The sequence below is a fragment of the Lonchura striata genome, chromosome 1 (genome assembly GCF_046129695.1).
Source record: "Lonchura striata isolate bLonStr1 chromosome 1, bLonStr1.mat, whole genome shotgun sequence".
In the NCBI taxonomy this organism is placed as follows: Eukaryota; Metazoa; Chordata; class Aves; order Passeriformes; family Estrildidae; genus Lonchura; species Lonchura striata.
Window position 1 is genome coordinate 66,181,919 of NC_134603.1, and position 243,793 is coordinate 66,425,711.

Below are 243,793 nucleotides of genomic sequence, written 5' to 3' on the forward strand. Positions count from 1 at the left end.
AGACCACAGTTGCACAGAAATCTTTCATTCTTTCTTGAACTAATAAGGTGTATGCTCTTATAAATCATTTAAATGGCACCGTAAGTATACGCTGTGTGTGCCAAATGGCGCTGGCTCAGGTGCCAGAGCTGTGCTCCCCGGGAGGCAATGGGAGCCTTCAGGGACTCAGTGGAGGCAATGGGAGCTGCCCTGCGGCTGGCACAGGCAGCATGGCACTGCAGCTCCGGGCAGCCTTTTCAGTGGCATGGCTTTCATTAAAGCCCGTGTAGCCATAAAAATGAGAGTTGTTGCCGCTTACTTTGGCTGTGCTAGGTGGCCACCATGGTTGCCCCCATGGAAATGCCCCTCAGTTTCATGTGCTGGAAAAGAGGCACTGCAAGCTGCTTCCCCTACATGTGCTTCTCACCTTGGATACTTAAGGAACAGTATAAATGGCAACACTTAGTAGTTAGACAGCACTTTTTACCTTCCAAGCGTCATATGAACATTAAGTAGTAAACATGTTGCCATAAATATGACAAATGGAGATGGAAATAGCATAGCTTGAGTGAAATTGATAAGTGACTCAACTAGAAACTTTCGTGATCAGAGAGATGATCCAAGCTCAAGCTGCACTGACTGAAAGATATGCAAAATGGGATCCATAAAAAATAGCAGACTGCTCCTCTGCAGCTGGCTGGTTTCTAATTCAGTGTCAGACCTTGCTCCCAAGTATGCTACTGGTAGCTGGTGAGGACAGCATGGGAATTTAGCTCCTGCTTCTTGCCCATTCAGTGCTAGCACATCACTCATGCTCCTTGTTATGTCAGTGTGAGACTTCCATCACTATCAACTGTGTCCCAGTAGGAAATATGTGATTCTTTACCAGTTTTATGCAGGAACAAGGTGTGGGAGAGAAGAGCTTTATTTGCAATCAGTAGAACTGTAGAGTGGAGCCCACAGACCTGAGCTGTGATCTGGAAGCAATGCCACTATGGCACCCGTAGAGCTTCAAAGGAGCTGCAAAAACTGACTGGAAAAGCTCTGTGAACAATCAAATGATCAGCTCAGGCTGTAGCTGAATTTCTGTCAACAGCTGCTCTAAGGGGTTTAGAACTGGCTTTGCTGTGTTTCCTTTGCATTGCATTTCCCCCTCAGGGAAGTGATTCACACCAGACCTGGAGAATTTGATGAAGGTTGTAAATGCACAGTTTCCATGTGTTTCAATTGAACTTTGTGAATATTTGGAAGATTATGCCACCATAAACCTTTTGGTGATTAAGAAGTAGACAGACCAACAGAAATCTTCTGAACTAGCAAGACCTGAAATTTGGGAAAACGCCAAGGAAAAGGAATTTGTATGCCTAATCTGTTCTTTTCCTTCCCTTGATGGACACTTCTGGCCATAAGTGTCAGAGTTAGGATGCTGATTTACGCAAAACTCTTGGTCTAAAATCTTACGGTCATTCTTTTGTTTTGGTATCAAGGTATCCCCCTAGCAGTGAAATTACCTGTGAGAGCCTGGCCAGTGCTCAGGTGACAGCAACTGAGCTCCTGGGGGCTTCTCAGCCAGTCTCTCTTGCCAGAGGTGAGGAATGACAACTCTGTCTCTCCAAACCTAGCAACTTTTATTCCCCAAGAAGTCCCATCCAAAAGAGCATTAGAGATGTTGCTTACAAACGCTTTGTAATGCCTTTGCCTATTGCTGGCTTCTGTACATGTCTGGCACCATTGCTTACGTTCCTCTTGAAGAATTAAACTGTAATCCATAAGAGTGGGATTCAGAAAGATATTGTTTTTTTTAGAAGACACACTGGTGCACCTGAGGGACCAGAACTGGGGTGAGTGTAAATTTTAGTTCCAGCTTTCAAGAATTTGACTAAAATATTGTGTCCTTAAGGTTATAGAAGGATGGGAATCCAGTAGGTGGTCTTTCTGGAAATGATTTAGTGGCTGTTAACAGGTATTGTACAGCCAGGACTGGGGGGGTTGTTGGGATTTTTTTCCTACAGATAACATTCACATGTTTCCCCGGATCGTTCATAAAATGCATTAAAAGCCATGCATCCAAGAGCAAAGCTGTGCAGGACCCCCTCTGACACAGCTCTGGCTCAGGGCTGTTTCCAGCTGGCTCTTGAGAACTTTTATTAGTTGGGCTTTAATCAAAGTGGTGTATTAATGTTTCTGCTTTGTCCGGTGTACATAATTCAGCTGAGGAACTTACTGAGGAAAGACATTAGGGTTGGATTGATTAGATTTTAGGGTTTGTCACTGGGATCCCAGAGCTCAGGAAGTTTACCTGGTGAAGATAGTTTTCAAATCAAAGCCATATTTTGCCATTGGCAAAGTAGATTTATATTTGTCTCCTATGTCTTAATAACAAATCCTTAATAATCAGGAAATAAGCACTTCAGGACTTCCTTCCTACAATCTCTGGTCTGTACTATTTTGTTTTGTATGGAATTTCTAAATAGTCATGGAGACAGAAAGCAGCTGAGCAGAGATTATTTTATAGGCTGGAGTTAAGATATTACCCTGAGAAAGAAAGGATGTGGGTTGAAGCTCTTCACAACAAAGGGGAGATATTCCCAAACTAGTTGGTATTTTAAAAAAGACTTAACAACAACTAATACATTTATATCACCAGAAAAATCTTTTCAAGACTGAGAGCATTTGGCAGTGTCAACCCAAAGACACAACTTCAAAACAGCAGGATGTTTTCCTCTCAGCAAATTTTCTAGGTTTATTTCTTTCTTACATAGTTCTAATGTGGAAACTGATGTAAGTGCTGAGTGAGTAGGAAATTCTTGTTACTATCCATTAGCATTTGATTTGTACATTTCTAAATAAGTTCTGTACTCTTACAAACTATTCAGACTAATTAGTAGACAGGGAGTTTGAAAAGCAGATGTTATTTACAAAAAGCAATAGACAGGGACTTATGGAGAATAGTTTGGAACCAAAGAATAGAGGCAGAGAGACCAGCAAAAAATCTGGTGGGTTTTTTTTCCTCTTCTACTAAATTTAGAAGGGAAAGCTGCATTTTTTTTTTTTTCAGTGCTGTCAAAAGTGAAGTGCCTTATAAAATTGAAGAGATTTAAAGTAACTCACAAATAAATAGCTGCTGTAGCTAGAGGGAAGAAATTGCTTAGAAAAGGAAGAAAAAGAAATCCTGCAGTCTGAAAGAGACTTAGCTGAGTCTAAATATGAACTTTAAGGTCACTGAGACTTTTTCCTGAAATTGAACATCCAAACCTGTGGAAACCAGAAGGGGAAAATATACTTCAAATCCACAATGTAAGGTGGCATTTTAATGGAGTCTTGATTACCATGAGTAGCAAATCAAAATCATTAAATCAGATTTTTGCCATAAACAGAAGCATTGAGTGATAATCCTCACTCACTCTTTCTGCTTACAAATTAATACATTGCAGAAAGATTTTTGCAGGACAATGTGTGGATTGGATTTGGGAGTTGTCCTTTCTTTATCTGCCCTAGTTATACTTTATTTAGGTATTTTTAATTTTAAATTTTTTAATTACAGCTTTTATTTCCCACATCTTCTCAAGGTCTCAAAATTAGGAAGATACAAGCCTGGCAGAGTAGTCATTATCACAGATGTATCTGCCACAACAAATCCACATCAGAACCAAAAATTTGTGAGTCTTTCTAAGCAAGGAACTGGGTAGATTCCTGATGAGATAGAGCTTGATTAGCTTAGAATTCACTAGGTAGGAGAAAAAAACATAGCTCTTGAAGTGGGCCAAAACAAATTATCCCAAAATTATGGACTTCTTTATACTATGAAAAGAACATTGCTTAAGTCCTACAGAAGCATGAAAATCTCCTTAAACCATTAAATTACATTTCCTCCTGTTTTTCTCTCCACATTACTCAAAGTTTAAACTTATCAAGGTGGAAGCCAGCCTGCATTCTTCCCTCTTGATTGAAATGGAAGCATGAGTGCATCTTCACCTTGAGATTCAGACAAGTCTTGACTAATTGAAGCTACAGACATGTATATTTATAGCAAAGGTCAGAAGCTGAATTGTTAATACTCACCCATAATTAAAGAACCTGAGTTAAATTTGGTAAGGAAATATCATCTCTTGCCTTGCTGCAGCAGCTAAGCTGTGTTGAAATGCCTAATGCATTTCACTGAAAATTGTAGCTTGAAGCTTTGATTCATGTCCCAAGCTTAGCCTGCAATTAGCAGTCGTCAGATAATGTACTGCAAATCTTTAAGAGATTAAAGCCACAGAGCTTGTTTTTTGTTGAAGGCATTGGGTTGATAGAAGGCTGTTTTCCTCACTGCTGGTGCTTTTACAAGCTGTGTGTGCCAAAAACATGTTGTTAATGTGACAAAATTGTTTACTTGCTCATTAAGGAGCCTCACAGTAATGACTAGGAGAACCAGTGGCATTACAGCTGAGTCAATAACAACAGGCTCAGGATGTGAGAGCACTCAGCTTAGAGTGCAATGGGCTAGAGACAAGCCACCATGCAGATCATCAGACATGCTGGCTCATGAAAACTTCTTTCATGGATTTCTGTAGTAAGTGTCTAGTTAGGATACAAGCAGCATGACCAAGCACTACTGATGCAGACTTGCAGGTCTATACAAAGCTCCTGGGAGGAGAGGTGCCTTGTAGTTTCTTGTTCCTTTACAGGGAAGTTGAAGTACAAAGAAAACTGAGAACAAGCTTAATTGGAAGACCCAAGATTATTTTTAGGACCTCAGATCTTTCCCTTTGTGAGAAAGAAAGCTTGTTTAGGCACTCACAGCTAACATGGTAGAGATTGAAAATTCTTTTGTCCCCCTAGGAAAATCTGTGCATCTGTCCCACATCTCTGCCTCTGTGTGGCAGGAGAATTTTCCCTCAGATTGCTGAAGCATCATTGTGAAATTTGGTTTGATATCAAGGTTGTACCCTTCAAATCTCACCTCCTATCTTCAACTATATCATTGCCTAGTAAGGTACTGACTCTCCTTACAAACCTTCCTTCTGTGAAATCCAGGTCATAGTCATTATCCTAATAAATACTGAAGGGAGAAAAGCTCCAGTGAGCAAATTATCAGAAAGATATAGAATCTGATTTGACAAGTCTCCTTTGAAATTTGTGGATTCCTTAAACTAGCCCTAGCAAGTGTATTTGAAGTAAATACTGCCCAATAGGAAAAAAAAAAAAAATACCTCTATTTTACCATGCTATAATAATTCCAGCCAACTTCTGGGACAGAATAATACTGAAAGTGATTAACATTTCACATTCTACCAAACAAAATCATAAATTCCTCTGTCTGGAAAGAATAGTACCAATAATAGGTGGGGAAATGTTTCTGTTGCATTTGTAGGATTTTAGGTGACCTGAAAAATGAGAGCAAACAGAGTATTTACTAGGGTATCAATATAAAGCCATCAGAAAAGAATCAACTGGGACAAAGCCAACTATATGAGATTCAAAAAGGCTAAGTACCAGATCTTACACTTGGGTCAAAATAACCCCATGCAATGCTACAGGCTAGGGGCAAGAGAGACTGGGAAGCTGCTCAGCAGAAAAGGACCTGGTCAACAGCAGCTGGAGATCAGCCAGTGTGTGCCCAGGTAGACAAGAATATCAATGTCACCCTGGCTGGTATCAAATATAGTGTGGCCAAAAGGAATAGGAAAGTGATAATCCTCCTGTACATGGCACTAGTGAGGCCACATCTCAAACAATGTGTCCATTCTGAGCCTCTCACTTCAAAAAGGTCCCTGAGGTTCTGGACTGTGTCTAGAGAAGGACAGTGGTGCTGGTAATGGGTTTACTGGAGTAGGCCATATGAGTGGCTGAGAGACCTGAAGTTGTTTAGCCTGAAGTGAAGGAGACAGGTTGGACATTGGGAAAAATTTCTTCACTAAAAGGCACTTAAGCATTGGAACTGACTTCAGGGGAGTTGGTGGCATCACTACCCCTGAAAATGTTCAAGAAACGACTGGATGTCACACTCAGTGCCAGGGTCTAGTTCACAAGGTGGTGATTGGTCAAAGACTTAATTATTTTGGAGGTCTTTTCCAACCAGAGTGATTCTGTGGTTTCCTGGGCCCTTGAAAACAAAAGAAACTTTTGCAGTCACTGACATTTGGTCACACTGACTGACCATTCTGCTTTCATAGAGTTTCGTAACAGTTTTACACTTTTGTAAGTTCTCACTTTAAGGAAGCCCTTTTTTCCAGAAATTTGCCTTACTGATTTTCCCTCAGACCTTACCAGGAAAGAAAGTGGAAGTTTTCACATGTCTCCCTGGCACCAGGGGACAGTTACTAACACAATGTCCTGTACAGATGCCTGCTCAGGCCACAGGGACATCAGCTGACCCAGTACTTGGCCTGTGACAGAAGTGTAGTGCTACAGACAGCACAACCCAGATGTTTGGCCCCTTAATGATGCTCAGCTATGCTCTCATAACAGGGGAATGCAAGAAATAGCAGTAATCCCTATTTTTGTTATCTCCACAAAGCCTGACATTCTATAGATTTGTGTCCTGGATAATATGTAACCCTCTGCCCTCCAGAATAACTCCTGCTCCCTCCTGGGGCTTCATGGACATCTCTCACTTCTAAAATTTGTAACCTTCCACAGTCCTGAATGCCACTTTCCTCAATATCTGATTTTTTCATCCCTACCCATTAATTTCTCTTTTTCTCCAGATGTTCTGTGCAGGTACATGCACAAAATATAGTTTTTCCCCATGTTCCCTACGTGTTTTACATGTATGTATATGTGTACATTGATTAATTCTCTAAAGTGATTAACTTTATCTGTCTTACTGGGGACACAAATACATCTGGATTTCACAGAACTTGCAGAATTTTCACATGTTTAGGAGCTCACCTATTTTGCCAATCTGATTGAGATTGACCAGTGGGATAAAAACAGTATCAGAAGAAGGGTCTTACGAACAACGTGATTGAAGAAACCTTTTTTCCCTCAAGAAAGCAAGCTAAAAATCAGATACACAAAAGGCTTTGGGATGGCTTGTGAATAACAAAAATGCACACAGCATTTTGAGATAGATATCTCAAAAAGAATAAGGACTATCTGATAGATTTCACTATCTAAAAGAAACATATGAAATAAATATGAAAAAAATATTAGAAAATATTCTCCTTTTCCATTTACCTGTCAGTTTTGTGAGCAGGGAGTGCTAGTAAGGCCCCACAGACCTGAGTGCACCTGCATGATTCAAATAATATCAGTTACAACCTGGATCTTAAATATACAGGGTTATGTGCATTTGTAGACTGATGGACCTGAGAGTAGGAAACAGTGGAATGCTGGCACTGGGGATTTTTTTCCCCTCCCATGAGCTTATGATTTGAGTTTAAGCTTGAGAATGAAGAGGAAAGGAGCAAAGACAGAAATGTCAATCTTTTCAAGGCAGTCAAGTCTCAGGTACAATCACAGAATGAATTAATAATCTGTGCTCCTGAAGAATTTCCTACTCCTGGGAATGGATGTAAGTATTCCCTGCCAGCAAGACTCCAGAGGTGGTAAGGCCTGTTGATTTTGATGTCCATCATCACAAAAAAAAAAAATTTGTTTCATCCTTTTTGAGGAAGAAGCATAGAACTCTCATTAGGACTTTGTTATGCACTGGATGTGAAAGTTTGGCATACCAAATAAGTAGTAAATATTAGGCAAGGCAAAAAATGGAGCCACACTTCCAAGAAGTACCAGATCTTTGAGGTTTTTCATATAAAATGGAAAAATTATGCTTTTTTTTTTTTAAAGCTTTGAAACTTTCAGTTTTCATGAAGCCAAATTGAGATAAATCTGGAAATTTATATTAACTTTAAAAGAGCACATATTAAATGTTCCTGCCATTCACAGTAGTATGGAGTGAGTCAACTTATTCCACACAGTGGCCTTAACTTTTCCCATATTCCAGCAGATTCTGTACAATCCTAGGAGTGTAGGTACAGTCCTGTATATCATTGCCATTTTGCCCCAGCACTCTGGTTGCTGGGAAAGTGCTACTTCTTGAATACTGTGTCTGTTAATTCTTTGTGTAAGAGCTAGAGGCACACACTGTGTAGTCTCTTGTAGAACCACTGAAGTATGGTTTTATTTGTTATTTGCAGAGACAACAAAATCAAAGATAGCAACTTGGTGGCTCCAGCTGAGATAGTAATTAAGATAAAATGATGATGTTGCTAGCATATCTTAAGAAGCCTGAATGAATTAGCATATCTTCCAGGAAACAGAATTGGAAAAGAGATATCCTTTAAGAGTAAACATGAAAATATTGTATTTTTACCAAGTATGATGGAGAACAGATACATCTTTGTTTGGGTAGATAAGTGGAGTGAGTGAGTTAAGAGGAGCTGAGAAGAGTGTTTGGAGGGCAACTGGGAAATTAATGAATTCATTTAACCCATTTTCCTAACAAGTTTTTTAAAATAATTGAGTGTTTCTGTTGTTGTCCAGAATTTTTAGTACATCCCTTCATTTTAAGCCATTCTATTTTATGGACAGGAGTTAACTACAAGAAGAAATAATTGTCTGACTTGTCCTTGGACCTACTAACTCCCTTTCTGTCTATTCCCTAAGAAGATGCCCTGGATTCAAAAGACTATGTATTAGCACAAGTAATTGAAAAAACAGCTTATTTTCTGACACTGACAGTCCTCTCCTTCAACTCGTCCAGAAGGCTGACAGCCCATCTCATTCCCATCACTGTTATCCCACCAGCTTCTCTGGGAGTTCAGCACTGCATTTGGCCTCTTCTGCTAGTCTTTCTGGGCCCCTCATTTCTGAGCTGCAACATCTCCATCCACAAGAATTCAGGTAGGGACTGAAGTAACTTGGCGCTGCTAAAGTTTCAAGTTGTCAGTTTTAGCCATTTGTCTTCATGTGTGTTTTGCTGGATGCTGGGTTAACTTTTGGTTTTGCAATTTCGTCTTTGTGGAGTTTATTTTAAGCTTTCAGTGGAATAAAAGAACAGGAGGGAGCAGACCTGCTGAGGAACAGGCACTTTGTGGCTAAGAAGAAATTTCCTTGTTATTTGAAAAAGTCTTCTTGGAATGGCTGTGGGAGAGCTTACAGACAAAATGATTGTGCCCATTTTCTATGTGATAATTGCTGGTAGAGGAGGCCTTGGGGTCAGAGATCAGTTTTCCTCCTGTCTGCATGGTTGTTTCACAGGTGGTCTGTGAGAAGTCCACAGAAACATGCCCCAGACCAGAAAGACACAAGACACCATCAGTGGGTTGATTCCTTTCCTTACCCCACTTCCCACCTCCTTCTCCCAGTCTGATACCAGTTGGACCCAGAGGAGATTTCTGTGACCAAAAAAAGCTGCCAAAATACATTTTATTTGGAAAGATGAATATATTCTGAGACTGTGAAAGAAAAACAGTACCTCATCAATAGCACCCAAGGACATGGCATCCTTTGGTGGGTTGAACCTGGCTGGATGCCAGGTGCCCACCAAAGCTGCTCTATCACTCCCCTTCAAACTGGACAGGGAAGAGAAAATATAGTGAAAGGTTTATGAGTTAAGTGCAGGGAGAGATCACTCATCAAATACCCTCACAAGCAAAACAGACTGAAATTAGGAATATCAAGTGAATTTATTACTACCAAAACCAGAGCAGGAAAATGAGAAATAAAATAAATCTTATGATCACCTTGCCCCCATCCCTCCCTCCTTCCTGAGCTTTCTTTCCTCCCCCTCAGCAGTGCAGGGAGAAAGGGAATGGGAGCTACAACCAGTTTGTTACAGGCTGTTTTTGCTGCTGCTTCCTTCTCAGGGAGAAGAGTCAGTCCCTGCTCCAGCACGGGGTCCCTCCCATGGGAGACAGTTCTCCATGAGCTTCATCAGTATGAGTCGCTCCCACAGGTCACAGCCCTTCACAAACTGCTGCAGCATGGGTTACTCTTCCATGGGGTGCAGTCCTTTAAGGACAGGCTCCTTCTCCACGGGGTCACAAGTTACCAGGAAATCTGCTCTCTCCATGGATCAGCAGGTCCTTGACAGGAGCGTGCTCCACCATGGGGCTCCCCCAGAACAACAACCTCCTCTCAGGCACCCTCTTGCTCTAGTGTGGGTCTCTTCCATGGGTTGTGGGTGGATCTCTGCATCCCTCCATGGGTTGCAGGGGCAGAGCTGTTTCACCATGGTTTCCACCATGGGCTGCACAGGAATCTCCACTCTGGCTCTGAAACACCTCCTCCCCTTCCTTCTCCACTACCTTTGGTGTCTGCAGAGTTGTCTCTCACATGTTCTCATTTCACTCTTCTCTGGCTGCAATTATAACTTCACAATAACTTTCCCTCTTCTTAAATCTGTTACTACAGAGGTGTTACCATTACCTCTGGCTGGCCCAGCCATGGCCAGTGGCAGGTCCATGTTGGAGCCACCAGGGATTGGCTCTGCTGGACATGGAGGAAGCTTCTGGCAGCTTCTCACAGAAGTCATGCCTGTAGTTCCCTGCTACCAAAACCTGGCCATGCACACCCAACACACATCCATTTCTGTAGGTACTTCATGTTTAATTCCAGAGTCTCTCACAGGATGAATCAATTGCTGTTACACTTTCCAGTCTGAATCATATATTTGCACCTCTGAGGTCTCACTGGGCAATCAGATGAAAAAACACTGATGCATTAGCAACAGTAGACGATCATGGGACTGAAAAACTCTGACCCATTTAGAGAAAATGAACTGCTTATAGCTCAAATGGTCCACCCTGGAAACAAAATGTGAAACCAAACTACCAGAATAAGGGCTGTGCCTCAAACTATTTATTCAAACACTCCCAGCAAGTTGCTCCGCTCCCATTTATGTAAACTTGCTCTTAATATGATCCTTGCACTCTCTACACCTTCCTGAGGAGGGGACATGGAGAAGGAGGTGCTGAGCTCTTCTCTCCAGTACCCAATGACAGGTCGTGTGGGAAGGGATCAAGGCTGTGACAGGAGAAGATTTAGATTGGACATTAGGAAGCATTTCTTTACTGAAAGAGTGTTCAAGCACTGGAGCAGTCTTCTGAGAGAGGTGGTCAATGTCCTAAGCCTGTAGTGTTTAAGAGACAGTGAGACTTAATAATGATCTTTAACTCTAGTCAGCCCTGAAGCTGTCAGACAATTGAACAAGATGGTCATTTTAGGTCACTTCCAACTAAACAGTCTATTCCAGTCTTGTCTATTCTATTCCTTACCAGTTAGAAATAATACAGCTTTATGTGGAAATGGGCACAAAGCAGAATTTTACATGTGAGTATTGTTGGGTCATAAGATCATTCAAAAGAGATGTGGAAAACACTTCTCTGCTTGACCCAGCAGAGGGGCATCAAGTCCCTTTGGCTCTGAGCACTCTGATGCAAAAGTTGGTGCAGGCCTTCAATCTGAACTTTGTGACCTATTCAAGAGCAGTCAAAGGTGCAAGAAACTCTGTCACTCAGAACAAGGGATCATATTTTTTGCTACCTATCTAAGCTACAGACAAGCAGTGACGTTTATCCAGTGAGAAAAGCGTTTTCTGAGCTGATGAAAATCTTTGGCAACCCAACTTTCCAGCTGAAAACCTCCAGTTGCCAGGAAGCTTATAGTGAGGTGTTGAGATTGTTCATCAAGGAGGCACTTTGTTACCTGTAATCTGCAATAATGCAGAGCCCTGGAACTGGACAGCAGCAATACTGAAAGTGTTGTGGTGAAGTCTCCTAAGTACCGAGAAGAGGCAAAGTCAGCCAAAGTAACAAATCTCCGCGGATTGGAGCGGAGAGGAGTGGCAGCAATAAAAAGGTCATGATGACAACCCCTGAAGCATGCTGCAGCACAGAAGAACTGTGTCAGAGAGGCTGTTGCCATGATGTTTCTTTGGATAAACATCTGGAGTCCTTACTGACATGGTGCTGCTCCAAGAGCCAAAAACCTCTCATGCTACTTTAATTGAAACCCTCTTGCTTAAAGAGCACTCAGCCCCATCTCAGCTGTGACACCACTGCCTTGAATGAGTGTAGCATCTCCGAGAGGAGGCACCCTTCAAAGGAGATTCAGTCACACTTAGAAAAGAAAAAATGGTGTTGTGGTTTAATCTGAAATGAGGATCCTTGTCCTTGGCTTCTAGAGACTGTAATTTTGTCCTCTGGTAGGTCACTTTGGAACAGTCTGATTTTAGTGGCACATGAGTAAAACAACTGCCTTGGCCCCTAGAATGTGGGTGTGGGTGAGAAGCAGAACACGTTATGTAGCACATAGAGGGAAGGGCACAAGACTGGCTCTATGAACCTGCCTTTTATTTTGCTTTGCACACTAAGTTAAAAATAAAAACAAGGAAACAAAGCATCCATTGATTTCAGCTCCAGCCTCCAGAAGTGTACAGCTTTTTTTCCTGGGCTGTTTATCTCTTGGAACATCAATTCTAAAATGACCTGTCCCAACTTTACAAATGCTAGATGACTCTGAAAACTGCCTTCTGGAGATCAGGAGTCAAACAGTAATGCACATTTTATAGGAGGCACCTAATCTTGATCTTAAATGAGATTATGAGACCAAATTAATAGCTGCTAGTTAGAGTCCATTAATAACCTTAGTGGTGTGTGCCATACAAGTTTTAATAGGATTTTCTGGGAAGGACATAGCTCTGTCAGTGCCACGTGTGAACTGCAATTCAGAGCTGCCTGTAGCTTTGTCCCATTGGTGTTCAAGCAAGAGGAAAGCTTTGTGCATGCTCTAAGTGGATTTAATTCTGGTGTATTGGAGAAAATCTGAAGAATAAAAAAAAACATCTACCATTAGAGAGCAGTTTATCTTGCTCCTAAAATACTTTCTTTATTCAAAAGTACTTTCACACAGGGAGTTCTGTGTTTCCATTACACCTTTGGTATGTGTCTTTGATTTTATCAGCTTGTGTCTAATTTCTCTGTCAGGGTTTGGTAAGCTGTTGACTGTTCATTTAAGTCAACAGTTTTGAAAACAATTTTGAATATTGTGTATGAGTCATTGTACTGAAGGGAAGAAGATGAAAAGGAATAAGTCTGGAGAAAAAAAGGAACTGTTAAATGTGAAAAGGGAGACAGATGTAGTGATATACATTCAGCAACCCAGGGGCTTCTCCTGGAATAGTGCTCAGGGGTCTGCACAGGCAGAGGTCAGTAGAGTGTGCTTTGTCACATCCATGTCTAACAAGATCATTTATGGAAACATCTGGATTTGGCAGCAGCCTTCTTGTCATTAAAGAAAATTGGTCTTATGCATGACATAATTTTCAAGAAGAGGAAGAAGACAGATTCACCAATAGTCAGCAAGTCTTGCTCACAAATTCCCACAATTGCAGTGTTCTGAAAACTGGGAGCACAGTAGGGCCAAGCTATGAGTATTTATGCTTATATTCCTGAGGGAAGATAACCTAGAGTACTCCAAATTTCCTTTTGCTAGAGCAAAGTGAGTGTTTTCCCATCTTTGAAGAAGATGTGTATTCTGTGTGAAGGTGGTTAACCACTGGCTGGGTATCTCTCATTCTGATCCATCTGGCCAAAACCTGTTTCTGCCTTTCTTTCCTGCTTCACATGCCCTAAGACTAAACCAAATCCTTACCCTGCTTCAATTAACTTCCACTACACTAGTTCCTTTCCTTCTGGTTTGGTCACCAACATTTTTGTCTTTAACCTTAAGGATCTTTTTACATGTATTCATTTGTCAGCCATGTTCTTCTCCTTGCAATGCTGGCTCCCAACAGATTTTGCCTCATTCCTTTTTTCCTTTTCCATTTGCTGTGCTACTAGATGTAGATCAGGAATATTTATCTTCTGTATTACTGCTTACATTGCTTCAGGTCACCCCTTTATTCTAGGTTGTAAAGTCAGTGGGATAAAAGGGAGCAAACTGTGGGTCGGTTTTCTGGATATTGTTATCCCAACATGGATTTAGAAACTAGGGTAGAGCAGAAAGCAGCTCAGTTTGCTATATTAAATCAGCTGATCACAGTGATCCTTTTAAGTTCCTTTACACTCGTGGATTTTGTTTATCTGTGCAAGCTACATCAATGTGTTTTTTGGGTTGAAAAACATCTCCTATCTCCAAACATGATGAAAAATTCTACTCTAACTTCTAAGCTCATAAGTAAAGATTTCTTCCTTAACTGCAGAAAAGGTAAAGAGATGGTTACTGCTACTAAGCAAAAAGTATTAATGTGTGTCTGAGGCAGAAGGATTGTGCTTGTTTCCATGGACCTTGAGGGATCAATGGGATACAGAAGTTCAAAGACAGATGACAAGCCTGAAAAAAATGCTAATTGCCTGAAGCAGTTATACTAGGCTAAAGATGTCTGCTGTTGAATTTCATCCCAAGGAAATTTCACCCCAGGGAAACCTTAGCCCTTAGTTTGTTTTTAAGAAGAGGAGAAACCTCTAGGGAGGAATTCACTGAGCAATTTGGGAATCTTAATTCTATTGAACTCCTAGGACCAGATGGTGTTCATCTCAAGCTGTGAGGGATCTCAGCTCCAAAACTGGAAAGCTTATGACAAACACATGCCATATATTCCTTAAAATAGGAGTTCTTCCTGGTTGCTGTGAAAGTGTCACCAGGGAGCATCACTTTGAAAATGCTCTGAGGAGTGACCTCAGGAGTTGCAGGTGAATGCACAATAACCTACATAGAGAAGAAGCATTTCAGGTCAGTCAGAATGGAAACATATGCTTAGAAAAACAGAATTACATCATCTGACTAACAATATGGTTTCTGGTGAAAGTCCTCAGCTGGTCTTTGAAGTTATTTGAAGATTTTATATAAAATATTGGGAAGAAAAAATCTGGCATATATCATCCAGGTTTCTAGGAGGTTTTGGTGATGTTTTTAACATAAAGTCCTTTTTTCTTGTTAGACAGATAATTTTTTGCTCTGAATTAAACATTGGCTAGGCATCAAATGCTTTAAGTCCTAGGGTTTTTTTGAAATGTATGTCACCTAGCAGCAGCATGCAAACATCTGTGCTGGGATTGCTCTTGACCAGTTTTGTTGGTGATTTTAAGGCTGAGTTGAAGGTGTGGTCATTACATATCACTATCCATGTTAGGAAAAGTTAGAGGAGCTTCCAAAATGTAGAAAACTTTATTCCTACATCAAAACTTCATTCCTACTACATTTTTTCACTTCAGTGAACAAAATCATAGGTAAATTTTAACTTGTACAAATACAGAATCATATACAGTAGGATTTTTTTTATTACAGAAATGGTAATGAAAACAAGGATGATTTTCTTCAGAAGCAGAGATTTAGGAGTGGTTATTGACAATGGTTTAGTCTGCTACACCCAGGCAAAAAAGAGCAATGAGAAAGTCTTGCTTCAGGACCCCAGGAAATGAAAGCTATAGTCACAAGTAGCAGCAATTTGAATATTCTTAAAACAAATGAAAGGAAATAATTCTGCAGAATTCAGTGCTAACAGCATATCATAAAAATTAAGATCTGCAAGACCTAAAGGATTAGATCATTCTGTTACCATTAACAGTTTTGCAGGAGACAAATTATATTACCAATGTCAGATATGAGATCCTGGGTTATAAACTGTACTTCTGTGAAGTGAAATGAAGAAAAATACCTTCCATAGAATTGTACAAAAAGAGAGGCATAATTTTAGTTGGGCAGAGGTTATCTTCCTCTGATACAGAAGAGTGACCTGAACTGATGAGTTAATATACAAGTTTGCTGTTGAATTCTGATGACCCATCTCAGACTTTTATATTTCTGAGGAATGCAATGCCTGCGTGTGGACATGCATTGCTTGCATGTGTTTCCTCATTAGACACTGGTATTTTATGGAGAATGGAACTCCAAATAAAGTCAAATGAAATTGATGGCAATTTGAAATGCTGCCTGCCTTCTTTGCCCTTTTTCTATTATGTATAGTTTAAAAAAGTAATTGCATTTTATGTTTTATGGCAATGATTTACAAAGTAAATGTAGCCCACTCTAATTGTTCTCATTGGGATCCCAAAAGAAAGCTGCAGCTACCTCAGAGTCTGAAGATCAATTTCAGCTTCATAATTTCATGATTTTTCAAGACACAGAGTTAAATTTAAATACGTAATCAAAAATGTAAAAGTAGAGAAATTGCTTTTTAAAAGGAAGCTGGAAAAAAAAGGAATAATTAATTTCAAACACAAAAGTCACCAAAGTAACTGCTATTTGTTACTGGGAGTCTGATTGCCCTTTTACTCAGGGTAGTCCCACTTCCCACTAGACTTCAAGAAATAGATCCCTTTTTTTCCCCTTTATTTCTTGAGAGAGTATTATAAGACATTTCATACCAAACAGACTATTGATGTAGTAACACATGCAGTGCTTAGTTAACACATGGTAACAGACATGTAACAATTACTATAATTTTTCTGGTATTGAATTATAACTGCAGAGATCTGACAAAGACCTACTGAAACCAAACCTTTAAACAGCAGAAATAATTGCTGAAAGCACTTAAGAGGTTTATAAACACGTGTGTGTTGTTACACAAATATTGTTTGGTACTTAGTCTTAGTTTTAAAGTCACCTTTGACAACTCAGCAACATCTCTGTGTATTTTATAGACATATGGATATGTATGATGTAAATAGATTATATATACAGATGTATATGTACATGACAAATACACATTGCAAATACCACCACACATGGTTTAAAGAAGGGACTAGCAGGGGGCCTTACCTTTGAGATTTTAGGACTGAAACAGTCACACTGTGAAGAAGAAATTCAAGCAAAATTCTTTGCATTGGTAACATGTATTTTTTAAACGTATACATGCAGTCTGTTCTCTCTCTCAAGAAGCGCCATTTCTCAAAATAAAAGCAGTTGAGGATGGAAAAGTCCACAAAAAGCTTACAAACCATTAGTTACAAGTCAGGTGCTCATATATGAACAGCCTCCTGTATTGTTCAGTCTGGACAGGTAGGAACACAGTGGTCTGAAGCAGCAGGAGTCCCTGCTGTAATTGTGCATTAGCCAATCTGGGAAGAATAGCTAAGTAATGACCAGAGACATAATTGTACCTGATATTTTATTTTTTCCCCAAAAGCTTCACCTTCTAGAAATGAAAATAGCTTTCTCTACTCTGACCTAACGTAGTAAGAAATCCTTAATATTCAGTCTAAGCAACTAACCTGTCTCAGCGGCTAAATTAGAAAGCTCTGCGAATAAATCATGTGCTATGTTTGGAGCACTTCGGTCTGTCATGATCAAAAGTGTTGTGATAAAGGTAATGAATTACTCCTCTTCACTGGCTGTAATCACTGGGAGCATCAGCAGCCACAAGACCTGATGTGACCAGCACAAATGCAAGCCCTGAGGTAGTCGTGACTCCGCAGGGCTGATTTTTGGGCTTTGAGGAATAACCTGCGTGAAGCAGTTGGTCTGAGGTCTTTGCTTTGTTTTGAAATCCACTCTGAAGTGCTGAGCATAGCTGACAAACGAGCTCACAAAAACTGGGTGTGGTTTTCCAGTGTGTTTGGGAAAAACAACTGCAAAGTTCTCAGGGAAAAGTTTTTTGGAGTGCTGAGTATCTTGGAGCTGGAAAATTATTTTGGCTAGTTTGTTGGTGCCAAGACTGCAATAATGTGCAGCCAGAGTCAAGAAGACCTTGCTTGCTGTAAATGAAAATGCCATGACTGAGGGGTTTTTTCCTAAAATTTGCTCTGGGAGGCAGTAGGGTATTGCTGCTCCACTTTACCCTTTCCTCTTGATCTCAGTCATTTTGATGGCAAAGAAGAAGAAAAAGAATGAGAAAAGATAAGCAGAATGCAAGGAACAAGTCAGGTATTTAACACATAGACAGGTTAATACCAGGAAAAGGGAGAGAGTCAAGTCATATACGTATGGCTCTGGATTCCTTCCAGAGGTTTCTGAAGACCAGGAATGCTGTTGTTCACTGACACTGGGCCTCTGCCAGGGAAGGGGGCAGGCAGAGGAGGGTGTGTGTGTGTTTGTCTTTCCCTCCTCAGTATGAAATGTCTCCTTTCCTCTGCCATTGGCACTGCTTGCAACCGCGTCTGTTTGCAAAATGACCATCTCCCCTGTGGAATGATGAGGTTGTTTGAATCCCAAGTTTGAAGGGATGGGCTCCTGCACAACATTTATTTTTGTTTTGCTTGGTGTTTGGAAAAGGTTTGGCTTTTTGGTGCCTGTGAGTAAAAGTTCTAAATATGTCTTTTGTTCCTGTAATAGCAATGTCTGAAATGTTCCCTACTAATTTTCATTTGCATTTGACTATAGATTATTTTTTATTTCCTTCATTTAATAGCTCTTAGAAGGGCCTGATCTGATCTCAAGCTTTTAAAAAATGTTGTGTCATCCTACAGACAGTCCCTAATAACTCTATTGACTATTCAAAACATAATAGTTTACAGTACATTTAATAAATTATGAAAAGTAACAGATTCCTTTTGATTTGCCACTGCTATGCCCACAGGCAGGTTTTCTAAGGACAGGTTAAACATGTGTGTATAAATATATAAAATAGCTACATACACATCTCAGCAATAATTTCAGAAAAAATGAAACATTTATAGCATTTGAGAAAAAAAATTATTTTTGACACATAAAGCCTTCTTCAGACAAGCTGGTATTTTTGATACTACCTTGTCATTGCTTCCCAGGGGCATGGGAGTAGTGGTCTACAAACAGTGGGATAAACACCAGTAAGTCTTGCATCCGCCACTGTTTCAACGAGCACTTGTGCATCACCCTTTATGCCAAATCAGTTGGCAAAGGGACAATTTTTGCTTGCAACAATTGGCTGTGTGCAGTTCAAAGAGCTCATCTTCTGCTGCTGTCCTGTGCTAGATGAGCTCACACGTGTGCGGTGGCTCACTTTATCTCTAACCCACACACGTGTCCTTCCCAGCACGCACCACCTACGGCCTGGATTAAGCCACTAAAGACAGGCATGGGCAGGCAGCAGTGTGTGGCTGGCTGGGCTCCAGGGGCCGTTCCCAGGGAAAGCAGTGCTTCATCAGGCTCCCCTGTGCCTTTTGGGAGCACACACATTGTGCTGCATGTTGAGTCAACATGTGGCTCATGGTGAGTCTGTTCCTGTCTCCGCTCCCAATCTCCCATGTGACTCTGTGGTGAGGAAGGTGACACGCCTTTCCTTCTGCCTTTGCTCAATAATCAACCCAATGCTCAGATAATGGGAGCAAATACTCCTATTAATGTCCCTATGGGACTGCTTCTTCCCTCAGGCAGAAATGTCTTCCCTTCATTTATCGGCTAGGGGATCCTGGAGAAATTCAAAGTTGCCTAGATATTAACCACTTCAAGGAAATAAGGCTCTATGAACTATGTTATCCCTTTAAATGGCCAAAAAGAGAATTAGGATGTGTCTGAACAATGTCTTTTTGTATGAAAATCAGTCTGGGTGAAGTAGCATCATTGCCCTTGCCCAGACACAATCAGGAGGGCTCAGAGAGTCTGCATGGTTTATTTCCTATCTGCTTTTACACCCAATAAGAATCACTTCCTCTATTAATAGCAGTTTCCTACAAGGGTAGTGTGTAGTGTTCCTGTTCAGTAGCAATGAAGTGGAATAGGCCATATCTGAATGAATTTAATACATACATGCACACTAAAAGCAAACTCAAACCTAATGTTAATGAGAACATTGTGTTGGACATCTGAGCTGCACTAGGCCCTCTGATTAAATAAAATCTGAACTTAATGTGATGAAATCTCTGCAGAAACCCTTGTAGGGTCTTCATTTTAGCAAATGGGGGAGAGATGGCTGAGATAATGAATGCCACTGTGGCCAGCAAATTTTTATGGCCAGATTGCACTGCAGAAACTTGTCTCATTCCTTGCTGCCCAAGCAACTGATTTGACATTCAACATTGCTTTGGAAAGAGGCAAGCTTAGAAATGGTGATTCCTGACAAGAGCTAAGCAGGATGATGAACAGCACTAGCAGATATATGAAAAACACCAGGAAAATTGTTTTCGTGACTATTTAGAGTTTTGAGAAGTAATCTCATACCCACGCTCCGTTTCATGTGTTTACTTTGCTAGATGTGATATTGGAGGCACACCTGCTTGCATCAGCTCCGTGGCATGGGTCCAGCTGTGACATGGAAGCAGTGCTTCTCCTCTGTGAGCAAGGACAGCTGCTCCTGCAATCAGCCACACCTGGTTCTTAGTGAGCAATTTTGTAGTCATAACCATAAGGCACTAAAATTTACTTAGTGACAGCTCTGTTTCATTTTAAGTAGGATTGCTTCAGAGTCCGAAGTTCTGTGGTGCTTACTAGAACAGGGGTGATAACTTGTATTCTTACGTTTCCAGAGAGGAGCACCAAGTGTGACACTAGAGTGTTAAAAGGCATAGAAGAAAGGGGAAATAAGAGAAGAAAGAATGGGAATGAAGAAAAGCACTTTGAGTTTATTCCCTGTATTACAGGCAAAGTTCATAAAATATTCAGCACTTGAACTCTGAATATGTGGTCAGAATTTCCTCTCACTTCTGCATGACCTGCTGCACAAACATTGGCTTGTTTACATATAATAGCTGCCTTCAAACAGGATATTATTCAGCACTCTAAAATAATCTAAAACTCATTTGAAATAGCCACGTTAATCCCCATCACCTGCTAGTAAGAAATAATAAATAAATTATTCACAACCCATTACTTCCCTAGTAAAGCACCACAGATTTTTGCAACTGTTAATGTGGCTGGAATCAATTAAACTGCTGTGCATTCTTTTAGAGTCTTAAAGTATTTGTAAGTGTGGTTTTAAACATGGACAGTGGAATACTTTCCCAAATGTGAATTCACAGCATGTGTTTCAAGGTGTTTTGGACCAATTAAGACTTGTTTAGAAAATAAACCCATAAAAAGCAGAAAGGAGAAATATTTCCCTTTAAAGAAGAGGGTTTGGCTACAAAGTGTTTGCTTTTAGCTTAAATCATACCAAGTGAGCTGGTAAGAATGATGAGATGGGGATAGATTCACAAAGCTTACTGGAAAGAAGCAGTTGCATCTGGTTTGTTTATATGAGATAAAAGCAACATGGGTCATAGTTGTAGAGTACCAAAATCTTTCCTTTGTGAAGAAATATTGAATGGACTTATTTAATTTACATTCTAATTATTTATCCTTAAAGAAATGGCAAACAGAAATGTGTTATGGAGCAAACCAGCTATCCCCCTCTATTTTCCCTGCACTTTCATCAGGGCTGGATCACCCACAGTCAGGTTTTCCACCTGCCAACAATTAAGTGCTTCTTCCTGTAACCTACATAAACCCTTTAAAAGATATGTCCTCCCAACCTGTTTTCCTGTGTTTTTACAGTCTGTTGAAGGATGACAGAGCACAGAAGTGTGCTGGAAAAAACATCTTCCTGAATAGGGAAGGATGAAAGGTCAATTATTTGTGCCCTCTCCCACCCCCTCCCCCACAAAAAAAAAAAAAAGATGAAGATGTGGGGGTAAACAATTTGGTTTATATTTTGGGGCAATATAATTTCAGATTTTTATTTACTTTGAGATTTCTCCCCATTTATGGAGGTGACTGCACAAGCTAGCTGACCTCTCTGGAGGCCTTCTGGTGATCAGCTATCCTTGACAGTTTCAAGCCTTTTTTGGGGGTACATTCCCTAGTATGGTGGATTTCACAGTTAATGAGAGGATCTCAGTGAAATCATCCTTTTGTCATGAGGGGAAAATACTTCCTAGGCTGCCCTCTGAGGCTCCTAGGTCTACTACTGGCTTTTCTCCACCATTCTTGACCTTTCTGCTTCCATCTGTTCTCAGAAATGTGCTTTTGAGAGGTGAAAGGGGATACTTCTGTCTGTGTATTTTGCTGACAGTGATCACAGTAACAGCTAATACCACAGCATTTAAAACATGATGATTCCAGTTGTACATTTAACAGCCTTCAAAGGCAATATTAGAATATTTCTTTTGCCAATCTAAAGAGTATAAATTCTGTCAGACAGCTTTGGAAGCAGGTGTGTAATGTGCTGGATCTGAAAATAAAGCATTTCATTTTCAGCCCAGTGAGCCAACAAAGCTGTGCTGAGCTTTTCCAGCTTCATATCCCAAAAGGATATTACACTGAGCTAGCAACTGGCCTTGGAGAAGGAAGGACTGAAACCCAAGAGCAGACACTGACACTTTGCCTGACCCTGACTCAGTGGAGAAGCTAGCATTGGCTAACCAATATCTGCAAATGGGCTCTTCTGGAGCCACCTTCTTGTTCCATGTATCTCATAAGATTATAACCACATCTAAACTAATCTTCAGCAATTTAGGATTTTTGGAAACACTATTGAGTCACTTTTTTACCATACAAAACCCTATTGTTGTTAATGCTGGAGAGATGTCAGCAGTTATCTGAGTGAGAGCTCTTGCTTATTTTCTTATTTATTCCTAATCATCTTGGCTTCCTTTGGTTTGTTTTGAGAGGGCAGAGCAAAGTAATACTCACAGGCACCAAAGCACCTCAGTTTGTGGTAGGTCAAATCATTTCCATGACTTGGAGGAGTACAAATGAGGAAGATTGCTATGGGGAGAGAAGTTCTGGCCATGGTTGTCCATGTGCTGCCAGAACAGACTACAAACGGCAAGAAGACAAGGGAGAGCAGTGATCAGTGCCGTGAATGTTGGCCTTTGAGGAGGGAGAGTAGTGAATGGACTGAAAGGGAAAAGAAGCAGTATGTTTTGTGATGATGGGAGAGGGAGGACACAGGTGAGCATAGAGGTGGTGGCAAAATGAAATTTTGGGGTAAGCAAGGGAAAGGGATGCGAGGTAGAATTGTTTGATCAAGAATAGGTGGCTTTAATTGAAATTCTTTGTCTTTTAGATCTGTTAGAGCCAAGCCATCCTAGTGGATTTTATTCTCAGAATTTCAAAGCCTTCCCATTAGAATTCCCTAAGGAAGCTATCTCACAGAGACACCAAGGCTTCCTGAATAGTGACACTCACCTGCCAGAGCTCCTACCTTCTGCACTTTTTCTCAGTGGATGGCTTATGCCATGATCCCTACTTCAGAAAGACTTCATCCTTTTAAATGTGCCAGACAAACAATCCTAGATCTGATAATCATTGGTCAATTGAATTATTGATTTATTGAATTATTTATTTATTGAATTATTGATTTATTGAATTATTGATCCCCTGCATCCACACTGCTTTTCTGTAACATAATATAAAATAATATAATATAAAACATAATATAAAACTAAAAGTGGGTGTTGGTCTCTCAGTGTCTTGGCTTAGTCACTTTACCACAAAGAGTCCCTCTTGCTGATCTGTCTGTGCTGATGGCTTCCACGCAGGTGAAGTCCCTTCAACAGCAGCTTGGGAAGCTGAGTTTCAGCTCCTGTCTCCTACTAACAGACCATGGCTAGAAGAAAGGCATGCTGTTTTAAGTCTGGGCACAGCTGGAGTTATAAGCACCATAAATGATAAATGATAAGTGATCCAGATGGATTACAGTGAAGATTGCCTTCATCTTAAGGCACAGTTCTCAAACACAGCTTAACTAAATCTTGCAGTGCCTGTTTTCATTCTCACAGCTTCTGCTTCAGGATCCTCTAGAACCTCAGTGCTGTTTGTGCCACTTCTGGCTGGGTGTTATAAATAACACTGTTCTGGGACCTCTTTGGTTTTGGAGCCTTCTTTAAATTTTCTTTAAATTTTATATTCCTAACAGATTAGTGTTGCAATGCTTCCTGAAGGTAAAAACTATGCTTTTACCAGGGTGGCTATCAGGATGACAACATCTTGACAACTTCTGTTTGTTAAGAGTTCTTCTAGCACAAACTAATTTTAAAGAGTTGTCAGCATGGAGAGAATAGCAGCTGCAGAATTTTCAGCTGCAGAATCTCATTGTAAAGACATCGTAGAAGATAAGGGCAACAAGGGTGGGAAGTCCTGGATAGAATTTTAACTCTTTCCAGACACCATATTAGTGACAATTCCATATTGCAGTAAATACTTTAAGTGACATTTATGATGTCCCGTGATGAATTAAAGCAGATGAATGTGATCATAAAGCCATGTATCTTCTCCAGGAGGGTGACCAGAAACAGTAAACAGTAGGACTTCTTTCTAAGCATGTTATACTAGAAACAGACATGTAGTAAGGGTTTGGTGGTTTGGGCTTTTTTTACTTAATTCAAAGCCAGGCATGATCAGTTAACACTTGTTTTAAGATACTTGATTTAGTTTTGTTAGGTTTTTTGGTTTGTTTGTTTTTTGGTTTTTTTTTGGGGGGGGTGGTTTATGGGGGGTTTTTTTGGGTTGGTTGGTTGGGGGTTTTTTTTGGTTTTTTTGTTTTGGTTTTTTTTTTATTTCAACCTGTTTCTTCTGTGCCTATGTAACTGAAGGGAAGAATGCAATGGAATTGACTTTCTAGAATTTTTTAGTCTGAGAAACACAGTGGCTAGAAGAAGCATGTGTGTACATACTTGTACCTGGACACTGGATAAGCCATTCTCAGCTAGACCTGAGTAATAATTAAACCTACTGAATGATAGAGACTGGAGTTTATTGTGAACAACCTCCTCCTGACTATAGCTCACTTTCTGTTCTGATAGGCATGGCACCAAATCTTTACTGTAAGGACACTGGAATTCATTCAAATGATCAAGGAATGAACTTGTTTAAATTAATAAAATAGGCATGCTTTTAAAACTACACATGAGGTGCTTCTGAATGCTGCCACTAAGCCTACAGACTGGGAATTGGGGAACATCTGATAGTTCATTAAGATGTCAAGAAAGGAAGAGGGATAATAAAACAGGAAAAAGCAGGTCCACAGTTGTTTTGGTTAGACCTTGGGTTGCAAATGATTCAGTGTGTTGTTCTGAAAAATTTCAAGGGAAGAATTGACCTCATTTGTGAACTCTGTGACCCTCAGTGATAATCACAGGGCTGTTGTATGAGACAAAACTGTTTGGTTTCTTTTTTTACAAAACAGCAAAAATGATTCAGTGTTGCTCCCTAAAGGAAGAACTGTTGATAGAAATACCTGCATCACTGGTTAATGGACTGGTGAGGGAAGTGATACAATATTCTTGTGTTTAAAATAAGAATTCATTCCTATGCAGATCTAAAACTACACATTTTACTTTCCACAGTTCTTTGGTCTTAAAAGTAAGCATGACCTGCAATTTGTAATTTGTGGCCATGTTCCAATAAACAGTCTGTATTATTTATTCTAAACCCCAGGTATTAAAAGAAGGATATTAAAAGGGAGGAGGGAGGCTCATAATTATTTTTATTTCAGTGTTAGCTTTCATTAAAGTAAAACAGGTAGAGTTACAGTATTAGTAACAATAAAACAGGGAAGCAACTAAAAAAGACTGATGCTTTATCTGTCCTGGGGCTATACATATATGTGTATATATATATATGTGTGTGTGTGTGTGGGTATACACACACACACACACACGCACACACACACACACACACGTATGTATCTTTTCAGTGGGTTGACCTTAATTCTATTTTTGATTTTAAAATTTGCTCATCCTGATATCCCTCAAAGGCCAGGATTTCCTTAAAGCTACAGGTTTCTGACTGACTGCAGCCAATCCTGCCCGCATTGAGGAGCAAAAGTAATCAACAGCAAGACACCTACAAGCTCCATGTACCCGCTACACAAAAAGCTCCATGAGCTGGGAGAAAGCCCTGCAGTGTCTTTTTTTGCTCTCACAATCTGGAGGCTGCTCTCAATTTCACAGTCAGAATGAAAGCCATAACCAACACATCTGTTCCTTAGGCTGACCTCTGTAAATCTAAGTTTTTATAAATGAAAATTAAAGCAATCACATTATTCTGAATATAGTGTGTCCCTCTTTTGCTTCTACTCCATTGCAATTAAGTGGGTGCGACTACTGTAAACTGCTGCTACTATGCTTCCCATAGTCTGAGGACAATTTAATCATTTATTGGTTTAATGGATCTTAAACAGAGGATTCATTCTTTTCTTGAAGCTTGGTAACACTGAGCACTTTCATTTTCTACTTGCAAATATATGATTACTGCTTAAGTGCTTTTTTTGTGGGAAATTCTTCATCCCTTTTTATGTGATCATAGTACAAAGATCCTGGCCTATCATCAAGTTAATATATGAGAGATATGATTTCAGCTATATAATTTGTGTGCCTGAAGGAAATAATTTTCCTAGGAGTACCAGAGATATTTCTAGGCAGCCAGACCTTAAAGCTTACCTGCACTTTCTAATTTAAAAATAAAGAAAGAAGACAGTTGATGGCAATTCTCCTCTTAAAGCTGGTACTTCAAAGGACAGGATGAAACCTTTAGTGTCAAAAGTCTCTCAGGTCTCATCCATTTGTATAATATTATGTTTTCATTCTTAAAATATGCTTTACTTTATATGTATAAATATATGCAATTTTGGATACATATTTTTGCAACAAAAAATATTGAAAAGGATGAAAGTCTATGCATTTCAGATAATGAAACTATAAAGAGAACGTATCACATAGCAGTCATATTATCATCATCTCAAAGCCAAAGATATCTAAAAGAAAACAAAGCAAAATGTTGCTAATATCTCTTGGTCTTGACTTAAAACCTAGCTGTGGAGTTTTTCAAAGGCTTCTATCAATAAAATCTGGTTGTAGCTTTTTATTCATCTAGTAAGTTATAATTTCTTCATTATTCATCTTAAGAGGCAACTATTACAGAGCCTCCCCAATGCTCATCCTCTGGGAAAAGAGATCATTGCAATGTGAGCTTCCAGCCTCATCCTGTTCCCATATGCTGAGTGTTGTGAAATGTGATGAGTACATTTACAGTGCTTTTGAAGGGTGTGCAAATGAAATTAAGAAATAAATGAAGTAGCTGAATTAATTCAGAGAAACAGCCCTGCTAAAATGAGCCCCTGCACCAGTCTTGATTCAGTCCTGCTGATAGTTGGGTCCGGAGCAGGGGGAGTCTGGGCCAGGCAGGACCCCATCACTGCTTAAGGCTGTTGCTTCTCTTCTGTGACAAATGTGCCCAAGTATCCACTCCCAGAATGCAGAGCACAGAGTTTAGGCTTAACCTACCCAGCCTAAGATCTGCAGCAATCTAGCCATTCAAACTTTGGCTGCAGAGGCTCCACAAGGAATTAGCGAGGTTGGGTGTGATGCTTGAGCTGGCCTGCTTGCCTGTGACCCATATAAACTGCAGTCTCAGCATTCCTGAAGCACACAAAGCTGGAAATCACTGTATCTGCTTCTAATGAATGTAGGTTCTGTCCACACTTGGCAGGTTTCTTCCTCTTGCTGGTTAGACTAATAAAAGATATTATCTCTCTCTATGAGTTTTACCTCACTTATATCCTGAGATTATCACAGCTCTGCCACTTGGAGGTCAGATAGAATAACTTTTTGAGATTAGGCAAAGCTACAGTGATATCAGAAGAAATAACCTGAGAATTATGTTCTTAAACCAACACAATTCTGAAGGCCAGGGAGTGGGTATTTTGCAGTCCCTCAGGGTGCTCTAGTTTAATTTAGTGACTCACTGCACTGCCAGAGGCTTTCTACCACTGAACTCCTTTGGCATCATGCTAAGCAGTGTTTCTTCCTAAGGTATTTACTGTGCCTGGTCTTGGGCAGGAGCTGTTGTTTATTTTATAAAAACCTGGCTATTTTTGCTGGACTTTGAATCAAGCTGGTCTTAGAACAATACTGGCATGATCTTTTGAAAGAATTTCTGTGGACTGAGGGGAATTTTGAAAGCTCTTGTGTGCAATTGTTGCATGGATTTTACCTCTTTGTTTCCTACTTGCTAAATCATAACAAATAGAGGATTGTGTTTCATACTCTTTACTGACTCGGTCATATTTTCAAAACCTATTTATTTTCAATATAAACAAATGAAACAACCTGCCTTGCCTTTTCATATCTACAATCCTCCCTCCTCTCCCTGTTTGCAAAACACTGCAGCAGCCTAGCAAAATACTGTGTGTGGTGTTTCCTGCTGTGACCCAAAACACCCACTTGTGCTGTAGCCTAGCCATGCAGGTTTGCTGCTTTTGGCTATGAGCGGTGAATGCTTTATGGCAGTGAACCATTATATTCCATAGACACACATTATCCTATCCACATTCCCTGCCAAGGCAGTTTCCTCTTGCAAAACTTCCTTTGTCATTTTCCCACATCTTTCCCATACTTTTATTTTTTGTTTGTTTCCTCTTATCCAGCACAATTATCTGGTGTTTTGAAATGCAAAACCATCCCATACCTTGTAAACATTTTTCTTTTTCTCTTCTGGTGCATCTCTGTTGATTTTGATATTTGTAAATCCTCATCTCCTATATTTTCTTTGCATACTTAATTTCTGACACACCTGTAGTTCTTGTGTCTTTCAGAGCCATGAGTTATTTGTGCTATTATTGCATTGCAGCCTTATTCAATACTCTTTTCGTTTCTATCTTTGCCCATTTGATCTTTAGTAAGAAGCAGTGATTTACAAGCATTACAGTAATGATTGTGTTTAAATGCACAGTATTATCTGACTTGGAAATAGTTGGATTTCCAGGCATGTTCTTTCATCAGGATGTATGTCTCCATATTCTGGTAAAACTCCTTAGAGTACAGTGTGTCATATAAATGGCATCCTGCTTTTCCATCCCATGCCAATATTTGTTGTCCATTATAAAAAAAAAAAAAAAAAAAAAAAAAAAAAAAAAACAAAACACAAAAAATACACAAAGAAAATCAAAACCAGCTGTCAGTGCTTGCTTGCTTGCTTATTGCAAATTAGCAGTAGTCCAACCTCATGCAGAGCAACAACTTTCAATTTCTGCTATAGACAGGATACGAAGTTTTTTGCAGGCATGCCCTCTTTTGAATTGAACTAGGCAATGGAATGGGAACTGGTGACAAAATTAAATAATTTTTCCTATTATGGTGAGATGCAGAGGTCCAAGACATGTTCAGTCCTCTGCATGGGGAGGGGTGTGAAAGGACTGGCCCTAGACAGGAGAGCTGGAAGTTGCCTGTGTGGAGTGGCACATTTTCTTGAGGTAGTCAGACATCAGGTTTCACTGGTGTTTTCCCCAGTCCTCTACATTTTTTTTCTTTAAATATAGTTCTTTAAGTTACTAAAACAAAACCCATCTCTCAAAATTCTTATGTGTTACAAAACTGCTGGGGAAGAGAGAGTATATGTATAATAAGTAAGGGGAAAGAGGGAAGAAGAGTGAGAGAGGAATAATCACAAATACATTCCAAATTTGCATTAGGAATAATATTTTTATTAATACATAAAATACATAAAATATTCTGAAAAAATTATATTTAGCATGCAGATTGAAAAGTCAAACCAACTTATTAAAAAAACCCTGAAATATTCTGTGAAACATGAGATTGAGTTTGTAATTGGTGGGAAAGTTAATTTCATACAAATTTTCAATTGATTGCAGAGCAATGGTTTTAAAACGTCTGTAGATGCAAGTAAAAAAAATATTATATGGACGTTGCACAGGTCAGAACTGTTTTACTCATGAATTCTGAGCAAAAAACCAATCAGATTGTAACACAAAAACCCTCCACAACTTCAGTGAGGCAGTAAAACCAGAGATCACTGACAGGAATGCCTGAGTCCTGACTATCTTGACACATCCTGTGTCATTTGCATTAGTGCTAAATCAGAATGAGAATGTGTCAGTTTGGATTATTCTGTCCATTTCTCTGAGCTGCAGCAATTTATAAAAGGTCTTTACACCAGCAGTTTCTACACCAGACTTTCAGATTCATTGCACCTTGCCTGTGAATTGTGCTTAATCTTTGAAATGGGATCCTGGATTCTGGATCCCTGTTTCCAGAGTGGTGAAGTGCCCTAGGAAATAAATTTAGAACTCCCTGTTCATCAGTTTTGTCCTGTTCAGTTACAGAGGCCAAGAGAAGGCAAAGTGAAGTGGGTTTCTTTTGGTGTGTGCTGCAAAGCCCAACCAAACATGCAAGGAAATTGAAGCCCCGCACTGGCAAAATCCTTGCTGGTTTTACTGGCAGGAGAGGCAGAGGAGAGGCATGCCAAGCCAGCAGCACTGCGCTGTAGGGCCTCAGCAAGATCTGGGGTCACTGAGAAATTTGCAGAACTGAAAGTCAGCACATCCTTCCCCCTGTGCTGTGGTGTTTATAGGGATGACAGTGTCAGTACATACAGGCTCATATACAGAGTATGCTTGCCAGATATCTAAAGATTTTGTACTTCAAGGCTTTAAGGGTTCAATTCCAAAATACCATCCATGTATCTCAGGTCACAATGTGCATTTATTGACAGACTTTTCTTGGGAGAGCTGAGTAGAAACTGAAGGTGTCTTGTGAGGACAAGAGTAGTTTCTCCACACCAGACCTCAGGTCACAGGCAAGGCACAGGAGCAGACGCAGCCAGGCATGGCCTGATCAGCCCTGCCTGTACCTGAGTGACCAGACAACCAGCCTTCAGCTCCCTCCACTTCTTCCTTTCATCATCCTGTGCTTCCATGGAAAAATAATTTCATACAAATTTTAAAGGAACATCCAGTTAATCAAAACACAGCAGGCTGCCAGCACAGCCTGAGCAGAACGGTGCTATCGCACACCATGGCACTTCCAATTCTGCTGCTTCATTCACTTGACAGGGATATTAACAAAAAGAGGAAACAGGCTATTACCGTGACAAAGGCTTTGACAGCACAGGGAAAATGGCATGTTAACTCAGCATCAGGCAGGCTGAAGCTGGCTGGTAATAACCATGCTCCACACATGGCACTCAAATCCTTTCTCACCACTGCGTGGGTGGGTTTGTCTGTTTTGGAGCAGGGAATGTATTTCCATGCACTTTTACCCACATTTTACCCATCTGTTACTCAGACATTGTAGTTAAGATCCACACTTTTAATAGAATGGGATATGAAAAGATCATCTTTAGCAACCTTTTTTCAGATCTGATACCTGGATGAAGCAAGTCAGAAGCTACACTGTATTTAGTGGATGGGAGGGCTCCTATTTTAAGGGGGAGGCATCTTCCGCTGTACATGTAGAAGGACTGTCATCTGATTTTATTGCAAGCAGATGTTGGAGTGTGCTTGACTTGGAAAAACCCATGAGGCTCAGAATTATCTACACTAATTGAGGTCATTTGGTAAACTGGGGTATTTTAGTTTCTTCAAGATCCAATTCAAGGTTGCAACAAACAAGGATCAGTTTTTTCTGGGTCTCTAAGAAAGTTCTGGCCATCATTCCATTAATTTCTCCCTGTTTGAGACCGATTAATGATCAATGTTGGGGAGGCTGCTTTCTTTGGGTTAGGATTAGGTTTAGGGTGTTTTCTCTCTGTCAGTCCTATGCCATGGGTCACTGCTGCAGCAGCACACCTTAAGTAGCCCTGACATAGCAGTCTGTCAAACCCCTGTCATTAAACTGGTCAAAAGATGATCAATTACAGTTTTGGATGGTACTCTGGCCATTTTTGAGCTATGACTTCAATTGCTGTTGCTGTTCTCTGGAATTTGATATTCAAAATAATTTTCCTAACCTCCTCCCTCATAGTCTATTTAGGTCCTGAATTCCTTAAGCCAGGAACTGCCCCTCTGCCCACAGGAATAAGTGGGCTCACTGTGTTCTTGATCAGTGTGAATAGTAACAGAGACCAGTTTTCATAAAGGTATATCATCTTCTGTTACATCTGGTAATATAAAAGAGAAAGATAGACAAGCCTTGGGATGTTTATCAAGTCTGACAAAGCAACAGTAAAAAAACCCAAAGATTTACAAGGTCATGATCATTGGAGGGTGTCCAGCTATCCAATCTTTTTAAGTGATTTTCCTGGAAAATAGAATAAGTGTAAGCAACTGGTAAGTCTCTTCTTTTTCTTTTCCCTTAGTAATTGAAGTTGGTTTAATTAAGTTAATCCAAGACCGAGCTCCTGGCCATCTCCTTTCCCCTGCCCCTCATTCCTGCTTCTTCCACTGGGCAGGCACTGATGCAGAGATCCTGAATTCTGGTTAAAGGAGCTGATCTGTCTTGAAACATTTCCCTGGCCCCCAGGTGTTTGTTCCTGACCCCAGAGTAGCCTTATGCTCAAGCTAGCAGAAGTATTTCTGTATCCATCCAGTGGACCACATTGGGAAACTGATCCAGCTGAAGAATAAACAGGGAACATAATGCATTTTTCTCCCACGTGAACCAGATTCCTAATTTGATAAACTGAGCTGCTGAGAAAGTATAGTTAGAGGCAGAACACAGGACAGGGGCAAGAATGAGATCATTGGAAATGAGGATAAAGTGAACCTGAAGACATGTGGGTTGAGCGGTGTCCTTGGAGCTACAGGCAGATCCAGGCTGCAGGGGAAAGCAGGGCATTGCGACAGCTCTGGCTTATCCCGGGACGAGGGGATGTGCTCCCACAGCAGCTCTGTGAGAGCTCATAGTTAGATGCTCAGATACCAGGTCTTCAGAGCAGCTCTGGATACAAACAGGGAGGTGGTGATGTCAATTAAGAGCACTAAATAACATCTCCTTGTCTCCCTGTCATGGCCCAGGAATGGCAGCTGTGGGATTGGGGAATTGGCTGTATTAGGACTCCTGCAAGGGGGGAGGCCATGCTGTGGCTCCCAGCTGTGTTCAGACTTTTGTGGCTTTTCTGCTGTCCCCAGGATGTGATGGGCAGCTGCTGTTTCTTACTTGGGCAAACAGCTGTTGGTTTCAGTGTTTTCTTATGCTTCAAAGCAGATGGGAAAGAGGGAGAAGGTGATCAGATAACTTATGTTTAGAAAACACACGGAGGGTATAGGAACAAATCTTTACTAGAGATGGGAGCAAATGCTTTGACTGAAAGAGGAGTTTATATCTGGCAGTAAGATCTGATGTGGTTCCACAAGCTCCCCTCTGCCCCCAGGGCTCTGTGGGGCAGCCCTGGGCAGCACTGTGGGTCTCCTCACAGTCTTGACTCCCCAAGGACATTCCAAGGTTTTCATCAGCCCTAGCAAGGAATGTGAGCTTGCAGCTTTTTTGGAAAATGAACCAAATGGCTGAAAATTAGGTCTTGTCTTCTTTTGGCAGCTGTGCTGGGTGCTGGTGTTGTCCTCTTAATATCAACCTACTCCACCCCAGCACAACATCCAACCTAGCAATCAGGAAGCTCCAGCTCCATGTTTTGTAAAAAACCAAACCAACCAAACAAACAAAACTTTTGAAGTTTTTTTTTGAATGTCACTCCTAAGAAAAAGGAGAAGTTTAACTCAGAGGTAGATAATGTTAATGACTGTAAAATGACAAGAATAAAAATGTAGGAGCCCATAAGATGTATTTTAATGTGAATGTTTACCTGGAAAGTGAATCAGGGTATTTTGCCAGACTGGTAAATTCAAGAGAAAACTAATAGCATTTTCATTTTATCTAGTGTTTACCACAAAAATAAAATATAGCACAGACAATATTGACTGTTCAGAAATATAGATGCAGCCATCAATATAGGAAGAAAGATTGGTAGGACACATCTCCTCTCTTGAAAGTAAACTTAAAGTGGCTGCAAAATTTTTAATGATGTTGACACTTAGATGGTCACAGTGAAGCTTCAGCACAAATGTCTTCTGGAGATGAATGAAGCTGCTTATAATTCAGAAATACTATTTCAGCATATGATAGGTGCTGTTTTCAGACACCACATCAATTACACCTTTTTTCACAATAAAGATTTTCCTCACAAGCAAAGCAGAAAGGTTATACAAACCATCAACTAAAAAAAAGTCTTTATATTCTGAAAAAGAAATAATGGTGTCAAATGAAAGAAAAAAAAAAAAGGTTACAGAGGAATTTTATTTTACTCTGGATGAAAGTTTTGGTTAGCTATAATAATTTCTCTGCTAGCAAATACATTCTTTCTGCTTTACTGCTGACATAGCCTCCCTTCTTTTACTTCTCTGACCTTCAGCTTCAGACTTTGTATAGTTTTGCTTTCTTCTGCTCCAGGTTGTTGCAGAATTTGTGTATCTGCTTATTTCTGGTTAGTAATCTTGAGCCGTCTGGAGCATGTTTCATTTTTTGGTTTATGTCACTTATTGTCTATTTCTCTATAGAAAAGACAATTTTCAAATTATTCATATAAAACATAAACTCTGAATGAGTCCAGAGGAGGGACAAGATGATGATCATAGAGGGGGAACTCCTCTCCTATGCAGACAGGCTGAGAGAGCTGGGGTTGTTCAAGCTGGAGAAAAGAAGGTTCTGTTGAGACCCTTTAGCATCTTCCAGTACCTAAAGGGAGTATAAAGAGAGATGGAGAGGAATTTTTAGCAAGGTCATGCAGTGCTAGGACAAGGGGGAATGGCTTCAAGCTGAAAGAGATTTGGTTTAGATTAGATATTAGAAAGAAATTCTTTCCTGTGAGCACGGTTAGACACTGGAACAGTTTTCCTAGAGAAGCTGCCAATGCACCATCCCTGAAAGTGTTCAAGGCCAAGTTGGATGGGACTTTGAGCAACCTGGTCTAGTGGGTGGCATCCCTACCCTCAGCAGAAGGGCTGGAACTAGTGGATCTTTAACATCTCTTCCTACCATTCTATGATTCTCATTCTGTGACTCTATGATTTTAAAGCTGTTGAAAGAAATTGCCCTGACAGCACCAAGTATCTATTGTCCTGCTCTGCTGACTCAGGGTTACTAAGAGGGCGTGAGGCTCTCACAAGAAAAGGGAACACGCTGCCTGCAACCTCCACCCCAGCAGCCACTGCCCAAGGCTTTTGAAATTCTCATTGTAGGTGTGTGCAGTAAAGGCAGTCTCCTAACCTCCAAGAGACACTGTGCATGTGGTGTGAATATGCCATGTCACAGTGGGAAAATGTCTCTCCTTAGGATACTTTGCCAAGATGCAAAGAGGTGTACAAAATTTCCAGAGCTGACATCCACGAGAAATTCATTTTGATGTATGTCTGCACTGAGCAGCCAGCCTATATGAATACCAGAGAATGAACAATTAGGGTGCCTTTTGGTTTGATTTGTCTTTTCTGGATATCTGTTTGGGATTTTTTTTTTACACAATCAGAGCATCTAAAAAATGGATTGTAAACTGATGGTCAGGGAAGCCATCATTTACATGATCACTGAAATTATTTATTCAACAGTTACTTATCTCACCAATTCATCAATGTTTAAATTTTAATTCAGTGACAATGTAACCTCTGGAAAACACTGCTTGCATCTATAATTAATAGATTGTTATGCTCTGTAGTTTAAAATTTTATCTACTTCCCTCAAACTCCATGAAGAAATGTTTCATGTGATCTCTTTCCAAATTCACAACATATGAAAATGGCCTGCTAGGTTTCATACAAGGAGGTTCATTTGTAGGGAGATGCAGATCCAGTTTGCTGTTTGCTGTCTAACACAATTTAGTTGGAGCAGCACAGCCCTCCCCTTTTCTCCTGACAGCAATTCTCCCTCCAAAATGAGGTTCTGGCAGTCTGCTTTTGTACAAAGTAGACTCAAATGTAATTATGCTGCTATGACAACTTCGTCTTAGAGCAACTCACAGTCCTTTTTCTTCTCATCTTTGTAGTGCTGCTATGAGTAGAAAGTGATTCTGTTTTTTCTTCTTCCAGTATAAATAGAAATACACATCACTGAAGTCCAAGTTGTACTGGTATAAGGTTGGGGTCAGTCCCAGCGTATTAAACACTTGTCTCTTAAAAATAATATGAAAAGAGGGAGAAAATGTAAACTGTTCAGTCCCCAGCCCTGTCTGAATGAAGGCCATGTTAACCACCCTGTCCATACATCTGCGTGGGGAAGGAGGCTTTCTCTATTTGAATATTCAGATGGAAAGAGAGCAGCCATGGCCACATCTCTCCTTTTCTCACCTTTCCTCAGGAATAAGCCACATGAATTCTTCAGAGCCCTTGGCTGCAGTGTTTAGTCCTTGAAAAAGTCTTGTCATGCTCCCATGTGGGCTGCTCCTGGGGCTGGGATGGCTTACATCCTGAGTCACTGCCATGTGGGGGTGCCAGCAAGGGAGGAAAACAAAACCCAAAGAACTTCTCCGGGTATTGCACAGTGCCTCTGAAGGAAGGCAGATGGAAGGCTATCCATGGGAAGAGCCAGTGAGCAGAAACTGGCTGGAAGGACCACACTGGTCACCCAGCTTACTGGAGGGGTTGGCTATTCTGGTGGGAGAACATCACAGGAAATGCTTGATACCTGAGGAGTGTTTTATAGAGAGTGGGCACACTTTCTGTTCCCTCCTGCCTGTGTCCTGGTAGGGCTCTGAACCTGACATCTGAGCTGAAAGCAGAATCTCAGCTCTTACAGGTTTCAGCTTCCCCTTAGACCTTCTCACCCAGCCTTTGAGGCAGGCAGTACAAAGTGTCATTTCAGGGTCACCTCAAAATTTGGAGCATGGTACAGGCACACTAAGGCAGAATGCCTCAGGTCAGGCCTGAGGGAAGATCGTGTGGTTTCACCATCAAGATAACTATGTTAATTACTACCAAAGCCAGAGATTTTCCATGTGTTTATCTTTGATGGGTTATGTCCTGCAAAAAATTGTAGCCAACATAACTTAATTCACAGTGACACCCAGGGAGCTGTGGAGAGATGCCAGAGGTGTGATGGAGAGCATTTCAGTTTCATGTGGCTTCCTGAAGCTCCCTAGAGCACACTGAAAACAGTCCAGTCCTTTTTCCTTCTTATTTAAGGTAAAAAATATTCCCTTTCCAGCTGTGAAAGCAACTGCATAGGCCAGAACAGAAGGTGTTTGCGGTAAAAAGACACACAGGCTTAGCCACACTAGACCTTTTATTTTCCCCTCCCTGAATTCTCCAGGGAGGAGAGGTGCCAGCATCAGAGGACAGAAGAGAGACCCAGGGATTCTAATTTTTTTTTTGTTCTGAGCCAAGCTCTGGAAGAAGTAGGAAATTCTATCACTTGATGTCCTCTCTGTCATGTAGGCTGAGACCTGAGGTCAGAAAAAGATTGTTCCCAGCTGGTGTGTCTGACAGAGGGACCGGACCCAGTGAAGGGCAGGAGGGAGGTCATGCCACTGCTTCTGAAACAGGCTCTTGTCTAGAAACAGTGACCCAAACCCTACAAGTATCAGAGTCCCTGAGTCCCATGACCTTCACCCCCACGTGCTTCTTTGTCTCCACCATGCAGTCACTTTCCAGTGGAGATGGAATTGCGTAGCATTCCCCTTCCCAAAGCACCCACCCAGAAGCTTCCATGTCAGAGCAGGATGAGCACCAGGGCCTTAGAGGAAGTCACTCCTCCAACCACTTAGGGTGCCACACTAAGGCTTCAAAAACAAGCTAAGGAATAGGAAGTGTTCGTTTTTGGGGCCTATGGAGGCCTGCCTGTGCAGGGCTGTTTCTAAGTGTAACCCTCCATAGCCTTGGAGCACAGGTGGGACCTAATTCCCTAGACAAAGGAACTCTGACAGCCACAGTGGGTCTGGACTTGTGTTATGCTCTGCCACTCCGAGTGCTTGATTCTGGGAGATCCTGGGTGCTGCAGAACCTGTGCCTCCTTCCCTGGCTTCATCCTTTAGCGATGTCTGTCAGCATGGGCATCACCTACACCCATGGGTGGCCCAGAAAAGCTCCTTTCAAAATGGCATCCATCAGCCCTCTCTTCTCCTCTCTCCCCTGCCTCAGAAACAGAGAACAAACACCACTGCAGGTGTTTTCCCTGACTCATTTTGACATCTTTGTGAAGTGACACTGTCAGAGAAATATCTTTCCTATGAAGGAACATCTTCTTTTCCACTTGATATTCCAGTGGATAAACTAAGAAGATTCTGGCCTCTATTTTAATCAAGAAAGACAGATTTCATGTACAGGCTGGTTGCCCTAGAGCTTGAGACAGCATATGAGAGATGTCTTGTCTGAAACGTAGACCTAAATCCAGCACTTACAGCACAAACACTGTTTCTGTCTCAAGCCCCATGTTTGCTTCTGCATGTTTTCTGACCTGTCATAATGTTCCCTGCCAAACACCTCCTGGCCCAGACCTCACATTTGCTCTGGTGGGTGGCTCCTTCTCTGTCTTGCTTTCTAGAATTCCTGTGTTTTGCAGACTAAGAGTTTGTCTGAGACACTCATGAAAGCTGAGACTGATCCTTGGCAAAGTAATGTTGACCATGACTGAGAGGTAAATCTGGGAGGAAAACTTCCTGTGATTCCATTGACCTACTGGTCAGATGGTTGACTGCTGCAGCCTGTTTGTTGTGGGAGTTCCTGGGGAACCTTTCCTAGGGGAAGTCTTAATGCATCTCCATATGCATGGCATTCTAGATAATCAGTGTTCTCAGGTTGATTTTATATCATGTCCATTTGACTTGCAAACTCCCTTCCCTCTTGCACATACTGCTCCCTACACCTCCCCATTGCCAAAGGGACACCACCACCCCACTTTACCTCTCATCCACTTTGTTTTCAGCTCTGAGGGTACTTTCCACACAATCCCTGTGCAGTTCCACTCTCTGCAGCAAATCTGCTGTGCTGCAGCTGCAGGCAGAGCTGCACCTCAGCCCCACACTGGCTGTCTCATCCTGTTCACGTGAATGATTCCTCAGAAGCAAAACTCCTGGTTTTGTCTGAGATTACAATAACTGAGCATGTTCATTACTAAAGTGCACCACATTCACAAGAGAAAGGGGCACATGAAAAAAAGCTTTATGTTCTCACAGTCTTGATTCTTCCACAGTCTTGCACCATCAATCATATCCCTGCAGAGTACAAAACAATGCCCAATGCTGTCTCTTGTATTTACTTTCTGAAGATGTTAATGACTGTGGGAGCAAAATGAAGTGGTCCTTCCCTGAGGAGATAATACCATTTTGTTCTGAGAGGCAGGTCATAACAGATGGGATGTACGTGCACTTACTTCTTGTGTGCACTTCTCATTTCTCCTTCCCTGTTTTTCTTCAGAAGAAAAGTTAGGAGTCTTGCTGTCAACCATCAATTGTTATTGATAGTTGACAGCAAGACAAATATTCTCTGTTTTGAGGGGTTTGTAAGAGAAGAAATGGGAATCACACTCTTCCCTCCTTCTCTGCAAAATTAAGTCTCTCACAAAATGGTAACTTTCTTCCATATGATTCTTATACCTAATCTTAACAATAACAATATGTGATCAATGAAGTAAAAGTCAACTGATCCAGCATCATAAAAAGAGCTCAGAGCTCATTGCAATTCTAGTTTAGTTTCCTTTGTTGGCTTATATAGTAGTTGGACAAACAATGTTTCCTGGTTCTGATTCCATAATAGATGCTATGGGTCTGTATTTCACAGCTACCATAAAAGCAGGTGCTGCAGTGATGGGAGCCATATAAGAACCTGGATAGATGATAAAAATATTGTTGCTGAGCGCTTCAGGGTGTACTTTGTGTGAGCAGACACTTAATCTAAAGAATAAGGGATTGTTAAATTTTACTATATAGCATATGCAATACTAGAATTTATTAGTCTATTGTTCAATACAGGAACTGATGTGCTGTTTTAAGTATTTTTTTAATCCGTGACATAAAAGAAGTTCCCAAACTTCCTGACTCAGTTTTCCTGTTTGCAATATGTGAATAGTGTTGATACTAAGTGAAAGTGCAGTAAATATAACAGCAGAATAGATATATAGCACACAGGTGGAACATAATTCATGTGTGTCCGTGAAAAGATTTGGGCTTTCCCCAGACTAATGAAGGACTGATTTCTAGTAGGGTTATGATAGAGAGCAGACACTGCTTGCTCCCCACATGTTTGAGAGTGTGCAGGAGAGCTGGTCAGGGTTATCTGTACTGTGGCACTTTTCAAGCTGCCTGTAACCAATAGTTAATAACACACTATTGTGTGGATATCCAGAGCTGAGACAATTCAGTAACTCAGAGGGCTGTGCACTCATTGCTTTCCATACACATAACAATTAGTAGAAATTATTGACAACCTTTTTTTATATGCCTGCCATCTAACACATTTTTGGATTCTTGCATTTACATTCCGTTTCTATTTTAAATTGTCAGGTTTAGCCCATAGCTGCTTTCAGCACACTGGGAGAGGAGAGTGCCATTTCTTTACCTCCCTGCTGTTTGAGGGAAAGGCAGTTGTTCTTTACACAAAATCTCTATCAGTGGCAGCTTTTAAAGACTTCCTTGTGTGATGTCTGAATTTTTAAAAGTTTTGAAGTGCCAGGTTTTTCTGCATAAAAGCTGCTTATCCCTCACCCTCAATAGCAAGAACTTCAAACAGTTTGCTGACAGCACGTAGACAGCCCCTACTTAAATAATTTGAGTTGGTTGTAGCTTCTCCTGGCAAGTGGGGGAGATTAAGGGCAAAATCCTACAATGATGAAGATCATTATGCTGAAATCCCTCTCTGCTCTCAATCTCTCCACATCTCCAGGCCCAACCAGCATCTCCCTGCCTTGTAGTGAGTGTTCATCTCTGTTGTGCAGGTCCATCTGCAGCAGCAGCAGTAGCCTGTCCCTCCGTGCTCTCTACATGCTGGAATTTGACTCAGCCAGGAGGCAGCCTGGTGCTTGCACATGGCTGGTGGTTGTCTCACACTGTTTCATGCTGTCTTGCAGAGCTGAAGTGGCTACTTCATCCATTTTGGTGTCTGACACTAATTCATCCCTCCTCCATGCCTCCAGAGCAGTAGAAGAGCACAGTCCATTTATGCTTTGTTAAATTTTTACAGGAGGCAGAAGCATCTTAATCTGAGTATGTGCAGCATAGAGGGACATTGTATTGATTTTTCTGTTTATTTTTTCCATCTATGAATAAATAAAGCTTTTTTTTTTTTTTTCATTTCTCAGTAGCTGTATGCTCAGGCTCTCAAATATTTGTAATTTCAGTTGACTCTTCCCTCCAGCTTTCACTTACCTGTTTCATACCTTCAGGATCTACCTTTACTGTAAATGATGCTCAGAGACATTAAATGTAAGATATACATTGATATCCACTCCCTGGTTTTCAGGATCTGAAAGGAGAAAGCCACTACAGGAATAGGAACCTGCAGCAGATGGGAAGCTGACCCCTGTGGCTGTGGTGTGTACAAGATGCCTGAGTACCTTTGGGAATACAGACCCTGATGTCTGTGTTTGCTGTAAAAAGAGTACCAGGGTCTGCAGCATCTCTGTCTGTCTATCCACAGGCAGTTTGTACTGGAATAAGCAGAGACAACAAAGGTCAGTAGTTGTGGGAGAGGAATTTTTTACTGAGGGTTTTTTAGATCCTGCGCTAACACAATTCCTAGCAGCAGGTATTGGTAAGACTCAGGAGGTCCTCCTGTGTCTTACCATTCTGTCAGCACTCAAGTCTGGATGCACACACAGGCAGTGGATTTCAAACAATCACTACAAGCTGTTTGTCTCTTTTTTAATGTGGTGCAAACACTGGATATCTAAGGAAATTGAAACCCCTCTCTAACAACAGGCTTAGTCTCAAAATGCTGTTCATATGGATTCCCATTTTAGAAATCATATTTTCACCTGACTCTCAGGGAAGCCTGCTGCATTTTCATTGTAGATGGAATCAAGATAGGCAGCTTCACAAACCTCATGGAAGTTTTATGTAGCAGGCAGACCAAGGCTATCACCAAAAACAGAAAATACTTTTGGAAAGGAGTAAAAACACTGTGAGGAAGGCACTGGAACAGGTAGCCCAGAGAAGCTGTAGATGCCCCATCTTTGGAAGTGTTCAAGGCCAGGCTGATAAAGCCTGAACAATATGATCCTACTGGAAGGTGTTTCTGCCCATGGTTAGGAAGTTGGAACTAGATGATATTTAAGGTCCTTTCCAACCCAAACCATTCTATGATATCTTCTGGGTTTTGTGCTTGTGTTGACATTCCACACTGCAAATAGCTGATGATCCCTGCCTGGCTCTTTGGGCCCCTGCAAAGCTCCAGCAGCCGTCCTGCAAGCTATTGCTTTAAACCTAGAGAAAAATGAGCAGCTGCAGCCTTTTGGGCTTATTTGGTAACAGCTGTTGCTTGCCAGTGTGCTTTCTCTCATCTTGCAAGTATTCCTGTCCTTTTTTCCCCTTTGGGCTCCTTTCTTCTTTCATTTTAATGCCCTCCATGATTTAAGAGAACTGGTCATGAGAAAAATTTGGTGGAGGACACAGAAACTTTCTTTGCAGCACCCATATGTGGCAGTGTGCTGGGAAACCTTCATGAAGCCCTTCAGCCCTGTCAGAAGGCAGAGATTTTTAAAGCACCAAGTACCACTGTGCTTCTCTGCTTTATCTTCCTCCACTCTGTGCCTGCATGGGATCACTGGTACAAAGGCGATGAGCAAAATTTTCTTCCCTCTGAACAGCCTGGTCCAGTTGAAAGTGTCTCTGACCATGGCAGGGGGATGGAACTAGATAAGGATCTTTTCCTTCTGTGATTTCTCCACTCTTTCCTGGCAGCCCCATGTGTAGACAACCCTCAGAACAGTATGCCAGTACCAGCTCAGGGGAAATCTCTGTACTGGCAGAAGGTTGTTCAGTAGTTCCTTTCCTTGCCAAGCCCCTAAGTGTGCCAGTCACTGGTGGAAGCTAAGATCTGAAATGCTTTTCCTCTCTTTCTGCCAGCACAACATATGAGATGGTTGTACTCTTTGTGATATTTTAGTAGTTAACAAACATGTTCATGCTATAAGAAAAATCCTACATGGAAATTAGATGGTGTTTAATGTATGCCTGCCTTTACAATACCTTTTAAATAATTTTTCTTTTTTTTTTTTTTTTAAGAAGCCTGTGGAACTGGAGCATAACAGAGAAAGACAGGGTAAGCTGAGAAGAACCAACAACCAACTGAAAGGAAAATCTTCAAGTTTGTGGCTATCAGAGCAAAAGGCAAAAAGGTAGGATTGCAGCCATGTGGTTGTTCATCTTTCACCCACTCACACTGACTATAATGGGGCTGCTGGCTCTGCTCCTGTCTGTTGGACCCTCGCTTTATGAAGGTGGAAGAAGACATTAAGACTCCAGAAGTTGAGGGAGATGGAAGCCAGACTAGGGCAGACTTATGTAGGCTTGTGCTCCAGATGGTTTGGCTCCAGTAAAGCAAGCGAGGGCTTGTATGCTCTGCATATGAGTTGGCTCTCTCCAATCCTGTGTCACTGTCTCTTCGAGACCAGCCCAACTTCACCACCAACTCACATACAAATACATGGAAAAGAACAAACCCTGCATTTTTTTGCTGAAGCAGCTACCTGCTTAGTGTTCAAAACAGTGCCTTTATTTCCATAATGTTAGATGGCAGCATCATAACCTTTAACAGCACATGAATCAAAAGTTGTCAGCTTTTCCTCTTCTGCCATGAGCCTTATGATTCTTGCCGTGTGGTTTATTTTCTTGTGGTTAGCCCAAGCTTGCATGCAAATTTTTCCGGTTTAGAAATGTCCATCATTTCCTGTGGTCTTTAACAAGAGTGGAATGGCAGCCAAGGCAGGCAGCCTCTCCACACAGCTCGTTGCTCGCACACACTGAGGCTGCTCTCGGTAAACAAGGTCACTGCCTCTCCCTCTCTTGAAGCAAACTGCAACAAGACTCCGCTTTGTGCCCTTGTCCTGGCAGGAGGGGGGATTTGGGAGGCTGGAGGGGAAAACTTCCTTGAGAATGTCAAAAAATAGACCAATCCCAAACCCCAAACAACCAAAAAGAACTCCACAACCTTTTTCACCAGTTGTCGAAAAAACTCTTATATACTTATGTGGAAATTTTCCTATTACTGTTATTATTTCAGCTTGCAGTTGGCTATGGGAATATTTCCAAAGAAACCAGTACTCTGGGAAACCTTTTGTTTTCCAGAAAGGCTGTTATTCAGAAGAAATTAACATAAAAATATTAAAATTGTCTAACTTCAGAGACAGAAAAATGGGGGAAGGAAATGCGAGGGTTTGTGTGTGTGTGTGCATGCAGGAGGGAATACTGCAGTCTGGGGTAATGTAAGAGGCAGAAGGAAGAGACAAGAGCACTTGGGTCAGCATGGGATAAGTACAAGGAGGCTTGGGATGGTGAGACCCCACACCTGTAGGATGCAGGAGCTGTGACATCAGCTGGGGGCTGCTGTGACCTTGGAGGGCAGCGCAAGGCAGGGAGAGGCGTGAGGCCTGGGGCAGCAGGAGTCCCAGGAGTGAGAGTAGAGATTCTCAAGTGTCTCTCCATTCTTCAGGCCTGGTATGAAATGTGTATTATATGTTTTGGCAGCTCTGAGTGCCTGTTGTCATGAGGTGCAAGCTGTGGTTTTGAGACCAGGTTTGTGCTTGGCAGTTCAGGGCAGTGCTCCCAAATCCCCTTGCATCCCACTGCCAATGCTTGGTAAAGGCACTGACAGCAGCAGTGCTGAGGGTTTTATTTTACATTTGTACTGGGCAAGTTTTCTCCACCGTTTCTCCTGCAGGTTTTGAACCAGCTGGCTGATTTCAGCCTCACTCGAGAGGGCAGAGGGTCACTTGATATTAAGGTACTGTCTGCTTGTGTGGAAATGGAGTTCGATCAGAGGGAATTTCCAGATAGCCCAAGGCAGATCTACCTGCCTTTTTCAAAAGAGCACAATTATTTTAAAGTGTGAACTGTACCTTATGCAACCTGAAGTAAGGTGTTTTCTCTTACAAGGGGGTGCCATAGCTTTAAGTGTGCAGATTATCTTTTTAGGCCTTTTGATGTTTCTATCAATTTTTCCTCCTCCTATGTTATCCCATCCCTGACCCTGCTCACATCCACATGTGTCAGTCTCAGCCAGGCAGAAATGTGGAGATCTCAGTCCTCCTCAAGGGGGATGCAGGAGACTTGGGAGTCAGCCAGAGGTAACACACCAAGGAGGAGACCCATGGAAAGGAGGAGTAGCAGTATTATTGGGAAGGTTGAGTTCACCGTGACTGGGAGACAGGAACAGGAGTTGCAGGAGTGCATGAAATATCCCAAACTAGCTAGGATTCCTAAGATCAGTGACACTCAGAAGAGCCTACCTGTGTCCCAGAAGTACGTTTGAAACAGAAATCGACAAAGACCTTTGATAAATGTAAGTCTGAATTGCAAAAGCTTGTTCTAAACTAGACAGTGGTCTCACACTCTGAAAAACCCAGAGAAGTGGAGCAAAAAGCATCACATAAAAAGGCAAAAGGCATGTGAACAACATGCAGAGCAAAACTTACTTCAAAAAAGGCTCAGGGCAGCATGTGATGCCAGTGGAAGGGGTGGAGGCATCTGGGACTTTCCTCCTGCCCCAGAGGGAGGCTTTGCAGGTTTTCAGGGCAGTGTTTCTGTGCTGGTGTTTTCTTGTAAGCCTTCCCTTCCATTCAAAGGGCAGAAAAAACTTTTAGTAGATCATGAGTAGCTGGTACAATAATGTCCCCCTACTTCCATCCTTCTGTCTGTTTCAAGATCAAATTTTCATTGAAACAAGGTGCTGTAGACAGGATGAGTGTCTACAAATAGGTTCTAAACTCTCACATTAAGAGGAATGTATGTGACCAAGTTCAAACACCAATAGGAAGAAAGAAAAATTATTAAACACATAGTCCTGTTAGACACAGGAAGGTCCCCTTGTTGATTGTTGTAATCTTTGGAAGATACTTATTTACATTGGTTCCAGCAAATGACAACACATTTTCTGGTTTGGGGCCCAGTAAATGCATTTTGTTAATAGATTCCATTCATTCCATCCACTTCACATGTATTGTCACTGAATTTATGGCACAGATAATATGCATGCTTACTAGTTTCTCATTCTTTCACAATTTTCAAATAATTTAATTTATGTATTCTGTTCCCTGATATGCAGAAGAGATTTTGTTTGGGTTTTTAACCAAATCTTTGTTTGAAATACGTAATTTTTGATATAATATTCTAGGTTGACCAATAATTTATCTGAGAAAGCATTTAGAATACTGTAAAGGTTGTGAAACCTATGTAGGGTGTTTAAACTTCCAGTTTCATTTATATAACACAGTATTTAAGTCATCTGAGCCCCCAGAAGATTACCTGTATAAGTAGCAAAGGCAGACAGGATTCAGCTTTTGTTATTCAATCTCTTTTCAACATATGAAATGTTTTCCCAACAGCTGGTTATATAAAGCAAGGTTTATTGAGGTTATTTTTTTAAAGGCCAGTAACAACAATACTGTGTTTCTAGAGGTTTTATAAAAAATAATTGCTCCTTATCTGCTCTATGAAGCTACAGAAAACTATCCTATACAACAGTGCTGGCTGCTTGCATATACACTGGAGACATTTGCAAATCTTTTTATACCGCACAATGGTCCGGTTGGAAAAAATCTCCTCACTGAAAGAGTGGTTAAGTATTGGAACAGGCTCCCCAGGGAAATGGTGGAGTCCCTGGAGGTATTCAGTAAGCAAGGAGATGTGGCAGTTCTTGATATAGTTTAGGGAGCATGTGGTGTTCAGTCAAAAGTTGGACTTTATGATCTTGGAGATGTTTTCCAACCTTAATGATTCTATGAAATTTCTTGAAAGAAAAGTAGTTACAGCTTTGAGGTTAATGAACAATATTCACCAGTCATAGATGCAGACTACAGGCCTTAACTATCAAAATATAGGTGTCTTTTTGTTTTGTTTTTCATTTGTTTGGTCTTTCATTTGTTTTTTGTTGGTTTGTTTTTGGTTTTTTTTTTTTTGTTTGTTTTGTTTTCCCTTTGTTAATTGACTGGTAGGTTTAGAAATAACATCCTAATGGAAGCTGTGAGTTTTAGTATCCTAGGCAATTTCTAGAAGGAGAAGTCACAGAGCTTGAATTACAAGATAAAATATCAAGTTGCCTCCAGCCACAGACAGCAAACTGTTTTGATAAGGTTTTTGGGACAGGCTGACAGTTTAGTTCATCGACTTTGCTATTGCTTGAATTTGGGTGTTAATCTTGTTCTCTAATGAATACATCTTAGGATGTGTTTTAAAACTTGTTAGCCTGAATACCAGGGTGCACAAAAGCAGGATAAAGAGATGGGTGGTAGAGGAGAGAGGTCCTCTGCCTAAAAGCGTTAAACACATATTTACATAAAAACACAGAAGGCAGAAATCTCAGGAGACAACACTCTGCCCCTGTTTGACTTTTTTCACCAGTTTTGAGACTTCTCTCTGGACACCACATCAAAGGGCCTCAATTGCTTCCAGCTCGTCGTTGCTCTTTATGATGGCAAGAAGTCAATGGGAGAAGAGAACTTTGAGCTGAAGATCCCAGCAACCAAGAAGGCCCTTGGGCTTCTAGATTCTCTATGCTCCTTACACACCTGAAGTGCTGTACTTAGCCAGCCACATCATGATATAAAGCAGACATTCAGAGAACCAGTAAATATGTAAAGCAGTTTGAAGTATGTGCCATATGAAAGTAAGCATGTCTGTGAACCTTCAAGTTCGCATTTATATTTCAAAGCAGTAAATTCAACTGTTTGCACATTTTGCAATAAAAAATTGGAGGCATACATGTACAAGGAAGGACTTGGAGTAGATGTCTTGAGTAAAACATCATCTTGGAAGGTGTATCTGCAAGCACAGAAAGAAGGTGGGTATTTTCAAATCTGAACTGCACATGTCCAGCTTTATATGAGGTACTTTATTTTGCAAGAGAAGACTGCTGAATTTTCTGAAATTTACTTTCTCCCTCATTCCATAGCCTTTTAAAATTTTCCAGATAGACCTGGCTTCTGGGTAGGAAGTAGAAACCATATTGTTTAATACTGGTGACCAGTCATGCAGCATATTTGAATCCTGAACAAAAATACTTGGAGATGTTGGTACCATTCAGCAACCCATGGCAAAAGAAAATATTTTATTGAACCTCTTCACCACATGGTCATCAGAAAAGACTGTAAGAAATGTTACCCATCTGTGGTCAGAAGTATCAAATACAACAAATTATGCTTACTGAATACTTCAGTTACTGTACTTGGCAGTGGATTTTCTTTAACTGCAGGAAAGCATTACAAATGAAATCTTTAGATTATATGTAAACCAATTGTGCAATACTGGACTTTTTGTTCCTCAGATCCCGGTCCCAGATTTACTGTGCCTATCAAAAGATGCATTCTATTAAGAAAACAGAAAATGTGAGCAGTTCCTAACTACAGAAGACAGCATAGCAGATAAGATATTTAGAATGAAACCACCATGAGACAACTGCAGTTCCAGCAAGATTTGGCTCAAGGATCATGTGGGAAGCATTTACCCTGCCAGACCAGTGATGAAAAAGAGACAGAGGGTGAGGGGGGACACAAGTTCCAAGTTGTGAATCACCCCTCATGTTGGCCAAAGAGCCTGCAGACAGAAATAGGAGGGAAGCGACCAGTGAGGCTGAGCTCTGCAACCTTACTTTACCTGTTCCCACTTGGAAGAACTCTGCTTGTTTCCCTTTCTGAAATTTGCCTTTTCGTACAGCATTTGCCATCATTAATTGGAGCATCTCCCTTCTGCATCCTAATCAAACAGTGCTGGCAAAGAAGAATCATTATCACCAGCAGTGTTGGACATGTGCTGGCCAATTCAAGCCATGAATTGCTTGCCTCAGGCCTGGCAGGTAGGAGTCTCCATTTAATTTTATTCAGAATAAAATTACTAACAGCAATGAAGCATATGTAGACCATCCAGAAAAGGAAACTGCCCCTATTGCTGAGAGAGAACTCAGTTTCTGTTTTTCCCTCAAGTACATTTAAAACATTGATACTTTCTCCCATGGGAGGAATATACCATCAGGTAAAAGATGGCAGCAAACACATTAAAATTGGTGCTACACCAAAAATCAAGAGGTGAAAACCAGCTGAGAAACAGTTCAAAGTCAAAACTGCCCACATCCATCGGTGCCCCACATCTTAGCAAGTGTATCTTTCAGTCAGAGAGTTCCTACTTCAGGGCACAGGTACTCCATGCCAGACCCAAATGTCCTACAGCAGAAGTCAGCAAGGAGTGGGATTTTGGCCAAACCTGCAGTCCAAATACATGTCAGCCACAAACAGGCTTCCAAGTTGGGGTTGTAACGTTCCCCAAATGTAGAACAGAAATGAGATTTTGCTACCAGAAAATGTTGGGGGCCTGGGCTGATTTATCAGGGAGCTGCACTCAGAGTGAACTTCCCTAGAATTTCATTCCAACAAGGGGTCTGCTTTTCACCCCGCCTCCTCATCCCTAGAGAAACAACTGCGGAAAGCAGGAGCCTTTGCAGCAAGCCTGATCCTGTGTCGCAAGAGATGGAGTCACCTGCGTGTGCGTGTGTGTCACTGTGCCCGTGTCCAAGGCAAACAGCGCGCTTCCCGGAGTGCCCGGCCAGCGGGGAATGCGGCGGGGCGGCAGCGGAAAGCGGGCGGGGAATGCGGGGCTGTGCCCGGCTGGAGCGGAAAGCGGGCGGGGAATGCGGGGCTGTGCCCGCTGTGCCCGGCTGGAGCGGAAAGCGGGCGGGGAATGCGGGGCTGTGCCCGCTGTGCCCGGCTGGAGCGGAAAGCGGGCGGGGAATGCGGGGCTGTGCCCGGCCGGGCTGCGGGAGCCGCTCCGAGAGCTCCGTCCTGCGCTCCGCGGCACCAGCGGCGCACGGAGGCGGGGGAAGGGAAGGGAAGGGAAGGTTTTTCCCCGGAATTTTATCTGTCTGGCAGATACCAAGCCCAGCATCCGTGTGTTCTGGGAGGCTCAGATAGACGTGTTCCACCACTGAATCAGTCCGCAGCTGCTTGGCCGCTTGAGCCGACTGGAAAAGTTCAAAGGGTATTTTCATAAAATATAATGGTTAATATAAAAAAATAGCTTTTCTCCAGAAAAATATGTTGCAGATTGGGTGAAAGTCGTGTTTCTTTCCTTTTTCCATTTCTCTCCCTTTTAGCAATGCTTATACACGTCTTCTGCAGTGGGGTTCCCATCACTGAAGTTTTAGGCAACTTCCATCAGGCATTGCTGTACTGGGACTGGGCTAGGACAGCAGGCAGCAAGCCAGCTTTCTGGGATAGAAGCATTCCCTCTGGAGAATGGAGGGAGGAGAGGACAACATGCCTCTCTACTTGTCAGCATATAGTGATTTAGATAATGATAAGGCATGCTGAAGAAGTGTGGATGTCTTTTCATCTAAGCTTATTAGTATGGTGTGTGTGAAATATTGGCTTTAGTGAGCTACGCTGGCTCTGGATGGAGGGTAGAAGATTTTGCAGTGCTTCTGTCTAGCCTGTTTATCCATCCAGGCTACCTGCAGGAAAACTTATTTTAAGGTGGATTTATGAACCAAGATGCCACCCCCTTCTTGCAAAGCTCAGTAGCTACTTGATTGCTTTTTAGTGTGAGAGTTCAGAAAAACATTCTTAAATTATGATGTCTCCAGAGATTTGTAGTAAGAAAACAATGTTAATTTGCCCAGTCTACAAGCAAAAAGATTAAAATAGAGTAAAGTACACTGTGTTCTTTGTTCCAATTACCTGAAATTAGTGTCTTTGTTGGAGATAAGTGCCATAAATGGCTTTAATATTTTTAGGTTTTTCTCTCATTTTGGAGCAGTGCTGTACTGCTGCCACATCACTGCTGCACCACACAGCACAATCCACCTATTTACACTTTTTAATGAGCAGTGACTCTACTGTAGCTGTTGCATTAGCTGTGCAACCATGATTTCATTTCCAAAGGAGAGTGTGTCATAATAAGCTTCTAGAAAAGTTCAAGACAGCTGCCTGTGTCATGGAAAAAATAAGACTTGATTAACAGAGGATGTAGGAAGCCAAAGTAAATACTAGAAATGTGTAAAGCTGTTATGGTGGTGTAGATTAGTTCATATGAAGGGATGTGTAAATCTGACTGCTCAACATGATTGATTCTTACGTCGAAAGGGAAGTCATTGTGTTATTATGTTTTTAGTTGTAAGTCCCTGCTGACAGCACTGGAGGTGTTTCAATGTCCCACTCAATTAAAAATCTCAAAGATTGTGAAGAGTTGGGTCTGCGTTGCCATTTTTCCTGGACTTCAAATATGGGAAGAGAAGTAGCAAGAGAGGAAATGCTAAACTTTGAAGACTGTGTCCGACAGCAAAAAACATTGGTGTGTACATGCAGCACTTCTTTGTTGAACCACATATCTTGTGTTTAAAAAATATCCCACCATGAGAGGTAGATGTGATGGTAGCTGGGTGACAGGACCATCTAGAAGGCAGGAGGAGAGCTCTGTGAGCCCATGAATCTTGCAATGCCTTTCAGATACTCTCACCTCTCTCACATTGCAGACAAGTGGGCGAAAAGCTGCAAGTTACTTAAATCAGTCACTGTGACACATCCAGTTAGCTTGGTTATGAAGAGAGCATGAATTATGATATTCTACTCTGTCATTTAAAGATAAATGTTTTATGGCAAAAATCCCATTATTATGTGTACATTTTTAAAAGAAAGATTGTGTTTTGTTTTGGGTCTTTTAGTTTGCACAGTTGAGGTTATTTGATGGGGTATTTTGTTGGTGGTGATTTTTTTTTACAGCAATTTTAGGAATTTTTGTCTTGCTAAGAGGTAGGTCCAAGTTGTGGTTAAATCCTGCAGATGATAGTCTTGCTGATCTCAGGATTTTCCAAATATTAAAATGCATGTCTGGATTTCTCAAAACCCCACAAAACTTCAAGAACATTAGACCCATTTCACCTTTCCCTAGATAACCAAGATGGCCATAAACTGCTTGAGTGTCCTGGTCCTAGCAAGATTTCATGTAATAGACAGTCTCTTGAATAGCTCTTGGTGACTTATTAGCTCTTCAGGTATTATATTTTAGCAAATAAAATTAAAGTTTTCCCCTAAGCTTTTGCTTAACTACAATAAATCATTTATAAGGTGCAATCCTATGTTATGCAGATGTTTTTTCCAGTCATGTTGTTTTATAAAAAATGTCATGTAGGGGAGTTCTGTATAGAGATGTGTATGAAGTCAGAGCAAAGAAAAATAAATCTTCCAGTAAACCCTGTCACTCTTGTGACTATGATCACTGTGCCATCCTCAGCACTGCTTCCTACAGGAGCCTGAGGCCAAGGCTGGAGGTTGGTACATGCCAATCCAGTGCTGCACGGCACCAGATGTGGGCTGGTCTAGATGGGAATTAGTTTTAGCAGAATCAAATTGAGTCCTTACCTAGAGAGAAGTCTGAAGTGCTCATGCACTATTAAGTTCCTGGCAAATTTTTTGCAATGTAGATATTTACACTCAGGATTTGTACATACACTTACACTTGGGGTTGTAGATACAGTTACGGTGTAACAAATATCCCTACCTAGACAAGCTAGTCAGAAAAGAACAGGGTAAGCACAGGAACACTAAAAGAACAAAATAAGTGTCCATGTGCCTTCTTGAGTGAAGTCTGGAGGGTTTTAGTGTGCATGTGTCTTTTTCTTTATTTACTTAAGATGGTTTAAGTTTCTCAAGTGGTAACTGCAAGCCTTGGGCAGCAGAAATACACTTGCTGAAGTATGCTTGTCCTGCATTAGGACAGCTGACTGGCCCCATGGCAAGATATTTTTTATTTTCAGGTGAAGCTTCTGGCTTTGGCCCACCCTGGCATTTTGTTTATCCTCTGTAGAAGTCTGTATATTTTGACAACATGGGTCATTATCTTTCCTCTTGTGGTTTCAGCTTTTTTTCTTGCTTTTCACTTGGGAGTTTTCCTCTTCTAGTGGTTCTTCTCTCTTTTCAGCAAGCAGTTTCTGCAGATCTGCAGGTGAATTCTAGTCTTTCTGTATAAACTCATTCCTTTTATTTAATCAGTTATGTATTTTTCAGTCCTCGTTCCTAAGATGAACATCCCAGATTTGTGGTTTGTGAAGGGTTTTGGCTAGTTGCTTATTAGGTTTGTTGGAGCAGGGAGGGGAAAGGAGGGATGGAAGGAATCACATCTCCCAGGGAAGGTGCTGTTACTAATTATGCCTTGGAGATTATTACTTCATGGCTCAGATATAATTAGTACTTGCTCAAACTCCTATGTGCTACTTAGGACAAAAGAAAGATTCTCTTTCACTATGACCCAAAAAGCCAGCTGTTACTTCAAACATTCATTTGTAGGGGTTCTGGAATTCTGTAATTCTTATGAGTCCTAACAGCCCTTGAACCCCCTCCAGCAGCTGCCATGCCTGCAGCCCTCCTCTGGCCAAAACTTTGCCACCTATAGTGGTACAGAGGTGCAAAGGAGTACTTTTAGGACACCTCTTACTGTTGGATTCTGGTTGTCTTTTGAGAACTCCTTAGAAATGTATGTTGTAGAACAGGATTTTTAATCTTGCCCATGTCTTTTCCATGTCAAGTTGGCAAAAGCTGGAGGTAGAGGGTAGTGCAGCACAGATCATTAAGATAATGGGGACATGGCTCAGAGACAGAGAAGCTCTGGGAGAATGATAAGAAGACCTCTGTCTTACCTCAATTATTTTATTTGTTTCTCTAATGCTCATGTTTCACCAATTCAGATCCAGTGCTGGAAGCAATACTAGGTGCCTTCTGGTGACAAGAAGTGTGTGCTGTGTGAGCTTTTCAGAAAATAAAGGTGTTGAGTCAAAATCCACTGAATTGGTAAGACTCATTCCCAAATCTTCATAGAGCTGCAGATCCCCAGTAGAATCTGGGCTGGAGTTTAGACAGCCTATGCCCAAATCTGCATTCCTCTATCCTCACACAGCTGCTTGACTGGATGACTTGGTGTTACCAAGCTAGCGGAAGCTCCTGCCTTTGGGCATGCCCAGAGGCATATCAGCTTCAGGAGAACTGAGCCGCTCAGTGCCAGGTCTGTCCTGCAGCAGCAGAAGCAGCTCTTCCAGATTGCATCTGCAAAAAGGCTGCTGTAGGCTACTGCCTTTGTTTGAAGTACAGCAAGGATGCTGCTGCAGCTCCTGTTCTCCTTGCCCCACCACACAGGGTAAGGATGCTTCCCTACACCCAGCCTGGTCCTCTCATCTTTCATATTCTTTCTTTCAGCTAACAGATTCAAGGAAGCTTTCCCATTCTCTGGGGCACGTCTGAACTTCCAGGGTTGTGTATAACTGCTTTGCAGTGGGTACAATCCAGATTTGTAGAGTTAGAAGTATTAATCAAGAATCTGTGAAGTGCAGTGAGCAAGGCAAGTGTGTGAAAGGTGGAAGAGCATGATTTCACTGCTTCTGCCAGAAAACATTCCTGTGGCTTGTGCCTACTTTTCATGAAAGATATAAACAGACCTTGGGGTGACAGTCACTGCCTAAAAGCTCTGGAGAAGTCTGTGTGTCCCAGTGGCATTGTATACAGGAAATCTACAGGAATGGCATTTGCACTCCCTGTCCCAGTGTAAAGCTTCCAAAGGACATTTCAAGGTCCACAGAGAATTTGGCTTCCAATTCATTATTAGGTAAATTATACCCACATGGAGAAAGCTGTTTCATGTGTTTCAGGGCTGTTTTTCACAGTGGGAGTCAATGTGCTGTTTCCCAAGGGTTCAGGAGGCATGGGCCAAACCCATGGACATGGAACACCTTGTACCTCACTAAAATGGTGATAGTAATTACATAGCTCATGGGAAGGGCTCATATAACACTGGAAAGGAGTTACTGGTACTTATTTCTTAGCTGTCGGATTTTATACTGCCTGGTAGAAGAGATGAAGCATAACAAATTAATTCTTCATTGTTAGAGGCCAGAAATGTTAGGTCGATTATGCTTTACCACCAGCTTCAGTAACACAAGCCACTTTATTTGGAGAAGAATAAGTTTTGTGCCTATTAGCTGCTGCCACTTGTGCACATGAGACTGATGTCAGCCATCGACTTCACATCACCAGCTATGACATATATACACCTTCTTGAAAGGCAGAGTTTGAAGTGGTCATTTAAGCTCTATCTATATTCTTTATTTCAAATATTAAGGCCACCATAATGCCGTATGTATTACTTCAGAGGATTGCAGATCACACCACAGAGTGTTTTATAAATGATTTCTCTTCAACATAGCCTTATATTGTCAGGCCAATTGCTTCTACAGTCCTACTTCCAGTCCTTCTACCTTAGTCTATGTCCAACTCTTGTTGAAATTTCTGAGATTCTTCTTTATTAAGGTTATTATCAGATCCCACACTGCCTCTGCTGCAAGAATAAGATTTGGGCCCACAGACAATTTATTAAAAGATCTTTAATTCTGTCCCCTTTGCATCGTCTCTATCCATTAGTCATGGAACTAATGACCACATGCACAGTATGTCGGCAATGTACATGTATTTATGGTGTCCTTTTAAAGGCACTTCTTCCTCCTGGGAGAAGAGAATTGAGAGAAGCTGCTGTTTCCCAGGATATAAATGGGATTTCAGCAAAAATTAAAAAACTCCCTACTACTCTTGCTTGCTCAGTGTCCAGCTCACACCAGGCATCAGCCAAGCAGACCAGGCCTGCATCTCTGCTCACAAGGGTTTACTGCTGCACATTTATCAGCTCTATACAGCAGCCCTAAATGCATGCACACGCCATTTATTTCAATATGACGAGGCAGGAAACACTTTCTTCCCATGCATGGGTAGGCAGCTATCTTTCCCTTCACCATAAACTGTACTTTGGATTCAAGACTTGCTGAGGAAAGGGACATTAATCACATGGCCTCTGACTTGTAAATGGTTTCTTCCCTTGAGAGATAAGTGGTTTTCCCATCCCAGACTGGGGACATTGGAGAAGGCTTCAGGCAGTCCATGAGCCATATGCAGTTTCCTGAGGTGCAGTGCTGGGTGCAATGCTGGAGTCAAGTAGCACAGCACAGCAGTCAGCACACAATACCTGAGGGGACCTCTTGCCCAGAGGAGAACACGATAAACAGAAACCACAGCCAGCCCCAGCTTACTCTCTAGTCCTTTAGTTCTATGCTTTCTGTGTAGATTATTGATTTTAGACTACAGTGTCAAGAGACAGCAGTGGTCTGTACAAGAGACCTCATAAGTCATAAACCATGTAAAATTACACAGGCAGTACTAAACTATACAGTAGTTTAAACAGTGTTTGTTAGTTGTTGTTATTACCTCTCCCAAGAGCTTAGTGCTGCTGCTGACCGTAGGCTGTGATTTACAGTAGTGTAATCACCTGAAAATACCGGGTTTGTTAAGCTTCTCAGGTAATAAAAAAACTGGTCAAGCAATACTTACAGATACCAAATGGACTTAAAATGTTTTTCTTGCCTGAAGATGTATTATTTTATTATGTTTGACCCATCCACTCGACAACAGACAACGTGGTCTTTCATTGGGGAACACTTAAAAAAAAGAGAATTATGAAGGAATTTCTGTGACTTGTAATATTAGTGCTATGGCCATCATAGTGTGACTGAATGTTCAGTGACAATACAGATACCACTTGACTCTTGTTTAAAATAGCACTAAGTCAGGGTTTTCCTCCTGAAACCTGACATCAGGTCTGTGAAACTCTTCTTTCTTGAAGTGATTCAGAAAGAAAAACTGTGCTATTTGAGAATGTATGCCACACACATTATTAAAGATTATTAGAGACCTTAAAATCCATTGGTTAGTTTTTTAGTAATAAATTGTTGTTGCATGAATTTATTAAAGATTACTTAGCCCTTCAGGAAAATGATTGTAATCATGCTTTTCGAGCTTTTTTTCTTAACAGGGTGGACTTGGAAAAACCTTTTTATTATTATACTGGTTAATTTTTGGTTTAATATTTTGTACCAGTAAAAAGCCCTCCCATTTGCTCACTTTCATTTTCCTCCGTCAAAGGAGATTAAGGCACATCTCCTTGAATATGACAGCTACTCCCGTCCTCTGCAGAAGCCCATATATAGCAATTCCATAGAGATCTAGAACACTATGATGGGAGAAAGCCAAGAAATACAGGACAGTGAAATGGAGGGGCTCCAAAATGAGCTGGCCCAAGGCCTCTCTCAATTGAATTTTGCAGCTTTCTAGGATGTGGGGCCAAGGTCATTCCTTCTTCAGATGCAGCAGAGGGAAGGGCTGGGGCAGGAAGTTTCCATGGGCACACACCTGCTGTTTGAAACAGCAGTGAATAATCAAGGGAAGAGCCGTGGAGCTCCAGCACCCTGTTTTCCCTTCCTCTAAAGAGCATGCAGGCAGCAGCTGCAGCTGTTGATTGCTTCATTCCTGTCACGGCTCCCAGCAGAGCCATTCCCTTGGGAGCAGCTGGATCTGCAGTCCCTGACCCCACTGGCCCAGCCCCTGCCCCAGCTCAGCATTAGGGCCACACCAGGCAGTTCAGCTACAGTGGTTCTGCTGCCCTGGGGCAACAGCTGCCTACTTTGTCTTGGCCTTCAGGGGCAAGCAGATCCACTCAAAGCTATTGCAGTCTTAAACAAAAACATTAAACCCCACAGTAGGCTGGAGAAACTCCCCATATCCAGTGTTTACTGAACCAGTGTGTGTGTGCTGGGCAGGAAGCTGCACAGGAAAACAGGAGCTTGGCCTCTGGGATAGGGCAAACAAGGCATGGAAAATGTGCTTTCCACCTGCCAAAAAGGCTGAGGCTACAGCTCTGAGAGCTGCTGGACAAGCTCACATCTCATTAAGGTCACTGGGATTTCTGTGGGCACTTAGCAACTGGTGTGCTGTAGGCCCTTACAGGGGGATGATGGGGAACATCACAATGCCAATGTGTCTGAGGCTGAAGCCATCCATGGTCTGGTGAAGTAATGCACTCTGGGGATACTTCCCACACAGTAATGGTTGTACTCCAACAGATTTGTCCTCAGCCTGACTGCTGGCTTTTGCTTTAGTGATATGGCAGTGCTATTAGCCAAAGCACATTCTCCCCAAGTCTGAAATGGTAGTCATTGTTGTTTATCTTCTCAAAAGCTTTTATTTTGCCTTCTTTTCAATTTTAATTCAACTTATGTATGATTATCTAGATAATATCCTGTAAGGACTTTTACATATAAATGTACTTCTCAATTTTTATTTCTTCTAAAGCTGTCAATAAAACATTTAAAAACTTCTCTGTGGCACAGACAAGCTTTTCACTCATCCATATTTTCTCTTAAATAAAGCAAGGGAGGTACTACTCAGTTCTCTCATGGAAGGCACTGATGAGAGCAGCAGGTTCTTACGCTGTTTTCAAAAGAAACCCAGCAGGATTGAGTGCCATCGTACATGTTGGCCACTAAATCTGTTGTGTCCTCAGCTTCCTGCTAAATGAAACCTGGTTTGATTGTTCCACATAGTGTAAACTGCTGTTGATTGATGTAATGCTGAATGGTGCTGGTGGCGATTGATCACTCTTGGCTTGACCATTGTACATCCTAGTGAGTAAAAGGGAGGTACTACTGACTAGGAACAAAAAGTCAACAAAGGAAGAAACATGGAAGGGAAGAAAAGGGAATCTCATAGCCATCATGTGGACACAAAACAAGAGTCAGTAAGTTTTTTGCCAAATTTAAGATATATTTGATTTTCTGATGCTGATTTATTCAGCAAGACACTTAAGATTTTGAAAACAGAATGCATAAATGCTGCATGGGAGAAATAAGCTGAGAAGCAATGTCTTAATATAGAGTGCAGGAGTGCATGGAACACTTCTGACAGTGGAGGAGCCTGGGCTCCTACACAGTCATTCCCAAAGAATGTCAAAAATATTTGTGGGAGAGAACAAGCTTGTGAAATCGATTTTCTGAGCTGCTGTCTGCTTATTTAAAACAAAAATGATCTTAGAGTTCTATGTGTTTTCATATCAGTGTTAAGCTGATCTTATAAACACATGTTCAGTATGTAATGTAAGTTTAAAATATCCATTATAAAACTCAATGCAAAGAGAATGTAGCTTGGATGCTTGCTGGCATGCAGAGAGATATCCTGTCTTATTCTTTTTTGTACTGCGACACAGTTGTAGCATTATCAGATATCTAGGGCTTTGAAGGATCTATTGTAAGCATGTCAAAGGTGTCTAGAATTTGTTTTTGGCAATATTAGATCACAGAGACTGAGGAATTCCTGAGTCTCACTAACTTTCATTAAACAATGTATCCCATTATTGTTTTTCCTGTTTTAGAATTGAAATTAAACTAGCATTAATAACACTCTGCATATTTATTCTTTCAATCAGAAAAAATTATCTTAATTATTATCATGTCTGTAGAAATATGCATTCAAAACACATCTTAGCCAGTGAATAGTCACCACTGCTGCTTGTGCAGGCAGAGAAGGGTGTGCCTTGCACACATCCTGATGTCCATGGTGGAGTTTGTTGAGTCAGGAGTGCTGTCTCCTGATCAGCACCTCACCTCCCCAATGACCTGGGAGAGTCCAGGACTAATTATGGCACAAGTGTTCCACTGGGCAGTTTTGCACATGGGAAAAGAGCATTCCCACAGCAAGTGGTAACTTGTGTAGCAGCCGCTACGGTCTAGTGCCACCACTACAGGACTGTTGATGGGATGTGGGAGTGCAGGCTGTGTAACTGGGGGCTAGGAACAGCTGAGCCTGAACTTGGAGTCCAGATTACAACTTAGCAAGAGTTTCAGGCTGGGACGAAGACTCTGAAGTGAGAAAACAGTTGCTTGTCATAAGAAAGAGGACAGAAAAAAAGAATGGGCAGAAAATCCTGTGCCCCTTTGCCTCTAGACTTCATTTCAGGAAGTCATGGTCATTCTTATGCTGGTGTGTTGGCATGTATCTGTCAGCCATTTTGCCAGCAAGAGTCCAAACTCTCTTTAAGTCTCCTTCTTCTAAAGTATGACAATGTTCTGTTGCTGTCAAATATTCTTTTGGTGCCTCATGGTGCTAAGTTCAGCCTTCTAATGTAGAAGGTCTTGCCTTGCTGGAGGCCATCTGGGTCTCAGAATGCCACTGGAGAGTAGAACTCCTGCTTCTTACCATTTTTTTTTAAAGACTTGGAAATTAGTACTTTCTTCATACTAATTAATACTAATACTGTAATCACTAGGAAAGGTAGAAGAATATTTAGGCTGTGAAATGAAGCACTCAAAAACTGCAAAGTATTATGATTAAGAGTTACACAGTGATTTGACTGGATCCTCTTACACATGTTCACAGATGAACATGTAACAAGCAATGTATTTTACAAGCAGGTTTGAGTCCAACTTTATTTATGTTGGCAGTTAATTAAATACAAACATTTGTATCTTCATTTCCACAGTGCCACAGAACCCTGAAAAGTCACTACAACAGCAGCACTTGCTGGGCATTTTAGCTTCATTTTACAAATTTTAGCTTCATTTTACAAACTTCATAGCCAAGTGGCAAGCACATCTAGTAAGGCAGGTTTAGACATTTCGATATCTTGTTACCTTTTCCTTAAATGAAATGACAGTTCCTTCTGAGCCAGGATAGTAAATAAAATATACAGGGTGGAGATGAAATCCTGTCTTTACAGCAATTAATATAAATTATAGTACATGAAACATTATAGTACAGATACATATCCTTACGGTCTTAGTTATTCTGTTCACCAAACTAAATTGCTAACAAATTGGCAAACTAACAAATATCAGCATTTGTGAAAATTAAATCCATATGTTCTTCAAATGCATGTATCATCAACTATGTCCAGATGTATAAATCCATGGATAGTTTTAAAGAATCTCAGTCCCACAGTCCATTTCCATTATGATACTCCAAATGAGCACTGTTCACAAGCAATACACAAGTATATTTAGTCTGTTCAGGAAACAATACTTGTTGCTTTCCTTAGAGCCAGGTATCCTGTAACCACATCTGAAGGGAGCATCCGAATATAGGCAAATTCTTCGATAGTACTAAATCTTAGCTTGCTCTGTGGATCTGTGTAATTTGCCTGAAAAGGAAACAATGGTAGAGATATGATTAAAATAAAATTTCTAACCATAATAGTAAAAGAAGTATCTTAATTACAAGATCACAAAGCAGTGAGTTTCTCTTCCTAGTTAATAGCACTGCTGTTCTACCATGCAGCCACAAGTCTGTCTTTTTTTCTTTCTCCTCATGTGAAAACTTATGAGAAGCTAACAGACCTCCTAAAAAGCAGATTAGAAATGCATTAAACATAACAGAGGGCTGAAGTAAGCTTCCTATAAAACACAGCGCAAAAGAAATTCCTCAACCCTCTAAACTCACCCTAGCAACTCTGTGCCTTGTGCAGTCTCTCTCAAGGCAGCTCTCCAAAGAGTCAAGCTGTTGCCAATAAATTACCCACAAAGAGGCTGAATTATGGGTGCTCTGATAGCTTTGGACTGCCTTTCTCTTACTGCATACAACTTAGCTTTTAATTTACTTTAAAGTGGTTGTTAAAGCTAGGGAGTCTCAGCTTATGGTTCTGTGACTGCACTGATAAGAGATTTGAACCCAGTATTGTGGTTTGCTCCAGATGCCTGCTTTCAGGATAGCAGCCTGGCCAGCTCACCCTGGGCTACGCTTATATCCTCGGCTATATTTGGACCCTGGGTGCCTGGGAGCCGTGCCAGTTTCCTTCTATCCTCTCCCCTTCCTTGTTGCTACAGAAACATGGAGCATGGCTGAGCTCAGGGGTAGGCCAGGAGGCTGCACTGGGAGAAGGCAGGCATCAGGGCACTGCCTCTCCATGCTCAGCCTCCAGGACAATCCCTGCCTCTTCGGCACTGGAGCACCAAGTGCCTGTTAAGACCCTGAAAGTGTCTTCTGTGCTTTTCTTTAGCACAAGATGGTGGCAGGCTGCAAGGCACAGGCAATTGAGATCTCTCAAGACATTGGTACTAAAAATAGGAAAGGCCAGGAAGAATTGCTTATAGTGCAGAGCTCTCTACATTTTTATGTTGGAAAGCACCTGTTGACCATGGTAACAATCCAGCCAATCATTTAGTTTCATATGACTTAGAAAATTTAGTGTTATTTGTAGCTTTGTTTTCTTTACAAATAAATGTTGCCAGGTTAATTAAATGCAGTCAGCTAACAGTTCAAACCATCAATTAAGTTTCAAACAAATGGCAAAGTTAGAACATTAAGAGGTATAAATTTATACAGCAGGTATAAATTTACTTTTATTTCACTCTTTACATCTGGCCTCATGTAAGAAAATGCTAAGCAATTAGATTGCTTTTCAAATGTGCATAATTTTGTGATAGAGTAACCAAGCAATATCTGCAAGTTTTATTGTGCACCAATCTAGGTTAAAAATATTATCGCAGCTCTTGACTGTTCTGGTATTATGTATTGGACTGTACTGTTTGCAGACACTAATGTATCATAACCAGCCATTCATGCCATGGCTTCAGCTTAAAAACAAACTTCACTAGTACTCTAGCAATAATTAGAGATTAGAATATTAAATTAAGATTAATTTGCAAAGAAAAAAACTCTTTAATGTTTAAAAACTAAGTCAAAGGCCATGGAGACATGCTCTTAAAATACAATAAACTGGGTATCTCAGTCTGTTTCTATAGTAACAGGTCTGATCCATTTTCAGAAAAGGAAAAGAAATATAAACATTTGAAGGTTTGGGGTGTTTTTTAAAATCTGCTTTACAATAAATTACTCTGTTTGGAATGTTAAAATACCTAAATACTCATTTTGCAAGTTTGGGAATAATAGGTTTATTTTGCAGTGTCAATACAGTATATAATAGCTTTAGAATTCTAGGCTGCCTTACAAATATAAATTGGCTGCTCTGCTGAGACCACTGGTAAATTTAATTCCATTTGTGCTGCACACAGAAAGAGAAGGGGATCAGTAGAATTTAATTGTGGCATCTAATATAAGAGCAAGTATGCTGATTGAGAATGTTTTAATACACTTCTCTTTTTGTACCTAGTAGACAATTTAATTCTTCTCTAAATGGGTAATGCTAAGGAGTTCTTTTTCCCCCACAAGGGGAATCCAGCATTCCCACAGAAAATATATTCTTACACAAATGCTTTTATATTTTACTCAGAAAATACAGGGACATTTTTCTAATACTACATTTCTACAATATTCTATTGTCCCACATAAGCTCCTACTAGGACATGATCTTGAAAGCGTATTTAGTGCTTCTTATGAAACATTTCTAGCCTAGCAATTTAAAGGACACACAGCCTCAGCTATTTTAATAAAAAAGTTTTTTTTTTAAATGTGGTAATTTTATCATAGTCTGGAGAAACCTTGCAGGCCAGGTAAAATAGGAAACATGACTCACAATGCAATTAGAGGATGGAAAATTGAGGAAAAAAAGTGGAATGAGAAGAAAAGAAAACAAAAGCAGCACTGAATGGATTTGTATAGAGAGTATCTATACAAAGCTAGAATAGTTATAGTACATAAACCATTGATGGAAAAGAGCTGCTGGTAAAGAAAAGCTGAAGAACTGAGAGAATTTCCTAAGGTTTAACTGACCTTTAACTGGTAGGGATATGATCTCCACTCTCATCTATACCCTGCATCATCAGCTCACTATAGGTGTAACGACTGACTAGTTTTGAAATACACCAAAGGTTAGTGCTGGAAAGCATTATCTGGTTCCTTGGAGATGGGGCAGGAGTCTGCCTGGCTGGAGGGAATTATCTTCCCTGGTTTTGTGAGCATTCTCTTCCATTTGTTGTCTGCCAGTTCATCTGTGAGGGAGATTTGCTTTTCCACTCCCTCTTGAACACCAAGGGTTACCAGCCTTTATCTGAGCAACTCACTCCCTTTCCAAACAACATTCAGAGGCACAGGCTGGACACATGCCACCTCCTAGGTGCCTCATTTAAATGTATTACTTAAAAAATAAAGTCTAAGAAAATATGTGCTACCAAATCAAGATCAAATGCTAGGATGTGCAGAATTACAGTTGGAGATATAGCTATTCTTTGATGCCTTACACTAAATATCCCCTATGAGGCAGCCCTTAGTTAAGTGCTCACGCATTTTCTGTCCTAATAAGAACTTTTTGCCTAATTCAGTTCACAGAATGCAGGGTGGTATGCTAACCTGCATCAGCGTAACAAATATGTACCTTTAAGGATATCTCCAGGAGGTGATATCAAGCCTGTAAAGATGTGCTAGTGCCCTATGGGTGAGAAACAGTTTAAACTGAGGGAAGTGACACAGAAATTCTGTGCAAGGCTCTTTGACATTACAAAGTTTTCATTATTGTACCTATTCAGTGTAACCATTACTTAAGCATGTTTTCTTTTTTCAAAATAACAACATTCCCATTCATTTCAACTGTAAGAAATGCACAGACTTCTGCAAAATAAATCACTGGCATTTGAAGGCGAAAAGTGAAAAGATATGCTGTTATTAATACCTGATTTGTTGCAAGTAAAATTATTCATGTAACATAGGAACAGTTTCAACAGGAGATACAAAATTTTTGTTGGGCACAATTCAATGACTTTACTCCTGTTTTGTGCCAACAGAATCTTTGGGGAATTCAGGCACCAAATGATAACTACCAAGACTTTCTGGAGCATGTGCAAACCATATCTCAGTCAAATGTAGTTTGTTTGGTTTGGTTTTTTTCCCCCTTTCTCCTCTTTCTTTAAAAAAATACCTAAAAGAGCCCATCTGTGACACACAGGCTATACATCTGCCAAACTCCAACTTCCATCTCTGAAGAATAGGGGTATTTGAAATTCTCAACAGTCTATGCCAAGTATCTGTTTCAGGCTGATTTGTTTGAGAAAAGTTTGAGAGCAATGATAACAAGGGTTTATTTTTTTTTAAACTTGGTGGTAAAGAGGACAAACAATAAAATTTTGCCTAATCTCATTACTGAAAATTGCTGAGCCATATTTTTAAAACTTCCTCTACAAGATACAATGAAATAAATACATATCCAGGCAAACAGGCTGGAAAGTTTCAGTCAGTGTGGGTATACCTTGCCAAAGCCAACAGTAATGGAGACTGTGGACTACCAGCTTTCCCTGCAGCTATCTTAAGAATTAGAAATTATGGGCACCAATGTAGATTCTACAGGTGAGAAAGAGGTGTCATAGGAGTTACTTGGCAGGACAAGGTATTTAGTCTGTCCTGACATCTATTAACAATGTAAGGATTTTTTGATGTAGTGACAAATATTTGGGGTTTGGCCCTAAATCAATGGATAATTATTAAGCCCAAGTCTGAATAGGAACTTCAGCATATACATCTTTTACAAAAGAAGGCACCAGCAGTATTTCATTGTGGAAGTTGAAATGTTGGTTTTAAGGGAAAAAAAAAAAATACTTACCGGAAGTCCTGAGATATCTGAATATTTCTTAGCAGGTTTAAAAGAAGGAGGAGCATCAATATTAAAATCTAGAGAGAAAGAAAGACATAAATTCAGTGTCTCATTAGATATATATATGTTCTACAACATAAACCTGCTCTCTGAGGTCTTTATTAACTAGCAACACTAAGACAAAGAAATATGAAGTAGAATTACCTGTAAAAACATTTAGCCTGTTAGCATGTAAATCACAGCCTAACCCTGCTCACCTATTAATAGAGTTTAGCAAACAGAAATACCCTCCCCAAAAGGAAAATGACAGAGTAATTTGAAATGCGTCCATTTCTTCCAAGTCTTAATGAATTCCCTTGCAGTCAGTCATGTGTAAAGAATAGCCATTATCAAATGCATACTGTATGCTGAGACTGTGAAACATTGCTCAAGATTGCAGCTCTGAAATACTATAATCCAGAAAAGCAAAGTAATCTTTTAAATCAGTTAAATCTTTAAGCATGTACCACTTTAAGCCCAGTCAATGACCTAGAAAATTGTCTGAATGTTTAAACTGAGGGTTGGAAATTGCTGTTCTTTGGTGCCCTTTAGATAGCAATTATCATTCATAAACATTTTTTAACATACAGTTGCTATGCTTAAGTACTTAAATCCTCAGTTTTGGATGTTTTCAAAAATTTCTTGTACCTGAATGATTTCTTTCCTCTTTCCTGATCTCCCTTGCAATTCATTCAGATGCTATGTTCAATTCAAACACTCCATCCATATCAAATTTCTAACCCATCATCTCATAATTCAAAAGACCTAATGCCACAGATAGCTGGTTTTAATATGAAACTGAATTTCTTTTTCCTCCTTCTTATCCTGTAAATTTCTGATTGCAAACAGAGCATAGTAGAAATAGCAACATCAGCAGATTGTCAGTTACAATGGCCAGGAACACACAGTAGTCTGCATTTTTCTGTAACAGTTGCATCTAAAACACTTCAAAAAATGGCAAGCTATTTTTGGATAAAGCACCAAGTCTGACAAAAAGTATGCATATGTTCAGTTCTGAAATGCCTCCACTTGCCTAAATAAAATCTGAGGATTGCATTCTGCCGCCAGCTACACTCAGTAGTATCCTAATTTACAAGCAGACTTGAAGAGAATCTAGATTAAGACCACTGCTGTAACTCTGCTCCCATGGATGTAACCAGCTAGGACTGCTAATCAGCACTGCTAATAGTGTAGTTTCAGCTGTGCTGCACTAAAGAGAGGATGTGGGATTTAAATCTTCCAAGAATATAGGATAAGGAGCTGGATAGGAAGCTTGGGCTGAGGCCTAGGCTACTGCAGATATGTGGCTTATCAGAAACTATTTGAAAAGTGCTAAAATATAGCTAATCAAGCAGCAGTCACCCACCAAAAGACCTCTGGACTGTAACACAGAGGAGGAGACACCTAACCAGTAAAAAGGTGACAAAAACCTCATGGGAATAAGGGCTTCTGACTTGGTTTGAAAAAATATATTTTCCTTATTAAACTCTTCCCAAAAATGTATTTGAACTTTGCCATAATACTCCAAATTATTTGCTTCCTCCTATTTCCACTTAGGGCTGACAAGTGTGATTGGAGAAATCTCAAATGTACTACTGGACCCTGTTCAAGCAGGATACTGCATGCATTGATGAAATAATTTAGCTTAGTTTTAAAGAAAGTTATTTGTGTGGATTCTATTATTTATAAATACATGCAAAGCATCTAAGAAGCTTACAGCTAGGATCATTTAGTTGCCATGGCAATGCCCTTTCAGAAGCAAGAATTTGTTTTAGGTTCTTCCATGTTCTGTTCTTCTTGCCAGCTGCTGCTCCACCAATGCCGGAGTGCTAGAATTAAAAATATGGTGTTTAGAGAAAAAAATAAATAAAGAATACTATTTCAGAACATGACACTTCTATTTCATAGTCTTTCTGATATGTCTCATCTTGTCATGAACCATTTGTTATTCTCACTTATTTCATCAGCAGGCTACTATACTGTACACTTTAATCTTGGCTGCAAGCAAAAACAAAGCTTTTTGGACTGTGTCAAAGCTTCTACGTTTCTGATTAACTGAAGGAAAGTAAAATCTATTTTTTACATGGAAATAGAAAATCAATGTGGTTAGGCTTAGCCTGAGATTACAGGATTCTGTATGTACTTCCTATCATATTAGAAGTTATTACTATGAAGTTGTTTCTAAAATTGTGATTATACAGCTAAATTTTCTTTCTCCTTTTTATGGCACATTACAGGTGCAGCTCTTTTACAAATTATCCGTGACTGCAGAAAACACAACTGATCTTGCAAACTGTAATGAATACTATGAGAAACTTTCTGGAAATTTTAATTTTCTTTCAAAGACTAGGAGACAGAGTAATAGGAAAAGAATAATAAATAGAATGTTGGCTGCCAAGACAATTTTGCATTTTGAAAGGAACACTAATGGAAGGCTTGCCACAGGTACTATAATGGCAGTTGCAGTTATCAAATGCGATTGCTACAGAGTAATTTATTTATGTCCCTCCAGAGACAGAAGCTGCACAACATACTGTACTACTTCTAAATGATCAAAGGACATAGATTTATGGCTTAACTTCAGAAAAAGAAAATTTTTCTTACAATTGAGAAGTTGCTATTTCTGTTAATAATTACTACTTGCCCCATGAGTCTCATTGAAACTCAGCGAAGTTCCGTAAACACACTTCTGCTTTGAATACTTATAAATTAACCAGTTAAATTAATGAGGATGACAGGAGGAAGGATTCAATGAGAAAGCTTTATTTTGTAGACGTAAGATATATTCAGAAAAGATGCTCATGAGCTGATGATATACTGGGTTTTGGTGATGGATATCTGATTTAAAAGACACAAGCAAATATTTGCTGTTAGGGTAACACCTTAGACATCTAAAGATCATTGCATAATAGAGACAGCTACAGCGTGAGACGAAACTATGTACTTCCACACTACTAATTCAAATTCATTGCATGAATTTTCTCCCAAATCACTGAATAATGACTTTTTGTTCAATAGTCTTAAAATCAACCTGTTTTTATATGAACTTATGCCTCCTAAAAATGGGGCTGAGCATCACCTCACATACCTACCATGAAAAGGCAACAACTGCAAAGTACATATGAACCAAAGTTCAGAGAAAACTGGAGCTAAGACAAGTGGAGCTCCTGCTCTGCAGCAACTATTGCTCTACACTAGTGTTAGAACCTCACCCATTGCCAAAGGATGTGGATTCCAGTCAGAAAGCTTAGGAAAAAGTAATTTCTTCCTCCTTCTCTTAAGTATATCCTCTGCAGTGAGCTACTGGTTCAAACTTGGGCATACATATGAGACATAGACACTATTTGATTTATTTTCTTCCTTTTAAGGCAAATTAGGCTGGAAAGATGCAAAAATCCATCCAAATTGTTACAATCAGGTCATACCAATGAAATGCTGATTAACACTCAATGCATTTCTTCTCAAATTAGTTACTGTATTGGAGGGGACAATTTCATGGTTTTTATTATCACTGCCTATTATTTCTGCAGCAGTTGCCAAAGATCCTGTACATTCATTATTATTTCAAGCATGCACACATTAGTATCGCCTCTTTGGAAATGGTGACATCCTTCTAAGAACTGAAGGATCAGCTCAGGGCTTCATAGATATTTAAATCCTATGTGGAAGTTACGTTGCGTGCCTCTGGGCGCAAAAGGAGCTTTTGGAATAAGCCCCATTTCTCAAAGATGTTGGTGGTTGCTGGAGGATTAGTGAGCAAAGTATACGGTCGTTTGAATGCCCCTCTCATGACTGAAGTTGTCTGCAAAGCTGATGTAGAGCAACTCACATGTCAGAGATTAACTTCATACCCCCTGCCAAACCTGTGCTTAGTGAGCTGTGCATTGCCCAAGAACTCGTTATGTGCTGTGCTGTGGGATATTGTATCTTGTTCATGCAGAGTGAAATCTGGGATAAAATCCTGCTTTCTAAGTACTGGCTTAGGACCAGCAGTCTGAGAGGTTTGCTTGTCTAGAAAGCATTTGTAGAGTGTGCCAATGAGTTGATCTTGGCACAGCAAGATAAAAAGATAACAAAAACAAACTCAGCATTACTAATTTAATCTTCTTCACCTTCTCTCCTAGTTTAACCCTCAGAATGTTAGAAGCCTGCATTTTATCAGCTGTCAGTGTTTACATGACTGAATGCTGGCAGGCCAGACTTCTAAGGAGCACAGAGCATTTTGCTTCTAAATCTAGCCATGACTGGAAGAAGACACCACAAATCTGTTAAGAGTTTCAGGGCCCAGAAGAGGAGCAAAATGCCATTTGCTAATGACTCTCTGGCTAATTTCTAGCTCAAACTGCTTTGCAGCCTGCCTTGACTAGGAACTGGAAAATGGGATTCATACATTCATAGTCTCAATTGTTCCTCTCTAGCTGTGGTAGTTTTTGAGACACCATATCATAAAACTTCCACACTTACCTGCACCTAACAGGTTTCCTCACTCTGTTCCAGAATTTAATAGAACAGTTCTGCCTCTGGACCAGTGCTATTTTCATGATATAATACAGTGTGCACTTAAGACCATGGTGTTACATGGATTGAGGTGAATTTCTTAAAAAGTGTCAACCTTTTATTTGGCTATTAAGCTTCATATTTCTTAGTATTTACACTAGGAACATGGTTAAATACAATCCTAGTAAGTCTTTCATGGGAAAAGTTTGAAATTTTAAATTGTTAAAATAATATACTTACAATGAAGTTTGGGTCTTTAAATGGTAAGGGCTTGGCAGTAGTTTCCACTGATCCTGTGCTGGAGTCTGTGTTCAGAAATTTATTTTCACTCACAGCTTCTCCACCTGCACCCTGCATAAAAAATACAGTCTTACTGCTTGTTACTCTGAGCAAGTTTAACTGGAGACAGAGGCATCTGTTGTACTACCTGTTGCCTTTTTAGCTTTCCTATCTCTTTTGAATCTAAAGATGTTGTATGCCAAGAGTGGGGAAGCGTGAAACAGAGTATTTCTCAATCAATTTACAACTGACACACAAAAGGGAGGAGGGGAATAGAGTGGCCAAAGCCCACCGAGTAAAGATTGCACAGCGTTTATTGCAGTATTAATAAAAGCCACCTCATCTTATTTTATAAAGTACAAGACAGCATGTGCAATCCAAAACAGCAGAAATTTACACTGTTTTAGAATGTTTTGTATAAAGTATTAACAGGAATATATAAAATTTATAAAAAGGCTTTTCATCAACTTTCTAAAGAAAAACTGATTAATCATTTTATTCTTCATCCTTGGTGCGAGCTGTGCTTGAGTGAGAACTGAGAAAAGGTATTTTATTATATATTATTTTTACATGCAAGCTTCACAAAATCTACATGTGTTCTAGTTACTGTTTTCTAGGTTTTCTTTATGGTTTGTTTATTAATTTAGCAGGAAGAGCAGTCAGAAAAGATGTGTGTGACTGGAGAGCTAAAAAAGTTGTGTGGCAGTCTAAGCAATTTCTGATAATTCTGCATGGCTGAGTTTATGGGTTTTTAAAAATTTGTTAGTGACCTATAAGGCTCCACATTACCAGAACTAGCCCATGCTACACACATAAATATTTCTTTGAAATCCTCATCTACCCCAAAGTCAGTGCAAATTTTGCCACTGAGTTTGGTAGTTCAGTCAATAGGAAATCATACCTTGATTTTTTTTTTTTTAATTGGAGTAAAAGCTTGGCTAAAAGCTAAGTCAGTATTTACTGAGCAGATGGTTAAAATGTTCTTTCATGTTATGTTTAGAGAGATAATACTTAGGAGAAAAAAGTGTTTTCCTGTAAAAACCTTTTGTGTTGATACAATACTCATTTAAGTATGAAAAAAAGGACTGCTATTATTTGTGGCTTATTGGAGTATCTCTACAAACTGGGCTATATAGCAAAGGCCATGATTCAGCATATCTTTCTCCATGTGACTACAAGGAAAGTGTTTTTACTCTTATTACATGCAAAAGTAATTACAAGATTAGGGACTAGGCAAGGTGAACTCTTCTTAGGGGAAATACTTCAGTCATTCTACAGTGCCTGTTTTCAACACAGCAAAGACAGGTCTTAAATACTGGAAGTATAAAGTAAAAAAGCAATGTTTCTAGTGCCTTACTAAAATAAAAATATGAATAGAAATAATCTGTTTTCAAAACAACACAGTCATCTGTAAATTCATATTACAGGAGATAAGGCAATAATAACATCAGCAGAAGCAACACTGAAGCCTGTAGCTTAAACTTGATTCTTCCATTGAGGACAGAAAACATTAAAAGGCAGTGACTGTCAGAGAAACAGAACAAATGCAGATGGATGTTTAGAAACATGTACATTATGTGGCAGTGAGCAGAGAAAATATCTTCATCAATCCTGAGTAAAGTGGCTTTATACACTGAGTTCCTAGGTTTCAAAGTATATTCTTGTACATGCATGCTTCCAGCACTTCAGATTTCAGCAGCAAACATTAGTCAGCTTTGAGAAAGACAAGGCTTGAGATACAAGATTATTTTTCATGAATTCATTATCTCTGATACTGCTCATTATCAGTATAAATTCTCTTAAGTAGGAGAATCAGCACAGAGATTTATTCTTCAAAGCATTCTTGCCTTTTCTTTGGTACCATCTGGTTGGTTTTAAACCCAGTTCTACAGATAATTACTTTATCACTTTTGCCCCTTCACTGATCTTCTCCTAAGTATTCTGGTTTCTGTGAAACAGGCCTTGAGTAGTATTTCAACAATATCTCAAAACTAGTAACTAGTACTTTGAGACTCGGCAAATAAAAATAGTTAAATAGTAAAGGGGAAGAAACTTCCTTATACACATAGTCTGTAATTTTTGAAGCTGGATATACTTACATACTACCCTCACTGTCTTCAGTGTTTTTTTCTGTGTGGATTCAGTACTAATTTTGCTGGTGCAGTGGGAAGGAAAGTAAGGAATTGTTCCTGGCAGGACAATTCTTGAATGTAAATACTACATGTAATTTCTTTTCCGTACAAAATCCTAAGGGATTTCAGGTATTAGAGCTGCTAAGAGTCAGGCTAGCTCTCATTACAGGACAGATGTTGATTTTGTTGATGCCGATATCTCTTGCATGGTGACAGGGGCAGCAGGATCTAGAGCAGCAACTGCTGCTTTTTGGGTTTGTTGCCCATCAAGGCATCAGGTTCAATGATGGATCACCCAAGTCATCTTCCAGTGCCAGTGAGACATAATGCCAACAGTAGTTTCTGGGATCTGTCATGGACAATTTAAGAGCAGCAGTTTCCTGTCCAAGGCAAAGGGTGCAGGGCTCTAAAGCAGTTTTTGTATCACTGAGGCATGAAGCTGATACCATGATTTCAGAGCCCTGTGACAGACTGTGAAGCAAATAAGACTGAGTATTATGATTCCACTTAAATGCTGGGAACTGCGATAAAGACATGCTGTAGAGGCATGCCAGTTCCCTCACTCAGCACTGCTTGTATGAAAACTCTGATTTTCAGCAATGGGACCATGACAGAGAGACACTCAGCTAATGTGCTTCTCTTTCTGGAAAAACATTAAAGAGTTGAGCAGAAGCACTGCTTCCCAAATAATGTGCTATTGCACAGAGGCGTGAACTCTGGCAGTACAGAGTTTTGAAAAGCTCTTCCCATGCAGCCTGCAGAAGTCACAGTTGATATTCTTTGCAGCATTATAGCCACAAACTGCAAGTGCCTCTAAAATCTACACATTTCTCTGGCCCATGTTTTAAACGTCAGGATTTAAAGCATAGGAAATTTAATGTAATTTTTCAGGGTCATTTTCTGAAAGTTTTTTAAAGGCAGGGGATATGGATCTACCTTTGTTCTGCAAAACACATGTCTCCTGAAAGTGAATAATACAGTGATAATACAAGCCATTATTTACAGCCTGAAAAGAGATTCCTCAGTAAACAATAACTGAACAGTAAAGGTAATATTTAACTTTTAATATCAGTTGAAACAATCTCTCCCAAATGTGCTTGTTCTCTTGGTCGTTTAGATTGGAAGACAGTTCATTCTTCACTGTCATGCATTGGGACAAACAAACAGGAAGAATTCAAATGCCCTTTGTAGTCCTGTGAAGTGACGGTGATGTTGTGAGCACAGTGAGGAAGTGTCTGTCACCAGGGAACATGCTCAGCTCAACAATGTGTGCAGTAACCCCCAGTCACGTGTGGGGCAGCTTCCCCTTCCTGCCCAGTCCACAGCCCATCCCCAGCACATTTTCCCTACTGAGCCACTCTCTTAGCTAACTCACTCAACCTTAGACTCCTGGGATAATCCCAAATGCTTTGCTGTGGGGCTAAAAAGAAGGTGCAACCAAGGGCTGAAATGCTCAAAAGCTTCTTTAAAGTTTATTTTTAACTGATCTTGTAAACAATCTTTATGGGAAATTCAATATACACTTCAAGTAGAGAGCAGCTTTTAACATACACTTTATAACTAAATTGTGTCTCTTAAATGGTAGTTTATGTAACTAGGGCTACAGGGAATTTGTGCTACATTAGTCACTAAGTAGTATGTTTTTCTCCATAGTCTGTTGAAGATCATAGCAACAAAGATTCTGGAGTGGCTTTAGGTTTACAGGGTACACCTGCATGGAAAAATGAATATGTGATGTCAGTACAGCTGAACATGCTTATGCTAGTTTTATCTCAAATAAGGATAAAAATACTGCAGTAAAGACTGCAGCTATGTCATCAGTAACTATCAGTAATTCATCCTCTCCCAGCACCTCTTGCTGTGGCTATTAACCCCCATTGAAGTCCATGTTGCCACTTCTCATGTTACCCCTCTCTTTTCTTCTCCTCCTCCCAGTATCCCCAGGCACTGAACAACCTTGACTGGAATGGCATGTATTAAAAGTCATAGGCAGCAGGTCAAATACTTCTTACAGGAGCACTTGAGCAATTTTATTCCCTCTGTAAAGTTGTGTTTATGTGCTTCAGCTGAATTTTAACTACAACCACAGTATGGCAAGTTGGCAACCTTTATCCCTCCTGGGATAAGCGAGAGGAATAGTGAGGGGATGAGCTTTTAATTTGCAGTTTTTTTCACAAGACCATCTATTGAGTATTCAGAGCATCCCTGCTGGGTAGGACAGTGTCCTCCCTGTTTTGTCCTAGGACTGGGTGACAATTGCCCAAGGGAGGAAGATGGCAGAGGACTTGGTAGCAGAAATTTGAGAGACTGAAAACCTGCAGCAAACACTTGGAAGTCCTAATAAGTTTGTTTTATGAGCAGCCAAATCTGGGGAAGAGACCTGACCTAAGCTTTGCTAACTTTACACTGGTTTCTTTAGAGTAAAGCCAAACCTCAGGAATGAGCCTAGCTTGGACCTTACTGTATATACTGTCTACACTGGGAGGAAACACACTGGGAGGCTGCCTATTCACATACTACTTTCAGTATTAGGTTTTGGTATATCTTTTAATTTTTTGTATATATTTTGTTCCAAATTCCCTACCACAGATGTTTTCACATGATTTCCAAAGACTGAGCCATCTGTCTGGTTTTATTTAGAGAGGACAAGCAAAACTTGTAGATCATGGAAACTGATTTCTTTGTTTTGGCTACTTCCAGGTGGAATCAGCTTTGTGGGATTTGGGATGGGTGTCTACAATGACACTAAATACCAGGTGAAATTAGCTTACTATGAAAGTGCTTGTTCCACTCCTAATTTCTTTTTTTTTTTTTTTTTTACTTCCCCCAGCAAGGATGAAAACTACACAACATCAGTATATATCAGAAGGGCTGATATATACTGAAGCAAAATTTCTTTCCTATTTACTTTCAGATTACATTCTGTAACAATTTAAAAATTATTTTAAAATAACAGGATTTTCCTATATATCAAAAACCCATGAAAATATGAAATATAAAGTCAAGATGTTAATGCGTGCATTTCTGGCATCCTGTCACTGCATACCACACATGTCATGGCTTACAAAAATAAATGGATTTGCACATCACTGAAGGTATACTATGACCATCAGTGGCCAGTTTCACTAGGTGTTAAGTTTTACAGGCTAAAACAAAATTTAAAACCAGAAGGTAACTGAACAGTGTGTTTCATTTGTGAAAATCAAAACTTAAATGCATAAATAAATTCTATGAGAAGTGGAAAGGTAGTTTCTAAGTTAAGGATGCAAAACAAATACTGAAAACATTGATTCTTTCTGTTTTCTGCAAACCATTAATTTGTTATTTTTGACAATATATTGAGTACGGGAACTGTAAATGAAGGTGACTGCACATGTGGGATTCTGGTCTGGTTTTGTTTCTGCATTCAGTATGTCTGAAATGCTGGCTTTGTCTTATAGTGATGATGAGAGTGCTGCATGTCACCATTGAAAAAGAAATAATTAGAGGGGTCTGACCCCAAAAACCCAGTTTACTGAGGAACCCACTTGTCTTCAACCTTTCTACATGAAATTCAAGAAACAATTTAAATTACTTTTACTTTCTTTTGGCAGCTGATTTTAATAATCACTATGTTGCTTTAACTCAGCTTCAATAAAGGTGCATGTCTAATTATTCCTGTAGTAGGTTACTTCCTAAGCAGCAATACCCAACTTGTACCAACTTACTTGGCTTTTAGTTGTGTGTAAGTTCTGTGATATGCTGACAAGAGCTGTGGCATGAAGCCAGGGAAAAAAATGGTAATTTAGAAAATCAATGGATAATACCTGTATTTTCACTAGCAGACAATTACAGTGAGTGAGAATGCCATGTGGAATCAGAGCACAAATGTCACTAGATGACAGCAACAATGATATGAGCAGACTTTTTAAAATTGGGAGTAGGTCCTGAACATCAGCTATTTAACCGAGTGCCAGCTAATACTGCTCATACTGGAACATATATTAAGCTGTTTGATTAATATATTAGCTCTCACTATAACAAGGCTGGCCCAGGCTCTTGCACATTCTGAATATTTAAATCATTTAACTTTGCATGATGACATGACAGGGGCCATTAAAACTTGAACATGTACCCTCTGGCAGACAAAAATGCAGCTCTTTACATTGCTGGGAATAATTCACTGAGAAAGGTGTCAGAATTAGATGTGTTTAAGCTCAAGTTAAAATGATGGTTAAAAATTTCTCATTGTCAACATTATAACCATGCTACATTTCTGAAAGCAAACTTACTGAAGACACAGTAACAATGCAGGGCTGACAAAACAGCACTGTTTAGAACATGATTAACTCTATCCATGTCTGTAACAGAAGGGTTTCCTGGAAAGGCCTTTTCAGTAAGATGTATAAACATGTCTTCCTCATCTGGTTGCATTTTACTAGTTCTTGGATTCAGTAGGAAAAACTTTTCCCCTCTTCCTTTCCGCTCACTAAAATGAAGCCCAGTGCAACTTCCCCATCCTTTTCTCTCTCAGCATTCAGGTACATGGTAGTATTTTAGGAACGTTCTCCCTTCACAGAAGGTCCTACCTTATTTTGGGCATAGGACAAAAAACAGTTCAGCTTGAAAATGTTCAAATGCCAAGATGGGAAAAAACTAAACCCCTAATCTTGCGCATTCACAGCAAATTCTGTTCCACAGGTCACTGAAAAACTGAATTTACTTTAAAAACCCTGAAATCCTGAGTACTATCTAGCTATTAAGTACAGTGCAGATCATTGTCTTCGATTTCAAGCAGCAGCTTGAGTTGCAAGTTGGCGAGTCATTTGTGTATATTATTTAAATTGGGAGTAAACCCATCTAAGTCAGTGGGTTTCATCACTGTCAACTTGTCTTAAAAGACAAAGGTCCTGGTATAGGTTCCTGCTTCCACTGACATCACAAGTAGATATCCCAAAGGCCTGACAACAAAAATATTTTTTGCTTAAATTGTGACATTGTCCTCAAGTAATACTGCTGGTTTCATTTATAAAGAAAGCTGAAAGAGGGTTATTAAAAACAAACGTAACAATACAACGTTTGAAATTAGATTGTTGGACTATTATAATAGTTTACAATTCCAAGTACATGTACCACTAAATGCACTTCGACTAACCATTTCCCAGAGGATTTTTGAGTCGTGTGTCAAACTACTTACAAGACTTACAAAACCTGCCTTTCCTAAAGCAGAGGTCCTTTCCCTCTGACTTGCTGAGTATTTCCACTGAGCATCAAGAGTTAATCAACTCTGCAAATTAACTCCAAATATATTACTAAAATTTAGATATAAACTCTGCTGTTGGATATATAAGAGCATGGAGAAAGATGTTTGAAGCAGGACAGGAAAAACACTTCAACTGCAATTTAAATAAATAAAGATAATACATAAAGACACATAAGCTTCCCAGATAGCAATCTTGACATCATACTTTCGAACTTCTGCTGTTCTGAGGGGAGTTAAACATCTCACATTCCAACTGCCTCAGAAGGGCTGAATAAAATTTTACTCGTGCACTAAAAGATTGGACTGTCACAAAGTGATGGATGGCTTTTCTATGCTCTCTGTAGGGCATTTCAATACCATAGACTCCAAGTGCTCTTGATTAAAAGGCGACATTCTCATTTAGGGTCCTGTCAGTGCCTGAGCATAAAACCATTATCATTCACCTGCACTGGTGGTTCCCGTGACAAAATACTTACCAAAATGTATAAAATACTAATTACTTTAGTCACTTTGATAGAGGTATAAAATACCCTAATGCAAAGCTCTATTATGATGTGTGAGGGTTAGAATTCAAAATTAAAAATGCAATCAAAGGGAGAATAAGATTTTAATTACATTCCCCACCTCAAGCATTTTTTAAAAACCTGGGGGAAAAAGACATAGCAATTTCATGACACAAGATCTCCTTTCACAATGGTACTGCTCACTGAAAAAAAAAACAAAAAAACAAATAAACCGAGAAAAACTCAGGTTCACTTTCTTCTCTTCAAAATTATTAAACAGCCAAACACAGAATAAGATGAACAAGCCTCAGTAAGAAGCTTGCATTTATTCTCAAGAGATTTCAAATGCCAAACATGTTTTCCCATTTAAAGACTTTTAAGTACTGTGATAGGCAAAGTTTTATAACTTACAGATATTTAAAGGAAAAAAAAAATGCTATTTCCCGTGGGGAAAGTCTCAAATAAAATGTAATTGGGACACAACTGTGAATAGCTTCATGCTATTCCAGAAAAGCTTGGTTTAATTTGCATTTGCCACAATGCTCCCTTTGGCTTAAATAATTGCAAGGGATCTCTCACTTTTAGATTTCATTTGGTGGATTGGGACTACTCCTTGTTTATACAGTTTGACAGTTTTCTTTATGAAGAAAATTTTAACTTGGACAAATTCATAAGCATAAGCTGAATGGCATTGCCAAAGTGGCCCTAGAGGTAAAACTTTCAGTATATTTAGAATCCAAAAGCATGTGTTGGGTCGTACTTTCATCAAGGCTAAAAGTGAGTTCAGTTAACAGAATATTTTGATCCCTCTAAATAGAAAAAGTCTCCTAAATTAATGTGCTTGAAGACTGAAAACAGATGGAAGCATACTAGCAAAAAAGACTACAGTAAATCACAATTGGATTTTTATAAAAAAACTGCCAGTGTGTTCCTTTTTCTCTATCAGAAAAAATCAAGGACTTTGGCTAAACTGCATCTTAAAGTTTAAAATACATCATTTGATACAGAACAGTTAAGGTCAAAGTTCTTCTGGAGAAAAGTGTGGAGGATTACAATATGCTCATGTGCCATTAACACTGTAATGCTGTTCAGGGGGCATACCAGAATCTCTGTGCTGAGTAACAGCCTTCAGCCAAGATAGAAGGATCCAAGTCCATTCATCTACACGTGACTGAATCAAGGACAAGGAAAGCAAAATGTTATCAGCTCCTATGATTGATGGGAGAGTAATTTCACTCTGAAAAAACAAAACTAAAACCCTCAGTTTCCTGACTGTAGTTTATTCTGTAGAATATTATCCATTCTGATGGGAAATAACACTTGAGTAACAAAGAAAAACAAAACAACATTTCTTCAAGGAGAGGCGATTAAATAGTTTCAACTGAAAACAGGGGGTATCTTTCAGAGCTCCTACTCTATCTATTTTGCTAAGGAAAAAACACACCTGAATTAGAGAAGTTAAATTTTACCTTCAAAATGTTATGGACTACTGGGTAAACCAATACAGAAAACAAATATTCACTTTTGCATTTTCCCTATTTTTTTGCACATTTCAGCACTTAATTCTGTTTTTCTTGTGACTTTAAGGATATTAAAATTCTAGTTCTATTTAATTTTTTGCTAACCACACTATTTCTGCCATGGTGCATCGCAGTCTAAAGTTACTTAGAAGAAGGTTTTTCCATTTGTGCACTGGTATTTAACATTGCCACACCATGTCAGAAACACATAGTTTAGGTACACTGATCTACGAAACATTGCAATGCTACAGGAACTGAGTGTAAAAACATTCTTTCTACAGAGCTTCAAAAAGTTATCAAAGGTATAATGTATCAGAGAGCAGTAATTTTATCAGATGCTCCAAAGGTCTTTTAAGGAAGACAAGAAAATAAAACTATATCTTAGACTTTAAACTCCTTCAAGCTAAATCTGTCATCTTTATTGTTTGTCTCATATTATGGGACAAAATAATCTGGTTGCACATGCCCTGAATACTGCATTCACATTCTTTTCTCTAGTAAACTTATTACCAACCATTCCAACCTTGAATAGCACACCAGTTTCCTGTACTCAGCAGAACTGTAGGTGCATTATCCGATGGATACCTACGTTTAACTGGATAATGAAAAAAAATAAACAAACTTGACAACTGAACCAAAACAAACATATGGCAAATTCTAATTTAGATAAAAATAAGGTAAAATAAGTATCTCTTGTAGACTATTTTGAGGTAGCTCAGGAGAAAAAGGGAAGACAGAGTTATATGGTAGAGCTAATTTGAAGGCAAATTTCAGATGTATTTCTGCAGAAACATTTGTACAAGTAGGTGGTTGTTTACTCAGCTATGCAAGTTCTGTGGCACTTCACCCTGATACCATATATTGAAGCTGAGGAACTGCAGCAGATCTGAAAAGTGCCAGACAGTTCAGTGTTTTCAAATAAACGTCTATCCCAACTGCCTTTTTTGCTTGAAATAGAACAGAACTATTAAAAGACTTGACTTGCCACTACATTAGAATCAGTGAAGATTTGGTATCACATTCACAATTGTAGGTGAGAGGGGAAACGTAGTATTTAACATTTTGTGGTGGGTTTAACAGGATCCTCTTTTAAGACATTTCCCACAATGAATTATTCAGCAAATAAAAAAATACATTCTGAACAGATAAAAAAAGGACAAGCATAAAAAAGGCAAGTCTGTATCTGTAAAAAAAGGCAATTCTGGCTGCAACAAGTAGGTTTAACAAAAAGTCAGATGAAAACGGAATTTCTGACTGCAGAAAATTCCAGGTTATTAATGTGAATCTTAAACTAGCAATTCTAGTTCTAGACTACGTAAATAAAGATAATCAACTTAAAGAATAAGATCTTTCCAGATTACTGCTTTCTTTTGAGGAGCCTGATTACACTGCATACATCAAGGAAAAATGGCCTTCTTCTATTCCAGTTTGTTGACTTTAACAGCTAATTTTGCTGTCAGAACATTGTCCTGTCCTTTCAAGGGAAGAGCAGTCTACTAAAACATAACCATTGTAACAGGATAGGGAGACTTAATACTGTCTGAATGTAGTAGTTGATTTTTTGGTAATTTTCACATTTGAATCTGCCTACGTCATGAGTGTAGGACTGTGTTTATGGAGAGGACATACCTTAGTGATACAACCAGACATCGGGAAGTTGACACAGGAACACTGAAACACTGAGGCTGGAAGGGGTCTCAGGAGGTCATCAGCTCACCTCCAGCTCAAAGCAGGGTCAAAACCGACCTTGGATCAGATTCTTGGGGCTTTGCCCCAGCAGGCCCAAAACACTTCCAAGCACAGAGATTGCACAACTCTCTGTGCAGCTCTCCATCTCCCTGGCTAGAAATCAATATCTTATAAAATAGAAAACACTGGTTTTAGTAACAAAAAGCTCTTTTGGACATAAGCAGTCATATAACTTACATTAATTACTGCCCTAATTTCTGTATGTTCCAATTCAGCAGTATTTTGCTGTAGTCCTGATGATTTCAAGGCATAACTGTAACAAAGTTTTTAGACAGAGGAGTCATCTTTTATTAAAGCTACCACTTTATCTGGAAAATTAAGACAAACTTCTGGATGGACTGCATACCAATACACCACAGACTCAACTTAAAGATTTTTTTTTAGCACATAACTTTCACACAGTTTCCTAGAGAGTTTTAACTCCCTCCATCTTAAATGATGAGTGTTTTCACAATACTTTCTCCCTCACCTGATGAACATTGCCTATACTCCTGAGATGCCAGTAACCTTTTCTTCAGATATGGTCTCCTTAAGTCATAGCTAACCAAACTCTAAGCAGTAGTTCTGTATTTAGCTTGGGAAGTTGCTGTTTTACTTTCAAATATGAAAAAATACTTAAATACCTGAAATTTGATTTGAGTTTTCCAGCTGTACTGCTTAAGACATTAGCCACACCTGTAAACCTTGTCTAATTTATGCAGAAACTATCATAGGTGTCTCAGCCTTTCCTGCCTTTCTTCTTGTTTTCTCATTAACTCAGAAAAGTAAAAATCTGAGGAAGCAATAAATAAGGCTGTCATGACAAGCACACTGCATCCTTATGAACATTGGGGTAAGTAAAGCTACAAGCATGTCAACTCTCCAAGGGCAAAAACTCAAAAACCTAAGTTGTTTAAAACTGTGTAGAAGGTTTTACCTCTAGACCTGTAGATGTTTGCAAAATGAGCTATCTTTTTAAATTAGATCAGATTTTATGTACACATATTAGGTAGGTTGTACACAGAAGCATGGAATTTTGTGTGTTTATTGAAAATTAAGGACATATGATACACAACAGATCATACTTCTCTATTTAATAAATGATAAAAGCAACTATGATACTAAAAGTCTCTTTTCACATGGTAAATCCCAGCAATGGCCTACAATGCTTTATAAAATGAGTTTTATCTTTTAATTCTCAAAAACAGTCCTTATCCACAGCAGGGTCTTTTAATCAGCAAGGACAGTTTTTCTTCCTCAGTCAACCAGTACTTACATCCTCTGGTAAGACAATTACAAGACATGTAGCCACAGACATTCACCCCTTCCAAAATGATGGCTCCAGCACAGTGTAAGTATGTATTACTCACAAGAGTTTCCTTCCATCCTTCCATCCATTTCAAATTTGTTTCTTGAATTAACAGTATTGCATTTTTACTACAACATAAACACGTCTTATTAGATGGCATGACTACTTCACTTTTTGTCTAGAGTTTACAAAGGAAATTAGTTCTGATCCCTGTTTGCATAACTGTGTATTTTGTATTGAAATTATCATAAGACAAAATATGTAACAGAAATAAAGACCTAAAATACATAAGCAGACCATCTTGATAACTATGTTCATTACTAAACTATGGATTTGTTCTCTTTGGAACAGAGAGAAAACCTCCATCCTTGGCTTTAGAGGAGAACACCTTTCCACACTCCCACACCAGATCTGCTTTTAGCCCAGTAGTTAGGATGTGCTTGGGAAAAAGAGAGTTTGAATCCCTTCCAGCAGTGGCAGGAATGGGTAACTTCAAGAGGAGGACAGATTAAGGAGTTGTAAGGACAGATGATATAAAAAGTGCACAAGTGTGCTTCTACTTTTGAAAGAAAGGATTTAATACCTGCTTTCAAAAAGGCAGATGTTCATGGTTCTGAATACCAAGTAGAGCAAGTTTCCTAAATCTTCAGGGAGAAGTATAATTCGGACTAGTAAATATTTCTTGATAACTTATTTTGGTGGCATCTCACAGTTAGCAGAATCAGCTGAGGGACTTCAGAGGCTGACAGACAAGCAATACGACAGCTGAAGCTGTTACTTTCCAGGCCTTCCTGCAGGCAGGGACATGGGATCAAGCATTTCATTTAGTCTGTTAGAGACAACTAATGAAATCTGGAATTAAGAGTATGCAAGCTCATGAAGTAGGTTGCTTGTAGTGGACAAGGGGTTTTCTTTGCCACTTGGTCATGCCTCTTCCTTGTGCTATACCCCACAGCTGTTAGACTTCCCTGTGAATCAGTCCAGTTCACCAGTGCAGCAGCAGGCAATGCAGCTTCCAGGAGAGGGGGAATGTGTGGCAAGTCCTGACACTAGACCTCTTCAGTGGGAACAGGTCTGGGGAGAGCCAAAGCTGGCATCATGCACGCAGCAGGAGCACGCAGCTGAGACTTGCGGAGGTGGATAAGAGGGAAGAAGATAGGAGGAGACTGGGACTCTTATAATTAGAAACTTATCAATTTGCCTAATTGAGCCTCTTAAAGTTGCAGGTGTGCTTTGCAGTGAGGCAAGACACGCTGTTTATGGATATGAATTCTTGTGTCAGGGCCAGGCATACTTTATAACACAGTGTGTCACAGCTTTTATGGCTTTCTGCAGGTTTAAATCTGCCAATCTCTCCATTCTGTTTTCTTGGAATGTTTGAAAAATATGTTTGCAACCCTCACGGCTAATAAATTAATATTAGCCTTTCTAATCCAAAACAAACACATAGAATAAATGGATATGATATATAATTGATATAACTACAAATGCCTTGCTACAGAAAGAATTGCAGTGACTACCAAACACAATTATTGCACTTTAGAATGTGAAAAACAGCCTAACACCTTTTCAAATCTGCAATATCTAGACAGTTGTTATTGTAAATTTTCTTTAGTTAATCTGAATATTTTATAGCACTAACTGGATTCTGAGATCCACTGTTTAGGGGTACTACCTCTCAAGAGAAAATTTCATGCTAAAGTACATGTATGAGGTGTTTTAGACTGCTCTTTCTCCTTCAAAAAATAACCTATCATATTTTATCTCCTTATGATAGAAGTGGTGAATCGTCTTTATTAAGTCTCCTAAATTTCCTGCATGTTTATTATGAATCCTGAAACTAGGTGTGATCATAGTAAGACTCCATTTTCTGTTTGCTAAAGGAGAGATTAAAATTGTATGCTAGGACAAGTGAAGAAGGGTAAAAAAACCCATGGCACCAGCATACTGATGCCCATAGTAAAAGGCAACACACATATGCTTTTGCCTTTTTACAACATACAACATCTGTGTTTACTCTAAAACTACGAGCTATTCACTTTTGGTTGGGGGAGGTAGGTAATTCTCTGAGATTGGCACAGTCTGGTTTAGAAATTCACATACTTTTATGATTACAGATCATCTGAAGCCTTCAAAATGTGATGTCAAGCAAAGTTAATTCTTAGCTCTGTTTTGACAGATTCCATTTTAACCTAGATTGCTCTTTAAAAGCAATATTCTTTTAAAATAAAGCTAAGCTTAAAACACACATAAATTTTGCCAGATTTTTGTAGAAAATCTGCTTTTTGTCTTTTAATTACCATTTTTCCCCATCAGGGACTGCAGGGATTCTCATTCTTTAATAAATTTAACTTCAAATGTGCAAGTGACAAAAAATGGTGCTTTGGGATAATCTCGTTTCTCCTTAGTGGACTGCCTGAAAATAAGATGCATTTTGGGAAGAGTATTGCAGCTATTCACTATCAGCTTTGTTGCAGCAAGTATCTTTGTGTTGCAGAGTCTGAAAGGATTAGATATAAGTGATGACCCTCTGAGAGCTTCATTCCAAGAACTGCAGGTCTGGGGGATTTTCAGTGCTCTGTGGTCTGGTGACATGCACTGTGATGCCAGAGCACGTTGATACGTGGGATAGCTCTGCCAATTGAAATGCTATCTGCTAAAACTCTTGTTAAGACACAGCAATTTGTTTTGAACTGGATGCTAGTTTTTTAAGAGCCAAAACTCTTGGGTAGGGCTTGGTACAATTGTGCAAGTGGCTGAACTCCAAAAGCTCACCTTAGCAGTTTTCATCACTAACTAGCAATCACCTGCAATTCATCATGGTGTCTATATTTTATCCAGTGGAAGTGTCATTTAAATCAATTTAATTAGGTTTGAATTAACATACCGTGGGAACACATTGTATCTTTTAAAGACATCATTCCAGGCAAGCAGTAGCCTCAGACTGGAACAGCTTTACTGGTTAAATTAATGTATATTTGGTTACAATCTTACAGAATGAGAGAGGTTTTAAAACAAAAAGTGTAGTCTAGAGCATAATGACATGGTAGTTTTTTAATAAACTGGCAAATAGATATGTACTTATATCTCCCTACTAGTATCTCCCTACTAATATGTTGTGTCAGGTTCCTTCTGTCTTTCAGGGCAGGTGGATTGGTGAGAAATGCCACTTCTTTATTAAATTTCCAACTACAAAGGAGAATCATGCTTTTCCGTAGCAGAAAGTCTAATATGGAATAATACTAAAATAATTTAAATAAGTTTGGTATCATACTGACTGCAGTAAACAAGGCCTGAAGTGGTAAGTAGGTAATTTTTAATTTTCACTCAGAAAGTTGTCATACTGTGCCCCACTGAATGAGGTCCTCTAAGAGGTTGTCCCAACACATGGTGACAGCAGCAGCTCAGCTCAGTAGCTCTAGTGGTCACTTGATGATTCCATAGTCAAACTCACCCTAACCTTGATTTTCAGGAACTAACAGCCAGATCATGGGCTCTTTAAAAAAAAAAGTTAATTTAAAATTGATTTGATGATTTCCTACTAAGAGTGCTAGGCTTGGTAAAATAGCATGACAGGAGAATTGATTAAATTTAATGATATTTAGGGTTAAATTCTGTGCTGTTTATGTACTAGGATAAGCTTCCTGCATTTAGTGGGCAGCTTTTGAGTACATTAACAGTAACCATGTTAATATTTATCTATTTAAATCCACTTATTGAACTTACATGGGTCTATCAGAACTGTGAAATCTGATGATCTTCAGTTTATGACATAAAACCATCATAATACAGATACATCTAAAATAAAATGGAGTTCTAATTGTATCAGAGTCACTCCATTTATTTTTGTGTGGTGCATTAGACGAGCTTATTTAACAGGATAGTAACTAAATAATTTTGATTTTATTTTCTAACATTGTTGTATAGTTTTTGCTTTTAAGGATAGAATGAGAAATACAGAAAACATTAAGCAGACATACCAGTAGTAATGCTGCAGTAATATTAATTATAGATAAAATCAATATAAATACTTCAGTGGTTTGTCTGAAGTTATTTTACAAATAATGTAAGCAAATTTAATTTACCATATTATTTAGCATAATTTCTCTCTTTAATTTTTCCTATAATAAAATCAAACTGTCCTATAATAAAATAAAACTTTTTTTCTAAATCATTCTCCTATCTTACTGCAAATTCTATCTTTAAAGATTGTTAGCTGTCACAGAAAAGTATTTTATTTCATTACTTACATCTTGATCTAGAATATACTCTTTTAAAAGATTCCTGTTGCAGTATAATTTATAAAAATAATGGTGTGAACATTAAGGTAGAGCAACTGGTGGCATTTTAAGACCAGGATCGAAGATTCTATCCCAGTTTAAGTGATAGTAATTAATGAGAGGAGACCTGGAAACAAGTCTGCACAGGAGCCAGGGATAGAGCTGAATCAGCAGCTACTGGAAACCACTGGGCAGGGATATCTAAGGGAATGGTGCTGTATAAATCACTACACAGCACTGGTTTTGACACATTAATGTTACCATTTAATATACATAATAATCCTCAACATGGCTGCAGCAAAGACTGAGGTATTTTGCAATGGCACAACAACATGGGAGGAATAATTGTGTAATGCTGATGAAAGTGAAGTAATCAATTTGCAATCATGCTTTCCTGAAAATTCACTTTTAACATTATGTTTGATAAATACAGGCATTTTGTCCAAAAAACATGTGTCTCCTTCTGTAGACATGACTGACAAGCCCTATGAGCAACGTGCTTCCAAAACAGATACGACTCAATACCTTTGGGTCGGTAACTCACACAAATCACACAGAATGTTCTGAGCTGGAAGGGACTGACAAAGATCATCAATCCCAGCCCTCAAGTGAATGGCCCATATGGGAATTGAACCCACAACCTTGGTGTTATTAGCACAATGCTCTAAAAAAAAAATGAAGAATGTTTTTTGGTAATGTTCCTAAAGTGTCTCTTAGAGAAAGTAGCAATTCACATGTTGGAGAAAAAAAATCAAAATGTGGTTTATAAAACTCTGTAGGGTGTGTGATAATTGTGTCTTCTTGTAGGATATAAACAGTTACTTGAACTAGGTGATTACACTGTTAGTCTTAAGTAAATTTGTTATATAATAATTGAACACATTCCTAAAATTTAGTTTTACCAGACCATTCAGGGTGAGCATTGTGACAAGGTGTCTTTCAGGGTGAGCATTGTGACAGCTGCTTGTGGCATAGAGCCCAAGAGAGAAAAACCAAGTATACAATTTGCAGAACTAATAAAAATCCCTTTTTGTTTAATTTCAGAAAGATGGAATCAGAGACATGGGGATGTTCACAGCTGGCACAATGTGAAGTGTATTTTCATATTGGCCAGCACAAGGCTCTCAGTATGAGTTACTACTTAATACAAAAGGGGGTCCCCAGATCTAAGTTGACCCTTGCAGGTAGTTTTAAATCTTCCAGTAGGGATTATCTTACCTGCAGTTTGCTAATAATGCCAGTTTATTTATAATACAAATCATTTAATGCTGAGCTATAGCCTGACATGTTTTGGTGAACTATGGCATAATCAACATTTTTAACTCAAAACATGCAGAGTCCCCATTTCATTTCTGTTTGAACTGGCCTACTCCAGAGCTAACCAGGAACACTGAATGAGATTGCTAGAATGAGCTGTTTCTTGTCCCATTCCTAAGGTTACACATTTTCTGAGACATTGTTTTTATTTTCCTTGTGGGATTGATCTGCACTGCTGAAGTCAATGAATGCGTACAATGACTTGGATGTTGAGAAATTACTTTTTTCTCCACTGAAATGACTTGTGAGAAGAATTACAAAAACTGTTTATCACACGCTATTGAAACCCAGCTTGAGTAAGAAATCATGGATTGTCTCGTAACACTGGAAGCTGTCCACAAGATTAAGTTTGGTATGAACCTTGGAAAACATTTTTAGAGGCTGAAGGGTGTGGGGAAATCTTATGCATAAATTATTTTATACACAGTTAAGTTATATATCAATATATAATGCTTTGTATCTGCACACAGACACACACACAGAACAGACTGCTCCACACTGTAAAATTCAGATCATCTATCACACCTTGAAAAAGTTGTCAAACATGATCATGTCAGGCAGTAATTTTTCACAGCTGTGGCACAGTTTGTTAGCAACATTAAGCACTGTGGTGTGCTCCCTGTCCTAGGATAAGCCCACCAGGAAAGAAACCATGTAACTGCCACGGGTTGAAAACAAGAGCATCATTCAAAGGAGGAAGAGTTTGTGTCTGTGCTCTCGTGCGTGCACAATGGCTTTTATTTGCTTGGAGAGAAGACTGCTGAAAAATACATAAGCATTTTTCCTGATGTGAAAACAAGTAACCTAACTGGCAGCAGGGCAGACTTTGTAGCTATGCTACTGTTATAGCTCATTAAATATTACTGAGAAGAATAATTTCTAGGGGGAAGAAAGGAGTCTGCCATTTTCTCCAACCCTCTTTTGACCACTGCAGCTACCAAAATCTTCCTAGAAGTAATCCAAGACATAACAGCATCTCAAGTCTATATATGACTATAAGATATCATGTACATGCTGACACTGAACCTCTTCTAGGATTTAATTTTGGAGCATGAGAGGCCACCTCATCATGAAGAGGCAGATGAAGAACAGAACTTTTTTGAGTGATTGTTTGTTTCTATAATGGTGTGATCTACACCTCACATCAAGAGGCAGATGACATCAACTGGGGATGAGTGCTGGCATGGCACAATGTAGAAAATGAGGCTGCACCACCCACTAGGACTGAGGTTTGGAGTTTAGGACAAACTGACATTAATAGCCCTTCTCCCTCCCTGATTGACCCTGTTCCCCAAAACTCAGGCTCTGAGGTTACATTTTCATTTCACATGTAAATCTTCAATCCACTTGGCCCAACTGAGAGAAGGCCAGGTGCGCTGCACACGGGAGATCCAGCAGCTGCTGAACCGTGCTCTGTGCAGCACCAGTCCCTCCTCCGCACAGCTCAGCGGCCTCACACCAAGATCAGCATCACGCAGGGTGGGAGATGCGTGGATCGGGGGGCACGCACCGAGCTCCCCCCGCCTACCGAGCTGCTACTGGAGGCGAGCGCAGGCAACAGCGAGTGCGGGGCGGCTTGGTCAGAAGTGTCCCCACACAGGTGTGGTGGTCACAAACGCAGCTGACACGGCACCCCGGTTAAGCTTCGCCTCACCCGGTCGGGGACGAGGGGAGAACGCCGCCACCGGTTATGGCGGGAGGGGACACAAGCTCCACGCTCAGCGGCATCAAGCAAGGCCCGACAGTCGGCGGCCCGACCTCTGCAGGGCCCGGCCGGCCCGAGGACACCGCAGCAGGCCCGGCGGCTCCCAGCGGGCGGGCCGGGAGAGGAGGCGGCGGGCGCGTCCCGGGACAGCCGCGGCACCGGGAGCGCGCCCGGCGGGACGGGCTGCGCGCGCGCCCGGCGCGGCGGGAAAGGGCGGGCAGAGGCGGGTCGGTACCGCGCATGCGCGCCGGCCGCCCCCCTCTCACCATTACCTGAGAGCCGCCAGGCGCCGTCGCCTTCTTTTTCTTGGCGGCGCCGCCGCCGGTGCCCGGGCTCGCCGGGCGTTTCTTACTGCGGGACGCGGCTCCGGCGGGAGACGAGGCGGCGGCGGGGGCCAGGCTCGCCATGCCGCCCTGGTCTGCGCCGGGCCGGGAGCGCTCCCGTTCCCCGGCGGCTGTGGCGGTGCGGCGGCCGCGCATGCGCAGTGGCGGCGGCGCGGCTCCGCCGCCCCGGGCCGGGGCTGGCCGGGGGCGAGCGGAGCTCGGGCGGCGCTTGTGGGGCTGGAGCTGGGCAGGGAGCGGCTCTGCCGCTCCTCGTTGCACTGCAGTGTCGCAGGCCCTACTCGGAGACCTGGCTGCTGTGGCAGTCTCGACCCTGGGGTAGCCCGTGTGCGTGGGAGGGAGCAAAATGTGTCTAAGTGAGGAGTTTCTTCCCGGAGAGGGTGAGCGGGACTGGAAAAGGCACTGCGTCTGAGTCATTTATAGCACAGAGGCCTTTGTGGTTGGACTTAATGACATTAAAGAGCTCTTCCAACCTTGACAATTCTATGATTCTCACTGTGTAACCTTTGAAAATGCAAGTTACTACAGTTATCATAAAAAAAATTTCTACAGCTGGCTGATACTGATTGCCTGTCTGGGTAATGCGTACTGCTAAGGATTTGGTTGCTTCTACAATGTTTTGGTGTGGCTAGTGGCCTGGTCTAGTGATTTTTCCTCTTCTTGGAATCTAGAATAGTTTTGCACTGGAGAAACATACCAGAATAGATTTGAGGCGATTTGGACTTTGCTCTAGAGAGCTTTTGCAGTCCTCTTACTGTCTTTGCTGTTTCACACCGTGCCCCAGAGAACTGGTTGGTGGTGAGGTGATGTTGCACAGTTCTTAAACTGCTTAGTGACAGAAAACTCCTGAGTTTTGTGCTAGCATGCACCTGCATTCAACATGCTGGTCAACTTATTGCCATGTTTGTTTGAGCTACTTCTGTGCAGTGCCAGTCTGCTGGGTTTCCAGCTGCAGCTGCATGCGATCCTGTCCCAGCACATGCCTTGTGGAGAGGCAGAGGTCCAAGAAGTTGATATTCAGGCATAAAAATTAGGTCACGTTTATAAATGGTGCTCTAACGAGGACTGAGTTTGGGCACAGTAGGGGTGCCAGGCAGTGCTATGTAAGACAAAAACTTTGAAGGTGGCCTGAAAGAGAGTTGAAGACAAAAGCTGGGACTTCCAGGCTGTGTTCCAGGCACCTGTGTATGTAGCAGAAAAGCAGGACAAGATTTGCTTTCCAGGTGCATAAGCAGGACCTTGTACAAACATCCAAGTCCTATATTCTCCTTTCTAACTGTAGTTGCTGTCTTTCTGTCTGAGCACACAGGCTGCCAGCAGCACCACAAAGCCAACCGGTAAACTGGGTTGCATTTGCCCTTAGTGAGCGTTTCAGGCTTGTGTGTGCTCTGCAGTTCATGTTTCTTCTCGCTTCAGTTGACAGCATGCTCAAAAGGGTGACCTGAGTGTGGAATTAGCAGGGGCACTGGGACTTGCAGGGGAGTTGTGTCCCTTGATAAAGCCAGATCTACTTTGCTGTGTGCTCAAAACGTTGATCTTGTCTTAGTCAGCCTTTTCTTGTTCCCAGGGCTGGGTCCCATCCCTTTTCCACGCACATGTTGTGTGCTCAGCTCCCAGGCATGCCCAATTAAATAGGAAGCATACCTTATCACAGCCATGTTTTTACTGAGAGGAGCATCTTTAATGCAAGTGAATCATGCACAGACTTAACATGCTGCATCAGTGAAAGTTTTTAAATAGTGCTTAGCCAGACATTTTCTTATCTGTACTCATTTTTATCTATTGTTTACTAAAAAATCAGAAGGCCTATGTGTATTGCAGCAATGTTAAGTACAACGGAATTTTACACAGTATCAAATGCTTGACAGAATCATAGAATGGGTCAGTCTGAAGGGACCACAGTGGTCATCTGATCCAACCTCCCTGCTCAAGCAGGGTCATCCCAGAAACATGGTGCAGAATTGTGTCCAGACACTTCTTGAGTATCTCTGGTGAGGGAGATCCCACACCCTCTCTGGGCACCCTGTTCCACTGCTTGGTCACCTGCACAGTAAAGAGGTTCTCCCTCATGTTCAGGTGGAACTTTCTGTGCATCAGTTTCTCACTGTTACCTCTTGTCCTATTGCTCAGCACCACTGAGCAGAGCCTGGATCCATCTTCTTGGCACCTTCCTTTCAGATACTGACAGACATTCATGAGGTCCTCTCTCCGTTTTCTCAAGGATGGACAGGCTGAGTTTCCTCAGCCCAGGAGCTCTGTGTTTCTCTTGTGCTGAGGAGCCGAGAACTGGACGTGGCACTCCAGAGGCAGTCTCAGCAGGGATGAGTAGAAGGACAGGATCACACCCCTCTACCTTCTGGCAATGCCCTTCCTAATGTTCACCTAAGAATCTTATTGGCCTTCTTGGCCAGGGCTCATGAAGAGCTCACTCATGGACAACTTGTCTGCCAGACCCCACAGGTCCTTCTCCACAGAGCTGCTGTCCAGCAGCTCAGCTCCCAGCCTGTCCTGGTGCAGGGGGTTACTCCTCCCTTGGTGCAGGGGGTTACTCCTCCCCAGGTGCAGGATCCTGCATTTGCCTTTGCTGAATTTCAGGTAGTTCCTCTCTGCCCATCTCTCCACCCTGTCGAGGTTCCTCTGAAGGGCTGCACAGCCCTCTGGGGTATTGCCCACTCCTCTCAGCTCTGTGTCATCAGGGAACTTGCTGGGGAGGCCTCTGTCCCTTCATCCGAGTCATTGATGAACAAGTTAAACAACACTGGGCCCAGTATTCAACCTTGGGGGACACCACAAGTGACAGACATTCAACAGGGCCCTTTGCCACTGATTACAGCCCTCTTGGATTTGCTGTTCAGCCAGTTCTCAATCTGCCTCAGAATCCTGGAACACCCATAATTCATAGAGAAATAGGAACAATGGCAACGTAAACAGTGACGGTGTCTGTGGGGGATGAGTAATAGAGTTAGGGATGAGAGAAGGGCTGTGCAGTTGCATGGTACATTCTCCCCACTCCTTTGAGTGGCTGCCTATAACCAGCTCTGCTGAAAATGAAGAGGTGTTTTTCTGCTGAATAAGTGTCATATGTATCTTGCTGGGTTCCTGTTACACACTTAAATAACCAGGCACTTTGTGATACAGATGAAGGCTCATTTGAACAAGTGCAAATTGCAATTCCTAACCTGGCTTGGTGCAAGGCTCTTCCTGCTGTAATTTTGAACCTGGCTTGATCTGAATGCCTTTCTCTTACTGGTGTTGCAAAGTATGTTTTTATATGCTACCTTGCTAATATGAAAATTAAATACAGCTCAGCAACAACTCTGCATGCTTTCTGATGTGAGTAGTCTCCAACCTGCCTGTTTGTAATCGTCTTAGGGAGCTGGAAAAGCCCCTGGTACTTTTTAAAGTAATATTTGGGGGAAATGCAGGAATCTCCTGAACTAGGGAAGATCTCAGGCTCCTCTCTGAGATTTGTGATGTGGGGTTTTGGGTTTTTTGTTTGGTTTGGATTTTCGGCTTTTATTACTCATTGGCTGGATGAAAATTGACCATGATAATTTTCTCATCATGCTCAGGGGTTTAGTACAGTGTGAAGCTTTTTGTTTTGAGACATGTGAAGGATGAAGGATGGTGGCTGCCTCACAATTTAAGATTTTTTTTTTTTTTTTTTTTTTTTTGGAGGAAGAAAGCACTGGGAGAAAAAAAAAAGTGGAAAGCCAGCAGAAATACCTTTTGTGTGAGTTAGGATAAGCAGAGTGGAGAGAGCAAGGTTGCCAGGAGCCATGTGAGTCAGAGGTGCTCCCTGCCCCAGCCCCAAGTGCAGCTTCCCAGCCAGTGGAGAGCTGTGCCAGCTCTCTTCCTACCGGTGAGCTAGCCCAGTGGAGTGGCTGCTTGTGGTGGGAGGCCTTCTGACTGACACATTCATGCTGCCTGGGAGGAAATGTGCTGGATGCTTTCAGTCCAAGTGTGTGGCTATTCTTCTGCTCCATCAAAAGGAGAAGACTAGTATGTGTAACTGTGTATTTATTTTATTTCAAGCTTTGAACTTAAATCTCTCTCAGTACCCAGCTTACATCCTTCCTGGCTATTTAGCTGTAAATATTCCTATTATTCTTTACTTCTGTACTATAGAAAAATGTGTGGATTAAAGATGACATAGTGGCTTTACTCATTGGGTATATTGCAGGTTGTAAGTTTATCAGGTACCTAAAATGATGTGAGAGAATATATATAACCCCTCTGTGTATCACTGAATTAGAATGAAGAGTTTAAAATTCTTAAATAACTTCTTCCTGCTTTTTTTGGTGGTGTTTTTTGTACTTACAAAGTGGGAATAACCTTTTATTGGATGGTAGGTTGAAATGAAGCTAGGAAGCTGTGGTAGTTAAGAAATAGCTCCTAGGGATAGTTACATAGTGATTTGTACTATTACAATTTCCTGGCAACGGTATCCACGTTCAGGCAAGTTTTTTGTTAATTTAACCATTTTTAGCAGCGTTGCACAGGTGCAATTTGTGCTATGATTTGTAAGGTTTTAACTCTTCAAAAAGACTCAACTTTTTATTAAAAACAAAAACAACTGTTTTTTTCTATTTTTGTTCTGTATGTGTCTACTGGGTGTCATTTAAATTTTCATAGTGTCCTGGGTTGTAAGATAAGCTTCTATTCTATTTGCCATCTGTCGAAAGGTTGGGCAGGTTTTGTTATCTCTCCCAAAGACAATGGTTTGCCCCGTATGAGGCTCTGGAAAAGGGAAGGATTGAAGTTCTTATGTTCACTGCTCTGTCAGGTGAAAAGCAATGGATTCCTGCAGGGTAGCTTGTAGGCTCTTGGTGGTGTTTTGTACCTTATTCTTTAAAAGTACTTGGAGGCTTTCATGACTTTTCAGAGACTGCAGTGTGAACTCTTGTGATTTGCATTTGTTCCCTGCAATTTGCAGCTGCAGGCACTGCACTAGCTTTGTTTAAATATAATGCCAAATGCCTTTAAAATAGGTATTTGAACTGTGGATTACGAAGACTACTTTGGTAATATTAAAGGCCTTTTTACTGCACACATCAAATATCTAAAATACAATGCAATCTTCCTGAAGCCATTTCTGTATTGTTAGTAACACAAAAAGAGAAGCAGGGTCTTTAGAAATGCCTTTTGTCATTTTCCTAGTAGTCTCTCCTTCTCAAAATTTATTTTAAAATATGACAAATTTGACACATCAGAAAGGAGCAATAAGAGTCAAAGTGCTTTTCTGTTTGCAGTTTAGCTGTACTTGAATTTTTGCTACTAACTTAAGTAAAGTCATGCTGATAGCACACCAGCTGCTTATCAGTCTTACTTGAAGTGTGGGCTACTGACCAAAAATTGTATGCCTGGCAGGTTTTACCAAAATACTGTGAAACAAGGAAATCCAACCCAAAAGGTTTTGTTTAATACAGATTTCACTATGGTAAAATAGAGTTTTATGCTGGGGAAAAAAAATTACATGTAGTATTTGACTTTGATTTTAAACATGATTCTGTTTGGATACATTATGAAAGGAAGAAACTGGCCATTGTGCAAGTTAATGGAATCCTGTATTCTGTATATCCCAAATAATTAGTTATTAAGCAATATTTTATATATTTAGGTACTGTCTCAAAAGATTTATGAAATTAGTTCATCATAGTAAATTTAATCTTTTATTTTTGAAAGTTAAAATGGGTTAAGAATTTCCCTATTTAGTTTGCATTCAGAGTTTGATGAATGTTTTCTACATCTATTCATGTGAACAAGTTCTTGATTTCCAAAAGGCTCAGCTGAGAAAGATAAAAATGTCATGACACTCATTTGGATAATCTTTAATGTAGTAACCACCTTGAAAATGCTCTGGGTTTGTAGACTGAAAAATATGTGGATTAGCTGAATAAGTAATCTGATTTATGAACATAAAATCTTGGTGGGATGGCTATTAGTTTGCGAGCAATCTGGAGACTGAGCATGGCTATATAATTAATTTATTAATAATTCTAAGGAATAAATTCACAGAAATAAAACTGTCCCATTGAATTCATTACCAGAACAGGGGTTGAAGTCACTGAATAAATTGCTCAGGGGGATTAGCTCATGCATCTCTACTTGTTACAGCAAGTCTTCTGGTGCTAATGCACTCTTAATTCTATAGTAACTTTGCATTTATCTGTACATTACGCCTGCGGTATTTTTATCTAACATCTCAATTGGGATACAAATTTGAGTAAGTTGGTAATGCCAACAGTGTCTCTAACTGTTAGTGGGCAATCTGTGGGTGTTACTTGCTTTCCTCACAATTAATTCTCAACACAGGAAAAAAAACTCAGAAGGTGAAGGTGCAGAATTCAACCAAGGTCTGACATCTGCTTGATGACAACTTGACTTTGGTCGTTGTTTGTCAGTCTCACTTGTTTTTTTCCTAAATGCTGGCAAGGACTTCAAGTGCTAGATGAACTACTCTGGTGTGTGCAGAACTAGTCAGACTACACCCAATGTCTGCTCTGAGTTTCTACTGTGGAAAACAGATGATTGGATGGACAAAAATACTCAAGAAGAGTCCAGTTGGAGCATAAGATTAGAACTTAGAGAAAGTGCTTCTGAGCTTCTCTTTTTTTTGGTTTTTTTAAAAATATATATCTGTAAATAAATCAGCACAGACAAGCACAAATTCTCGCTTAAATTTCTACAGCCAGTGATTTTAAAAGTCTCACCTGTTGATCCTGGGAAATCCTTGCAGTTCATGTGAAGTGACCAGAAGAAGTAAATTGCTAGTGCTTAGCATCAGTGCAAAGCTAAAATTTCTAAAAAGGTTGTCTCTTCTTTAGTAGAAACTGTTCTGTGTGAAGGAAAAAAAAAAGAAAATTATTGAAACTCCATAAATCACGGGTTGGGGTAAGAATGAGTGGATAACAATTGCAGTAGAAGGCATTGCAGAGCCTGGGTGATTTAGGAGCTGGCTATGAATCAGCAGGATTGCAGTGCCCTGAAACACACACGTCACACAAGCAGGAAGTCTGCAAGGCACACACATTACTCCTTTCACTTGTCACAGCTTTGGTTAGGCTCAGTTTGAATGCTATGTCTAACTTTGGGTATTGCACCTCTGGGCTCTCACCAAATCCTTCCTGTCTTAAGAAAAGGAAAGGATCCTCTGAGGTCTAGGGAGTGTGGTCTATGAAGAGTTGTTGAGAATGTGGGTTATCTACATAACATAAGGATAAGGAGGAGAAGGGGACTGGAGGAGGTTCCTGCAGGAAAGGAAGAGCAGTTCTCTGTTCCTGTTGTAAATCAATTTATTATGTGCAATGGGCCATTCTTTATATACTAAACAGACTTCACACATTTTTGGGTTTGTGTTTTATTTGGGTTTGTTTTGTTTTTTTAATAATTATGTCCCTACTAGAAAAATCTGTTTTGTTACTTTCTGTGATGCACTCAAGCTGGAATATATAAAGGAATTTTTTGCTTGCAAGGAATGATGCTTGGTATTTTTTTCAATGGTAAGGTGACAACAATTTAAGAGGGCTTGGGTTTTCTTTCTAGGTTTTGATAGAGAAGTCCAAGGATATGAAAGGCCACTTCAAAAGGGGAGGGACCATCTCTCTCTGTGTATGTAACAATGAAGAAATAAAGGGATTAACTTTGCAGCAAGGAAGATTCAGGTTGTATTATAAAGAGCTTTTTTTCAGAGAAGGCCTGCTTCACACTAGAATAACTTGCTTTTGAAGGTTTTGAAAAACAGGTTAGGCATCTGCCACAAAAGATCATGCACAACTGATTCTACCCAGAGACAGGAGAGTAGATTAGATGACCTCTCAAGAATTTTTGCAGTTCTGTTTTCTGTGATTCTGTCAGTTCCATGGTTATTCGTTGAAGGCATGTGCTTTCACACAGAGCAGTGAGAATGTGAGGCTGGCTGGATGGGGTCAGACTGCTTAACCCAGTGCACCATCCCAGTGGGAGCTGAAAGCAGATGTGCAGGGAATACTCTACAAACAGGGCAACTACACAGGGTAACACTTTTTCTGTAGATGGTTTCTGTGTATTTAGTAGCTTTTGTTAGATTCCAGTTCCTTGAATTTATCTAGTGCCCTTTGAACAAGTCTGTTTATGGTATTCCACTACCAGAAGCTCTTGCAGGTCCATTGCCTGTGTGAAAACCTTTCTTTTGGTTTTGAATCTGACCCTCTTTTAGCTTCATTTGATGCTTCTTGGCTCTCATTCTTTTAGACAGACATTATAGACCCATTCTATCTGTTGCAGCTGAAGACTTTATCAACTTCTACCTTATTCATTCTTGAGCATTTTTGTGTCTTGATTCAAAAGTTCTAGCTTATGTAGCTATTTATTATATGGTAGATGATGCTTGGATTTTCCTTGTTGCCTTCTTTGGAACATGTTGAGCTCTACATCCTTTCAGATGGAGGGGATAAAAGTCATGTAGAAGATGCAGTCACTGTATAGGTAGTAAAGAAATGTTCTTTGTTTTATTCTCAATTCCTTTTCAAATAAGAGATTTTTTTTCTTTTTGTGATGTTGGTGTTGAGCACCAAGCTTTCCATAATCTGCTGTCCTAACCTCAAGGTCCCTTTTCCTAAGTAATACTGGTCAGCTCATTTTTTATTTGAAATTTGGGAAGTTTTATTATCCTGCTCCTTTTCTGGCTTTCTTATAAATACAATGAGCACCCCAAGTCCCAGGATACATTTCTGTGAGGAAAGTTTATTTCCTTAACTCTTGTAGGTGATTTTATTCTATTTTTGAAAAATTCTTTATCGGTGCAAGAGCCTTCAGTATTTTTTTTGGTAGATCTGTAGCTTCCTTAAGCCTTCTGGAAATCCTGATGGATTGTATAATCTGGACTTCCACTGACCATGTGCCTTTGCGATTATAACTAAGACAGTACTAGCAAACAATATGATTTTCTTAGACATGAGAAACTATTCTACTCACCAAATGCAAATTTGTTGGTTTAGTCACACTGTCATGTTCTAAGTTCTGACACATGGTCTTTCTGTGCTTTTTAATGCTCAGAATGCAATGATTTAATAATTTCTGTCTTGATTTTTTTTAATACTGGCATTATAAATGGATGGATTTTACTGTTTGAAGAAAAATTTTGATGAAAATCATTGTTAACTGAGTGCTGTTGACTATGTCATGTTGTACAATAAACATTTTGCAAAACAATTTAAATCTTTTCAATACTAATCATGCCTATTGAAACAAACTTACTGTTTTTTTTTTTTTACTCAGTACTGTTTGGTGTTGTATTATTGCTGACATTATTGACAAAATAGATGTATTGTCTTTTATATTTTTTAATTTGTAGTTGAATATCACTCAGGGAGGAATTTCCTCAGGGAGGAAAAAGGAAAAGAAGCTTCAAATCAGGGTTGTACTGGTCATGTCCATTGCTCTGGATTTGGTAAAAAGGCTGAGTTTACTTGGCTGTATTAGGTGGATATATACAGTCCTTTGCCAACCAGTAATGTTGCTGATTGTGTCATTATATGAGCAAGCTAAGATCTCTGCCCCTTTAATGGAAAAGAGCCCATCATTAAAATGTAATGCATATTTTCAGGTAATTAAGAATGATGCATCTGAGTGCTTTTCAAGGTTTTTCCCTTCCCCCAATTCCTTCCTTCCTCCAGCACACTTCTGGCATGGGAATGTGTTGTTTCCTGTAGCAAATACTGAGGGCTGATATGAACAGAAGATATTGTCTTGATCACCTTTCATCTTTTATGATTTAAAATGTTATCTGCATATTTTTTTATTAAAAAGGAAAAAAAAAAGAACAAAAAAAACCCCTAAAAATACTTAAATTCCTCTCTTGAAGTGTTTCAAGGAATTTGTCTTCTCCAGCTAAGGATTTGAGAATGCATATAATTATACATAATAATTTCAGCACTGTCAGATTAGATTGATTTTTAGTCACTTTTGTGCAGATTAGATTCAACTCAGGTGCTCATACTGAAAGGAGGTGCATTAATCTGCAGTGACGTTCAGTCTCTCCCAATTAGTAAGTTCTAAGAGATGTTAGATAATGTGAGTTTGGTGATGTGAAGCATTTTTGTTCTGCCATGGATTTAGTAAATTTCAGGAGGTTTAGGCCTTCCAAGGCAGCTATCAGCAACTGAAGTGTTTGGCTACCAAAAAAAAAAAAAAAGAAGAAAAAAGAATGAAAAAATAATAGGAGAATATTTCTGACAGATTTAAAGCCTGGAGACAAATTATGGTGGTTCACCTGACACTTTGACGGACACTTAAAAAAAATCTAACAAAACATTTCTGTAATGTAAGGATGTAATGCACACATCTTTGTGCAACAAAAAGCTGTCTTAAAATTTTGGTTGGTGTATTGACTTTTAAAATGTGCATAAGTTTGCATAGTGGTTTCCCTAATGCTACGTAACCTTGTTTTCTAACATGTATGTGTTCCTGTGTAGTGTTGAAGGTCACACATTAATTTCTTCAAACTGCATGTGGTCAGACTATAATTTTAATTATTTGCAAGGCAACGGTACATTAGTATTACAGAAGAGAACAGTGAAGGACGAAGTACTGAAAAATGAAGTGCGAATAAATGACATTGCAATGTGTGCATGTCTTCTGATTTTGCAGAATTAATGCTGTCAAGGCTGTGCTGTAGCTCAGAGTATATATGTGTTGCTTAATTATCTCATTACTGAATATGCTTATTGCATAATCTGGGGTAGGAATAATTGAGTCCATTACTGTACATAAACAATTGCCAATTTATAGTACTTCAGAAAAAATTCTTGATTGTAAACAGATGTTACAGAATCTAAAATATTGATGCTATCTTTCTTTCTTTCTTTTGCCATGATAAAATCTTAAGTGATTTTCTAAATGTGTGCTTTGCAAATGCTTATTGAAAATTGATAGTATTTTCTTTATGTTTCTTACAGAAAAGTGTCTACGCCAATTAATTTTTTTTTATTTCCACTCTTGCCTTAATTTTTGAATAAGCTATTAGTTTATTTTTATTTTTTTTAATGTTGGTGTTAGCTAATGCCAATGAGCCACTTCCTTTTACTAACTTAAGAAGGCTGGCTTTTGATTAAATGAGAGCAATATAGGATGTGATTTTACTGATGAAGCAATGTTGATTTTGTAGGCAGGTAGGCAGTTTTCAATCTCCTGATTAAAAAGATCCAAGTTTATTGTATTTCAGGAATGTTTGCATAAATCCCAAATTTTTGTTCAAACAAGCAAAATACCCAACCCAGTAGGAGCTTAGTATGAATACCAGAAACTAGTTTGAACAGTCTGGCAAGATGTAAGGGTTTTCCTGCAGACTGTATTCCCTTGTAGTTTTAAGGGTTAAATTCTTACTTTTTGCGAGAATGTTAACCTGCCTAGTCCCAACGCAGTGGTCAATATCCACTTTCCCACTTTCATATTATTCTGATTGTTTAAAATTGTACATGAGGCTAAGAAGAGGGAATTTTTTCTACCTCTGAAACAATACATAGACAAAATAAAATTGGTTGGTGGGGTTTGAGTTTTGTGTTGTTTGAAGTTTTTCTCCTTTATTTGTGATGATGAAATAGATACTTCTTTAAAATATGTAACTCCTGCATCAGAAGGGACACCATAGCCTTGTCTGTGTGATCTCTCTTTGGGTGGAGCAAAGCCTGGTCTGATTACGAAAACTCTCCTTTGACAATAGCAGGAGCTAGAATTCCTGCAGAAAGAGGAGTTATTTCATGTACTTAATGAGATGATATTTGTCTAAAACTGGAAGTGGGAGCTCTGATGTCTTACAAGAATGAAGTTGCAACCTGTATGAAAGATTTTGTTTCTAACTGCCCCATTGCTTTCTCAGCTTAGGAATTCTGATTACTCTGTATTATGCCATACAGCAGTGATAGATTGGAGTTTGATAAATATATATATAAAAATATAGAGTGACTTCAATATTATGTGATTGGACATCACATACTCAGACAATTATATATTTTAAAAAAGATAAAACATCTATATATACACATATGTGGAGGTATGAGTGAGTGTGTATAAGAAGATGACAGAGGGCTCTCCTATTACCATTAAAGCTTTGCTATAGAGTACAGTAAGTGAGTACATGCCTCCTGTTATGCATAATTATTCTCCAGTCTCAAGGGGAAGTTTTGTATCTTACGTCTGCAATATGAAACTGATCTCACAAATACTCAGCCCAGAAGTGTTCATTTAATCTTGGAAGTAGTCCCACTGAATTTAATGAGCCCTTAGATGGTAAATTCTTTGGGGTTCTTATTTTCCTTTCTGCCTTATTCAATGGCAAGAACAATCTCCATTAGCTTTTACATTAGCTTCTACTGTTACTTACAGCAAAATGCTTTTAGGTTTTGGCTTGAAAATGTTAATTGAAACACATAGGCACAAAACACAAAAACTCTGAGGCAAAACACAATAATTAAATTAGAATTATTCCAAAATCACATTTAAGGAATTTGAGTTGGCTTTCTGAAATTTCAAAAGCTGTGTTTTTGAATGTTGCTCCAGGACTCATCTCATTTTGCTATCTTTGTGGCTTTTGAGAGAGGAAGGATTGTAGACCTTAAATGGTATGATTCCAACCTACTGATGAATGTTGATAGTCAAGGTAACTTTGGCTTCTCTTCAGCAGGGTGTAAGTGTAGAAGATCCCAGATTTTGTTAACTCTGATGCTGGCAGCCAAAGATATCTGCTCTTACCCATCAGAGTCCTTTGAACTCCATTCCAGCTAACAACATTCTTCCAAGTGACTGCACCGGCCCTGGAGGAGCCTTCATCTCTTCATGCTTCCCAATGACATGGGTAAAATAAGTTTTCTCAGGCTGGGTTGGCTCAGTAGACTTGCTGTGGTCTGACAAAATATTTATTAACAAGCTGTATGTAAAGCATAAACTCATTCTAGATAATTGACACCTCATTTTTTTTTTTTTTTTCTTCACAGATGGTTTCAATCTTTGCTTTCAGAGCAGGGGGTAATTTAACCTGCCAGCAGAGAATTTCCAAAACTTTGCAAGTTTATAAACTTTGTAAGCTTTTTCATACAGTTAGAGCAGAATTTCTATTCTAGCAGTGTAAACTATGCCCCACACTGCCCAGAGCTTAGTTATATGACTGCAGTGCATGAAAATATTCCTTTGGGAGTATGCTTTGAAAGAATTAATGAGAAATTGTGCATGATTTCGTAGGTATTTTTATCTTGAGGGTGCTAGGTCTGCTAGCATCTGTTATCTTCTGAGAAAAAAGAATGGAGTAGGCAATGGGAGGAAGAGAGAGCAGTACAATTATAGGCAGTAAAGCCATTATGTTATGAGAAAATTAGGTGAGATGATTTGGTTTGTGTATTGGTTTTTACTTTAAATCTGTATTTGAAAGGCACATTATTTCCTGCATTGGTTTTCATGTTAAAAAAATGGTATTCTGGCTCAGCAGTACTGTCAAGAAGTACAATATGTCCCACCTCATTAAGTACTGTGTTTTTTTTCCTCTCCATCTGTCTAGAACAGCAGGAAAACTTGTTTTCAAATAGAAAAATAATCAGTTATGTCCATTTCCATTCTTTACCTTTGTATCTGTGTATGTCCAAAAATTTGTTTGAATTTGAATAGGGAAGTGTCTCTGGCACGGCAATCCTAATAAAGGTGCTATTCAGAAGATCAGGGTGTGTTGTTTGGTAGCAAGGTCATCACCTAAGAGAGCACAAACAAAAAAAAAATATTCACAGACTGGTTTGGGTTGGAAGGGACCTTAAAGATCAGCTACTTCCAACCCCTGTGCCATGGGCAGAGACACTTTCCACTAGAGCAGGTTGCTTTTATTGGATACATGAGGGAAGGCAAATCTGCCCGTTTAATAGAACTTTGGTTGACTGACAGCATAGAGGAAAGAAATTTAGAAAGGGAGGTATTTCCTGCTCTGTTTGAATATGTGACCAGGAGTTTATCACTATTTGGATGTTAGAAGCAGCACAGCACTTGTGACTAAAAAGCCTATTTTACATGGAAGCAAATAACTGTGCCATATACAAGAGAATGCCCTGGAGGTTTTTTGATTCATTACAGACAGTACTGTTCAGATTAAGAGTCTGATCCACCATAACAAAGGGTAATACTTGCCACTTGCTTAGCTGATAGACAGCAGTAAGCTGCAGGGCTGGCTTTACTACTGGAACTAAGAGAGAAATAGCTCCAAAAGCCATGAAGAAAAGGCAATAGCAAAAATATCAAAACACTGCCTATGTTTTCAGGTAATTGCTTTCATCACCATTCAGCTTTTGGGTATTCCAGTATTCTTCAGGTTAAAGTGATTTTCCTCATGGGACTCTTATTTGTGCCATCTCCTTATTTACTCTGCAGCAGCCACTCCGAGGTCCTGCAAGAAAGCAATTTTAAGCCTGTATTGTCTTTCTGAAGAGTACTTCCAAAGACTGAATGAGGGGCTCTGATTAAACCTGTTACTTTCAGAGATCATCCTGATAATGTTCAGCTAGTTGGAGTAGTGATACTGGATGAACAAAACTGTGTTCGCTTCAAAAGGTCACTCCTTTTCAAAATCAGGGAGAGTAGCTATGGGCAGAAGTTGGCTGAAGATGAGGCTGAAATCCTACATCAAAGGTTGGGTAGAAAATAGTATTTTGCATCTGAGGTAATACCAGAGGATGTGTAACTGTGTGAAAGAGTATTGTTTGCAAGAAAAAAACAGTCATTTATAAGAAGTAAATAAATACAGGTTTAGAAAATGGCAAATAAGCTAGAATAATTTATTCTCTCAATCCTAAAATATTTACACTCTTTGTTCTGTTGTGGACACAAAAGGTAAGAGACCCCAGTGAGTTAACAAAAGAAATAAGCATGCAAATCAATTTCAGACAAGAGACAGCAGTTACAAATTTGCCACTGGGTGATGTTTAACAATATGAAAGTAATGAAAGGAATTTTCAGGAAGAATAATTTATGTGTTCGGGGCTATGCATGTGCTGAGGATGATGTCATACCCTGAAAGAATAACTATGCAGACCATAAATAGTCTTTCAGCTAGAGATTTAACACATTTCAAGATGGGAGTGTATTTTAGAAGAAAATGCTTTTCTCTTTATCCAAAGAAGGATACTTGAAATCATAAAATAAGTTTTATTGTTAAAACTCTGCTACACAGTGATACATTGTAATGAAAAGTGAGATGCATGTAATAAAATAGAAGCATGACTTAATAATGGAGCTGAGGAATGGGAGGCAGGGTGAGACCTTGAATCCTTTTGGCACTATGTCATTGACTTGCTTTGCAGCCTGAGGCAAGACCCCAGTTTGCCTCCCAAAAAGCAGGGAGGGAGGTCACAGGGTTGCACCCTGCATTACAGGGTCACGTGCAGTGTACTTAGGATTTGGTGTGGTGTCTCCTGGCCTTGGTGTAAGTGTAGCTGTCTCTCTAAAAGGAATGAGACTGAGGCAGCTGCATCTGCAAAAGCTGGGAGAACCTCAGGTTAAAAGCATGGGGGATGTGCATGTTTACTCACCTAGCGCCTGCACTGACCAGTGCCAATGCTTCAATATTTAATAAAACTCAGATCTTGTGTGCATTCAGATGAGTAGCAAAAAGCTAGACTTTGTTTAGATGCAAAGGTGCAACTTTAAAACTGTACTTTAGCAATAATAAAATTGTGCTTACTCCTGGCTCTGATGGTTAGCCCCAGAATTAGTACAGGACAATTGGAATGTAGCTAATAACCCTGAGCAGGTACTGTTTTACCTTCCATGGCCACAGCCTATTTTGCATCATTCTGTTGACTGCATCAGACTGACAGTTCACACAGAGGCTGTTGGATTTTGAAACGGTTCAAAAAGGTCATATTCCTGCACTGTCTTTGACTTTCTTCCATTGTCTCTTTTCCATAGCAAGCTTCACTATCCCACTGGGACTTGTGATATTTGGGCATCGTATTAACCACTTTGTCTAAGCTCTCTGGAAATACCTACTTACTGAGCTGTACTCACACACATCTGCTACTCGCTTATTATCCTGGAAAGCTCATAGACTTTTCCCTCTTGCATTATGGGAAGCTGTCTCAGAAATGGCACTCTGGAGAGTTAAACCTTTTTCTGGAAAAGACTGGAGGAAAAGAAAACTATGAAAATAGATTCATATAGAATTAAATACATTAATGCTGCTCTGTTGGTTCTAGATTATATGCTCAATCTTTTTCTCACCATTTCCTAAAAGTATAGCTCATTGCTTGCACAGTCTCCATGTTTGTTACATTTGATGAAAGCATTTTTCTTACTGTCCCCCTCTAGGATTTCTGATATATAATTTAAATGCATAAGATATTTTATATTTATAATTTCTGAAAATAATGTGTTTATTTTTAATTTAGCATAATATTTACCTGGGAGGGAATATAGGAGAGGTTTCTGTGGCTGTGTTGTGTAATAGGGATGAAAACATAGCCTTTCTCTTGGATCTACAAGTTTACTCTCCAGGTAGAACTGGAGAATCATCATGTAAAGGATGAGTTAAAAATGCAGGCAAGCCACAAGGTTTGCCTGCCTTCCTTTCTTCCACAAGGGAAGAAGCACATCAGGCAAACCTCCCTTATTTTGTCTGTGCCAAGCACTGCTGTTTTGGCTGTGGCAGCTGCTGTAGCTCTAAGGCTGAAACAGCAGCTGCCAAGTACTGCCTTGAGGTGCTGGATATTTTTTTTTTTCTCTAATCCCTCCATCCTGGGCTTGTGTTTAGCCACAGTGCACTCTGTTCCTGTACAGGAATTAAGATTTGTGCAGTAAGCATTAAAATAGCTCCAGGTGGAGGGATTTTCATCCACCTTGTCTAAAATCAGCAAGCCTGGAAGGGAGGCAGTGAATGTACTAAGATCAAAGATCATTGCTACACAGCAAGACAGAAAGAAACATGTTAGAATGCCCTTATCACTTAAACATATCCTGAGCCAAATATTTTATACTTGTATATACCTTGATATTGTAGGGTAGGAGGATTTAATAATAAGAATAGAGCAGTAAAAACTTAGACATCTTCCTAATTCTTGAAAATCAATAACAAGGAAATCATAGTGATGAGCTATTTCTTGGTTAAATAGAAAAACATCTTTATACTTTGGATACATTTTTTGACCCACATTGATATCATCCACTGTTTCCAGAAATCAAACCCCTAGGGAAGCTATGTGAATTTCCATGGTCTGGGAATGATCATAATGGCGAAACTGAATTAAGACATAGTAGTGATATTTGCCTTTTGCTTTTGCCAGCAGCTTGCTTGTCTACAAAGCTCACGCACAGCAATTGCATATTGTTAGTGCATTTCATTTAGGCATATACTTCAGGAGAGACGTAACTAAGGATCATCTTCAGGGTTATTGCCTCTGCAGACTCCTACAAGTTGTAGAAAACAAGAGAACAGCAAATCACCTTTGTGTTGAAAAGAGGAAGGAAACCCAAGTCTAGCTGGAAGATGGGGAGGTGTCACCACTTGTTTGTACTGGCCTTCTTAATCTTTTCCAAGGTACTCATTTTGAGAGATGTCAGAGGTGATACAAAGTTAGACACACCTTTGGTCTGTCCCAAACCATCCATTGGTGCAGGTGTTGCTCACTTGCAATGCCATTTAGGTAAATGGTAAATGTAATGAAATGGTTGAATTGCTGTGGGTATTAGTCATTTTAAAAACCCAGTTGAGACATCAAACTGGAATCTAGATTAGGGGTGGAGTACTTTATTGAAAATAACATGTTAGAATGCTACTCAATGCACACTTTAGTAATACTGGACTAATGAAAAACTTACCAAATACATCTTAAGGGCTTATTCTACCTGAGAAGTGAGTGGTAAGTAGTATATTTTTATCACATCAGTCTAGGTCCTTTATCTGCCCGTAATTTCTTCTGGTGCTTGTAACAACAACAACAACAAAAAAGTTCCTGATTTCTTCTGCTGTTTGTGCTTAACAAGCCATATATATAACAAATAGTGTTTTTCTAAAACAACTGTTTATTAAGTTCCAATCATTGCCTTCACTAGAAAGCTGCTGAAGGCAAATGGACTATTCAGTTGTCACCGAAGGCATAGTTTAATGATGCAGTGTATCTCTACACTGATGAATTCAGCCTTTTTATTCTGCTTAATCTATGATGTGTGAAGCAGACGGTAACTTCGCCTTGCAGACCTGTCTGTGGGAAGCCCATTTCCTCCCCTTTGCTCTTCTGTATGTGATAAACAGAGACTGTTTATTAAAGGAGCCATCAAGGTACAAAGTTGAAGCCTCGGGTGCCGCTTTTACAGTCCCTTTTCGAAGGTATCTTCTCCTTCAAGCAATTGGTTTCCAAGTGGCCTCAAACATTCCCTACGAAATTGCCTTGTTTCTCTTTTGGCAAAAAAATTGTCATGCTGATCCGCTGCGTGAACAGCGATGGTAAATAGTGAAGGATAGATGGAAGCATTTGGGTGAGAAATCTGTGACAGGCTTTTTATATGAAAACATTTAATATCTGCTCTCACTTTAATAGCTTATTATTTTTAAGTCAGTGAGAAAAACATCCTGCTGAAGTAGGAACACTGGGATCCCATCTGCAGGGAGAGCTGGTGGTGTTAGACAGACCTTACTATCCTCTAGATGAGACAGTGTATCGGGCAAACTTATTAGTTGCTAGTTTTACTGTTGTTTTTAAGGCTGCTCCTGAAAAGCTTTAGCCAGGCTTATGAACTTTCAAATGGCTGCATAAAATTATATCTTGTCTTTGTTTATCCATAACATAAAGTTATTGTGGTAAAAAATAAAATAGAGACTTCATCTTTTAGACGTTTACTATACCTTTATGTTGCCCTCAGGCTGCCTTTATTTTTCTTGGGAGAAAGCATATTCATATTTCTTCCAGAATGGGACCATTTTTTATAGGCTGGAGTTGTTTGTGATAAATCTTCAGTCCTTTTGGTCGCATGTGTACTTGAATGAAATCTAATGGAGTTTTTTGTGGGTTTTTTTGTTTGTTTGTTTGTTTTTTTGTCTTTTGAACATACACATTTTGCAGTTGTGGATCAAGTGTTTTGTAATATATTGAAATATTGCTGTGACAGAATTGTCCTAGAAAAACAGGATTCACCTTTTTTTCCTGTTACAGAACTTAAAAATAAGTATCAAAACAACTTATCACATATGGAATAACAACAGGCTGTGTAAGAGTGATCAATATATTCCAGGTTTGATGCAAATGGAAACGAAAGCACTTTCATACCTGCCAAAACCTTTCAATAATATTTTGAAAACTGGTATTTACATTCTTTTAATTGTTTGAACATCTAGAAGCAACCTCCTACTTTGGCAAACTTGGTTTAAATCCTCTTGGACCTCTGACAACCAAACTGATGAATATACCGATATGCTCTGATGTTATCTTACCTGAAAGCTCATTTTCATGACAGAATGGGTTTTTTGGAAGGGATCACAGTATGTCATCTGGTTTAACCTCCCTGCTGAAGCAGGGTCATTCTAGAGCACACAGCATGGGATTGTGTCCAGATATTTCTTGAATATATCCAGTAAGGAAGACTCCACAACCTCTGTGGGCAACTTATTCAATAGAAGAGTTAAAAAAAAATAATAATTTAAGGACTGGGATGTGAGAAACTGTCCCCCAATGAGGAGCTAACAGTCTGAAGATGTTATCCTCCTTAAGGTTTCCTCCAGTAGGCCCAATAGGAAAGGTGTATTATCAGTCAAGATGAGTTTTAGGAATATTGAAAAAAATGCAATGCTCTTTTATCAAAAGCTTTCCTTAATGATTCACAATCTCCTGCAACTCCTGACCCTTCCATGGTACAGTATTGTCACACAGATGTCAGGAGCGCCTTGTGGCTGCTAGGCAGCTTGCACAGGATGCCAAATTATTTAATAATTATTAGGCTGCCAATCCCACATGATATCTTTAGGGCTAGGCTTACTCAGTCCAGTTTTGCAGGTCCAGTCTCACTGTTTTTCTGTCCTTAATTTTCTCCTCACTTACAGGACAGTATCCTAGTTCCAGTCCAATACAGGGGAAGGAATTCTGTGATGGAGACCTGTTCTCTCTCTAGTTCTTCCCTGCAAAGGAGCAAAGCAGACAAGGGCTGTGCACTCATGGGCTCAGGGAGCATTCATGGGAAGTGACAGTGCTGGGACCTTTGTACTCCTCACCTTGGGAGGTGAGACAATGTTCTTTTACCTGTGGCCACAGTTCACAGAGAGCAGCAGGCACAACTTTCCCGGGCATTGTGCTGGGAAAGGCTATGAGAAGATCAGAGCAAAGAATGATAAACAATTCTTATTTTCACTTGCTACACCTGTTGTTGTGCACATGTGGAATGTGTTACGGAGATTTGTTTACCAGAGGTTGATTTCTTAACTGGCCAATGGTGATGGTGTTTGAATTCAATTGACCAATCTGGTAAAACCTGTATCAGACTGCCAGCAAGGGTGATGGGTTTCTTAATAAGTATAGAATAGTATACTGTAGTATTAGTATAGAATAATAAAGCTATTGTACGGCCTTCTGGAATCTTGGAGTCAATGCTAATCATTACCCAGCAGGGACCCATGCTACGATACTTACCCTGCCTCTGGGTGTCAGCACAGATCCCAGATGCTTCCTCCTTCCATCCTTAAAAGTTAAGTGAAATCAGATCTAGTTGGGAGGTAGGACTGGGTTCATGAAAGACATACAAGTTTTTTGTGGTGCTCTTTTTTCCGTTTGCCCCAAAGGATGTTTTAATTGATATCAAGAAAAATCCACTTAGTACAGCCACAGTTCTTTTGGATCAAATAAATGATCTGAGTGAGGACTACAGAGATTACCTCATCCTGTTGTTTGGTTTTAAGCAAAGGAGATTTACCTACCTTTATTCACTGCATGACATGGGAACAACTGGACGGCATAAAGCACTTTGTTCATGCTCAGGCTCAAGGGGAAAAAAAAAAAAGAAAAAAAAGAGGTTACATTTAGAATACAGGAGCCTGGGATTCTGGAATATAAGCTGTGTATGACTGCCTCTCAGATGGTGCTCCATTTCAGGAAAAGTGGTAAAAGGACATCTGTTGGCAAATTGCCTTTTTTGGGTTATTGAAAGCAGCAAGTTGAAAAACAGAGGAGATGAGGATCTGTGGGATCCCAACTGACCATAAGAAATCAGATTGCTCTCTTTAAAAGAAAACTGATTACCAGACATATTAAACTTTAATCTTATTTGCAGTTAGTAGCCCCAAAGAGAATGCTTTGTTGGAGACCTTCCAAGAAAAGCTATTTCAGACAGCTTGTAAAGCAAAGATGATGTAATAGAAATAATGCAAATACAGTTCAACTTTTGCTATAATAAAGTTAGTTTATGACACCCTTTGTAACAACCTCAACAATAAATGCCAATATCCTCACTGGTAATTAGCTCTGGAGAGACAAACACTTCCCCAAATTTGATGTGAAGACAGTATTTACATATTTCTTCCTTTTGACAAAGCAGACTGTATCTGGCACATAAGTTTTATTTCTAAGGTTTCTAAGTACCATCTAAATACTGAATGAGTAAAATGACCTGCACTGAAGTATTGCCTGTTTGCATTCAGTTCAAATGGGATGCTGCCTCAGATGCAGCTAACTGCCAAACCCTGGCACTGTAACCTCTTTCAGCTAGGGAGTATTTTAATCCCAGTTCTCTGAGGATTCTTTGGCAAGGCTACTCCTGGCTGTTGTCCTCAGGACATGTCATGCTGCTGATGTGAATTACAGTTACATGTGCCTTGCCTGTGGGGTCTGGTCACTGATGCTTCCCTTTACCTTGCAGATAGCCTGAACATCAGCTCCTCATCCAGCAGCTTTGGCATTTGTCATGGTCAGTTCACCCCCCTGCAGCTGTAGGTGGGCTGCAGACACAGGATGGAGACCTGTGCAGGGAACTGTGCCCATTAGTACCTGGTGTAGTACAAATTACATGGGTCAGGGAGGGGCTCCTCGCCTATACTGTTTTCCTTAGACCTGGTATTTTGTGGGGTTCTGGGCTCATCAGAGGAGTGGAGCACCTTGGATAAACATGTAACCAAAGTAAGAAAAAATACTCAAAGTTTTTTCTTGCTTTCCTCCAGGCAATTCTGCAGTATATATGTTAGAGGAATTTGAGAGTCTCATGAAATCAAACTATAATTACAAACTATCACAAAGATTTTTAAAAAGTGTTTATTCATTCTCATGACAAAGATGTACAGGTTGTAAACGATTCCTCCAATAGTAATTTTACAAAGTTGACTTAGTAGTACTCCACAATCCATAAACCTGAATCTCAGTATAATTATCTAAATACAACTGCCATAAATATAGCCCTTACATTATAGACTACATTTTTGAATGTTCATTTATTCCAAAATGACACCTTTTCATTTACAGAGTTTAATGAATTCATGCCACTTCTTAAAGTGTCTCTGGCTGTATCTAGACATCTTACATTGACTTTTTCTTTTCATGAAATTAATAGCATTTTTGCTAAGTGAGTTTCCTGGACTTGGCTGCAATGCAATAGAATAGATAATTGAGGTGTCATAAAGACATTTCACCAGAAGAACTTGGGATACATCCTATGACATCATCAGTCATAGCAGAACAAGTGTTAATCTGCTTGCATACAATAGATAATGAAAAATAGTGTAAATTTGAAACATTTTTTTTTAATAGGAAAATCTGACACTTCTTGTATTATCTGTCTGTGTATAAGCACATACATATTTAGTGCCCAGCCTATAAATGCTAAATGAAGGCAGCTTGACAGCTCCTGTGTGCATTACCTCTCACAGGGAAGCTACCTGTCAGTGCACACTCTCCCTGGTGGATGTATCAGCTGAGCAATACAGCAAAGCTCAAACATTTAAGTTGTTTTAGCAACACAAGGAATCCCATTCATCTCACGGAAGGTGAACATATGTGAGAGCCCTCAACTGGGCAAAGAATCCCTCCTTGTCTTACTGTTTATACATTGCCTACCTTGGTATTTTCACAGGAATGTTTACTCTCTCACTTGACTACACCTTCAGGCATTTTCCAAAATATATTTTTTTAAAATTCAAACTGTTTAAATCAACACTAGTCAGATCCTCTTTTAGTCGAATTCTCAGTGCACCCTGGTCTTCTCAGGAATCCATATTGCACTTTTGACTCTTCCCTAGTGAGGGGAGAAAAGGCAAATGGACTCCGAATGCAATCACCATGCTGCTGCCTGCCCTCTACTTCCTAAAGAGGCTGGGCCTGAAATAGCTTCAAAATATATGAAGAAACAGAGTCCAGTATGCTACCTCACAAACTAATGCTCATCCTCAATAGATCTGTGTTCATACATGAGGATTCTGAACTCTCTGGTTTTGTCTTAAGAAAAAGCAGCCCAAACGAATGTCTGGAAAACCTAAGTGCCTTTAAAAAGGTCTAAGTTACTTTGGAGGGCAACAAGAACAAGTAGGACAATAAAAATTAACTCTTAGGGTTATATAAAATGAAAATACCACAACTTGAAGTGTGTTGTGGATAAAGGGCTAGAAGCAGTCAGTGACTCTACTGAAAGGTCTTTAAAGAGAGAAATAAATGGAAGCACCAGCAATATCCCCCTAAAAAGATGAGGCATCAGTATGATGTGTTCAGCATTCACCTAACTTTGTCCACACACTTTTTTTACCTTTCCCTATTTAAGTTCTATTTTGAATATAGGGTTTCTGCCAAGAAATGATGAGCACAGCATGATTATTGGATTCTGTAAACAAATACTTCTTTAAAATATCATTTTAGAGATTTAAGATTCACTTGTCAAGGAAACCCAACGTTTTCTTCGCTGCAACTTTGTGAGTTAGACTTTCTAAAGGGGACAGACAAATTTTAATCTAGAAACTTTAAAAAGCTGCATTTAAGATTAGGGAGATGATAAAACACTGCACAGAATTCAAGTGTCAGAATATAGCTTGTTGTGCGTGTGTGAATGGTTTTCTAGTTGTATGGAATAATCTTAGAACACAAACGTGGTCCTAGGGCACGTAAGTAACATTTTAAAGCTTCCTTGCCCAGGGGCCACTGCTAAGAAGAGACTTGGTGCAGCCTAATGATCCAATGCAACATTTGTTTCAGCTATTAGTCCCAACATCGCTGCTGGGGCACCGCGTTGACGGCGCACAAACTGTGCCAAAGCCGTGGTCCGGCAAGGAGCTGGGAGCTGCTGCTGACCCCCATCACAAGGCACAGGAAAGACGAGCCGGTGCCACGCAGCTCCTCGCCAGCCAGACCTACTTTAAAAGCACACCTTAAGCGCGGTGCAGCAGGTGCCAGCGCAGCAGGGATGACACAGGGAAACACCGCACCTACTCCTCGGCTACAAAGCCTGCACGCCACGGAGAGCAGCCGCCGGCTGGCAGCCGCGCACCCGCAGCCCGCAGGGCTGGCAGCGCCGCACGGCCCCTGCCAGGGACGCTGGGTCCATAGGTGCTGCACTAGGACCCGCCAAAGCCGGCAGCCGCCCTCGCCCGGGGCAGGCGGGAACCCAGGACACCGGCGCTCGCCGGCTTTGCTGCACCGGCCTGGGCGGAGGTTCCCGTCCGCGCCGTGGACCCGCACGCCCGCCACAGTGACCCCCGCCCCGGTACCGACATCGCCGCCACGGCGACCCCCGCACATCCGGGGCAGCGGCGGGGCGGAGCGGGGCCGCACGGGGCGGTCGCCGCCCCTTCCCTGGTCCCGCCTCTCCGCGCCGCCGCCGCCGCCGCCGCCGGCGATGGAGACGCGGCGCTGAGCGGGGCTCGGGCGGCAGCGGTGGTGCGCGGGAGAGCGGGCGGGGGCGCCGCCGCCGGCGGCAGCAGCGGGAGCGGCGGAGCGCGGGGCATGCGGAGCGGGCGCCGCCGGGGGGCTGCAGCGGGGGGCTCCGAGGCGCCGAGGGAGGCGGTGGCGGCGGCTCCTCCGCGGGGCTCCGTGTGACCGCGCTGCTGCGCCCGGAGCGCGGCTCCCGGCAGCCGCAGGAAGAGGGGGGCCGAGGCGGCGGCGGTGCGGTGCTGCTTCGCCGGCCGCGGAGCGAGGCGGCGAACGGAGGCGCCGGCTGCCCGGGGCCGTAGCGGCGGCCGCCGGCAGCGCGGCGGCAGCGGCGGCCGCGCCTCAACTTGGTGCGAGGCAGCGGCCGCCGCGACGAGCGGGCGGAGCGCGGCTCGTCCCCGCCGCCGCCCGGAGGATTTACCCTGCGGGACTCTTCTGCTCGGGCGCCGGTGACCGGAGCGGCAGCGGCGGGGCTGGCGGCGCCCCCCGCCTCGCCCCGACGTCTGCCCGGCAGCGACGGAGAGGAGGGCCGAGGTGAGTGTGGGCTCCGGGCGCCTCGGGTTCCGCTTCCCCCCACCCCACTCCCGCCCGCGCTGGGGCTCGGGGGAAGGGAAGCTCCAAGTTCAGGCGGCGCCGGGCTTCTTCCCTCTCCGGCCGCCTGCGGGAGAGCCGCCGCCTCGGCCGGCCGCCCTTGCTCGGAGCGGGGTGACCCCGCCGCGGTGCCCGCTCGGAGCAGCCGGCGCGGGGGACGCGCACACACAGCCTGCGGCTGCCTTCCGGCGGCTCTGCGAGCTGCTCTCGCCGCGGAGAGGGTCGGGGGGCTGGGGACGTCCTGTTGCTGCTTCCAGGGCTCGGGAGCTGCTGTGTGCCAGCAGCCTCCGGCAGCGTGGCTGTTTGTGCGTGTGCGGGGGGGAGTACCGGGGCACCATCGGCTCTACCTCTTCACCGCTGTCACATCAAGTTCGTTCAGTTGATGTTTATTACGTAACATGTGACTAATATTTTTGAGTTTCTCTTATCTGCTGGGCTCCGGATCAGCCTTATTTTATTGCATTTTAATTCATAAAGCTGAAGAGGGTCGGAGAAGAACCATTCTAATTGGTTGCCTAATGGAACTTGGTTTTCATGTGACTTTGGCCGTGTTAACAGAGGGTTGCTACCTCCTTCCACAGTTCCTGGGAAAGCAGAAGTGCGTGTCTTCTGCCCCCTCTACCTCCGCCCCCCCTTTATATTATTAACCGTGGGCAAGTTTCTTTAGGTCCCACTTGTTTTTAGTAGATTCTGGAACCTGCCACTTCGTGAACTTATAGCGTGAGATACTGAAATAGAAACTGGTTTTTGTGCAGCAGCTGCTGAGAGAAATAACTTTTATGGGGATGAACAGGAGTGAAACAGCCTCCTCGGTTTATATAAATGATGTTGGCACTACATGAACTGTAAACGAACATAGCCAACAGCTGTGTAAACCAAAACTATGTAACTAACCATGTATTATTATATATTCCTGCTCTCAACTTTATCCCTTTGCAAAGACATTGAAGATCATGCTACCCCGAACACTTGGAACATCACAGAACTCGTTTTTCTTGTAAATACAAAGAATTACTTATCTTGAAGATAGCACTTGACTTTCTAGTGCCAGCTTCATCATTTTCTGTGACTTGGAATTGTGTCTGTGTCCTCCTGTGATGCTGGCCTTTTTTAAAGTGGTATTGCTAGCACTTTGAATTAGTTTGCTGCATTTTCTCAGGCTTACTTGTGAAACAAGAATGTAAACCTGAAACAACTACTGTCAGTAGGGAAATTGTGTCAGCATGGTCATCCTCAGAAAAATGATACAAACGTTACCTGGCAAGGACACCACACAAAATCAAGGTGATAAGGACAGCACATGGCCTGTTACTGGATGATGTCTGTCTGCTCAGAATTGTAAGCTGCATGAATGGGTATACCTTATCCCTCATGTACCTTGAGGAATAGGGCAATTAAAATACACTAATAAAAGTCATGAAAATGCTTTGAAAAGCATGGTGATGTGACAGTCCTTTCTTAGCCTAGTGGTGAGGTGGTACCGTTTCACATTTGTACAAAGATTTGTTCCTCCCAACTCATCATCTCAAAGTGAATTTGTTCAAATGACTTCGGGAATAAGCTGTACAGAAAAAAAAAAGAGGTAATTTAGAATAAATTTAAATACCAAATGCTGCTTTAGGAAAATAATATCTTGCTGTCCTTTCATTGTTGCATATATGTTGATAACCCATATGTTAGCTGTAAACTTTTAAAATATTTTTTTTTATTCTTTCACAAAAGGAGTGTAATCTTTGTCTTTGGTCTGAGAACAAAAAGTAACTCTGGGGACACTAATCTAAAAATAAAGTACTTCCAAATACTTAAAGTCTTTGAATGCAATTTGCATCATGTTTTGTTCAAGAGACAAGGGATTCTTGACAGATTTTACATTTTATATTTCTAGTGGGTTTTGGTTTGTTTTTTTATTTTAGGGCATATGGTGTCAGACTGTCCACATAGCACAAAAGTTTGATTCACAGGACCAAAATTGTATGGTCTTTGGCTCTGCAGTCTTCCCCAGCCTGTGTATTTAGATATCTTCTCATGGAAGTGCAGGGACCATCTCTAGATTCAAGCTGAGCTGGATCAGGAGCTGTCACTGCTTATAAAGAAAAGAAATAGCCTACAAATTCAAATAAAATGATTTTTTGTGTGTAAGGTGCATTAAAATATCTTTTAATAGTTGTAGTGGTGCTGTTTAAAATGGTACTGCTTCATACTTAACCAATAACTTCATTAAGAATTTTGGAGATTTTTATCTGTATTAATTGTCACCAAAATTTGGAGGTGTGTGATGCTGTGCTTCAGGCCAAGTTATAGTGCGTCACTTGCATCCTAATGTGGCACTTTGATTTTTAAAGTTTGTTTGGGAGGAGGTGGTTTTGGTGCCCCCCTCCTCTGAAGGATTGACATGTTAATTTTAGTATGGTAAATTGTGATACTGGAGTTTATCTGGAGTTCATCTAGGTGAATAACTCATGACAGATACAAAAAGTATTAAAGACAAATGTTGAATACTCCTGTTGTGCTATGTGTCTTGCACCAGTACTTAATAGAGGTAGGCTTGGATCATTACATGGGATGTTCTTCATCCCAGTCAATTTTTTCTGTCCTCCTTTGAATATTGACTTATTCTTTATAATAAAGATGCACTAGACACAAGTGAATATTAAATTTGCATTGTATCAAAAAGAGTATCTCTGGACTGTATACTTCCTGCTTTCACTGAGCAGCATCTTAATTTTTGAGGTGTAAATTATTTCCCTTCTGTTTACATTTAGTCTTCTTATAACTGTTTTTTCATGCTTTGTCTTGTGAACCTTTCTGTTTGATTTCTAATTCTTTACCTAGTCTAATGCTGCAGCAACCTTTTTCAGGTCATCATTAAGAATGAAGCACTAGTTTTATATGAAGGCAGTTTTGCTAGTGCTTGCCACTGCTGCTTTTGAATCTTGAGACTTTTAATTATCAGCAGCAATGTTCTCATATTGAGCAGAGATCTTCCCCGAGTTCCACAGGGATGCTTGTAATCCTCTTGTTTGTACTAGGCCTACTTAATTTAGAAGGTTGCTGACCATACTAGTAATTATTTAACTTTCAGTGACACTTCTTCTGCATTTATTAACATTGACTTTTATCTGCCAGTGTATTACCTGTACATCATGGCTGATCAGCTTCCAGTTCGTTATGTTTTTGGACTTATATACTTGACTAACCTATATAACTATTAAATTTTCTACTTTATTTCTCAGCTCATTAATTAGTGCCTTTAAATGTTGCTAAATTTATGGAACCTTGAAGCATTCTGCTGTTAACCTTTTGCCATGTTGAAGTTTGATTACTTATTCCTAGTTCAAACTTCCTGTTTCATAGCTAGGAATAAAATACTTAAAGGAAAATATAACTGAAATATTGAAAATATATCTGCAGTATTGAAATCATGGCTTTTACTCAACTGTTAGCACCAGGTCTATTCCTGACAGAAGTACTCTAAATTTAGCATCCCCAAATAAAATGTTTTAAATGCATGCTTGTCATAAAAGCACTTTGACACCATCTTCCACTAATTCTGGCAAAGCATTTTTTCCCCTTTACAGTCTTTCTAGAGAGCTTAATCCATTATGTGGAATCAGCCCATTGTAAAAATCAATGGAATTGATATACTTTTAGCTAATGTATTAAAGAGCTGGCTAACTGCTCTATTATTCACTTTTTGATTACTTAAATACAGTTTTGCAGTATGAAATATGAAGGTTCTTTAGGGGCATTTACTTTTGGCTAAATTGGAAGCTTGTGACTTTGAGCACTGCATAAATTATCTCATACACGTGCTGTTGTAGGAATTCCCAACTTATGGAGGCATTCTTACCATTGGGTTCACATAAAGGTCTTTTTATAACCCAGAAAAGAGAATTAGCTTGAATTCTAAAGCCCTTCACTATGCATGTTACTGAGTGCTAGTTTGTAGTCCCTTGCAGGAAAAGCAATTTTGATTCCTCCTGTGTTTGACCAACAGAACTGAACAGTCATCATGGAAAAGATGTGTTTAGCTCATAACCTCAGTTGTCACTGAAAGCAAATGTGTTTGGAGACTTGGTCAGTTGAGAAAAGGTATCCTTGGCAAGTTAGCCTTCCTAAACTGGCTTTTGATACCATTTGCCAACCTTGTTTTTGTGATCCAGAACTTTATTTTCTATTATTAAAAACTCTGCCACAACACGCTTTTTGTTCTGTTGTTATTTTTTTTTCTTTCTTGTTTCTTTAAACGGTAAACTGTGGTATGGAAATTGACTATGCATAGACTTCAAAAAAGGTTTTTTTTTTTTTTCCCAAAGTATTTCATTTTGGCATTGGAGTGGTCAGTTTCATTTTTTTTTGGAATTAAAAAGTTAGCCTCGAGAGTGAGAGCTTTGTAATGGTGCCTTTTCATTGGATTCAGTGTTTAATGACCACAGCAACTCTCATTGATGGTTTTAGATCTATTGTCAGACTACCTTTTAAGAGAAATATACAGGTAGGAATTTGAACACTACTTGTGTTGTGTGGCTGTTACGTGTAATCTGAAGGTCCTCAAGACATTTGTGTTCTCCTGTGAGGAGATCCTGCTAGAGAAGAACAATGTAAAGCAGCATCAGTTTTCTGCTGTGCACATTCAGACTCTGGGAGTGGCTCATGTAAAGCTGCTGTGAGATTGATTCTTAGTTAAGGAGGGAAGTGTTTTCATACTTTTTTTTTTTTTTTCTTGCTGGTATCAACTTTTAGAAACGTTACTCTTAGAAAAGTTATCCCAAAGATAATCCAGTTCAGTGTTTTGCTGTCTAGCTGAAAGAACGTTAGCATCCTTTGGAGGCAGAATGTGTGAACTGCTCTTTTGTTCCCTAATTCTCATCTTGCTTTATAAGGCTTTGTCCTGTAAATTGCAAGCAAGTGTAATATTGTAAGTTTTTTGGAAAAATTTACTTTGTTTTCACTAATACCAATATTGGTTAAACTGTGCAAGTGGTAGAATCTCTAGGAATTACATTTTTTAATGGGATTTCTTACTGTAGATGAACTCTTAGTGTTTTTTGTACAAATATTTCTTTGTAATGGGATGCAGTACTATTTTCATGTTGAGTTCCAATATATCTTCCTGTAACAGGGTTCTTGATGTGTAAATGAAGTCATACGACAAAATTTGTCATCCTGGTTATGTGGAACAATTGAGTCAGAATGATATTCAGCATCTAAGTTGCTTGTGAAAACTTGTTACAGGCAAGCGGGAGGGTATGTCATGTTCCTTGATTTTTTATTTTTACAGTGCATTAGAATAGACTCCAAAATTTCAGCTGGTGCTTCCTATCAGCCACAGGAATGATGAAAATAACAGAGCGCATACATATCTCTCAATAAGTAGTTTGACAGGAGGCAGGAATACTGGTCTGATTTTACAGGCACCACATTACAAAGGCCAACAGAACCTGAAGAACTTGAATCCCAATCTGTTTACTTTTCCATAGCCACAGGTCATTATTATCTTTTCTCTTTTTCATGCCTTTTAAACCTGCGCTGAGTATGCCAGCAGCACTTTAATGCAAATTGTGAATAATAACCAGAATTATGCTGACAATTAAAAGGAAAGTGATAGTTTCAGGACTCTTCCAGGGAGAAGGAAATAAATTTTGGGGTTGGGATTTTGAGTTTGCTTTTTTTTTTTTTAAGGGTTTGTTTGTTTATTTTGGGTTTTTTTATTTTGTTTTCGTCTGTGAGGAACAAACCAGGAAAAGATGGTAATACTGGTAACAAGTTGGAATTAATTGTCAATATATATAGAGAGATTTGAAAATTCTTATTACATACCTGAATGGTGAAGCTGAATGAAAAATTGATCGAATGACTGTGTATGTCTATAAAGACGAAGAAGTATTTAGTATTGATTGGTCTGAATTACAGAATACACTGAGTTGGAAAGGACCCACAAATGTCCTCAAGTCCCACTCCTGTCCCTCCACAGGACCATCCCCAAGAGTCACACCATGTGCCCGAGAGCATTGTCCAAACACTTCTAGAACCTTGTTGGGCTGGTTGACCACTCCTCTGGGGAGCCCAGGCACTTCCAGTGCCTGACCACTGTGATAAGAACCTTTTCCTCTTGTCCAACCCAGACCTCCCCAGACACAACTTCAGGCCACTCCCTCAGGTCCTGTCACTGTCACCACAGAGAACAGATTAATGCCTGCCCCTCCTCTTCCCTTCATGAGGAATTTGTAACCCTGATGTGGTCTCCCCTCAGTCTCCTCCAGGTTGAACAGACAGAGTGACTTCATCCACTTCTCATTCAGCTTCCCTCATGGCCTTCACCGCCTTTGTTTTCCTCCTTTGGACATTCTCTAATAGTTCTATGTCTTTCTTGTATTGTAGTGCCCAAAACTGAACATGGTGTTCCAGGTGAGGCTGCCCAAGAGCAGGACAATCCCCTCCCTTGACCAGGTGTCTCCTCAACAGTGTTCAAAAATGAGTTTAACTACCATGGCCAGGGTGAGCAAGGATTAAGGTCAAGCATAGAGCTGCCTCTCACCCCAACCTAAAGTGGGTAACAAGTAGATGTAATTTCATTAGACCAGTTCTTAACTTTTCTAGGTGATGCTTTTTTAAAAAACAGTAAACAAACCCCATGTACAATAGGCTTCCAATTTTTCTGATGGCCTAAATGCTTATAAGTTATGGGCAAAAAAATAAGATTGATCAGAGTTGTCTTTTTACTCTGTGACATTCATCAGTTTGATTGCCACTATGAATAATTTAGCATTAAGAACAGCCCAGGCTCTTATGTGCATATCCTGTTCATTATGTTTCTTCGTTAAATACATTCAATTGAGAACATTCACTGATGGAGCACTTTTAAAGTATCTTTAAGGACCCATTTAAGTTAAAATTAAACTAATGGATTTATTTAATTTTAAGTTCATTACATACTCAGGGTAATTTGGATTGATACACTTTTCAAACACAGAAGCTGAAACCTAATTTTAGGTGCCAAACCCAGCTTTAACTACTGTTTCCAGACAATACTTCTGTTAGGAATTATTTCCCCTGATTGGAATATTAATTTGGATGTCCAGTCTGTGAGTTTGCCATAAAGAAATGAAGTATGCTTTTTCACATAACTTTTTTTTTTCAGATGACTTTGTGGTTTTAAAGGCCACTGTCTATTGTGTCATGTGAATGATTCAAATATCTGCTGTCTTATCTTTGAGAAATGGTTGAAGATGGCACACCAGAGCAGTCCCAAGCTGATACTTAAATAACAGCTCTACTTAGAACAGCAAAGAAAACCCCCACCCCTGCTAGCAGTGTGTAATTTTGTTCACCCCTTTTCCAATATAATCTTGCAATTTTTTCTTCAGGTCTTGCTGATGAGAAATTTTAGAAAGCTGGGTACTTATATTAGTAATAATTTAGTAAAATTTTCTTTTCAAATTCTGAAGATAATGTGGATATATACGCATCATATAACAAATTATTAAGCTTCTTACAGTGCAGCAGAGGTGCTATGCTTTAAATAAATTTATTTGAAATACATATTTCAAGAAAAAAGAAAGAAGTCATCCCTTAAGGCCCTCTGTCTGCAAAGAATGGTTATAAAATTGAAGAACTTTTTCAGGCTGATGTTTCTAAATATTTGATTTTGAGATTTATTTTTGTGAACTGAAAGTCTCAGAAATGGCAGGAAAAATACGCGGTTGTTCAATAACTGTAGGGAATAGGAAAGCACAGTACCTTCTCCATGAGCCTTAATGCAGGTCAAAAATGCACTCTTTGTACCTTCTTAGAGTCTTTGAAAGGCCTTTAAATTCTTACTGGGACTTGTTCCTTGCTCTAGTGTTGTGTGTCTATATGCAGGGTTACAGATAGGAAAATCAAGTAAGTTAGATATACATTTGCTTCAGACTTAGGTTTAATTATCTGTCCTCTTAGAAGAACAGCCTGGCAACCTTTTGGAAATGTGGTCTGAGATAGCTTTGAGAAAACAACTCCAAGTTGCTCAGTGGTCCCTTTCCTGCAACTTCTACTGTGGTTTGATTGCACACTGAAGTGAACAGGGAGAACAATGTGGCATGAAGGATGCTCAGGAATTCTTCATTCTTTATCAAGTTCCCTGCTAAAACAAAACAGAGTGGGACAGCTGCTGCTATTAGATGACATACTCATCAAAAATGTTTTAGCTGGTCGGTTTTTGGGTTTTTTCAGCATCAAATTGGATTTATGTATGCTATCACAAGTTTTATGGACACTGGAATAAAATAATTTAAAACTGTATAGATAACATCATCTTAAAGACAGCTTAGGCTACACAGAGTTCCAGAACTAAATGGCTGATAATCTAGCCTTCAAAACAACTGATGTTATAAGGGCTTAAAATTATTCTTAGTATAGCTTTAGAAAAAACAGTGTTCATTATAGGTTTTTGTGTGCTCTAAAATTTGTATTTCATGTTTCACTGTGAATAGATTCATTGAATTGCTGGGAGCTGCATTAATATTTTATCAAGTCTAAAGTTGTGTGTTGGTAGTTAAAATACTACTTGTATTTTAACTTTGTTGTTGTACAAAACGTTAAAGAAGAGAAAAGCATTTGGTACCACGACTGTCCAGTGACACTAATGGACTCCTGCAGAAAATATTAAGCAATCCATCAATTCTTGCAAAAGTGCAGTTGGAAGATACTGAAATGTGGTACATCAGAGCATCTGATGAAAATCTTAACTTGGATATTTGAAAGATGTGGTATGTGGTACAGCTTTTTTTTTGCCTTTTTTTTTTTTTGTTATTACAAATTCAAATGTTATTTTGTAATATTCACATTATTCTGCTATGGTATCATGTCATCAAATGAAAAAGAGTGTTTAGAAACCATCAAGAATTCAAAAAGACTAGTGAGCAACCAGAGCTAGTTAAAGCATTTTAAAGCAATGTATGCAGATTCAGCACAAAACTTTTTTTTTTTCTAACAGACTATACTTGCTAGATTCTAGATCTAATTTTGTGCTGCAGTTCTAAATCATAAAATCTTTATACCTGCAGTAGTTAATTAAAAAAAATTACGGAAACCAATGCCCACAGGAAACAAAGTAATCTTGTGCATTGAGTTTGTTAAACCTTTAAAAAAAGAAACCCTATAAAAACCATTAAACCAACCCCCTTGTTACTAGACATTATTTATTTTCTTTCCTTTCCTCCTCATGTTTCTTTCTTTTAGTTGCTTTTGGATCTTGCAGAGCTGTCAAATCACATCTTTATTCTGTCTTTCCATGTCCAGGAAAAACTAATCACTCTTCTGCAAGCAGTTAATGCTTGAAATCTGCTGTGTGCAAGAAACCAATTGACCCAATCTCAGCTGGGATCTGATTCATGAAAGTACAACAATATGTAATTTTCTTGCTTTGGATCATATCAAAGCTTTCTTATGCAGTTTTAGACTATTATGACTATTCATTCTTCCCCCCTAACTGTGCTTTCCCAAACACAGTAGGAGCTTCTAAGAGCTTGAAACAATGGTTTCTCTATATTTTGTGAGTATTATGTATATTTGAGAGGCATTTAAGGACTCCTTTTTTAACCACACTTTCCTCTGTATGGAAAACTTCATAAAACATCTTGCCTTCTGCCAGGAAAACAATGCATTTTATTTTGTTTTTTGTATAGCATACCTCATGTTATTTGCAGTAGAGTTGAATAGCAGTGAGTTGTGGTCACTAGTTTGCAGTAATCTGCTAGTTTGGATAATGAGCGTTTTTAATAAAAGAATCCACAATGGAATGATTTTTAGGGTGAACAAACTTTCTTTATGACCACTTCTCTGCAGAAGAGTTAAATACCACATCAAGCACTTATTTCCAAATCAAATGTTTGACCTTGCAGTCTTCATAGCTGAATTTTCAACTCTGTGACTGCAAAAATATTTGAAACCAACTTTCTTACAACCAAACCATCTTTTACTGCAGAGGCAAATGAAATTATGATTCACTGCTGCTTCCGTCGGCAGGGATGAGCTGTGTGGTATATTTCTATGGAGCAAACCCAAGAGGAATTTCTCCTTATTCTAAGAGTCTGTTTGCTCCTTTATCTGTCACTTGTAAAATGCTGACTAATTGTTAGTTTAAAACAGTTTATTTCAATTATTATTGTAGCATATCGGTTTCCATGATTTGTGATTTCTCTATTTCTTCCATTTGTCTGGGTATGTGATGAGTGGTTGTTTGAATCATTAATTTTATTCAGAAGAACGTGGTAGTGATTCAAGAATGAGAGTGGAGAAATGTATCCAAAGGAAGTCAAAATGATAGAGTAATTTCAGGGTTTTGATACATGGTTTCACTTTTCTTAGAGATCTGGCTGTCTGAAAGTGAAGCTCAGTGTTTTCCAGAAAATCATCACTTTTAGTGTAACTCAAGTATTTAAATTTTAAAAAAAAGGAAATTACCTCAAAGTCAGCTAACTGAGAATGTTCATTTTACTGTACTGGTGCTTGGAGAGTATCCAGAAAAGATGTAAGATCTTTTATTTTCCTTCACATGTGTTATTGACATAATCGAATTTACTAAAGATATTTCAATGTGGTTTGAATAGCTTAATGAGTTTCTTTATGTTTTAACAATTTATTAAACTGTTACATAAAAGGTAAAACTTAGGATATGTCACAGTAGAGAGGCAAGGCTTTAAGAGCAAAAGGAAGACTGGTGTATTTGAAGTAGATTGAAGTCTAGTTATGGTCAGGCTTATTGAAGAGGATATCATCACAATGGCTCAACTGGCAAACACTATGTTTAAAATTTCCATTTCCAAGTCTTAGGTTTTAAGGAAAGGAGTTTAATTCTTTTGATGGTGGCTGGAACTGGAGAAGTTTAGCCAGTCTTACGCGTACTTGTTGAAGAATTATCTTCCTTTTCCAGAAGGGATTTGTTTCAGATGGACGGGTAAAAAGCCAAAAAAATTTGTAAAAGCTTGAATGTTTATGGAGGAACATAAATGAAAAGTCTCCAAGCTTATGAAGTCAACTGTGTGTAGACTAGGGAAATTTTAAAACACTTCTGTGTTAAAACTCTGTATATGTCTGAAAAATCTTTCTATCCACTGTAAATGAAGGTTTATGGAGGAAATACTGTTTTCTGTTCAGCTTCAAAAAGAAAGCTTAAGATGTATAAAATTTTTTTTCTTTAAATTGCTATTTCAAGAGAGAGGAAAGTTAAGGATGGAATTTTAATACACAAAAAGTGAAAACTTGAAAACTTTTGGTTTTGCCTGCAATATGTATGGATCAAATCACACCTAAGTGATGGGAGGGGCATTTCCCTGGGCGTGCCACCACTGGCTGGGATTCTGTTCCCTGCCCACAGTTTGTCTGCCTGTTTTCTGATTGTATGTCAAGTGTGGTGACATTAAGATGTGGTAATCCTTTTTGTAAAAGCTAATACTGTTTTTACTCAAAGATTGCCCCAGTCAGGCAACAAAAATAGTTTTGGCTGGAAGGGAACGGTTGCCTTTTCAAGACAGTTTGATCTCCTGCTCTGTTCACCCTCAGCCCTCTCTCATTCTTACCCTGTGCCCCCACCACTCTCCTGCTCCAATTTATAGATGGCTTTTAGTAATACCTGATGGGTGAAAATCCCCAAAATACTAAATTTACACAATTTTGGAGGAAATTGAAAAAAGGCAACTCAACAGTTATCTGTTGTTTTCTAGCCTTCCAGTTCAGCAGCGAGCCTTGCTTTTGACTGGCCAGATGGGATACCCAAACCTTGGAACGAACCCTAGCATCTGATACCCATTGACAATTTGGTAATTAAGAGGCATGGGGAAGATGTCTTGGTATTGTGAGGGGAATGGACATTTTGCAGGTGGAGGAATAAAGGAGTGATTGTAAGGGGCAGCAGCAAGGTGCTGAGGTTATTGTTTTCTGTGGGAGAAAAAACCCAAAAGTTTTGCTTTCCACAAGGCAGGATAAATAGTTTTGACAAGATCTGTTTGCAGATAGACCACAATTTATTTCTAAACGTCAACATTCTGTCAGTCTTTTAAAATTTTTTTTCAGTGTGCTGTGGCTGGTACTGCAGCTGCTCCTTTTAAATTATAAAAAAGTATCCAGCTGCTGCTACAGGGCAGTTAATTAGAAGAGCATAGTGGTAAAAGTTAAACTGCTCTACTTATATTAATGAATGGTTGATCATATTTCTTCTCCCTGAAACAAAATTTCCACAGTTTGCTTAGGAACTGTTTGGTCTGAACTTATGGAAAGAGTTATTTTTGTATCTTTTATTCTTAATGGGAATAGTTGAAAGCTGCTTGTAGAAGAGACAATTAGCTGATGAAGTGACTATTTTGTAAGTATGACATCTCCTGTTCCTCTGTTGGAAAACCAAAGAGGAGCACAGGAGAGCAGACTATAGACTAGATGAGAAGATTAATGTATTGCTCATGCATATAAAGTATGTAAGCTGATGTAATTAAGGAGACTGATAACCTAGGTTATTTGCTTTCTGAATTGCATGAGAAAAAGGAAGGAAAGAATCTTACTTTACTGTATTTGTGCTAATATTTCCTGCATTAAAATTAAATTGGGTACCTTACTCTTATTGGGAAAACTGAGATATCTTTCTTAACTGTGACAGCTACTTGCACAGAAAAGTGGTATGAGATCATTAATAAGACAACTTTCTGAAGTTCAAAAATTTAATAAAGGAACTTTCAAGTTCTGTTGTTGGATGTTTAGTTATGACCTTGTTTCTTTGGTGGACATGTTTTCTACAGTGTAGTGCCATAGCAACACTTAAGAAAGACTTCTTATATTGCAAATAAGGATATAAGCAATATTCTTGACATTTCTGAATGAATGCTAGGAGCTGATATGATTTTAAAGACTTGACTGTTACTAAAGTGAAATTTTAGTGTAAGAATGGACATATTTTTAACATTGCTGTCACCTATACTTTCATTGCAGTTTTTACATGAATTATCTGCTTTTTGTACATGTAATATATAATAACAACTTCCTTGGCACAAACCAGTGTAATCATGAAAGGAGTTGGTTACTTCAAGCCTTGAAATTACTAAATCCTAAGAAAAAGTATAGGTTGTCTTAAGGTGCATTGTAACTACTTTTTGATCTCTTGGTAATGGTATCTGAATTATATGTTTATTTTGGTCTTTCTAACAGGGATTACTCTGCATGTTAGCAAAAAAATTCCAAATTGCATGTAATATAAAACATCGTGCTGCACTCAAATTTCCTGCCATTCTGGTGATGTTCATGGGTCACTGGCATACTTTTCAAAGCATAAGTAAATCACTGGGTCACAATATTGAAAAACTGTACTGGAATTATTTCAATAAGTATGTACCTTGTAAATGGTTAAAGGCTAGGCCTCTGCTTTAAAAAAAAAAACAAAAAAACCACAAAAAAAACCCAAACCAAAAAAGATCTGATAATGAGACATTGCTTTGTGGAGAACTGTCACAAAAGTAGATTGTCTCAAAGAGAAAATATTTGAGATTGAGGAGAATTGGGGTTGGGGTTGGATGGCATGAGTGATGCTACCAAGCATATTTTAGCAGATAAAAGTAGTTTGCATTGTGTCAGAATTAGAGGCTTTGGCAGCTGTTCATCAGGAGCTCAAAATAAAGGCAGATAGATACTGGGCAACATAAAACCTGTAGCAAAAGGGAACAGAAAAGTTGGCAAGAAATGTGTTGCTCTAGAAGATAACAAAGTATTTCAGTGGCTAACTAATTCTTCACTATTTCTCCTGTCAAATAGTGACGTTACAGAGGTATAGGAAGGTAATTAGTAAAAGAGATGGCAAATCCAGAACTGTGAAGGGAATGTGGAAGTGTTGACTGGGGACAATTTACCTATTGACAGGTAAAATTTCTGACTAGCATGGTTTGCCTGTCCAGCCAATTTTACATAGGAAAAGAACAGTTTGACCTTCTTTTTGCCCCTCTGGACTCTGACAAGAGCAAATTTACTCTTGACATAGGATTTAGTTTCCAGAAAAATACCTGTGGGATCTTTGCAAGATCTGGGATGGATTTATATGTCCCAGTAAAATATAGAGTAGTCACATTCTCTGCTTTCATTTACAGCATGGAGCACACCAATATAGTCCTGGGGTGTGTTGGAATAATTGCTGGGGAGGTGGGAAAGACAGTATATATATTTAGATAAGACATGATGTCTCTTGAGCAAAAAGTTACATGGTATTCCAAACCGTGGACCATCTATAAGAAGCTAGATGTACGTGTTCTTTAAATACTTGTAATTTTCTTTAGCATTTGTGTGCTGAAGATAACATTGAACTGTAAGCCTTTTACAAACTTTTTTGCCATATTCATTCTTGATGAATTAGCAGAATGTCGTTATGGTTTGGAAATTCAAATTTAATTTTCCATTCTGTATGTAATTTTCCCATTAATGTGGAAGATTGATAAGGCTTTTGCTGAAAGGATCGTATTTAAGTCATCATATTTTTATTTAGAGTTTATTTAGAACTTGCTTTCTGGAAGTGTGCAACACTTTTTGCTACAAATCTAAGAGCAATGCTGACAAATCACTAGTTTGAGCATTCTTGGTGTGTGGAACACTTCAGCTTGAAAAGCAAATGCCCATTCTCAGCATTTACTGTTCTTTTGAAGCTGATTAAACCCTTGAACTACTACTTATAAGTTGATTCTTAATTTTATATTGAAGTATTGTGAAGCTAAATGTTCGTCTATCATCATCATGGAAACCCAGCTCAGTTACTTTGACAAATGGATCTGCTGTTTTGGTGGGAGCCTCACAGGGAGGAATTTGCAAGCCTGAGGTTTTTCAGTTGCAGAGGAAGGTTTTAGAAATGCTGTTTCAGCTGACACTGCTTTCTCTAGTTTAGTTACTAGTGATGATTTGAATTTGAGTCTTTAAATAGCATAGTAGATTTCATAACCTATACAAAAAGTTAGTTGATACATTCCACCTGAGCCAATGTTGAGGAGTCATTTGCAAAGCATATAACTTTGTCAAACAGTTGAGCTGAGGGCTGAATGAGTTGGGAGGCTTTGCTTTGGTCTGTCATGAAGTTGGCAGAAGTATTGAGAGCTCCCTGCTTGCTTTGCTGCATGCTAAGTTAAACAATTTGGGATAAGTTGTTTAAGACATTATAGTGCTTCCAAATTTTTTTCCCATGTGTCCAAAGGAATTCAGTGTTGATTGAAAAAAGCAATACAATAATTTTTTTAATTGCTTTTCATTTCATTGTATTTTTTAAAGGTGCCTTCTTTCACTTTTGATGTATGCTGAAATGTCCTATAGCATAGCAGATCCATTCATAAAAAGTTCTGATTTTATTCTTCTGTAAGTCATAGTTCTCAATATCCTGACTCTCCTTCAGCATAGTGGGAGCCTAGCCTGCTTATTGCACTATTTTATCTTCAGTAATTTTGGTTTTAGGGGCTGATTAGAAGCTTCAACATTCTGCTTGCTTTCACATTGCTACCTAGATTCTGATGTATGCTAGGATGAGCCTCTATATAGAATATGGCTGTTTCATCTCTTTCTGGAATATCCAAGCAAGAGTTATTCCTCAGCCCTGAATCAGTCAGATGTTAAGGGAAGCAGCTCATGTCTTTCCACTTACTGAAAATTCTAAATGGTCAAATTCATATCTGAATAACTGGTGGAGATTTCCAGTAATGAAAGTTTCTCATTCCCTGAAGCATTCTGCCAAATAATAGATTAATAATCCTTTCCTCATGATGTTATGATGCAATTAACAATGTCTGTGGCCCAGCTGCTAAAGAGCTTGTAAAATTGAGGTGGAAAACTGATAAAGAGTAACTGAAAAACACTACAGAATTGGACAAAATACAAGAAATAATTACTACATAATAGTCATGTTGAGATTTAGTGTAAGAACAGTGGCAACTCTCAAAATTTAAAAATTATGTTGTTAGCTTCATGTGTTTGCTCCTGCTGCTGAAATAAAGTCTTTTCCCAGACATTCTTTCCCTTCCTTAGGCAAGTATTGTGAAATAGTTTGCAAAAAATTCTCAATTGCAGTTTATTTCTGTGCTGAATTAGCTCTGAATCTGTGACTGGGATGTTGTCAGAATGTGGAGATAGACCAAATGCTTAGGGACTAGGGATGTTGTTATGCAGTCCTTGAGCTGCAGTGCTGATTTTCAGCATTCTTGATTTTTTTTCCCCCACTTATTTTAAGAATGATGTGTATGTAAACTGCATACCTTGCTTCCTGAATACTGAAGTATATTTTGGGTTTGTGCTTGTAAAAAGAAAGATGCTGCAAACAGCTGACTGACTCAGCAATTAGTAAATCAAATGAAATGGGATATTTCTAGGAAGAAACCTGAAGGTTTGCAGCATGATTTGGGGAACTGTGGGCTGGATTGCTGCATTGCCAAAGGCTGCATTAGAACAGCAGTGCTTTTTTAAGAAAAGCTAATTCATTGGGTTATTGTCGCAGCTTCCTCATCCTTATTTTGACAGTGTTAATGGCTCTCAGAATTCTGTTTCAACTACCTGAATGTAGTTACTGACTACAAAAAAGGGACAAGAAAAAAATTGGGATCTGTATTACTAACTGAATCCATTGTTTTGGAAACTTGATAGCGTAATGTTTCCTGTGTTCCTTCATGGTAAACAAAACTTCCTGAATTAGGGACCATTATCTCACCTGAAGCCAGAAAAGGTTTGCCTTCTTCATTTTCCTTAGAAGAACGGAATATTTTGTTGCTGCTGTTGTTTAAAGTGATCTTGCTACTCTTGCAAGTAAAAAATGATAGTCATTTGTCAGCTCAGCCAAATTTCAGATACTGTTGCAAGCAGCAGAGCTTTGCCTGGAGGCAGATGCATGTATCCAAAACTAGAATTTCTGTGGGAGGGTTAGTATTTGTGCATGAAGACATATGCTCAGCCAAGCAGCTTGTTGGTTTGGGTATGTTTTCTCCTGTTGACACTGACAGACAGTCTTACTGAAAAGCTTTAAATCTGGCAGAAGGCAGAAAACCATTCCCTCTTCACTATTTATTTCCCTCACCACAAAATTTTGTTTTTAAATAGAACATTAATATTTTCAAAGGACTGAGTCTCTAGGCCAGACTTTTTTTTTTTTTTTTTCCCCCAGAGGAGGTTGTCTCTATTACTTCTGTGCCCTAGGGTAACTTTTTCTAAAGGTTTACTTTTATGTGCTGTAAACTTATCTGTTCCCTGAGTTAAAGTCCTCCTAATAAGCAATGTGTTGTTTTGTACTTTGGAGTTATGATATGCTTGTTCACCTCTTAAACAGCTGTCTCTTAAGATTTCCATTACTTACTGGGGGCTAATAATGTAATGTGAGATGATATATGACAGTAAAATCTTGTGGACAAGAATACAATTTTTTCATTTTCCTCTTTGATTAACAAGTGCTAATTACATAGTGCAAGAAACTACTTCCTGTTAGATTTTTGAGGGTTTTTTTATAGTTTCATTTGGTTCCTAAATTGGTAAATATATAAGCAGCCTTTTTTAGCTTGTATACAACCACAAATTATTTAATTTAGAACTCCAATATTTATATTTCTTTTGCAATGAAGCTATAGAGCTGAATAGACAGTGGACTATCTCATGCCAAAGTGCTGCAAGAAATGATTTCTCAGTGTCCAAAGAGACATAATTAGATGTGTGGAGCAGTGGTTTTACTTTGGGGATTTTCTACCACTTAGCACTTTGTTTATTATCTTTGTGAGAAAATATTAATATCATTTATGCCCTTTGTAAATGTTGGGAAGCATTGTGTAAATGTGACATTTGCTTTTGCAAATTTACTGGTTGATTTATTTCAAGTACTGCCTCTTGTGAATGGCAAGTCTTAGGATCTTGCTTAGTTACCTCTCCCTCCCACTTTTCTCACTCTTAAGTAATGTGCTGTCATTCCTGCTATAATACTCTGTGTGTGTGAACTCAAAAAAATCTATGTCTTTGATTAGAAGTAGAGCAATTCCGTTTTCTTTCTCTGCATATAGGATAGAGTTGCTGTACGTTTATTATTCTGCAGTTGTTAACACTTGAAAACTGATTTCTTGGCCCATGGAAGGCAGAGGTTGTTGTCTTTTAAGTACCATTAAGACTGTATATTTTAATGTCTTTAACTTTGGATCCTTCTGATCATCTCTGATTTGTAGTTATTTCACTCTGTAGTTCCATTAGTAATTATCAGTGGAAATTAATAAAATGGGTATGGGAATAACTCACATGCTTTTTTTTAACCCTAAACTCTGTTCTCCCATGCTATCCACACCTGTAAACTTTACTATGGTCTGGGTGCTTGCATCAGATCAGAGAAAGAGAGGTAACAGATTATTCATTTGAATATTAAGCCTAGAATAAAGCAGGCAGCTCTCCTGGACCCTCTGCATGCTGTTGAAAAAAACATTGATCATAGGGCATGCAATTTTACAGAATGTAAAATTTATGAGGGCAGCTGTCATTGATTTTAATGTAGTTATGTATTTAGCTATTTTGCATTCATTATTAAATAGGATGTTTTTACTCAGTAGGTCTAGAAACATTTAGTCTTTTCTCATGAGCTGGGGAAGACTAGGAAATGTTAAAGCCCCATGTTTCTCAGTTGAAGGGGCCCTCGTTAATATTGTGTACACTTTTTCTAGCAAAGAGCAGTATTTTGAAAATGGAAACTGAGCTGCGTTTATAAGAACTAAGTGAAGCAATTCACACTGTGTAGATGGCTATGCACACACACCTGTGTAGCTGGGGTTACTGCTGGTTTGTACCCTGGAGGGGCTGGTGATGCTGCCTGGTTGCTGCTGCCATACTCATGTGTTTTGAGGAAGATGACTTGATCAGTTAGAGTGAGTGATAACCATCTGATGTCTCCTGAGCTTCTTGTGACTTGTGGTGAAGAGTTGCATGTGAGGTCCAAAGTCAGTGCTCTTTACACAGGAAATGTGTTGGCTGCAGTGTCAGGGATGTGCATCAGCTGCTGGTCCTACCTGAGCTCTTCCTAGCAAGGGGTGAGCGGACAAGACTGCAGTTGAAATTGTATAGAAAAGTGGAATTTCTGGAGCAAAGTACAGCTCAGTCTTTATGTTTTCATAGCCTATTGCAATGGAAACATTACGCTACCCACTCTTTATAAACAAACAATGCAAACAAAAAACTTTTGTTGACACAAACATTAATTTTTTTTGGCTTCTATATTCCTTCATAGTGAATGTTTTGTCAGTTGAAGGAGCTGAGACGTGTCTCATGCATTTTTCACTGTGGTTCACATCCTCCATACACACCAGTGCTGGTTGCTTTGCATACTTGTGAAAACAATGAGGGTAGTGTTTCCTGGTGGCTGAAGAGAAGGTGCAGAGGGTGTCTGCCAGCTCGCAGCAGTCAACACACAACTCTTTGTTGATAGTCCCACTGGAGGCAAACATGTCTGGATTGATGCTCTGTGCTCCTACTTAAAGCTGATGTAAGTTAATGCTATCAAAATAAACTGGTTTTGCTGATTGCCTTACTAATGTTTTTGAATCATGATAGTTAAGAAAGATTTCTATCATCTTTACAAACCTGCAGCGCTTCTCATGATTTTTGAATAATTTGGGGTTTTGTCTTTCTGGAGAGCAGTTGTGAAGTTATGAAAGATAGCTTTTTCTCTTTCTCTCTTTCTCTCTCTCTTTTTTTTTTTGGGGGGGGGTGAGTTGAACAATTCTGTGTAGGTAGTTTTAAATTATGAAAAAGCTATTTCTTACAGTCCAAAGTGATTTAGTAATGATGCTGAATATAACAGTAGACACTTCACTGGTGAGAGCAGTAGACTGTCTTGTATCTTTGGTTTTTTTCTGGTGCTTTCCAGCAGTATAGTGCTCTCAAGCAACATGAAAATGTGCTTTTCAGTAGTCTTGATTTGGGGGTACAGGTTGGGGTGCATTTTACATTTGACTTCTAAAAATCATACTTTAAAATACCTCTGTGGATCCTATCACTCTTGGTGCCTTTCTTCAGCACAAGCCGAAGCTGCTTGTGTCAGCTTGTGCTGCTTTGAGTCCTGTCCCCAGGGGCAGCAGGAGGCCTGTGAGAGGAAGGTGCTGCTGCATGGCTGTGTGTGCCAGAATCATCGCCGGGTTGGTGAACAACCTGTTAGTGAAGGCCAAGAAAAGCAATGACATGCACTTTAGATGTCAGTCTGATCAAAGCAACTGTTACCTTGACAGCTTTTTTCCGAAGTTTTGGCGAGATAATATGATAGCAGTGTGTACTTAACAGCTGTTAAACATAATACCTGTCTTTATGGTTTTGCTGTTTCTATTATAAATGATGCCTATGAATCTTTTTTTTTTTTTGAGACAAAGTGCATGCAGGAAAAAAAAAAATCTTTGGATTGTCTCCCTTAAGAAAAATTTACTCAAATGATTTTTTCCCCCCTTGCTGTCTTTTTGTATAAGATAAAGTCATGGAGACTTATGAAACAAAACTGTGGTTGTTTTGTTGTACACTCTGGGTTTTTTATGTATTTTTGGTTACTTCAGGAATAACAGGAAGACAATGTGGTTTTCTTAGTGTTACAAATATGTTTTCTTCAGCATTTAATGGCACCCTAATAATTTAATACTTTTCTGTTTAGTCTCTTACACTGATTTTTCTGACCTTGTGCAGGGTCATACCGCTGTAATTAATTAGTAGAAAAAAAAGTTGATGCAATGGAGTTGGCTCCATATTTTATGACATGTGCATGATTTTGTATGTGTGGGAAGGTTTTGCACTGAATACAAAAGAAATTGACTGCACAGATGAGAAAGGTGGCTAAAAAATAATACAGTCAATCTGTATTATATTTAGGAAGAGGTGAAAGTGGTAAGTGGAGTGGTGTGACAAGTAGGGATAACTTTTTCATTGGGCATAGCTCTGCATGATTGTTGCTGTTTTAAACATTAAATGTATCAGAATAAAGTTCTCTGCATAATAGGAATGCAAATATTGAGACAATTCAGTTTAGCCACTTGCTTGAATATGAGAGTTATATTTTGCACTCTACAAACATTGTGGCTGTGAATCTGGTCAGCATTTTAGATTGACTTGCTAAAATTTGTTTAGGTTTAAATAAGTTTCAAATAAACCTTTCTTCATTTTTAAATGATGTCCTGGTCTTGATTGTGATAGAATTAATTTTCTTCTTAGTAGATGGTACAGAGTTGTTTTGGATTCAGTATGAGTATTATGTTGATAACACACTGATGTTTTAGTTGTTGCTAAGTAGAATTTACTCCAAGGCAAGGAATTTTTAGTGCCTCATGCTCTTGACGGTGTGGGGGTGTGCTAAAAGCTGGGAGGGAGCATGCTGGTTCAGCTGACCCAAACTGGCCAAAGGGATATTCCATACCAAAGAACATCATGACCTGTATATAAGCAGGAGGTGGGGAGATGGAGAATTGGCCTGGGATACAAATACAGGTAGGGTGGGGATTGGTTTTGTTAGGGATGAGAAGCTCAGCGTGACCTAGCAATGTGTACTCCCAGCCCAGAAGGATGAGCATGCCCTGGGCTGCATCCAAAGCAGTTTAGGCAGCAGGGTGAGGGGTGAGGGATTCTGCCCCTCTGCTCTGGTGACACCCCACCTGCAGTGCAGTGTCAAACTCTGGGCCTCCAGCAAAGAGACCAGGTGCACCTGCTGGAGGCAGTCCAGAGGAGGGACACCGAGATGATCAGAGGGCTGGAGGATGTCTCCTGTGCAGACAGGCTGAGAGATTTGGAGCTGTTCTGCCTGGAGAAGAGAGGGCTCCAGGGGCCTTAGACATTCCAGTACATAAAGGTAGCTAAAAGAGAGCTGAGAAGGGACTTTTTACAAGGGCAGATAATTATAGGACAGTGGGTAATGGCTTTAAACTGAAAGAGGGTAGCTACAGATTAGATATAAAAAGAACTTTATTCTGGGGTGGTGAGGCATGAGAACAGGTTGCCCAGAGATGTTATGGAAGTATTCAAGGCCAGACTGGATGGAGCTTCAGCAACCTGTTCTGGTGGAACATGGTGGAGGGCTGGAACTGGGTTGTCTTTAAGGATCCTTCCAATCCAAACCATTCTATGGTTCTGTGCAGATCAGAAATGCAGAATCAAGGCAATGTAATATCCTGTCTAACAGGAAGCTTGTGGACTGGAGAAAGCCACATGTGATACTGCTACAGAGCAAACTAAGGAAATACGACCTAGATAAAAAAAACTATTTTAGGATGTGTGTAAACTCATTAGGTTAACAGTAGCCAGAGGTTTTTCAGTAGTTCTCTTTCAGCAAGGAAAGCATATTGTATGGGATTTTGTAAAATTGCCTCAGCTAACTCTTCTTTTTCATACTTGCTAATTGGCATATGGTTATGAAATCTAAAGACATATTTGGGAATAAATGCAGTTACACAGAGGTGGGATGGCAATTCAGAAAAATCTAAAATGTTGGAAAGGTGGTCTGGGAGAATAGGATTTGATTTAGAAGAATAAGTTGAATGCTTTATATTTAGATCAAAATAAAATGTGGAGAACATCTGTCAAGTTTCTTCTGCCACTCCATTCCTCACCATGGATTATAAAATGAAAGCCGACACTGCAGTATGGTTGACAAGAAGAGGTGTGTCTATGTATTGGCATGACTAATTGGTCATGGAAGATGTGAAGTTGAACCTTTTGGTTTGTTCTGTACTGTGAAATTCGAGTGCTGTATCTGTTTTGGCGATTGTACTCTAAGAAAGATGTAGGCACACTTTATTTGCATCAGGAATGTAATGACTGATGATTTAGAAAAGGTGCTATGTGCAGAAGGAATGATTGAATTGGCATTTTTGCAACCCAAAGAAAAGAGCAAGGGAAATAATAAGCTTTTAAATGTGTGGAAACTCAATACACATAAGTGAATATCTGCCCTTGGTAGCTGTGCCTTGCTTACTAATGGTAACATCGGCCATTCCCTGTGTGTCCTTCTCTCACTGTTTGGCTTTTGGTCTTGTGTTTTATAAGGACTATTTCTAGTCAGTGTCTGGGCAATACTGAACAAAGAGCCTGAATCTTAGGGTCCTTTGAAAAAATATATAAATTAGCAAAATCACTAGGGTAAGGATCTTCATCTAACCAGACAGATGTAGAGAGAAATACTTCAGTTTAAACTTTGGAGCAGATAGAAGAAAATTTGCTCCCAGACTTGCTAGCCACTTGGCCAGTAACAGACCTGTTTCCCCATGGGTAAAAATAGATCATGTTCTCCACCCACCTCTGTAAGGCACCTGAGTTTCAGTGAAGAAGAGCGCTAGATGAAAGGCCAATTTAACATGACCCACACTAATATTTTTGTGTGTGTGTATTGCATGTTACAGTGCAGTGTGTGGAGCCTAGTCGGATATGTAATGGAAAACTGTTTAACCTCTTGAAGGCAGCAGCTATTTGGCTTTGATAAGGAGGTTGGGTCGCTTCAGAATGATGTCATGATCTCCTATATTAACATGTTCAGAAAAGAAACAATGTGATTTATGTTAGGTTTCCTGCTGAATATGTCTTGGGTCATATTTTTCTGGCCCTTTGAAACTTCCCTGTTTTTTCAGATTTGATAAAAATTGGTATCATTTCAAGGAGATCTTTAGCCAATTCTATTAATAATCAGACTTTAAGCCAAGACATTTTCTCCTTCTACTTTGGTATGCAGAAAAAGGGGAAACTGCCAAGTATTACAAACTAATTTTATCTGCTTCAGTTTTGGGGTAATAATTAATAATTAGGTGGCTGACAAACACCTTTTCTATCACTGCTAATCTTAGCCTTCCTTACCATATGCTTTCTCCATACTGTTGTGTTACCATAGTATCAGCAACTTTTTTTTTTTTTCTTTTTCCTCCTTTGTAAAAGTTTTTTTACCTGGACAGATACCTAGAGGTAACAGTTTAAACAGGCTAAGCAAGAAATTTGACTATCTTAGTAGGTTCATATATAATATGGCAAGTGGAAGATACAAGCTTGAATAATATACGGCAAATATTACCTAAGTGTAGTCAAATTTCAATTGCATTAAAAATTGAACAAATCTCTCTTGAATGTTAAGGCACATTCTTTAGTTTTTAGCTGTTTAGAATTTTCTTCAAATATTGCTGTGTTAACTGGGCAGAGGCAGAAATTTGAAGGAATTCATTCAGTATTCTACAGTTTTAATGGATAGGACTTGGAAAGCCTCAGGCATCATTTTTCAGGTGTCATTTTTTTTTTTCTGGAAGTGAAAAAAAGTTGCTTCTTAAGCGTCAAGTCTGTGTTACTGTAATAGCACCTTTTTTTTCCAAAAGCTGTCATTATAAATGCTAATGTTTAACTTGTGGGCGAGAGATGAAAGAATGTAAAAACCCCTATGTCTATAAACTAGAATATGTATAGGAAGATTTAGTCCAAAAGACTGATCATCTGGGGAGCTGCTCATGTGAATGCGTGCTGTTTTTTGAGGAGGCTGTTTTCTTGCCTTATTGAGAACAATTCATAGTTTGTTGTGCTAAGTATTCATGATTGGATAGAGAACGACATATATAGAACTCAAAAATAGATAACAGCTTATTTGGGAGGACAGGCAGTCCTCCCACTTAAATCATATCATCTGGAAGGCTAAAAAATGTTGATGACTTGTTCCACCTCTCCACTCTTCCCTGCATATGTTGTTTTCCTCACAAGCACAGTTCACTGCCTCTTTTTAGAAACAGTCTTTGACTCCTTCTCCCTTGCATGGGATTTTAGATTTTAAAATCTTAAATGGGAAACTTTCCTCCCCTTGCACCTCAAGCTCTGCCAGAACTGAGCTAGGAACTTATCTGAATTTCTGTTTTTCCTCTAGGACAGCCTTAAGACCTTTCTGGTGGAATACTTCTTTTGCTTCCACATTCATGTTGGAATGGCCTAGTCCAGTCTGCTGCTGTATGGTTCCTGCCACAGGTGCTCTACAGCAATGTGTCAGGATTTTGCCACCAGTGCTAGTGGACCATCCAGATGGCTGTAAACCTGCAGAAGAGGTGAGTACAAAATGTGTTCCAGGAATTTTTAATGCTTTGGTCAAGTCTGTCTGCTTTGGGTGTTTTTCAGAGCAAATGCCTGCATGTGTGCTTTGTCACTGGATCGCACTGGGTCTCTGTGGTAAGGTTTTGCTAGTGACTTACTTTGAGGGATCTTCTCTGAGAAGCTGCTGGAAACTTCCCCTGTTTCCAATGGAACCAATGCCAGCCATCTCCCAGAGGGACCTGCCACTGGCAGGTCATCACTGGCTGAGCCCATCACTTACAGTGTAGAGTCTCTGGGGTACTCTATAGGAAACTCATGCTAGACCAGTGTTTTCCTGAAGGACTGCACCCGATGGAAGGGAGCCATGCTGGAGCAGTTCATGAAGAACTCAGGCTGGAGAAGTTTGTCAAGGGCTTCTTCCTGTGGGAGCATGGAAGAAGTGTGAGTAATCTACCCTCTGTGGAGGAAGGAGAGGCAGAGCCAGGATGTGAACTGACTTTAACCCTTATTCCCTGTTCCCGTGTGCTGCTAGGGGGGGTGAGAAGGTTGAGAAAACTAGGAGAGAAGTTGAGCCTGGGAAGATGGGAGGGGCATGAGGAAAGTTTTTTAAAGATTTAGTTTTATTTCTCATCCTACTCTGATTTGATTGGTAATAAACTGAACTGGTTTCCTCATCTTGAGTCTGTTTTGCCTGTGATAGTGAGAGATTTCTCCCTGCCCTTATCTTGACTCACAAACCCTTTGTTATATTTTCTTTCCCTTGTCCAGCTGAGGAGGTATGGGACAGTGACTTTGTTGGGCACCTGGAATCCAGCCAGGGTCAATAGTCTGTATGCATATTTCCATATTTTACTGTTCCTTCAGCATCCTGTTGGACCAGTTCAGATGTCTGCAGCTATTAAACAAGTTTCCAAAATAATCTCCTTAGATATTAGTGCAGACCTAATTAAACTGTTACTGTGGTTCTCTCTGAGTATTGGGAAACATAGTCTCCAAGTGGATAAAGGACCTCATTATTAATTTTCCTAAATTCACCTTTACCCTCTCAGTAGATCTTGAAAAGAGTTATTTAGTCCAGTGAACTGGAATTCAGATCAGCTTTCCATCCAGATGACCTAAGAAAGCCTGAGTTTTATTATCTGTGTTTCTACAACAAACACAGTACTCTTAAAGCATCCTTGTCAGACAAAGGATGATGTATTAGACCACCACTGTGTAGTCATTGGCTGTGCAGTGAGGTGTTTAACAACTGAGTATTCCTGAAGCTTCCTCTGTGTGTGAGTCTCCTACGCTTTTCTTAAGCTTGATTGAAGCAAGATGGAGAACCAAAGTTTAATGGGATGGACAGGCAAAGATGTGATATGACAGGTCCATTTCCTTTGGCAGAAAAGTTTAACCACTGCAGTTGCATTTAGTGGGTTGAATGGTGTCCTGCACTTGGAATCATTGGTATTGACATTTTTTGCTAATTTTTTGTCCTGATTTTTTTTCTTTCCTGTAACCTATTAGCAGTTTTCATAGATTAGTTTTCACAGACTGAGTTCTAAAGGACTCTTTGGAAAAAGAAATCTAGGGTAAAAAAACAGAGAATTTTTTTTTCTTCTAGGTTTACTTCTTTTGGTCACTCAAGTGGTATCTTTACTGATTTTTTTTCCCTTCACGGTAGCCCAATCACCTCTTCTGTGGTTGTTGACTAATGTTGAGTTTGATGAGATCACAGATTTGAGGAGAAATAACTTCTTTTGGGGAGAATATCTGATTGGTCTGAGTCTGCACTGAGAGTCTGATGTGGCTCAATAAATACAGTTGTTCTTGGTTATTTTTCAGTTGTGTCAGTTCTCTGATTAAGTTTTTTCATTGCTGTGTAGATTTTTGCTGGCAGAGTAGAAGGCTGGTATGTTGGAGTAGCAGCTACTTACACAGTAATAGTGTGCTGATAAATCTTTAACCATGGTCTGGCTTCTAAGGCATGTCTCCTCTCTCTCCTTGGAAAGATTCCAGAGCTTTCAGAGAATGTGAAAACCTTTCAGAAAAGGTATTGAAGAGTAATTTTAAAGATGCTTAAAAAAATATCTGATCTCTGATTTAATTTAAATTTTAGCAGTGATTTTATTTTTCAAATTCCGTGATTTTCAATTAATATGTAGTTGAATTTCCAAAACACTTCCATCACATTCCTTTCTTTAATATTGTCTGACAGATTGACCTTTTTTATGGTGACCTGTTTGTCTCTTGGCTTCTAGTCAGGAATTAATTTTGAATTGTAAAACATCTCAAGTTGCTAGAAGCTTTATACCTTCAAAAATAATTTGGTGTCAAATTAAATACACTAGCTGTTTTTTCATGAAGTGCCTGACAGTTTCTGGGGGAAAAAAAAAGCAAAGCAATAAGCACCAAAGTATTTGAAGAAATTTAAGTACTTTGCTGAAGTCTGGTGCATACCTGCCTTCCTGAATTGTTTTCTCTATGCAACCATGCAGAAAATTGTTGTCATCACACTTATAGGTAATTGGGGAAATAAGTGAACTCTTCCACAAAATAATCTCTCTGCCTTAAATTGCATATCCCACTCTTTAGATTTCTCTGGACTGCTGTACAGCACAACAAATAAAAAATTCTAAATTTTATTTACTTTTTTACCTTACTGATTCATTTTCTATATTGTGATTTTATTTAAATTTGTCAAACTAGGATGAAAGTTGGGCCAGATGAAAAACATGTTTTGGAATCACTAACTTTAAGACTGTAGTCTTGAAATTTAATGCTTGAGAGAATCTGCCTATTTTTTTTTTCTAATAAATATTTAAGAAACAAAAGGAAATATTCAAGAAATAAAATGCAGCAACATTTGAAAAGCATTTATTGCAGAATAATGAAAATGTAGCATTTTCTTTTGAAAATGATCTTGTTTAAATAATTTCCATGGCCTAAGTGAAAACTATTTTTTTTTATATTTTATTGATTTTTTATCTTCTAACATTTTCTCCCATAAATGAACTCAAAACATTATCAATTTGTTCTTTTTTTTTTTTTTTTAAGGGCAGATTTTTGAAGCCATTAACAAAATAGGACTTTAATTTCTGTGGAGCACAATTTATCTTTTCCATAGTGCTGCTTTTGACGAAGTGTAAACTTGAATGTAAAGTTTATATTTGTTTTTCAATGAAGTTGAAAGCTGGGAAGAAGTATGTGCATGATCAATTAAAATCTCTGTGATTTGGCCCATATTTATCCACTTTTACAGTTACTGATACATATTTATTGGATGGGTGGATACTGTGTGCCCCAGGCTTTTTGAATCATATGGGCTCCTTTATGTTTCTTAGGTGAGTTCTTCTGTCACTTTCTCCTCCTCTTCTTTTACAGTGTTGAGTCCAGCAGTAGCAGATCATGTTTCATCCTGTGTCTATGTTACCTATTATCTTAATTGTTGTTGGTATGGTAGCAAACTAGGAGATGCAGGTGTAAGAGCTTGCAGGGACCTGACTTGGTCATAGCTGCTTCATGTCAGAGTTAGGGATAATTTGCTTGTTTGAACAGCAGAGGGGAAAAGGCACTGAAAAGGAAAGGGAGAGTGGAACTCTGCAGTGAGAATGTCTCAGTGTGAAACCAGTCTTTGCTCAAAACGGGAAGTACTGATACCTCTAGAATTCTCTTGTGATGTCAGGTGTAGCAGCCTGGACTGCTACAAGTCAAGTCCAGGCTAAAGAAGCAGAAAGGGCCTTTGCATGGTAGCCACAGATGTTTAATTCAGCCGTGCAGCGAGATGTTCAGAGTCCCCCCAGCACACACATCTCCCAGATCTAACTCTCCTGTCCAGAGGGGCCCGGACGTGTCCCTGGTCTCAGGGCAGTATAGAGATGAGGGTCAATCAGGGAATAGGGAGGGAGTGGCTCAGGGACACAGGAACAGACATAGGAACAGGGAAAGGAGCAAATGGGGTCTGACAGCTTTTTGAGGGAAGCTTCTTGTGTCTCCCTAAACCAGGGAAATGCCCCCCAGGGTCTCTATAGTCAGGCATCACAGATCAGCATATAAACCTCTGTAGCTCACCTGAAGTCTGAATTCTAGAGTTTAGGATCAGTTCCTGTGAAGATACCAGTACCATTGCTTTAAGACCAAGATTCCACATGGACAAAGACTCAGGACTCTAGTTGTGAAGAAGAGCCATTGAAATATCAGTCTGCATGAAAACTATTCTAACAACTTCTCCCTAACAGTTTCTTCTTCCCTTGTCCAGTCTTGAAAATATTCTCAAGTTCTAAAGAATTTCCAGAACTCTGCATTTATTAGTCTGTCTTCTCAGCTTTTTATCTTAGAGTTCTCTTCTTCTTGTTCACCTCTTCAGTGTAGAACCCAAAATATGGATATTGCCTACTTTAGAAATAAACTTTACATGGAAAAAATTGATGAGTCTCATGGTTGAAGAAAATCTCATGTTTTTTCTTTTTATATCATGTGTACATTTGCATGGGTTAACAATTGAAACAAAGGACTTAAAAGTGTGGTATTTCTCAAATTTGTGTTGTCAGTGATCCCTGGAAAGACAGAATTAAGAAAAACTCCATCTAAAACAAGTGAGTCTAAGGGGGAAAGGGAAGGGTGGATGTGAAGAAACTTCTCTTCAGTGCAATACTGTCTGTGTTAATTAAGTACAAAACAGTTGTTAGCAGCAGAAGTTACCTGCTGAGCACACAGCTTTGTGATGTGAGAACAGGCTTATCTGGGATTGTATGCTTAAAAGCTACATTGCCTTTCTCTATAAATAAATACAGCCTTTTTGCTCTCAAGGTAGACTTTTTATTTGCCTCTGGATATAAAGCAAAAGAGCACAAGTTTTTGTGAGAAACATTGCAAAAATTTCATGTATCTCAAAATTTGACAATGCTAGCTTTTATTTTTTTTTTTCTCCATATATGATCAGTCTTTTTTCTAGAGAAAGAGAAACATGCACATATTCTGATTCTTGTGGCATTTTTTTTCTTTTTTTTTTTCATTGCTAGACTTTTGTGGATGGAGTTCTTATATCTTTGTATTTCAAAAGTGTTTAGCCCTGCAAAACTGCTGACTTATTTTAGTTAGAATTTGGGTGTTTTCCTAGACATGATAAGTATGGTACTTTTCAATTTTTATTTTAAACTATCTGTGGTGGCAGTTTTAAAGGAATGGGAAGTAAAACTTGTTAGCTTGTTTGAATTCTTTGCCATTCTTTATTCTACTTGCAATATCATTCTTCATTTTACTTGTGGTCGTGGAATCTACTGCATGTTAAGTGATTGTCACCTGTATGTTTTCAAATTATATATCCTAATTCTTCATGTCTTCATGATTTGTCACACATGTTATCCTTTCGGCAGTTTTTGACTTGATATCTGCCTGTATTTGATTTTTCAGCAAGTTCTGCTGTTAGTCTAGGCAGAATTCAGCCACCTTCTCTATGATAAACACCCTATAGCCCCTGTAGCATGCATGATGAATTTTTCTTTACCTGTGCTTTTTTCAAAGCTTTTTTCTAAAACACTATTTTCAATATTTTTCACATATGCTGAAGGCAGAGGAAAAGTGTTCCTCAAAGTTATTTGGTACTTCTTCATTTTCCCTGGCTGGATTTTTAGTCTACAGTAGAACATTTTCAGGATTAGAGGTTTCTGCACTTACTCACAAAAGGATGATTGAATCTATTGACTGCAATTTGCCCAATGTTTCCAGAAGTCTCCTCTATAATATTTTTTTCTTTAATTAGCTTATTCTGCTTTTCTTTAAATCAAGTTTGTGCCCATTAGTGATTCATCCTTAACGATGGCTATTTTCCTATATAATTTTCTGCCATCTTTAAAAGTGTTTGAATAATTGATGAACAGTTTTATTCCACTCTAGCCTGTGGCTTTGATACCTACCTAAAAAATAATCAGAAGCTTTATGGAGATTAGATATTTTTGAACATTTGAGACTTAGCTGGGAAGATTTAATAATTTCTTAAAACATACAATAGAGGTGTCATGGATGTCTTGTATAAGATTTATTTATTTGATTGTTCAGAGCCTGCATAAGGTTTTGTCTATGAAAAACATGTAGCTAGTTTTGTGATGGTGAATTTGCCTGACCTTCAAGTAGTGAAAAATTTCTCCTTGAAGTTTGTAATTCTTTCATACTGACACTTTAGTTTCTAGTTTTCTTCTCTTCTAACTTAATAGCAGAATAGAGTAAATTTGAAACCCTTTTGTCTGTGTTCATCACTGTTTTCAAGAAGAATATTCTTATTTCCTCAAAATACTTCAAAAGCAAATGCTGGTTGACATTTTTGAGTGTTGACATGTGCAGACTGAAGAAAGTATAATCTGCAGAAAATTCTATTATTTGACACATTTGTTTGAAGATGTAGAACTTTTAAATGTTTTAATGTATAACTTTTAAAACATTTTGGAAGTCAATTTGATTTTCTGAACCGTGCAGAAACATTGTAAAGGAAGACGGAAAATATGAGCATTGAGAATATGAAACAGCTTACTGTGGTTTTACTTCCACATAGTCTAATCTAGTGCATATGATTTCTTAAAGAAGCTTGCTCACAGTACTAAATTTAATTTTCTTCAGAAAGAATTTTAACTTTATAAAAAGTCCTATCAGGTAGCCTATTCTCCTTACAGCTCAACTGGCACTTGCCAAGTTATTTAAAATAATTTTTGGAAATGTACGAATTCTTGATTATTAGAAATCTTTAACTGCTTGCATGCTTTGTTTCTTAGGGAACCCATGCCTTGGAAGGCCAGGTGATGCTGCTTTTGGCTAGAAGCCTTCAGGCTGTGTTACATCCTGTCACAAGACTGAGAGCCTAAAACATGTGGAGGTGTTTACAGCTTTTCCTTGTAGACAGCTAATAGTGTAATAATAGCCTAATCTTTGCTACTGTGACACTACTCCAGTGCAATATAAATTTTGGGTAGTTCAGCTTTTAATTTCTTAAAAGACCATTTAGATCCAATAGGGAGCCTAAAATTACTTCATATTAAGCTGTTTCTTCTGAGTAATGGCAAACTTGCACAGTCTGTACCTTACATGATAGATTGTTTTTCCTGAGGAAATGGAGGTCCTCACCTAGAACACCTGTGTTGTTGTGACCTCAATTTTTCTCTAGAAGTCCTGTAGTGTTGGGGTTGAAAGACCAGCTAACACAGCTCTTCAGGGAGTTATTAAAAACTGGAGTCAGTTTATAGCTCTGGGATGCTGACTGGCAGGAGTGTTGCTGTGCTGAAAAAGCTGAGTGCTGGGTCACCATCTGTGAATCTTCCAAAAAGAAAAACTATTCCAGTGGTTCTTGTCCACTTCAGCCTTCTAGGCTGCTGTGAAGGGTAGCAGAAGGCTCAAATAGGACTTACTGATGCATCTTCAGCCATTAATTATTGCATGTCAAGGGTTTATGAGCTTAGTGTTTAAATCATCTCTGTTAAAAACAAAAGCTTTTCACTGATGAATTGCTCATTGTCTTTGTGCTGCCTCTGATACTCAGTGATGAAAATACTGCTTGTATTCTCAAGCTGACTGTTTCTTTTAGTCAAGCACCCTCAGTAGCCCTCCCAGAGTGTGCATGCATAGTAGCTGTGGCTTGGAAGAGAAATGTTTATTCTCTGTCAGCATCTGAGGTGTCAGTAACCCATTTTAGGACTGCCGTTGTTTCAGGAAAAGAAATAACTATCTTTTGGCTTATAAATCTGCTTTCCAAAAAGGATTGCCTATTCTGCACCTGTCGTGAGAAGCAGTTCTGCTGTTCAGTCTAAGAGGGAAAAGATTTGAATAGTAGTGATTTGAATTACCTGCCAGGACTGTAACAGCCAATAACATAATGCCCCTTCAAACACCCACTTCTCTTTGCTTCAGGGTGTTATATGTGTATTCATTTTCTTATGTGTTGCAGTTAACCTGGGCTAATGATGTTCTCATTAAAATGTTTGAAGCAGTTCTACAAAAAGATGTATAGTTGTTTTTTGGTTATCAGATTGGCAATATTAAGTAATGCATTTTGATTTCTCACTGGACATAATAAAGTATGTTTTAAATTTTAAAGCAGTTGAGAGAATGGCAATGTGTGAAGAGTCCCTGAATGAGTTGTCTGGTTTTAGATAATTTTTATGCAACCTGTAGAACAACAGAGAAATGAACTTGTTGCCTCAGACATTTGAAATCTACTTCAAAGTCATAGAATAGACATCTAGTGAATCTCAGCTGGTTATATGACAGCAGTAGTCTTTGTACTTTTATTGTGTTCTTAATTTCCAAATTTTAGCTATCCTCTTGAGCTCTTGCAATATTTACAGTGATATTCTGATAGGGAATAGTTAATCTCCCTCTTGGATCAATTTATTCCTTTTCTTACATAGCAAAACTTGCTGTAAAAAAAAGAATGTAAATCCAAAATCTGTGCATTGAATTGGTTTGAACTTCTATTATTTGATTAAAATATTATTCTTCTGGTCCTTTGAAACCTTGCCCACTGCAGTTTCTTCCTGAAAGCAAGACAGGACTTTCTTAAAGTCAAACTAAAGAGGTCTGACTATGACTGGGAAAGAGTGTAATTTGAGTGATTTCAAAGGTTTTTATTTGAGCAGTTGTGAAAATAATATTTTTTCCATTCTTAAAAATGCTCTTTTGCAGGAATTTGGCATTTTTTCTAACTCATTTGAGAAACCATTAAACACTGATTTGTGAAATTATAAACTGTTTTCAGAAGCACAATGACTATAGTTGTTTCTGAAAACTATAGGTACCAAAATAGCATTGTATTTTCAATTAACTTTCTTGCATTAACTGAAAGAACTTGTTTTAAAAGCCAAACTTTTTAAAAGCCATTTTTTTTCAATCCAGAAATGTTGTTTCCTTACTATTTAGAAGTAAATGTACTATGTAGAAGTATTTAGAAATAATCTTAAAAGTTTAGAGGTTAAGTAAAGACTACTTGGGTAAGAAGTTCCCTTCCGACCTGAAGTATTTTCTGATTCTGTGATTCTGGATAGGGAGAACCAGAGGTTCAAGTACTCAGTCACATAGTTCCATACAGTTGTAAGCAGTTTGACAAAGTTGTAGTTGGAGTGCATAACTGTTGTTCCATTTCTGGTATTGCTTTTCTATGTGATGAGAGATTTTAACCTCACAAGAGCTGCTACTTTTTTAAGTATAATGCATTCTGTTAATTTGTAGGAAAGGAGGTATGAACCAATAGCTTCTGCCTTTGTGTATGAAGTTCATCCTTGTTTTTCAACTGTAGTCAGCCACTTCTATGTTTGCTAGTCTACCTTTATTCCAAGGCCAACCATTTTTAGAAACATAATTGATATTTTTTTCAAATGGCCAATTAAAAATTTGACTTATTAATTTAAAAATTTCTTCTGATGAATTAAAAGTGTAGTCTTCCTACTCAGAGCAAGAAGAATAGAAATTTATTGTACTGACCTACATTTCTTAGATTTTTCTGAAGTGCAGGTTTGCTTTTAATGAATTGTTTTCATACTGTTCAGACTAGTATGATCTGCTTTCTCTCATCACCTCCTCAGAACTTACTTGCTGAATTGTACTGAACAGATGAATAATAAAACCTTTCAAAATCCATGAAATGAGCATAGCCCCATGAAATAGTCTTCTCTTATATTAACTTCTGAGAAGGAAACTACTGGCATCCTAAAATTCTTTAGTATTATTTTTGCCTCTTGAAATTTACTGGATGCATTTGTGTTACTGTGAAAAAGATGAAGAATAATCTATTTTCCAGAGGTGATGGGCTAACCTAATTTAAATGGTTTTTTATCACTTGCTTTCAAAGTATTGAAAGGTAGTGCTTTGTTTATCCTCAAACCAACCTGATGTTCTGATGGTAATGAGCTCTCTGCAAACAAGCACTAGAACCAATTTAGAGCATGGGCCAGTAAAAAAGAAAAAAATAACAAGACAAAACACATCAGCCCAGCAGCAAAAGTAGTTCTGGAACCTGATTGTAGTGTTGGCATCACTTTTGTTTTCAAATATGGATTTAACCAATGAGATTGGCCTCACTAATAGTTCAGAGATATGGAGTTGTCAGCAATGCTCACAACAATCTTTTAGAAATTTGCTCAAAAATCTGTAACATGCCTAATATGTTACCTTACAGTATGCCAGTTCTTCTCCCTCATTACTAAGTGGACTGAGAAGCTGAAAATTCAGTTTTGTGTAAGCCATCAATCTTTCCTTAGATGCTGTTCAGTTAATTATTTTCCATTTGGTTTAAATTGATATTAATAGCTTAAACATAGCAAATGTTGTGTCAGAATTTTGACGAGCCCTTATTTTGTGCCGGCTTCTCTTTGTTCATATCTGAAATTCTAGAAAACAAACTTCACATCAGCTTTGTCTGGTTACGTGCTGCAACCAGTGTAGAATCCTGATTTAGCAGAATAACAGCAATGAAGTCCTTTGTCAAATCTGCTACAAAGTCATATTGAAGACTGATCACTGGTATAAACAGAGATGAAGTTGATCCAAAGATAAAAATTACTGATTATTTTTGTGCTATACTGAAAAAGAGTAAGTTTTCTTTCCCATGACAACTGTGTTTGTAAAAGAGGTTGTTAAGTGAAACAATGCTCTTTATATGAGCAGTAATTTTAAAGATGACCTTTTCCTGTAGTGTCAAATGTATAATGGATTTTGTCATGGGAAAGAAAAATTCACTTGACCTTCAGAAATAACAGGACTTGAATGTACCCATTTTTTCTCTTTTCGCTTTATTCTTGATAAAGTACAACCTTTGTTCCTACCTTTTCCAAGGTGTTTTTAATACTCTTTTTTCTTCCATAGTATAAGGACTTTGTAATCTATAATCCATTGTTTTGAAGGGATGAAAAATACTTGGTTTTGCAAAAATCTTCAATTCTATTACATTACTGTTTAGATAAATGCAATTATTAAGCCTGTGTATGTGGGGATTATTTCTGTGTTTGCTAGGCTGGTTTGTAGATGCAGTTGACTTTCTTTGCCATAAGAACACACCGCTGATTCATTTTGAATTTGCTTTAAGGCTCCAAGGGTTTCTTCCTGCCGAGCAGCTTCCTAGCATGGTAATACCCAGCCTATATAGATATACTCATAGAGTCATAAAATGGTTTGGGTTGGAAGGAGCGTCAGAGGTCATATTCTAGTTCCCAGCCCTTGCCATAGGCAAGGATAACAACAGCTAGATCAAGTTGCTCAGGGCCTCATCCAACTTGGCATTTAAGAGCAGGAATTTGTACTTTTTAGTTACTGAATATTTGAGGTTTTTACCTGTCTGTTTTTCTAGCCTTTGAATGTCCCTTGAATTGGCCACCAGATCCATTCCTGCATGTTGTTTCAGGGTATTGTCTGCATGCTCCAGCCCAGATGGGTGTCACCAGCAACCTCACTGAGCATGCTTTCAGTCCTGTGCCTCAGCTTCTCTGTAAAGACACTAACAAGTGTCAGCTCCAGTTTTGGCCTCAGAGAGCCACCACTAGTCTGTCAGCTGGACTTTGTATGGCTGGTCAGAACCTATAAAGCATGGTGGTCCAGCTAGAAGTCCACCCCCTGATAGTTCACTTCTTTAGATTAAATCTCACTAAGTTCTGAAAAAGTACTCTGGAAGACTGTCGCAGTTGTTGAAGCTAACGCAAACACCATTCATTTCTCTTCCCTTGTTCACCAAACCAATGCTCTCCTTGAAGTGAGTTGCCAAATAGTTCAAGTATGGTATGGCTTTGGTGTATCTGTACTGCCTGTTCCCCTTTTGGTTTTTGTTTTGTGGTGATCTGGTTGGGATTGGGTTTGCTTTATTTTGTTGTTTGTTTTTTCGTTTGGTTTGGGGTTTTGTGTGTTTGTATGTAAGATTTCTTATATAATCTTTGCAAGGACTGTAGTGAGACTGACTTAGCAGATGGTTCTCCAGATTCTTCTTTCCTACTTGATGATAACTTTTTTCCTGATCTTGAGATTGTGAAACTCTGGATCACCATTTCATGCCTTTCACAGATGATAGATGATGGCCCTGCAGTAAGATCAGCCTGCTCTTTCAGCATGCTCTGATGCCACCTTTCTGATGCCATGGAGTTGCACATGTCCAAGTGGTTTAAGAGATCCGTAACCCAGTCTGTGTGCTGCATGTGAAGTTTCACCCTTGCAGCCTCTCCCTCTAGGCTCCAATAACAAAGGAGCTGAAAAAGGCATTGAATATCTTAATCTTTGCCATGCTGAGCACTGGATCTGCATTATTCTCAGCCTTTTTTTTTTAACCCTGTTCTTAAAGTGCTGTTCTTGTTGCTGCTTTTGCTTTGTTCCAACTTGTACTCCTGGATTATCTGAGAACCTTCTGTCATGCTCGGGAAATGTAATTCAGGCATATTCATCAGTCTTTCAACAGCATCCCAGGCAGTATAATTGTTGTGTAAGAACACATCTGCCAACTTTCCTTCTGTTGCTACAATTTCCTGGATTTGTCTCTCTCAGCCTCCATTTTGGGAATTTCCATCCACTTATCCTTTGAGTATAATGCTTAGCTGTCTCTTCTTTTTTTTGCATCATGGGGCACAGACTCGTGGCACTTTGAGGTCTCTGTGGAGATGCATCCACCTGCTGTTCATCCTTGCTCGTTTTGCTCCATAGCCTGTTCCACTGAAGAAGCAGCACTCAGAGCGTTCCTCTACTGGTTGAGGCCACCACCACCACCTCTCCAGCAGCAGAGGAAGGAGCCAAATATACAACCCAAGCCCTGAATGGCAGAGCCCTCTTCCCAGAGCTCTGGGTCAAGGCTCTGGTACGCTCCATCCGAGTTTCTGGGCCCCTCTGCTTCAGTGCACTGCTGGGGAAGCAGACAGGGGAAGTGCTGTCATCAAAGCAGTGGTAAAAATGCAGTGTAACTCATGAGATGATAGACTGCCCAGGAGAATGAGAGCCTTTAGATAAAGGTACAGGGAAGGGCCTTATTGATGGAAAACTATATGTTGAACTTTCGCATCACTGTCTTTTCATCACTTCCCCAAACCCTCAAAGGATTCAAAGGGTTCACAAAGTGTCTTTTTGACATTTCACTGAACTGACAAAGGAATTTTCTTTTGTTAGAGGCAGATATGCCGCCAGGCTGTGCATTCTAAAGCACTTGATATAGTTGGTATTTTTATGGACGGCAAGTCTAGATTGTGTTTTTCCTGGTGTCTTGCTAATTTGAGGACTCCAAAGCACTGTGCTTCTGTGTGTTTTACAGTCTAATCTCTCACATGTCTGAATTCAAGAAGTGTGAAATTAAAAGAATTGGTAGAGTTTTCTTTCAAAACATGTATTTTATTAGCATTTGTGTTCTTTAAGTACAAGCAGGGTTGGTGGTGTGACTTGATTCCTTGCCCAATCATTTCTATGGTGTCTGACTTTGTACCTGTTATATGAAGAGTTTAAGGGCAGTCATGTACTATGTCAGACAAATTTTGTCTGTATACTGTATTTGTTTCTGCCAGTGGTTGATATGCATATCTGGGGCAGAAAATAGGGGACACTGGAATGATACTTCCTCGCTGTACTCTCCTGGAATGCAGTGACTTGAAGTTCACATTCAGGGGACTGCCTGAAGTAGGGGAGAGGACTTGGTATTTAATAGCTGATGAGGAGACTTGCAGTGCTGGCAGGGGATGGTGGTATTCCCTTTCTGGATTTTAACCTCTTGTGCTGAATTCACTTGATTTCTGTCAATGTAAGAAAAGAGAGTTAACAGGCAGCAGTCAATCTCTATTTACCATCTCCATACAGCTTTTGATTTTCATAGACCTGCCATTTGATTTTGGTTACATCTTTTCCAGCCAGGAAAAACGCTACTTTTGTCTTAAAATAAAGCTGTTCTTTGTTGTATTCATCCTTCTCCATTTCCCACTTGTTCCTTTTAATCCTTCTATATCCTTTTTGAAATTATAAGACTGGATGTTCACATAACACTCAAGATGAGAGAGCGGATACTGTGTAATGGAGTAGTGATGGCTTGGTTTCTGTTTTCTATATAGTGGTCAGTAGCAAGTTTTTCTTTCACTGCTGCTGATGGTTTTATAGAATTTCATAGTACAGGTTCTAAGATCCAGAGTTCAGGTCTATACTCCTAACTATTAAAAAAAAAAAAAGACCGAAAAAACCAACCAAAAAACCTCCAACCGAAGACCCCCTGGGAATTTTTTATAATGTATGTCACTTAATGTTTCATTGTGGTAATTTCATTTGTTACTTTATCATCAGGTTGTTAGTCATAGATACTTCTGCAGTTCCTAGTTTTTTACAGTCATCCCTGTAACATCAAAACTATATACATGCAAGCTGAGATCCCAAACAAAATTCTTGGTATTTAATGTACACCTATGCAGGAAGCAGAGGGTTTCTAGCTTTGTGGAAGTCCACAAAGTGGAAGGCCACAAGCTCCTGTGTTACTGTACCATCTAAAGCTGTGTGAAGGAACATCCTTCAGTGTAAAGGAGTGCAGGGAGGTAGGAATGTGTCTGCTGCCAGTAAGAAGAAATAAGCTGAATTTAGAAATGGGATGTCATGTCACCTTAAGAAGGGTGGGGGGAGGCAGGGGTCAGATTATAGCAATGAAATACTAAAGGAAGTGCAGTTTTAACGATGCAGGCTTTTAATGAGGTTTTTGCATAGTCACAACTGATGTACTTTAACCCCAGCTGGCATCCAAGTCCCATGCAGCAGCCAAACACTCACTCCCCACCACCCCAATGGGATGGAGGAATGAAAAATGAGTTAAAACAAAAGCTGCACAAACAAGTAAAACAAAACAAGGAATTCATTCAGCATTTCCCTTGGACAAGCAGATGCTCAGCCATCCCCAGGAAAGCAGGGCTCCACCACATGCAGTGATTGCTTGGGAAGACAAAAGCCATCACTCCAAACATCCCCTCCTTTGTTTTTCTTGCCCCAGCTTTATATGCTGAGCTTTATATGATTCCATATAGTATGGAATATCTTTAGTCAGTTGAGGTCAGCTGTTCCCTTCTGCCCCCCCAGCCTCCTCACTGGTGGGGTGGGGTGAAAAGCAGAAAAGACCTCCACAGTGTGTAAGCACTGGTCAGCACTGACAAAAATTATCAAGACTCTTTCTAGCACAAATTCAAAACATGGCCTCTACTGGTTGCATTGAAGGAAATTAACTCTACATCAGTCTAAACCAGCACAAAGGCTTGTGATTAAAGTTCTCTTTTCTATAAATTCTTTAGTTTTCACTGAAAGCATGTAAGAAAAACTTAGTGTATGTAATTTATAAAATCTTAGCATGTCTTTAAAGTCTACTTATTTTATTCCCTCCATTTTCTATGTGAAGAGTGTTTACATTTCTGGTTTTAACTAGTATGCTGTTCCCACTGGTAAACGTTTCAGGAGTACTCTGAGTTGAAATATGTCAGTAGTGGTTAAAAAAAATTTAAAAATTAAACCCTCCATATTCTAGTATGAGGAAGCTCAAAGCTATTCTTGATTCTGCCCTACTAGTCACAGAAATATGCAGTCGGTGTCTAAATCTGTAATTTGAGTAGGGCAAAAGAGAATTTCAAAGGTTGGCATTCTAAAATTGTAATGTATACACACTGAAAAATGTATAGAGGTTTGCATTTGCTCTATAATAAAACATTAAACTGAAAAAGGCAGTTCAAGTATCAGAATTGCTAACTTTAGCTTTGAATACCTAGTAAATGATCATGGTGGCTTATGGGTACTTTGTTAACCTTGCCTACTCTTTTATTTTATCAAAAGGGATGTTTGTTTTTGGTTTGCTGAAAGTAAAGCATTTGTCTTTCTGATGCTTGTGCAATAGGCAATTAGATCCTGTGTAAAATCCTGACATTTGTAGGCCAGCATTCCTAGTGATGGACCCAGAATATCAGTGTGTGCTATATGGGAGAAGCATATGAAATATTAGCCATGGGATTCACACAGTAGAGAGTGATACCCTGCTTCCCAAGATGTTCCTGGTTTTCATTCATTTAGGTTGTCCTGGTTTGCAGAGGATACAGAGAGTTTCTTCTAATGTCATTAGATGTGCCTGCCTTCTCTGTTTTGGTCACTCATTTTGATGTTTCAGGTGATGAATGTCAGCATAATAAAGGACTGGAATAATGCTGCTATAATTGACCCCATTCCCTTATCTCACTGGAATGCATAGGACATTAATTTTCTTGCATACATCATAAGGTAACTAAATTGTTACCTTTAAAATGGAGTTAAAATTTCTGATTTTAGCATCTGTCCTCAAGTAAATTTTGTGACTTCTTTTTTTTTTTTTTTTTTCCAGATATAGAACGTGGTCTCTCAAACTGGATTAAAAAAAAAACCCTGTTGATATTTTTATTTATACTTTTTTATTTTTGTATTTGACTTAAAGTGCCATGAAAAAATTTGCATATTGCAAGGTGGTCCTTGCCACCTCTTTGGTTTGGGTCCTTCTGGATATGTTTCTATTGCTGTACTTCAGTGAATGCAATAAATGTGATGAGAAAAAGGAACGAGGCCTGCCAGCTGGAGATGGTAAGTTTTCTGCCTAAGTACTCTTTAAATTATGCTCCTTTAAAATTGCACTCTTTTTAAAGAGTTGGTTTTTTTTTTTCTCAACAATGCAGCATTGTGTCAGCATTTAGGAGTCACAGAATATTCTGTTTCTTTGAATGACTAGAGAATAACCATATTGCCTGAAACATATGTTGCAGACTTAAAACACTTAAGCTGTAGAATTTTAAGCACTAATGTATATGAAATAACCCTAAAAAACTATGCAACAAAAGATGCAGAAATGTAAGCCATGTTAATGCAGTCTAAAGCATATTCTAAATTTCCATGAGTGAGGAAGCAAAGGCACTATTAACTTCATTAGACGTGCTAATAAACCAAACCAGCAACCAAGCTCACTTGTCTGCCTGCCCCTGCAAAAAAAGACTTCAACCAACCAAATTGATAAACAGCCCACCTAATTGCCCCACAACCCAGCTAACCCAAAGTTTGGACAAAAAATGTAGCAATAAGGCACAGTAAATATTGTAATGAAAAGGTTTATGATAATAGAATGAACTTGGATGTAAAAGTGACAAATATGAGTACATGCTTGTCCAGATAACTTTTACATGAGAGCTGTATTATTCAGTACTAAAGGTTTTCAGATAAACTTTCACTTTTGTTATTGCCATCTTAAGTTTTTGAGTACCAATTAGATGAGCTGAGTGTGGGATTGTTTTGTTTGGGTTTTTTTGACAGCACTACTATAGATGTTGCCAACTTTGCTTTTAGGAAGTTAGCATAGTTGATCACATGGGAGAAAGGATTGGTGCAGGGAGATTTCTCATCCCTGCAGTGTCTCAGCATATGCATTTAGAACTCCAGGCAGCTGCCACCTCCAGTTTGTTTGTGAAGCATCTAATTTTGTAGCTTGGTGTCTCTCCCACTGAAAAGGCTGTGTCTGTGTTACACTGCTGATGTCGGAAACCTCTTCAGTGATGCTAATTGTTAAGTCCAGTGGTTAATTGCGGTCAAGGTTATTGCTTTCCATCACAAAAAACTTTTTCACCTGTTGACATCTGGTATGAATCTTGATCTTCCTGGGAAATTTTCAAAAGTATTTTAAGAATAATGTTGCTCTGTTACAGAATAACACTGGGGAGTTATTTAAGAAGTGTCAGATTTGGTTTACTTGTTTTCTTTCCCTGTGATGAAAACAAGCCAATAAATCTCCACAGAGAGTACTGTATAGAATGTAGAATTTCTGTGCTCAGCACCTCTGGAATCCTGTTTTCATGACTACATCTGAACATTTTAAAGGGGTTCTAATCCACCTGAATTTTACAGAATTAACTTAAATTTTCATTACTGGCATTGAATTTTTTGAGTTTCTTTTTCAACAAGACAAAAGCAAAGTGGTAAGAAAATTAATTAGGCTCATGGAGAAAGTATATCTTTTACAGAAACTCAGACTTTTTTTGTCCCCTTTTTTTTTTTTCCTCCAGAAGTTTGGAAATTCTTATGTGGTAAGATAATGACTGCTGTGTTGTTACGTAGGAAGAGATTGACTTTTTCACTTCCCATAAAGCAGATAACTTATGCCAGAAAACAGCAGGTGAAGTCAATATCTCTCAACTTAGTGTGATAGATTGATAATGTTGAAATTTCAGATGACATATTAAGTCATTGGGCAACCTTCAGGTGAGGGAGAGTCTTCAGTTTTGACAGATTAGTATTATGACTTTCCCTATGCAACACTAATTTTACTTAGTTGAGTACAGTCTTCATTCTGACCTTTACCCAAACCTGTGTGTGTTAAAATTCTTGATATGTTTATAATATCTTATAGTTGGCTGGTAAACAAACAAATGAAAACCCACCCAAATAAAACCTTGTATATAGTTTTGTACATTTTCTTGTTTGGTGGGGTTGTTTCAGTGTGGTGCTTTTTTTTTTTTTAACAGCTGATTTGTAGTAAGGTATGTGCAGGAATATGTCTGCTAGAAACCTTGGCTGACCCTGTGACATTTCCTTTTAACCAAGCTGCATGCCTGATCATAGATATTTTTACTTGTTCCAATAGTTTACTGATTTGGAGTCTGTAGTGGGTTTACTCCTGCTCACAGTGCCTGAAGTTTTTCAGATAACATTGAGGCTATTTTGTCTGTGAAGCTTTTATCAAAATCTGCTTTTTCACTTCACTTTTTCCTCTGCTTTTAATTTCCATAATTGAATTAGTTTTCTTGATTCAGCATAAATTATGCTAGTGTTCTGAATTTAATATCATCTTGTCCATGTCACTCTGGTATATAGCTTCTCTTTGCAATTCATGGAAGAATTCCGTAGCATTTAATGAACTTCCTCAATATAGGACTAAGTTTTTCTGAAGAGTTTATTTTAGGTTGTGCTTGTCTAGTTGGAAAAATCAGTCTTTAGCTATTTCAGCAGGGACAATGGATTTTGAGGACAACTTTGGACAGTTTGGGCTTTCATGAAGTTAGAAAGATGTTTTCCATAGGTCTTTAATACAGAAAATGGAAGTATTTTCTTTTTATAGAAAGAAAATACTTTTTAGGAAAAAGCCATAGCCAAAATTGTCTTTGGGCTCTTTCTCATTGGTATTGATGGCACAAGATGCCAGCATCTTAAATCGGGAACTTCAGGTTATATGTCTAATACTGGATTTTAGGTTATCCTGCTGTAATGTTTTTAGCATTGCTGAAAATCAGGAATAGTAAAGGAATGTGCAACTGTGGAAAACTTGGTGTATGTGGTTGTGGGGAACTGTAAGGTGAGTGGGATGAAAGCCTTGGTGTCTGCTCTGACAGAGATTAAAAGCTGGGAGTTGAAATGACACAGGTGTGGAGTTGAGGAGACAAAAGGTGAGGTAGAAGAGGGACAGGCCACTAGCCAGGAAGTGGAGATGCCTTGGGGAAAAGGGGGCCTGGCATGGGGTCTGGAGAGTACAAGACTAACTAAGATTATACCAGAGGGAGGGATAGCTGGAATCTAGTGACTGTAGTTGTGTGGGATGATTTGTTTGGGGACTTAAGCTTTTGCCCACTCTCTCCACCAAGGCAGAAGACATCTGCAGTGGCTTCACCAGGTAAGCTGGGGAGCTGGGATCAGAACACCCAACAGTGTTTCCAGCAACAGCCCATGAGCTGTGAGAAGCCCCTGTTTGTGCTGACTGATGTTGCTGCTCTTTATTCTCCCTGGTGTGACCAGAGGGGTTGGGAGAAAATGGGGGAAAGCTCCCTCCCGGTGCTCAGCTCTGAGGTTGCCTTGCCTCCTCTGACATGGATGGTGCACACCACTTATCCAAAATGCCACACATGCTCTTCCTATTGCCACATCTTCTGGGTGGTGGCTCCCTTTTCGTAATTCCTGGTGATTAATCAATAAAATTTACAAAGGGTAATTAATTGTCTATAGAAGGCTGTTGCTGTAAGTTCAAATGTTGCTATGAATTGGAAAGAAAATCACTTGACCGTAGTAAGTTACATCATCGATGTTATGTTTTTTATCCCAAATCTAAAATTTATGGGATAGTTACTTAAGCATTATTGTTTTCCTATGGAAATTGACATTACAATTTAGACTTTAAAGCCAGGAATAGAGCTTTATTTAATAAATGTAAACAAGTTCCAGATTTAAAGAGAGGGTTCAAGATGTTCTCCAACAGCTTAGGGACCATTAGGGGCCATTCTTGTAAACAAAATATACCTAGGTAGTACCACGGTTTTACTAATTAAGTAATAAAGATTTTTTTTTTTTTTCTGTGCAGCTCTGTCTTATTTCTCTAAGAACCCTGTATGTCATCCCTCAGGTCTTGACTTAAATGAAAATTAAATGAGTCATTCTTTACCCCCAGTTATAGGCTTCCTAAAGGTCTGATTAAAAAAAAACAAACTTCCAGCTTTGGCACTTGATGTGATTTCTAAATAAACTTTCAGATTCATTATCTTTCCTTTTGTTTTTTTCTACCTCAAGGTACCTTCCCCCTTGTGTAATGATTAGGGACACTGGAGAATTTTTTAGAATTAGGACTGGTGAATTGCAAGAGTCATGTAATCTCAGCTCCTTGCTATTTACACTTTTTTCCTGGAGCAATGACAAAGTTAAACTAGGACCAGCCATTTTTGTCAATTGCCAATCAAGACTTTGTATTCTGAATTTCAAGCTCTGGTAAAGATGGAATCTCTAAATTGTGTCTTGGTTCTGAATAACCTCATCTGCATGAAAAAGTCCTACGAAGAAAAGTGAGCAATTTCAAGATTTAATTATTGAAAATGTGAACCATTTCTCATAAATCAGTCTTGTTCTGTTAAGGTTGAGTTGCATGTAAGAGGCAGAACTGCTCTGAACTTTTACGTGTCCAAACAGCTCTTGTAATTATGGTGATGCCTCCAAAGTTGACTGGACTTTGCATTGGTCAGTTTACATGGGCTTGAAAGGCATCTCACCAGAAGAATCCACTCCTTTTTCCTGGCTTTAGATGGTCTTAGATTTTGAATTATCTGGTTTTCATCAGGCATATTGCCCGGTAAAAAGAAAATTGTAGTCCACAGACATAAAGAGTTCCCGATTTTTTAATGAAGATCTGGAAGAGATCAAGCCTTCTTTGAAACTAATGGTTTACTGATACAAATAAGAAATATCTGGAAATACATTACTAGATTTCTTATTTAATCAGGTGGTGATTCAGTCATTCATTTAGTTTTGAAACCTGTGGCTATAAATTTGATTTCTGTTTGTGAGAAGAATGCTACCAAGTACATAGAGTCCTTCAAAATAAATTTTTTTTCTGTATTTAACTGACAAAAGAGGACTGTGGTTTGAATTCTTAACAATGCATCTAGTAGTAATTTTGGGCAAACATTGTTGGTTAGTGCTTGTGTGAAACCTACGTGCTTCTGTGGGGAAACAGATAACCATAAAAAAACCCAAGAGAAGATAGTTCTCAGAAACTTGAGAGAACATCTTCTGATGGTTAACTTTTCTTGGAAAGTCATTGCCCTGCCTGTGCCTCAGCTTGACTGCCTGTGTTTAATGAGTTAAACAAATATCTGGGTTTAGTTGTTGCTGGAATTTTCTGCAAGGAGAACTGAGGTAAAATGTGTAATTGAGCAGTATATAATTACTAATGAAATTTCAAAATTCAACTGATGAATCTGTGGAATTTGTACACCAGTATCCAAGTCACTAAACTAAACTCTCATCTTAAGCACATGTCATGTGCTAAACTCTCATCTTAAGAGGAGGATCTGCAAATGTGAGAGATGAGCTTTTGGCTGATTTAGCTATTCAGTTTAACTGGCTTAGTGAAAGTTAAGAAAGAACTGGAAGTGTAAATGAAAAGTGAAATTATTTTTTTCTTCTAAATAGGTCATTTGGTAGGATAAGATACTCTTCAGTACTCTGAAAAACATGCTGCATACAGCGATATCTGATAGAGTTTTTTAATTGTTTTAGGTACGTGGAACACCCATTGTTAAATAATTTTCTGTCTAAGTGAACCTATGTAGTCATTGCTATACACTTAAGAAAAATTGCTGTGATAGCCCAGATAATAATACCACGCTGAATGTATAAAATTAAGCCCAAATAATTACTTTTTTGTATACCATAATTTCAAGTTAATTACCCCCTGGAAGGCACAAATTCTAGTTTAAAAGGTTATGCAATTGCAAGTCAGCAAGTTCTGATGCAGGTTCCAGCCGCACCTTCTGAAGAGGCAAAAGATGCAAAGCAAGCTGCTGGCTCAGCTTAGCCCGTGGCTGGAACAAGCACCTCGGCCCATCTGTTCAGGATTTGCTCCAACACACTTACTCCATCCATTTTCAGTGGATGAATGACTGGCTGGCAGCTTCTGGGGTTTTATGGCTCAACAGGCCATCAAGGAGAGGTTGGTTAAAAGAAAACACCCTGTGATGGGAGGAGGATGGGAGGATTTTCTCTGCTAAATGCTCCTGTGTGAATCCAACTAGTGCAATCGCTTCAGGTACTTGAAAGTGGAAGTTTCTCAAGGAGCACGTTGTGCTTGTTGCCAGTTAGCACTAACTGGTGCTAACTGTAAAATGATGCAAAACCTGTAAATGATGCAAAAAGCATCATTTATTGTAATATATATTTAAGTCTTAGTGTTTCAGCAAAGATGGAAGGCTCAGGCCTTTTTTTTTTAATTTTCTTTTTATTCTTTATGTGGCTGTTTACTCTCGTTTACTCTCTGCCTAAGGTTTAATTGCACTGTGCTATCCTAGATGGAAATTAAAGATAATTTGAAGCTTAGCTTGTTTCTTGGGGATTTGGTGTCTTTATTTTAAAATAGTTTCTGTTCCTCTGTTTAGATCTTAAATTGCTATTTTTAAAATTAAAGTCTTGCTGAATTTGTAAAGCAGTAATATAGTTTAAATTTAGTATTTGAGCATTTCTGTTCAGGATAAAAGTGAATGGCACTTGTAAAGAGAAGTGTAACTTTTTAAAAACTGTTCTGATTTTTTTACATATTTGGTTTAAAACCATAAGTAATTAAAGAGTCTGAATTCCTTTTTTCCCATTCTTCCTCTTCAGTTTGATCAGATATTTGATATTTAAATTTCTTTGGGTTTAAGACATGTAGTGTTACTGTTTTGATAATGTTTTCTTACTAATATTAACCTTCAAAATATAATTTTGTTGCACAAAAGCAACATTAGTACAAACAAGAGAAATTGTTTCTAAACTGTTGCTGTCAATGTCATTCTGACAATAAAAATGTGGAAATATATGTAAAGCTACACGTTAATGAAACCTTTAGTGTTCTGGAACATCATTTATCACAGTCACAGAATAAGCTGAGTTGGAAGTGCCCCGTCAGGGTAATTGAGTCTCTCTCCTGGCCCTGCCCAGGACTCCCCAAGAGTCTCACCATGTGCTTGTCAGTGTTGTTCAAAGATTTCTTGAACACTGTCAGGCTGATTCTGATGCCATTTCCCTGGGGATCCTGTTCCAGTGCCCAAACACCCTCTGGGTGAAGAACCTTTTCCAATATCCAACCTAAACCTCCCCTGACTCAGCTTCAGGCCATTCCCTGGGGTCCTGTCACTGATCACCACAAAGATGAGAACAGTGCCTGCCCGTCCCCTTCCCCTCCAGAAGTTGCAGACTGCAAGGGTCTGTGAGGTCTCCCCTCATTTATATCCCAGATTTTTCTTGCACATGCAGGCTTTCCTGGAAAAGTTGAATTTTCCTTTACAGGAACTTCGTAAAGTCAATTATGATGTAATAGTGGATAGAAATAAATCCTTATTGTTTTTTTACTTGAATTGTGATGTGTAAGAAAAGCATTTAACTATTTCTGTTAAACTCCCAAATGTGAAGATTGGTTTTCACTTTCAAAACCTGGTGGGTTTAGGACTGTTCTAAATGTGAGCACTCCTAGAGTATAGATTAATGTATAGACTAACAAAAACAAGCTTAAAAGGTGTTAGTAACATTTTGTTTTTTCAAAGTTCCAGAACCTGTACAAAAACCACATGAAGGACCTGGAGAGATGGGGAAGCCTGTGGTCATTCCAAAAGAGGAGCAAGAGAAAATGAAAGAAATGTTTAAAATAAATCAATTTAATTTAATGGCAAGTGAAATGATTGCACTCAACAGATCTTTACCTGATGTCAGGTTAGAAGGGTAAGTACTTTATGTTGTATTAAAACTGTACTCTCTTTAAATGAAGAATGTGCAAAGACTAATCCAAAACAACAGTACAGGTCTCTAAAGTATTACTGTTCCAGCAAACAGTTGGAGAATTTCTGTATGTAAGATACTTATTAGTAAAATAGAAAAAAAATCTGTATATAAGATGGACCAGCAGAAACTAGTTTTATTCGTTGTATTCAACTTTAAATCTGATTACAAGTATGAAGCCTGTTCAGGGAATAGAAATTAATTTGGCTGAAGGAAAGTTAACTTAAGCATTGGCATTTCAAGAAAAAATCACTTATTTGAAAAATTCATGCATTGCTTGTAATGAGGCAGACTAAAATTCTGCATTATATAAAATAAAGGAGATTGGGTGATGAGAGAAATACTTCAAAAATTTTCTTACCTAATGAAATGTGCAAAGCCTCATTTAGATTTCATTATAATGTTTCCTAATATCCATCTGGTTTGTTTTTGATCTTGCCTCTAGAATATTGATCCTTTCAGAGCTATTTGAATCATAAGTAATTTAAAAAAAAATGTAGTCTTGTTTTAACAAAAAATAAGATTGCTCTACTCTTCTGGGACTATGACAGGATAGATGATGACTCCCCCCACCTCAACCCCTCATCTTTATGAAAGAGGCATTCAGATTGAATAAAACTGAAGAAACAAAATTTTCCTAATTATCTACATCATCTTGCAAGAATAATTTCTTTAGAAGCTCTGCTTTGCTGCTGTATACACAAGGCCTAGCTCCTGAACGAATTTGTTTTCATCTCCTACCTTAGAAGATAATATTAGCAGAGTGAGATGAAGCTCTTACTGCTTTTCATTTTTAATGTGTGATAAAAACTGGTTTGTAGTGATCTGTGTTTCATCTGTTGTGATGAAAGTGATTCTGGAGTTCCTGGTAGGGCTGGTGTTGTTGATGCATTGCTGGTGTTCTTAATAATGGAGGTGTATTTTTCAAAATATTATTTCACAAGATTGAAATAATGTAGGTTTAAAATCAATTTTCAAATATGAAATGTACATTTGACGCTCTAAAATGTTGACTTTATCTTAACCTTTGAGAGGTCTAGGCTTTGAATTGGACAAAAATGGAAAAAGAAATTGTTATAAACTATTAGAAAATTATGACCTAGGCATCACTCAAATTTGCAGGCAATTGAAATTGCTATTTCAAAATCCAGTTTAGCTAAATAGAAATTTTTATCTTTCCCAACTCTGCAGTTATTGTGTTTCACAGTGAGACATGTTCTATAAGTTTTGTAATGTTGCATTTTCTTCTCTTTTCCATTTTTTTCTATATACTTGGTGTGTGAAAGTGGAATCTTTGTATGTAATTTTAGGTATAGTCTCAGGAGAGAGTTGGATTTTTCTTTTCTTGTAAATTCCTGCCAAAATTTTAACATTTATGTGTGTATGCGTTTTTAGTAGTTTTTGAGAGAAAAACGCTTCCCAAAAATCTCTACCATTTGTCATCTTTTCAATGTGTACTTTATAAGGTCATGGTAATTAAGAAGTCATGGAGAATCTTAACATTTCTCTGGCAAATTTGAGTACAATACTGTGTTTACAATGCAAGGGTTTCTTAATCTGTATGTGCAGATCAGTATTATTCTTCAAGAACACTGTAACCATGTTCAGAATTGTGAACACTATAAATGTACTCTGGTGTTGTGTGTATGTCTGATGAAACTATTTATCTGATTAGTCAAAATACTCCAAAGTCAGAAACACTCTCTGCTGCATTAGTGTTACTTCTGTTGTAATTTGTTCTATCTATGTCCCTGGTAATATGGAAATAGTTTGTGGAGAAGGAGAATGGGTAATTTTTAATCATTCCTTACCACACTTATATGCCTACAGCACAGCTGCCAGTAGCACTTTCAATCAAGATTTTGAAAAAGCAGGATATGTTCAAAGGCACGCTTAGCTGTTCAACCATGTAATTATTTTCTTCACAAGTTTTGTGGGTTGCTTCCTTTAATGTGGTGTGGCGGGAAGAAGTGATTATTTCAAGTCCTCTAATTCTCCAGCATGTCAGTTTTTCTGAAGTACAGAAGCCTGCAGAGGTTTTGCCTAGCGTTTAATCATTGGAAAGCTGGTGGAATTAAGAGTGCCAGAACCAATTTGCCACATGTATTTAATGGGAATGGCATGACGTGTCAGCTGGAGAGGAGTTTGTGAAGTAGACTGCTTCATCCTTCAATTAATTTCTAGTTCTGCCAAACCCCTATCACCTGTGCAAAAGCAAGTGTGTTTGTCCTGGAGTGCTCATAGGTTAATCTCTGCAGATGATCCACTCTGGTCACACTGTTTCTGTTTCGGCCAAGAAATTTTGTTCCCTTACTAGAAGAACAGAAATGTGAGCTTCTTTAATAACTTCTAGGCACTTCTCCAGCTAAGGGAACTCCTCAGTAAAGACATCTACAGAAGCTGGCATCTCTGTTCTGCCAAGTGTGCCCCAGTTGTATTTTCAGGTTTATATCTATTTTTATTATTTGGCACAAAATTACTGATGCACACAGACACCTATGAAATCATTGATAGGTGCCTGAATTGCTGGTCACTTTGTGTCTGTAACTGGGAACACTGATCTACTTCTCTTTATCCCAGCTGAGTGTGATTTACTCAACAGAAAATGTTAAACCAGAAGAAAATTTTTCAGCCTGGATACTTCCCTGAATCTGGACTGCGACATGTTAGTATAACAAACTAATATGATGGACAAGGCTACAACCTCTGGAGGAAAGCTGTTGCAGGGGAAGAAGCAGCTGTGCATACCAGATTGATTTTAAGTTGTTAATAGAATTATTCTTGCAAGCATGTCTTATTCTAGCCTGTGAATCAATCATCAAAGTGGGAGTTGATTCACAGTTGCCAGGAAAATATGCAGCTGTGGGCTTGACATGACAGCAAAGAGCGAAAGATGGATGATCAGGAACACTGGAGTCTTGCCTTGATTTTGCTGAAGATGAGGGAGGCAATGAATAAAATAGGCACCAGTGAGTAAAGTGCATGTTCAGCTGTGCCCTGTGTGCCTTAGATTGGTGTTCAGCCTGGAAAGTAGAGGGGTTGCAGGCAAGAAATTTGCACATGTTGTATGACTGGGTTTGGCTCTCAGTACAGTAGTTGGAGGTGACTTCAGAAGCTGCTTTCCAAAATGAAGAATGAGTATTGTGTTCTAAGGCTGAGCTTTCCAGCCTGAACTCATTAGATAACAATTTGTGGACTATATAAAACTTTTAAGTAGACATTTTTTCCCTGTTGTGAATTTAAAACACATTTCACTTGAAAAGAGCTGCTTAAAACACTTGTTTTTTTTCAGGCACAAGCAATCAAGTCTTCAAGGAATGAAGGCATAGCTGCGACAGAATGATTTTGTGTTCATGTGGGCTCTGGTCCCCACTGGAGCTTGTGATGCAGTGCTAGCAGGGTGTCATAGTTGCAGGTTGATATTTCTTGGATGGTGATGGGCTTCCCCAGGCAGACCTGCAGCAAGCAGGAGTATCCACGCTCCTTGCTGATCCCTCAGCAAACCTTTTTCCAAGGCTACAGGTTCTATACAGTTTGGCATAAGAGATCTTCCTTTTTCTGTTTTCCAGTTGGTATAATTTTGCCAGAATTAAGGTTATCAGGCATCTTATTATACCTCAGTTAGTTCTGCATAGAGTCTGGGATCTTTTAACTATAATTTCCTCAAATTGTCTGTACTCAGGAAGGTAGGCGTGCTGGTATTTTGAGTGCTATAAATCATGTTAAGGTGTAATGAGAGTTTTTAGCCAGATGACCCTACATATTTTGAGTCAGCTTTGTTTAAATCCATACAAATTACAACTTCAGCCACTTCATGGAAAAAAGAAAGGTGCATATCTCTGAGATCTTTGTGTTTAACTAGTACATTAATGTTGTCAGATTGTTATTATTCTAAAGGTGTTTTTTTCTGGATCAAACTACCCTGCTTAGTTCCTGCTGCCAAGCTTACTTCCACAATTAGGAGGAAGTAGACAATTTTCCAAGTTAAAAGCCAATATTCTATGTTACATGTATGTTGTGGAGTTTATGGCAATTATGCTGGTCTTCTTTCTGAGGAAATCTAGTAAAATAGTAATTTTGACTGATTCTGTCATATCTTTGGTTAGAAATAATAGAATTTAGATTTCAGCACTGTTAATTAGATGATAAAATATATTTTCTTTCAGTTACAACAATCTGGTTTTCATATTTGTGCTTTAAAAATATAATGCTGATTTTAAGTATGACATATGCACATGAGAATATACTGGAATTCAGAATTATATCTTCTCAAAGCAATTTTATTTGCTTTATACTTTAGGATACTATACTTGAATCAAAATATAACACATCCATAAAATTAACATAATCTCAATGTGAGGAAAATAGCTTGAGTAGAACTATTCATAGTAAAACAAATGTAGGCACACATGCAAGAGTGTGGTCTTGGGACTCAAGTGTAATATGTCATAGGTTTTTTAAAAGACAGCACTCAAGGTATTTGTTTCTATATGAGGCTTGTAAAAGTGTGCTTCCTACTTAGTTATTTAATTCAAAAGAATAGCTAAGGGATAGTTTTATACTACATATAATTTGGTATAAATGCGGACTGCAGATGAAAGAAGTTTTCTCATCACTTCTGTTGATGCTAATCTGATGATTGTGTGGCCTGGATGTTCACTGACTGGATGGACACCAAAAAAGTAGAAAAAAGTATTGTTTGTTGATTCAATAAACTGAAGAAAGACACACATTTTTGATTACCAGATCTGGTGGAAAGAAGGGGATGAGACTAAACTGTAATGGCAAAAGGTGGGTTTATTGCATTTGGCAGCAGCCCACAGTTGCACTGGATTATGTGGAACGTGGTGGGGAGGAAAGCTTTCTTAGACCCTGAGCATTAAAATCCTCATAAAGCCACGGGGATTTAAATAGCTCCATAAGTTGTGATATACTTTGTGAACTTCAGGTAATCATTTAGCTCAGGTCATAGTAATGTAAAAACAATTAAAAAAAGAGCAAAGTTTTCAACATAAGTGGAGCTTTTGACTCAAGCTAGAAATCCAGACTGTTAATTAACCTGGCATCTGTAAAGAAATCTGCTGACCTCATCACCAGCAGTGTAACTTGCAGCAATGTCATGGAAGCCAGAAAGCATGAGAGGTACTAGAGACTTCACCGTTCTTTCAAGCAGGAATGCTTTTTCATCTGGCTTTTGTGGTGCCTATAGCTTCTGCTGCCTGTTGCAGAATCAATGTTTGGAATTGTTCTTGTTCACATTGATTTAGTGAGTTAGCTGAAAGACATTCTCTATAAACCTTTTCCCTAGAGAAAGCTTAGAGCAGAAAAAATAGCATTAAATATCAGCTTACTTCCTGTAAACTGTTGGTTTTTTATTTTTGGTGGTGGGAAGGGGTTACACTATATACACACAGATATATATATATAGCTATATATATATATATGCACACACACTCAGATGAATATGTGCACAAACACTTGGCAGTCTCATTCTTAATTGCAATCTTCTTATTCATGCTCATCTATTTTGGATGAGCTACCATATCCTGAAATTTATTCAGATTGTTAGGTCAGGTATGGAAAATAATTGGTCTAGAGATCTAGGTTCAACTTCAGACTCTGAGGACAGAGTTGGTCTTTTTTCTGTCAAGAGATGCTTTTCTGTGATCGCTTCCAGGATAAGGAAAATAGTCAATTGCAGCTACTATTATTTTTGTGAAATTCTGCTTGAATTCTATAACCACAATGGTTTTAAGAACCATTTTGGATTTTGTTTTCAGGGTTTAAGAAGATTTCTACTTGACTCATGAGATAATGCGACCTTTCTTATATCCAAATCTTTGAGATCAGAAGAAAGGAAAATTTCATACTCTTGATGTCAGGTAAATTATGTAATACTATTGAAGGAAGATATTAAGCAGGCTGCATTGAAATGTTTAAATAAGGATAAGGGATTTGCCTGCATCCAGGGCACTTGTTCAGAAAGAATAATTGAAGTTGTGATATGAGTTACAGAAAAGAATTCTGAATTACAGAAAAAAAATCTCTTGCTAAAATGAACTGTTCTGATTTGCTTAGAAGAACCACGTTCAAGGTAGTATGAAGTTTTGTTGCAACCTTATCTGCTGTGCTTTTTCTTTGTTCAGTTGCAAGTTAAAGCTGTGGTGGTATGCAAAATCTAAGTAGTGAAATGTGGTTTGGCGTGTTTCAACAGCTAGTGATCCTATCTCTCAGAAGAATTGCTTTTAGTCTTTTTAACTGTATTGCTTCTATATGAAAATCAGATTTTTATCCAGCTTGACTGTCTTCAATTTAGGAGCTTGGAGCGTTCTTAAAACTTATGTAAAAAGCAGATTCATTAGCACCCCCTGTTAAATGATATTATGAAGCTGCTGCATATAGTTGATGATCTTTGTGGGTCCCTTCCAACTCAGCACATTCTGTGATTCTGTGATCCAGGAAAGACTAAGTCAGTGTTTACCAGAAAAACACCCCGTGACTTGAGTCCTGGTGGTTCTTGATATAGTGTTTTGACATTTTCTCTGATATCCTGCTACAGGGTATTCTCCCTTGATGGAAATTTAGGTCAGTCTCAACAGCTTCAGGGTGACTCTGAGTTTTATTTCAAAACTTGTTTTCACCTGGATTTAAGTAGAGAGGAGGTTTCTTGTCAGGCATAGCTGTGCCTCAGCTCTGTAACATTAACTTTATTGCAGGCTATAACTTAAAGCATATGAACAAATAAGCAATGGAATACTGACATTTTATAGTGCTGCAGCGATATTCATCAGATATCAGTAATTAAACCTGAGGCTTCATGAGGGGAGTTCAGATTTTCTGATTCTGTTTTCTATTGATCTGGAATTAACTTTTGTAACCTCAAAGGAAAATAAATGTGTGTTTTCAAGGCAAAGGATACTGATGCTTACTTTCCAGAGACTCTCAATGTATTTTAATACTGAAACGTGAGTTGTTTGTACTGCATCAGTAATATTAAACAAATTTATTACAGAGGCTGTGCTGTGTAGTATTTTGTCAATACTTCAGCTCTAACCTGATTTTCAGCAAGACTTGGATTACTCCTATGTGTCATTGTCAAATTTAAGTCCTGGGATGCCGTTTATTTATAACTGCAGTTTTTATTTATAACTGTTGTTTGTAGTATCCAAGATGAGAGATTGTATTAAATTTGTAAGAAGACTAAACACGCTTCCCTTCCTTCCCCAGTCTGTTGCTAGTTCAGCTTTCAGAAATGCATTGGCACTGTGTTATCATACTGCACGTACGAGCACCAATCTGAGCTCCACTGGGATTGCCCAACTGAGCTGCTCAGAGCACAGGAGACTCTTTTACTTGTGTTCCATCTCTGTCCTTTATCAGAGTGCTCTGGGCTGTGTGCACTGGGCTAGAAAACAAGGATTGCATACATGTTTTACTGCTGTTAATGTTTTTGAGCCATTGTAAATTATTGCTCATGGCTTGTTCCTTTGAAAGGCTGGTGGAATATGGGAATAGAACTGGAAAGAAGTAGAGCAAATCATATCTCAGGTAGTGTCTGACTCTGTTAGTTTTCATGATTAGCTAGATATCAGTGGCCTTATTCTGAACAATCCATATTAAAAAACAAGTTCCAATGTGTATCTTGTTGTCTCATTTCTCCTCTGTGGAGAACAACATGTTGGCAGCATCAGAAGGGGTAGAAACCTGTCCTGTAGTACTTTAGAAATTTAGCATTTATTTCTAATGCAGACTGTAATTATGCCCTCACATTTCTAGAAAATGACCTAAAATTTATTTCATATTTTGCCTCAGTAATGAGGTTTTCCTCATTGTGTCTCACTGCATGAGCATTATGGTAGTGTATAACTGATTTTCTACAAGACCTCTTCCCTGCTTGTAGCTTTGTTTGGGATGTAATTTCTTTAGTCTATGAGAAGGTATTTAAGAGCTATCCAAATAGTAAATCCTTGTTTTTCACTTTCAGAGATGATTTAGTATGCCTTTGAAGGGTGTGCAGAGATCACTACTAACACTGTAAATATGTCTTTCAAGATTTGCCAACATTACATATGTAGCACTCAATCTTGGGTTTCAGGAATAATATCTAAGTAAATTGATCCATGAATGCAATTTTATAATATTGATAAAATGCCAAGTGCTATTCTGTAGTAAGATGGCTGCACAGTTGCAGGGTTTTGCTAATGTTTTATTTGGAATGTTTGTCAAAGGCCCAACAGTAAACGGAGAGAGGCAGCATGAGGACAGCACAAGTGTTGTCCCAAGTTTCCTGAGTCTCTGCATGCCTGGCTGTGGCCAGAGTGGGTAGCTTTTTTATCTCTGAATTAGACACTGAGGAGATCAGATGGGTATCAGAAGAATTTCACCTTCTGATGAATTTAATTGAAGCATCTTGTAGGATCATCTGGTAGATTTCTTCTGCCCTTGCAGTGGCGAAGTACATTTGTTTCCTTATTCCCTCGCTGGAAGGAGAGAAGAGAGTTCTGTTAGATGTGAAAAAGGATTGAGTGTGTATGCTTGTGATGTTCTAGAAAGTGCAAAATGAAAAGTTGTCTTCTTTGCCTGCAAGTTTGTGCTGAAGCAACAATTATGCTATGAGATTTAATGGCTTAATTTTATTTAGACAAAATTGCCTTACTTGTTGTCTCTTCTGGTTATTTTTGTAACATCTCCTGTGGACTGTTTGTACTCTGGGTTGAAAGCAAATTTAGGAAAGCAGTTTATTCAGAGGCTCTTCAGATGCATTTGAAGTAGCATCAGGTAGTTTTCAAGTGATTATACCTAGTCCATTAAATAAAATTCTCTCAGGTTTTTTCTCTGAATATCTTCCCATGTAAAACCTGCAGACCTTCTATGAAAGATTCAACTTATACCTTCACAAAGAGTCGCAATAATGGACAAGCAAAACAAACCTCGCAGTAGCTTTTAGCCTTTCATTTAAAAAGCTTTTGTAATAGACTTAAAACTTTGGATTCTGGCTACAGGTTGTCAGGGACAACATGTGCTTATTTTGCTGTTACTGTTCTTGTTTAGCAGTGTTACAGATAAATGCTAGGATCTGTACACCTTTCTTTGTTTTTAGTCCATTAAATTTGTTTTCAAGTTATAAAGTATTCTAGCTTCTAACACTGCCCTGTGTTCTTGGGGAGATGTGAACTACGTAGTTACAATGAGCTGGGCCAAACTGTTCTCATGGAATCAGAGAATCGTAGAATCATGGAAAGGTATGGTTTGGGTTGGAAGGAACCTTAAAGATCCTCTAGTTCCAACCCCTCTGCTGTGGACAGGGACACTTTCTCCTAGACCTGGTTGCTGAAAGCCCCATCCAGCCTGGCTGTGAACATTTCTCAGGGTCATCCACAGCCTGGGCAACCTGTTCCAGTGTTTCATCAGCCTCACAGTAAAGGATTTATTCCTATTATCTAATCTAAACTAACCCTATTTCAGTTTAAAGCCATTCTCCCTTATCACATCATTACAAACTCGTGTAAGAAGTCCCTCTCCAGTTCATTTATACCCCCTTTAGGTCCTGAAAGGTGCTATAAGGTCTTTCCAGAGCTTTCTCTTCTCCAGGCTGAACAACCCCAGCTCTCTCAGCCTGTCTGCATAGGAGAGGTGCCCTCAGACAGCTTTGTGGCTTTCCTCTGGAATTGCTTCAACAAGTGCATGCCCTCCTTATGTTGAAGGCCCCAGACCAGAATGCAGTACTCAATATTCTGAATATATGATGTAAGATTACAAAAAGATGAAATTCTGTGAAGAGTAAGCGTGAGCATCTTACAAAGGTCAGAGCAAAGTCATATCTTTATAGTTGTGTGTTTCTAAAATAGCTTTAAAAAGCCTAGATACTAAATGTAATTTTTTTTCTCACATCTGATTTTTGATGGGGCATTAAAACTCTTTCATAATTTTAATTCTATTTTCTATGTAATTTTCCACTCTATTTCTTTTGTGGTTTGACCCCAGGTGGCAAATAAGCCCCATGCAGCCACTTGCTCACAGTGGGCTGAGGGAGAGAATCAGAAGGGTAGAAGGGAAAAAAATGCATGGGTTGAGATAATCAGTTTAATCAGGACACCAAAAGCTACACATGCAAGGAATTCATGCACCACTGCCCATGGGCAGGCAAGTGTTCAGCCATCTCCAGGAAAGCAGGGCTCCATCACCTGTAACAGTGACTTGGGAAGACAATACCATTACTCTGTATTTAACAATCTGGCCTGGTTTTCTTCAGTGTCTTTAGGACACAAGTTTCTGTTTATATTTGAATTATATGATGTTTCTGGGGAGTTTCCACAATCTAAATAATATATGGAGTCTCATTAGATGAGAGTTTGCATAATCTACAGTGAATGCTGTAGATTAAGGAAAGGATGATGCATTCCATGAGGAGTAGACATTCTCAGCTGCTGTTTGGAGTCTTCATTAAATTACTGGAGATGGTATGCCTTCCTAATGTTATGCACTCAATTTTAAAACAGTTTGAGGCACGATCCAACAAAAGGAACATAATGTATTAGTGGCTCATTAAAATTCAAATTGTCCTTAATTCATTGCCTGTGTGTCATACCCCTCATGGTTTTATTCTGCTTCTAATGTTGCACAACTTGGTTGAAGCTAATGCTTTATTTTAAATTCTGTAGTACTCCTTTCTGGGGTAATTTGTTTTCAAATGAAAGACAAAATAATTCTTTATTTAAATGTTTGTTAATAGAATAAAGCATGAGGTTTCCTTAGAAGGGTAATGTCTAATCATGGGCATCAAGTGTTCTATTTTATTTGTCTTATGTTCTGCAGCAATATATTCCTGGGGCAGAAGTTACCGAGGTTTTCAAAATTCAAAACAAGTTTTTTTTTGTATTTATTCATAGCAATTTGTATGGATACAGCTAAAATAGAATATATATAGAAGGGCAGGTAAATGGAAAATTAAAAAACAAGTCTCATATTTTCAACCCTTTCATTTGTCTTGCCTGCATCAATGAATTTCATACCAAACACTTTAAGTATAGCATTCAAAAATGCTCAGCAAGTTTTGTTATGAAACCACCCCGTGTTTCTCCTGGCAGCCCTTTTCATGTTGGTAAACAAGTGTCATGGATTAAACCTAGCCAGCAGCCAAGTGCCAGTGTAGGGTCACTCCTAAGCTGTTATCCCAGGAAGGGCTGGCCTCTGGGGGTGAGAATAGACATGTTTCATTTTGGCAAAGTGAAGATTCATCTTCTGCAGGACAGAGCAGGAGGAATGCCTTGCAATGGGGAGGAGATCCCCAAAAAATTCCTGTAAGACTTCCTATTAGTGCTAAAAAGTTCCTCCTCAATGACAGATCTCAAATGTTTTAATATATTTGTATTTCAGACAGTGCAATGCTGTATAAACATTGTAGGCCCTGATCACTTGGCTGATGTTTATACCAGTTCATTGATTTGAGCTCAGTAAAATAAAATCTTGTGTAAAACCATGATAAAAGGTAAGGCTGAAGATGACAGATTTCATACTACAATAGTAGATCCTGTGGCTATCCCAGCATGATATTCCTGGTGAATGACACATTGTTACTGCTTTTCATAGAGAACTGCTAACAGGTTCTCTCAACTTTTTTACAAATATTCTTCCAAAAAGTAGCAGAGCAATTGGTGGATTTGTATTACTATTTAGCTAAAGGTCTACAGTCAGAAACTTATTTTCTGGTTTAGGGAGCAGTGCAGCAGAAGGAATAAAACATTTCGGGTTTAAAGTAGCAAAGTAGACTGAACAAATGGCAAACATGGGGATAAAATTATTTGGCTTATGATTGAATTTTTCATCTGAAATTCATAGTGTTTTTGTGAAAAGCTGTTTTATTTTTCAAGGGATACCAAAGAAGTTGCTTTTTCATTTGGCATGCTTTGCAAGTTTGGTTTTTTTTTTTTAACATGTGAAATAAATCAGGATAATGTAGGGATATATGGAAGCTTTCCATAAAGATTTTATAATGTTCAGTTCAATGTGATGAATAATTAAATTTGGCATAGTTGTATAATAAGTAGGCATAATATCGAAGGCAGATAGTGCCTGATCTGGCTGGTTCAATTCTCAGAAATGATTTCACAGAAGCCTTTCCAGGTATTTCTTCATTTGCACCTGGACTTACTGATCCCTTCTGAGATGTCTGTGCGTGCTGGGCTTTTGTCACCACCTCAGAGCTGAAATGCTGGCTTGCTGTGAGAGCTGCTCTGAGAAGTGCTCTGGCTAAATGAGTTATCCAGCTAATAAAATATTGATGTTGGGAGCCTAGTTCTGGCTGACATTCCTCGTGTCACTGTTTGGCGTGGTATTGGATGCTGACACCGTGATCCTGTTGTATTAGCAGGCTGCTCCTTAAGCACTGCTTGTGGATATTTAGGGTAGAGGATATGCACTCTGTGCTGTTCAAGCCCTTGGACAGTGCTGCTGTTAGGATGATAATCATGAATACTTGTTAATGTATTGTAGCATTTAGATCAGGTTACATTAAAGTGAACTGACTCAACGATTTGGGATCTAGTAAAAGCTTTTCTGTTGGAATGGAGCTCCGTTGAATATATTTATTTTTCCACCTCGGTGTTTTCCTTTTGTTTGAGATCTGCATATATTTCTTCAATTTGGATTCTTAAAGGATTAATAACATCAAATCTTACATAAGTAACAGTGTCATTTTTAAATGTGCAGGAGAAACAGATCTGTGCAGAGAACACTTAAATTTGTGTGGTTAATTTTTAGAGCAGAATTGGAATTTTTTCAGAATTGTGATCAGCACTTTGGATGCAGCGTATTGATTTTTCTAAAAGATAATGAAAACATCATTTATTTTAAAATAGCATTGTGAAATGTAAAACTTTCGGCTGCATGTGGGGTTACTTGAAGCGTATGCCATAGTTTATATAAATGTCCTATCTATGCTGTTAGGAAAGCTAAACCTATTATTTTCCATGCTAACTTTGGAAAGTGAATTTAATTCTCTTTTAATTTGGCAAACTTTATAGCACTTTGAGCATGTATAATATATGCATTGTGTGCTCCTTTGTCACACTCTGCATAAAATTGACATATCCAGGATGTTAGTAGCAATCCTCAAGAGAGAAACCTCAGACTTGCAGCTCTAACTGAAGCCTTGACCTTTACAAAGCCTGCTTTACTTTGGTTTGCAGGTGTAAGACGAAGGTGTACGCGGACAACCTTCCCACGACAAGCGTTGTCATTGTGTTCCACAACGAGGCCTGGAGCACGCTGCTGCGGACGGTGCACAGCGTCATCAACCGCTCCCCGCGGCACATGCTGGAGGAGATCGTCCTCGTCGACGACGCCAGCGAGAGAGGTGAGGACAGCGCCGGTGCCTAACCTGCTGCATTTCAAAAACCAAAGCTGGCTTGACGTGGGCTTAGCCCTCTTTAGCAAAGCACAGCACCTGGGGCAGGGAAGGCAGAGGGAGGAATGCCCATTTTGGAATACAGATGAATCATGCTGCGCTGAAAGCTGGTGTAACTTCAGCTGTCCGGTTACTTTTCTGTTGGCAGCATGAACTTTGTGTTTTGCATTTAGAATTTTAGCACATTCATACAGCTTGAAGGTGTTTAATACTTGAATCACCTGGTGAATAATAGCAAAAGCAACTCTGTTTGTTGCACACATTTAAATTTACTATCACTGCCACTGTTAGGCTCGGTGTTCAGAGGGATCAATTTTGATTATTCAGTTTGTGGGAAGTTAAAACTCAGTTTCTGTGCTGCAGGAGGTTCCATTTCTTAATAAATAGCACTCCAGATGAATACTCCATGCTACAGAATGACACTTGCTTTGTGTAATAAGCAAAACTTGAAACTGATTTTTTTGTGAAATATACTATTATTATTTAGATTTTAATCTTTATAGTTTTTTAAAATTAGAAATATTAGAAATAAAAATAATATTCTATATAATACTTAGCATTTAATTTTGATTAATAGTTGATATTTGGCTTGTTCTTTACATAATATTTCTTGATGGTATGGCTTATGAAGTATTTTTTTCTTGTGTTAGCAAATAGAGGTGACAGGTTTACTAAATAAAACATGTCTATATACATGTCTATATTTTTATATTGATCCACTTTTTTTTCCTTCTCTTTTGAAAGTTTCCTACTGGAACCAATGTGGTAGGCCACTAGAGAAAAAGTCTTGGCAATCACCAGTTGTAGGCTGTTGCCTGCATCAGAAGGAATTCCCGTGTGTAAGACACAGAAGGGTTTTACAGCATACTGACATCCCAGCCTATTGCTTCTCATTCTAGTGATGCAAAATTCATGTATTGCTGCCTATGGTAATTCCTGCTTCAGAGTGAGATGTCTGACTATTGTCCAGATGACAAGATCTGCCCAAGATCTGTGTGTACAAAGAAAGGTGCTGGATTTGCCCCAAGTAGCTCTATGATACATGGGTTATAGTGTAATAGGAGGCTTTAAGATAGGAACTTAACATGGTTAACGGGACCTTTTGTAGCTGAAGAGCATTAGAAGTGGATTGTTGCTCTACCACTAAGGTGGTAGCACACATACCAAGTTGCCCCTTCAGTTTATGCGTGTGTGCACGATGCCTGGCGTGCTGGCTGGGTCGGTGTGGGGCACAGCTGAGCTTGCACTGCTCTGCTTTCCTGAGGAAGCTCAGCACACGTACCCAGGTTGTGTTTGCACTTGTCTCTGCTCCTTTCCTCTCTCTTGGGCACCATCACTTGCTTTTGCTTTTCCTTTTTTTACCCAACTCTTAAGTGCTTCAGCTAATTCCGGTGCAATTTGGAAGAAAGAACAGAAGCATTAAATACAATTACATTCCGGCAGCAGAGGAGAAATGCCTATGCAAAATGCCACAGAAACGTGTTCCACATTAAATGAGAGGCATGATCAACTTTTGCTTTTACAAAGGCACGACATGCAATTTTTGCTTTTTGCACTTGTGGGTAATTTGTGTACTCCTTGATTTGTTGTAGTTTTTAACCTTTATGTAAAAATTCTAAATTTTATGTATCAAAACAGTTCTTGGCACTAATTCAAATCAGTGCTAATTATTATTTGTGATAGGTCAGCTTTCAGTATGACCTAGAAATAAAGAGCAAGCTAATATTAGAATATGTAGACATCATATTACTTATGTTTTGCCTCTTCATTTTCTGTTTTAGAAAAAATCAATTCCAATGTAGCAATAATATGTCCTCACTATGAATCATAGAATTTTAGTCCACTTAAAAAAAGCATGTGGCTTTCTCTAGATACATTTTCTGTTTCTGTGTTTGGTAATAAAAACATATTAACTTGATTCCAGGCTGAAAGACAGAGCATTTCATAATTTATTTGGTGCTGTTACTGAACCTGTTCCGGCATTTCTTTGTGAAGCCTGTGATCTTCATTTCAGATCACTTAGGCATCTTTTATTTGTTGTTATTTTCAACAATTACTGAGAGGGGTTATTTTTGTTCTGTTTTCCAAGAACTTGTTATGGTTCCATCAAGCATGCTTTTACATTAAACAAAACAGAAGGGTTCAATGCCTGAAGATGTGAAGGGTTTGTGTTTGCTACTTAAGCATTCTGTTTGTGTTGAATTAAAACAGCATACTTTTCCAGAAAAATACTATGTTCAGCCTGGGTATTGTATATTGAATTCTAACATCAGAGTAATTTTAATTGAAATAAAGTAAGCATTCAGTCTGCCTGAAGCACACTTTGTACCTGCTAGTGTCATGCTCTTAGAAGAATGAATTTGCATAATAGCAGGCATTTATTTATACCCAAAAGAAAAGCGTTGGAGAAACAAGACATATCTGTAAAATTGTTCTCTAGTTACTGACCAGAACTGCAACTTTTGTTTTGAAGTATTGATCTTTGGTAACTAGTTTGAAACAATTAACAGGAGAAATCACAATTAGCTGGCACCTCAGACTAGGTCAGCACCCACTAGCCGAGTGTGGTAGGCAGATTGCATCGACATCGACCACATCCACAGAACTTAGCTACAGAGATACAGGTCAGAGCAACATGACTGCAACTAAATCCTGCCAACAATAATTAAAAAGTATTCATACTTCTTAAGAAAAACATGTTTGCATGCTCATAAAAATAATAAATCTGTGTTTATTGTAGTTTAATAATAGAAAGGGTTGAAACCGAATTTTTCATTTATATTCATATCAGCGTGACTTGGTAATAGAATTGGCAAGATATTTTTCAACTAATGCACTTAGTTGACTTGAACCGAATATATTTGCTCTTTTATCTTCCTTAGTTCTGCTACTTCCACAGAAGATGCTCAGTCCTAGGTAAAACTATGCACCCTTTTGACTGTGAAAAGGCTTGAAAACAATATCCACCACAAAGTTACAGTTATACCTATGAATCTATTGTTATACCTCTACCCACAAGAGTTATACCTATGAAATAACATGAATTCTTAATGTTCCAAATTAGGAGTATTGTGGAGATGTTTGGTTTTTTTAAATATTACCAAACCTCACTCTTGGAAGTATACGAAGCAATGCTAAAAAATTAGTCAGCTCTAATCCTGGGTCATTTATAAGCAGCTGATTCTGTAATGCATAAGGCTTCTCATCTCAGTGTTCAATATAGAAATTATTTTGACCAATAAGTTTGTATAAAAGTCATCTCCATGGCTTTATCGTGATGTTTCTTGTAGGCCAAAGTGTATAACATTTATTAAAAGATTATTCAAATATTTGGATTTTTTTGTTTAAGGGAAAAATCAAGTTTTACGTTATAAGAAACTATTACTAGTTTCTGGATGCATGACTAATAAAAAAAGCTAGTTTTCTGCTACTTGAACAAAGGGAGCAATTTGTAAGGGATGTGTACTGCTCTTAGAGAGGGTGTTCTGGAGGGAAAATAGCTGCTTAGATTTGAACATTTTACCCTAAGTGCTGGTAGCAGAGGAACTTCGGAAATTTTGATGCCTGAATTATTTACTATGCTTTTATAGGGATGAGAGATCAAGCTTTATCATTTCTGCATATTTTGCTGGAGCTCTAGTGATATTTTAAGGACACGGTTACTGGAGGTCTGTCACAATGTTTTGTTTCTGGGAATAGTCCCTAGCAGTTTTGAACAAGGTGATAGTTCATAAGAATGCTCTTATGGACATGGTTAAACATGAGAAAGACTATTCTTAACCTTTTTCCCCTCTGTAGTGAAAACACCGCACATATCTCTGATTCTTTCTTAGAGAAAAAAGGAGTTAAAAGTACTTGATAAAATGAAATTTTAAACACTTTGCCGAGAAAATGTAGGTAGGACTCAAGATTTTCATGTGCAATACATTGAGCATGAATTTCTGTAATGTAAGTTTGTGTTTTATGCAAGTTTTTGACTGGCTGCAGTTGTATTACTGCAATCTTTCTCTCTTCCCTCTGCCAGAATTTTACCATTCTGTTAATGTAACTACATTCAAGAACCAATGTCACACACCGTATTAATTAATTTAAGTTTAAAGTGGATGGAGCTACTTTAAAAGCTTATCAGTATTACACCTGAGATGTGCACAGAAACATTGATTTGTGTGTCTTGCTCATCAGATGGTGAGCATAGAGAGAAATGCTGCACAGTCTCTCTGTGCATTAAAGCTATAAACATTGCCATGATAGTAGTTCTTTTAAATTAGTGGCTTTGGAAAGCTACACTGTAAAGAGATGAGACTATATTTGCTGCAGACTCGGTTGTGATCTCTGTGCTCAACCAATCCCAGTCTTGTAAAATGTTCAGACATGTACACTCGGTTTGTACTAAGAAACATGTATGTATTTGAGTCTCTGTTCATGTGCAAAATAAGAATTAATTTGATTTAAGTTTCTCCAGAGACAAATATTTAAATGTATCAAATTCTTATGTACTTTTAGCACAGTTTAACTTTTAAGGCATTTTAGAACTTATTTCTGTGGGTTTTAGTGGCAGTCGCAACATTGCACAGCAAAACATGAGAAGGTAATTAGAACTCATTCATCTGGAGAAGTGGTAAGGAATGGTAATAACCTTCAAGTCAACCCTCCTTCTTGAGGTTTAGAAAAGAGTCACTAAGAGCTCATGCTGAGCTTTCCCCTCCCACTCCTCCAGTGTCACACTTATTTTTGTATGAGGTACTTCCTACCTTATGTGAATCCTACAACAAGCCATGCACTGTTGTGATACAGCTTTCAATTCCCATGTGCCTTGAGTGTACAATCTAATATTCCATAGCTAAGCAATAAGATTATTTTGCCTTTTTTACACATTTTGAAACTTTAAGTTATTGCAGATGTCTGTTTCTGTGACTGTCCATTGCTTTCTTCCTCACTTCTTTGTTCTTCCTTTGACATCAGTCATCACAACCCAATAGCTCTTTGGAGTACAAGAAACTTTGAGTCTCTGGGTGTATGGTAACTGACTGTTGTATTTTGAATAACTTGTTTTTCATAATTCATGCTACATTGAGATTTGTTGGTGTTACAGATTCTCATTTATGTATAGTTTATTTTTTTTAGGTGTTATGGTGATAATCTAATATAAAAAATATTAGCCAGTAAACCCTAGAGAAAGCACAATTGAAAAAGGAGTTTGATTGTGCTTTAAACTTTTCACAAAGAAATTATCTGTAAGTTGCATTACTGTAGGAGGCAATTCATTATATTCTGCTAGTCGAACCATTTCTGTATTTTCTTGGTAGACAAGTCCAAGCTGCCTTTTTTTGAAAGTAAGTGTCACATCTTCTCTGCCATAAAAACTTGTGAATCCCATCTGGGTTTTGTATAAGCTTTCAACCTTCTCTTCCTTTTTGGGTTTTCCATAATGAAGAAATAAAGAGGAGGAAGAACTTTCTGTGTTATCAAATGAAACACTTGGGAGATGTGGAAAGGAGCATTGTTAAGTGTAGAGGAAATTATCCGAGAAAGTAGAAAAAGGATAGACAAGACCAGAGGAAATGTATCTTAATTCAAGTCTCTTCATTAAAAAAAAAAGAAGCTGAACTATGCAACTAACAGTTTTGATCATTCTTCACAGACTTCTTGAAAAGACCACTGGAGAGTTATGTGAAAAAATTAAAAGTACCTGTTCATGTGATTCGAATGGAACAGCGTTCTGGATTGATTAGAGCAAGATTAAAGGGGGCTGCTGCTTCTAAAGGCCAGGTCATCACCTTCTTAGATGCTCATTGTGAATGTACAGTAGGCTGGCTTGAACCTCTGCTGGCAAGGATCAAAGCTGACAGGTAATTATCAATCTATTCACCCATCTTGGGTTTTTTCACTTATTAAGAAATTTTCCAAGTATTACAAAATATTCTACAAGCAAATATCTACTTTCTGAAGAGCTGAATAAATTGTCATTGATGTAAGGATAAAAGGCTAATTTAGTTAAACTTCTAAAAGTAAAATTCTGTTTCAAATGGAGTCTATATTGGGATGCATGAAGTAATGTGTTAAATAGTGGGAGCAATGAATGAAATTGAGGAATTAGAGGAAACTGAGGTCTTCAGTCTGCAGCTTGGCCTATTCCTTCATGAGTTTGGGTAGATATTCTTGAGGAAGAAATCAAGCCCTGATTTCATGTAGCACCAACATTGTGAACAAGAACTGTTTTCAGGCTCTCATTATGATTTCTTTATTACCTAATGGTTTTGATTGTGGAAATGTGGGCTGTGTCTTGATCTTCTGGGGTGTGTTTTCTAAAGTTAGAATAATTATTGTAGTCATGCTGATCTACACTTATATACATGATGGAAATTGTATTGGGGATGAAGGTGAGAGAATTGTCTGCATTATAAAATATCCATGTTTTAAAAACATCTGAACAGTAGCTGTACTTGTGCACTAGTCTATTAATAGACTACATATTAAATAGAATAAAACAGGGTGCTAAAGATCACTAGTTTTTTATTGTAATAGATAAAAATCACACTTAAAATTTGATGTTACCAAATAGTGTTACATCATGAAAATGCTACAAACAATGAAGAATCTTTATTCAGCACTGTGCAAAGACAAAGTAAACTTTGTAATCATTAATTAGGTTTGTGACACTACAATACATACATTGTTATAATTTGTGCAACTCTCGTAAGTCCTTTGAATTCAGTTGCAAGCAGCCTCTGAATCTTTTTACCGAGCTTCCCATGACAGGAAGCCTGCTTTGAGCATGGTTGCTTAAATGTCTTTAAGAGGATTAGAATTGGTTTCTGCGAATATATGTATTAATAATGTCAGGACAGTGGACAACTAGGCCACTTCCTGTTGACTGTGATGTAGTTGTACATTGTTAACAACTACTGTCATCTCTTAGTCCTGAGGATGTATAACAATACTTACCCAGAGTTAATATCCAAGTTTTAATTTCAAAACATGCAAGTTATTTTTACCACTCAACTACAAAAAAAGAACCTTTTGTTTTCTATCTAATCACTATGTAGCAATGAGAAAGTTGGGATCATTATTTCTGTCTGTGGAGGGACGAATATTTATTACTGGTAATGCCAAAATTGTATCAGATTTACAATTAGCAAGACAGAATTTTCCTGTTAATAATTTATTGAATAATGTTAAGAGATGGTATTATAAAAATTTCAACTGTATGTGTAAAAACAATAATTAAAAAAAAAACCCCAAGCATCCTCTTTACTCTTTTGACTAATAGATTTTATTAGTTTAAAATGTAATAATTTTGCTTCTTTCCTTTTCCTAGGAGGACAGTAGTTTGTCCCATCATTGATGTAATCAGTGATGACACCTTTGAATATATGGCAGGTTCTGACATGACCTATGGTGGATTCAACTGGAAGTTGAATTTTCGTTGGTACCCTGTTCCTCAGAGAGAGATGGATAGACGGAAAGGAGACCGAACCCTCCCTGTTAGGTAATGAGAAATCATTAAATTGCTTAAAATCTTTGTCTGATACTTGCTTTCTATGATAAACTCAAAAGTAAGTACTTAAGGTTATTAAGTACTTAGTCAAACATTGTAGCATCTTTTTTGTCTGATTGAAGGAACAACATAACAGTTCTTGCATGGATTGGTTGTTGGTAACTTTTGGTAGCAATAAAGGAATCAATCACTTTGTCACTTTGGAAATATTTTTCAGTTCTGTGTTAATTACTGCAGAATTACTAGTTTTCAGATAGCACTTATAATGATGAACATGTTTTTAACAAAGATTTTTTTTATTTTTTTAAAATTGAACCTTGTTTTTATCTTTTATTATAACAAAGTAAACTGTATTTTGTAAACATGCATTGATTTTTGGTATATGCATGTGTGTATATATACTTATGCATGTTCATTTATATGCAAACTTTAAGTCTTAAAAGGTGGGATGGGAGGTGAATTTAGATTCGGATGTCATGTAGGTTTATTAGAAAGGTAATGAGGAAGACAGTTTGTGTGTAATGTGTACCTTTTAACAATTGCAAACTTAGATTTTCTGTCCTTTTTTGAAAACTGGGCATTATTACAGTAAAGCTCAGGATCTTGCCTTTGCAGGTTTTTGTTTATCTTTAGTTTAAGAAATTAAAAAGTCTTCTCAGGATATTGTTAATTGTAATCCTCTCTTCCCTCTGTTTCCTTTTAGCAGGGGAAAGAAATATAAGTTTTTAATTAGCTTGTGACCTAGCTTATATTTAATGTGTCTTTCAGAAAAAGCTCTAAGCATATCAGGAAAATAGTGATAATAAAAAATAATTTATGCTAAAGTGTAAATAATTGAACTACAAAGTTATGTCATTGGCCTAACATGTAATTTATTTATTGTATATTTGTTGTCTGAAAAACTTGAAATTTGGGAGATGCTTCCAAAGCTCTGAGAAACTGCTAGCAGAGGTTTATTTTTTTTGTACCAATAAGGAATCTATAAGGAAAATCTGGATGCAACCCTGACTGTACAATTCTCTTGTATGAAGCAATAAAAGTGAAAGCAATCAGGCTGCTTAATGGCCTTCCAAAACCATTTCAAGAACAGTAGCCTGAAGTATAATTTTCCTGTGTGAAACTGGTTTTCTTTTCATGAGTTACCAGCATTGAAGGCAGAAGTCCTTCTCAGGAATGACAGCAGCTTTCTAGGGACTGTTTCTCTCTCCAGACACCAGTTTGAAATGAGAAGAAAAGGAGAACTGCCGCTATGCCACTACCTAATTCCATGTCTGGAAAAATTTGAGTTAGCAAATACACCAACAGTAACAGAGTTTGAAGGGAAGTTTACTGAGAAGGAATAGGCTAGGAACTTGGGATATAAACAGCTGTTTTGTCAGTGTCTAAGTGTGAAATGTATCGAAGTATATTTTTACAGTGACCAATGTGATTTTTTTTTTTTTCTCCCCCCAGGACACCTACAATGGCAGGAGGCCTTTTTTCAATAGACAGAGATTACTTTCAGGAAATTGGAACATATGATGCTGGAATGGATATTTGGGGTGGAGAAAACTTAGAAATTTCCTTCAGGGTAGGTAAAACTCTGCAGTGTTTTAATCATTAATTTATTTAATCAGGACAGTGCACCTGGAGTTCTGTAAAACACAGATCTGTGACCTGCAACAGTATCCTCTTCTGTTGCAGCTATGAATTGTTGGTATAGCTTTGTGATGAAAAGATTAAGATGGTTATTCTGAAGAATGAGTGTTTATGTGTTGAAAGGAATTCAAGTAGAAAAGCTGTTGTGGGAGCATCAGTTAAGGGTGGTGTCATCATTGTTTAATGTGCCAATGACATGTGAGCACCTCTATTAAAACCCCTTTCTTCTTGCTCTTTGATAGCTTCATGATTTCATGTGTTCATTTGGTTATGGACCCTAACCCGTGGTATTCTCATTTTTGTTCCTACCAAATGGCACAATATCCTTTCATTTTACTTATCAGCAGAAAGTACACAGGTGGGGATTTTTCTGAAGTACTTCAGCTTTCTGAATCTGCTATTTATCAAGGTCCAAGATAAAACGGAAAGTATTTTCAGACTTGGGAAGTGTGTGGGTTTTTTTACATGAAGATTCTGGACTATTTTGGACACCTGTTAGTTCCTGTGACTCATGTGAGCCTTTTCCTTCCTTTGTGGTCAGCTTGCCCCGTTCTTTAAAGTAATCTCTGGCTGATGCAGTATTGCTCCAGGGGCTGAAGTACTTTCATATGCTGCCTTGCTTGGGCTTGTGAGCATCTTTAGCTGTTGAGCAGGAAAAAATATGCAGCTCTCTTCCATGCAGTATGCATTCTAGACCTCAGCTAATGTTGTTTCCCCACCTTGAACAGAAGGAAGTGATTAATGTTTTGGAACTTTTTTTAACAATTTGTAACTATGCAATAATTGTTCTATCTCTTCCAGATCTGGCAGTGTGGTGGCACTTTGGAAATTGTAACTTGTTCACATGTTGGGCATGTGTTCAGAAAAGCAACACCTTACACTTTCCCAGGCGGTACAGGGCAGATAATCAACAAAAATAACAGGCGGCTCGCAGAAGTCTGGATGGATGAATTCAAAAACTTTTTCTACATTATTTCCCCAGGTGAGTGTGTCTTTGGTTATAAGAAATACTTCTTAAGAATTAAAATGTTGCTACTACTGGGAAATAACATGAGTATTTATAAAAGAATGTTATTGCTTTGAAGTTTGCTAAGACAGAACTCACTTAAGGTGTACAAAAAGTAAGGTCTTAATTGAAAAATAATTTTGTTAGCCAGAGACATACCCTGAAGGGGTTTTTGTTTGTTTTCTTTTTAACATGAACATGATTTATGAATGAGCTTCCTGTGCAATAGAATTGAAGCTCAGTGGAACATCAAAGAGCTCAGTTGTAGTGCTGAAAATCAGCCATCCAAAGTCATATCACAATGTGCTGAATTTTGGGCTCTGGCTCCCATGTTGTAGGCATTCCATGTTGAATACATCACAAGTGATTTAAGTGAAACCCAGAAGGAGGAGTGGCAGAAGTTAATATCTTCTGTCTTGATAGAATTTGTATTTCACTATCTAGAGTATAGGGGCAAGCCGCCAATTTAATTAACTTTGATGGTATTTACTATTGTTTCTTTATGTGCATGTTAGCAAAACAGGACGATATAAAATATGAGCGAAAATTTCCCATGAACTCAGATTTTCTGCAAAAAATTCAGCAGCAGAAAGGATACCTGGGAAATATAGAATTATTACTTTCAACTACAGATTATTTTTATTGTTATATAAAAAGACAAACTTCAGGTAGCAACAGGCAACCTTTCTAAATACTTGAGTCATTAAACTTTGTGTATTAAGTGGTAGTTTTACATGCTGCATCTGCTTCCCCAAAGAAATTTCTTTAAAACTAGTACTTATGACCTGCGATTAAACCTATATTACTATTGACATTTAAAAGCTGTAATACAATGTAATGTGAGTCGGAACAGTTTCAAATTTTAGATTATGGGTTTTACAGATGTATGTGAAAGCAACTGACAGTGCAGATTTATGGTGGTTTTGCCTTAAAAGAATGTTTTACTCAAATGAGACTTTTAATTAATAAAAAGTCTTGCTACTATTCAAAGTTTTTTAGGTGAAATCAGAAGCTAACAGCTTATTGTTATTGCCCTGTGTAATTAATACAGCATTATGAATTCAAACATGAGCACGTGGAAATATTCAGAAAGTTGTGTATAAATAGGTGCAGTCTTTTTTGGTAAAGTTTGCTCTTATGCATCCATGTCAAGCTAGGTTTTAAAAGTTGCAGGAAGACCTAATTATAAAAAAGAATCAAATTCTTTTAAAAATGTAAATTACTGATAAGCCATGATAAGGCTCTGTTATTTTATATATCACCTCTTTGTGCCTTCCATTTTGTGTAGTAAGCGTAAGCTACAAAAGGAGTTATACTCTTTGATTGGGTTTTTTTGATAGGATTTTCATAGCATTGCAGTACTGTACAATTTGCGTGCATTGTCCAAAGGCAGTAAAAATTCTGAAATGGTGGAAGTAAGTTAAGCAATTAGCTGTAACTGCACTGTATATTTTCTTTCCTTTCAAAAGATGCATGTCTGCATAATTTGTATGCTAATGGCCTGAGTGATTGTTGGACAGGGATGTGCTCTGGCCAAGCTGCTCTTGGAGCATCTGCACCTGCCTCCTGTCACACGCTCTTGCTTGTGTCCCCGTGACCGTATTGACCGTGCACTGAAGTTCAGTGCCAGAATTTTCAAGTGTTTTGAGAATAGGATAATATTGTATCTGAATAAATTGGGTTATTCTGAAATTGATTTGTTGCCTGGGGCTGTGAGGAGATTGCCCAGCACTGCGGGTCATTCTTTAGCTCTGATGAAAACCTGTTGTTCAGAGAATGAACACACAAATGTACTCAGAGCCACTCATGCCACTCACCCTCCCAAATCCACATAAATTGTGAGAGCCAGTAGATATTAATTAACAATGACTGCTATTTTGAGAACGTCACAAACAGCTTATTCTTGTAATTCTGGTATCTCCAATCTTAGCTGAGTGTTGCAGACTGTGATTTTGCCCATTGACAGCAAATAGCATCAGTACAAATTTCATTAAGTTCCTTGCAGGCACTAGTTGTTTAGGAACTCAGTGATAAAAATTTAAATGTATAGTTCTTACAGAATGCTGGTGTAGTAACCCTCAAGCAGAACACAGTGTACAGCCTATCAAACTGTTTGCTAGTACAAATGTGTACTTTCAGTATTACTGTGACAGTGTCGCGAGCCCTTGCAAGGAGCAAGGTGAGGATTCTTAGACTGATGCTGGTTTTCAAGCCTTGGGTGCAGATGAAAGAGGAAAACAAGCAATCCTCTGTGCACCCAGGATTTTTCTCACTAGTTGATATGGATGCGAAAAATTGGATTTTGGAGGAGATAATATACTGACAAGCATCACTGAGCCTAGCTAACAAGACGTTTGTTTCCTCCTTTATACTTTCTTTTCTGTTCCCCTAAGATAGTGAATCGCAGAGGGATTTGTCCAGGAAAGCAAATGTAAGATTTTCAGGTAGCTTTCCCACTTCATGTAATCTGTGTTGTCTGGGAAAAAAAGTCTTGCTTCCCAAATGATAGGAACACAAGAGACTTTCTACTATTGATGTAATGTAGTTAAATGGAAAGCTGCCCTCTTGGAAAGTAAGCCTGTAATTCTTTCCTTCTTTTATAAGTATAACCTAGTACAAATGGCTGCTTGTCTGTATGAAGCTTGTGTGCATTTTAGAAACCATCACTCTGCTCCAGAGCGGTGAGGTGCAGATGGAGGTTGGGCAGGACCTTTTTGCAGCTGCAGCTCAGCCAGAATCCAGCCTGTCTCTCTGCAGGCAGCAGCTCTTGTCCCCAGCAGTGCAGGCACTGGCTGCAGCCCTTTCTCATTAGCTGGTAGCTTTCCTCGCAGTCATGTGCTACACCAGGGCCCTGCTTCCCAGACCATTTTCTCTGCAGCTTTCAGAAAACAAATCCAGCATGTGAATAATCTGTTTCCTGGCTCCAGTCATTCTTGCTGTGGACTCTGCCACTTCTTTATTTCTAGTGCTGGCCATTCATCACTTTCTCTAGACTAAAAGATTAGGACTGTATTGTCCAGGATGAGGAGGCATCACGAGATGACGATGCCTGGCTCACAGCTTGCTGTGAGGGGAGTGCCTTGCTTTTCATGGCAGGTGTGCTGGTAGGGAAGGTGATAGGGCTTCACCTCGCCTCACCTGCTGATCGTTCATCTGCATCAACTGCTTCTATGACTTTCTGGATTTGTCAGGGTTACTTCTGTGGGCTGGCTCCCTGGTGTTAAGTTAGAATCTGTGTCAGCACAGGAGGTACAGCGGGAATCTGAAGGTTAGCAAGGGAAAGCTGCCCCTTTGGCAACAGCTGCTGCAAAGCACTAGGCTGGTCAGCCTTGCCCCAAAGGGTATATTCTGAGGTATATTTTGGGATGTACCCAGAAGGTGTATTGTCCTGGGACTAAGTGTGCTGGCAGGAAGCCTGAAAAGACAGTACTGTGGAATTACCTAAGCTGGAGTCACCTAGATAGAGACAGGAGTCCATCATCCTGAAAAATGGATCTGTAGGCTTTGTATCTCATCACTGCATGCCCTGGGCTCCAGCCAGGCACAGCAGGTCAAGGTTCAGTATGTAGAGACTGGAAATGGAAAACATTATTTATAACCATAAATAATAGTGATGACAGAGGAGGGACTGAGTCCACATCTTGCAGTGTAGCTAAGTGTTCAAAGTACATACTAAATGTTTCCATGTGGTTTTGTGTTCAGCTACTACTCCCTATTAGCATTAATTGAGAATGCAAATAATGTAGCTATTCAAATCGGTTTTAAATGATTGTTTATAGAGTTTCATAATACTAAATAAAAACAAGTTATATTATTTTTATCAGAAGGCTAGATTTAGATGAAATAGTTTTCATACTCTGCTTTTGCAAATGACTGAGCAATTTATAACCATGATGATAACAACGTGCTATTTTTTTTCAAAATAGTTTAGCATAAATATATTGCCACACATTAAACTTGTGCAAGGAAATCTTCAGCTCTTGAAAATTTGAGGATGGCATGACTGTTGCAACATGGCTGGTTGTGGTGTGGCTGGATTATTTGAAGTAGATGTTTTTTGCATTACCAATATTTATATTATGAGTACGTCTTTAAGCATGTGTGTGGAAAAAAAAGCATGTGATTGTCCCACAGTAAGTTGTGTGACAAATAGAATCACCAGGGAGGCCCAGGCTTTTACATGTGATTAGGGTTAGGAGCAGGGAGGTTGAGGAAAAATATAGTTATTGTCAAATAAGGGCAACAGTAGCAAGGTTTCTTAAATACTATTTCTGATTTGTGTGATGTGGATACCCTATTCCTGAAAATGTTCAAGGTCAGGTTAGATGCATCTTTGAGCAGCCTGGTGTAGAGGAAGGTGTCCCTGCCCTTGCCAGAGGGGTTGGAATGAGATGATCCTGAAGTCCCTTACAATCCAAACTGTTCTGTGGTTATATGATTTTTTTCCTAATTGTTTTTTTAATGGACAAAAGGTTTGAAAAAACAAGTGGACATGACTGTCTTCCTCGTTATTCCTTTGGAATCTGGCATAATTGTCTTCTCAGAGGAGATCGGATCTAATTTACATTTTGCAGTTTGGTTTTTGTTTTTTAGCCTTTGAACAAATGTCCAAAACCCCTAGAAGCTTATATGTCACTGTTGTAGGTATACATATAAATTTTACTGCTCTGTGGAGGAAATAGTGATTTAAACCTGTACCTAATTTTTGGTATGCTTTATACTTCCATTCTTTTTTCCCCAACAGAAATTCCCCCTAAGTAACTGGCACTGCACAAGAGAGAAATACTCAAGCTGGTTTAGAGTAATAAGGTACCAAAACCTTGGGAAAAGAATCATTCAGCCTTACTAGAGGACACCTCAAGGGCAACTCTAACTGTTCTGCTCTTCAGTGCCTCTGCTAGCCTGCTGCTAACTGTAGTCTTTGTGTATGGTTTGGTGCAGACCTGACTTCAGAGAGGATTTTTTGAAAACCTTTCTGAATAAAAATGGTTTCATGAAATACAATGAAAGAGAAAAATCAACTGGCACTTTTTTGTGTGTGTGGTGACATTTAAGACTACTTTAAGAAACAGCTTGCTTGTATGCTATTAAGTCTTACTTTACATTGAATTATTTATGGATGTGACTTTAATTCTTATTACCACTCAGTGATGTGACAAAGCCTTCACAGTGCTGGTTTGGGAGGTCAGTGTAGCAACCTGAGTATGCTTTGAGTGTTGTAATGTTGTTGTGAGAGTGGAATGTTAACTATTTCATCTATCAGCTGTTTTTTCATCACTGAAAAATGAAGAATCAAATACTTAGCTGTGGTTGGAACCTTTCTGTTCTTGCATTAGCTTTTGAGAGAGTATTGCTTCCTTGTAGAGCAAATATTTGCTTTCATGAAGATAGAGCAGCATTCTGTGGCTTGTTTTTTCGGCTTTTTGGTTTGGTTTGGTTTTTTTTGTCTTGTGTTTCTTGAGTCTGGGATTTCTTCTGTGACTTGAAAGCCCAGACAGAAGTTTTCTGGGATTCTATACAAACACAATTTCCTTTGCTTTAATTCCCTTACCACTATAGCTTTCCAATATATTTATTAAAATGAAGTCTTTCATTTAAAAAAGAAAAAAAAAAAAAGCCTAAAAACCTGACTAACTTTTTTTTCTTTCTGGAATATTGTGTTTTTCGTTGGCATTTACAGACAGTTAGCTAAAGTTTGATCCAATTATCTGTCTCACTTGAGTAGAAAGACACCATCTGCTGGCAAGTCCATTTAATACACAGTGTGCCAGCTTAGAAATGTCTCAAACTCTTTCCAAGGTCAAGAATTTTAGAGGTAAATCACAGTCCTCCAAGTGGAGAGATTTCTGAAAACTGTGTGCAGCTGGAGGTCTGTAGTGTACTGGCCAGCTGAGCCATATTTGTAGTCTGTTAGGGGAATTTAAATTGCTGGGGCCAGTTTTTGTTCTTTTTTTTTTGTTTTGTTTGAGTGTTTTGGTAGTATAGTGCATTTGACCAGTGTGATATGGAGTGTGGTGTGGGAAACGGAAAAAAATACATGATGCTTGAAAAGTAGAAATTATCCTACTATTATTGATTATTATTATCACTGAACATTAATTACGACAGTGCTGAATTCAGGTGAAGCAAAACTACCTACTGTTCATGCACACCATTCTTAACCCATCTGCAGATGGGACTTGCACAAATTAATTTTCAGAAGGAATTAAAGCAACCATAAAGAAGTGGGAGGATACAGGAAGAAGGAGCACTTTGATAAATGAGGAGCAAAGGAATAAAAAGGCAAGCAAACTACCACAAGAAAATGATAACAGTCATAATGGAGAACATACTTCCTGCAAATGCTGCGGTTATATTGAACAAATGCTGAATTATTTAAGGTTTAGTGCTCTGTATGAAGGCTGCTTTCTGCCTGCTTCTTTGTGCAGTTAGATAGATGATGAAGAGTCCAGCAGGTGGTACCTAGCTTACAGAAATAAATTAAATTGGAATTCTGCTTGCTGCACGGAAGGAGAGTGCTGTGTTTTGCTGCATAGGTACGCACTCCAGTTACCACTGGGGATAGAATGGCATTAGTTACTAAAAAGGTTTCAGCCTTTCTCCTCTATTAACTTAGTAAGCAACTATACTCAAATTGTTCCACAAACCACAGGTAAGAGATTGTCATGCACAGCCCAGATGTAGAGATCTTATCTGTTGTAGAAAAAGAAGTCACAGGTCTTGACAGATATGTTCATAATGCTACATTAAACAAAAACCCCTTTGTGTAGAGATAGTTTTTAAGGAGAAAGTCTTTCATGGAAGTAGTAAATTATACTGCTGGGTTTTCTTATGAAGCAGAATTAAATTGTATTTCTTAGCAGACACTGAATACAACTTCCTTTTTTTTTCAGGAGTTACTAAAGTTGATTATGGGGACATATCGTCACGACTTGGGCTAAGGCGCAAGCTCCAGTGCAAGCCTTTCTCCTGGTACCTGGAGAATGTTTATCCTGATTCCCAAATTCCACGCCACTACTTTTCTCTGGGAGAGGTAAGATTGCATCTTTCGTTTTCCCAATGTAAAGTACATTGTGCAGTAAGTTGTGTTTTGAACTGAGTAGTGAATGCAAGCTGTCTCCAGCAAAGTTCATGTATCTTGCACCTGTGTTTCTGTCCCATGTAGAATGACAAATCTGGCTTCTTAGTGGGGCAGACAACTGAACTTGGTATACAGAACTGTAATTTGAATGTTTTCTTTTTCTTCTACTACAGTACAAAATGTTATATAAATGGCTTTAGAAATATTCCTTCAGAAATGTAGTTGTGGATGACTTTCTGTATAACGTTCTGTGCATAGAGTATGAGTTAAGTTTTGCTTGAAAGCTATACTAAGTCAAGCAAGGTCTTTGCCTAAAAGCTGTTCTGACCTTTATCCCCAGAACCCTCACCAGTGACCAGCAAATTCTAGTGACCCCTAAGCCTTGCTGAGCATTTCTCTTTTTTCTTTAATCATTTTAACTGTAGAAATAGTACAGATGATCCTGTCCTAAATAAATAGGCACCTTCTCCTCTACAAGTAATGTTGAACTACATATCAAGTTTTCTGTAGAGTGATTTTGTACTGTTGATTTTAAAAGAAACACTATTAGCAGAGCATGCTTCTTCATGACTATCAAGAGACTTGATATTCATGCCTGCTTACTATATAATGATATAGACATTACTACTTTTGAAGGTTTTGGGCTGCAGACTCAATTGTGTCCATTCTGTTGTAGCTGAATCTTTGAGCAAGAAGTACCCCCAAGGTGGAAGGATCCCCCAAATAAAGCAAAGTAACAATCATGGTTCTGTAACCTGGTATCTTGAGCATTTGCTTGAGAGTTTGAATCTTGGACAATGATGCCTCATTGCTAATATAGATCATTTATTTCACATAACCTCTGGTGCATGGAGAGGACTGATGCCTTTGTGGTTTGATAAGGACCTAATTATCTTCTAAAAATATCAACCTTTGGTGATGTGCTCTTTTTCCCTTCTAGATAAGAAATGTGGAGACAAATCAATGTCTAGATAACATGGCAAGAAAAGAAAATGAGAAAGTTGGAATCTTTAACTGCCATGGAATGGGTGGCAATCAGGTGATAATTTTTCAAAAGGAATTTTCTTAATGTATTGAATTACTTGAGACAGTAGTACTCATTGGGACAATTCTTGGATGTTTTCAGTAGTTATCCTCAAAATATACTTAGGAAACCCTCATTAAAGAAAGTGCCTGTAAGAGGAAATGCATGAGAAGATTTGGTGGTGGTTTCTGCTTGTATATTTTTCAGGCCTGATTGCAATACATTTTACATCAACTTTAAATTCAAAAACAAAATAATGGGAGGAAAATAATGCTATGAGTTAGACTTCATCACTGTAGGTTCTTTGGAAATGCATTCTAGTTGGAACTCCTGATTGGCATTATTACTTAAAAAAAAACAAAAACAAAACCAAACATGCCTGTGCCTGAAATATATTTTAATGTATCTTTTTCTGGGTGTCAGTTGTGGGATCTGTTTTCTTGTTCTACTTTCTTAATGATTCTTGATGAATTATTTTTGCATAAACAGAGATTACATCTGTTTAGGGACGCTCCTGTTCCTTCACAGCAAACAGTCTTCAATTCAAAAAAGTCTATTTTGACTGAATAGCTTGTGATTGTTTATACTTGTTTCCACCCAAAAAAAAATTTAAAAATCTTTCCATACCTCGCTATTATGAAGGGAACAGGAAGCAAAAAAAAAAAATAGTGGGAATAAATGAAGTAATGTACAAACGTTCCCCTTTACCCCCACTCGAGGAGTTTTTTGGTTGAAGCAGTTCTTTTTCATTTCCTCTCATTCCTTTTCTGTCTAGGTTTTCTCATATACTGCCAACAAAGAAATTCGAACAGATGATTTGTGTTTAGATGTATCCAAACTTAACGGCCCAGTAACGATGCTCAAGTGCCACCATCTAAAAGGAAATCAGCTTTGGGAATATGATCCAGTGGTAAGTCTTATGACTTTTGGCTGTAAAATGAGGCAACTTTGGCTTTTACATGAGCCTGCAGAGCAACATATTCTGGTATGGACCACTATTGGACAGACAAAACAGGAAATAAAGTCAGGATTATGTTTCCTCTGTTACTAATTCACTATGTAGTCACTCAGTGGACATCTGTGTTGATTTAATTACCTGGTGAGTTTTGGGGGAGCTTTTGGAATAACATTTGGTATGTGCTTTGGGACCCTCTGGAGAAATATTATCTGCCAGTGTAGTGTTGTGTTAGAATCAGATCAAATATGGAGAAGTATTCCAGGTGTCTACTGGAGCAAGAAAAGATAAGAGTAATGATGTGGTGACAAATGTAGCACTTGGTAACATGTCTTGCACAAAGTTAAAAGGAAATACTTGTCTAATTAAAAAATGAGCCTTGCAAACTTATGAAGATTATTTTACCTTTCTAATAATGTTATGTCTAAGGTATAGATGCTTAAAACATCTTTATTGAAATCATACTCTCTCTTTGACATAATGTTCAAATTTACTTTGAAGTTCACGTGTTGAACTGTCAGATCTAGAAATCTAGAAATTGTCCATTGATTAATTCATCATTAGTTTGATTTTCAAGCTCTAGAAATGATTTCATGATTGAGTAATGCAATCAAGAACTCTGACTTCATGGATAGTTAGGAAGAAAGTAGTTCTTGAGCTTGTTAATTTAAAATCAATTATTGCAAAAGGCAGTTGTGAGACAATTTGTGGATGAAGAATCTTGCCAGTATTTGCAGTGACTATTTTTAAAAAGAATTGTCAGATATTTAGCTACTAAAAAATCATTTCACTAATTAAAAAGCAAGGTGGGGGTTATTTCTGACTAAATACACTTGCTATAGACTTCAGTAGCTGAGATGTTAACAAAGCCTGCAGCCTTTTAGACCAAGAGCAAATATGATGATTTTGTGATTAGGATGGCAGTTAATGTGGAAGACAATGGATCTCTGCTAGGATTTCTGCACATTGCTGGCAGTTGTTGACAGGACACTGAAGAAAGCTGAAGACTTGCAGGATTAAGTTAGTCTTGGGAACCATTCATTCTTGGTTTTAATGCAGTTAGTTTGTCTGACTTAAGCAGATAATATAAATATTACTACCACCTACAGTGATTTACCAAAGAGCAAGTGCTTTTCATTAGGTTTCTACCTTATCAGTGATAATAAAAATGCATCTTTAGACACTTAAATGCAATAATCTGTCTTGAAGTGATTGTCACAGACTTCCCCTATGTTGATCCTCAGCCACAAATTTGATTATATATGTTTTTTCTCTTTAATTTGTCAGTAGAAAATCCAGGCATAATCTTCAGAACATAACTGAAAGCTGGCTAAAAAAGCACAAAAAAAAGTTATAGGGCACTTAAAAAGAACTCCTGCCCACATAGCTAAGTGATTTTTTTCCTGTGTTTTTTTTTTTTTTTCTTTCTTCCTCTGTTCAACACCCACCTTCATTTTTCAGCACATCTATGAGTGCAGGAGATTGATGTGCTTAGGTTTTTGAATTAGATTTTTTCCTATTATCCTTTGCTACTTGTGCACGTAAGGCCACAACTTTTCAATCATTCCATTGCCCTGGCTGAGCTGCTGAATGAGAGAGGAAATACAGGTAGTAATGCCTGTGGTACCATAGGCAAGTTGGCGCACTGAGGAGTATCTGTAGAACAGTGGCAGGAAATGCAGCCTCTGAGGATCGCTTTTCCATGAGGATAGTGCTGAGGTGTAGAGTGGTTTACCAAAGGTTGCATAAGAGGGATTAGTAGGTACTGCAAAAGATATACACTTATGTGAAGTTGCACATACTTTTCATAAAATAACATACTTTTAAAAAAGAGCCCAAAAAGTGCTGAAAGAGCATAGGGTAAGGTCAGTATTGTGTCACCAGCTGAGGGAAAAAAAGTAGTTTTGAAAACATATTCAATGTGTTCATTTCTATCTGGTAAAAGCTACTATTATAACTAATAGCTGAAGTTGTATATCTTACCAACTTGTAATTTCTAACTCTTCAAAGATCCCTAGCTGTATAGTCCTATTTAAAGAATGGTGGATGTTGCTTGACAAAGAGCATCATTTACAAGTTAAGACTGTTTTGGTTTGCATAAAGCACTGCTTTTAGTGTCTACAATGTCATGTAGGATATTTAAGTGTTTTTTAGGATTGGGATCTGCAGTCAGCAACCACAGGGTCTTGTCTAGTTCCTACTTGCCTATGGAAAAGTTTTGATGCTAACTAGAAATTTTTTGGTTACCTTATGCCTGGTGATTTTTATAAAGCTAATTTCTTTTTATTTTCTCTTCAAGAAACTAACCCTGTTGCATGTGAACAGTAACCAGTGCCTGGACAAAGCCACAGAAGAGGACAGCCAGGTACCCAGCATCAGAGACTGCACCGGCAGCCGCTCCCAGCAGTGGCTGCTCCGCAACGTCACCCTTCCAGAAATATTCTGAGAGGTTCTAAAGAAAAGCAAGGATTGACTGGGCTACCTCGGCTAATACTTTGGCTACGCTGTTAAGTAGCAACAGAAGAAACTTCAGTTTCTGAATCCACAGTTCCTCAGCTGTTAGAACTCCTGCAGCTTCTCAGTATCTGTGAACCAGCCTTCCGTATAAGGATGTGAAACTACCACACGTAGCAGTGAAACTGTGCCCATGTTTACAAGATCGAAAGAGTCTCTTCCAGCAAATAATTTAGAGAACCTTTGGACAGTGGAAGCATAATCAATGAAATAGTCTCTCTGAAGAGCTACATATCGTTTTAGTTTGCTTGCACATCAGTAACCTCTGCTGAAAGTGCTGTTGTAATGAAGAAAGTTTCAAGAATTCTTTTTTTCCTGGTTAGCAGTGGTAATCAGACTACTAAATATAGATCCACAAATAAATGAAAGAGCTGCAAACCAGAGTCAGTATCATGACGTAAGAATTCTGTGGTTTAAAAGCAAAAAGTAAACAGGGTTTAATGAAACTAAATCAGAACTATGAAAAGTACAATTTGTTATAGTGAAGTATCAAATTTATATGTAGATTTTATACCTCAGTGGGGGAAAATAACCAAGTCAAAAGGCAATTGTTTCTCTTTTTCAATTGTGTGATAGTCCATAAATACTTTTTTTTGTCCTGGTGAGTCTAAAATTATTTTGGGCGCAAACAAAATGAGCATAAGAATAAATTGAACTCTTGAATGTCAGATCCACTTTCCTTTTAATTTTAATTTCTTGGCTGTTGGAATTGTATCTTTTTATTACTGTCTGAAAACTGGAGGTTAACATGCTGTCTAACTATTTTTTTTCCAGACCTGCCATTTCAATTTATACTTGGGTGAGTCAGCTTATGGACTTTCATGGCCAAACAAAAGATTTAAGTACACTTTGAGATTAAGTTAACTTCAGTATGCTTTAGCGCCCAAGACTTCTACTACTGTACTACAGTTTTGTTTTCATAGCAATAAATCTTTTGTTCCTTGTTTGATTTCAGTCATCGGAAAGCCAGAAGAAAAGATACATGATTTGCGTAGAAGATTGGCAAAACTGAAGGTTTTCTGGAATCCTTTTTCACTTCATATTCAGATGTGCTTCATTGTCAAGTGCATATTTAGATTAGACTCTGAATTGTAATGTTGATCTGCTGCTTTTTTCTAATAAAACCTAAAGAAAAATTGTGAAATTGGCATGGTTTTTAAAGTTAGCACAGCCAAATGCAGTATGACTATGTCATTACATTGGTTTGCATTTCTTAACTGAATTGCTTTGTTTTGTTAAGAAAAATCTGTGTGAGCTGATCTTGAAAATGAGCCACTGAAAGCTCAGAGTATACACTGAATTTTCTTTTGGAAAGGAGAATGAGATTTACTTAATGGAGAGGATATTTTTATGATAAATGTCATTGTTTGGCCAACTGTCCTGTAAAGCAAATTAAACCTAGACTCATGCAAAAGTTGTGTGAAATTATATTTGGCTGTTAAGGCTGTTTTAGATTTACTATCCCAAGTTGCTGTTGTCAGTGTTCTCTCCATTATTTCTGCAGCAATACACAAGAGTTTTCGTACAGAAAACAGGAGAAAGGCTAAAAAATTGTACTATTTCATCACTACTTTAAAATACATAGGATGAGACAATGTGGGTTTAATATTAGATAAAACATCCAAATATCTATCTTTTATTGACCCCTTTGTTTGGATAGCCCTGCAAATCTTATGAGATTGAAGTGGATTTAGGAAAGTAATTTATGAGAAATATATTGAAGTATACCAAGATAACTTAAAAAAAAAAAAAAAAGGAAGAAGTCCATCTTAATGTGAGAAGGCTTATTCCTTTCTTATGGTCAACAAAGAGGACGAGGTGGGTGACAGTGCCTTTTTTTTTTTTAATCTTAGCAAAGTAGCAATTTTTAGGGCGTGTGTGTGGTGTTGCCTAAGAATGTGGTATCTTTTACTTCAGAAACAATTTCCCAAACACAAAACATTATTTTAAAAACATTTCGATCAAAGAGGTTCTAAATCAGAGTTGGGTCAGCTTTCATGGAATGAGAAGCAGAAGCATCAGAAATGCAGTGCAAAAGTCCTGTAAGTTTTAAAAATTTCTTCATTTGTTTCAGATTTCATATGCACACAGCACATCACTGAACACACAAAACAAAATTTTCACTTTGTATTTTCAACTCTTATGATCCCTGCTGTGATATCCTGTTAATAAAACTGAAGTGCCATGGCTTGGGATGTAACTGAACTTGTAGGCAGACCTCAGTGTTACTGTGATTCTACCCTTCTTAGTTCTACAAGTCACTTTACATGCTGGTCACATAAAACTGCAGAACAAATAATTGCAGAACTTAAAATGCATGTATCAAGTTGTCACCGAGCTGAAGGAGCAGTCAGATTTCCAGCCTGTACCTGCTGAGTATGGGGAGGGGAAGCAGCTGTCCCGAGGGTGGCTGCAGCCCTGCGGTGTTTGGCTCCAAACCCCGCAGCTCAGCCAGTTCCAAGGTGGGTAACTGGGGCTGCTTAGGGCCAGTGGGCTGTGCTCAGCCTGTCCGTGTCTCCATGGCCCCTGCCCAGCAGCTGTGCTGTGTTGGTGACAACACAGGACTTCAGCAAAAAATCCCTGCACCAATGTGCATTTCAAATGTTCTGTCGTATTAAACATGTCTTTCAAACACGGCCACAGAACACGCAGAGTTATCTTAGAGCCTCTCTTGCCACAGAAGCTCGTGTCACCAGAGCTCCCTGCTGAAAGTGACCTTCCTTAGAACTCTGCTCAGCTGTAGTCACCCAGCAGTGGTCCTCCACTTACAGGCATAATGCTTCTGTATACCAGCTTTGAGTAGGAATATTAGTTGGCTCTATCAGTTACAGACATACTTAATTCCTTTCCATCTAGTCTGCCTTCTTGTATTTGAGTCTTCAGACAGAATTTTAAGAATCTCGGTATGTATTTTTATTTAATCCATTCTGAAAAACAAAGTATTGCCTTTTCCTTATTGTGCAACACACCTGTGTTACAAGATGTATGAATGTTTTCCGGTAAAAATCTCACTTTAGTTCTTCAGCATTTATTGCTGTTCAGGTCAGATGTAGGAGGGAAAAAAAAAGCCCTGCTGAGAGGTTTTTAACCTTGATAGCAAATAGTTGTATGGTAGTGAAAAAAAATCAGTAGCTATATATTGAAGAGAATTGGTAAGCTCTCCTGTTGTCCTTTGTCCTGTGCTCAGTGTATTTAGCATGAATTCCCTATGTGTGCTCTAAAGGCAGTGTTCTGTTCTCCATCTCTTTTCATTTGCTCGTCTGAAGACATTTATTGAGAAATAATAGTGCTTTTTAACTGAGTTGAAGTAAATTACACATTGTGATACAAACTTTAGATAACTACATTGTGCCAACTCAGATTAGGTCATCTTGAGTCTCTTCAGATACTGGAAGTCACAAAAGTTATCTGTGTGTACATATGACTATGACTGTTTTCTCAAACTGTCAGTTTGTTTTATCAGTATTAAGTTGTATTTTAACAGTGTTATTTTTATGGTAGTTCCATTCAAAGGGGCTTGGCAGTCCCTTTTCATTTTAGCATAACAATGGTTCTCATCTGAGATACATACTGTAAGCAAAAGACAGAATCTGTGTTAGAAAGAAAAGTTGGATGATCCTTTTTAATTCTTTCTTGTATTAGTTCAAGTAATGTAGCACATTCAGAGAGATGAGCAAAACACTGGCAGATTTATTCTGCTATATTTCTCCTTCAAGGTAAGTAAGGAGATGCAAATGTGCTTCAGAAGATTAACTAAGAAATAGTAACTCAAAGCTTTCCTTCACTACTTAACTTCATTCTTCATGCTTTCAAATGAAGAACTGTAGGAAAACAAGTGCTACAGAATAAATTTTGGTAGCTTTAGGAACTTTGTATCTGATTTGAACTAAATTGTGAAGAGTAAAGGTTTAGGATAAGAGAGGAATGTGCAAAATTCAAAACTTGCACAATGTCAGAGTGCTGTTTGCTCTCAGTTCTATTGCAACATTTCTTATAGTCATTTTAAAGTAAATAGTTCTCAGGTTTGCATCTTACTCTAACCACTGATGATTGAGAATTGTTCAGCTAAGCATAGTTGTGATATGTGAAGGTGGTGATCATGAAGTTCAGTATTTGAACAACAAAATAGTACTTTGATAAGTAAGTAGTTATATAATAAGTTTCTAATGCAGAAAACAAGACTGACACATGACTAATAGGTTATAGAAAGACTAGAAATTATGACATTGAGATGAAAACAAATTCACTGCATTGTTCATGAATTGTCTTTATAAATCTTGGAGGATGTTTTTATAACATTTTACTTGCATTTAATGCAGTGTAAGCTGACCTTGCCAGACCATTCAGCTTGGTGATGCTTCTCCATATCAGAATTGAATTCGGAGATTAAATCAAACTACTACTTCCAACAACAAACCAAGTAATTGTCATAGCACTGGTTCAGGACATAGACAGTAACCTGCTTCTGAAGCAGTCATGACTGGTTTCCTTGCCCCTGGAATAAATTTAAAGTCACATAGAACTTCCTTCAGTTTTAAATGCATCTTATTTCTTTCTTTCAGTGGATGGATGTCATTAGGAGGTCTGATAACTGATGTTTTTAATCATTGTATTCTTTAGAAAAGCCTTTTGGCCTCACCTCTTGTTAAGTCCTGTCTCATTTTCATCACCTTTCTCTGAGTCCTTTTTTTTTTTTTTTATTTTCAAAGGGTTGGATTGTGGTTTTTAGGATAGTGATGAGGACATATATATTGCTTTAGAGATATGCGTTATTTCTGTGTTATTCATAAGGCATTCCAACAGTGCATTAAGTAAATGTTTTCAGGAAGTGATCCTCAGTGGCATTTTAGTCTTCTGAATATTTATCTTATTATACAGGACTATAGAAGTAATTCTTTGTTCCATTTTGCATTAAGTCGAATTTATAGATTTTTTGCTTTCTTTCCATGTATGCTGTTTAGTCACCTAGGGTTAGTTATTTTGCTGTCTTAAATAAATTGGGACTTCTTCCTCAGTGCTTAATGATACTGATTCAATCACACATTTCTAACGTTCCCACTTTTCCTTTTCTCTTGGGTTTGAACAGACCTTAGTAGGTCATCTGGTCTAAACCTTTGCAAAAGCAGGGGTGACTTCAAAGTTGGATCAAATTGCTCAGGACCTCACCCCATCAGCTCCTCCATGTCTTGAAGGATACAACTTTCTGGCCAACCTGTCTGTGTCTGACACATCTCATGGTGAAGTACTCCCCACCAGTACCTAGTCAAAATTTCCTGCCACTTTTCTGTGCCTTTTACTGTACATTTAAAAGTTAATCATAAATCTCGACTTTGCAGATATTGTCTGCTCTGTCATTTTCTTGCTTCTGGGACTATAACCATTTGGCTCTGTATAGTTCATATACTGAGAGTGAACTTGCAATAGAACAGAGGTTAAACCAGTGTTTCAAGAGATTTCAACACTACTTCCTCTAAATTCTAGAAATATGTCTTTCCTACAAACTTAACTTTGGCAAAGAGAGGCACCTATCCTGTGAAGTGGTCCAAGAAAAACTGTTGGGTCCATGTCCAGTCCACAGGAAGTGGGAAAGAAGCCCAGCCTTTATTGCTGTGGTGACTTCAGCACTGGAAATATTCAGACCAAAGAACTTGAGAGTAAGTTTTGTAGTTGCCTTGGCTCTCCAGTGAGGAGATCTGGATTGTTTCAGAACAAAAACCTTGTTTCAAGTTCAGTGAAAACAGGAAGAATTTTCTAGCTGCTGTTTTCTCTCCTGGTTTTGATGTTTGTGAATTGATTAATTGGGGTACCTGAGTCTCTAGTGGATCTTTTTGGTCTGAAAATGTTTTCAGGTAGCTAACCAGATTAGCAAAATAGCATTTTCAGTCTAGGCCAGTTAGATAGACATGGCTCAAATGACCATTTCTGGTGGTAAGTATGCCGGGTCTTGGGATATGACAGCTGTCACTATAGATGATTGCTGTAATATGGTAAGTGATGGCTTGTTGAATGGCAATGACCCTTTGCTTGTGCTTTCTCCTGTACTCTTTTGAGTCAGGAAGTGCTGGGAGTGAAAGTGTCATTTCCATTACCCAGAGTAAAGAACCTCTTCCTGTGTGAAATGATGAAAGAAATGTATGCTTGGGGCAGTGAGATCAAGTTGCACATATAGTTCCATTTAAATGTGGCTGTACTTACATGGTGAATGAACTGGAAACAAATCTCAAACCCAAAAATCCTCTCTCACATTCCCAGATGCTGAAAACCACAGGAACCAACTGTATTACCCATACTTAGGCATGCTTGAATGTAGTAGCTCTCAGAATTACCCTTTGTAGTCAAAGCCAATCATTATTCTGATCTGGCCTGTTTTTTTGTGATCTTGAATGTGAATTACTGAATGAAAACAGAGAATTATTCAATTACAGATTGTGCATATGTGCATATGTATGTGAAGTAGTTCAGACAAAGCAAATTAAACTACTTCAATTAGAACCGAAGTTGAACCTGGCAGCAGGAGCATGTACACCCAGCCTACATCAATAGGCTATTGTACACGTTTGCTAAATGTTGTAGGCATGCTTAGCTCTGCCTGTCTTGTTTGGTACAGAAATTGGTCAGTGCCACCTCGACCCTGCTCAGTCAAGTCCCTGGTGTGAGGAAACACTTCATTGTTCTCATTCCTTTCCACAGTTCTGGGTTGCCATGAGGCATCATGTGCCATTTCCACTTTTCTGCCTTTTACTTTTGCCTTGAAAAAAATGCCTTTCAACCCTGTGCAACAGTGCTGGAATGTAACTTGGAGGAAATCATATCTTCTGAGTCATGGCTTTTGTAGAAACCAGATCCATATGATCTGGATTTTTTCTGGCTATGGATTTGCCAGGGCTGGGTCTCCTGGGTAGGGTGGTAGAATGGGTACTGATCAGTCTCCTAAGATATGCTTTGTTCCTGGACACTTCAGTCCAATTAGATCTTCCAGCCTTATGCAGGGTTCAGAATCCATTTAAATATAATCAATTAAGCCTGTTGGTTCCTGAAGTCAGATTTGTGACAAATAAATCTGGAGTGATCTTAAATGATCATTGACATTGTTAAATTTATTTCTTCAGGGTCCCAAAATTCCCACACTCACCCCTCAGCGCTTGGTCAGCATAAAAGAGGTTTTTTGTCTTTGCCAGGCCAGTAACTGGAGATGACTCTTCAATAATGCTCAGGTGTTGGCATTTTAGAGCTCCTGGTTCACTGCAGTTCAGCACACCTGGTCTGCTCTGCAGTTGTTTTTGGAAGCCATCTGCCTGAGAGCACCTCTCTGCCTCTGCCAGTGTGGTGCTATGGCTGTGCAATGTGGACATCATAGACAGGTCAGATTATTCTGCACAGCAAGCAGGCAATGCCTTTGGCATGGTGCAGCTGGCAGCACAACATTCCCAGCTGGTGTAATATCCACAACACAGAATGTCCTTGTGTTTTGGTGTAGAAGCAGTTGACCATTGCTGTCTTGGTGCTCTGAGCCTCAGATTTTCTTCTGTCTCATTTACTGCATACTTGGAATATTCTGGTTCATGTCACAGTATCTTATGTGGGAAATATCTGAGGAATATGTAATGGACTTTCTTCCAGACATGGGGTTATTTGAGTCTGCCCGTTAATTGTGTGTTTGACTTGGACATCAATGAGACACAATAATTGTTCTCATCCTGTTAGTGATGTATGGGAAATTAAAAAAGACATCTATTAGATGTGCTTCTGGCTGTGGGACTGGAAAGATTGATGTACAAGGTTCCTTCATTTTTCAAAGAGATGACAAAACTAGAGCCATAGTAAGGAAGGCAATGTGGTTTGGTGGGATGTCTGATGATAGTGGGATTGCCTTTATCACTCCCCCAAAGCTGTTCAGTGCTATTGTCCCTTCTCCCACACCTCTTTTTGGAGAACTGTGGAGCACTGTGCCAAAAAGTTCTCCAGTACTTTACTCCAGGCATGGATGTGAGACAAATCTTGGGATCAAACATCTCTGCTGCCCTGCAAAATACTATCTCAACAGCAGAAACAATTGTACCACCTATAGATATTTATGGTTTTTTAGTGGGTTGCTCTAACAGTCCTTAATATTGCTGGTTAGAGCAGTAGAACTGGAGGAGGCTGTGGTTTGTCCTGTTTTGCAGACATCATTGATGTAAGGTGTTTTGGTTTTGTTTTGTGGGTTTTGGGCTTTTTGTATATTGTCACACTTTGATGTGTTAACATTCCATGATATTACATCTCCATAAGGAAGTTACATGAGTTAAGCATCCTCTGATGGAACTTGTCTGGAGATGTCAAAAGTACAAATTCTACCAGAAGCACAGAGAAGGTAATAGAGATAACAACTCCCCTGCCCTGCACCAACCTTCACCTGAGATTTTTTTGAGATATGCAGTGAGGTAGTTCATCGTAGATTTCTTTCTGGAGTCATCTGAGGTCCATCCACTCTAATTGTTACATAAAGGTACCTATTTTTTTTTTTTTATTAAACCCCTCACCACAAAAGCTGCACTTCAAAGAATCACCATAGACAGCTTTGCTTTAGTTAACAGGGTGAAGCTCTTTAGTTTCATTAGTCCACCTAATGTTGTCTGTAGTATTAGCTGTCAAAGCTAGGGACCAGCCACCTCAGTGTCCTTTGTGGACTTCTTCACTGCATATATATCACTGGGTTTTTACTGTGTTCTTCCTGCCCCTTCTCAAGCTGGTGATGTGAGGATGTAGGGCTGGCATGTCAGTGAGAAGCGACCCCTGGCAAGCAGCTATCCAAGTGCTGGGCATTTCACATTAGCACCGTAGGTGGTCCTATACATATTTCTTTTGAAAATAGAGCAGTTTAAAACCCACAAGTGGAATTAATCCACATTTCTTTGCTCATTTTCCTCTCTCCTTTCCTATTCCATGAGAATCCTTACAATTTGTGGCTAAGAAAGAACTTAGACGGCACTAGGCACAATTGTATCCCAAAAATGAGGAGAGGAAGAGTTCCTTTTCACTCCATGGATTCTAGAGATAAAGAATTATGGTATTTCTGCAACCAAGATGAAAACTGCATCTTGCAGAAACCCAGTTAGAGGTAATCTCACTGTATGCAAACTTTTGCATGGATTTTTTTTTTTTTTAAGTGATGAAGTGAGCTTTGACTTCTGACTGTCTTGATTATTCAGAGCATGAAGCTTATTGAAAGCTGAGCCATTGCAAAAGGCTAATGAAGTGATTGTTCCTGCATCCTGTGGATGTAGCTTGATGACTGTAAAGTTCAGCTCGAATTTTTTAGGACGTGCCTGGACTAGGAATGTTAACTAGCTAAGACACATTTAATACAGCTGCATATAATCAAGGATGGTATAAGTAGAAGCTCATATTCTACCTGGTGGTGTTCAGGTTAAAAAGTAATGGAGTAAATGTGATTTGTTACTTGTTGGCACATAAAAATGGAAGAAAAACACAACACAGAAAAGTGGCAGCCCTGCTAGTTGCAATAATATGTTTCAAGTTTTGAAAGTTGTGGGGATAGTAAAAAAAACAAAAACTGAATGAACAATTGCTTCTTTGATTTCCTGAAAGATTAATGTCTAATGCTTCCCTACTTACTGAAAGCAGGAATTTTCTCTTATAAAGTCCAAGTTGCTGTATCTTCTTAACCAGTTTTTGCTGTCTCTGCAACCACTGCAAATGAGAAATATTTTCAGTCAGCACAGGGGCAAGCTGTGCTTTCCCAGGAGTCATTCTGTTGGTTTAAGTAGCTTGCAATAGATATATATAGCTGAGTCTTAGGAAAAAAATTATTTTTCTTAAAGTTAGGAGAGCCAAAAAGGTATCTGATACCTAGTGGAAAAAAAAATCTTCACAAGTTTGAGCCAAACTTAAACCATTATTTTACAATCCTTTCTCTGAAATAAGTGACTGGGCTCAAGCTCATGTGCTTCTTACAGGCAGGTTACAAATGCCTGTCACCACTGTGAGCCACTACCTGCCCAGTGAAATGTTCTATAGCAGATGTGCAGGGAACTTCTGCTTTGGGCTGCAGAGCCCAGAGACCTGGGCTCCCCAGTTTTGTGGTAGCCACAGAGACAGGTTATTGAGAGACAAGATAAGAGGTCCATTAAAATGTGATGACAACTGGAAATGCACATGAAACATTGTGAACTGAGGAGACTCCCTCTGAAGATTTTCTCATCCTGACTCCTTGTCACTCGCATGACATCACTTGTGTCTGCTTTGCAGGAAGGATTTCTGAATATCCTGAAAGAGGTTGACATGCTGAGGCTGGGGCAGTGTATTTCTAAGGGTCAAAGCAGCACCAGCTCCAGCACTGGAGTTTTGGTGACAGGGCACAACAGTGAAGCACAAGAGTTCAGTTGCTCCATGCCCTGTTCAATTTTCATTTACAAAAGGGATAGCCCACAAATGCCACCCTTCTCATCCCATTGAAAAGATTGTGCTCATCTTCCTGTCCCTTTTCCTGTGCATGTGTAGAATACGTTTTTTTTTAAGAAAAGAAAGCCTTGCTTAACATTCAAAGGATGTTTTTAGATTCCCTTTTCATGAAAAGGCAGTGTGCAGGTATGGGGAAGCAGAAAGTCTTAAGATAGTGTGTTTAGAATTAAATGTCTCTGGTGAATTGCATGGAAAATTCTGCTAGTCAGGATTCTTCAACTGTCAGCATTAGGGTCTAGTTCACAAGAAAAAAAAAAATACATAAAGCAATTTTTAAGAGAAAAAAACCCAAAAACACACTACCACTTATGGTGTTGCGATGGCTTAGTATTTTGAAATCTTTACCCTCAAGGAAGAATACGTAACACACAATTTTGCAAAAGAATTGGCAAAATATTTTGATGATGACAGCTAAATGAGCTCACTTTTGCCTTTTGAGGGAGGTCTATTCTCCTTGTATTTTCACTTGGTTTTTCCCCTTCTCCCTTGTCCTGAGGGCCAAAAAATGTAACTCTGTGGTTTCCTCTGAGGTGTAATGCTGGAGCAGAGCAGGAGGTAGGTAGGTGTGGTGTCTTGCTGCTCTTGGGTTGCTCTGTGCTTTCCTGGGTTGTGATTTCTCTTGCAATTGTGCCCCCTGCCATTTCCACTGTTACAGTCATTTTATGTGGTTTTTTCCTCACCAAATCAGGGTAACCACCCACCCTTCTCTTTCTGAACTCAAACCAGGTACAAAAGACTGCATGAAATTTCAGAAGCTTCCCTACACTATGTGTATCTCACTGACTTGATTTTCTCTCTGCTTTCCCTTCCTGTTGCAGAATTATTTTACATCTAGAGTCGATACCCATGGCCTCACTTGACTTCCTTTCTGACTGAATCACTGTGGCAGGCACAGCTAAAGTGTGGGCTGCTGTGGCTGCCATTGGCCACTCAGCTCCTGCTCTCCTTGCCACCTTCCCCAGGTGACACACATTGCCTTGGATCACTTGACTGCTCTTGGCATGAATGGGTTTTGTTGCACCTACCTGTAAGGCACAGCCCTTTTCAAAGTCGCAGCTTAAAGCCATGGCAAAGGCAAAATTGGTACCAGGATTGGTCCCACATGGCATATAAATTCCTCATTGCTTTTTGACAATGTTTTAAAGGTATAAAAACAAAAAAAACCAGCAGCTTCTTCTTTGGTTTTGTGCTATGAAGGGTACCAGGGATCCTGACAGAGGCTGCCAACCATCAGCAAGGCTTTTGTCAAGCGAGAAGCACCAATGAAAAGATGACTCAAAATTAGGGAACACTGACCAGCCAAAACTGCATCTCTTTCTATAGCAACCTCCTCACTCTTGAGCTGAATTTTGGGTTTCTCCCAAGATGTTCAGTCTTTTCTTTTTTTTATCCTCAGTGTAATGAAAACCTTTCAGAAAACTTCTGGGCACTGGAAGCAAAATCTTTTGTGTAGCAGCAAGGGATTAGGCCTTGGGGACAACCATTAAACAATTGTTTTAAACAGATTTTAAGTGTTTGTATTGGACCACTTTTTGGCACCCTCTTTGTTTCTTCTTAAAACCAGGAGCATCAGTTACTATGAGTACAACTGTGTATGGCCATAAGCAGCTGCTAAATCATATGAAAGAAATTAAAACCTCTCTTCTGGGCCTAAGAGTGCTGTAAATTCTGTGATCTGAAATTTTGGGAACTTGTAGGGTTAGCACTAATAATCAGCAGTCCTGTCAAACTCCGTCATAGCTGGCTTAAAATGCAGGGGGAAGCATGGAATTGCACCTGTCCAAAGCAGTCTGCTTTGGGGCCTTTCCAAAAGCTGAGGAATACAAAGAATGGGAAAGCAAATCTTGCATGTTTATATCAAACAGCTCTCTAGCTGTCACTGAAATATTTGCAGCTGCCTATGTAAGCCTAACCTGCCATTGGCACTGTATTTTGATTCAGTGCACAATGGTTAAAATTTTCAGTACAGTTATGCATGATTTTTATTTTGTTTGTAGATTTTGCTTTGACAGACACCAAGTTCCCTAATTTAAAAAGCAGAGGTGGCTTCAGTTTTTAATTTGCACTGCTGATAAATGATCTCTCCTGCGCTTGACTAGGTAAGTGAATTGAAAGTATCTATGATGACTCCTCTCCTCTCCCTCTCCTCTCCCTCTCCTTTCCCTCTCCCCCTCATTAGGAACACAAGAATTTCCCTGTGATTTAAAAAATAACGTAATATGCTTCTTTGGTTTTCAGCTTAGCTATGTAGAGCTGAACTTCAGTCCTGAAGATCAGGGTGAGTGCAAGTATTGTGCTTTAACTCTCAGTCTTGTTTATTTTAAAACCAAATAAGTAATTTTCAGAATCTTATGTCACTTTCACCCTGGTTTTAAGCATGAAAATAATGCTGGTTCCTGGAAATTTTCCTACCTGTGCTTATAGTTTACTGTGCTTCAAGAACGGGCCTAGAATTGACTTGAACTTTAATATCACTCAGCTGAAGTAGGCAGGTAAATTTTCAATTATTTCCAACAAACTGATAATGGTGAAAATGGAGAAGAGACAATTTGAATAAAATATCATGGCCTGCTTTTAACTTAGAAATAGCAATGCTGCTCTGAACCTGTAAATGAAGATTAAAGAAAAATCTCTGAAAAGGACTTTGGTTTTCTACTATGACACAACAGGACTCACTTCCTAATGCACAGAAAATCTTCTCTGGGCTATAAATGTCATCCTCTGCAACTGGGCCATGTGCTGAAGACTTAAGGAGAAAGTGCTTCAGACCACAAGTTTGACTTTTTTAAAATTAGATCAGTAATTTGCAGGAAGTTCCTGAGCTGAGTTTGGATCACAGCAGAGTTCAAACCAGAAAAGTGAGGGGGAAGGTGCTGAGCATGTGGCTGTGCCATCAGCCTCTAGTGCATTCAGGGCCACGCAAGTAGCACAAGCGTTTCTTCTTTGTGCTTCCACTTTCTTAACTGTGGACATGTGGATTTAGTGTGTTAGCCATGGTTTAAGTAGGTTGTTTAAACAATTACATTTCAGAGACCATTACTCAGTACTTTTTACTCTTGTTCTTGTCACACAATGGTCATTGTCTGTTTGAAATTCAAGCTTCATATGAAAATAATCCAGAGTGCAATAGCTGTGTTCCTATTTGGATGTGTTTCTGGTTTGTTTTTTTTTTTTGATACATCTAATTCTGTCAAAAAAGAAAGAGAGATTACAGTAGTATTTGGGGTATTTAATTCTCAGAAGCCAAACATAGTATAGTTAACTTCAGTGAAAGCCTGACCAACAGCTACGAAATAAACTTTCATTATTGTTCCTCTGTTTAAGCAGCACTTCCAATGGACTTTCCCTTCATTTATCTGCATTGTGCTGATACCAGCAGTTTGCTCCCTGTGAGCTTCCTGAGCTCTGTCAGGCAATGCTTCCATCACACTGCAGATGGTTTTGCATGAGGGGTTTGGCAAGGGAGTATGTCAGTGCTGCCTCCGAGTAAGCAGGATATATTAGCCAGCTCTTTTTTCTCTCCTTGCCCTATCTCCTGTCTTTTCTTACAAGGAAGAAAACATTGCACAATATAAAGATGAAGTGTAAACAAAATTGTTATCTTGGGGCTTTGAAGGCTGGGTAGGTAGGCTCCTGAGGGAGGTGGTCCCCACAAGACATCCATCTTTTCCCAGCTAAACCTAATTTTGCAGGCTGCTGTGATACAACATGAGCTCCCAAGATTGCACCTGGTTTTACTAGTGGTGTTCACATAATTTGCAACTTGCTTCAGGTGGCTGCCTGGGCTTGCAACTGAACCAGCCTTATCTGTTTATTGTAGCACTCTCAAGGCAATTTTTAAATCTGCTTTGGTTGTTGCCAGAGGCTTCTGAGGGAGCAGATGCTCCATCCTCATCCTCTCTTGGCATCCTCCTGACCTGAAACTGAGGGTGGCTGTTATCTCCCAATGCACACTTCTCTGGGTGGCAAGCTGGTGGGATGACTGCTGTCTGAAGTCCCTGGTGTCCCCAGACGATGTAGGCTTGTGTTGCAGAAAGTGGAGGTGGGACCTAGAACAAAACTTTTCATAGAGCTTTCTATAAAGATTTATGTATCTCTTATATCTCCATAAAAAGCCAACTGCTCTGATACCAGCTTTCAGCATCACAGCCACCTTCTTCTTGACATTAAAACACCTTTTTTATCAGAAATCTGTTATACTGTAGATCTGTTCTAAATTCAGATCTGTCCTAAACACACTTTAGTCTAACATCCAGTATCACTTGCTGCTTCATTATTTAATACACTTCCTATGTTATGAAGCTATCTTTGGTTTGTGTTTGTGCTGGCTTTTTTTTTTTTTCTCTCTTTGTGCTTCCTTATATTTTAACCAAATGAAGTGTTCATTCTAGAAGGAAAGTATTTGGAGGGTGAAGCTTTGTACAAAATGTAATTTTGTATTGTCATAACCAGATCTTCAGGGTTTATATATTTAAACACTTGAAATTTTTCTTCCATGCAATAAGAAGGTATTCCCATCCTTTACCCTGTGAAGGCAAGGTACTGTTTTCCTGAATGCTGGTACAAATATCCTCTTCTTCATTAATATTGATGGTGGTTCAATCATCAGCACCAAGTTTCCTTTCTCCTATTACAGGACAGACTCTTTACAAGAAACCCTGGCTCCCTGAAAAAAATTCATAGCTTGGAACTTCTTTTTCCTTTCAATACTGTTCTCTCTGGCAACTGACTTGTAACTCTGTGATGGTGTCCAGTTGAAAGTTAATAATCTCATTTGCTCTTCAGAGTGCTTTGCAGCAGGCCATGGACAGATTGTCAATTCCCCTTAGCTAGCAGTGCTTGAGGTGATCATTTCTGTCCACTGTGTGTTTGCCAAAAATGAAGCAATCCACCACATGCCATTTCCCCCTCCCTGCCCTCTATGCAGTAATATTGTCTTGACCTGGGGAGATGAGCGCAGCTTGCTTGACTGGTTTGAAGCTCAGCATGGCTTCCTGCTGCAAGATTTTGGAGACAGACAGTCCTGACTGCAGCATCAGACCTGTGCTCCAGGTTGTGTGCAATCTTCAGAAACTAAATTTATTTATCCAGGGATAAGTACAGGTCTCCCCTAGGGCTGCTGCTTTGGGCTCCCACTGCAGTCTGATTCTTTTTCAGGCACTGGCAGTGTCAGAGAGGCTGGTCAAGATCATCCCTGGATCTGTCACAAGCTCAAAACTGCGTTGTTTTCTCATGTCATCCCAGACCCTTCTTATTGCCTTCCTCTGCCTGCCTCATCTGGCAGTTGCTAAGGGTACCACATGCATCACTTTGCCAAGCGACTGAACTCCTCTTCATTGCTGCTAGCAAGTTTTCACCTCATTTGCTGCTTAAATATTTCCATTCCAGTGGTTGTCCCCGTACTCAATACCATAACATTCAACAGCTTCGGTCTTCCAGGTGTGTGCAAGCCCAAACTATCCTTTCCATCAGTTCTTCTTAGGGCCTGATGTTTGAGAACTGCACAGGGCAGAAAGTTCTTGGGCACACGGCTTTGGTGTCCGGCAAGCTGGTCCCAGGGCACACAGGTGGCTGAAAATGCATTTCTGCCTGATGGACCTCCTTGCTCAAATCAGGCCTCTAGCAGCCAGACCACCTGCTTGTGGAATCACCCCTGCCTTCTGGCCACTGTACGTGCATGGATTCAGCTGCTGCTCTTTGAGAGGAATATGGTGGGAACAGTATTTATTTCACAAGCACCAGAACCATTTTTGTGTGTAATAAAGTGCAACAAGTAGTTACAGCAGAAAATAGCTGTAGAACCCTTTTTTATTATAAGCCTCTGTGTGCATATGCCTGTATACACGTAAAAGTAGTGACAGTATATTAATACGTGTCTACTTGGTAATTTTGGTGGGGTATTATACAGAGGAGTTGTGGTCTGTGGACAATATTTTACAGCTAGAAAAAGACAATTAAGTCACTGTCCATACTTATTGATGAAAATTGTGATGTTATTTTTAGGGTTATTGATAAATGGCCTTCAAAATGAATTATATCTAAATAGGCAAACTGCTGCCTGTGGACGTGTTGAGGTGCAGTCTTTGTTAATCCACTTCTGTGTGTTGATGTCATTAAATGGGCGCCTTCATGTTCAGTTGCTGTTGCACACACAGGCATAGAAGCAGATTGAGTATAATCTCTTTGTCATTTACTTTGCTAATTGGCTGTTAATCAACGCTCTGTGTGTATTTGGTTCATCTGTGGAGTTTAGCAGTGACATTTTATGCGTTTGGCAAAGCAAGGTGCATTGTTTTGAAGAGCCAGGTGTCCTCTGTGGCTTGTTGGCCCAGCTGTGACCCACAGTGGATGCTGCAGGGTCCAGCTGGGCACCAAGGCAGCAGCCAGGACAGGCAGAAAACAACCTCTGCTTGGGGGCTGGGATCTTTTGCCCATCAACCTCTGTCTTTCAGCAGCTGAAACTCACCCATCACAGACCTTTTCCTCTAGGAGTGTCTTTATCCATCAAACTTGATAGGGGTTTTTTGTCTGTCCAGGCAGATCTGAGTTGTTTTTTTTCAAGAAGATAAGAGTTTATGAACTTTGGGTTCTCATACCTGAGGAATATAAGGCAGGATCTTCATTTCTCAAAGTCTGGGTTAGGACAGTGTGATATCAGTGGGGAGCTGTGAATGATAATCACTTTTTGGAGAGGAAAGATGCTCCTGTATTTTGCATATTGACACTAAGGGGAAAAAGAGATGAAATAGCGTCTTGGGTTCTCTGGGGCCTAGCAACAATAAAGCACTCTCTAGATGAACAGACTTATTGCAGCCCTGTTTGTGTACCCTGAGCTTCACTTTAGACTGTGTGCAACAGTAAAGGAATTGCCTTACCAAGGGATAAATTCGGTCTCTTGGCAATCTCTCTAGGTTGTCCATGTCAGTAAAGGTTTCAAGGCACCTCCGTGCTCCATTGCGCTTCTTTCTGCCTTGCTCTGCTTCTCCACACTCCGGCATTTGCAGCTGCTCCCATGCAACTGATTTGTTGGTGGGGTATAAGGAGTCAGAATTGGGAGTACCCTGAAGGGAGGGCAGAGGGATGGCCAACAGGCTTAACACTTTGCTTGCCTTGAGCCTCAGAGCTCTCTTTGGTTTCTCTGTTCTGTAGAAAATAAGGGGAGTCAGGAGTGGTGTTATGCAAAATCCTGGTTTAAATCAGGTTTGTTTTGATATTAGCTTCCCAGTGTTTGTTCTCTTTTTCTGCATGTTTAAAATCAGATGTTTAGTGGTTCAAAATGAAATCACACCTTCCCTTTGCTGCCTTTCTTGGCTGATTACCATGGGCTTGGAAGCCCACTGTGATCCCCCTGCCTCAGCTTAGCCGGGAGGAGCTGGCTGATAAATGAGGAACAGGAGCGATGGATCTAACCCGGAAAATAGAAAACTTTAATAATGAAAATAACAAATGTGGTGTAGGGTACAGAGCCTAGATTCCAAAGACCCCTTGGGTGGGGCAAATGCAGCCAGGTGTAGGGGCACAAGGTCCCGTCACAAACATAAACTTAGAATATGACCTTATAAGAAAAAGGTCCTGACCAATGGAAAACAAAAACTGGAAACGTGACCAAATACAGGATAGGATATAGGTTCTATTAGTTTGCTACTACTTCCCGTGACCCCACTCTTTCCACCATGGCCTGGTCAGGCGTCCCCTCCCCTCAGTATGCTGTTTGCCATGGTTTATGGCCAAAGCCCTCTGCAAATGCATCTGAAGCAGGAATCCCAGTTGGATGAGATTCCACAGATTCCATCAGTAACACAACCTCAGAAGACACAGTCTCCTGGAGGGAGACACTGGACCTGAATGGTGCTGTCCTCCTTATTGTGCCCTGAAGCCCAGGAGCTGCACTTCCTTCTGGTTATATGCCAGAGGTGAGTGCATGTGTCACACACCACACTGCTCTGATCTGGGGATTGCTGCCAGGGCTCAGCAGAAAGGCATCCAGCTGAAGGAGCAGTTACTGAAACCCACTGGGGACAAAATTAAAATGAGGAAATCATCTGGTGTCTTCAAGACTGTGATTGCAAGGATTTGTAAAGAGGAAAGATCCTTAATTAAAAGCTTTCATAAATCTTAATGAAATCAGGTGTCTAATCCTGGAGGTAGAGCTGTTTTTGACTAGATAAGGCATATTGGCCTCACATGAAGAGAAGAAATTCAGTTGAAAATCAGCTCTGGTTTCACACAGGTGGATAGGGGTTTGAATAATAACAACATTCAAAAATAGCCATTGTTTCTTGAAAGTGCAGGTGTATTATGAAAGCATTATTTGGATTATATTGCCTCTATCAATGCAAGGTCCAGATGTAGAACTCAAAACCTGTCAGCAGGTGAAGCAGGTGGTTGTCTCAAATGCATATTGTCTGTTTTGTGCAGGGATGGATGGATGGATGGATGGATGGATGGATGGATGGATGGATGGATGGATGGCTGTGCTCATCAGTCCACATTTCCATTTAGCTATTGTGCAGCCTCCACATTTTCTCTCCTTTCCTCCTCTCCAAACAACCTCCATGAATCTGATTTTTGAATGTTGGCAATGTAAGTTATAGGTAGAAAACCAAATAGTAATTTCTTTGTCCATTTTACTCAATGTTCTGCTCTCTCAGGTCTTAATCTGCAGTGTGCAAATTCTTCACCCTGCCTGGGTGTTCCTTCACTTGGTTGGAAGTGCATGTTCATATAATCTGCCAATTATTAGCACAAGTCTTTCAGAAAGCAAGAGGCATAAAAGGGGAGAGGAAGCTGTGCAAACTGGGGAAAAGTACCTGTAGGAATAGAAAAAGAAGGCAGATATACCAGGAGCAGCTAAAGTCCCATACATTTAGTTCAGTTTTGTTTAAACCAGACAGATTTTAAATTCATTACTTCTGAATGAACCAGTAATGTGCAGCACATTGTAACTAACACAATATCCATGTATTGCACAGATTTCTGCAGCAGTCAATATTGCACTCATGTTTATGGATGGCATAAAATTGATAGCTGTCATATATAGGTGGAATTAGTCCATACAGGCTTTTTTTTTCCTTTTTTGTTGAAATAGTCCAGAACTTAGTGCAGAGCAATCCCATTTCTCCAGAAGTTGTGGGTGGTGGCAGAGCACAGGAGATCACAGAGAAGCAGTGACACACTGTGCATCCTTCATATCTGTATTATACTGAGTAGCTGTTGCTAAAAACAAACCAAAACAAAAAATCTCGAGAGATCAGGAGTAGTGTTGACTTGTGTGTGTGCAAGTCCCTTGCTTCCTGCCTTTATCTTTTTGTGGATCAGAGGAACACTCTCCCTCTTTCTCCATTTATGCCCCTGTCTTGTAAGTGGTATCTATTGGGGATGCTTCATCTGTGGAAACACAGGTATCAGGAAAAGATAATACCCTGAGCTCATGTGGACAGAATTGCATGAAGAGAATATCTTACACCTAACTACTCTGGTGTGGTGTGGTGGATAGACAGAAAATTTCTTAAAGTTTGAAGTTTGCTCAGTTTCATGGTAGGAGGAGATGTGCTCCAGAGTTTCAGCTGGGCACTTCCAAGGGCATGGAGGGCATATGGCATTTCTCTCATCCAGAAAGGAGCAAAGGTTAGAAGCAGGCACCAGACATGACTCATATTTTTGTAGATGAAGTGGAGAGGAATAACCAAAAAAATCTGGGAGGAGTTGGTATTACAACACTGGCTTCTAAAAGTAGTTTTTAATCATAGTTAATCTCTTGAAGGAAGCAAAATGATGCAAATACCCCTGGCTTGTGGATGGAAAATGTCTGTTATCACAGATGTAACTCTCTTTTTTAATTTAGCAATTCACAATTCTTTCAATTGCTAAATTCTTGCAATTCTTAGCAATTCTTTCACCCCCACCCCTCACCCCCAACAAAATTCATGGATCAAAGGAGCAGAAAGTTGTGGCTCAGCCTCACTGCTGCTGAGGCTTTGAAAGAGCCAGTGAGCTGTCAGGATATTACAGGGCACAACCACATCAAAAAGCTGTGATGATATTAACAGATCCTTTCTATCTAGGTTTCTGGGTAAGTATTTTCCAGGGTTTATCTAGGATGGCACTGGGAACCAGCCTGTTTTGACCTGTTTTTTTCATTCATCTCCTAAGAAATTCCTCAGAAAGTATCTTGGCTGCTGAGTAAAGGGGAGTTTGTTTAATTCCTTAAAGGGGAATGATGATATTGCTCCCGCATAAATGGATCGTTGTGGTAAGGAGGCACTGAGTTTTAGGTAATCTTCAAGTTACGAAAAAAATTTGTTGTTGGAAGGAAACAAACAGATTTGGTGGGGTTTGTTTGTTTGTGGGGTTTTTTTGCTGTTTTTGTGTTGCCTCTTCCCACTTCCACCCCCCCCCCCCCGCCCCCCCAAAGTCACAAGTTCATATGCAGTAAAAAGTATTTTTGTCTTGGTGAAAGGTTAGTGCTTCTGGAACTAAGTAGCAATACAATTTCATGTGTAGGCAGTACCTGTGATTACTATTTCATATGGCTGAGGAGTCACTGTTGCTATCTTGGACTCTCTATACTGAAGTTAATCTATAGGAATCTAAACAGACCTAAAGGTGCATGACATAACTGGGACGCACCAGTCAATTTAAAAGAATCACAAGGATGATTACATGTGTTGCAATGAGTAACAGGCTTTGTAAATGGGTTATGTGTGTAATTCTGGCTTTGACTCTTGAGATTTAATGCTTGTGTGTTTTCTTGCCAGCCTCTCAAAAATCCTTACTGATGTATGTTGGTAGCAAATCACAGGTTGGCATACATAAATTACACTTAGAAAATTTCTGTAATCTTCACAGTCTCTGGGATAGCAAAACCTAAGCCACAAATTTCCAGTTTACCTACGTGATTTATAGAAGACTGACCTGCCTGCCAGATGTCTGAGAATGAGACACATTAGTGAGCAGAGTGTAATGTAGCATTACCCTTAGGTATGGAGTTACCAAGAAGCTCTTGGAGGTTTTACAAGCAGTGTTAGTGTCTTAGTGCCAGACATCTTTTCCCCCATCAGTAACCTGGGACTTCTGCCTTTCAGTACTTGCAAGGGTCAAGATATCCCTCACTGTTATCTTCGACATTATCAGCAGACATAGAGGGCATGGTTTGAGTTCTTTACTGTGACTAGAATTACCCTTCCAACTGAGAACTGGCACAGGAGAGATTTAATTAACCATTGCAAATAGCCCTTCTCTTCAGTTCTCTTAATTCTCTGTTACAGACTCAATGTAAACCAGATGAACAAGTTACCGTGTTGTTTTGATGGAAGAGTTGAATATGCAGGGGTTTTTACTGTAGCCTGGACTTCCTGCTGTTTAAAAATATGTGATATAAAGGCAAGGAGCTTAGAAAATATTTTACAGACACTTATAAGAGGGAACATTGTTCTAGAGGGTGTCTCTATCCTGCTCTCCCAAACAGTTCTCTAAAATCAAGAAAACAAAAAGCTCAGTTAAACCTTGATATGGCCCAATAAATTTAATCCCAGTTTGTTGATGGCTCTTTCCCAAATGATGTGTTGCTTTCCTTGTCTCTCTCCTAAAATATGAAGGTCAAGATGCTGTGTTTTTAGGAAATACAGAACAGAAATACAGAACAGAAATACAGAACAGAAATAAGTGTGGGTCCACATTATTCAATTAGGATGAAATGCACTGTGTAGTGTTAACAGCATATTCCTTGTATTTTGGCAAGCAGCACATGGTAAGTTTTGCATTCAGATTTTTCTCACGATCTGATGAGTTCCCTCCACTGTGCCATGTATGATGGAATTAGATTATCCCGTCAAAATTGTAGAAGTTCTCTGCAGTCTTTGAGGCCTGAGAGTGAACCTCCTTACCAAGCAGATTTTAATCCATCACAGCCTTTAACTACTGCGTTACCAACACACTGCATTCATGATATGTAGGAATTTATGCTGATTGTGTGGCATAGTGGCCTCATTTGAAGATGATTGCAAAACTCATAGATTTTAATTGTAAAAGGAAGGAATGTTTAAGGAGACCATGTAAGTCATTCCTCTGGTGTTGGTCCATGCTCTTCATAGTTCTCCATTACACAAAATCTCCATCATAAAAATTATGCAGAACACAGCTTTGCCCAGTCCTTTCAGAAATCACTCACATATTGTCTGTGAATTTGTTTAATTACTTTTTTAGCTGGCTGATACTATTGACATCCACAATCTCCTATAGCAGCAAGTTACAGAAGCTCACTACCTCCTGTGTAAGGAATAATCTTTCAGCTTTTTAAAGCTAGTTTCCAGGCAGTTTCCTTTAGTGTCATCTAGTTCCTGCAGTATGGGATCTGGTGAGCAATGGTTTGGCAGTCAGCAGGGCCACCAGCTGTCAAATTATGTCATGATATTGATACTGCACTGTATAATATCCTCCAACTTTTCCCTTTGCAGAGTCCCAGACTCACAATTTCTATTTTTTTGGAACCTAAGAGCTGTCAGTGATCATCCCAAGATCTCTTTTCTGTTGTAACTGCCTTTTCCAAACTTCACATCCTGTAGGCACAGGTAAGATATTTTTCTTTAGGTGTATTTCCTTACCTTCCTTGACACCAAATCTGACCTGCCATCTTTCTGCCTGCTCAGCTCTGCTGAGGTGATAAAGTTCAGCGTGGCATGTGGATCAGAGTCTGTAAACAGGAGAAACTGCTGCTGAAGTGCATAGATAAAGGAATTGCAAAATGTTAGTTCTGAATGTTGACAAACATGCCAGTTGAGTCTGTGCATCAGCTGTGCTTGAGAAACACTGATGGTTGGATAGCACACCTGTGTTTGTCCCACAGGTCAAGCATAAATAGCCCTGTCCAGTAGATAGGGAGAGCTGGGATCCAGAGCCAAGAAGTATGAGAGGTCCCAAGCCACATCTAGCTGCCAGCCCAAAGATTAACTGGCTTTATAATGTACCTTCTGGAGATTAAAATTGTTTTAAAAATAATTGACCTAAATGCACTTGCAGAAAATCTGCAAATCTACCTGCTTCTTAAGCTTGGGCTGTTATGGCCGCACCATTAATTTCAGAGCTAGCAGTAAACTAATGAGGTAAATTACCCAGTTGGTCTCATGTGACTGCAGGGACCACCCTGACGCAGCAGCCAGCTTTCTTACTTTCCCTAGTGTCTATGCAATAGCAGCTGAAAGCCTGGCTTTGGTATCTCTGCATTGCACACAGTCTGCAGTGTGATGCTGCGTGTATTAATGAGTTCTCAGAAAGCTGGTTGTTATTGGGATGAATCAAACAAAATCCAGCTATTGCAAATATGTTAGAAAAGATTTACTGTTTAAAGAAAAAGGTTTGGTTTATATTGTGGGCCAGTGTTAGGGGATTTTGGAGATGCGTACGTGCTGTCTCTACGCATTCTAATGCCAGGTGCTACAATGTGCTAGTGTATGAGATTTACTTTAAATTGTGTCTTAATAAATAGCAGGTGATTAGGCAAGACTTGTGATATGTAAAGAAGAATCAAGCTTTTGTTTGCAGTTGCTGCAATGCTGAGAATCACAGGCTTGGCTGTGGATAGAAGAACATACAGACTCCAAACTCAGATTTGCACTGCCAAAACCTAAAACCAGTATCACAGCACATTAAGAGCTCATTTCTTTAAAGGTGTGTTGAGATCCTCAGTTGCAAACTCCCTTTCTAAATGAAGCTTTAGAGGGCAACCTAGGAGCCACAGGGTAGTGAGTCTGACTCCCAGCAGTGGCAAGATGATAGGGCTGATAGTAAGGTATGTGAGCACTGGGCAGGTAGCTATAAACACAGCCTGTGGGAAGCAGCACAGCTATTTTAAAGGGCAGCCCGACCAGTGCAGCCTCCTGGGTCCTATTGCAACCTCCTGGTGGTGGTGTCATTAAGCAGGGTCAGTAAGCAGAGCCCAGGAGGGGGTTGTACATGGATTTACAAACAGCATTCGGCAAGGGTTCATACCAGAGGTTAGTAAAAAACTAAGTTGCTGTGGGACTGAAGCAAAGACTTGGTAATCTTCTTTTGTTTTTTTAATAGACAGAAGGTTGTTTAGAGGATGGGATGCTCTCCATTCAAATTTCAGATGCTTTGAAAATGAAGTAGAGTCTAGTCCAAGGCCACAATGAAAATTCACATTTTAGTTTCTCTGTGAGACAAAATGCTTAATGAATGTTGTGTGGGACAGGCTTTTGAGTGAACAGCCACTGTGTACAATGTCATCAATGGTGAGTCTGTGGCCTGTTCCTTCCAAGACTTTAAGGGCATATGTAGTCAGAAGGAAACTGATGGCCCATGGACATGCAGAAGCCAAGCACATAAAAGGAATGGTTTTAGGCTCTTGGCCCCTCACAGCTGATGCTGACCATGCCACCCAGCCCATCTGTGAAACAGAGGGATGAGACACTGAGACTGAACTATCAGTTAAAAAGATGTAAGGAGAACACAATTTCCTTACTTTTATTTCTCCTTCTACGATATCCTAAAAGAAACCCCTTCCTGGCCATTATTCAGACTCTCATTCCTCCAAATAGTACAAATATTTCTGAGGTAGGAAAAGGTGTGTATGAAACTTCAGCCCTGAGGAAAGATGTTATGTGCAGTGGAAATTACTTTTTGCATTGGAAATGTTTGTTCAGCCTTAATGGTATTCACCGATCCCACAAAACAAAGCAGGGAGAAAGAGCAAAGCTGAGTGACTCCAAGGCAAGTTTTGCCTATAGGGGTTTTTTTCCTGTCTTTTATTCAGAGTTGAATTTGATCCATTTTCTTTTATTTGCTGTAGAATAACAATGATCCTCTGCTCCCCCAACAGTAAACATTGCAGCCTGTGAACATCAGGGTTCAGCAAGCAAACTTTGAAAACCCCTTTGCAGGGTAAATGTCAGGCTGTTGTTCAATTAATTGTTTTTAAAAGTGAATTCACATACAGCAGTGACCTTTAGCTGTGCTCCACACACACTGCTGCTTTTTATGATCTCATTTGGTGTTTCATATCTTGGGCTAATATGAGAGACTGGTGGTCTGCATAGCAGCAGAAGAGATGCCTGCAGTGCTGGGATGGGGGCAGAGATGCTTCCTTCACCCTGCTGGTTTGGGGGATGGGGAAGGGGATCAGCGAGACCCCCAAACTTCAGAGGAAAATATACTCTGAATCTACTCTCCCTCTCCACCTTGGTCTTGGTCAGAGTCACCTGGGCTTGGGGAAGGGGTGAAATGACTGATCCCACCTGGTATCTTGTCGCCTTTTACACTGGTGGTATCTTCTGTCACTGACAAATTATTCACAGCTGGGGCTCGTATGCTGGAAGAGACAAAAAACTGACGGGGTTTGGAGTCCTGTAAATGAGACTGGGCTGTCTTGACCTCTCCATCTGGCACGGTTTGTTTCCTCACCTGGTGTCACTTCAACATTTAAATGAGAAAATAACAATTCCTCTTTGCAGGTGTACTGAGAATGGCTTTCTTGACAGGAGGTGTACATGTGCATCCCAAGGGAGCAAGCAACCAGCTGGGAGTGAGTGCTCTGGTTTTGCAAGTTTTCTCACAAAGGTCTGGATTTGCCAGTCCTAAGAAAATGTATACGGAAGCAATAAGAACACTCACCTGAAAAAAATTCTGTTTGAATGAAATTAATGTGAAACACCAGTGATGGGTCTAAAGTAATTCCAGAGAGATTTAGGGCTCTTACCTGCACTGCAAGAAAATAATCAATCGTCTTCACCTTGCACTACTGCTGCTCTCCTGAACTCAGAATCTTAAATGAAATCATACCTCACCAGAAGCTTAAAAATAATTTTTTTCTAAATTCCTGAAGTTACTTCAGCAGGCGATAATGTTAAAACCATTTTGATATCCTCTCACAGATGGATAGGAGATCACCAGCCATTGTGAGAAAGGGAGAGAATGATGGCAGGAACCTGGATTACTCTGCTACACAGGTGGAGAAGTGCTGGAGTTCGAAGCTGCTGCCTTGCACAGGCTGAAGACCCAGCAGACTTGTGCCTATTTTAGTCCATTGAAATTTTACACAACTGACACCCTTACTTGGCTGTATGAATTTCCCAGATTCTACCAGCTTCATGTTTTGTGATGAGGCAGAGATTTTTTTTTTTTGTCTAGGCACTACACTTCAGCAAATAGGGTTTAATGCTATGGTAAACCTCTACCTTTTGTTTTCTGAAGCATTATTATATCTTCTAAGGCAAGCTCAAATGTGAGGTTCTATATCAACCAATTTGTTTTGTCTTCCCCTCTTTGCTCTCTATCATTCTCATGATCTAGATTGTTTATATTATGGGCACAGATCCTAGTACTCTACTATGCAAACAAAAAACAGAGGAAGCACATCCAGATGCATATATGTCCTTTGATCATATTTAGCCCTAGTTCTCAGTTGTTCCTTGCTTGTGGCATGTATATTCTGATATTCCTTAATTCACTTTAAAAACTCCAACTAAAATAGTGCAAATACTCAAAAACATAATTGCCCTATTTCTTGCCATTTGCACTGAAGAGAAAATAGAAAACAAAAATGCTAGTAAAAAAGAAGCAAAACTTGCAGAAGGAGAAGAGTTGGAAAAAGTCTTCTTGATGATGATTAGCTAGATATTGTATATATGCATATGTATTCCAGATACAGTAACTCTATTTGTGATTTTTGAAAGATCCCCAGTATAGAATAATTTAGTTATAATTTATTCTTTTTTAAGACTGGGATGATAAAATTCAGATTCAGATTTGCTGTTGTGTCTAATAACATGCTAAAAGGGCAATTTTTTAATTTCTATTATACTTATGCCTACATTTGTTTGTGATGGCTCAGGTCTTGGGTTTGCCCTCCTCTGAAGAGGAGACCTGCATGTATTAGTGGCATGATCATAACTTTGGCTCCCAAATTAGGTTCTCTTTAGTAAAACCACTGCTGGTTTTCTAGCAGGTGAATATCATGGAGGTACCAGAGTTCAGCTGGGGTGGATGGAGCTAAGGGCCTCAAAGCAGATGTCTGTGAGAAAACTTCCAACACGTGTGTGCAGTCCTTTCTGACTTACTGAGCCTGATGACAGCATTCCCTCTTCCACTGCTTTTGTGGTTATGCAGCATCATCAAGGGGTCAAAGTAACTGTTTTACCAGCCATTAAGGATGATAGTGGAAAAGGTTTGTGGCCAATACTTCCTTTGAATATTATTTAATTGACGAGCAGACAAGATCCTTGCAGTAAGAGATACTTGGTATGCAGAGCATCAGTGCCTGGGTCCATTTCCTTTCATTAGCCTTCCTGGAAGCACTTTCTGTGACTAATGTGACCCTTTTATACAGGGTGGGGTCATGCAGTTTGTACCCTTGGCAGCACCTGGTTTCTGAAGCAGTGTCACAGCAGCTGTTGCCAGCAGGATGAAGGGGGGCTGAGGTGGCAAGGCTGAAGGAATGTGGGCTTATCTCCCCATGGGTCTGGCAAGAAGGAGAAAAAAAGCAGCTCATAGGTAACAACAGCAAGCTGACTAGCTTGGGGAAAATGTCCAGTTTATATCCATCTTTCTGGAAACAGGACCCATTTCCTAGAAGGTGGTACCAAGAGGAAGCCAAAACATCTCTGCTTCAAAAGGAAGATCTGGCTCCCCCCATGCTATCCCTGCAGACATGTTCCTCTGGGTGTCTGGCTGATGAAGTGTGCTAGCAAGAAAAAACAAACTCATATTGTTTTCCACAAATGTTACCTGGAGATCAGTACAAAACCTTGATTTTCTGTGCTCTCAATGTGACATTAAGAACCTACATTGCCTCAGAAGAGCATGCAGACCTGAGCTACAGCTCCAATGCATATTTTCCTGGCGTTTTTGTAGAGCCTCAAACACATAGAACAGTGTATCCTCAGCCTAAGTTTTCTCCTGAATTGAACTGGTCCTTGGTCTCCCTTCAGAAATGTCATTAAGGTAATTCATTTTAATGCATTTAAAATTACCATTCTCCCTTTCTGCTTGTTGAAGCTGTCAGAAAAGCATGTCTCTGCTATTGATACATAGGCATGAAAGGCAAAGGTCTTGTCTCAGGGTTACTCCTCTTGGGTGCTACAGGTACAGTGCTGAAGTGCTGCCCTTCACAGATATTTTTCACTCAGTGCCAGGATCAGGTCAGAACACATTTTTAAATTAAAATTCAGCCTCATTAGTTAGTCACCAGGGTTGTGATTGTGCACAAAGACTAACTACTGATGTGGATATGGAAATAAAAAGCCTCTGGACAGATTAAAGCTGGTGTAGAGCAAATACTGAATGTCTAACACAATGATTTCCTTGTTCTGTGATGTTTTTCTTAAAAACCGTCTTCAACAAAGAGGGTCTGAGAATGCCCACTCAGTCTGGAAACAGGGAAGGATACAGGTCTAGGTTAACCATGCAGACTTGGAGAAGACAGACAAGAAGTCAGACATGACATCATGATAAACTGAATGTAACAAGGGTTTCCAGTGGTATTAATATTAGATGATAATGTCGGAGTGCAGTTGGTAATTAGACAGGACGGCTGCCAAGGCCAGTCATTAGCAATGTTGATGTACTCACTTGAAAACCAGAGAAAAGGTATTGCAGATGTTTCTCTGTCACTTCTGTTTTGGCTGTAACAGACACGATAGCTCATTGCAGGTAAAAAGTTCACCTTCCTGCGTAACAGCCTTGGATTGTTTGAGTTGCCACAGGATGTTCTTATTTCTTACTTGTTGTGTTTGGCCCAGAACTGTAAATCACAAACACCAGGCTGTGTAATTCTGACTTTTATTACGTTAATGTATTTTAAGAGCAGGAAATCTATAGACTCTTGGCTCAGTGCAGCAGAAGCAGAGCATGGTGGGTACTCTGTGGTCCGGAATGTTCTCAGAAATATGCCTCTTGCTGGAAAGGTGACCTTAAGATAATCTTTACTTGGCTTCTAGGCTGGGGAAGGAAGGACATCGCAACCTCTCAGCACAGGTGTGAGTTGGGAATAGGTTCTGGGTGGAGGAGGATTTTGTTCCCTAAGCATAAGAAGGGAGGAAGGGAAGGGTGAAAAAAAAAAGATGTTAACTTCAGTGCTGAGACCAGCCTGTGGATGAAGGGCTCTCTTTGCATAGGGTCATTGCAATACTCTTAATTGCATAACATCAACAGTGCAGCTGAGATAGCAGTGTGAGGCTCCTGATTCTCCATCCTGGTGCCTTTTCCAAGTCCTGGCAGCAGCCTAAGATCTACCTGCAACCTGTTCACGAAAAATAATAAATCCCTGAAGTGCACACATTGGTAGCCGCACTGAAGCATTTCCTCAGTCTCTTTCTAGGCATTAAGCCATTTTAAACAAATTTCATGTGTTTTGGGAAGTTCCCCTCCAGCTGCACCGAGTGTCCATTATGTCACAGCATGCAAAAGTGATCTGCATGTTGTCAGAGACTGGAAAAGCTGATCTGTTTCAAGACGCTTTGCTCTGGTGAAGTGGTGCCCTGCCCCAAACCCCCCAGCCCCACAGTGTCTGTCAATCATGCACACTGGAGGCAGCTCCAGTGTCACCTACCTCAGTCCCCAAGAGGCTGAAAGACAAGAAATCCCTCCTGGGAAGAAGGCTTTAAGAAGCCTGACCACAAGGCAAGCACACAGTCCTTTAACCCTACCTTCATCTCAGAGTTTTACATCACTGCAACCCAGGTGCTGGTAGCTGTGTGTCTGGTTTTATAGCTTTCCTGTCTTTCTGTTTTTCTACCTTTCTTCTTTTAACTCTCTTCTCATGGAAATAAGCATCAAATGCCTTTAAAGGTTTTCTGCGTTCAATAGGCTAAGTCTATGCTGTGATAAATTATGTTATTTTGTATTTACTTTCTTACAAATACTCATTATTTTTTTTTCATTTGCCATATAATTTACCATTTAATATTTTTTTTTTTTTTTTTTTTTTTTTTTTACCTCCTGAGGATATCTAGTTGGAATTTTCTCCTTTGCATCTACCCAGAGCAAAAGAACCTTGGTTTAGCCCTGGGTTTGAGTGATCAGCATGTAATACAGGTGCAGCAGAAAAATCTCTTAGTCTTGAGGCTGGCTACCACCAAAATCCATAATATATGTGCAAGTGATCTCACTAATGATCATGATCTTCTCCCTAAGCATGTCATTTTCCACTCTGCTTTTGTGCAGCTATTTTAATATGGGAAGAGGAAAATCAGAGAAACCAGATTGATAAGCACTAGGTCCGCAGGGCCAGGACTGCTCTATGCATTTAGGGTGGCCTCTGGGTCAGACTTTATACGCTGTGCCTGGAGAAAAAATTCTTCTCTATGTGAACAGTCTAACCCGAGAGAACCCTGTCAGTGGTGTGCAACAGGCTGTGTTATACCTGTGAAGTTGCTGGTGAATACAAATATTTGCAGGAGAGAGGTTCAACAAGCATCCATCTTTTCAAAGGCATAAAAAGTGGATTGCTCCTTTATTTTACTGCTTCTGAATATCCTACCCTGAATGTACTGCTTTCCTTCGACTGTGAAAGTGTGCTGGAGAGTCTTGAACATAAGAGTCATGTTACAGCTCTTGATCCTTCTCATCCATGAGCTCCCTGCCTGCTCAGGAATGCCTCAGGTAAGTAGTGCTGAGCTGCTGGGGCAATTATACCACTGGGATACCTTTTAACCTTTCTTTTAGCTATCATGCACTGGGAGAATTACACTAAACCAGGCCATAATAGAAATGTTGTGAAATGGAACTCAAGATAAGAGAGATGTGCTTCAGTAAAAGTGCAAGTGGAGAGGGAGTGATGCGAGGGGGAGATTTGAACTGCATCTCCAGGTTCAGCCTCTGAAGAGGAGAGGTAGTGGAAGCGAATGCAGTGAAATGAGCTGTAACAAAGCCACACCAGGAGTTATTCAGCTGTTCACAAGAATTTTAGAAGAACTGTAATTGGGAAATGATGTGAATATCAAACAAAATGTCACTTGACTGGAAGCCTTGAAAAGAGGGGGAAATAAAAGAAAATGAAAAAAAAACCTGAATTACATGTCACCCTCTTAGACACACTCTGAAAGAGTTCCCTGCTCTCCACTCAGACCTTTTGGCACGCCATTGTGTAGCATTGTGTATTTCCATGTGGGGTGCTTCTCCTTGAAAGAAATGAAAATGATGGGAAAGCTAGCATGTCACGTTAAATAACATCACATGTTTTTCTGTTGGGGAGGAAAAAAAGGAAAAAATACTATCCTGAGTTACAAGAAAATAACTACTGAGGAAATGAGTGCAGCAACCAGCTCAGATCCTGTCCCTGGAAAATAGCAGCCATGCCAGCACAGGGAAACATGGTCTGCATCCTGGCAGGTGTCAGAAGTAGGCTTGAATTTCTTCTGTGTGCTGTTTGCTGGTGACTTGCAGACCAGGTTGTCCACACCTCTGATCTCTCCCAGCTGCGCATAATGATTTTCAAGTCCTGATGTTACAGTTTTTTTCCTAAAATGTGAAATGTATGCAAAAATATCAAGATTCTTGACCACCATTTCTGCTCTTGTCACCTAATATTTACTTTTTCCTTCTAAATTCCCTGTCTGCCATTCTCCTCTGGCAATAAGTCATCTTGAAAGCACTCTGGCCCTTTCTTCTTCCTCATCATTATCCTTCACAGGCAGAGAGCACCACTGGGCTGGGTCCTCTGGGCCCCTTGATGTTCTCCTCAGCACTCACAGAAGCATTGTCGTTTGGATGACCTGCAGCTCCTCTTTCTTTAATTTAGTGTGTTTTTGTCTGGAAACACCAAGAAACTACCTGCTGCATGTAGAAACATAAGGCCCCTGTGGGCCATTGAGCCCACTGCATGCCTGGAGAGGGAAAGAGGACTAGGATAAGATTTGCTTTGAGGTTTCCCTGAGTGAAAAAAAAAAAATCCTCTTTTCTCCTGAAAGGAGATGATGACAGTGCTGTGGAAAAATTACCCATCAAGAAGACAAGAAGAGCACTCTGATTTTGATTACACAGAATTTCTCAGTGGCTTCACTGAGAAATTCACTTCAGGTGCTCCTTCTCATCTCAGATCTTCTGCAACCAGGAGCTTTAAAAAGAGGTTAATATGGATTTTGCATGCTTTACTTGCTGGGGCTACATGGAGAAAAAATGAATGATACAAAGCACTGCAGTAAGACAGCTGTCTGATAATAGATACAGTATAATATTATGCACATAATATTATATACACTAAGTGCATTAGTAATAGATACTACATTTTTAGTAATGTTGTTATGCATCTGTCGTTTTGATAGCAAACCCTTCAGACAAATATTCTTAAGGGCCTGATGAAACAGACATGCTGATTTCTATTTGTAAATTGTGGCGATTTTGATGGAAATTTCCCAACTTGTTTTTTAAAATAACGCTTCATGTACAGTAAGCATAAGAAAAAATCCTGCCTTGGAGCATTACAGGAAAACAGGAAAATGCTGATTCCTGTTGCATTTTCCCCTCACCTTCATGTCTTCACTATAGAGCTGGGAGACACTTGCCAGCTTCAAAAGGAAATAAAAAAGTAAATTCACTCTTTTGCTGTGAATATCAGAAAATAAGATCTGATTTTAGGTTTCGAGTCAACATCTTCTTATTCTGTTGTTGAAAGTATATTTTGGTTTTTTGAAGCTTGGTTGGGTTTTTTTGGATACTTTTTTGTCTGGTGCTGTTTCTAGTCAGTGAAACATCATGCCTAAAGGCACCCCTCCCCATGTGCCACTCAAGCACAGAGGGAGGATGGAGAGGTGACAGGAGACGATTGGGCTGTCATCACTGCGGGCACTCTACTCCCAGAGAGAGAAGTCCAGTTGAATGGTGCTGAAGAACCATTTTCAGGTTCTCTGGGCCTTTTAAACCATAAATTCAGATTTAAAATGCACAAAGCCATAGTTTATTTGGGGAAGCTGTTACTGCAAAAAGAAAGCAATAGGGCAGCTCAGCACTAAGAAACAGCCTTGTGCAACCTTTCAACAGAAGGTTTTGGTATTTGCATGTTTCTCCCTGCTTCCTTTCTCATTCAGAAAGATACATGAAGCAATGAAGATGATTTGTGGCCTATTCTTATTCCTGCTACAGAGAAAAAGTGTTGTTTTCAAGTCTGAGCAGGAGCAGGTCTTGTATCTCCCTCAGCTGTACAGCTCTCAATTGTTTTTCTTCCCTCACTTAAGGATCTCACAGAGGCACACCTCAGGTGTAGTTGTGCTTTTATCTTTGCTCTGTTATTAATGGGTCTAACAGCCAACATTCTTTTGGATGAAACCTTATTAATCAAAGACTGTCTGCTCTAGTGAAGGTCTAATGGTATTTTAAAGCTTTTCTTCCAAGGGCAGAGATTTGCCTGTGACTCGTTAACCGAAGGTTTTGCTGGGGCTCCTTAGCGTGTGGTCAAGCATTGCCCCTTCCCCTTGCAGGCATGGCTGCTTTATGGTGGGTCTGAGAAGCAAAGGGCAAAATCAAACTAAAGTATTAGCTCTGTGTTTAAGTTAAATAACAGTGCTGCTGCTAGTCTGAATTCAGTAGCGTTCTCTGAAATAATTTCCTGCGAAAGGGTTTGGCAGACTTTACTTTCCGACTCATACAAATATGAGCTGCTCTTTGGAGTGACTGAGTGGAGGAGTGCTGTGGTGTGCTTTTGATTTCCTTTTTTTTACTTTATTCCTGCAATTTTTTCCCATTTTAGAAAACATTATGAAACACTATTAATTCACTTGAAAAGCACTCTTTTTTTTTTTTTTTTTTTTCCTCTGTTATGCTATACAAAGTTATACCATCAAATATTACCCCTCTGTGGGACTCTTTTCTAGCTGGCTGCATGGCAATGCAATTGAGGGCTTGGCAAATACCAGCAAGTAACTCTTGATGTTACCACAATGTTCTGAAAAGCTTGTATGAGGATAAAGTGGTTTTCAGCTATGTTTAACTACAATGCAAAGTGAAAAAGAAATATTGGTGTGTGACCAAACAGTTCCTGATGGTTTGTTCTTGTGCATCCTATGTGCTGGGGGCAGAAACTGTTCAGTTTTCACCGTAAGGGCTCCCTCTAGTAAAGCATTGGGCGTTACTACAAAGGGAATGGCAGCGCTTGCACTTGTGAATTGAAGCTTTGCACAGCCCTGGCAGCAAATTCAGCTGCTTCATATTCTTGTTGAAAAGCCCGATATGATGGTGGGAGAGCCCGGGTCAGCAGATCTCACCTGCAGAGGAGGGCAAGAAGCCAGTTTTTGGGGAAAGCAGGGGAGGCAGTCTGGGCCCTGGGGGTGGTGGGGAGCAGCAAGGGACTGATGGTGAATGCAGCAGGTTGCCTGTTGTCATCTGGGTGGCTTCACTCAGCTGGCACCTTGGAGAAGGAGATCTGAAAATAGGGGGTGAAAGGGTGAATCTTTTAGCAGCTTGTTTCCTATCTCCTCTAGTGGGGCACTTTGAAGGAGAGAACTCTCTGTCTGGCAATCCGAAAAGCTGCCACTTCCCAGACCGGTGCAGTTGGACACCACTCAGCATTCTTGCTGTAGGAGACAAAGACCTGCCTTTGACTGCCTGTAGGAAGACACTGAAAATAGCTGGAAGCATCCCAGGACAAACAGATGAAGTGAATGTGCAGACATGGGGGTAATATTATAAGAGGATTGACCGTATTTATCCGAGGTATGAAAAGCGCTATTATTCCCAAACAAAGAGGTAACCTGAGGAAGCTGCAGCTGTCAAGGAGGAGCAAATCAAATGGGTTCTCCTCTTCTTTATGCCATGACAAAATGTGCCAGGCTTGTGAGCAAATAGAAGGTAGGGCCCTGAGGCGAATAGCTAACAGTTTAAGGCTAGACCAAACAGTGTGTGTTTGCAGGTAGCAGTCTGCAGGTTAGGGAAAGGGGAGAGGAGATTAGAGAGGAGATAATCTACACTCCCTAAGGGATAGCACACTGCCAGATCAGATGGTTCAGCTATCACAATAAATCCATTTGCTGTCTATCTGGATTATTGTGTGCCTTTTTTGGATGGGTACTGCCTTTGCTTCTGGAGCAGTCTGACCCTCTAACACCCCTGCTTTACAATGTGCTTGGAGGTGGGGCAGCTTGGTGTGCTTCTCTCAGCTTTCTGATGAGAAAATATTGTCCTGATGAGAAAATCCCTCAGACTCTGACCCTGAGGGAGCCTGGAGCAGTGCAGAAATTGTTAAGCCTTGAGTATCTGATCTAGATATGCTTTCTATCACCTTATTTTTGGTGTAATATTTGTACTTAAAAAATATTTTTGACTGGAATCTTGTAGCTGAGACCAATCTTCTGGTGTTTTTTTGTCGGGCTCTCAAGTCACCCTTGGAGCTGGGTCATTCAGGCAGACCACAGGTAGAACAATGTTGCCTGTGTTCAGCTAACCTGGTGTAATGATACAAGCTCTAACCTGTAATGCAATGCAATATCCTGCAGCCAAGAGATTTTTATGCTGGTGCAGTTAAATCAATAAACTTGCTAAGTTAGGCTGGTACAGATATTTTTAATTGCACTCCCTATGGACAGCCTCACAGTTCCAATGTCTAATCAGAACTGCAAACTATTCAGAGGAGTTTTCTTTGCAAATAAGGTTATGAGTAATCAATAGCTCAGTGTATGTGTGTGTGCACAAATACTCATTTAGTAATTCTGGCCTGTGAACGCATTAATTAACCTGACTGCCTGATGTTACCCCAGCCTCCTTCCCCTCTTCTCAGACAGGAAAAAGGAATGCATTCATTGATTACACTGCTTTAATTTATTTGCCTAGTTCTAATCTCAGTCAAGATAAGACTGCTGAGAATTGTCAAATTGCATGCTTTGGAGAATTGAAAAGGCCATTTCCTCTCTATTTCCTATGTTATATAATAATATAATATCATTCCTCTTGTTTTTGCCCTGTGTGGATCTGAAATGCAGTTGTGATTCCTTCTCTGGAAATGATCAGGGCTGGCTCTTTCTGAAGTGGTAGAACAGTGATGCACATTGTGCTGGTGGGACCTGCGAGCCTTTCATCAGGTTTGGTCCATCTGGAGAGTTATTGGGAGATCCTGCTTAACCTTACAACCCAGGGAAGAAACTTTCTGCACTGAATTGGTGAGGAAAATGGTGAGGAAGCTGAATACTGACAGAATCTCTTGCCTTATCCCCCAGGTCACAAACTGCACGGGGCTCAGACAATAGGGGGCTTCATTTCTGGTTGACTTCAGTGCTCAGATAAGAGTACTTGCATGCAGAGAAGTGCTACACTACTGTCACATGGGAGATTTATTTGTCAGAAGTGTCCTGGCTATTTCTCATCAACTCCAAAGTCATGTCAACAGCCCTAAAGTTATTTGTGGTTTTTGTTTTTATTTTCTAAGTGGGGGTAAAATTAAAATCAAAGCAGAAGTGATGTGTCCCTGCCAACACTTGCTGTGGCCAGCCCAGGTGCACGATTTTGAATGTATTGATGATTATGGTATGTGACAAGCCCTCTATCCTGCATGCCCTGGGGAAACACAGTTTCTTCCCAAAGGCCATCAGAAAGGAATAGGGAAAGAGAGGGGAGAGTGTTGCAAACACCATTTACATATCTGGGAGATGAGCTCATCCTCTTCTGTGCAAATGGGAGTTGAGAGGATCCATGAAAAAAAAATAAATTCAATTAGTCTTTTCTGAAAGGTAAAGAAAGCACTGCTTGCCTCTGGTAATGGGCTTTGAGGAGGAGGAAGCTGCATTGCTAATGTGCTGCCAGTGTGTAAACATCTCTCTGGCTTGTAAATGCCATTTTTTTCCTTAAAGCAAAACCTGCAAAATTCCCATATTTCTGAGTTTCTAGCCTCCTGACCAAGGTGTGTGACTTCTGCTCATCAGTTTCCACTGCCAGCTGAATGATAGATACCCCATACATTTGGGAACACACACCACCCACCACCAGCTAGACACTTACCTAAGGAAGGAAATTGTTTAGTCTATGAAGAAGCTCCTCTAGTTCCCTCTAATTGCAGCAGCTCTGGGTTGGACAGATGGCCAGGTCTCTGCATCATGCCAGGGAAGTTTTGCTTATTTTTCTCTGCACCAAACTTTATTACAGCTCTTCCAGACACATTTATTTTAAGTTAACTTCGACCACTCTGGTGCTGCATCAGAATAAGACACATCTTCACAGCAGCACCTCCTGCTTACTCGCTCTGTCTGTAAAAACCTTCCTGCTGCTCCTCAAGCAGACTTTGCTTGATGTTTTACTCCCATCTAGTGCTTTTTATTAAAACTGCTGGTGCTGCGTTTGTGACATGGGACTAGTCTGAGCTGATCAAACATCACCTTATTTCTAACCTAGGTGTTCATCAAATTTCTTTCCATCTGGCTATGAAAACCCACAGCTCTTTGATTCTCCCTGGTGTAGTAGAGGTACAGGAAGAAGGGAGATCCCTGCAGAGTTTTGCTTCTGTAAAAGTCTTTCGTGCCTTTCATTTACAAGACACTTTTTTCATGAGTGTTTTCTTGTCAGAGGAATCTTGACACTTATGTCTGTTTGAAGCAGGTTTCTTAAATACATTCTTGTTGATATTGATGGGAATGGGAAGGCTGCTATATGAAATATGAGTGGTGTACTGGTCTGTATTGGGACCAGTGTTATTTAATATCTTCATTAATGATACAGGCAGATGGATCAAGTGCACCCTCAATAAATTTGCAGATCACCCTAAGCTGAGTGTCACACCTGAAGGATGGGAGACCATCCAGAGGGATATAGATAGGTATAAGATGTGGGCCCATGGGAATCTCAAGAGGTTTAACAAGACATAGTTCAAGGTGCTGTACCTGGGTCATGGAAATGCCCAGTACCAGCACAACCTGGGGATTGAACAGATGGAGAGCAGCCCTGCCCAGAAGGACTTAGGGGTGCTGGTAGATGAGAGGCCAGCAATGTGCATTCAGCCCAGAAGCCAGACACGTCCTGGGCTGCATCCAAAGCAGTGTGGCCAGCAGGTGAGGGAGGTGACAGATATCCCACATACCTGCATCGCTGCAGGCAATGGGAGAGCCCGGGGCTGAATGAACTGTTGGGCCCAGAGGAAGCTGGTCTGTCTCTCTGTGCATTCAGTGTGAGAGTTATATACATAAAAAACACTGAACTCTTCCAGGGAGTAGCTGATAACCAAATATGGGTCACCCTCGTCAGATCAGTGAGTCAGGGTAGAACCCCCATGTGGAGGGAGGTGAGCATCCAGGGCAGCAAGGTGCTGGCATGGTCCCAGTTGTGTGTTATCTGTGTGCTGTTAGTTCCTTACTGTAACTGTGGTTTGTTCTTCATACAATGGCTAGCATGTTAATGAAAACAACATTAGAAGAGGTGATCACATGGTGGAGAAACTGGCAATAAAGCCAGTCCCCTCAGGTGTAGGGTGCTGTGCTTTGAAGCAAAGCAGCTTCATGTGAGTTAGTGCTGACCTGGTGGAGGTCCTGCACAAATCCCATCTTGGCTGTGCTGCCCAGGTACTGACATCCTTCCAGCCTGGATTCTTCTCTGCTCTGTTCTCTTCCACTCTTTGTTTTCTTCCCCATCAGGGCTTCATGGAGCAGGCTGAACATCGTGTCTCCACATTTATCTCATGTCTCCACTTGCGGCTCCTGATAAGTCTGCTGGTCTCCTTGACGCTGAAATTTCAATCACACTGAAAACAAATGGTTCCTTATTTTGCACTCATTGCTGAATGGCACTGAGAGGTTTTGCTTTTCCTACTAAATTTCTAGTCTGTTGCTCGCTTTCTGTCCTTTGTGCTGCTTGTATTACCAATTGTTCCAGTTTGGATTTATCCAGCCTCTGTTTTTTGCTTAGCTAGCAGTTGTTTTTTGCTGAGTGCTTTGTTCTCCTCTGGCACCCTCAAAGACCCCTTCTGCTAGTAAAACCTCAAGCTCACTTCCACCTCTGGGTGCTGCCACTGTGCTGACCCTAAATTTTCTCCTCATAGTTTTTTTTCTTTCTCCACATTCCCATTGCATTTGTCTGCCAGCAGGATGCACCCTGCTCTGTTTTCATTCCCCTATTCTTCCAATGAATATCTAGACAAAGCTGTTTTGCTCTCTACATAGTATGACGTGATCTGCTCTCTTATTTTTTTATCCTTCTTTTCCTCTCTTCATGGTCAGTTAAACCACATCAATGAAACTTCAATTCTATTCCATCTAGGAGCAGAGACCATATTGCAGAAAGCTATAAAGCTCTGTGTTTACTTAGCATAGCAAAGATAATTTTTGCAAGTAGGTGGTGAGACTGCAGAATAAGAGTACTTCTAACAGCAGAAAATGCACCAAGGCAGGAAAAATATTAAAGAATGTTTATAGGCAGATGAATGTCAAATACAATGCACATGCACTGATTAATATTCCAGTGGGATGGACTTTGATAAACTGGCATGCCATTCTGTAGGTTTTATTTTTAACAGATGGGAGAGAAAAACAACATTTGGTCTAAAGCCTCTGTCTGTCTGAGTGAGGATTTGCTCATTTTGGGGGCTGAAGCTATTCTAAACATGGCAACTTGATTTAATTAGCTGACTAGGATCCTGCTTTGTCAGTGTTTTTTTGTTATTGTTGCTTTGTTGATTTTTTATTGTTGATTTTTATTTTTTTTTGCCTAAGTGCACTTTTGTAAAACTGACAGTACCCAGAGCTCCCAGATTCCTCTGGCCAAGTTTCTGTCTGAAATGTGCAAACAGAATAGCTGATGAAATAATACACGTGCCCAGGCTGGAAACCTCTCTCTTCCCTTTTTTAGGGAAAATTGAATATCTATTGATTCATTGCTTCTACCAGATGGGGAGCAGAGAAGTAATTCCTTTGTGTTTTTGAAAGCAGTATCTTTCACAGAGTTTGTTTCAGTTGACAAGTTATTTTCCCTCTGATTTGAATTTGTCTTTAATGTGTTCTGTTGGGGTATTGACTACATGAATAGACAAGCTCTGATTACAGCTCTTGCATGGCTGCCAAGGTCCTGCAACAAGCAGAGAGCTGATTTAGTCTGTTCCCCTTGAAAGCTCAAGACTTCCTATGGATGGAATAAAAAGCTCTAGGTCCATTAAGCAGAGAAGCTGATTGTGATGCCTAGGAGAGATGCAAAGTCATTCAGGCTAGACAACAATGCTATGTACTTTGAGCATATTTAAGTTTGACACCATAAAAGGGCTTGTGCCAAGTCCATCTGAAATGTTTGAGGATGTTCTTATTGAAAATAGCCTGTTGTCCTAAATAGGAATTCCAATTACAGCACAAATCCAGCATTATGGGTCTTCTTTTTCAAGCATGTGGTGCTGAGCAAAGCTTATGGGGGAGAAGACAGGGGAAATAACCTGGGCTTACTAATTTTTTTATTGCATTAATGATGCAACATCAAGTTGCAATATCAGCATCTCCCCAACTATGCGGAGTAGATACCCACATGTTTGAACCAAAGGAATGGTTTTGGGAACCAGTCTGGCCAGTTCTCCCAAGCTTTGTGTGACACATGTCCCTGAGTATCCCTGTCCTTTCTGTTGGCTGGTTTCAGTCTCATTTGAAATGGACATCAAAGTCCTGTTTACAGCCTGGGACCAACCAATGGAAAAAAAATCAAGAAGGTTTCAGCAGTGCCTCAGTGTGTGTGATTGCTGGGCAACAGTTGTTTTCAAATTGGCTGCCACTGATGTTTCACCTTGTTAGTGCTATCAAAGGCAAATGAGAGCAGGCAGAAACAGTTATTGCTCCTAGAAGGAGAAGAAATTTTATGGGATATGTCACAAATTCATGGGAAAGAAAGTTGGACGATTTCTGCTGTTCACAGATCAGCTAGGAATACTTTGTTGCTTTTTTTATTTTGTGAAAATTCTGAATTGTTATGTTTGTTTTTAGTTTTCTGGTTAATTTATTTAAGTTTTAAAGTTGTTAGAAAAGTCAACTAAAGCAGAATTTTTCTCTAGGGGTTTTCCCCTCTGCATATTCCTGATAGCCCCCTTCTCTTCTGAAGTGTTCCCAATATAGAAATGAAGACAAACAGGTTGCTGGCTGAAGAGCAGGTTTTCTGCAGGGATTGGAGCCATGTGTGTGAACAGTGAGAGATACAACAGTGCTGAGCCTGGGGAGAAGGTCACAGCAACCCCACAACCATATATTGCTCATTTAGTAGCTTCAGACACAGCCATCCTGCCTACACTGCAGTTTTTCAACACACTTGAAAACTATAATTGCATATATTTGCATATATTTACACATGTACGTGAGCATATGCCTTGTTTTCTGAACATGGGGGCATTTATTGCCTGAACTCGTGTGCTTGATGGAAAAAGCATCTGAAATTCACTGCCAACACCTGGCTGGTACCAGGAACACCAGGTACTCACTGCCCAATGTGGAAGTGCATCCTTAGCTCCAACACAAAACGCTTTCTGTTCACAACAGCTTCGTGCAGGCAGAGGGGTCATGCATATTCCAATTCTTTTCTGCTTTTCCTCTTTCTGGGTGACTTTTTAAAAACCTAAGATCTCCTCCTATCTTTGCACAAATGAGGATGGGAAGAATGTTTTGGGCTCAAACACACCCTCCTGGCATTAGGTCAGAGAAATACAATATAACTGTAACTTGGCCCTTTGTATGCACAGTAATTAGCCTTTAATTAAAATATCATGTTCTGTTATTTTTTCCACAGACGGCTGCCTTGGTAGGTGCCCAAGAGAAGAGCAGAAGAAACTAATGAAATGGAGCAGGACTGTGTAGTGAAAGCACTTTCTGTCTGGAGAACTCTGGCTTTGCTTGCTGGAGAAGGCTGCAAATGCATAATGAATGAGGCAGGATGCTGCAGAAAGACATAAAATGGTCTCAGAGGGGCTGCTTGATGCTTTTGTGGAGAACTAGGTTCTACAGCTTGCTCAGCCACAAACTTTGTCTCTCTCCCATAAACAAAAAAATTAACCACAAAGTGCATGATTCTCATTTTCTTTATGTCCAAAGGCATACAGGAGTTTTGGGGTTTTTTTAAGAAGAGGTAACTGCAGAGGCAGTTGGTGAGACTTTTTTTCTGGTTGCTGAGCTACAAGAAAGCTCAGTACTCTGGAAAATTAGGGTCTAAGTCTCATTATTCAAAACTTGCATGTGCTGTTGTTAGGCCTATGCTTAAATTTTTCCATCTTTTAGTCCTCTGTTGGTAAACTGAGGAAAATAATTCTTAGATATCCTAAACAAGCTACAAGGAATTCTTAGTATTTGGGGAGTATAAGATGCTGCAGTGGGAATAACTGGAAGAAAAGCACAAAGTTTTTTCTGAGGCAGGATTTAGATGATGTTAAGTAAATAAGGATAAGGGATGTGCATTATAATAGCAGAGCAGAAATAAACAAAAATATTTAGCTGTTCACTGATGAAGACAGGGGCTTTGAATAAAAAAATCTACAATTAGATAATTAAAGACTGTATTTTAACTCAAAGCTGAAATAAGAAAGTTGTGTGGGTGGATTTAGCTTTTACATTTCTTAGTCACTGAGTTTCTACTTTAATAGGTAGCTTTTCAGATGTAGTTGTGTTTGTAATGGCGTGGTAATAACTTCCATAACATAAGCTTTACATCACATTAAATGCACACATCTTTCTTTATGCAGCTCAGTAAACAAAATAATCTACTTCTCTTATTGACACTCATCTCCTTTCTACATCCATTTCTCTGTCACAACTGTGCTCTCTGGGACAGGACATGGACCAGTGTCATGGGTTTCCTGCAGGTTTATCCAACACTGGTTTATCCAAATGGCACTTGAGCCTCCCCTCACTGCCTTTGGACCTGCACAGCCCCTGACAACAAATGTCAGCTGACAGAGCTGATTCTTCAGTTGCCAGCCCTGCTCTCTCCCCAGCTTTTGAAGCCCCCATGGCATCCAAGGGTTGCACCAGCATGTCTTTGCTGAACTTTACATCTATCAAGTGTGTATTGAGTACTGGCACTGATGATTCTATTATTTTATTTTTGCTTTGCATCAAGTGCTCCTGAATTCTCCCATTTAATCCCACTTTACTGGAGTTTGTATTTATTTTGTGTAGTTTTCTTGGCATGCATTGCCTTTGTGGTTTGTTACAAGATACACGATTTCTCTTTATCTCCCTTGCAGGGAATGAGGGGGGATGAGGGAGCAATGCTGGCTACTCACCACCACACCATTATTGTATTTTTCAAGGCCATGGAGTTGTGTGCACCTGCAGAAAGAAGAGTTGTAACCACATATATGCTGGAAACCTGAAGCCAGGATATGTTTTACAGCATGACACTTAAAATGCAGGATCTTAAGAAATGTTTTCATTTTAAAATGTCTTATCTTATGTTTAAAGGACAGTGTTTCTGGCAGGGGAAAAAATATATAAGGGCATTAAATTGCTTTCTTTGCAGGCAATTAAACAATGAAGCTAGTATGAGGCATTTAAATAATAGTAACAGATGTTTATTGCCTAGTGCTGTTTATTGCATCCTATTATTCCCTTTACATACAGGAGGGAAGAACACATGACAAACTATACCATAAAAGAAATTCTTTACTGCTTTGTGAGCAATGTGGCTGTTTCTCTGACTTCTTAATTGAATCACCTTGGGAACGAGTTGGTAATAAATAGTATTTGGAGAGCAGGCAAGTGACTAACTGCCTGAAGGAGCAGCAGCAACTGGTGTGCAAAGAGCT

At 39.4% G+C, this 243,793-nt stretch overlaps 2 protein-coding genes and 2 long non-coding RNA genes across 7 annotated transcripts; 3 read left to right on the forward strand and 1 right to left on the reverse strand.

Annotated features, from left to right (window-relative positions):
- The first annotated feature begins 49,132 nt into the window (after window positions 1-49,132).
- LOC110469750 (uncharacterized) lies at window positions 49,133-49,904 on the forward strand. The gene is made up of 3 exons (XR_002465313.2): window positions 49,133-49,143; window positions 49,527-49,635; window positions 49,751-49,904. It is a non-coding gene; the product is annotated as an uncharacterized LOC110469750 (long non-coding RNA).
- Window positions 49,905-59,912: 10,008 nt separating this feature from the next.
- On the reverse strand, window positions 59,913-90,005 carry INO80C (INO80 complex subunit C). 2 transcript variants are annotated; one of them, XM_021528772.3, is made up of 5 exons: window positions 89,813-90,005; window positions 69,766-69,876; window positions 66,746-66,857; window positions 64,999-65,066; window positions 59,913-60,651 (listed from the first exon to the last, which is right to left on the reverse strand). In XM_021528772.3, the coding sequence occupies exons 1-5, from the start codon at window positions 89,945-89,947 to the stop codon at window positions 60,520-60,522; spliced, it is 558 nt and encodes a 185-aa protein (XP_021384447.1). In that variant the 5' UTR covers window positions 89,948-90,005; the 3' UTR covers window positions 59,913-60,519. The 2 variants fall into 2 exon arrangements, with proteins under 2 accessions (XP_021384447.1, XP_021384448.1); XM_021528773.3 differs by lacking the exon at window positions 69,766-69,876.
- Window positions 90,006-115,069: 25,064 nt separating this feature from the next.
- GALNT1 (polypeptide N-acetylgalactosaminyltransferase 1) lies at window positions 115,070-201,067 on the forward strand. 3 transcript variants are annotated; one of them, XM_021528776.3, is made up of 14 exons: window positions 115,070-115,242; window positions 140,150-140,324; window positions 156,404-156,513; window positions 156,614-156,846; window positions 164,301-164,475; window positions 177,720-177,886; window positions 183,579-183,786; window positions 185,256-185,426; window positions 186,888-187,005; window positions 187,875-188,055; window positions 194,973-195,112; window positions 196,101-196,199; window positions 196,960-197,094; window positions 199,439-201,067. In XM_021528776.3, exons 4-14 carry the CDS (start codon window positions 156,708-156,710, stop codon window positions 199,583-199,585), a joined length of 1,680 nt encoding a protein of 559 aa, XP_021384451.1. In that variant the 5' UTR covers window positions 115,070-115,242; window positions 140,150-140,324; window positions 156,404-156,513; window positions 156,614-156,707; the 3' UTR covers window positions 199,586-201,067. The 3 variants fall into 3 exon arrangements, with proteins under 3 accessions (XP_021384451.1, XP_021384450.1, XP_021384452.1); XM_021528775.3 differs by lacking the exon at window positions 156,404-156,513; XM_021528777.3 differs by lacking the exon at window positions 156,404-156,513 and having other exon boundaries at window positions 140,155-140,324.
- An 11,110-nt stretch (window positions 201,068-212,177) lies between these two features.
- On the forward strand, window positions 212,178-241,808 carry LOC116183316 (uncharacterized). Its single transcript, XR_004147916.1, has 3 exons — window positions 212,178-212,216; window positions 212,356-212,395; window positions 241,783-241,808. It is a non-coding gene; the product is annotated as an uncharacterized LOC116183316 (long non-coding RNA).
- The last annotated feature ends 1,985 nt before the right edge of the window (window positions 241,809-243,793 follow it).

What these genes read in the sequence shown, in the direction of transcription:
- INO80C (XM_021528772.3), bottom strand. Translation starts at nt 89,947, where the DNA reads ATGGCGAGCCTGGCCCCCGCCGCCGCCTCGTCTCCCGCCGGAGCCGCG. An exon ending in CGGCGCCTGGCGGCTCTCAG is followed by an intron (nt 69,877 to 89,812) that starts GTAATGGTGAGA and finishes TTTTTTATGCAG; the next exon opens with GGTGCAGGTGGAGAAGCTGT. An exon ending in GCAACTAAATGATCCTAGCT is followed by an intron (nt 65,067 to 66,745) that starts GTAAGCTTCTTA and finishes CTTTCTCTCTAG; the next exon opens with ATTTTAATATTGATGCTCCT.
- GALNT1 (XM_021528776.3), top strand. Translation starts at nt 156,708, where the DNA reads ATGAAAAAATTTGCATATTGCAAGGTGGTCCTTGCCACCTCTTTGGTT. An exon ending in CCTGATGTCAGGTTAGAAGG is followed by an intron (nt 164,476 to 177,719) that starts GTAAGTACTTTA and finishes TTTGGTTTGCAG; the next exon opens with GTGTAAGACGAAGGTGTACG. An exon ending in GACCGAACCCTCCCTGTTAG is followed by an intron (nt 185,427 to 186,887) that starts GTAATGAGAAAT and finishes TTCTCCCCCCAG; the next exon opens with GACACCTACAATGGCAGGAG.